We start from the raw sequence: 266,216 nt of genomic DNA, 5'->3' as shown, positions 1-266,216 counted from the left end.
AGCACATTGGTGAGGTTCTTTAAGTTCTTAAGCACAATGAAGTCTGTGTCCAGGTAGATGCCACCAAATTTCCACATGATGGCAATTCTGCAGGCGTCAGACAGGATGGGTAAGAAATAAGGCTCCCAGCGTTGCTGAGCCTGCAAATACCACCCTGCAAGGGGCGTCCCAGAGAAAAGCTCCTGCAAGTCCAGGGGCCGGATTTCCACATTGGGGAAGCAGCTCAGTAACGAGAAGCCCCAGTGGCTGGGTAGCGAGGTGTTTCTGTTTGCCAAGCCTTTCATGAGCACCACAACCCTCGTCCCAGGGTGTGTCCGAGCCGCCGATTCCACAGAGCACATGAACAGGTAATTTGGGTTGGTTCGCTCTGAGGTCTCCACAAAAAACACGTCCCCCGGGGGAGGAGGGGGCCCACCAGCAGCGGCACGGGGGGGAGACGGCACAGAGCGAGCACAGCGGATCTCAACAGGCAAGCTGTAGACCTGGCCCCTGACCTTTGGGTCCTCCGTGATTCTCCAGTACAACAGGATGGAGGCAAAGGACAAGAACTTAAAGACGATGATGAACAGGGCCCCGAGCCTGTGGTTCAGCATCACTCTGGTCAGTTTTAGCAGACAGCTGGGCATCCTGAGCATCCTCGCTCCCATCAGAGCCTGCTCTCCCAACACAAGCGTTGTGATCTGAAGGGGAGGAAAGAAGAAAAAGGCATTGACAGACAAGGCAACACACCACCAGCCACAGTGCAGGACTACGGCAGAGCCACATGCTGCACTCTCTTCACTTCCCCTCATCCCAGCATGCTTCGATCATCCCCTTTGGTCATTTCTAAAGCAGTCTCCTGGCTTCTCCGTCTTGTCACAGGGCCTGCAGGCCCTCATCAGAAACCACAGCACATGTTCGGATTGCTCTCCTTCAAACACAAAACAAGGCCTAACCTCTCCTGTTTATCACAAACCAAGAGTGACCCTCAGTTCCCTGAATGAACGTACACTGTACTTGCCACTTGTAAGCAAATACTGCATTTGTTCCATTTTACCTTCATCAGGATATTATTTTTAAATCAGACATGTACAAGAATAATCCTGGAGACAATGATTTTGGATTCTTCTTTGTCCTCCAGTTTGCTGGCACACTATCAGTCTTAGATCTTTGGCACCTGACAATGCATGGAACACCTGCTTTTGAGATGTTTGTGTCCCCAACAGGAGAACCACCCATCCTTCCCCAGAACTGAATATTCAACTAAAACACCAATGCTGCCATCTCTTCCTGTCAAGAGGCCTTAGCTCCTAGAATCACAGAATGGTACTTCTTTCCCTTCCATTTATTCCTTGATAACTAATGTGCCCCATGTTTTGCTACAAAGCTCCACAACATGATAGTGTTTACTATGTTGCTTCACATTGCACCTTGCTTCTTGCCAGTGCTCTTAATTTTATATTTAGACCTCTATGCTTAAAATACTTAACACTTTCCTTCACTGAGAAAGGCTATCTTTCCTTCTTTCACCATTTAAAACCACACTTTGTGAAAGAGAATCAAGCATTATGATTGTTAATCCTTCAGTACAGCAGTGCTTTGGTCTTTAAGAGACACATTCTCCCACTTGCCCACCCGTTCCACCCACAGAGCCAGCCTTCTCCAGCAGTGTGCTCAAGCGTAGGGGGATGCCTGTATACCCTCCTGTCAGGCAGTCAAGCTGGGATTCACAGTGCTATTTCTGCTTTTACAAGCCTAGTTAGAATGTTCTGGCCAGCCACCAAGTTTAGTTCCCTGAAGTCCGAAGTGTAGATTTACCATAAAGAGATATGTTACAGCAGATGGAAGAGCAGAGCTGAATTTAGCTCCCAGAAAGTCCAACTGCTCTGTAACAGCCTGAAATAAGGTGCGTCAGGCTCCTGCAATGCACAGTCTAATTGAAGGGAGCTGTGATTGATGCACCAACACCTTCCTCAGAGCCTGGATAGTCTAAATGGTGCTAGGCTTTTAATAATGAAAAACAGTAAAGTTTCGCAAAAAATATACTCTCTAAAGAAAAAAGAATTGATATGAAATTGTCTGAGAGATGTAAAACATTTTAATATCTTCCTTGCCTTAACCCCTATTTCCCTTGTGGTAAAATTTTGCAGAATTTAAAAGAAATAAAATCAATATAATCCAACAGTAAAATTAGAAGAGTTTTATGAGACAAACTAAAAATGTACAGAATGTAATAGAGAGCTACATTATGCCTGCTACAGAGAGCTACAGGTCAGCTTAATAACAGAACAGAATTTTCCATTTTAGATTAATTATATTTCAGTGGAAAAAAAAACTCTTTTGAGGTTCATCTCTCAGTTCTTCCTCCATTTCAACAAAAGCCTGTAATCCTGTGACCTTTCAACACATCTTCTGAACTCTACTTATAGGAAATGACACGCCATCCACCTGGTAGCACCAAGTACTGGAGTGCTTGAGACCAGTCACATCGCAGTGAGCTCCCCGTCTGCTCTGTACCTTTTCCTTTCCTTGAGACTGTCAAAGGATAACACATTTCCTTTCCACATTGTTGAAAGAAATGGCAAGACCCTGCCATCTCCTCTCCTGTTCTCTCTCTTTTCTGTGATTCTACTTATGCTTGTAAGGAAGAGGAGCAAGTGAGAGAGGGAGGGAGATTTTTCACCACATTACACCTGGAGCATTTGGGATAGTTATAGTTTGCACCAGCAAAGAGCTTGGGCCTGGGGGAAGAGGCGGCTACACAGCTCCATCCTGCAGAAACAGCACTTCACTAGCAATAGTTAACTTCAGTCCTGTCCCACAAGGAAATGTTTACAGCCTGAATACGAGGGTCTGCAAATAAGACTGCGTCTATACTACAGCTTTTGCCCACACAACCTTGTTGTTCAAAGATCACAGCTCGTCATACCTGCAACTGGCCGGTCCTGGCCCTTCTCCAGAAAGTTGTACTTTGTAAAATGCCACCGTGCAGGCACAGCGATACAGGGGTAAGCCAGTTACTGCCCTCACGTATGGAGAAGGGAAACTCTACCCAGAAGATTATATCCACATGGGGTTTGTACTGTTTGGCCACGTCCTGGCTAAAACCAAATTTATATCAGAGCATAATGAGTGTACTGTAAAGGGCAGAACAGTCTCGACTTGGGGAATTCCACCTATTTTATTGCCAGTTACCATTAACTTTTAATTACTGATTTAGGTACTGAGGAAAAAAAAAAAAGACAAACAATTAAACAAACTCTTAGGAAAACACCCGTCCTCCCCCTTCCCCAGGCTTAACTTCAGTCCAACACCTCTCATACCCCTTCCTAGTCTCAGCTACCCTTGTGTTTGTCAAGTGTTACACACAGTCCCTCCCATTTCCTTCGGTGAGGTGACAGGTGGCACAGGAGGTCGAGGTCAGTAAGCCGCCACTTGCTTCTTGCTCTTTTCTTCCACTGCTCCTTGCTTCTTACTGCTCCTTTGCTCCAGCACTGGCTCCTCCACAGGCTGCAGGTTCTTCAGGGCTGTACCTGCTCCAGCGTGGGGTCTCCACAGGCTGCAATCCCCCACGTGTGTCCCTGCTCCAGCATGGGTCACCCACAGCTCACAGCCCCTCAGGGGTATCCCTGCTCCGGCATGGGTCATAGTCCTTCGGGGATGTGCCCACCCTGGCGTGAGTGACCCACGGCCACAGTCCCTCAGAGGCATACCTTCTGGCTCTGAGCACCTCCTGCCAAGAGCATGTCTCCAGCTGTGTCCCCAACAATGTCCCTTCTACGTGCCTCCTCCAGTTCCTCCCTTTTCTCCAAATGTGTCTCTTCATGTGTCTCCTCACATGTCTACTTTCGTGTGTCCTTGCATATCTCCTCACATCCTTTTGTGTCTCCTGCCTCATGTCACCTTTTTGTGTCTCCTTTTTTTATGTCTTCACGTGCATCCTCCCATGTAGCCTCATTTGTGTCCTTTTGTGTCTCCTCTCATATGTCTCCCTTTTGTGTCTCCTCTCTCCCTAGTGGCTACCACTCTTTCTTAAATATGTTTGAGCAGAGGCACCATATGCTCCTCTGACTGGTGGAGATATTGGCAGGCAATGGGTTGCTTTCATCCGTTTCAGAGCTGGCTGGAACTGGCATTTCATGGCCTCATCCTACACAGGGCTCCTCTGCAGCACCCTGCTACTGGAACTCTACCATTTATGCCCAGTACAGCATACCTTGCAATGTTCAAATACAGACAAGTCCCTAGCTTTATTATTTTTCTTTCCACACAGGAGAAATATGCTAATAAGGCATTTTAGATTATCAGCTGTTGAACAGTCCTTCACTACCTAGTGCAAACAAAAACAGTCATATTTTAAAACAAGTTAGGTGGTCAAGTTTACTGACCCCCCGAGGCTCTTTACCCATGTATTTGTTTCTCGTTGTGGTAACATCTGCTTCCAGATGCTCCCTGTACAATGGATATTCTTTAAACAAATAGAGAAAATGAGAGACCATAAGTGACACATTGTCATTTACATACTTGCAATGCAAAGGACTTTCTGTCAGTTTATTGATGGTGTCATTTTACAGAGAACTCATTTAATAATTTGCTCCAGCCTGTCATCAGAATACTCTAAATATATCCTTAGCACATGCCAGATCAATATCTGACCCTCTAGCAGGCAAGCGGGAGAGTAAGGACACCTTCCAGCACTACCATCCCATTTGTATACCCTTCGCTCAAGAGCAAGGTTTTGTGTTGCAGCTAAACCAAACTAAGGAGAAATTTCCACCAAAATAGGAATTAATTCAGGAACCTAAGGTAGAAAATTCACCCTATGAAGTAAAAACAATTTTTTTGTGCTAGTTGAGCCTCCAGAGAACAGCTCAACTGTAACATAAATCTTTGGAACAACTGAAGGATTTAGGTATTTAGGAAAGAACACTATTGCTCCCCAAATACCTCTCCCTTATGAGCAGTGGGGAAATATCCATGTCTCATTTTGTCTTCCATTCAAGATACTCAGCAGCAGAACAGAAGAGAAGTATCCCAGGCAGTAAATAGATGCAGCAGCTTACAACAGCTGTTCCAGCAACAACAGTGAAGCACCAGGGAAATCAGGCTCCTCCCAGAGCACTGCAAGCACCTTTAGCACTAAAGTAAAAGCTCGTTTTCTTCCTATCATGTCTGCTGGTGTCTGGCATGTCTGCAGCTACAGGATGCCTGATGGTGATGTCCCGCCTCGTAATTCCCAGGGATAAAACAAAGCAAGAGGAAATTACCATAAGCACAGACATGATTGCCATACCAATGGAAATATGCATGTGCATTTTCTTAAAATTCACTTATGCTTTGAGTTCAGAGGTGTTTTGTGACTAAAGAGCAAAGACAATTTTAATAAGTTCTGAGCAAGGGAGTTTCCTGACCTGGTCAGAAAGAGGTGCTTTAAGTCTTTACTGGGGCAATGCAAAATGACTTAGCAGCTAGCAGTTTCCACAGCAGCTAGAGTCAAGAGCCAGGTCCTCCTTCACAGAAACCAGACTGCACTTACCCATAGGGCTGGGGACAGATCTGCTGAGTTTGTTTACTGTGTCTGGGACTTAAAAGTTGAGACTGTGCATTTTCGCCTGAAATCAACTCATTTCTTCCTGGTATTATTATGAAAGTGTGCAGGCACCAGGGAATCAGCTTGTCTGTTTTTTTAAAAATACCTTTAGTACAGTACTTTCTCTCCAGGATGGTGTGCTCAGCATCAGTCACAACATCCACTCTACAGAGCATACTTCACATGCTGCTGGGTACCTCCTCCTTTTTCAGCCACAAGGCTTAGTTAAGGATGTCTGAAGCAATATGCTGCTTGCTGAGCAAGGCACGGAGAATGCCAGGAAAGTGTTTCCAAAAAGCTAACAGGGCTGTAATTCACTGAAGGTGGTATAACAGAAGCCTAACGCATTTCTAGACAGGTCAGGTGAAGTGTTGGGCTTAAATGCTTTGTTAAATATGTTCCCTAATGTTAAGCCCAAAATGTTTTCCCAGATAAACATTACAAAAGATTCAGAGACTTCCCAGCCTGGTGTTTTGCTGCTGCTTAATGGAGGAGGCCAAATCCATAAATCCATTTCTCTCCACTTATAGGTTTTAGCTGCTGCTTTGCTTTTCCTTGGAAAGCCCTGACAAGTTTTCAGGAGACGCATCTCTATCTTTACCTCCAAAAGCAGCTGGAAACAGAAGTCACAAGAATAATGCCTTAAAACCTCAAACTAGTATCAAAGGAGAATTGTCAAGGCAGGCCTTTAATATTTGGTGCCCCTAAATATATCAAGCTTGAATCTGGAGTTAAGGGAATTTAGAATAACCATCAGGTTTGATTCACTGCACTTTGTGTTAAGGCACCCTTAAGTATAAGGAAAAGGAGCTGCTGAATGTTTATGTAAATCAGGTCCCAGGCACCATGCTTCAGAGCAGTGACAGAAATACATTTCCTTCCTTTCATACACAAAGGAAAATTAAGGCTCACAAAGCTTTCATCAAAAACAAAGTAAGAAAAAACAAAACAAACATACAGTCTGCATGCCGTGTCAAAGCAATGCCATTCAGTCCAAGGACCGTAACACTGCTCTGCACTGTTCTTCCAGCTTTTATTCCTTTGCTGTTTAAGATTTAGCACATTTGCCAAGAACAGATAACTTTGTGAACTTTATGCCGCAGAGAGTTATATTCAAGACTGGCCCCTAGAAATCCATTGGGATAAGGCAGCCTACAGTGCAAAGTGGGCCTAAGGCCTCATGTTTGCAGCTGTGTTTGTTAGTTCCTGCCACCATGCTTCACACTCTGTGAAAGCAAACACATATGAAGTCACTCACATGATCACGGCCTAACAGGAAAACATGCTGGCCTTTCAAAAGCAGACATCAGGTACTGTAGTTAACATATTTAAAAAGCCCTTACTTTTAAAACCAATTAAATATAAGTTAAAATTTCTCAGCGATTAAGGCTTCCCTAACTACTAGTACTGCACATACAAAACAGCACGAGATAACCAATGCATTTGATTCTGTTTACTTTTGCATACTTCAAGAGAATGTGCTATTTGCACTTAGCTCACATCCACCCAACCAGGGCATACCAGTGCATACCTGGATCATGCTAAACCTCCTTGAATATATTGCTTTCAAATTACAATTGCAATTTTGCCTAGAAAATGGGAATGCGTTACAGAAGAGATCTTCCCATACCCTACCTTTTAATCCACTTCTTCAAGAAATTTAGTTTAATGCTAGTCACTCTGTGCACAGCATTCACATAGAGAATTTAGTTACTAGATGAAGAGCAGGGATTCCTAATATTGAAATCGTGACTGGCCTGACTGCCCGGTCAGATGAATACAGTGTTGAAGTGGAATCAGTCATTGCCGACCTGTGGTTTCCCTAAAGCCCTTCAGGGATCTTCCTCTCTCCCAGTGCAAGCAGCACCTCTGCAGTGCAGCCGCCAAGGTGTGGGAGATGGGATGTGGGACACGTGCTGCGGGGAGGAAGGTTCCTCTGGTGGACACGTTCTCCTTCATTGCTCTGGGAGACCTGAGGCCCGGGTTACCCAAAAGGCCCTAGGGAGATTAATTTTTTTCTTACCTTTATGAAAAGTTGTCATTTGTCTTTAGGCTGCTTACTGAACTGTTAGAGCCTGTGTGTCCTTGCAGGGATCTCAAGTGATCTTGAGTATGTCTTAGGGAAGCTTCATAAATATGAGTAAAGCACTAAAGCCTGGTATCTTTCTGAGATTCTTGTCCCTATTTTATGAACAGGTAAATCAAGTGTTTAGATTTACTAGCATGTGATAGGTGCAACAACAGAACTTACCAAAAAGTCCCCAGTTCTAAGTATTGCAAAACTGGCCAGCACTTTGAGCTGCAAAGTATAACAGATCAAACACCAAAAAGGTATAACCTGTCTTCAGATTCAAAAAGGCCTGTGGTAATTTGAAGCACACCCCTCACTTTCAAACCTCCATTCTTCCTACCGTCAGTGGCCTTATCCCCTTCACTTCTTTAACCCAGTGCATCCTTCTCCGCGTTGCTTTGCTCCACACTTTCCCCACCTGCCCCATCGAGCCCAGCCATGGCGATTGCTTCGGGAACCGAGATGGGCAGAGCAAGGATGGCTGGCCTGGGCCCCTGCCTGGCCCTGGGCACTGCAGGCCTCTGCGGCTCCCTGACCCGCTGTTTGGGGCTAACTCCACATGACATCAGGTGCTGGGCTTCACTGTGCTGAATAAAGGTCCCTGGGGGATGGCATGGTGAAAAATTTCATAGTGGTGGGAGCACTGAGCAACGCAGCGTGACATAGTGAGGAAGGATGTAGCGTCACTGCGTGACACAAAGGGTAGTAAGAGGAATTACAGAGACATCTGGATAGAGAGGGACTTTCACAATGAACCCAGTGACAATGTGTAATCAGAATTGTATCTCTCCTTCCCCCAAAATAGTATCTGAGTGTCTTATTCAGCCCTTTGTCAGGAAAAGTTTCCTAACGCTTTTTGTAGAGCTTAGCATTTGCGTCATCTTTAACTGAGAGGAGTCATTTTTATACCAGGTAGCTTTCGGCTTTCAGGAAACAGACCACACAAACCCTTGTCAATAGTTTGAATAAAAGGCGATATAGAATTTGGCTGGGGAAAGCTGCTGGAAAATGCAAATAGACAAAAGGGACAGATGCTAGCAGTAGACCTGCTAGCAAACTGATACACCTCTTTTTGCCACCAACAGCTTTCAGTTCAGTTTCGTATTACTGCATGTTTGTACAAAGCCATGCACACTCATTGTATAAGTAATAGGGCTGGAAACAGTGTATAAAACTTAAGTCTAAACAGTATTTTAACCCTCACAGCTCATGAAAATACTGGAATGTGGCTGGCGAAGCAGCAGCTTTTTGGAAGGACATGCACATATTAGCAGACTGAGATAGTTGTAAGTCAGAACAAAGTCTGGTCAGAAAGAAAGTGGGCAAACCCTGTTAAATCATCAATGTCACTGCTACCTAAGATCTCATGCAAGGGTTGCAGAGTAGATCTTGCATCACAGAAAGAAGCCACTTAAAATGCTGTCCCCTTGTGCAGTGAGGTCTGTCTCATGAAAGTGGGCATCCAAGCAGCATTAATGCATGAGGAGATACAGTGCACTTCAAAGTATGTTAATGATTAAACACTTCAAGTCTGTTAGATATAGTGGTTTTTCCTTCCATCAGTTTGGATGATGGTGTCTTTCTTTCTGTTTGTAAAAATCCAAAGATATGCTGGAGAGAAAAGATCAACCAATAGCAAATCACTACACATAGATTCAGGGGATTTCTATTTATTTTGCTGCTCTGTAAGAGGATTTTTATGGGACAAGGAATAGGTCACTGAAGTATAAAAGCTCACCTCCAATTTGAAATCATTGTAAAGTCTAAATTTCTTCAAGGCTTTGGGTGTTTGCTCCTCTGTCTCTAACACACCTTTCTCCTGTGAATATGGAAGAAGCACTTTCCTATCTGACAGAGGCACTGCAAGAATGAATATATTCAAGATTGGGAGGTATTCCCATCTGTGTAAGACACAGGTATAAGGTTTTGTGCAACTATATTGGAAAGAGTTGGGGGGAAAAAAACATACAGTGTGTGCATTTTCTGTTTTATCAAAAAAAAAAAAAAAAAAAGGAATAGTGACATTATTGTACTTAACCCCTTGCTCCCAGAAGAGCAATTCTTAATGCTATAATCAGAAGTTCCACCAGACCTCCCTTAAGATGCTGGGCAGAGTTACCAGCCCTGGCTTAAGATAATTGTAAAAGCCAGTAGAGACATGAGAAGAAGTCAGTTGCTAACATAACACTTGTTTCCAAGTGAAAGCACCATCCAAAATAAGATTTGTGAATCTGTTGTGGAATTTGAATGACCCAACAAAATAGTTTTTTTTTTTAAGTCTTTGCACGGGAGTGTCTTTAAAAAAATGCAGCCCCAGAGGAGAGCACAGAAAGAGATCTCAACGCCAGAAGATGCACTACAAAGTTTTAACAAACATGGAAAGGGCAGCCCTGAGGGAGCTAAAAGATACTACAGCTAGGCTCATCTAATGGGGAGCTGCCAGAAAAGGAAACAGGAGTGTTCCCAATCTCTCCTACCATCATGTACTGGAACTTCATCCAAACCATAACAATGCTGATGGCAAGACTTATTTAACGCTATACACTATTAATCTGGTCTCACCTCTATATATGGAATATTCACATCTGTGCGGTTTTATATGGCAACTGTGACATGCAGATAGTGATTTGTCTCTATACTAAATGCAACAAAAATAAGATGGAAATAGAATTACTCATAAGTACTTCTTGCCAGATTGAAGTATGATTTGATGACACATCAAAACTGAACCAATGGCTGGGTGTTGCTAAAGTATGCAGCTCCACTCTGTTCCTTCTCAGGCTGGGCCTTGACACTCCTCTGACCTTGCACTGAACAATCCAGAGGGCTAAACCTCCAAAAAGCTCATGCTGTTGAAGGATTTGATTTTCTTACTGATTTAGCTCCCAGAACTTGTTTTGCTCTACTGCAGAGTGAGACAAGCACAAGTGTTGGCACAAAGAGAGCTGCAAGAACATGCAGCCAGGAGACTGCACCTTTTTAGTGGCACCTAACTTAATTCAATGGTAGCACCAAATTGCACACCAAGGCTTTCACAGTCCATGACGACTGGACTTGGCCCGATGACATCCCTAAGGGTGAAAAAATTCATTAGAGCCACTGTCTAATGGACGCAGGCAATGCCTTGAGAGCCAGTGGAAATCCTGGGAGGAGGAAAACATGGGTCACAGCCACCAGCAGCTACCTGAACCACATATCTAAAACTGGCTCGTGACAGGCAGATTGTTATTAGCCCACATCAGACTGTCAGGCCTTCAAGGATGACTGCAATTTCTGTGTTGTCAGATGAGGGGCGTGAGAACAAGAAAAGGGCCTTCACATATGGCTTTCCAGACACTGCCTCCTCCTATGGAGTTTGAGCCTTGAGACTCTGCTTACAGTTTTGTCTTGCAGCTCACGTCACCATTTGAAGAGAGGGTTTCTTTCCCCATCAGTTCTTAGGCTCACAACTCTTAGCAAGTTCAACCAAAAGGCTGAAATATCAACCAGACTGGGTATCTCATGATAGCAGACATCCTCCCAAGCCTTTTATTTCAAAGCTGCACCTTTTCTTCACTGGTACTAACCAAGAAATAGAGGGCAAAACCAGGACTCTCCATTCAATTTTGACAACTGACTTGAGATAGTGTTAAACCCTAACTAATGTACCAGGCCTTCTGCTTGTGAAGAGCAGGGCTATCTCCAAATGCAAGTGAACTCCCCACAGCATCCGTTACAACACCCAACCCAGAACACACCTTTTTTGTCTGTCGAGGGATCTTAACCAAGCATCTCACTGGCCTTGTGAAAACCTGTGTCAGGCTCCACCCATCCACACCAAAGTCTTCTGGAAACCATTAAAGTATTAAGTAATCACATCCCTTAACTTGGAGGAGGTTAAAAAAGTCATCTGATAATTGTTTTTCATTTGTAGATACTGAATATTCCCCTCGAGTCCTTTCATTTGCAAACAGGCTCTGTTCAAGATGTACAGCTTTCAGGCTTGCTCTCATTAGATTACTACCCACCTCTCTAGTCTTTCAATTCCCAGGTAGAAGTCTAATTTTAGTTTTCCTATTATTTTAACATTATCCTTAACAATCCACAGGACAATGGCATTGTAGCCAACATCAATAAAACCACAATGATGCATTTCAAAAACAAATGACTCACAGCCACTTTCAGTGCATATTTCTTCCTATATCACAGACAAAGTATTTTCTATAAAGCATCTTCAATCCAAACACAGGCACCCTGCTCCCATCACTCTCCCATTACAATTTATTCTTGCTTTCTCATTGATAAGCTAGCAACAGATCACAAACCAGCTTCACTCATAAATACACTACAGAAGACTATCATTTTGTCTGCTTCACTTCCTAGTCATGCTGCTTCTACTTCATGTAGAGGTTTCACAGGAAACCTCTGTCCTTAGCACTGTCTTGCACCCATGCAAATGCAAAATGTCTCCTAGAGAAGAGAGAAGCATCACAAATATATTTCCTGGTATTTACTGAGAACAACCAACCATATGCACATTACAAAATCATCAGAGCTCTAGCTGAAGCTCGAGTGGGATGCAGTCAGGATTGGGAAACATCTAGACTACTTTGAGCAATCCCTCGTACTGGGGAACAACATGGTGATTTAATTGGGATAGTTCATTCCTAGCCAGGGCTTCTAAATTCATCTTCTCTCACCAATGTTACTGATTCTAGATTACTACAGTTACAATGTATTAAAACATTACAAAATGTTTCCTTATACTTCTTCTGCTGGAGCATTCCCCCTCCTGCCACACCAAGCAATGCTGCTAGTCTATTGTGAGTCTCCATCCTTCTTCCTCAGACTTTGAACCTTATCCCTGCTCAAACTCTTACGTTTTTTCAAGGCACGTCTGCCTGGGAACATGACTGCTGATTGCACTCTCTACTGTCACCAATTCTGCTGTGTTTCCACTCTCTCAGCCAAGCCAGTCCCCTGTGGCCCCAAGAGCAGCAAGCAGAGAGAAGTTCCACATTTCTCCATCCCATCCAACCCTTTTCCCTTCTTCCTCCCACTACGCTGCTGCCATTCACCTGGACTTACAGTTTCAGTGTTTGGCTCGTCCTTCTCAAGTTGCATTCAGCCCTTTGCCGTTCTGCAGAGCACGCAGGCACTGAATGTGCAAGCTCCCTTTGCACGTACACAGCTGCTGTGTTCCTCTGCACCTTTGTTATCTCCCTTCTGAAACTGCTATCTACACTGTGTAAGAAAAAAGCTGAGAAGGCCTTCAAGAGAAACTTCGCCCACAGAAACCTCGGCCAAACGGTTCGTCACCGCTGCAAGGGAGACCTCCTTGTCTGTGTGGACTGGTAGGACCAATCACCTCCAGATCTATAATAACTCATGGCAAGTACATTAAGCCAGCTCAGCGCCAGCCCAGGGTCCCTCCCGGCTCCAGCCTTGCTAGCTGTCAAGGGCCACCTAGCCCAGACCTGGCAGCCCTCCCCACTGCTGAGACCGACGGGGCAAGAGGAGCCGTTTCTCTGAAGGCTGGCCAGCTCTAACACGCACCCCAGAGCTGCCTGCGAAACAGCTGGTGCCTGACACCGTGATGGATAGGAACGCATTGTGCTAATGGAAAAGTTTGCCGTGGAAAAATAAACATTTTCCCGGGTCGCCGGCCCGGCGACAAGAGGAGGCGAAGGCGCCCCGAGCGCAGGCTAGCGGGCAAAGCCGAGCCCCGCGCGGCGCCCGCGGCACGGCGTGGAGGCCACCCCGCGGGGCTGCCCCGGCCCCCCTCAGCCCCCCCGGGGCCCGGCTCACCTCGGCGGGCGGCGGCCGCCGCTCCGCTCCGCGCCCGCCCGCGGAGCAGCCAGGCGGCGGCGGCGGCGGCGGCGGCGGCGCTCCCTGCCCTCCGCTCGGGCATCACCGGCGGCCCCTCCCCGGTGGGAAGCCGCCCCCGGGCGGGCCCCGGCCGGCCCCTCCCTGCACCGGCACCGGCACGGGCACCGCCGCCCCTCTGCTTCGTACAGAGCATTTTGAATTGCGGCGAGGATCTTTTTATTTTATTTTATTTTTTTCTTTTCTCCCCCTTCTCCCCCACGCTCTGGGAATTCCGCTCTTACTCACCCCCGCGGCAAGTTTAGGCTTTGAGATCTGATACACGCTTTGCGCCCTAGCCGCGGCCAAGCGCTGCCATCCCTCAAGCACCGGGCGAGCGGCGGCCGCGCAGCGCGTAGCGCGCAGCGCTCCGCGGCCGGGTCGGCGGGGTGACAGCGGCAGGGCGCCGTGGGCGGCTGGGCTGCGCGGAGCAGGCTAAAGACCCCACACCGAAAGGGGTGACAAGCCACGGAGAGAATGAGGAGCCAGGGAGACTGGGAGCTTGTGAAATTGAATTTTATTTTATTGTATTTTTTAAAAGCCTACCGCTGAGCTGCTCACCCGGTGAGAGGCAATGAAGTTTCAGAATCACCCTAAGGCCAGAGGAAGTTTTACCTAAATTACTTCTGGCAAATGATTATCTAACCAGTCCTAATGAGCTTCAGTGAGGTTAGACAACAATTAGGAACAGATTAGGTAGAGGTAATCCTGCCTGGAGCAGGGGTTGGATGGGAGCTCTCCAGAGATGTCTCCCTGCCCTGGGTTTTATGACTGTGTGATACAGCACATCACTTACATGTTACAAAACAATGTACCCATGAAAAACATTAGCACAAAAGAAAAGGGAATTTTGACATGGTTTTTAAATAAATACATGTTTTCCCCATAGTGAAGTAATCTGAAACTGCCTTTTTTTTTCAGAAATAATGTTAATTTGTTTTTTTATAAGAACAGGCCTTGATCTAATTTGAAGTTAAAATGGATTTCAAGGCACTTAAATGTCCTACTGAGCAGAAATTAGATGACCAAGAGAGAGTAGCCTCTGAAGGAGTCGATGCTCACCCTCCTTTGAGCAAGGGGTCGGACCAGCTAACCTTCTGAGGCCCCCTGCCACCTCAGCTTTTCAGTACTTCTTGGACCGAGCTTCATGGGGCAGAAGCAGCCCCTGGTGCTGAGCCCAAGGACTCAGTCCTGAACGTAGTCACTGGGTAAAAGCACACATTGGGCTGGTGTTCCCCTGGATTCAGCATACTGGAGGGCAAAATGGGACTTGTGAGGCTGGGCCTCTAGTACTCAGGGGTGAAACAGCCACATTAGTGAAAGCTGGCAGAATGAGTGTGGTATCTGCAGTGCTGCTATACACAGATGCCGTGTGGGGACAGCAGCTAGCAAAGAGGACCTAGAAGCCCTGAGGTCTCTCCAGAAGAGAGACTGGCACCAGGGTTTAGCTGCCTTGGGGCTACTGGAGCAGGAATAGTAAAGTCTGAGTCTGGACACTGAATTAGGATCTCAGACATGGAGATGTATTACCTGAAAAGATGAATTAGGATCACTGCATGCCCATCTGAGCCATTTTGCAATTCATTCCTGAATTGTCAGTTTACAGCTCTGCGTGCACCAGCACTAGCTTTGATTTGCCTTCAAGTGCTGATTTGCAAGTGCCACAGCTGCCTGCGTGCTCAAAGGGGAGCAATGACCTGGCAAAAATCCAAATGATGCTCTCACTGCTCACAAATCAGAGCCTGGATATGCCAGGTCTGTGAGAGCCCATTGAGGCTGCTGGAGATGCATTAACTACCCACAGCCACCAAACAGACCGAGCGCAGCCCTGTGCAAATAACCCTCCCAAGCACATCCCAGAACAAGGGTGGAATCACTGGTATGGGAAAAATTACCACAGCTGCAAATCACCTGAGTAAACAAAACCCTTTTTAAGAGCTTTCAGCCTGGGTTTGATTTTACAGCTAGTTTCCTATCTCATCTTGTCAGCCCGTTAGGTGGCTTTGGTTTAAACTGGGAGGTGAAAGCCACCGGGGAGAGTTGCTGTGAAACTGCAGTCGGCTTCATCCTCGTGCCTGTTTTGAAACAAGTGTGCTGGCTGTGGGCCTCAAGCTCAGGTCTCATGGTGAAAAGGTACATGTGTTAGCCACTGAAACACTGATGCTGGAAAGAGCTCACAGAAGAATTACTGCTGCAAAACGGGTCCTATCGCTGCCTTGGCCTGTTGGCGTGTGAAAGAAGCAGTGGTTTACCAAAGGCAGGGAGGGAGAAGGGTGCGGTGCTGCTGGCGTTTGGTGATTAGCTTGTGACACCCAGTGTCGGCACCGAGGTGGCAGGAGGAGGTGGGAGGAAGGAAGGTCATGTCCGGTTACGGGGACAGAGAAAGTGCAAGCCAAAGGCTTTGGGCCGCCTGGACCTCAGCAAGGGAAGGGAAGCCCACCTTCCCCAAAGACCTGAGAGCAAGAGGGAACTGTGGAGCAATGGGATCATTAAGTAGTTGCAGTGTCAGTCTCAGATATTATACATAACTTGCAGTTACCATACATACCTTTATCTTGACAGACAGACTGTAGCCTAAATGTTCTTGGAGCTGAGAGGGCCAAGCTGGGAATGGTAATCAGGAGTAAACAAGCACACAGTTTTGGCCTCATTATAACAGTTTTTATTCCCTGAGGATTTCCTCCTGTACATGCTGGGGGGCGTTTGGTGTGATGTCTGCCCCAACTTTCCGTCCAGCAGCCCCTCGCTGGGGCTACAGCCATGGGCAGCTCACCCGGGGGGGCTGCAAATGGCAACTTGGCCCCAGGGCTGAAAAATGCTGGCATCTGCTCTCCATCTTCCTGCTTTTCAACTTCTGCCCTTGGCTTCCTTCCCAGTGTCTCTTTGGGCTTTGTTTTTAAGCAAACCAGGAGAATTCCCCTTTCTTCAGAAAATCAAAACAAACCTCTTTCATCATCTGGCCACCAATGCTTGTCCAGTCTTCTCCTAATAGGAGCTAGCTTGCAAGATGAAGACCCTTAAAGTATCAGCCTTTTTTTGTGCTATAGCATCAACAGGATTGTATTCCTGATCAGCCACAATGCGACAGAAACCGGAGCACATTCCCCCTGCCAGATTTTCTTGATCAAGTTTCTCTGAGAGGAAAGGAGAAAAAAAGTGAATGGTTTTGCTAGCCGACACTTGCCCCTTGAAATGAAGTCACTGAACCCTTTTTGAAATTAAGTTGGCAGACACAGATAAATCCTTTTAGCAGCATTAGCTCAGTGTTGTTAGGACAATATCATATTTATTGCTTAGTGTTCACCAAAGAGGGATACACTCTGATAAATTTTGCCGATTGAGACAGCCATGACTACAAGAAACGTGTTCAGCAAGCAGATTAAAAATGAAAATGTGGTAAGAGGGAAGCTGGAACAGCATGTTACCTTCAAAAAGAAAGTAGGAGGTCTGCTAGCACGATTTAAAATCAAAGGGAGGTGTGCTACTGCAGGCAAAAATTGTCTTCAGCTGACCTAAAGGCCAGAACTATTCTGGTTTGCACAAAAATGGGGCAAATGTGTCTTTGCTTCAGCTTTCTACCTGGTGAAGCTCACTGAGGACAAGAATAAATAAGAGCCACCTCAATGTGTTTATAACTTGCTGCAGGGGAGCTGCAGTTATTTGGGTACTTGGAAATCATGGACATTTTCCCTCTCTGTGGGAGTCTGAGATTACAAAAGGTTTCCCTGCCCCAAGAACAATGGAAAAAAGTCTTGAGTTAATAGTCCCTCCAAACTGGATTGAACCATATAAAAAAGTTTCATTCTGATTATGTCAAATAATTTTAATTTATACTATATATTTAAATAATTCAAAAATAAAATAATATTTAAAAAGTAATAGTTGTTTTTAGCTGGAGGGGAAAGTTTTGGTTAGAAAGCATCAAATTTGGACTTTTTTTACCAAAGTTTATTTCCCTCCATCACCTTTTTTTGAACTTTGATAATCATTAAAAATAACTCCATCCTGTCATCAGTCCAGTTGGAAAGAAATGCCATACAAAACAAAATCATCAGAAATTCCCAAGCTGACTCTGACTCTGACCATAGCAATGATTTTCTAGGACAAATTTTGTGGCAAATAACAAGGATCCAAACCTGTAAAGCTCCATAATGCCTGCAGCGGCACCAGAGCCAGTAAGAGTTGCCAGTTCCTGTAAAGCAGGTCGTTCTGATTTAGGCACCTAGGCAAAGTTACAAGCACCTAGCTTTGGCTCTTCCCTATCCCTACATCTCCCTGTGTTTGTTAGCGTTTATCACTCACCCAACATTACCATCCAGAGGCATAATGCAGAGTTTTCCTAATTTAAAGAAAACAGTTGCAGCATTGCCTACCTCCAGTGCAGCATGCAATAAACACTCTGTTTTTCACTGTTTAAACTGCTGTGGGACGTACATATATTTAACACGGCGAGGACAGTCCTAAAAACAACTGACAGTTGCGTTCCTAGGCTCACCATAAATGAAGGGACATTGCAATAAAGTCCTTTGTTGCTCCTTCATTAAATGTGGTCTTCAAGGATGTTTTTTGAGTTAAATATTATGCTTAAAATGTGAATTACTCTTTATCCTGAGGCTATTTGGAAGGAAAATGCATTTAGAACTATATATATAGGCAGCGACTATTAACTGGAAGCAGAAGGTCCATTTTCAAAAAACTGGCTGATTCTTAATTGATCTGCTGCTGCTCTTTTAAGGTCCTAATGCACCTTCCAGAAAGAAGATGGTCTAGTATGCGTGCTAGGGCTTTAGGGAGTTGGACATTTTCATTAAAAAGTTTCTTGTTGAGTTAGAGTAGACGCACTTTCAAAAGGAAAGAACTTTTGCCATTTTGAAAGCAGGATATGACTATCTGGGAAAGCACCAGCATTGTACAGATTTTTTGATCTATTCAAGCAAACTTGTGAAATAGGAAAAACAACAACAACAACAAAAAGTAGGGAAATAGAGGCAGGTCTATTAATTCCTGTCAGCTAGCTCACAGCAATACTACTCATATAAAGTTCTTCCACTTTGTGTGTTGCAAAGGGTTTGAGGTCTGTCTGGGCTAGTTCCAAGAGAGCTTTCTGACTTGCTTGTTTCCCGTAAGAACTCACTCCCTGGTGATCCCTTGGGCAGAGCTCCAGCCGTCCCCGTCACAGGGCCGCAGCCTCACTTTGAGAGCTTAGCATGTACTCAAATGCTCTTCTAGCTATACGCTCGAACCGCTGCAAAGGCCCCCTCCCCAGAAGGGAGCCTAAACAAACCAGAAGTTGCTACACTTCGTCTGAAATATATCCAACGTGGCAGTGGAGCACGACAGCATGGCTAAACCAACCACTAAAACATCGGGGAAAACATGACTGCGGTAGGCTTTTACTCCCCCTGAGACAACCAATGCCAACACGGAGCCCTTATCAAGGTTAAGGGAAGTATTTAGCTAGTGAAATGGAGTCCTTTTACGCATATGCAGAAGAGTGCACATTTATTGAGTTTTCCTAGTCTCCAGCACGCTACGGAGAGCTGATTTTTTAGATACGTTTTCTGCAACTAGCGCTCTCCTATGGTCTTTCAATAACCCCTCAGTCTTTCCTGCGCACCCCATTGGGTTTATCTGCGTTTGTTTTAAATTTGAAAAAGAGGCTTGATAGCATGTGCGTAATATTTGCCTTTTCCTCTAATCATGTGTTTCAGCCATTTCTGGACTTATAAGGAAGGAGGCGCCGGTGTGAAAACCGGAGCGAGCACTTTCCTACAGACGTCAGTAAACAGCGTCGGCCTACCCCGCTCCTACCCCTGCGGCGTGGGTGGCCGCAGCATAGCTTGCATATTCACCGGCAGCAGAAGGCAGGTCTCGCTTAAGCCCTTGGTACAACAACAGAGAGAGGAGGAAAAACAGCCCAGCGCAGAGGAGTTAGATATTAACTACTGGGCTAGGCGTGACTGTAGGGCTGCTAGCACTGCAGGGGCACAAAGCTGTGAAGACAGGCAGCTCCTGCCTTGGCAAAATGGGTTCCCCAGGTGAAGAGCCCAGAGAAAGCACAGTCTTGGGGCCAGCTGCGGAGAAGTACCCCCACCCTGAACCTGTAGCACCTGGTGAACCAGCTGGGCTTCCCCTCTCCTTACTGAAACGCTGCTGCCACTCCGTGCTCATGCACCACATCCCGTTCACTTCAATAGAGGCAGCAATTAGGAGAGCCTCAATAATCCTTGCAAATTCCTGCTTTCCCTGGCCTCAGAGCTAAAATAACAGCCAATCTGCAGCCAGCTAACTAAAATAAAATGATATGAAAATAAAATGAAGCTAAAAACAGCAGAGCTATGCACAGTAGTATTAGCTGTTTGGGAGCAGCCGGCTGGAGAGGATGTGCTCATATGCGTCATTAGCAGGTAAAGTTTAAGGGGGCTTTTCCAAGCTGCGATTTTCATTTCCAATGGGAGTAGCAGCTCGGGCCCTCCCCACATTTTCTGCAAGAGTCTAAGGTAGCGAATGCCTAGGTCACCAGGAGCCACAACTCTAATTTCAGCTCCGATATAACATCTACCTTTGGGAACAAAAGTCAGAGCAGTGTGACACAGTCACCTGCAATACGTCGGCACTGACATATCCCCGCAGCTGAGGCCTGCCGCCGAGAGTCATCGCTCACCAAGCAAACTGTCCCTGCGCTTCCTTGCTTCTCCCTGGCCCTTTTCCTCAGCAAGTAAATGCAGAGGTCCTAAAAAAATTAACTTAGACTCTTTTTAAAGCAGACAAGTTGTCACTGTAATTGCACTGCTACAGGGCAGCTGCAGCCCTGCCCGCGTCCATCTCTCCCAGCGCATCCTCTCTGGACTCACACCAAACCATACAGGCTTTCTGGGCTCCTTTTATCAAACCCTAAATGCCCCAGGCACAAGGCAGAATGTATCCTGTGTTTTAAACTCATTCTGCTGCATTCGGATCCATGGGTCAAGGCTGTGGCCACTACTGCCCTGCTCCTGGCGCCCCTGCTCGGCGGTGGGAGCCCTGCAGTCCCCCTGCTCCCGCAGCCGGCCCCGGGCACCTGCGCTGGGCACCTCTGGGGTGTCTCCTCAGGCCTCCCCATGACCTGCCAGGATCGGCATCCTGGACAGCTTCAGAAAAGCCGGGCACAGCTTCAGCGGCAGAAACGGGAGTGCTGGGTTAAGTAACGGCACAGAGATCTGCAGGGATATGAGGGTTTGCAGACAGCCTGCGCGCAGGGTCCTGGCGGCTGCCTCCAAGCAGCGCCTGCCCCCAGGTTTGCCATGCAGGGAGGAGCAAACCCCGCAGGAAGCAGCTCCCGAAATAGCCGCTTTTGGCTCGGTGCATGAAGGCAAATAGGAGCTGACTTGGGGCCCTCTTAACATGCCAGGCTGCAAACGGTGGCAGCTAAAAGAGGCTTCATGATGTGCCTGGCAGCTGTCCCTTTGGGAGGGCTGGTGGCCCCCACGCAGGCGCAGGGTGCTCAGCGAGCACGTGGCAGTAACCACTGCAGCCACGTGTCATGCACCTGAGTCAGTGCCATCAGCCTTCACTGCCTGCAGGGCCAGGGCTGCCTTTTCGTACCCCAGGAATACATAAAAATAATCATAGAGACCCCTCATGCCCTTCTGGAGGCTTAAGGATACCTAAATCATTCCAGGTACACCAACCTTTTTGGTTCCCAGTTAATAGCTTCCTAATTTTGGACGCTGAGGAGTTCTTTTAGATGCTGATAGCTCTGTTTGCAGGCTGTTGGAATAAGGTTTGTAGCCTGACTGGAGGCACAGATATGGCATCTTAGTTGCCCGGCAGGAATTACCTAGAAGATGCTTATTTTGAGCTGCTGTCTCACTTCCTGGCTGTTTTTCTAGCAGTTGGCTATTCAACTCAGCCAATCAATAAATTGTTACAGTGAAAATACATGTTCAGATTTGCACAAAATATTCTGGTAGCCTGCCAGTACAGGGATTAGCTTTTGTGCCGTATTTAGTCTCCTGACTTCCCGCAGCGAGCAAAAAGCCCGCGTAGCTCTGTATACCAGGCCCGGCTCCTTCGGTGAAAGCGCCAGGGCCTGGGCGCAGCACTGTGGGAGCAATGCCACCTCCCCACGCAGCCCACGCTGTCAGCTTCCCCACCGATTCCAACCACCGCCAGGCCAACGTCACCTGGCACATGGCTCCCTTCACCCGCCTACGCGGTACGGCCGGACCATCTACGAGGCGCACGGCTTCGGGCACGGGCAGGATGCCACGTGTGCCAAACTGCACTGGGTTTTGCAATACCTGCCATGGCAATGCTGCGTGTTTACTTGCAGCCAGGTAGCTCGCTTTTAGCTTAAGGCACTAATGGTAGCTCGCTGCAGCATGGTCTGCTGGTGCTGGGCCGGTCAGGAGGTGCTTTTCAAAGGCTTTGAAAAACTGCACAGTGTTTTGAACTGTGACATTAATTTTTAAACGCCTTCCTCAAATTGTTCTTAATCTTTCATTGGGTTTAAAAAGAAAAAAAACACATTCAAGAACAGCAACAACCATTTTGGTTTCCCCTTAAAAAAATTTCCCCCAGATCTTTCAGAAAAAGCAGTTATCTGATCAAAAATGAAGAAAGGGGTGGGAGGAAAAAGGAAGGCGAAGGGCCAAGAATATTTTCCTACTGACTTCAGCTTCTCTAAAGAAATTCTGCTGCTCCCTCGGCGGAGGGGTTACAGCCTTCACAGAGAGCCCTGACAAACAGCGGACCCCAAAAGGGAGGAAGCATTGTGCCAGCAGCGTGCAGGCTGAAGGTAACGGGATGGCCAAGTGTAAAAGGTCTTCAGAAAACCCTTCTCAAAGCCCTCAGCTGCGCGAACTGGGCTGGAAGGGGGCAGGCACACCAGAGGCACCCACCGGCCTCAGTGGCCTGGGCCGGCACCGGCACCAGCCCTGGCACAGCAGGGCACCATTGGCTCACTGGGCTGAGTAACCGGCCGGGCACTTTCTTAATGCCTCTGATGACTTTTTTTTATTTCTCTGTTTCTGTAGCGTGGCAGCTGTTTCGCAATATGTACGTTTCAAGGAGTGCTTGGTTTAGACTGGGGGACTGGGGCATTTGTAGAAAGGGGACCAAAACCCTCTTGCTGTTTTGTTGCAAGAACAGAGACCAACACAAAGTGATCTTAAAGTCGCTTGCAATATGATGTGTGGGTTTACAGATTGCATTTTCCTTCCTTTTCTAATAATGCTAGGGGATCATCTTGCCAATGAACATGAGACCATCTGGAAAATGTCATCCAACGCATTATTTCCTGTGCCAGAGGGATATTTATAGATAAAATAAATCATGTTGTCATGATTGAAACGAATAAGGAAAGGTCCCATGGGAACAGAGTGCCTTTCACCCCCCGCTTTTCTGCGTACGTCTCAAGCATTCGGCTCCCTGTCTTGGGACAGGAGGGTGCCCAGCACAGCGGTGCAAGGCGGCTGCCTCTCCGGGGAGAGGGCCAGGTCACGGCTTGCCGTAACTTCACCTGCGAATCTGGAATTGGCTGTCGGTGGTGTTTACGTCTCTCACAACTCCCATCCAGGTCGGGGCCAAACCCATCACTGATGCTGCGTGACTCCAGTGTGCCCAGTACCTGACTGGGGCACAGCCAGTTCCCACTGGGCAACCAGGTGTGCAGCTGGTTCCTCAAAATGGAGGCCCCCCGTGGAAATAAGATGTGTCACCAACCCAGAAGCTGGGTGTCCTTGCTCCAATGCATTCCTGGTCAACAGCAAGCAGACACAAGGTGCAGCCATCTGGAGCAGCCACCAGGACCTGGCAGGACCACCCTGGTGAGTGCTACCGAAGCACCACCTGCCAGGCCGATGCTGAGTGTAAGCACAGCACACCAACAAGATGCATGGACGGATCTGAAACTTAGTGGGAAGCAGCTGGACAGATGTTTACAAGGAGCTGCTGCCTTGCAGAAGGAGCAATGCAAAGAAATGGTATCATTAGACAACCCAGCTAGGTACCAAAGCATTTTGCACATGGGAATAACAAGCAAAGTGATTATAATGCTTTGAACATTGTGTCTTCCAGCTAGTAGCCAAATGACAGAAGGCACTAAACTAGCAAGCCAAGTACGCCCATCTCTGAGACTCACCACAGCTCCAGGGCTATGTCCTGGGAGGGCATGCAAGTCACTGCATGCTAAGGCAGCCCTGTTTTATGAACAAACCACCATTAAATCTTCAAACCAGACCGATCGCTGGGGTTGCACAAGCAGATTTGAAAGCAGCAGCAGCCTGGTCCAAAAGGCAAATGGGCTGTCCCCTCCCCAGCCGGGAACACCACACATGTCGCAGTTGGTGGTGGTTGTACTTCTACTCCGAGCCTAGTGCCGGCATCCTTTTTTGGCTGAAATCAATCCAGCAGCTTTGGTGGTAACCCCATAGAAATATGTTATTAGCATAGTGTCACCCTAAAATATGATCATTAATAGGGGCTCCTACACACAGCTGTGATTGTATTTCAGCTGATTCTGAAATGGGTTTGTGTATAACAGGAACCCAGAGGTTTGGCTTGCTATTTACCGTTCTTCCAAAAATCCACTTTGATACAACAAACCGAAGAATTTCAGTTCAAAATTCAGTTGGTTTTGAACAACAGACAGAACCGCTCAAAATTTTGCCTCCAGCAAACACACATTGCCAGAACTGGGACTTTGTTATGAACTCAGTGCTCACCCCCAGTTCGTTAGCCAAGTCTGCTGCATTTCAAACAGTTTTGCCTCAGCTGGGGCAGCTAACTGTGTAACCACAAAACCACGCACAGCTCAGGAGTCTGTGTATTTCAGACACAAAATAAGTTGATTTCAAAGGAATTTCTCACAAAAAGTTAAAACCTTCCCCTCAGCTGAGCATTTCAAAGTATTGAACATTTAAACATAACAGACTCAACAAAACACAGCCTTCGTCTCCTGGAAAGCACAGTCCTCGGAGTTCTCGCCAGCAGTCATTACAGCCTTCCTAAATTTGTTCATGGAAAAATAAATATTCACTTTAGACATGCAAACATTTGGACATCCAGATTCCCCCAAACTGTATCAAGCCCTCGATTTTTAAAGCCCATCAATAATATTGTTCACTTTGCGTTACTAACTCATGTGGCTCCAAGATGCGATGGCCATGGAAATAAAATCAAAAGCATTTGGCTCTCTGCAGACAGCTAAGTTCTGTCTCTCAAAATGATTCTAGCCATCAGCAGCCTTTGTCACGTGGGGATTACCAAATATCTGGTTTACCCTATACTTTCTTTCTGTTAAAGGTTGATCTCGTCACTTCCTTAAGTGCAGGAAAGCATGTTACAACATAGTCACGATGCTGCAAACCTTGGCGCGAAGCCTCATGGCGATCCTCTTCTCCAGGCCTCCTTCCTCGACATGCGTGAAGCTGCTGCTTTCTCCTAGCCTTTGCCTGTCCGGCTCTTGGGGTGAAGGCTACACACAGGTGCAGCCGGGGCATCCCGGGAAAGGCCTTGCTCCCGTGGTGCCGTTCCCCGCAGGCTAGGGGTCCGTCGTGCCGAGATGGCGCTGAAGGCCAAAGTCAGAAACGCCCAAAGGTGCAGAAGTCGGGGCAAAAGCTGGAAAGCCTTGGTGTGAACCAGTGCGATTCCTCTCTCCGGAAAGCACCTGGAAAGCGTGCGCAAAGCTTGCCATTACCAAGCAGTCCTTAACAGGCCAAACTCTGCCTGTTTTAACCTCCTGACCCTGTGTTTAAGGGAAAGCAGCATTGGGTTTTCACGTGGGTTTCTCAAGGCGGCTCTGCCCTGGAGGCAAAACCAAGCATGCGCTTGCAAGCCTGCGTCACCCGGGTCCCGCTGCAGCGGGCTTTCTGCACTAGGTTATCAGCTCCCAGATCTCCTCGTAGCTGGCGTTTTAGCTAGATACCCACCATGACAAACTAACAAAACCAAAATCTCTTTAAAACAGTGACTTGGACCTCATTCCTGTAGACAGTGCGTCTGCACTCCCCCAGATCAACTCTTTAAAACGACAAGACCCAGATGCTTTACCGGAGCACGGCTTGTGCCCGGCCAAGGCGATTTCCTTGGCCTTCCCAGACAAGCGCTGCCTGCCGCCAGGGAGCTGTACCAGCACGCAGCACCTCTGCACTGCTCCCGCGTCACCTGGTGGCAAGCCCGTCTTTCCCTGAACGGAGGCGCTTTCACCTGAGGAGGCTACAATAAGCCAGAGGCGCCGGTAACGCTGATTCCTGCAACGAGGCAAAACAAATCCCTCCGCTGTCACTATGATCAGGGCTGGGAAAACTGGCCGCGGTCCGGCTTTCCGCTCTCACTGGCGTGGGTAAGGCAGGTGCCGGCCCCCCTCCTGCGGCTCATCCCACCGCTGCCACCGGCTCCCACCCGAATGAGGAGCTACCGCAGATCATGGGGACAAGCAGAGGAAAGGTTGCGTTTTGGGGCCAGTTTCAGCTGCCCTGCACTCGAGACCAGGATGAAAAAAAAAAAACAAAAAAACAAGTGGGAAAGAGGAGCCGGGGTTCATCAGGAAGCGATGGAGCGAACCCTGGGAGCAGCCGGCACTTGCAGGTGAAGCCAAGCGGCCGCCTGCTCCAGGCCTGCCAGGTCTCGCGGGAGATTTTAGCTCAAGGACCAAGGGGAAGCAGTAGGAGCAGAGGAAAAGTAGTTCGGGCTGGCAGCCTCCAGGGAGGGAAAAAACCCTCCAAATCCTGGGGAAAACGAAGGCAGGAGAGAAATCAGAGCAATTTCACTAAGGAATGGCAAAGAACAAAAAAGGGATATTCCAGTTAAATAGGGCTCACATTATATGGATAACTGGATCGAGATGAAACGCATACACTTTTCCACAAAAATGAGGAAGCCTTAGAAATAAGACATGCAGATGAGGAATTTATCTGATTTTAAATTAAATTGTTGACATAGTAACACTTGCGGTGTTTTAGGAAGAAAAGACAGTCATTGGGGCACAATGCTTTGCAGATTGCACAGAAACGGGGATGAGCACAGTGCTCTGTAAAGGCCATACTACAGATTAAGAAAAGTTTTGTCAGTCAACACTGGCTAAAGCAGGTTGCCAGTGGCTTTCATTTTAAGAAAATACAAATGAAGTTGTTTGCCTAGGCAGTGGGCAACACTATTTATTACCAGGTGTCGACTGTATCCTCCCAAGTTTCCTTCCACAGATGCCAACCTCTGTGGGAAGTTGCCCTCTCTATAAAATAAATCCTCGGTGGCAGTGTATCACAAGCCTTTTCAGTGCAAAGTCACAGCAGTTTTGGCTATCAATAGAAGGAAGCAGGAAGCTGCAGCTACAACAAAAGGCTTTGTTGAAGTATTTTAAAACATCAAAAAAAACAAAATAAAGCAGCAAGCCGTTTAAGGAAGCCATGATAACATGGTTGCGCTCGGCCCCTCGCACCAGCCGTCCCCCGCAGCCGTGAGCTGGGGAGCGCCGGCACCGTCTCCCACCTGCCCCTCTCCCCACTTGGGCTGTCCCCCCACTCCCGACAAATCCCTCCAGGAACAGCCGGAAGAAAAAGGAAAAAAAAACGAGCAAAAAAACAATGGGGCGCTGACTGCGGCACCATCCGGTCACCCCTTCTGCCCCCGTTCCCGTGTGTGGCCCCTCACGGTGCTGGCACTTGCAGCTCTTCTGCACGGCAACCACGACAAAAAGGGATGGGTGGAAACATACCCATCTTCTGCCCCTTCCCACGCAGGTTCAAGGACCAGCGAGATCCATGGGGACGAGGCATCAGCATCCCTGTTTCAGGCTCTCTGCAGGCTCAGGCAGAACTGACTCTGAGTTATGCTCGTTTTATTTCTCAACCATTAGTGTGGTTTTTTTTATTATTACTACTATTTTTTTAGTGAAAGGTTGTATTTTGGATAATGCAAATATCCTCATGCAAACTGGAATCTTCCTAAAGATCCTGCACCGGGCATTTTTGTTTTGCAGCTTCGTTACTGTCCTCAACTCTGCGAGTTGCTTCAGCACCAGTTCTGTGGTCAGAAACGGTCCCCCGCAGAAAGGTTTTGCAAGCGATGTTATCTTTCTTCTCAGCTAACGTACTTACAGGCCAGCTTTTTGTTACTCGCCGCTCTCCAAACAAACTGCCCAATTTTCTGGCAATTAAAATGCAATATAGACAAAAAGACTTATGGATTCGCTGGCCACGGGGGTTGTCGCATTTCCACTGGGAGACGCTCGGCTCTTTGCGGGAGCCACGATGCCCTTCGGTGGCACCCGTGCTCAGGCTGCCCTCGCCACCAGCCGGAAGCGCCTGTGGAGCCCCGGACTGGCTCTGCCGAGGAGTTTCGGGCTCTTTGCTTGGCTGCTGGCACCTTTCTGCCAGCCCCGGTCCAGTCCTGGGAACTGAGCCACAAGCGGCACCTTTCACGGAGCAGGGATTAAATCCTGACCCCCTCATCTCCAGCACGGGGTAACAGCCCTATGCCAGCACCGGCAGAACAGGAAGGCTGAGTAACGTGGGAAATAGGCAGCACCTACCATGTGCACATAGCAAGGGATAGGAAAAGGGGGGAAAAAAAGAAAGAAAGAAAAGAAAAGCTGGAAGAAACTTTTGCCAACGCAGAATATAGATTTGACGACAGTAAAACATCCTGTGGATTTCGGAGTGTTTATGCCAAAAAACTAAATGGAGAAATTAAAGGAAAGAATTAGAAAACCCTAGATTTCTTCCGGGCATTTTTAATCAGTCATTTTGTTTTTCAGTTAAGGGCACTTAGGATGTCCTTCAACCAAAAAGCCTCAGATTGAAAGAAAACACTGCTGTTCAGGCTGAATGAAGTATTTAGTTTGACCCAAATAATTTTTCTTACTTTATGTTTTTCCTCCGCTATTTTTTAGTTGCTTTTTTTCCCCTGATATTTTTTAATTGCTTTGAGTCAGGAAAAAACTTTTCTCCTCTAGTTTTTCAAGGTTAATTAAAAAGGAAATTATCCACATGGCTCCACATATACTGCCCAGCACACTGCAAAATGGACCCGCCAGTCTCCACAAGAGCCTGTATTCACTAATATTTATTAGTTTTTCCACCACAGTTTTGATGCTGCCCCAAAATTATGCACACCAGGACTCTGTTTGCTAGATATACTATAAGGTCTCAGAGAAATACTCTCCCCTGCCCCCAGTATTTCTGATATTAAATCTGCCAAAGGAAAGGCTGTAACTGAGTTAAAGCACCAGTACATATCCTCTCACAGGAAACAGGTTGCGTCTAGACCTCAACCCAACTCCGCGCGTCCCACCTGCCCACTGCTGAGGACGACAGGAGTTGCTTGGCCCTTTCTCACGCACGCAGGATGCCGAATTGAGCCCCTGTAATTAGCAAGGGAGCACCTCTCTCGCTGGCCGATAAAAGCCAGCGTGTCCAGAGGATGAGCCAATGTGGGCGCAGTTTTTTGATATTATGCAATGTCGGAGACCCAGACGGCGACCCCAGCTAGCACCTCGCTCTGGAGCGGCACCGTCCATGCCCAGCATTGCCATTGCACCTTCAGGAAGGCACTGAAAGACGGGGAAGGTCATGCAGCCCAGCTGCAGCCACTGCCTAGTTATGTGCCGCCAGTATCTACTTATTGCAGGGTGCCTCCTCAATTAATACTAGAAGTAGGCACGCAGATTCACATGAGGATCTTGTAAAATGAGGTCTGGCATCTGCAATTGGATGCATTAGGCCCCTTTTCAAGGCGTCTGGACCTCAGACCAACTTCTTTCTTCAGGGGGAACAAAAAGAGGTATCAACCAAGGGTGGTGCAGGAAGCCAAAACTGGAAAAGAATGGGCTGCAAACCAGGACTGCCAGCTCTGTCCGGCAAAGATGAGCAGCTTGGTGTTGTCACACGCCTGCTGTCCTCACTGCTGCTTGAATCCATCCCAGAGGCTGCGGAAACCCTTTGCGACCGAAGAAAGTGCACGCAGGTCTATCTCACTGTGGGATCCTGGTAAGCGTTGAGCGCTAGAGCTTTCACTGAAGGGAAGTGGAGATAAACGTATTACACTGTATTTCCACATGGGCCATGGACGCTTAGAAAACGTCAAGAAAAAAGCCAGAGTGGAGAGGGTAATGGCTGAGATGAAACAAAAAGTTACTCTAAAAAAGTCACTATTGATTTGCTGCATCAGCTCTCCTCTAGTAATCACATTTCATCAGGACACGAATTACGTAGTGCTTATACATACACAGCTAGCACAGGCGCCAGCCAGCATTTCTGCCCACGCACCTTGTCCTCAAGCCGCTTCCCCAGGTCTGGGTGCACTCTCCGGTTTCCCTGGGCCATCACATTGTTCTGGCAGCATTTCAAATGAACACGTCTCATTTGCGTTTGAGCTTTGCAGACTTGGTTTGTAACAGCTTCCAGAAACCACTATGGTTTTCCATCAAACTGAGGGAAAAGGATGCTTAGGCCCAGCAGCTTCTTGCCCGCTCTGCTCAGCCAAGAAAGCTTTCATGCTTAGTGCCGTGGCTCCAGTCCTGCATATTCAGCAGCAATAAAACACAGCTCAAAAGACCTCAGACAGATGCAAGCTTCTGTGAACACTGTAAAATGACTATTAGTGGGGTAGGAGAAACATGGGCAAGGGGAAGCCCGGAGCAGTGGGAAGAGGCTGATTTCTGAGAAACTGGGTGCAGTGCAGGGAGGAAAAGCTTGGGAAGCTGTGGGATGCTTTTGCTGCTCGCAGAGCTGCGCTCAGTCCCACGATGGCCAACGACAGGTTAGTGCCAGGCGCCCAAGGAGATTATATTATTACTTCCCGGAACTTCCGGAAACATTTATTGTTCAAAGTGCAGGGTAATGCTTGTGCTGGAAGTGCTGGAAGAATAAAGTATCAGAGGAACTAAGGATTTCTGGGACCATGTGTCGGAGGAGAAATTCCCCACTGGGAGAATTTCCAGAGGTTTTGTGGTGAGGCCTCTCTGAAAACGCAGCTAATTGAACGCAATGAAGAGCAGCACTGGCACCCCTGTGGGTAACCGTTCAGCTCAGCCAGGAAAAGCACTTAGAAAATCCAGGTCTTCCCAGAAAACTTCTCTCCCCATGTGAGGAGGCCGAGCAGTCCTCAGCAGAGACGCCGCGCTGCGCAGAGCCGCCTGCCAGGGACAGGCTGACAGCAGGGTGGCAGGAGGCCACCCGGGCACCAAACGCAAAATACGGTGATAGCTAGAGAGGCTCCTGGCACCCAGGCACAGCAGGTGGGCTTCACTTTGAGCTAAACACGTCCACGTTTGCACGTCAGCATGGCAGCAGTGTCCCAGCTCCCTTTGCACTGGGGGAGACCGGGCCAACATGGACAGCCCAACCCAAGCGCCCCATGGCTTGCCACCCCGTGCTCTCTAGGGCCCAGGAGGGTCTCTGTCAGTTATAAAGGGAGCTTAGACACCAATCTTAGGTGTCCATCTCAAACCAAATCCCACCCAGGGATCCCCTGCTCACGGTGCACATGAGCTTGAGCGATGCTGAGAGCCAAGGCATTTAACGGGTTATAGAGGCCTCGGGGCAACCTGTCTACATGCAATGAGCAGAGGAACCGGGATGGTTCAGCTGGGAGCATAAATCTGAACGAGTTGGTGTGTGTGGTCTGCATGGCCGGCTGGTATGGTCTGCAACTGCAACATCAAAACAGAGCCGAGGGCATAGGTGAGGGGGGGCTGGTGTTGTGCGCCAGGTCTCACTGGTGTCCACGTCGCGAGACGAGGCACCAGCCGCAGCCTGGTTGCCCCATCGCACCACAGACATGGAGGACAGGAGCACATCTCCGCACCTTTGGGAATGGTGAGTTATTAATGACTAATACGGGCTGGAGGTCTCATACTGCCACCATGGATACAGCCTTGGTATCTCTGAAAACTTACAGATGACAATTTTCAAGGAGAAGCTTTGCACTCAGCTACTCGGTCATAGAAAACTAAGAGAAAGTGATCACTGGAATCGGCGTTATTTCCTCACTGTAATTAAGCAATAGGAGAAACCAAACCACTCTAAATACACATGGTACCTTAAAAGGGCTAGTTTAATAACGTTGAAAATAATTGCAAGGCAAATCACTTGATGGTAAAGGAACAAACCAGCAAAGTATTTAGAAGCACTAAGACCATGTGGTTAGATGTCAAAAAAGCTGATATCTCATAACTGGAAAAATGCTTGGAGATCAATGCAAATAGCTTTCAAGGAAAAAAAAAGGGAAGCACGTGGGGAGAGAATAGGATGTGAACAAGTGTGAAAGAGAAAGTAGAAATCAGAAAAGCAGCACGAGAAGCCAGGGAGACAGGGCACAGTTAATATTCGCCTGTTAACGAGAATAAAGAGCTTTTAAAGTGAACAGAAAGAGCAGAGCAGTTTCAAAAGCCTGTTGTTGCGCACAGTTGTGCAAAACTGGATCTTCCGCTTCCAGAGATAAAATGGGCTCAGTCTCAGAGACCATTCAGCTGGGCAGACTTGTCCCTGCCTGTTTCTTCTACTGGTCTTCTCTGCCCGGCCTCTCACGCTGTGGATTTCTGCTGATTCACTCTCCATCAGCTTCTGGCAAAAACCAGTTCAAATTCAAAGGTTATCCAGTCAGTATTTCCCATGTTTCCTAGGGCAGGACCTGCGGGTCTTTCCTGAGCTGCAGGGAGGTTGCCAGAAAGGTCGCAAATGACTGTCAGAGCATGAAGTCTTATTCGTCACCATTAAGAAATCCTCCCATAGCCTGGGATCAAGCCAACAGCTCTCCCTGGGAGTCTCTGTGATAAAGACAGCCTGTCTTTCGGCATGGTGCAGATACCTGCGGGAAGGGCCAGGGGCTTTTCTCGCCTACGGGCCTGACAGCGCAGAACGACGACCTGAGGAAATCGCGGCTGCACATCCCTGCCCCATGCCCAAAGGCACCACTTCCACGCGCACGCGTTCAGAAAACAACAAGCCGACACAAACCCAGCCAAAACGAGAGACTTCACAAAACTCGTTTCCCTCCCGGGTGACAAACGCGAGATGGGTCCTGGCAACGTTGCTCAGTGCACTGCAAAGGGCCCTTGGGCAGGAAAAACATCATGTGAGAGAATGAGAGACATTCACAAAATCAAAAATGGGCTTCTATAGGCAAAGCAAACTATCGCACCTTTCAATCAAATATTTCCTGTGCCCCATCCCGGCCACCTGAACTGCTTGGCATTTATTTGATAGACATGCGAATAGTTTAAAAGACACAGATAAAGTGCACCTCATGGGGAAAATGCATATGCTTTGACATATTTTAAATCAATTTCCCCAGTTGCATTGATATATAGCCTCACAAACCATGACACAAAAGAAATATCCTAGTTATTTACATGCTTTTGACATATTTTCCTCTTTTGTAGGTGGTGTGTTCATCAGAGCAGACGGGGTTCATGCTGTGATTTTCATGAACTAATATCGCTAATATTTTTAACACATTCTTAACACCAAATCCTACATCAGTAAAGTGAGACGAGTCGCAGCCCATTCCGCAGGCTCAATGTAAACAGATTTGTAAGGCTTTAACATCTTTATGCCACAGAGAATTTTGGAAAAAAAAAAAAACAACACCACTGCAGCTCTTCCTGACAGAAAATTTACATTTCAGTTTCCTTGTTCAGCAGAGCCTGTTTAAACAGCTCCCCCTCAGTTCACTACCTTCCCTGCTGGTTATACAGCTCTTTCATAGGTCTGGAAAACCAATTCACCTAAACAATGCTCAAAACACCCAAACCAAACCCATCCCCACAACTGTGTTGCCTCTGGATTTGTTTTTTCTTACCCAGCTTGTCCTACCCTTATGGCACAGAGGGCAAGGAAAGAGAGTGACGAAGCGCAGCTCAGGAGCAGGAGAGGAGCACGTACCCGGGTTTGAAGCCAACAAAAACACTTCCAACTCCATTGCTAGATTACCAGGGTGCCAGCAGCAGCATCTGCTGTATCTTAAATAGCACCTTCAGTCCCAGGTCAATTGTTCCCTGTTGCAATCAGGTGTTAAAAATGAACTTTTCCTCTACGGATGTTTGCTGTGAAACACCGTTTCTCTGGCTAGAAATGTTACTTATAGTTTTGCATTTCCCTTATTTTCTGATATTCTCATGCATCAGAGCCAGAAAAGGGTGGTAACTTTCAGTATTAAATAATTTAATAGTCATTTTCAGTTATTGAAAACAAGTAGCAGCAAATGTGGATGGGAAAATCTCTCCAGTCCAGCCAGTTACAAACAAAATACAGCCAATCTCTTCCACTTGGCCAAACTTCTGAACTGTGCATCTCAAAAACACCCTAGCAGTGCTGCTTGATCTCCCAGCATTGCTCGCATTTGTAATTGCATTAATCATGAATTATTACAGCACCAAGTAATTTTGATATAAACAGGAAAGAACTGTCAGACAAACAGGAAACATTATGAGCACATTATGTATTACGAGAAAGCAACGCTGAAATTGGTAACAATCTGTGTAATGAGAAAAGAGAAAAACGGGTGCCTTTTCAATGGCCAGCTACCATACATAGCCAATCCAGCTCCAGTTCAGCTTTTTAAGTGATTATTATGCAGAGTTAAAAGAGTTTATCTCATGCTCACACACTGTGAGGTTCGCAGCTGCCTGTCAACGGAGCCACTGCTCAGACAGCCAGGGACTGCCCAGAGTTTGGGGGATGAGTATCGTTTGGTAACAAAAGTGCAGTCTTTCTCTGAGGAAACCCGGGCCACTTCTGTTTCTCTCACCCTTCTTCATTTCCAGTAACAGGCCCCAGCTCTTGCCCTGCTCTGGGCAGGTGTTTTATCAAGTAGCTGGGCTTTACAGACCATGGAGAAAAAAAAAAACTTCTAGCGGCACCACTGAGACAACACTGTCCCTTCTCCACATGCCAAACCTTTGAAGCACTGAGTGGAGGTAAATGCTGGAAAGGCAACACATTTATCGTTATAATTTCATTCTGGTTTCTATATTGTTTCTGAGCAAGCTGTTTGGCTAGCAATCCTTGGATCCACAAAGGACTGCACCATCTTCCTCACTGTATGGATTTTGTCCCCATAATCAGGAACCGCCATCAACATTATAAATATGGATATAAACCCTGTTTTATATCAGCCTGTAAGTTGATGGGCCAATAAAGACTTAGTTTAACAAACATCGGACTGCAGCATCCTCTTTTCTCATGCTGTACACACATCTCACAGTAGGATCTCCACAACCCCTTCACCAAACTTGCCTACTTATCCCTATTGTCTGCACCTTGTCTCCTTGACACTCCTGCCGTATGTTTTCTCAAACCAGCCTGCCAACAACGTACTTACTTTTGCCACCTTTCACCAAGCAGAAGCACAGCTCTTCCACACCAATCTCCCACTTAAAATATAGGAGTCCTTGCTCTAAGTATATAGACTATCAGTACAAACAGTGAAGAAATATCTATATTGCTTAACAGAAAGTAGCTACATAGGGCCCTATCCATGCGCCCATTTGTAGACAGTTCGGATGCCCTTGTGTACATGACTGATGGCGCAGCACTAGAGGAGACCCGCATCTTTTGGTGTGGCAGCCAGAAACCAGGCAGGATACCCCAGGACTTCTCACATGGCAACAGATGCCCGTAAGCAGGCAACTGATTTGAACTCTAATTAGCTAAGATGCAGAAATAGGTATCTTTAAAATCAAGAACCTACTCCAAAGAGACAACCAAAGGGAACAGAAAGGTCAGAATAACCACAAAAAATCTGAAGCTACAAATGAAGAAATTAAATGTTGCAGAGCTTCAGTACAGAGCTGTGAGCCACACTGAAGGTGGGGAGAAGTTCCAAGTGCTTTATTGTTTCTTTTCCTCCTTTCTCTCCAAAAACAGGCAGGTTGTTGAGGAAGGTGTACCCTCAGAGGCTTGCAGGCTGGAGGCAGAACTGTTCTTGCGTAACCTGCAAATGGGATGTAGAGAGCCCTCTACCTCCCCACAGCGCACCACAGGCTGTCTGGACACCTTCATCAGGGCTGCACTTCTCTATTTTCACATGTTCTTGGGAAGAAAGCAACATTGCTTACCACGTATAGGGAAGCAAAAGTCTCACAAAAATTACAGCCTAAAAAGTACCATGAGATCATAATGCTTTGTCTAAGAGACCATGGTGCTAGATTGCCTTTCAAGGCTTTAAAAAAACAAAAATTAACAGTAAATTTAAATTGAGAGCCTCTAAACTGGAAGTGATGTTCTCTGACAGCTGCAGCTGATCCTGCAAAAAGACAGAGGCAGTGCTACTACTTCTCTTTGAAGCTGTGAGTACCAGGAAAGAGGATGGCTGAAATTCTTCTGCTTTGCACTGCCCCAGCCACCTCCAGGTCTGAGGGACACAAGTCCGGCCATTACTGATCAAAAAGAATCCAGTCTGGTGTGCCTGAGTTACATATGCAAAGAAAGCCAATTTGTGTGGAAGCACGCAAAACTCCAATCAAGCACACACCATCTTGCATCATGTCCAGCTTCACCCCTTGACTCTTAATGGAAGCAGAAACCTAGACAAAGGTTGGATAAAAAATTAAGCAGAAGCATCAAACTGTCTACAGTTAAGAGCAAGACAAGAGCCAGGTTAGACTATCTGCAGCTAAAGCAATGTTTACAGACTCCTGTGCTATGGAGTTGCTTAGTCCCCTCTTGCAATCTAAAATCCTTCTAAACCAAAAGTCTTCATCAGCATCAAAAAGGCTCTGGTATTGCAACTGCCACCAGTGGAATCGACTGATGTTTCAGTCCAGGCAGAGCAGAATGACAGTATCAAGCATCTCCCCTTTTGTAAAGAGAAGCAAGAAAAAACACGTGGTAATGATAATCCTCCTTCCTTCACCACTTCCTCAGACAAGAACGGTCCAGGTCTATCAAATTAATGGTGGGTCTGGTGTTGTAACAACTCCCTTTAAACATTTTTCTAAACCTGTCAGTTTAAGCTACAAAAATAGAGTATTTGAAAAGTAAAGTAATAACCCCCCCCCCTTCCCCACCCATTAAGTGTAATGTCTTTACTGGACAACATCATCTTTGAGGAAAAGAGGAAAGCTTAACTTAAATGGTTCGCAGTTGCTGCTGCCGCCACTCAGTTTCAGCTTTGAAAAAGCAAGATTTATAGAGGTAGTAAGAGGGGATTAAGAGAGGAAGAACTGAAACAAAATGCAGCTGGTGACTAATACCAACTTTCACTTGCAAACTTTTTGGAAAAATGGACACAATACATGGTTTTATCACCTACTCTAAGCCTTTCAAACTTGTAGCAGCATCAGAGTTGCCTGCCCCTCTGATCAGAGGCTGACAAATGTGTTTGAAAGATAGTTATAAGGTGGCAAAAGAGGAGAGAAAGGAAGGGGATCCACAAGAAAGCAAGAGTGCAAACCTAATTTTAGGTAAAGGTCATGTTTTTTCTCCTTTTGATCCTGTCCAATTAAATCCTGTAGGGTCAGGACGACAAAGGCCCAGTGGTGCCACCTGAAATCCCAGGCACCCATAAATCCCAGGAGACTACAGGAGCTAAAGCTGGCTCTTTCCCATGTACATGGCAATCCCTTCCCACATCTATTTGATGAAGCCCAGGGACACAAGTTCTTACTGTGTTTATTAAAGACACAAATAGGTGTATCAGAGCTCAAGAGCTATTTGCCCAGCCATTACATCAAGACAAGGTATCAGTGGTGCACAGGTTGCCATACGGAATCTGCAGCAACAAATGAAGGCACAAAACCATTTTGTTTTTTTTTTTTTTTTATGGTGAACAGGATAATGTTTTTATAAATATTGAATTGCTGTTCACCCTTAAGAGAACCTTTTGGGATAATACCCAGATTGCAGCAAAGGGGAAAAAGTTTATACATCTATTAGAGAATTGCACATGTTTTATGGCACTTAAAATAACTCTATAATGTTGTACGGAAAACACCCATTTTTCACACTTTTCCATCTGTGAGTGGTTCACTATTACAATGTTGCAGAAAAAATATTATTTCTATGTAGGTGACCTCACTGTTATATATGAGAAACCACTTAGCCCTAACTTTTCCTTTCAAGGAATAAGAACAGAGCATTAGTTTATTTTCTCTACAGAGAGATATCAGAACTATATTTTATTATACTTTACTGCCTTAAATTAAGCAACTGCATCCATATTCAAGTGTCTATATATGCAGGCAGGTTATCAGAGGAGCAGCCCTTCTGCAAGTCACTGGATATTGTCAGTACATAGCAACTCTGAAAATCAGATTGTTTATTAGACGTAATGTATTTATTATTGAGTGCAGACTTAACAGAAAGAGTAGTCTAAAAATTGAGAATCTCTAACTGTAATTAGAGAAAACCAAAGTTAGCCCTGACTAGTGATATTTTCTTGTTTAGCTATATTAGGATATCTTCTCTATAGCGTAGGAAGGGAGAAAACAACGCAAGTCTTTTATAGTAAAGCTCTACAAATAAGCAGGACAAATGCTTATATTGCACTACTCTCAAAAAAGGAACATCATTTTTGGATTAATAAATCTAAACACAACAGCCAGAGCAGAAAGTTACAAGAAGTGAGAAAAAACAAACACAGCTACGCTAAATTAACTGTGTTTCAAACACAGTATTTCAAAATGGTAGCTTATTTTCCTGCCCACCATGTTTTGCTTTTTTTAAACCACTATAGCAACTTAATAAGAAAGCTAGCTTCACTAATTGATATTAAAGGCTAATTACAAGATCATTGTATAGACAGAATACAAATGGCTGTATTTAGAAAGCTAGAGACTGGCATTCTGCACATATAAATTTAATTAAAAAATCAGTTTATATCAATTGTTTTTATTAGATATCAGCAGTTTACAAATCTGAATTAAGAAATAAAGTTACAGAACAGAATTAGCTGAAGTTCATTTTTGCTTGTGGGTTTTTAGGGTCACAATTATTTTTTATACAAGATGTCATCAACAATAAATTCCAGACTGTCTAAAACACAGTCCCACTATATTTCCTCATTCAATATTTCATAATTCATCAAAAAACTAAGATTGTTCTAAAAATTCTTAACAAATAATTAACTACTCTGTTAGACCCTTTATATATTTTTTTCATTTTGTACACAATACAGATCATTTAAATGCACTTAAGGATTCTATATTGCAATTTTTAATAATGTTCAAAATTAGGAATAAATAGATTGCTCCCATGATAAAATTAAATCCATTATTTAATATATCAGGTGTCTTATCTCCTCTGTACTTCACATCTAAGCATAACATTTTGTACCAGGAATATTGTTTTAAAGCAGTATTTCTCCATCATTTTAATGCACATCAATTTATGAACCACAAGAGCTTCTACTTCCTGATAAGCACAGGTTTAAGTCAATTCTATATTTTGCTACAGTCCACTAAATACCATCTCAGCATATGCTTAATTTAAATTTTATTCTCCACAGCTCATAAGACAATCAGAAGCCAAGTTATGTCTGGCTTCTGTCAGAAAGTCTCATTTCAGTGTACATGCCCATCTTTCTCTCTCCCTGTCTCACAGCCAACAACAATAATAAAATAAGACTTCCAACATATAACATTAAGGTCACTAACAGAAATACAACACTGTAAAGGAAAAGAAAATGCATATATGATGTAACAAGTTACTACAAGATTTCTGCTCTGTAAAGATGAAACAGCAGTAAGAAGAGGCTGAGCCAGAAAGCTGCACGAAAAAAAAAAAATTCTGGAACAATTAAAAGCATCTACAGTCTTAAGGCAACCTTCATTTGAATCAGCAGTGTGATTACTGGTATATTCGAAGAGAAATTCTTCTTTAGTGTACTTAGGTTGATACGCAAGAGGTTATGAACCATATCGATCCTAGAGAAACAAAAAAAAGACAGTTATGGCTATGTTTACCATTGAAAGCAATTAGCTTTACCTACTTTTCTAAAAGAAATAGTAGTTTAATTCCTAAAGCCTCTTAGAAAATTGACCATGGTTTCTAAGAACCGGAGTTTACAGTTAAACTCCAAGATAATTAGCCCTGTTTTCAAAAAGCATCCAACAGCTCCCACTGAACTAGCACAGGAAACACAAACTAACTGGAGAGCGTAGTGTGCCTTACACTATTGAGAACAGAATGCCTTACTTTTGTGCATAAAAAACAGATTTAGGGGGTTACTGTTAATTCAATTCAATAGACAATACAAGAGTTCAATTATTACTACTTTAATAATAAGGTAACAGCAAATAACTTCCAAGATGGAATCTGTGTTCCTATTTTAAGAAAAGGAATAAACTGTGTAAGGGAGAAGATAAAAAAGTTGAGGAAGGTGAGCCATCAACTAGAAAATTATTTTTAAAAGTAAGATAGAGATCTATTGTCTATCATGAGAAGCTTACAAAGCTCACAAACAAATTCCTCCTTTTTTCCCTAGATATGATCCAACAGCAGGAGTGAGATACTAAAACCCTACAAGAAGATTTTAACTGATGTTTATTATATCATAATATTTTCACTAACCTGTATAGATGTCATGACCCCATTAGCAAGTACAGAAAGTTTTCCAGCCACTGATTTCACTCCTTGTTTAAACTGAGCCATATCAGGAGCTGAAGGCAAGACATTTGTAATATTGTAGCTTCCTAACACAAACACACACAGGAAGAAAACAGAATTTTTTTTTATTAAAAGCAGCCTTTTTTCCCCCTAAAGTATTACATATTACGAGGAACACTAAAGTACATCAGTACAAAACCCACCAGGCATAAAACTTTAAATTTCTTAAATGCACCTTGCTTTTAAATTTTTCATTTGTTCATATTTGCACCCAGCCTATCATCTTCTACGCTGTGAATTCCCAGCTGAGCAATTAGTGTTTGGATAATACACAATTTATTCTGCAATTTTGACCAGCTGCCATGTTATTTGTCTTGTACTCTGAACAGTTGTATAGCCATTATAATTGTTATTGAAGAATTATCATATTTCATTTTAAAGATGAATGCCTTTCAGTGGTAGTTAAAGTGAATCCTCTTCATGCACATGCATAGGTATACTTGCTGTATATACACACATATCTTGCATTACTATACCTGAGATTTGGAAAATTCTATGGGAATTATAGTTAAGGTCATTTACATAGTAAGTTTTAAAATTCCAGAACAAAGCTGGCATTCCACCCTTCCTCAAAGCCTACATAAAGAAGTTTTATCAGTAATTGTTAGCTCATTATGAGAAGTACAGACGTACAGATAAGAAAAACCAAAGATGTTTCAAAATTAACTGTATGATAAATGTTAACATGTCAACACAACAAGATTACAATCACCCACTCATTAGCAAGAAAGAATTCTTGGCATACCTTAATACTGCAAAGTATTTGCAAATATTCTAAGCAAGTACCCGATACTGTAAACACAGCCAAAGACAAATGGCAGGAAAATAGCATTACAGAACTATGATCTCGGGTATAAATGGGGTTCCTGTGAGGCAGCATGCCAAGAACAGACTAAGAGCTAGCCGTTCCTATACATTACTTTTTTTTGCAAAATGGAGATTGCAAACTGTAGCCCTAGGTCAGTCACGTACCCAACTGATGGTCATGACCAGTCATGTACGCAGCTGAGAACTGTGTGCACTTGCCAAACTGCCCTCAAGCCCACCCCAGGGCAGACACCACAGTCTTCAGAACGGTAAACTGCCCCCTGCAAACGTTTCTGTACATTGTATAGCCCAGCACAACCCTCCAAACGTACAGCTGACTTCTGCCCCCTCCTTTTTATTTTGTTCTCCTTCCCTCCCCCCGCATGGGATATGTAACCTGCGGCTCCTCTTTTTATGGAAAATTAAAGGTGACTTTGTTAACAGGCTGAGACAGACATCGCTGTGCCTGAGCTGATTTATTTAAGCCAAATATCTGGTTCACAGGGAAAGATGCATGGTCATATTTGGTAAGCTTGCAACTCTGTTCTTTAAAGCTTGCTAGTAGCTGTTCCTGTAATGCGTGCGCATGCTTGTCTACACATTATTTAGCAAAATGAGCATTACTGTATCAATTCAAAAATTCACCGTCACTGAGAGACATCCCTATTTCTGAATCGTAATTTTGACTTTCTTAGCATTTGTTCCATTTAACAAGTTCTTTCACATTTTTTTATTAAAGCCAGAATAACAGAAATAAAAATCCTAGCTATAAATAATCTGAGCAAAGCTCTAATTGGTTCTCAACCAAATTACTCTCCTCATGTTTTTCTAGTTACATATGCTTGTCTGGAAAAAATGCAGTAAATGAGATGGCAAAACAATTCTTTCCTTTGTAATTTCCTTCAAATTTAGCATCTATGAGTTAGCCATCTGACATCCCCCTCTTTTCATAAGCAACAGGTCTGAAATCATGCCAAGTAAAAGGTTTTCCTTGTAGCCCCCCATGGTTCCTCTTTTTCGCAAAACGATCCTACAGCATTCTGTATAAAGGCAAGTATCCTGAAAGTGTTTTACCCTGAAATCTCAACAGCACTAAATGAAAACAACTTGAGTTTCAAAGGACATTTTATTCTGGCAAGGACCCCATAATTACAGAAGTATTTTTGTTGCCACCCTCCAGTCTCCTGATTTTTTTTTTTTAATTCTTATTTTATGGAATTGATGGTGGCCTTGGCATTAATTTTACATGACAAGCTATCAAGTGCAAGAAAATTTCTCAAAGCAGGGTCATTGTCAAAAAATAGACTTCGGGGGGGGGAGGGCAGGGAGCAGGAAAGGAATATTCTATCGATTGAATACAGTGTGAATTTAAAAGAAACTAATTCCCAATGTATTTTTCCTCACTACTATTTTAGTGCAATACAACCCAGAAAATTAAGTATAATCAGTTTAGTCTTTGTAATACAACTTTAAATTGACTGTGGAATCACATAACAGGATTGCCAGCCACAGTAACTAACTAACATAGAAATTTAGGAAGACTTTTTCATTCCATTATTAGGAATTTTTGTATTCCACATGCCTAAGAACTTTTCCAAGTGGTCAATAATGAATGACTGCATGCACAAAATTCACATACACATATGTAAAAACTACATAATTACCTGCAACTACCCTTATTCAGGATATGGTGAGAATTCCAACACATACATGTATACGTGCATGCATACATAAAAAAGCACTTTTTATATATATATATATATATTTATACACACACACACACACACACACTATAGAATCCTCAAATATCATATTCTGGGTTAGGATACTCACAGCCTAGTTTGAAATGACACCACATAGTTGAAGTTCTAGCTGAGTTTTAATCAGTTGAACAAAGTCTAAAACTCTTTCAGAGAATACGATTTGCCCAAATTTGAATTTATATTTACCTGTTCCTAATTCATTCTCTTACTTATTGTGTAAAAAACCCACACATTACACAAATTGAAGGAAAAGTATAGCTAATTCTGTATAAAATCATTTATATGCAAAAAAAAAAAGAAAAAGGAAAAAAATTACACACTTGAGTATTTGTTATCATAATCCCATAGATTACTGAAAACCTTAGAGGTTACAAAGAAACACCATTAATTTGCTTATGCCTCCCCATACCTTTTTAAGTATGACATCATGTTGCAAATATTCTTTCAACTGGCTAAAGTCAGTTACAGAAATTCATTTTTTACACCTCATCCCCTCCTTTCCCTTCTTCAATTTATTTTGCATTTTGATTGACTAAGAAAACAATTTAGGTAACTGTTAACAAAAGTTATTTTTCTACTAGCCAGTATACTTGCATCAAAATTTGCATTCAGGGATAGAAACTCAACAATTGTATGGTTTTTTTTCCTCCAACTTTTCCAAAGTAAAATCATATGCTGATACTGTTTGCTTTTCCAGCCTATTTATATAATTACTCACAGATTTTGAGTTCTTCAAGAAGTTTTAAATTTTTTTTCCATTTCTTCACCAGTTACAGAATGGAACCCAATAAAATGTTTCAGTATTTCTTTCTTTTTCACATTATTGTACTACCCAAAATGGTTGTTAGACAGACAACAGATGCGGTTTTCAACAGCCTAAGGGGCTGTTTCAGCAAATCTAATCTTCTCTTTTAAGAATTCTTTTTCCATTCTATTTTGATAAGTATAGCCACCAACGTAGGGTGTTCCAACAGATCTTTTAAACAGACTGACCAATTACACAATTTTCTTAACAGTTTGGCAAGACCAGTAATAGAAGCAGATATCCTGATGAAAGGACACAACATGCAATAGATTACATAAGAATTTCAAGCCTGCTAACATTTTATTAATGATTCCTTTTTGCTTTAATATCATTATTACAGCTATTTTTACATACACAAAATCTAAAAACTTATAGTAACTTATAAAAAAACCCAACTAAATGATAGACTGACCATTTTTTATCAAAAAAATAGTATTTTGTTATAAAAACACATGAGAAGATCTAACAGGTAGATCTGCAATCTTACAGGCAGTCTATCATATGCAGCAAATATACCACATAAAAATCAGTTCAAAATATTATGCTACTTAACTTGAACTTTAAAAAAAATTAGCTTTTTAAAAAATAATAATTACACCTGTCATGCTTGTTTGAACTATTAACAATATTAACGCTTTGCGCACTTTGCATGCTTCTTGCAAAACAGGGTGACAGCTAGCTTACTGGCAATGGCTCTAGAAGCAGAGACTCTTAGTAACACAGTACATGCTGCAGCATGCTACAGTTTCCCTCTCTGTGCAATACCTGCTGGCTGTTTTTTCTGATCTTCAAACAAGTCAGCTGAACTTATAGAGGAGCTTCCAGAAAGTCTCTCTAGTCGAGCCCTAGCTTCATACTAGGAAAGAATTGAGAAGAAAAATTATCTTAATAGTATACTCCCATCTTTTGAGTTTATGTCAGATAATTCAATAATGAGGTTATAGATTCAGTTTTAGAACATACAAATCCAGCTGAAGGTGACAATTCCAAAAGCTGTTACCATCTAATAGTTTTCACAAGGCTTACACAGTGCAAGTGTGTCATCTCAACTCATTTCCAAGTTGTTCAAAGAGTGACATTTACCATTACAACACTCAAGCAGTGGCCTATTTACTGTTATCTCCCCTAAAAAAATGGAAATTATTGAATAGGCAGAGGAGAATGAACTATGCAACCATTAAAAAAAAAAAACTGAAATGTTAGCATCATATTAACCTTTCTGATCTCATAATGCTTTTAATAAAACTTCTTGAGAGTTCCTTGGGAACGGTAACACATTGCTCATATTCTTTACATTACTGTTTAGATTATTAAAAATTATTCCTCACCTCAAAAATTCACCACAATATTAATCTGGTTTTGATTCTTAGGCTGGTCCCATTACATGCGATTTGCTGAACAATTTATGTGCTTAGTTAGCATTATGATAAACAGAGAAGACAGCTGCTTGCTTAATAGCTTATTAGCATCCGTTTAGATATTTATTAGACACTATTTTAAAACAACATAGGTAAGCATTCATCCAATCTCAGGCTGATTCTTTCATAAATAATCATTTCTGAATCAGTCTACCACCTCTATCAGAGAACAATTAAGATGGAGTTAAGCTCCTAAGGAGCTGCAACTCCTTAAAAGGAAATAATAAACTGTCAGAGTTACCAGAGATTTCTAAACTTCTGTCAAACAAATATTTAAATGGTTTTAATTCTGCAAATCTATCCTTACCAAACTTACCCTAGTTCTATCTATTTTAATTACTCATTGCCTACTCTTTATATCTGAAATGCCATGTTCTATAGCCAAAGAATATTTGAGCACTTAAAAATATCTACCACTGTCTTCTACTTACATCAGCATGATCTTGCCTTCCAAAATACATGTCTGATGAAATTGCTTTTACATTGCCAAATTTTTTTTGTGCCTCATCTGTGCTTAAAGATGGCTCATATTCAGGCTTACGACGAGATGTAGGCCTGAAATTAAAATAAACCACATTAGCAAGCGTAACTTATTTATGTCACAGCATATACAATAAATCAAACAAGAAGCATTATCATCTTTGCTTTGTGAACTGTAATTTTAAAAATTAAAAAAAATTGTAAAAATTAAATTAGTGTGAACCCAGGACAAAGAAATTCAGGTAACTTTCTGTAAGTTGATACAGCAGCAAATAAAACGTCAGTGGAAGTTTTGTAGAATGTAAGACCAAATTATGTCAACAAGGACAGATTACTTCTACACAGGAAAAAAAAAAAAGGGCAAAAAAAGAACCCCATCGTCAGTGAAATTCATGTTTAACCCTAACAGTTCAAAGAGGTTTACCATCCTTTGAATTGTCACTACCTTCCATTTCAGCAAGCATACACATCAAACTCTTTTTTTTAAATAAACAAGCTCAAATAAGGGATTAACAGACATTAAATTATGGACATTAATGCATATTTTATGGATATGCATCATTGGTCCAGTCTTCAGGAAACAGCAGAATATGTTTGTGTAAATAATAATAATAATTATTATTATTATTATTAACTTTAGTGCACCACACTCCATGGTGCAGGGAAACGAACAATAAAGTTTTGTCTTTAGAAGCAGGAAACACCAGCCAAACAAACAAAAATCCACATGCTTAAATCGTCCCCTTGATTACAAAGATAAAAACAAAGTTGTCAGAGAAGAAACACCAATCTTTTATCATGAAAAAAAAAACCTAGACTTGTTGCTCAGAAGTATCCTCTATATCTTAATCCTGAGAGCTGAGTACCCTGCAATTGAATTCATTTGGTGACTTGGATCTGCTTGGTTCATTAGGCAATATACAGAGCAAGTAAAGCAGGTATCTGCTCAGAACATTCAAATAATCGAGGTTCTCTCCATGTCTTGTTTTGCCTACCTGTTTTTTTGATGACACACTTTAGAAATTACCTCCAGTGCATATACTGTAGAGCACTGAGCAAAAATACAGTGCTCAAAATGTAAATAACTAAACAGAAGAAATTGAGCCTTTAAGTCCATTGACTGCTTATTAGAGTCATGGCCAAATTCTTCTCCTCTTATACCCAAAAAATCCCACTACTATGACCAGGGACACAAATCACATTAACAAGCTTGAGCTCTCTGTATAAAAGTTAATTAGGTTTTCTTCGTATACCTGTCTGAATATCCTGAACTTTTTGAAGTTAACATTACATCAATATCTCTGTTATTACTTTCTTTCTTCCAAAAAGAATCTGAATTGTCATCCCATTTAGAGAAACTGCTGCTCCTCAAATCTGAAGAATCATAGTACCTAAAATAAAAGAAGAAAAGTATTGAAGAAGCAGTAATACTTCATATTGTTAAACAAACTTTGCTTTAATAAGTGTTCATTTGCAAGTAAGTTTTCAGTTGATTAAATAAGTATGCAAAAAAAAAAAAGAATCCATCCAATTCAACTGTGCAAAATTTCTAACCAATATTATGAAATCTGAATTATTCATTCACAACTATCACTGTGCTGAAAAGTTTGGCCTTTCTTTAGGCTGGATATGGTCATGAATACACAGTGGACTGCCTGAAAGGTCTGGTTCCATTGAAAATAACAGAGCAAAGTTCTCATTACTTCGAAGCATACATTTTCTTTAGTGTGAAGTAAGGCACTGGGAAGATGACGGTCAAAACACCTGGCTAGTACTCTGAGAACACTTCAGGATGGACCCTGTGAGCAAAGATTTGGCATCATTAGGACCTTACAAATGTTATATAAGGCAGTCTGCTTGTAAGGCTTGGTGCTGTTGACCCTCCATTCAAAGATACTAGCTATGAATAAAGCCACACCTTGAATACTCCAGAAATCCAAGAGCACACCTAACCCTTAGCCTCTGATGGTACTTGCGTTCCACATGGGGCCTAGGTTTCTAGCTAAGCAACTACTGTCACGATTCCATAGAAGTCAATATATGCAAGTTATGCAAGCAAAGAATCTGCTCCCATTTTCCACAGCATAAACAAACACAGTTCAGAACTGTAAGGAAAGCCTTTGCCTCTGGTTCTGCTTATTATGTCTCTGTACTGTAAATACTAGTATTAAATACCTCTGGGCTTTGTAACCTGTTTTATTAAAACAATGATAAAGACCACATTTCTTAAAAATTAACTTATATTTTAATAGCTAAGACAATTGCTTCTCCTGCATATCAAAACTGCAAGGAACACATGGCTACTTATAAGGAAAAAAATGAAGCATGTTTGTCAGTTCTAGTAGTACCTTATCTTGACCATTTCCCCTTTGATTATCTAAATATACATGGACAACACTACAGAAAATGCAATATTTTGATTAAAAAAAAAAAGCCAAAGATGAAGAATTTCCATTAGTGATTAAATAAACTGTCCTAACGATTTGATATGATTAGAATAGCCAGTACAATGATCAAAACAACAGGAGGCCAGCAGAATGTGATCATTCAATAGAAACAAGCACAGGATATTAAAGTCAGCATCTGTGTTCTGTGAAAAGCACCTTTTAAAAAACATTCTCTGTGTTTGTGCTACAAATAGCCAGGACTGTTTTTGTAGTTTATGGGAGATATGACATCTTCAGCAGCAAGGTCTCCCACAACCGCACGTATAAAGCAACAAGGACAAATTTGGGACGAACTTCTACAACGATTCTCTCCTTTTCTCCCCTGAAGGGCAAAGGAAAGGGTATTTAGCGCTCTGAGCGAGGGAGACTCACTGCAATGGAATCTTTGTCTTCACAATCTCACCCCACAGAAAGGCTGAAAAAGGCTTTTTAGTCCCTCCCTCTTCTGGATACAGGTGGATAATCCAAAGGAAAAGTCACAAGTATAAGCTGAAAAGAAAGGGAAAGCCACTATTTGGGGCACATTACTATACTGATTCAATCTTTTACTGTTCCTGTGCGTTTAGGCTGTTTTCAGTGCAATACCACATGCAAAATAAATAAAAGGCAGGCAGAAACACCCAGGAAACAGCAGTACAGCACAAGGTAATAGCTGGTCTTCCAGATTTCCTTATTCAGCTGTCTCCCTCCCTTACATCAGCTCGGAAACGTGGCAAAGTTCTATATGCTTTCCTACCACCAGGATACTTTTTCTTCAGCCTGACTTCTCAGTTTCTAAGTCCTATGTTCCTATGGTGCCAGAGAGAAGAACAGTACACAGCCTGCAAAGAAACTATGATGTAGCGACATTGTTATTCTTGCCCACCTAATGAAGCAACAGCAGTCTTTAAAAATTCCATACGGGTGTGTAATAATAAACACGGTACACATGAAACAACCCGATCTCACAACGGCCATCTAAACCATAGGGGAGAGGGGGAGGCCACAAGAGCTGATTTGAATAAGATGTCCTATTTCCTGGATATCCTCATACTTCCTCAGTATTCAGAAAAAAAAGTCATTTAATAAAAATCTAATGTTATATTATTACATCAAAAAAATTTATCAAATATAACAAAAAGACAAACAAAAATCTCAGGATTTTTAGAAGCTTTAATCACATATCTAAACCTTGAGACATTTAGCTTTCTTGATGTGGGATGGGCTTCTGTTTTTTTTTTCCTTCACATATTTTACTCTTTACAGATACATATCATCGCTATAACATCCAGCACAATTATTTTGCCTTTGGCTATATATTAAGATGATACTAAAATTACTTTGCCTCTATTTCAAAGCCATAGCTTGGAATAAAAAAATCATTATTGCCTTATAAACTTTACCAAGACCAACAATCTGACATTACGCTTTCTTTAAAGAGGATGAATTTGTATACCAAATCCAATTAGGTTCTACTGTTGCTACAGTAGAAGAACAAGAGACAGAAACAGCTAGGTCATGATTTATCTTCTAATTATTGAACTAAAACACATTAAAAAAGCCTCTTCCATAATTCATAATTTGTATGCTACTGGACTTATGAATAATTTGGGAGCAATAAGAGTTCTTTTCAAGGAACAAACAGAGAAGCACTGAAATTATACATATTTTATTTTACAAGAGTGCTGCCGGTTTACTTGGTACCACGTTTGCATTTCTGTCATTACCGATTACGTTACAAAGCAATGATACTGATACCTTTGTGTTTTTATTTGCCTATCTACAGGTAACTAGGTACAATTTTTCATGCTTTTTGGCAGCAATCCAATAAAAGTAGTTAATAAAAGCACCACCTGTTTCTACCCATCAATTCTGAAACAGCTGTTTCATCATGATTAGCGCCTGTAGGACTAATCCTTTTTTGCTTCCCTTCCAACACCAGTATTTAATATGTATTGTATTTGTGCTCTGACAAAAAATGCTTCAATTATTTTAAAGCTAATTATTTAAATTTTATGTTCAAATAATTAAAGTCTGTAAAGTGAAAATATTGGAGGCATGTAATACAATACATCTGACACACAATATATCAGAAAAATACAAATTTTTGTATTTGACATGTGTCTAGTTGAAAGACTGATGCACACTGCATTAAACGTAGTAGAAGATGGTACCACAAGAAACAAAAAGAAAAACAAGTCATTCTGATGAAAAATTCACTGGATTCAGGATACAGTAAATTAAAGTTTAATGTCAACTGCCTTTGCAAATAACCAGAGACTAGATGCGTATCAGACAGGAACAAGACAAAACCCATAAACAACACATAATGCAGACCACTTTCCCCTCAGAAGAAGATATATCGTCTTCCTTCTAAATGCATTTACCACTGATATACAGTCAACTATTTTACAACTTTTCTGATTTAGATAATGTCCCCTGAAAACAATAGGTACATAGACCTGTGTAACTGTCCTTTTTGATCTTATGTTTTGTATTGTGTATATCTGAGGACATACCTTGCGTATACCTCCACCCCGATTCAAATAAAAAGTTGATACATTACCTTGAACTAGAAGAAAAATATGAGTCTTCTACATCATCAGAGTACTTTTTTTTCAGTTTTGCAATTGTAGGTGTTTCTTGTTCTATTGTTTGCATATCTGAGACGACTGAATGGGAAATGCCGCTGGGGAAAGAAAGAAAATAATTATGTAAAGAGATGACAAAACTCATACTCTAAAAAAATGAACCCCCAAATCTAGTTTCTGAGCTTGCTGATAATGCCCAAGCTATACAAACATTAAGAAAGAGAGCGAGCGAGAAAGAGAGAAAAAACAAACTCCTGGAAAAATCAGCCGCTGTTCTCTGAAGTAATGACAAGACTTTTGAACAGACTTCTGAGACCATTTCAGCAGTTGTAAAACATGGTAAAGTGTTTTTTCAAAGTCTTGGCTTGTAATAGATATGCTATGCTTTGGTTTGTAGTATTCACTGAAAACATCCCTGCCATCCTCCTCATCATCAGCTAACTGGGGCAGAAACCCAAAAGACACCCTACAATTTAAATTACTGCCTGTCTGGCAGGGTAAAACTTAAATCCATCAGAAGCAATCCTGCTCCTTCCCTCTGACAAATACTAGATGTTTTGATGATATAGCTTAAGTTTCCATAACATACTTCAGTACATTTTTTCATTTCCTAAGTAAAATCAAGAGTAACTGTACTAAAACTACATAGAGTATATTTAAGACAGTACTTCACATACCTTCTGTTGCTGCCAAATCCAATGCCAAGTCTCTCTAATTCACTTTTCTTCTTATCAGATAGATTTAACTTTTCTTCTTTTGTTTTAATATCAAGATCTCTGTAGGCCAATCGTAAAGATGATACACTAAAACAAAACATACAGCTAATGTATAATAACTGTAAAATGCTAAATGTAATGCCCAACCCAATAACATTGGTAGAAAATTAGCAATATATATTGTAACCCTGAATTTTGTATTTTCTGTGTTTACTGAAAATACTCATTATTAACGGGATTGAATTCCAACTATAATGATGGGAGAAAGCCAAGAGAGAAGACAGTCTAAAGAGTACCTGAGTCTGCATAGGCACAGATAGTCTTTTTCAAAATGAATGTGAAATACTGTACTGCTAGAATTCACGATAGTTTTGCATCATCATTAAGTCAACCTGAAGGAGTTTCGTCTTTGCAATCTTAAGTGCATGTGGTACCAAAAAATTATCAAAATTATCTGACCCTGATATACTACAGTACTGTAGCATTCAGAATACAGGTAATGCGTTCCCCTAATGTGTAGCTTAGCCCCTGCTATGCCTGTCTCTACCTTTTGCTGTCTCCCTCCCTCCTTTCATGCTTCTAGGAGCTGGTTTCATATACTTTATATACTTCCTGTATATGCCTGAGAGGCAAGTGCTAAAGATAGGCTGTACCTCCTCCTCATTGATGGTACTGCCCCCTGTCCCCAACAAAGGGTCTGAAAAGGGGGAGAAGGGAACCTTTGTATCCCCAAAATGGAATATATTCTGGGTAAAGGAACCTACAAAGCATCCGCAATTAGGGCTTTCTGCACAGCTGGCAACACATTTTGCCATCTGAAACAGCCCCATAATTCAGATAATATAGTTTCTTGTCTTTCTGAGATGCTGTGGACTTTCCTAAACCTCAAAACAATCTTACCAATACTTATTTTTCAGCAGTACCAATGTGGTTTTTAATATTGGTTATAGAATTACAAAAACACTGCTTAATTTTATCTGTTAGGTTAAAAGGGATATGAATAGTCATTGCAATGTGGAATGAAGCAATGTTTAATTTGTAAGTTGTGACTGGCATAAAATACAAACAAACACTACCAGAAAAAAGGTAAATGAGATTTAGGATGCTGCCGGTAGACTTCCTGCCTTAAGTAGATGAGTACTGTTGTCTTTGTAAACACACATTTCCATTGTAACTTTCCACCCATTTCATGCACAAGTGGAGATGAAAAGAAAACAGGTTTTTGATCAAGGCATATCCTCTTCCAATGTGTGTCCTACCCACTCCATTACTGAAACAGGCTCTTCCTGGCTTGCTTGTCCCATGCACGCATATGTAATTTTAAACATGAGGACAAGACGCCCTTACCACAAGGACAAGATGTTCCCACCTTGCTGGTTAGTGCATTCTGTTGGGAGACAAGAGTTGTGTGGCTGAACCCCTCAGAATGAAAAGGGCACAGAATTCAGTCTTCTTACTTCCCAAGCAACGGGTGTAGGCACTAGCCTACTATATAGAGTGTCACATCTCACCTCCAACTGCATTTCAAAAAGAAGGGGAGTGATCTTAAACACATGATGTTTAGGTATCCTTTGACTGGGGCCTTCAGACTTGGATCCTTGAATCCGCCAAGTCTTATGTTCAGATTCTTACAACAATAGAAGTCAAACACAAAATAGGATCTACCTGTTAAATCATTTTTGAAAACAATAAAAATCAGAAAAGCTTATCTTCAAAGCATGGAACACCTTCAAGGAAGTTCTTCATCAATTTTTACTGTTTAGAATTGATGTTACATGGAAAATTGAAAATGGTGACTGAAGAGTCAACTTGAAACTGCTACTGAAAAAAAAATCTACCCAGGACTTTAAGGAGAAAGATTACGAGCTTACTTTATGAAAGCTATTTTATCAACATCAAAATATTCTTATTTGCTGCCAATTAAAATAAATAGGGATACTGATCAATTTTTTTAAGTAGCTCTAGCGGTCTGTTTTCTTGTCAGTGCACAGCAGAAAATGAAGAAACTGTGCACCATTTGAAAATTACATTTTAAATTTAAGTCTCAGCATTGTTTTTCCTTCTAAGTACTATACTACAAAAGCATTGTTTCAATTCCAGCCATATTACAAAGTCACACCGAATTAATTCATTAAAACTTATTACTTCAGCTTTTTATATTAAAACACAGAAATTACTTGGAGGCTAATGCAATTTTAAAAGTATTGCTCTTCTAATTTTGGTATATACTGCCATCTACAGGTAAAAATCCAGTATCTTTAGGACAATGCATTTATCTTGCCTCTAATGGGATCAGACCCGTAACCTGAAGTGTATGTGCATCCCTCACATTCGCAGACATTTTTGGAGGGTTCTGGCCACTGCAGCCACCCATGTTACACACCGTTTGAAAGCACAGTACAATCGTCCAAGACCACATTGCCAAGATATCAGGTCCCATTTCTACTAAAGGTTGCCTTGGACCTATAAATTGTGTACTGACACAAAGGTTTCTGACCCAAAAGCAGAATCACTTTTTGGGACTTTATTCTTTAATAATACTATTCATTTTGGAAGAATGGCAATTAATAATGAGCAATCATTATTCTTTTTATTTCATACTATGTTCCTCCAATTCAGTACACTGGTACTTTTTCAGCAATCACTAAGAAGCATGACTTTGTGGTAAAAATACGTGAGGAAAATGAACGATTCCCCTGTGATTAATATTTTTGAGGCATACAAAACATCTATGTCTGCAAAGGTAACAGGTGAGCAAAAGGAATAGGAAAGAGACTATAGGCCAAAGACCTTGGTACCACAAACCCCAAGTGATCCTGTAATTACACAATAATTCAGAAAATTTCTCAATAGGTTATAAAGATGATGCATCTTAGCACTTAAAAGAGAGGACTTTAACTTTACAACAGTAAAAGTTTACGCTAGCCAGTTCTTTACTAGACTAATTTTGATGACAACTACTAGAACGCTGGAAACCGAAAACACGTATTGGAAGAAAGTAATGGAAATAATTACAGAACAGCGCCCCATGAGCTTTAGGACTGAGCTAATGGAGATGGACTAACAGATTCAAGGCCTTAGACAAAAAATATTCAAAGGCTTTTGGTGAAAATGAAGACATTTCCAGTATAAACCATCCAAAACTTATGGAGGCAATATCCAGCAATACTTAAAACTACTCCCTGCCTTCAGCAGAGAAGCTCTTCCAAATATTCAATTTTGTCTGTACATATTGGATATGGTCCCCATGCTCTTAAGAAGACTGTTTAAATAGTATTCAGTTCACTACATTACCCAATGCTAGTTACCTTTTTTTTAAAAAAAAAGAAAATTTAAGAGGCAAAATCTCTGTGGTAATACTTAAACTTAACATTTACTTACATTTTATTTCACATTTATATTTATCAGTAGAACACCTCCTTATTTTCTTATTTAAACAAAAATAACATTAATAGCACTAAGGGTTTTTTTGTTTGGTTGTATTTTTGTTTGTTTTTTAAGACTGCACTGGGCTACTTCTACAGAAAGTCTTCAACTGTAGAAACATATACTAAGGGGGAAGGGGGGAGGGGAAAGGGGGGAGGGGAGAGGGGGGAGGGGAGAGGGGGGAGGGGAGAGGGGGGAGGGGAGAGGGGGGAGGGGAGAGGGGGGAGGGGAAAGGGGGGAGGGGAAAGGGGGGAGGGGAAAGGGGGGAGGGGAAAGGGGGGAGGGGAAAGGGGGGAGGGGAAAGGGGGGAGGGGAAAGGGGGGAGGGGAAAGGGGGGAGGGGAAAGGGGGGAGGGGAAAGGGGGGAGGGGAAAGGGGGGAGGGGAAAGGGGAAAGGGGAAAGGGGAAAGGGGAAAGGGGAAAGGGGAAAGGGGAAAGGGGAAAGGGGAAAGGGGAAAGGGGAAAGGGGAAAGGGGAAAGGGGAAAGGGGAAAGGGGAAAGGGGAAAGGGGAAAGGGGAAAGGGGAAAGGGGAAAGGGGAAAGGGGAAAGGGGAAAGGGGAAAGGGGAAAGGGGAAAGGGGAAAGGGGAAAGGGGAAAGGGGAAAGGGGAAAGGGGAAAGGGAAAAGGGGAAAGGGGAAAGGGGAAAGGGGAAAGGGGAAAGGGGAAAGGGGAAAGGGGAAAGGGAAAAGGGAAAAGGGAAAAGGGAAAAGGGAAAAGGGAAAAGGGAAAAGGGAAAAGGGAAAAGGGAAAAGGGAAAAGGGAAAAGGGAAAAGGGAAAAGGGAAAAGGGAAAAGGGAAAAGGGAAAGGGAAGGCCAATGGAACAATTACTTTTTGGCTCACCTAGGCCATATTTCAGGAGTTTTATTTAAGCAGTAACTGAACTTTTATTTGCATGAACTAGTCTTTTTCAGTATTTAAAATGCTGACAATTACTTCATTAACTTGAAATCAAGTATCATGTTTTATCATTATATAGACAATTCATACTTACAATGGCTCTTCCTTCTCAGTTCTCTTACTGATGTGAAGATCTTCATGCTCCTTCATTTTATCTACAGCTTGCGCTTGTTTTTCAATCTCATTAAAGCTTTGGCTGCTCACTTTTTGTGCCCCCAAACCACCTTTTTTGGCACCAAGCTTGATTTATTAAAAACAAAAAACAAAAACAAAACCCCAACATTATAACCGAGACAATCACCTCAGCTGGCTTAATGGTCAACTTTGAAAACAACTGCAAATACTGCACTATGTTCTGGAGGATAGACAAACAGCAATGAAGATTTGGAGCAGAGAAAATAATAGGATTTTTTTATGTTTTGACCCTCTACATGCTTTTTGGAGGGGCTACTAATTCTTAGAAATGTAGTTAGCTCTGCAGCCAACTACTACAGCCTAAAAATTGTAATGCTAGAAAGTGTTATAATTACAATTGATCAGAACTTGTCTTGTTCAAATAAAGGTTATATCATATGGCACAACTTTAGTTTCATAATAGTAATTTTGTTGCACAGGAATAGCAGAATAAAGTTTGTTGCAATGGAACCATTTGGTGCTGGTTCACTTAATTTGCAATTTAAATACAGAAGTGGTAAAGATTCTAGAACTAGTTCTCATTGGCCAGTGTTATTGTTTCTAATCTTAGGATTAAGGATAGCTGCATTCATATTTTTAATAAATGTGTACATAGTTATTTAATAATTTATGGTCAGAGAGCAATATCCAAGTTTTGTACATATGTAAGTATGCAAAATTTGTAAACATGCAATGATTAGTCTTTGCATGTGATGAAGCGTAGTAAACTTTTTTTAGATAAACACACCAGCTGACAGGTTACAGTTTTGCACTGATTCTTTTAAAATAATTCTATTTCTAGTTCCTATTATTTCAATAGAAGAATACATATTCTCTCACTCTGATTATCACTGATTAAAAAAACCCCACAGATTATTATAAATATGAAGAGATACAATGAAGTTGACCAGAAGCGGCACAGCACTCAGTTTCCCATATGTTTATTCCTCACCTGCAACACTGCAGCAATATTTATTTTCACATTACATTCATCTTAACCCACTTTAAAGTCTTCATGTAAGAGCTCTGGCCTGTGTACGCAGAGAATAGTACAGTCAGGCTTGATACTATAGTTCAAACTGTACATGCACCTCTGAATGCACTTCAGTACTTCTCACTGTAAGGGAACACACCTGCACAAGCCATTTAGAATAGATCAGAAATTCTTTTTGCATATTAGGGCCCTCTACTGAGACCAAGGATTAATGGGCTTCAATCTAAATTAATCTTCTGCTCCAATAAAACTTGAAAATCTTTGCCATATGATGGCCGAGACTTACAAGAAATGAATAATATATTGTCAGCCTAATAGCCTAATATTAGGAATATTTTCTTGGGACTCAGGAACCTTATATTCAAAATTAGATCAAAGAATGCACTGAACCTCCCATATTCTATGTAAGTACTGTAACCATGTCACTGGATGTCATCCTGTAGCAGACAGGCTATTAATGCATCCATGGAATATTCTGGGGGGTACAGAAGAAGAAAGAGAAGCAAGCTCACCATCAGATGCAATTACCCATACAGAGGTCTGAACCTCCAATTAGTTGTTATATTTGCAGATCCTAAAAAATGTTGAAAATTACTGCACTGAACTGTTTTAAAAAGTAGGTGCACCTATCTTTCCTTCAATCTTGCTTTGAGTATTCCTTCAAAGACTGGATGGAAATGCCTTTTCTCAGAGAAGGGTACACGATAGGGAATTAAATAATGCAAAAGTGTACCTCTGCAACACTAAGTACTAGAGGGAAACAGTGTTTCAAACACATCATTGTCAGCTTTTCCTAGCTAGCTTGAATAGACATCTTACTCAGTTTTCAGGTTCCCTGAACACCGTTCTGAGAAATGCAACTCTCCTCATGCCTTCTATAACAGAGACTAGATGCCCAAGAAAGGGTTAAGATCCCATCCTGAGACAAGCCTCTAAATTTGCATGCTGGAACACTTAAATCTGATATTGAATGTTCAAGCAATTTATGAATTCAACCAAATACCATACTGTTGTTCTGTGTGTGAGATGAGATTTGCTTCAGAAATTAGGATATGAAAGTTTCAAACCCACCTTACACTGACAGGTTATGCCACATATGCATATTTACCCAATTAAAAGAGCTATTGGAACTCCCTCTGTTTTCACGACTTGCTACAGAAATATCTCAATGCGAACTACCTTAGGCTAGCATGAAAGACTGAAGAAGCCCTACTATCTAATGGTAGCCCATGCCTGTTAAGCAAGGAGAAGAAAAGTTACAGAGCATCAGGTTGAACTGCAGGGACACTGGCTGTGAACAGAACTGTACAAAAGTGCGATACAGACCTTGACTTCAACACACATTTTGACATTTTTATTTTCCTCATTTTTGAAATATATCGCCTGCTGTTCAGGCCCAGACAGCCCATAAATAAAATGATGCTCAGAAATACATGTGAAAGTCAAGACAGTTCAGTGACCTGCATACATATATACAGATTTATAATTTAACTGAGGTCAGAAAACAGTCCACAGATCTTAAGTACTCTACTACATAATAACAATAAACTGTTAGACTAATTCATCCTAGCAACAAGCCATTTTGTAACAGATCTATTCCATTTTAGTGTCCATACACTGTTACTGATACAAGTGTTGTTTATTTTTTTTTAATTTACATGCTATATTTCCACACTGCAACCTACATATTTTCAGAGATCAACAATACAGATAAAAATATGCATTAATTATATAAACTTACCCCCTTTTTAACTTGATTTGGTTTCTTTTTTATGAAGGAGATGTTCTCTGCAAGGATTAAACGTACATTACTTGACATACAATTTTATTAATATCAGAACTGCTGAAGCTAATTTCCACAATTTCAGCCTCAAAACAGTTTTTGGAATTTCTTTTAATGCCTTAAAATATCACAGTTTCTACATGAAGAGATTTAAAACTAAACAGTTTCAGGGAAGAGGGCTGTGAACAGTACCAAGCAAAGGTGGGAAAGAGTCCCTGATGTAGGCATCTCTTGCAAATACTCAGTAAGAAATCAATCAGGGTTCAATTTTCAGTTCTGGATACCTACTAGTAAACAGAACAGGAATGTGGGATTTGCCAGTATAAATCAGATCAGAGGTCTGTTGAATCTAGAACCTTTTTCAAGATAAATTGTATCCTGGATAGAAAGGTACTGGCTATGCATAAAAACTGATGATACAGGTAAAAGTATCTGCACCAGCAAAATCATGACAATTATCAGAGGTGATAACGTTCTGTATCTCTGAATAATCAGCCAGTTTTGTTCAATTGCCTAAATATAGTATTAGGAGTCTAACTTAACACAAACTTTAATGCTTTGTATTAAATCTTCTAACATGAAAAAGGAATGAATGTGCATTCTACTGTTCATAAAATCTCATACAACTCCTGATCTTTATGTTTTTAGTAAGACCCCAATAGGACTCACTACAGGAAAACCGTGGTGTGCCTTATTGACAGCTACATTGAGCCAGCCTGTAAATCTCCCACAATCAAATTTTCAGTCAACAACTATCGAATGCTTGTACATACAAGAAAACTAGTTTAAGATGAAATTTAGCTGGAAACAGAGGAAACAGGCAAACAGAATAGAGATTCTTGGCATAAAATAGAAGCTTGTAATGTCAACAACAAATAAAGCACTTGTTTTATGGGTATGTGTGTTACAGATATAAATGAGCATGTTACAGATATAAATGAGCAAACCAAGAAGTGTATGTGGATAATGATGTTCTTCCTATACCCTAGTGTCTATCTCATAAAAACAGTGACTACAAAAACAGTGATGGCCAGGCCTTCTTGAAATATTGGGGGTAGACCCAGTGACCACTTTTTTACTAACACTAGGATGATTCATAAAAAGATGAATCATCTATGTCTTTTATTCTATTCTATTTTATTTTCCTTAACTGTTTTATTTACATATAGTATGATGCATTCTTCAGTGTTACTTAAATTAAGATTCTAGACACTGAAGATTTTGTATTATAAATATTGTTTTTTTCCAGTTGAAATTATACGTTTAATTTTCTAAAAGGGAAGCAAAAGCTATGTCTAGATAGAAAAACAGATCTATTAGCACAAGATGTGTTTGCTTAAAGTACAAAGCAGGCTGTTAATCACAGCACAATGCTCTATTCCGCCTGTGCTTTAAATGTAGAATCTGAAGCAGGCTAACAGGAGGTGTAAAATATTAATGGTCACCTTTATTAGGTGTGATGACTGCAGCATTTACAATGAGTCAGCTACAGTAAGAGAGAGAAAAACAGAACACAACCAAGTAAAACTAATTTCTAAGATGGAAGACATTGTTTAACAGAAGAAATTATAATACAAATTGGACTGTTTCATGCACATCAGTATTAAATTAAGAATCCCACAACTCGTCCCAGTCGAACATTCTCTGTAACAATGAATACTTAAGTATGCTGTACTGGCTGCTATCTTCTTATGCTTACACTCATTACCTAATGCAGCTTTTGGTGATGCACTAAGGCAATCGACACTTGGTCCATGCTCTGGTCCACCTAAAAACATAATAAATAACAAGGGTGAGAGTAACAGAAGGCTCATTAGAATACTTAAAATATCAAAACACAATTCTTTACCCCCAAAGTCTTTTTTGATATAGACATCACAATATGTTACTTCTGTCATAACTTTACTAGTTACTAACAAAGCAGCAGACACCCAAAGATTGACTTGAAATCTTCTGAATCAGATTTTAATTTGGATTTCTTATTAAACACTGTTTATAGAACATTCAGTCCCCCACATTTTAGCATAATCCTTCTAGGAACTGCTTCCTCCCCACAATTCTTAAATTATTAGTATGGTTACATTCTTTAACTACTGAAGTAGTGTAAATGTAAACAGACTATCAGAAAACGGAGCTTACTGTTAAAGAATCAATCATACCTTCATAGCATTCTGGAATATTTTCTGAAGTTTTCTGCTTCAGAGAAATTGGCTCCGATGATCCCCATTCTGTGTTCTTTGCCTTGAAAAAAATTACGAAATCAAGGTGCACACAAAATATAAATATGAATAGTGTTCTCATGGACTGCTTGACCACGACTGATTAGTTAACATTATATTCTTATGACCACAGCTTCTAGGTTTAAAAGAGGTTCTCAGAAGGGGCAGTCATTAATAGTTACAAAAATGTCTGCCTTTATTAAGGGCTGCCATTTTGAAAAATACTGCTGAGCATCTGTATTTCTCTCTGAGGAATTTCAGTATGTTTACCACCCCAAAAATACATATATTCATTTTAATAATGTTTTAGATTTATTTATTGCACGTTGCTTATTAGTTTCTTATCTATAACAATAATACTGTATAGAAGATCTGGATTATTTATTTACATATAATACCAATGCTTTTCCCCACACTAGCCCCTATTTTCTACCTTTTTAATTTTTGATGCTGTGCTGTCTTCCTGAAGAGTCCTCCCACCTCCCTCAGACACATCCTACTCAGCAGGCAGGCTTGCAACCTGGTCTCAAAAGCACCTGGCTGGTATCATCTTTCCCACCAGCATTGTGCCACTGCCAGTTCATGCTTGTTCTTCCTTAGAACCTCTGTCTCAAAACACCATTCACATCCAGACAATCTCTTGCTCTGAGGTATGCAGACCACTTTGTCTTTAACCCCCTTCCTTCAAGGCTAGCCAAAAAGTTTGCTGTGGAAATTTATTTACTTTTGCCCATAAATTATCTTATTTCATTTTTAAAATTCTTTTATGGGTTTTGTATCAAGTTCCTACTTCTCGTCCAGGCCACAAAAACATTTACAACATTTCTCTACTTAAACTACTTTCTCTCTAGCTTGCCTCAGTTTTCTTTCATGCTTCTCCCTCATTCACTTTCAAGCATTCTTACATGTTGCCTTTTGCAAATAGAAATACTCCGTTTATTTTTCTACTATCAGGGTAGATGGTCTCCTGATGAAGAGGCAGCACTTGAATTCACAATAATTGTGTTACTTTTGTCTTTGCAAAAGCATTTCTGTGTAGTAGGGTGACCTTTCCAATCTGTAAAATGGAAATACTCTTTCCCTGTTTCAAAGATGGTGAAAGGTATTTTTATAAGTCAAATATTGGCTGTAAAAGAAGTTCCTAAAATAAAAAATAGCAAAAAAGCTGAATTTCCCTTTAAAGATTTTCCACTTTCTGAAACCTTACAAATATAACAAAAAGGTTACATTTTTAAATGCCACAATTGAAAAAACAAAAGAAAAAAAAACACTTAATTTTTCACTTAAATTACAGTTGATATTTCCCTCCTTAAACTTCCCAACTACGTTTGGTCACTAAAAAGTCATGTCATTTTTCCTGTGTTCTTCACACAGTTTAAGATACAAACAGTTTAAGATACAAGCAACTTGCATAGGCTTTTATTATTTGCTGCTGATGTACATGAACAATGACACTGTTATGACAGGGAAATGGATACAAATATAAACTGGTGAAGAGGTCTCACAATAAAAACTAATCTGATATACCTGAGCTCTGAATTCTTCTCTATCCCAAAATATGCCTCATGATGACACTTGCATTTAGATGTCCACAGACTGCAACTATACTAGAAAGCAATTATACTAGACCACTTAGTATTGTTGCAACTTTTTAGGAATACTAGGTGTAGTAAAAACTTAATTGCTCTAAGTTTAAGATCACAGTTGCTAAAGTTGTTTTCACTACAGACATCTGCGTTTTTCAAATACCAGACTCTCCTGAGTCTCTAGAGATCGAATTTCTGCAGTAAACACAGCATCTATCACTACAAGGCACCAGGGCAGAAGTGGGATCAAATAAATCAGAACCAAGAGTAGCAACGGCCCTCAGAATGTTACTTCAACTTTTAAAAGATGATGCAAGTATTTTGGAGGAAGAAAAAGCTTTTGCTTAGCAAATGTTTTACAAACTACTAAACTTTATAGATTAAAAACCAAACTTATCTTACAGTACATTTAAATCAGGGCACCCCCAAGTCAGCAAACATAAGTCTAAGTGGGATTTTAAGCCTAAGAAAAAATGTAGTTTCATTAGGCATTTAGCTACTATTTGGGTCATTCTAAATTATCATCTTAAAGCGGTTCACATCCAGGAAGAATTTTGAGACACACAGAAGGAAAAGAAGATAAATGTTAATTCACCAACCTATACTTTCTCTTTAAGGTTTTCTTTCGGGGTTTAATCTCCATCATAGAGCACACGGTTAACATAAGTGTTCTAGAAAACTAACAAGAATTAAATATAGGTAATCTGTACCTTGGGAGAAACATGGGATGCAAAAAAGTCTTCCTCTTTTTGTTGAGGTGACACAGGTGGCATTCCACATCCATCTGTCCACAGCTAGAAATAAAAAAGAAAAAAACTGATTTCCCTTTTTTAATTTTACAAGACAATTGTATCATTTAAAATGTATTAATCTTAAAATTTCATTTTTTCACATTAAACATTCAGTGATTTTTGCTGGTAAGTACTTTTCCCCTACAAATATATTTGAGCTTCAATAACTGACATTCTGTTTTTGGATTGGGCACATCTGTGAAGTCTTCCTTTACATTACCCATTTCCTTCCCAGTAAAATGCCCAGTGGGATCTCTGCTGCAGAAATACAGCCACCACTAGAGCTTTAATAATAGGCAAGTTTTTCATATTCACGTGTAAGGTTTTTTTCTCCGATATTCTTATTTTGCACAAAACAAAAAAACTATGAACACAATACTAGCAGTTTTTGGAAACAGTTTTCTGAATTGTCTCACTGTGGTTTGATATTCTGATTAATCTTCCCACCTAGTCTCCGAGTCCCAAAACCTCCACCCCGGTTAAAGCACAGTTTTGTAAGATGCTACCAATTTTGAGCTATGCATGATTTCAAGGAAGGCTAAAACTCACAATGCTGCATGCTGTTAGAATCTTGCAGGCCAGGACTTCATCTGTGATCTGCAGTCCAAGATTGCTCATAGGCAAATCATTTCTAATGGTTATTTGTACTATGTGCAAAAGATGCACAACCAAAAATAGTAACCTCTTTCAAAAAAGTTACTGAACATGTAACAAGCTTACTTCATCATTAAGCAACCAACTGAATTAGTAATTTAGAGAAGTTTTGGGTTTTTTTTTAACATGACTGTTGGGGGGGGGGAGATTGGTACTAGAATTAATGCTTTAAAATAACATATCTGAATAATTTACTACAGCAATTTAGATAGCACATAATCACTTAAGGTTGTAGTATACAACTTTAAAACATGTATGTCTTATTTTAAAATAATTTTTAGTGAATATGATTAATATCAAGCTATATTTGGATGGAATCTGTAGTTGAATTAAAACAACCATGGTTCTTCAAAATATTTTTCGGGGCACTTACAGCCAATTTAAATACACATGGTATACTAAAAGTTTACAAATATGTTTTACATCAAAGGTTGTTAAATTAGTCACAAGAAACATTCTCGGAAGTTAGCAATGTGAGCCATATTATCTATAACACTTATAATATTGTAATCTATTAAATTTCATACCACTATTTGACACATAGATTAGAAAAAAGAAAAGCAAAAAAAGCTTGTTTTTTAAATTCCCACTCAGCTTATCAACTTGAAATGAATTAGTCATGGACTTGAACAAGTTGAATTAACCAACCAGAACATTCTTTCTCCCTACACAGAACAGTTGTCCAACTCTTATTTAACACCTCAGCAAACTCTAATTCCACATACTTTGCTAATAACTTCCTACTGTCTGTGACCTAACTTTCTTTAAGGTTTTGACAACATGCATGAACTGCTTCAACATTTTTAATGAAAAACAACAAGTTCAGGGCATAATAGAACTTGCTAATTTTTCAAATATATTTTTTGCAAAAATGATTAAAAAATGCTCAGATCAAATCCCATTCAAATCAGGTATATTTTGTAATTAATTCTATTAGCATTTTTACTTTTTTACATGCTATAATTCTCAAATAATAATTCATTTCCAAAAAGGCCAAAATAAAAAACACTATATAGTTCACAGAGAAGTACTAGCATTTTTGCTATGCAGATACCGCTAATACAATTTTGGAGCGCACTTGTGAAACAAAATAGTTCACATTTTAAAGAAGATCTGAAGTTTCCGCCTAAAACTCGTAACAGTTACTACAAGTGTTATAATCACTGTTTGAGTAACCCAGAAGTGAACCTGAAATATCATGTTGCACTTTAATGTCACTATTCTTCCAAACAAAAAATATAAGCTGCAAACAGTTTACGTCCCAGGTTCACCTATTCATTGCAATGTGTACCCGTAACTCCAAAAGACAGACAATCTTTTGCATTACTGATTAGAAACTTAAAATGACTCTGGGGGGAAGAGGGGAAAGCTGTTCAGAAATCAAAATGACCTAGGACCCACATTACTCACATCAGTACCATGCTTTCTTGTTGCTTGTGTTGCAAGAGATTTAATCTTTTCCTTGTAAAGCTGAGCACCACGACTGTTATACTTTGCATTGGTGTCATTTGTTGTGCATCCATGTTGATGGAAAAAAGACGACTATGAAGCAGAACACAGAAAATGCTATAAGAAACAGGTTTTAAAACTAATACATTTAACATGAAAGAATTACTGCAATGCAGCAAAATACTCTGCTCCCCTGTCTAAATAAAACAAGAGAAAACCCAAACACATTAGCGAGTTTTTTAAAAACATACACAAGCTTCTAATCACATACAGAGAATCCAAGTTCTAAAACTAGTTGTAGAAAGGAAGAGGTAATTGATTCCCAATACTTGTGCTACAAAGGACATTCCTGATACTCTAAAAGTCATTGCCTCACTTCATCTCTGGCACGTTATTGAACATACAGTGTTCTCTTTAGCATCTGAATAACTGCACACAGGTCTTCCTTCAAGTGGATATACACACACACCCACGCATACAAAAGAAATGCATTTTATTCAGATTTGAGGTCTTAAAGCAAAAGCAAATCAATATGCTTAAAACAGAGTTCCACAATGCAGAAAAAAAAAGTTGTCTGAAAGATTAAAACATGGAAAAGCTGGGCGTTTTTTCAGTACCTAGAACTGACTAGCAAGTCATGGCATACATTCTTGCACAGAAATACTTGTCAAACTATTACAGCAAAACATAATAAAATATTTTCTACCAGGGTCAATATATCAAGATAACCTAACATTATGACCTCTTTTGCTGCAATTACAAAGTGCATATCTAGTATACAAGTACCAGATTTTGTAAACAGTTTAAGCAAACAGTTTAAGCAGTTTAACAATCATGCAGAAGGGATGTAATGCCAGCCAACTAACTTCCATGACTAATGCAGTCTAAAATGTCACGGATGTCAAAAAACTGTGTATTTTTTCATTTGAATGTATACTTAACATTCAGAGCTCAGTTTTGTATATCCCAATCATAATCACAGTGGAGATTTATTCTGAAAGCAAAAGGGTCTCTGAACACTTCAGATTTCTAGCACTCTGATACATAGCTAAGATGCTCACGAATCTTGTTTTCCAAGATTCAAGATCAACATACTAATACAGAATACAGATGTTTAATGTTAATCTGATAATATTTCTAAATAGTCATTAGTAAAAATAGAATGTGGCACTTATTAAAAAGTAAAATTAACATCTTTCCTCTAATTGTGTTAAACAGCAATTACTTTTTTTGTTTAGCTAGTTTATTAAATTGGTCTTTAAAGTTTCAGACATTAATCTTGCTAGGTAATCCAAAATAGGCATTATGAATTTGAGATATACATATTAACTATTAGACCTCTTGGGACAATGTATGATAGGAAAGAGCAACGACCAAGCAGAAAGACAAAAAAAGCAAAAAATTAAATAATTCAGATTTGTTGTTGATCTTCCAGGAATATACTTCCTGAAATTAACTAAAGTACTTTTCAAACTTTGTCATCTGTTCCTTCTGACTGCCTTAAATCCTTTCGCTAGAAAAGAAAATATTTTTCATGTAAAATATCTCTCTGCTGATTAGTACATAAAAATCACAGTTTTGACTAAGTGACATAACAGAAACTCAGTGAGGTAAGTCATATAAGAGCAGTATTGAAACGGAAAGTATAACTTAAAACAGATAACAGGAAAGAAATAGAGAGAAGACATTACTTTATTTCTCAAGAAGGTATGCAACTGCTCAGATCTTTAAATCAGGGAGACTGATCTGCTGAATGCCTAATTAAAAGAAAAAGGGTTGACTGAAAAATGCAGAAGTAGAAGATAATTCGTATAATAATAATCCTGAATTAACAATTCTTTGTATGGAAGGAGACAAAAAAAAACAAAACAAAAAAAGCCCCACAGCACAATATGAAAGCAATGGGCTCAAGGACAGCAGATAAGGCAAGCTCAAAATCATTAAGTAAAAACCTAGGAGGAGTCAGTTTGGGTGGGGGGAGGACACAAAAAAGCTCAGGCAAGCTTGAAGTTTCTCAAAGAAATAACATTAAGGACAAAGCATAATTTAAGAAAGATATGGGTTAAGCATTTAGGGGATAATCAGAAAAGTAAAAATTGCTTATGGAAGTTGCATGTTTCCAAATTAGGGGGGTCTACTTAAGGAAGCAATCTGTTATCAGCGCTTATCTTAAAAAAAAAAAAAAAAAAAAAAAAAAAGTGGGAAAACAGGCAAGATTCCAGAAAAGCTGACAAAGGAAAACATTCTCTTTTCAAAAAGAGGCTGAGAACAATACAGCAGTCAACATAACTTCAAATTACAAAAAAAATCATGGAACAATTTCTTAGTACCTAGAAAACTAAGTAGTAAGTAACAGCCAACATACACTTGCCAAAAGCAAAACACTGCTATTTTCTGTCTCTGACAGGGCAACATGTCCTATGTTGACTTCAATTATAGCAGCAGGTATCGGTCGTATCTTGACTTCAGTGAGACTTTTGACAGTGACATGATTTTTGGCATGACATTTTCATATGGTAGGTAAGGAAATATGATCATGAGAAAAGCTTGGGAGCTAGGTTTGAAAAAGCTAGAAAAACAGCCTTCAGTAGTTAACAGTGTTTCACTGTTAAACCAGATGTGTTGAGCAGGGACCCGGTCTTCTCTTTTCAGCGATTTTATTAATGACTTGTATGAAAAAAGAAAACATCTGCAGATTATACCAACATGGAAAAGCTGCAAGAAGCTTGGAGAAAAAGAGGGGGTACGGGTGAGGAGGGGGCATGGGGGACGAAAGAGAGAGCAAGAAATGGTCTGGAAAAATAAAAATATCCCAAGATGTGAGTCCATAAGAACAAACAACAGCTTCTAAGCCTAACAAGCTTCAATGTGCAAAGCAAATCCTTTGGAGCAGAATATAATTCCTAGGATGTACTTACAGCATTTGCATTTCCTCCAACTTGCATGCATCTCAGTTGAAACCAAGACCAATTGGAATCCAGCTCTGTAGATCTAAGCAGAGGGAAATAATTTTAATGTTATCTTGAAAGCCATTTGAAATTTCTCTCCCTTTTTTTTTTGTAAAGTGAAAAATATATATGACTGTAAAAGAAAACCTGCGACAGTACACAATATGTACACAAATTAATAAAGTCATGCACATACAAAAGTTTGAGAAAATTCACCCTTTGACGGATAGGTTTTCCCCCTTAAAAGCACCATTAAGATATATATTTTCAGGAACCATATCTGAACTCTTTGTAAACAGCCAATCACACCTAAGGACCAAAGTGATGATTCATACACCACATCACACCAAAAATTTGAGACCCAGTGAACATCAGGATGATTAACACTGTGATCATCAGGGATGGATTCTTAAAAGTCCTCTTGTAACCCTCCTGCATGCAGTGAAAAGGCAGCAAAGGAAGAATATTGATTTAGTTGATGAGCGATGGCTGCTCTTATTTGCAAGTCATTCTTAGATGCATTGCTCTCGCTTAAACAACCTTCCATTTCGAATATGTAAGTATTTATTAGGCCAAAAAGAGACATACTCTGCAGACCATGCGTTAGGACACTCACCTGAAATGCGAGAAGCTCAGGCTGCAGTTTTACAGTATGACTGAGACAACCTAACAGTTGTCATCAAAGGGGGTAGCCCTTCACACACAAACCCTCTCTCCCTAGCCCAATACTAGCACTCTGGTGACACCACAGTGAGCTACTTCAGGGAGCAAAACTGGCAAATGGCTATTTAGCTGTCTAAACTGGCTTGCTGTGGGGTTAGATGACCATTAAGACCAACATACTGTAACAGTGCAGAAGACTGTAAACAAACATTTACTGCAGATTTGATTAGGAAAAATTATAAAAGACTTCAACATCACACTTACTCAGTTCTTCATTTTCATCATCTTCAGTGCAGAAACAAATATGCCAACAAGTGTGCACTACTAACACAACAAGCAGGCAATGTGAATGGGTGCATGGTACAAATTCTACTGAACCCTACCTAATTCCCAAGTAGCTATCAAATAAATCATAGCCAATGCAAACTTTAAAAAGTCTGAACCAGTAGTTAATAGAAGAATGTATTTTCACCTCTAAACAGTCATCAGAACAACAAAAAAAACACTGTTAAAGGTTGCAATAAAAATCTTACCATTTTTACTATAAAAGTATAGAAACTACTTACCGAATGAAACTCAAATGAACACCAAGTGATCGATGGGTCCCTGAACAATCAATACAGAGAAAAACTCCATATGTTATGCTTGCCCAGCTAGGGTTTTTTGCTCCACAGTCAAAACATACCTTAAAGAAAGTAAAGATAAGTAACTGGATTTAAACATAACCACTTGTAATTGTACGAGGCTACCCTTACAGTGATCGGAAATTAACTCACTCATCCTTACAGTATGAGTTGACATGACACCTTCATATTATTCAAATTTCATAGGCAAGAAAGGAGAAGTCACACAATTTGCCCAAGCTTGTATGTCTGCGGTAATGGACTAGGCTTCCTGCATTTCTGGTTTTTGTCCATGATCACAGCACACATGGACCACGGGCTGAGAAACAGTGGATTGAAGAACCCATATCAATCTAGTTCAAGCATACAATTAACACAATACTTCCTATACCACTGAAATACAAAGCTTTTAAGAAATATTTTCACAAGGGCAGGCTCTCTTCATGATAATACCACTGAATCTACTCTTTTTGCAGTATGTACATGTAACTTCAGTATCAGCAGTACTAATGACATTATATATTATCCTTACTACACAGTCCTTGATCCTTACAGCAAGCCAATGAAAATCCTCTGTGTGAAGAAAGTGTTCACTCCGAGTACTGTGCAGCCTAGCTCTCAATGGTTCCATGCATGACTATTTGTACGATATACCACCATATATTGATATACCAACCTTTTGACTGTCCATAACACAGGTTGGTTAAAAAGCACAGGTGCCCATATTCACTGCACAGGCAAAAAGCAAAATTTCTTCCCCCCTGCCACCACATTAAATTCCTAACATTTAGCTAAAAATACAAAAGATGTTTGTAAGTCTACATCTACTATTCTTTGCAGGTCTATAGACTGCAGCTTTCAGGTCCCGTTTCTGTAATTCTGAATTGTGTTCTTCTTTGGCCAAGAAAAGTAAGAACAAAAAAATTATCTGATACAAATCAATTTTCAAATGCAAGGAAGAACATGAATTTGAACAGAAACAGCTATTCCTAGCTATTCCATGTGAATACATCTATTCCTATATTAAAGCATTTCATTATTTGGTTAATGCTCTTTCAGTAGGATAAAAAAAGATTGCAAAGAAGTACTTTAATTTCACAGTGAAAGCATCCACCTATAGACATACTCAGAGATATGTATTAAGAAACATCTCCACAGACAGACAAGCTTCTTCACTCAAATCAATGGAGTTTCAATCTGCAACCTTATCTTCTAACATCCTATAAATCTAATACATTCTTGGATATCAAGGAAAGTTCTAGCTGCATCTAGAAAGAAAAAAAAAAATTTGGTTCCTCCTGGTGTGGGGAGGTATGGAATGCCCTACAAGCAGGCCACAATGCCAGAACTTCCTTGTTAGGCAGGGAAAAAAAAGAAAAAAAGGAGTTAAGAACTCTCCTTGCTAGAGACTCCATTCATACAACCAAACAGAGATTTTTGTCTACATGCCCACTCAAACAAGACCAGAGTTTATCCTCAGCTCAGCTTACCTATCACCCATCCAAATTAATTTCAAGTTCATGCCCAGGAGCAGTCTGAGGCTAAGCTCTTCATTTTAGTGTGCATCTGTTTAGCTTATACAGTTCAAATTTATCAGGCACAAGCAAAGTTCACCAGCAGACCCAACATCAGCTCTTCCTAAACATGAACACTTTAAGTCTGAGCTTCAGTCAGGCTAATAATCTGTAACACAAACAGAAAGCATGGAGATCACAGACTCTGTGCTAAGTCTATTCTTTCTCTTTGATTTAGCCTTAAACAGAAGGAAGGAGAATGAAGAATATTTATGTATCCCACAAGGGTATATAGGAATGAAGACATTCATTGACATACGAAAGAAAAGAGAAGAAACAAGAGAAAAGCTACACAGAATGAGTAAGAAAAGGAAGGGTTAGAGGGTCTCCCTGAAATAAGCATAGATGGCAGAATGACATGCAGAGTGTTTGTCAGCGAAAAAGAAAAAAGAGCAACTCCTCACCTATAGCATATTGTAAAAACATTCAGGTAGCCTTGGTAGTCAGACTCATTCTCTTTTCCTCTCAATAAGACCATTCTCTCCATTATTTGAAATAGTTCCTTAAATAATCACTATATATATTAGCTTAATCTTTATTTTAAATTGGTTATTTTCAGGGTTTTTCTTATAAGGCCAAAAGGAGGACGGGGACAGCAAAATAGGAGAAGATACTGTTTTAGAACAATTGTAATAAGATAGCCCTGGTCTTGTTTCTAATACAAGAGAGCATAACAGACTTACAACACTATTCTGAGTAACAGAATTTCCCTAGAGCTCAAATGGGAAAAAAAGAATCTTGAGTATCAGCATGCATTTGAAAATTAAAAAAAAGCTTAAGAAGTTTAAAAATAAACATCCCTAAAATTCTTTTTCCCTCCCTGTACAATTATAAATACCACTTAATTTCATCAGCTTAAAAGTTAATTGCATCACCTTGAAAACTAACTGCCACAAAGCAGTATATAGCTCAGTGTCTCCACTCACATAGAATTAACTCTGTATAAACTGTTTAACCAGGTACCTGGGAAAGTTATTCATATACATAAAAATTTAGCTTTTAAAATTGTGATATAAGTAGACAAATGCCTTATTCTTTTGTGAAAATAATTTAAGAACTGCCATTTCCATCATGTTATGCAACAGAAATAGAAACATGTTTCATTAACTTAATACTTGCACTCATTTTGCTTCTCCTTCCTTATGAATTTTTAAAGTGCTTTGTATCACACAAATTGTAACAGGAATTGAAACTAAAATTAAATCAGGTTTCAGAGCCACCTTGTGAAATCGTTTCCATTTTAAAAACAGAGAAAGTGTATTTTCTGTAGTGATTTAGATAAAACAGAAGTCATCAAACTAATTATAGAAATCAACTTGAAAGATAAATAATGGATTGTTTATTTTGTGTTAAGTCACTTCAGGACAGCCTGGCTTCAGCAACAGTCACTTTGAAAAAAAGAGTAAAAGGCATAATCAATGTGTTTGTACCAGAGCAAACACAAAGACCTGGATATAATCTGCAGCAAGCAGTCATTAAATCAGCAACATCCACCTTGTACAAGATACCTACGTTAACAAATAAATACATAATATCTATTGCTGTTAGATATGGAAATGTACTAGTACACAACATACAGAAATGTTGGTTCTGGCACTTCAGAAGAGGTGAGCAGGTTCAGCATGTTCACTGAATGCAAAACTTACCCTTCAGGTCATGGTTACATAGACACTTTTAACCTGGCATAAACTGGGGCTGTTGCCAAAAGGACATCTGCTTGAGCTTGCCATTCCCACTGTATGGGACCACCAGAATGCTGTGTGATACTAAACTAGTCAACATGTAGTAAGTTTCATGACTGGTCAAAGGTGATCTAAACCCAAGCAGCCACTGCCTTAGTTACCAACCCCTGTATCCAGATACGCCTCCCTGCCCCTTTTCTTGCATCAGCAGTAATAATCACACTTGTTGATCCTACTGGAAACTAGTACTGCAAAACTGCTTTGAATCAGAGCAAAGGTAGGTCCAACTCACTACCCAGCCACATGATCAGTAATGCCAATATAAGGGCGGGAACAGGAACGTTTACCAGAGGAAGAAGGCTGGACCGCTCATTTTGGAAGTGTCGTAGTCTTAAATTGACCTAAGTCAGTCAGGGTATACTATATTCTACACTGGCCAAAACAAAACAAAATAAACTGCAATAAAGCATCACCACAACACACACACACAGTTAGGTTTCAGCCAGTTCAGATCCTTTATCTGGCTCCCCAACCAGGCACACCACTACTATCACCAACATGAGAAAAGTAAAAGAACTAGAGAGAAAGGAATCAAAACCTATTTCTTTTTCAGAGTTATTGATTCATGCTAGATTAAAAGAGACTGTATAGCCACAGTACCAGGGTGCAAGTCTTCAAAACAGGTAAGCTTTACAAACATTTCAATTAACAATACTGGGTAGCTTGATGTCTATGAACATTTTTTAGATGTACAAAATTCATCCCATTTAACAATTATAACATTTTTGTTAAATATTGTCAGGCAGCTCTATACTACACAATACACAAAGAAAAAACAAAAACTCCAAAAAGCTATTTCTTGTGCTATAAAAAATAAAGCAAACTAAAGCCACGTTATACATGTGTTAATCTCAAGACAATCATTCACATAGCAATTGAACACACTATAATCCACAAATTAAACTGCACATTTATTTAAATCAGAATTTTTCCTAAGCACATTTGTACTAAGAATTACTGCAGAGCACCTAGCACAGTGTAAATATATATGTCTGCTTAGTAGGTAAATAGTAAGCCCAGCTGCTGCACTGAAGAGAGTCTAGTTCTTCCCAAACTGTATAAATAAACAACACAACACAATTAAAGAATTTAATAAGCCTTTAACAGAGAACCTTTCCAGTATTTGCATTTCTTTCCCATGTCAGCAGAAAAGCCCTACAAGTAAAGAATGCAAGCAGAATCAGAAGAATACACCAAGAGAAAGAGAACAAAATAAGCCAGACCCAAACATGAGAAGATAAAATGACGGCTGCAACAACTTGTAATTAAGAAGGTTGTTTGGATAAGTGAACACAGGAAATTTGTGGGACATAAGCTGTTGATCTTACTCTCCCTCTTTCCTTCCTGTCTTCAGAGATCAACAAGATAGGACTTCACTGCAGAGTTAATATGAGTTATCTGCATCTGAGCTATTTCTTTCAAACTGACCTAACCTGAATGGGAGAAAACTCTGTGCCAATATTGTCAACACTGGCACTAAGAAATACAGTGCTTGACATGACTGCAAGGTCAGACAGGTACACCTGAGCAACCACAGGTCAAGTCCAGCATGGTAACAATGAGTTCAGTACAGGAGAACTATCCAAGCAACATGATTGCCAGATTTTCCATCCTTGCTAGCAATACCTTCTGATTCTCTCATGATACCAATGGCAAAAAAGCATCACAATAGCGTTACAATACTATTCAATCTCTTAGACAAAGTGCCAGTGAATTTCAGGAGCTTGTAGAAGATTGTCTTTCTGACTTTCCTTGTTGGGTCTACATTTCCTTGATGGACCTCTCACCCCACTGTGAAGGCAAGCTGTAAGAATGCTTGTATTAGAAACTGACTGATGAGTTTTCATCTCTGATCTCCACTTCCTGAGAAGACAGATACACGTACATAGCCAGTATATTAAGGATTTGTGTTCAAAGTGTAGCAGTCAATTTTGCACCAAAGACCTCCAGATTTGTATTTCCAGCAAATAAAAATAAGGTGTTTCTTCATAACGTCAGACCAAAGTTTAACAGTTTAAGTTGGATCAATTTCTCAGTATGTTCACAGCACATGACAATGCCAGCACAACCAAGGAACTAGCATTAAAAAGCACAGAACTGCTGAAGGTAGCTCTGCTTCCCAACAGTTTGTCATGTCACTTCACAGTCTGAAGCGCTTTCCAGTTCATAACTAGCCACTGAATACCTCAATAAATAATAAAAAACAATAAAAATAATAAAAAACAACAAGGCTTTATAACACTGAAAAGTTAAAAGCCTAACTAGATGAGTACAGTGCAATAAGAAAACATCAAACTTTATTGCCACAGAAAGTGACTGTGCTATGACTAACCTATTTGATGAAAAAAATACATTCAGCACTCTACTGCCTCACCACTTTAGAACTTGCTTTTTTTTTTTTTTTTAAATCTGATTTAGTCCTTTTTCTAGCAATTCCTAGACCTCAGGTACCTGAAAGGAGCTCACTCCCCTAGTTAAAAGCTTAACCCTAAACGAACAGCGCAACATGTCACTCAAGTCTGCAGCGCCAGCAACGCATTACACCGTCCAGAGGAATGGAAGAAAAGCGAAAAGGGCTTTCCTCCGTTTCCGGGACAGCCACGCCGGGTGCCGCTGGCGGAGGGAGGCGAGCAGAGCCCCGGGGCCAGACAGCGGCACTCACGGAGGCGCTTTCAAAACGACACCCTCCGCTGGGGCTCTCCTTCCTCTCACTGGGACACGGGGCGCCCCGGCGCCGCAGGCCGCGGCGGCGCCTCACGGCGGGCGGCTCCGGAGCAGCCGCCGCCGCCGCTGGCCGGGCGGCCCCGGGCAGCCGCTGGGCCCGGCGAGGGTGCGGGGCGGCCCCCGCGGAGGGGCTGCGGGAGGGGGGCGCCGCCGCCGCCGCGCCGGGGTGGGGCGGGGCGAGCCGGGCGGGCCGTCCCTATCCCGCCCCTCGGGCAGTGCGACGTGTCACAACGGCGAAGTTCGGCCGTTGCCTCCCCTCCTCCCCCCCGTCCCGTCCCGACCAACAACGCCCCGTCCCGGCGCCGTTACCTTGTTGGTGGGAACGGAGCGGAGTCGCTTGAAGATGGCGGCGATGTCCTGCTTGCTGGGCTCGCACATCGCGCCGCAGGGCAGGTGCGGGGGAGGCTGGGAAGTGGAGCCCGCCGCTCGCCTCGCGCTGCGCCGCTGCGCCCCGCCCGCCGGCCACGCAGCGCGCGCGCGCGCACGGCGCTGCACGCGGTGCGCGAGGGGGGGGCGGAGCCACGCGCGCCCTCACCGCGGGGGGCGGGGCGGGGGCGCGGCCTGCGGCAGCCACAGGGCAAAGCGGCGGCGCGGCGCGAGGCGGGGGGTTCCCCCCCCCGGGTTGCCCTGGAGACGCGCAGCGCTGCTGCGTCAGCGCCTTCCGTTGGGGACCCGAACCGTCACGGAGCGGGGGAACAGGGGTGAGGAGGGGGCGGCGGCGCCGTGTCAGGGGGCCCTCGGGCTACCTCGGGGCGGGTCTGTGCCCCATCCGAGCCCTTTCATGGGGGAACAACCGTCGGCGGCGGGGTCCACGGGGCGATCGCCGCAAGGCTCTAATGGCGCATGTGGGGCGGGGCAGGGCAGGGCAGGGCAGGGCAGGTCTGTTACATCCGTGGCTTTAAAACGCCGTGAAGAAACAACACAGGCTCCTTTCGCTTGTTTTGGGAACAGGTGATAATGTACACTGTTACCCCTGTGCCTACACTTTCTTTGCTCTAAGGCTCGACAAATAGGTTTCAAGCACTCTACAAATTTTAGTAAAAATATTGTTCTCTCTCTTCATCCGCGTTAAAGTCCAGAACGGGGGACAAATGAGTCAGTGCAAAAAATGAATAAAAAATTTAATTGCAGATTTTAATTGCTGCTTTCAAAAGCAGCATATTCAGATCATAAATGTGAAAAACTCTCAAAAGAGGAAACAGAATAATAGAAATATGTCAAGAACTTTGTAATGTATTGGTATCCCTACTTCTGGGTACCTTGAACAGCTTGTACAGGAGTGAATTAGTTTGCATACAGAGACCATATGTCAGAGTTGTCTCCCTAGCACTCCACTTTAGGGGAGGATTATTACATGGGGCATGTTGCTTGGCCATTTTTCTGGAATATTGGCCTGTATGCTGCCCAGGCCCCATAGGGGCCAGTCAGGGTCTGCTGTGGCCAGCAATGAACGCAGTATGTGCTTAAGAGTGGCCCTCGCAGAGCAATGCAAAGACAACTTTGTGTCTCTACAGAGCTCAGCTCAGTTGCATACTGTGGTAAGATGATCTGTGGTAGAATCTTCGGAGTCTGGCATCTTGGCACTCTTCTTCATCTGAGACCATGAAGGCTGTATCACTTTCTCCCCTTATTCTTATGATATATGTGAGCTGGGTCCAGTCCAAACCATTTCCCTGTCATCTCCTGGTAAGACTACATAGTTTTGCATATCTGGAACAACCAGAGTAAGACACAATTTCTGCAGGAAAGTCATGGAATTATAGAAAAGTCTAGGTTGGAAGGGGCCTCTGGAGGGGGCCTCATCTGCTCTAAACTTCTCTTGAAAGCAGGGCCTTAGATTAAGTTATCCAAGACTCAAATAGTCATGTTCAAGGCTTGGCATAAGAATCTAGCTCCAACCCCTCCTCCTCAAAACTACATCAGCCTCAATGCCCAAGAACAAGAGGTTCACTATTTCCCTATAGAACCTAACAGCCCCCAGTTCTTACTGGTTGGCCAGGTACTAATTCAGGTTGCTCAAATCCATTATCATCTTGGTTCTGGCCATGGTGCACGCTGCTGGCCCTGCAATGCCGTCTTCGGTTGAGCATGAGTTGAGGGTGTATAGTTGGAACACGTGCTGCAGGCTGTTCCTCTGCACTGGGCCTTTAGCTCTGCGAATCAGAGAAGCACACCCTGAGCCTCTAGGGCCTTGCTAGGAGTCACTCACGAACTGATCACAGCTACACCAACTCAATACATGGGCATTTCACTCTTACTTTCAGAATATGGACACCTGTTGCTGGCAGCAGGACAGCAACCTCTTTACTCCAGATCAACTTTGTTCTGTCTGGCTCTATCACAAGGAATGGGCCTGACCTCAGGATAGAATAGTAATCCAAGAAGCCATCTGTATGCGTATAGCCAAATACCATTAGGACTAGAATTAAAACATCTTAGCCTGCAGAGGCATGAAGTTGTTGGCTATTCCATACCAAGAAATATAATCACCCCCCCCACACCTGTCTGTAGCACCTGTAGCCTCAAGCCAGCAAGTACAATCACTTGGAGTCAGGAGTGCTTGACCAGAACTCTGCAAGTGAGGTTTCCATTTCAGGAAGACATTGCCTGTGTAGTGACAGGTGCTCCTTACAACACACTCCCCTCCAGAGATGCTTGCCAGATCCCATGTGATGGCAGGAGGATTACTATCTCAGCCTACAGCCGCTGGCCTCATGGGGAGTAAAAGCTGCCAAGATATTTCCTCAAAGGAAAATAGGGAGCTTTACTTCAGCTTTTTAAATACTATTTTTCTAACAAAGAAGCAGGAGAGGTACAATCTTGCCACCTAATTGGACCAATTAACAACAATAAAACAGGGTCATCCTGAAGACTGAGCTACCTGCCTGGCATGATCTTAGAAAAAAAGAGGACCTTATCTATTGCCCCATATCCTCCTTCCCTTGGTATGTGCTCATACTCCCCCCAGCCACATCACTGGCTCCCCAAGCAACAGCACACAAGGGCAGCTAGCTCCTGCCCAATTTCAAATAGGGGGCTGCCACTGCAGCAGACCCAGGGATCTGAGGTGCACCTTGGGGAGCACAGGCAAATAACTCTGTAAGTCTGCTGGTTCTTCTGTCTTTTGCTGGCCTCCAATTCCAGGAAGTGCCCCTGAGTCAGGATGTCAAAAGCTGCTAGTTGTTCATAGCCACTTCAGACACAGAACTCACAAGTCTCCATCCAGGAAAACACAGGAAACATGTCAGTCCTTGACAGTGTTCAGAAACATACATTATATTGTTCCTACTCAGTCTCACAGCAGCTCTATCCCAAGGCCATACTTTGCAATTTAACTATGTGAATATGCAGGTTAGATTCTTTTCACGGACTACAAGCTGAGCTGATCGCTAGTTGAGTTCTGACAAGATGGAAGAAAAGCATTTAGCACATGCTAATGAATCTGAGAGAGAGAAGAGGGTCCTGGAGGCAATCTTAGAGCAGCCTCTAGACTGTAGAAGAAAAGTGATATAGCAAATGCAAGTAACAGTAGAAAGACAGGAAAGAGCTAGTCCATCTCTGCTAGTGAAAAGGCAGTGTTCGTAACTCACCTGCTGCTCTGCATGTTGAGTAGATAAAAAACCTTGTAGCTTTCAAGGGTAGCTGCAGAAGAGATTGGGCGCTGGGGTACCCTCTATTTTACTGTGCAGCTGTTACATGCAGTGCAAGTCCTTACTCAGTAGTAGACCAGCACTGTGAGCAAGAATGACTCCCCTGGTCTGATGCTGCCAATGTCCTCAATCCCTAGCAGATTTTCATCTTGGCAAGCAGTTAGAAAAACTGTCTAAGGCCTTCAGTCTGAAATTACAGGTTCTTTCTCTGCCCCCATCATCCAGAACATATTGTGCAGCCATTTTCTTTGTCTGTGAAAAAGAAGGCAGATTTGTTCAAAATATTTTGGAAATATCCTCCATATCCTACTCTCCCCTAACAGTGACCTTGCCCATCCCCAGGGCAGAACCAAACTAGAGCCTAAATAAGGGAAACCATCAGTCCAGAGAGGTGGTGAGTGTCTGAGTGTTTCCAGGGGACAGGTGAGACTCTTGTATTTGAGCAAGTTTGTGGCTTAAGTGGGTTGCAGGAAGGATGAATGCACAGAGAGAGAGAGAGAATGGCAGCAGTGGTGGGAAAGGGGACCACAACTGCTGCTTTGTCAGTTATGCCTCAGCATAACAATGCCAATCTTGCCAAAGATTTCCAATAATGCCCAAAATACAGGTATTTGTATTCCCAGTGCACACAGAACAATTTAAAAATTGCTTTCATGCCAGCTAGTCTAACAAAGATACATATGGAGAAAGGCTGCTCTAAGTGTATCCTCAAAACCAAATGCCTGGCAAGTACAGCATTCCCTAGGAGGACTGTGCGCATTATGCACCCTCTAATCAGGTGCAAATGCAGTGCACAGTTGGCTGTCATTGCACCAGAATGTGACACTGGTTATTGCTATTTTGCATATGAAAAAACAAGGACTCTTATTCTTGCTAATGACCCATAAAAGTTCCACAACTTGACATACAGAAAAAAAAAAAACAAAAACACCGCAACGAGACTCAAACTTTGAATCAGATTGCCCAGAGAAACTGTGGAATCTCTGTCCTTGGAGGTTTTCAAGACCCAGTGGGACAAAGCCCTGAGCAACCTGGTCCTAGTTCAGTGTTGACTCAGCTCTGAGCAGGAGGCTGGACTAGAGACATCCCAAAGCCCCCTCCTCTCTGTGCTAGTACCCCCTCCATATACCCAGGGAATGGATGGGTATTATGTTCTGTTGATACCAAATCTTTGGTTGCCAGAGCTGCTCTGTGAGCTAGTTGATGTTGCACAGGAAATGCCTTTATGCTTTTTCCTTCTCCCACCTACACAAATACTGCAGCAAGAGTTTTGGGCTCCTGGACCATGCCAGACAATTTCTGTAGGACTTGTTAAGACAGAGAAGGAAGAATAACCTTTCAGGATAATCTCCCAGGAACTGCCTCTTCTCTGGCTCTTTGACTGGCTTGATGTCCAAGGATAGGCACTAGCATCCATGCTGCATCCAGCTGTGACTGCATAGGGTTGTCTCTATCTCATCTCTAGAAGAGAATGAGAAAGATCAAGCATCTGGATGACTACTCCCACAATATGGAAATGAAATTTAATAATGTTGAACTAGATTAAAAACTGATTAAAACCAGTTCAACACATCAATAATATACTTCTATTTAGTGCTAACACATTGTTTGTACTGATAACATCAAGAAGCATCACCACTTCACAGAGGTGAGGTTTCTTGGAGCTTTCCATTCTTGAAAGTAATCTGTATTTTAACTCAGGACAAAGCCAAGAAGTTGCGATATTGGTACTTACAAATAACCCTTCCACAAACTCTCCTCTTAGTTGTACAGGCATACCTCGGAGATATTGCAGGTTTGGTTCCAGACCACCACAATAAAGTGAACATCGCAATAAAGCGAGTCACATGAATTTTTTGGTTTCCCAGTGCATATAAAAGTTATACACCATACTGTAGTCCATTAAGTGTGCAATAGCATTATGTCTAAAAAAACAATGTACATACCTTAATTAAAAAATACTTTATTGCTAAAAAATGCTAACCATCATCTGAGCCTTCAGTGAGTCGTAATCTTTTTGCTGATGGAGGGTCTTGCCTCGATGTTGATGGCTGCTGACTGATCAGGGTGGTGGTTGCTGAAGGCTGGGGTGGCTGTAGCAATTTCTTAAAATAAGACAGCAGTGAAGTTTGCCACATCGATTAACTCTTCCTTTCACGAAGGATTTCTCTGTAGCCTGCGATGCTGTTTGATAGCATTTTACCCACAATAGAACTTCCTTCAAAATTGGAGTCAATCCTCTCAAACCCTGCCACTGCTTTATCGACTCAGTTTATGTCATATTCTAAATCCTTTGTTGTCATTTCAACAATGTTCACAGCATCTTCACCAGGAGTAGATGCCATCTCAAGAAACCACTTTCTTTGCGCATCCATAAGAAGCAACTTCTCATCCGTTAAAGTTTTATCATGAGCTTGCAGCAATTCAGTCACATCCTCAGGTTCCACTGCTAATTCTAGTTCTCTCACTATTTCCACCACATCTGCAGTTACTTCCTCCACTGAAGTCTTGAACCCCTCAAAGACATCCATGAGGGCTGGAATCAGCTTATTCCAAACTCCTGTTAATGTTGACATTTTGACCTCCTCCCATGAATCACTATGTTTTTAATGGCACCTAGAATGGTGAATCCTTTCCAGAAGGTTTTCAATTTACTTTGCCCAGATCCATCAGAGGAATCACTATCTATGGCAGCTATAGTGTTACAAAATGCATTTCTTAAATGATAAGGCTTGGAAGTTGAAATGACTCCTTAATCCATGGGCTGCAGAATGGATGTTGGGTTAGCAGGCATGAAAACGACATTAATCTCATTGTACATCTCCATCAGAGCTCTTGGGTGACCAGGTGCATTGTCAATGAGCAGTAATATTTTGAAAGGCATCTTTTTTTCTGAGCACTAGGTCTCAACAGTGGGCTTAAAATATTCAGTAAACCATGTTGTAAACAGATGTGCTGTCATCCAGGCTTTGTTGTTCCATTTATAGAGCGCAGGCAGAGTAGATTTAGCCTAATTCTTAAGGGCCCTAGGATTTTCAGAATGGTAAATGAGCATTGGCTTCAGCTTCAAGTCACCGGCTGCATTAGCCCCTAACAGAAGAGTCAGCCTGTCCTTTGAAGCTTTGAAGACAGGCATTGACTTCTGCTCTCTAACTATGAAAGTCCAAGATGGCATCTCCTTCCAGTATAAGGCTGTTTCATCTACATTGAAAATCTGTTGTTTAGTGTAGCCACCTTCATCGATTCTCTTAGCTAGATCTTCTGGATAACTTGCTGCAGCTTCTACATCAGCACTTGCTGCTTCACCTTGCACTTTGATGTTATGGAGATGGCTTCTTTCCAGAAACCTCATGAACCCACCTCTGCTAGCTTCAAACTTTTCTTCTGCAGCTTCCTCACCTCTCTCAGCCTTCACAGAATTGAAGAGAGTGAGGGCCTTGCTCTGGATGAGGCTTTGGCTTAAGGGAATGTTGTGGCTGGTTTGATCTTCTATCCAGACCGCTAAAACTTTCTCCCTATCAGCAATAAGGCTGTTTTGCTTTCTAATCATTCGTGTGTTCACTGGAGTAGCACTCTGAATTTCCTTTGAGGACTTTTCGTTTGCATTCACAACTTAGCTAACTGTTTGGCACAAGAGGCCCAGCTTTTGGCCTGTCTCGGCTTTCGACATGCCTTTCTCACTAAGCTTCATCATTTCTAGCTTCTGATTTCAAGTGAGAGATGTGCAACTCTTCCTTTCACTTGAACACTTAGAGACCATTGTAGGGTTATTAATTGGCCTAATTTCACTATTGTTGTGTCTCAGGGAACAGGGAGACCTGAGGTGAGGGAGAGAGACGAGGAAACGGGCGGTCGGTGGAGCAGTCAGAACACACACAACATTTATCGATTAAGTTTGCCGTCTTATATGGGCGCAGTTTGTGGCGCCCCAAAACAATTACAATAGTAACATCCAAGATCACTGATCACAGATCACCATAACAGACATAATAATAATGAAAAAGTTTGAAATATTGTGAGAATTACCAAAGTGTGATAGAGACACGAAGTGAGCACATGCTGTTGGAAAAATGGCGCCGATAGACTTGTTCGACACAGCATTGCCACAAACCTTCAATTTGTAAAAAATGCAGTATCTGCAAAGCGCAATAAAGCGAAGTGCAATAAAGCGAGGTATGCCTGTACTTAGGTAAAGCCCTTTGTATTAGCAATGCAAGGAACTCACAAAGTTATGGCTAGAAGTATCACCCCATTGCAAAACCTACCTACGTTTGCCATGTGATGCAGTTTCATCTATGCCAGGGCAATCAGATTCCATTTGAGTGTTTCCTGCTTAGAGGTTCTAGAAGTCTCTCTCACCATAATATGTAGATACTTCACAATTAATGTAATTGTTTACCTCATGGAGCTGCAGATGTCATTGGGCATGCTGAAAGTTGTTGAGTTGAAGTAACTGATGACTTGGATTTTCAAGGAGTTCTTGTTAATGTCCTTCATAGAAGCCTAACTAAACTACCCTGAAACTAAAGGGGATCATTTAATAAATTAATTACTGACTACAGGAATAAACATTTGGAGGTTACCAGGGAGTCCCCCAGAGGGATTCATGCTCAAACTTGCAGTGTTTGATATTTAGCTGCAAAAAGGGTGAACAGAAAGGTGGCAGCTCATTGACAAACTATGATAATAGAAGTGAAAATGCACTCTATAAGATCCTTTTGCAGCTCTTTACAGTACGGATTGACTAGATAGAACAGCAAGTGAATTTCAGGGTCAAATGCAAAATAACAAAAATTAGAGCCTGAACTACACTAATGGGGTCAGAACTAGTGATTACTAGAAAGAGCATTACTAGTTCTCTTTCTGGAACTAATTCCAGGATCTCTTTTCTGAGCTGCTTCATTTAGATCTGTACGAACAATAGCTTGGTGTGCAATTGTTGCCAAAGCAGTGAACTGAAAGTTCAAAATTATGAGGACAGAGTTAAGTTTCTCTTATTGCATAGGACCCAAGAAGCAAATCATGGAAGGCTGAAAATATTGTGACTGAAGTACCCGCTATATGTTGTCCTGTTCCTATACTCTTCCCAAGGCATCCACTACACTGCTGGCACAGACCTCATCTGATCTAATACAACCAGTCTTAGAGATGAGGTTACACCTTTTGAAATGTGGACAGGTGCTCAGTAAAATTTTCACATTATGTAGGTACTTTTACCTGAACAGAAGTTTCAGGAAGCATCTATAGAGTTTAAAATTTTGCACTAAATGATTAATGTAGTATCACACAGGAATCTGAACTTCTAACACAAGGAAGATAAGTAATAGCAGGCTGAAAGTGATGCAGACTGAGCATTAGCAGGTAAACTGCTAGATGTCAAACACACTGAAGGTATTGTTTACTGCAGTAACTACCACACCACCTTTCTTAGGTTCTGAAGTTGCAGTTTATATTTTAGTTCAAGCAGAATGAGAAAGTAGAAATATACCAGTATATCTAGGATATCTTGTATTTTCTCATTTCAGGGTCAGAATCTGCAACTCTCTCCAAATTGACCACTAGGTATACTTTCAGCCATGATTAGCAAGCTCCTTGATGTTTTGAGGTGAATAAACATCTTTCTGCCAAACCAGAAAGGTTGGTGAAAGATTAAAAAAATGATTGTGTAACCTAATAATGTTCATTTTCAAAACCAGATGCAACTCAAGAAGAACAGGAGGTATTGCCGCCAGACATCCAGCCTTCAGTATACCATTCTCCTTTCTCTCCCTTGTCTTCTTTTACAGTAATATAAAATTATAAAATACACAGATATTTTTAAAAAACACTGAAATTCATACCAGATTCATAAAAAAAAAAAATCTAATTTGTCTACAGTGATTTCTCATTAGAAGACTTAGTATTTCTATTTATCTCCAAATGTAACCTGCTTTGGCTTTTGCTTTGCAAGTGCTATGAATAAAAACTTGATCAGAAGAAAAAAGATATTAGAACAAAGTAGTAATCAGTCACGGCAAAAGCAGTTTTAATACATCAGACCAACTTCACAAACATTTCAGCAACAGATAATAGCAATAGAAGATCTGTAGAAATAAAGCAGATAATACAGTTGCACCTAGGGTATAGCTTTGCTTTTAGAATCTTATGCGTATAGCAAATTTTTATCTTATACAGATATTCATATTGTAGCCTACCAGTAAATTAAAAGGCAGTTTGGGGAAAAAAGGTTCAAAATATTGTTGTCAAGCTCTCAGAACCTCAGAAGCAGAAAGTTAAAGAGAAATCTTATATTAATGTGGACTGTGTATCAGGAGCTGCTTACTTCAGCACCTTTTCTACAAAACTAGTTTATAATTTTTCTGAAAAGACTCTTACTACCCTGTCTTAACTAGACAAATTCATCAATGTATCAGTGACTAGAAATAAACACTGATATTAGACTAAAAAAATTTACAAAAGCACCTAATTTGTCACGTGATCACTGCAAATATCCAGATGAAAAAAAAGCCAACTATTCTCATACAATGTACTGCATATTTTGAGAGCATTCAAGGAATGCTATGCCAAAGGCAAGTAATTGCATGCTATAAGGTTGAAACGTGTTTAAGGTTACAGCAACATTCAGGTAGCTCAAACAGTACAAGCAAAAATACACTAGAAAGTCTTAAGACATGCTCTTTCCCCACCCTGTTCAGAATTTGTAAGGAAAAAGAGAGGAAGGGATAGGAAGAAATGACATCCCAGACTTCATATTCTCTGTTTATACCTTGCAAATTTAATCCTCTGAAAGTAAACTATAGCTGCTTAAGCCCAGGATGAACTTATAAAGGAAAATTCTCTACTGTTGCTCAATAGGCTTCATTACTTACTGACCCTAAACTGTAGTAAGGCTTTTGACACAGTCTCCCATAGCATCCTTATAGCCAAATTCATGAGATGTGGATTGAATAAATGGACTAGATGGATAGAGAATTGGCTTAATTGGTGGGCTCAAAGGGTTGTGACTGGGCATACAAAGTACTACTGAAATCACTTAGGGGTGGGCACTAGGGATGACAGTGCTTAGCATCTTTATAACAACTTGAATGATGGGACAGAGCACATTCTCAGCAAGTCTGCAGATGATATACCAACTTGGGAGGAGCAGGACTGCTATTCAGAGGGACCTCAACTGGCTGGAGAAATAGGCTGATAGGAACCTCATGAACAAAGGCAAATACAGCATCCTGCATGGAGTTATTCCATCCCAACAGGACAGGCTGGGTCCTGACAGCATGAAAAGCAGCTTTGCAGAAAAGGACCTGAGGCTCCCAGTGAACATGGGTCAGCAGTGCATCCTTGCAGGAAAAAAGGCCAACCGCATAGCGGGCTGTATTACCAGCAGTGTAGTCAGTACGCCAAGGGAAGTGGTTCTTCCTCTTTATTCAGCACTTGTGTGACAGCACCTGGAGTACTGTGCCCATTCCCATCCCCCCACCCCAGTATAAGACAGACATCAACATACTGGAGCAAAATCCAGCAGAGGATCACCAAGATGATGTTAGAGGGCTGGAATACATGAGATGTGAGGAGAGGATGAGATAACTGGGTTTGCTCAGCCTGGAGAAGAGAAGGTTCAGGGGAGACCTTATTGAGGTTTACAGCTACCTGAGGGGAAAGTGCAGAGAAGACAGAGCCATGCTCCTCTTACAGGTGCACAAAGGAAGGACAAGAGGCAACATCAGGAACTTTTGATTACACATAAATACACAAAAAAAGTTCCTCATTACAAAAGCGAGGAACTACTAGAACAGAATGGGAGAGGCTGTGGCCTCTCTGGGCATCCTTGGAGATGTTCACAACCCAGCTAGACAAGCCCTGAGCAACCTGCTCTAATTGGACCTGCTTGGAGCAAGGGTTGGCTGACTGGCTCCAGAGGTCCCTTCTAATCTAAATTCTTCTAAGAAGTATCTGTTTAAACTCTATAAATGCCTTTCTGTGCTCCTAGAGCAAAAAGCTCAAAACTGAGTCGGCCTGTGTAAATGGGTGTCTATTCAAGATGAGGATGAAATTAGTCATTTCCACTTGACTTAACCCATCTCTATTTCTTGAATTTCTCATTAAAGTGGATGGAGCATGATAAGAGTTCCAAGCACTTAGAATGGCCTATTGGTTACATTTGTTAATAGACAAATAACTTCTTAAAATACTTTATTAATTTTAAAATGTTTGATAAATATGAAGTTTGCCTTTACCTTCTGCCATTCTGTATTCTGGAACACCATGTCCAGTTTTGGACACCACCCTCCCAATACCAGATGGCTTCTGGGGGCCTAATAGCAGCCTCCCAGTACCTACAAGGAGGTTACCAAGACAACAGTCAGGCTCCATCCAAGTACAGCAGGAGAACAAGAGACAGTGGTCACATATCCAGTTAGAACCTGCCCTATTTCAATCTAAAGGGGAGAAAAATTTTTTTAAGGATAATTAAGCTTTAGAATGGGTTGCACAGAGAGGTTATGAAATCTGTCTTTGAAAGTTTTCCAGACCAGACCAAAGCCCTGAGCAACCTGGTCTGAATGCAGTTGACTATGCTTTAAAACAGAAACTTGGACCACAAACCTCCTGCACTCTGAAGGGTTCTGTGGTCCTTTCACTAAATCAGCCAACCACCATAGCAAATTAATCCTTTATTTGGATTAAAAGATAATCTGTTGATGTGGGAAACAAGTTCAAGCTTTCAGCTACTCAAAGTACTACATTAATCACTATCAGTGAACCCATGAGTGCTGAGGGAGCTGGCGGATGTTATTGCTAGGCCACTCTCCATCATCTTTAAAAGGTCATGGAGAACAGGAGAGGTGCCCGAAGACTGGAAAAAAGCCAATGTCACTCCAATCTTCAAAAAGGCAAAGAAGGAGGACCCAGGGAACTACAGGCCAGTCAGCCTCACCTCCATCCCTGGAAAGGTGATGGAGCAGCTCATCTTGGAGGCCATCTCCAAGCACGTGGAGGAAAAGAAGGTGATCGGGAGTAGTCAGCATGGATTCACAAAGGGGAAATCACGCTTAACCAATCTAATAGCCTTCTGTGATGGAATGACTGCCCAGGTAGATGAGGGGAGAGCAGTGGATGTTGTCTACCTTGACTTCAGCAAGGCTTTTGACACTGTCTCCCATAGCATCCTCATAGACAAGCTCAGGAAGTGTGGGTTAGATGAGTGGACAGTGAAGCGGACTGAGAACTGGCTGAATGGCAGAGCTCACAGAGTTGTGATCAGTGGCACAGAGTCTAGTTGGAGGCCTGTAGCTAGCGGTGTCCCCGAGGGGTCAGTACTGGGTCCAGTCTTGTTCAGCTTCTTCATCAATGACCTGGATGAAGGGACAGAGTGCACCCTCAGCAAATTTGCTGATGATACAAAACTGGGAGGAGTGGCAGATACCCCAGAGGGCTGTGCTGCCATTCAGAGAGACCTGGACAGGCTGGAGAGGTGGGCGGAGAGGAACCTCCTGAAGTTCAACAAAGGCAATTGCAGGGTCCTGCACCGAGGGAGGAACAACCCCATGCACCAGTACAGGTTGGGAGTCAACCTGCTGGAAAGCAGCTCTGCGGAGAAGGAGCTGGGAGTGCGGGGGGACACCAAGTTAAGCATGAGGCAGCAATGTGCCCTTGTGGCCAAGAAGGCCAATGGTCTCCTGGGGTGCATCAGGAAGAGTGTTGCCAGCAGGTGGAGGGAGGTGATTCTCCCCCTCTACTCAGCCCTGGTGAGGCCACATCTGGAGTCCTGTGTCCAGTTCTGGGCTCCCCAGTACAAGACGGATGTGGCACTACTGGAGCAAGTCCAGCAAAGAGCTACAGAGATGATTAGGGGACTGGAGCATCTCTCTTATGAAGAAAGACTGAGAGAGCTGGGCCTGTTTAGCCTAGAGAAGAGAAGGCTGAGGGGGGATCTTATTAACATGTACAAATATCTGAAGGGAGGGTGTCAAGAGGATGGAGCCAGACTCTTTTCAGTGGTGCCCAGAGACAGGACGCGAGGCAACAGGCACAAACTGAAACACAGACAGTTCCATCTGAACATGAGGAAAAACTTCTTCACTGTGAGGGTGACAGAGTGCTGGAACAGGTTGCCCAGAGAGGTTGTGGAGTCTCCTTCTCTGGAGATTTTCAAAACCCGCCTGGACGTGATCCTGTGCAACAAGCTCTAGGTGACCCTGCTTAAGTAGGGGGGTTGGACTAGATGATCTCCAGAGATCCCTTCCAATCTCAACCATTCTGTGATTCTGTGAAGAAAACCTTTTCCTCACAAGGTAGACAAGATTCAGATATTACATTTAAACACAAGAAACATCTTTGCTCACCCAAGCTGTATTGGACTTGACTATACCATAGAAAGCAGCATCACAGATTTCACATACCCCACAGAAGACAACATGGAAGTCTCCCCTTCTTCCACAAATATTTTCTTGAAATGTCTTGCCAAGAGCCCCAGTGAACTGCACCTTCCCTCTCACTAACAGCACAATGCTATTATGACATGTTCTCCTTTATGGTTCTTTTAGACAATGCAGATTGTCACCTTGCAATGAAATGCATAGATTATTTGCTTCAGAAGAATGTTTTCAAACACATTGAATTAGTAAGAGGTACATTCTGGGTACTTAAGAGATTAACAGATTTTATTGTTTTCTAAAATATTTTACAATACAGAGACCCCAACCAGTAATTCCTGACAATTTTAGTAACCATTTTGTGGATGAACAATTATGCTGGTAAGTTTTCCTTAACAGACACATACATACATCCACTTTCTAAGCTGGCACATTTTGAATCATTGAAAATGATGACTAAATATTCTATAACCGCAAAAAGCAAACAACTCTGAGACTATCAACAGTGTTTGTTATCTCAAAATAGATTTGACTTCATTACAGTGTAGCTTCCTAAAGTAGCACATCTACTCACCTGGTACTTAATTTTTTTTTTTAAAGACAAATCTGCTGTAATTTACAGCCCAGTTTTATATTCACAAATGCATACTATTTGACACTATTACATATGACTGACTTGTAATTGCAAACAAATGTAGTTTTTACAGTGTTCTGCTACAATAATCCATGTAAGGACTAATGCTAGTTTAGATTTTGACCCACAAATTTATTCACAAATACAGATTTTGAGTATATTAGTCTATTTACTGTATTTCTGAAAAACTAATCACAGAATACCTGGTCTATGGTACAGTAACAAATATGATATGAAAGCAGATTTAAATATACCTATAATTTAAACTCTTAAACAGTCTAAATCTAATCCACATCAAAAGGCTTGATAACTAGTAGCCATGCTCCTTATATTTTGGAATATCAAATTATATGTACATATACACAGCATAGAGAGCCTCTTCATAAAAAGCATTTTAGTCTATTTTACAATCTTAGGTTTGAAAAAAATTAGTCTTCACACATTTAACATTTCAAATCACCAAAAATCATTTAAAGGAGAGAACTTTTTTCCTGCAAAAGTGAAGTAACTACTATTCTGGGGCTTATGTATGATTTATCTTTTTATTTTTAGAATACTATTTAAAATCTAGCTGGAAAACTCATTGAAGTGTCAAAATGCATAAACAGCATTCACAATAGGATCCCAACCCATGACACCTGCAGATCTCTGTTACAGTCTTCTGTAACAAATATTTATTAAATATAGTATTTGTTTTACAACTTCAAGCCATGCTGACAACATAGATTATTACAACACGGAAAGAGTTTTCATTCAGTCAACTGCTGACTAAATCTATATCATAATTTAAGTATTAATTGATAAATCTGAGCATACAAAAAGGTGCTTAACTACATAGCATTTAAATAAAAAAATACTGCATCTTTCAGACATTGCTAAGAACAAATAGAAAATCAACTGTAATAATCTTAAAAATTCAAGTTGCAAGTTACTGAAGGTCACTTAAAATAACTGATTAAACAAAAGTGAGCATAAGCCACATACCCAGGGTAGGTTGAGGCACAAGCATAGAAAATGCAATGTTCAGAAGTCACAATAACAGAACATGTGGTAAGAGAAAGCTTAGAAAGTATTTCCCCTATCATACTATTTTTTTCAGCCTAACCCCTTTCTTTTGCATTGTGCAGAAGTTGTGAAAACAAAGTCAAATTCTTAGTTCTAACTTGTGTCCTTAAATCACCATGATTTCAGTATCAAGCTGTCTCTTCATTAAAATATATACACTCTATACATCACTCAGTTTCCCCTCACTGTAAATATATACTGTACAGGCCTACAGAGCTTTTGTAGCGCTTCTGTATTAACTTTCTCCTTTGTCACTGGATTGGTTCTACATAGTTTGCTGGGTATAAACCAATTTGTCCATTGTCCAGACGTCCTTTGCACCAACCCTGCTCGTCTTCATTCTCCATTTTAGTTAACTCGTCCCCTGAAAAATAAGTGATATTTAACAAAAGCTGTAGCCTTTTAGTGACAACAGGAAAGTAACACAGCATCAGTTATCTACATGTTCACCTTTCTTCTCTGCCTACCCCAAGCCTCAGTAGAGAGCTTCCCTTTCTAGTCTTCATGCTTTTGATACGAAGAATGCCACTTACAGATTTATCTATGGGATGAAAGGCTCCCAACAGGCATTAAGATAACAGGAAGAAAGAAGCTACTTTGAAACTAAAACATTACATTGATGGCATTTCAAAAAGGCAATAGCAGCATTTGTCTTTTATCACAATGAAAGATACAAACAAAGTTACATGTGATGTCATTTCACTAGAAGATCAAAGACTCTCTTATATCTAAAGAGTGTGAACAGTAAAAGGTAGTATAAGTACTGCTAAACAAACAGAACAATCTTAGATTTATGGCCTTCACCACACTGTCAATGCAAGTGAAATGTTTTGTTAGGCTTACTGTCAATACACACTCAAGAATTCCTGGGACTTAAGGGGGAAAATACCACACAGTTAAAACACAGCAATGAAATCCTTTTGAATTATAGTTGCAGTTTTTTCATACATTACTACTAGGTTGTGATACAGAAAGATTAAAAAGAATCTTGTACCTTACACTTTGTCATCTCTCTCCTTTCCTCATCTTTTTTAAAATGGATAAGGATTAGGATTAAACTTCCCCTTTTTTTGTTCCACCTTTATATTGCTGATTGCTTATATAAGATGATGTACAGATGTAGCTCCGAAGTTTGGAAGCTCAGAGTTTGTTTCCTAACTTACACAGCAGAAGTTGGCACTGATTGCCAGAGATGGCTTTTTTTTTCCCCAAACCAGAACTAAAATATTTCTTGAACCCATCAGACATTTATAAACTGTAATATGACCTTTTTGACTATCCTGTGCATATGATCTTCTACATCCTCAGGAAATATTATGGCATTAGAAAGCCTGCAGGCTCCAAGATGCTATACATGAACAAACAAATGACCATCTCAAACAGGCAAAAACAGCCACCCCAAGTAAGGATTATGTCCCCACATACAACTTGTGTTTGATCTTAATTAGCAATGGGAAATAACACTGATGATATTAACTACTTGATATTAACTACTTAATACAGTCTTCTGAACAGCTGTAAATCTATAAAGTATTGCAGAAGTCTTGGTGGAATTTAGAAGAACAAGAGCTAGCTTAGCAACTATATATTCTTGGTAGAAATGGACAAGCTTCATATTAAATCTTCTCAGATTTGTATCTTCAGCAGTTACTCTTATCTAAAAAAGGTTAAAGTCTCATCTCCTCCAGTTTACAAGTTTACCAGATAACTAATAAAGGAGCATAACAAACAAGTGACATTGTGGATTGACTATGCTTATGGATACTTTTTGCAGAACTTCCCACCATTGCTAGCCCTGTAGCATGGGCAAGTGTACAACTCCAAGCTACCTTGCTATTTCTGTGAAGAGTGTTTTAATAAAGAGCGAACAATGACTATCAAAGCCACAATGCTTCAACAATAAATACCAATGCAACTACACTTGTGTTAACAGCTGGGACTTGGAAGGTCTATGAAAATATTACGTGAGTGTCATCTGCACAATAGAAGTTACAACAAAACCCACTGACTTTTACAACTGTGATAAAGATAGCATATACAATAACGAGTTTTGTCCAACATCACATGGTCTGTATTTACTAAAGCTACTTATTCTCAAACATGGCATTAGGGTGAGCTAGACATATGGGACATGGTTATGTCCCATCCAGCTACACAAACATAAAACCTTCTATAAAAATATAGATGAACAGAGTTATTCTTCCTCTCTGGAAGCTTACATTACTTGTTTCCCAGGGGAAAAACAAAACAAAACACGCAGTTACATAAAGTATTACACTAATAAAGGAGGAGAGAATTTCACCTAACAAAGTACATTTGATGGACACTAGACAGAACATGTCATATGCTATGCCATGGGCCTAGCAATGATCACAAGAGCTTTATAAGCAAATACTTTGAATACCCAAGGAAATCCTGTCTGAGAATATCCATATACATTTATTTAAACAGATCTCCAAAATACATTAATCCTCTGCTGACAGCTGCTTAGGAGTCTAGGCATAATCAACATAAGAGTGAGCACATTTTCAATTGGCTCCTGCATGATTCAGTGTTTTTTTTTCCCCCCTTAGTCTTTTTTATGTTTGGTGTAAGCCCAGTCACACTAATACTTTTGCATAAAAACTAAAGTTTCTCACTGCAGCCATTTTATCATTCAGGTTCTGTTAGGGTATTCGCAGCCTAGCATATGATCCCCTTCCCCCATATAAGTTGATGCAATCATATAATTTAGTCTTATAATGCACTTCAATGCTCCTCCTTTAAGAATATTAAGCTGTTAAGTTAAGCCAACACACCTCTTGAAGTTCATACTTGCTGTACTTTATTTCAAAGACCTCATATTGAGAACCACATGGTTCAAATAGTTTAATGCAAGTCATGCGACCAGTAATAAAGTACAGAATGCCTAACTTTGAATTTAACCATTACATCTCAGTATACAAACATAGCATAGTTTTGTCACAGCCTCCATTACCGTAAACCCTTGGAATGTCACACCTGTAACCTGACAGGCACAAAGCATATATTTCAAGAGGATTATTTTATTGCTGTCCCCTGCTAAAAAAAAAAAAAGGAGCAACTACCAAAGTCTACTGAATGAAGGATAAATTTTAGCTCGTGTGCATTCCAGTGAAAACTTCAGATATTTTGTAATTACTGTCCTACTATCAGCGTACAATTTAACAAAGTTAATGAATGAACCAACTCATTCTTCTCCTCCTCTGGAAGCCTACAATACTTGTCTGCCAAGAGGGGAGGTGGGGGTGGGAGGGGAAAGACAGCTGTATAAAGAATTTCACTAATACAAAGCAGGGAAGTAATTAAAAGAGGGGGAAGCACCACCACTGACTGGAGTTTCAGTTATTGCTTAAAAGCTTAAGACCAGACTCCTTCTACAGATGGCATTTAGAATATCACCTGGAAATAAGTATCACTGACAGCCACCTTCCACCATAAGCACTATGGAATGCTTACAGTCACTCCTTAGCTATCATCATTAACTTGTTTACAATCCTAACTTTTAGCCATAACATCCGTCTAACACTCACTGTAGATGGTGTGATGAAGCAGCATACTACTTATGAGCCTCAGTTGAAGGGAGAGTGGAACTACAATTATCTCAAGCTTCCTCTCAACACTTGATTTGTGTTTGTTCCCTGACTTGGAGCAAGTGAGTATGGGAGAAGGGAATGAACCACAAGCAAAGGGGAGAAGAGACAATATGGATAAGATTGCCAGTCTCGTTCCCACAAACTGTTCTGCTTGGGCTTTTTTAAATTACTTATACAATCTTGCAAGTGACAGATGTTACTTCGGGAATTCCTGTTGAGTCAACTGTGAATGCACAGCTCTGGGCAAGACAGTATTCACAGTTGCCTGGAATTAGAGCCGGAAAGGCACGGACAGGGTGCAGCTTTCATCTTCTGTCACTAGAGGGGGCGGTCTGCGGGCTGCCCAGACGAGAGAACTTGAAGTCTCCTGCTCCGGGGCTGAGCGAGATGCCCAGGCGCTTGCTCAGCCACGACAGCTGGTAGAGCCAACCCAGACAAACTGGAGACAGCAGCAGCTCATCAGCATGTAGCCATCATACCGTTGTACCAAGCCTGTCTGGATGGAAATGTGCTACAGCAAGTGCTTCTCCTGTCAGCTGGCTCTATTCTCCCCTCTCAGCTCCTACAGCAATGAGGTAAAGTGCAAAGGAGCAGGTTTAAAGGCTCAAAGTAAAAAAATGCCTCAAAAAAGGAGATGTCTAGTCAGTGTACCCCAAATATAGCATAAGAAAAGAGAACCAGGTAAAGACAGAAGAGTTATTATGCTTAGATAAGGAAGGGACAGGGAGTAGGGAGCACATGGGAAGAGAGATAAAGAATTCTGTGTTGGTCCATGACTAAGTTTTCAATCTAAAAAGTTAACACTGCAGGGAATCGGAGGCCAAAAAAGAGATACTTCCAGTTTAGACAGAAAAAATTATCAATTGATTGGAAATTGTAAGATTAGTCAGCCTTTTACTTATTTTTACACTTTGTAGGACTGGTATTTCTAGACAGCTAAAAGCAGCAGCTGTTACTGTCACCAACTGAGAAAAGAAGGAAAGGAGACAGGATTATCAATTCTGCAGCTCCTCATTTTGCTTAATACAAGATGGTAAGAAAGGAAAAATACATCCCAGACAGATTAGCCATCAGCACTTCCAACCAGCAGATACCAAGAAGCACTACCATAAGGGGTGGGGGACAAGCCAAGATGGATCATGGGTTAGGTAGGCTCCTGTAAGTGGTGTTGCACATTCAGAGAGACAGTGACTTAAGAAAATAAAATGAATGCTGAAGAGAAAAAAAACTCCTTCACTTATCAAAAGTAAAAATGAAAGGAAATAAGTATTTTAAGTGAATGTTGTAAACTTACCAGCTTTAAAGCTGAGTTCATCTTGCTCTTGGCCCTCATAGTCATAGAGGGCACGTACTCTCACCTCCATTGCAGGAGATGTATCTTCATCAAATGGATTGGTATCTCCATTTGCATCAGTGGAAGAAAAGGGATTGTTGGACTCTTCATCAGACCAATCTGTAGGATAGCTTTGGTTTTTTTCATAGCTGCTAACACTAAAAACAAATTTAAAGTTATTCTTGTGTGCTCTTAAACTAGGAGACTATAAATACCACTAAGATATCAGTTCCCTTAGTTAAGCTTAAGCTCATCTGTTAGGCACAGTTTTGAAATTTTATTTCTGATGCTGGCCATATCTTATTCAAAATAAATCAGTCTTGCAATACAAAGTTAAAGAAAGAAGAAAAAAAAGCAAAAGAGCAAGGACAACTTCCCCACAAACTCCAAAACTTCTCTAACAAGAAACCTGTATAATCCATGAGTGAGCTCTCAGAATTTGACAGATTATTTACTCTAGAAAGGTAAAAGGACAGAGGTAGTAGATGAGAAGAATTATCTGTTTTAAGATGAGACATTTAAATTGCTGGGCAGAGCTTCCCTCCCACCTCTCTATGCACCTATATAATAGCTTTTTACTCCTTTTGTACATTATGATCCCCCAGTAAAGAAACCTCGTTCTAGAGCAACAACTGGTTCCTTTACAGAAGAAGTTCCCTGTCGAGCATGTGCATGCCATTCAAGACAACAGTATGACATCCCTAAGTGGGTATACTAAAGTAACAGGCAGCTGTGTGAGAAGGTCCTAAATCAAAAGGAAGCAATAATAAAAGCAGACTTATTCAGGGAGAACACAGAGCAGCAAAGCTCCAGCAGCTTTGCTCTAGAAAAAAATAGTCAGTTTTTACTTTTGATATAACTGGTAAAGGAAGGGGGGGGGGGAGAAAAGCAACAGCAATTCTGTTAGCAACTGCCAACAACCCCGGTAGTTTCAAACCAAAGAAGATAAGGCAACAGATATGGCATCTGTTAGAAAAGACAAGTTTGGTTACAGAGTTGCTTACATAACCTCTCAAAAGGACTTCATGCATTGACCAGCATAGTGTTACAGAAACCCAAAATTGAAAACCCTGGATAGAAAAAGCGCAAGTGTGAAAACAATTAAAAAACAACATTTCACCAACTTTTTGATTTTATTGTCCTCCTTTTCACTGACAGTACTCCCAGTATCTTCTTCATCTTCAAAGGGATTGTAACTTGATTGTACTGACTGCACTGTGTTACTCGGGACACTAAGACTGCTAATTTGGAAAAGAAAGAGCATTATGGTGACCCTATCTGTTTAGAGTCAAAACACTGTCATTAGTGTCCCACTAAGCAAGTTTCTTAGCAGACCCCTTTTCCAGCCAAAAAAATCCATTAAGTGTAGCATAAGATCCAAAAAAGTTCTGTAAATCTCACATGAGTATGATACCTTCCTCTAAAATTAAAATCTCCTAATGTTTTGTGGATCTTAATTTTCCCTACTGCCTGCAATAAAAGGTGGTGCTATTTTTTCCACACAATTTTATTTCTTTCTAAAGAAGCTGATGTTAATGATCTTGCATTAATGACATCCAGAATTCTCAAGTGACCAAACATTTTGAAAACTGAAATTTCAACATATAAGTGTCATTTCTAGATATGGGAAGATAGCAACAGATTAACTAACAGATTAACTAATCAACTTCTTATAAAATTTGGCTTCTTGTAATTCCCAGATGAAAGGAAAATGTAAAAATGGAGAATAATTCCCAAAATATTTTGTGAGCTGCAGAAACAAATCATTTCCAAAATGCTCAGATAAGCAAAATGTAGCTGGACAGTGACTTTTTGATCCCATATAGCTTAGTGCACTTGAAGATAAAAATCCTATCCTTTCAGTCTTTTCAGACATGAAAAAATACCTGCTATGTTTGTTAGGCTGTGAAACTTGATCTCCTGTCTGATTAATACCAGTCAGAGTCACTCCGTCAGAAGCCTTCTTCTTTTCTCTTCTACTGAGAGTACGATTCAGATCTGCAGACCACTCCTATAAATGAATGCAAAAGTGAATGAGAAGTTTAATTAAACAAGTGATCTTCATATTTTGTTTTCAGCTTGAGTTATGGAACATACATTTAAACATACAGCTATATAAATCATTATTAGAAAAATAAGTTATCCTAAACATTTCCCTTACAGTTATCATCTATTTCCTACTCTAGCAATACAAAGGAATACCTGTGCTATTGATGTAATCTGAAGGGTGCCTGTACTTCCCTGCTTAGTATTCCAAACACCTGGAAAAGACTTAATACCAGACATCTGGTAGACAACTGGAGAAATCAAAGGAATCGGCCAGTGCAGCTCTGCAATGAAAAGGCTTACTGTTTCAAATAATGCAAAACCAGCACATTTGGCTTTAAAAAGTAAACTTAGCATTTAGTTTAAAAAGGTATGGCAATCTACTTACTCCTCAGAAAGTGCTCCAAGAATGACCTATGAAGGTGCTCATTTGTTAAAGTCATTGCACATTACTTTTCCTGTCCCTGAAATTTGAGCCCCTAAGGTACTGCACTCTAGATTGAATAGACTGTTGTCCCTAAAAGCCATCCAGAAGAGATAAGGCATAAGTCAACACAACTGACAGGACTTCTGATGTCATTTGTGAAGTATCCATTCCCTGATGCTCTGAATTAGTCAGAAGTTGCAGCAGGCAGATGGACTGGCATGCTAATGAGAGCTAAACACAATTGATAGAGTCAAACTAAACTTCATATTGATAAAAAGCAGGAACCAACAGAGGACAAATTGGATGCAATCAAATATCCCAAGTCAAGATATATTTAATCTCAAAAGCTTTAATAGGGGGGAAGGGGGAAGGGGGAAGGGGGAAGGGGGAAGGGGGAAGGGGGAAGGGGGAAGGGGGAAGGGGGAAGGGGGAAGGGGGAAGGGGGAAGGGGGAAGGGGGAAGGGGGAAGGGGGAAGGGGGAAGGGGGAAGGGGGAAGGGGGAAGGGGGAAGGGGGAAGGGGGAAGGGGGAAGGGGGAAGGGGGAAGGGGGAAGGGGGAAGGGGGAAGGGGGAAGGGGGAAGGGGGAAGGGGGAAGGGGGAAGGGGGAAGGGGGAAGGGGGAAGGGGGAAGGGGGAAGGGGGAAGGGGGAAGGGGGAAGGGGGAAGGGGGAAGGGGGAAGGGGGAAGGGGGAAGGGGGAAGGGGGAAGGGGGAAGGGGGAAGGGGGAAGGGGGAAGGATACCACACACCAAGAGATGCTTTGCTATACAAAAACAAAAGGAAATATTTGAGACAGAGATTTTGCAAGCTGGTATTACAACTGTTTTATACATGTAGCATGGTCAGTCTTAAGTGATTTCTGCTCAACTTTCAGAGCTACCCCATTATTTTAACTTTGTACAAATACATATTGGATTTCTGAGTTACCATAATTTAAAGACCACTGACCTAAGCATATTTGCAGTTTATAATGCAATTTCACATTCATTTGATCATGACATTTTTACTTACGTCAACCTTGTAGCATGTAAAGGAAAGAGATACTTGATTAGAAAAATAGTAATGACAAAACTTCATTTGTATTCTAATGCTTATGGAAAAGGACGACATTTCCCACACAGAAGTAACTGTGGTTCAGTACGTCAGGCAGCACTATTTTTATCCTATGATTTTATTTTATCTTTTCCAATTCTTCAAATCTAACTACTTAGGTCAAAATACAAGTTCCTCACCCTTAAGAAGGTGATATTTTCCATTATGTTAATAAGGGAGTACTGAAGACTCCATAAATGATGTTTTTATTCCATTAATTTAATGCCCAGAACTTATTTCAACTAAACCCATTATTCTGGTGAGACAAACTCATCCCAATTCCAGCCATGCAATATTCTACTAGTATTAGCAGCACTGATACACTGCGGTACTTGTTTTCTGCAGGCTACTGCAGTTAAAAACACCACTCCTCAAACAAACAAACAAAAAAAACCACAGCACACAACCTGCTCTTTGTTTTGAATACAGAAAATAGTCTTCAGAAACAAAATTACCCACTGGTTAAAGGTAGAACTTGCAACTTCCTTATATAGTCATACTGAAAAAAAAAATAGTTGGGACTTTTAAATATCAATTTTTTAGGACTGAAGTATTCAGTTAAACCTTTTCAGTCTTTTCTATACTAGAATTTGAATCTCCTTGCTGACACCAGGTATTTAAAGTCTGACATCAAAGGACAGAAGAAAAATATGCAGGGTATCATATATAGGGGTCAGAAGTGTATCAACTAAAGCATGTCTTACTAATGACTTCAGCAATGACTTTAATATTCACTAGAAAGCATTTTGTTTTAATAGGCGCTTTATACCATCTCCTCCAAAAACCTGGGGGGGGGGGGGGGGAGCCTAATAGAAATCAACAGAAGATAACTATTATGGCTTGTAAAAACAAACAAAAAATACACTGCTAAAAAAGTTTGAATCTGAGAGTTACACCAGGAAGGAATATGACAAAAAGCAGAGAGGAAGCAAACAAGGAAAACAGGCCCGGGATTTATGTACTACATCCTCACCTCAAACTGAGGCCAATTCATTGACATCCCGGGACCTTGATTAGCTCTAAACCACCGCAAATCTTCAACAGCGTCTGCTGTTTTGATGTTCTGTTCCAGTTCACGGTAGATATTTTTGTAACTACAAAGAAAATTTGTCTTCCAATTTAGTATACCAATAAGAAACATGGTAAATCCACTAGTGAGATTAAAATACTGAATATTTACAACACTGAAAATTTACAACAGCATTGAAAAAAACAACTTGCAGCAACACAGACCTTATAAATTTCTGTACAAGAGACCTGTTAACTCCCTGTAGAAAAGGGAGAGTAGACCAACAATTCTTTTAAATTCTAGAAACTTCAAGACTGGCATTCAGAAATTTAAATTCAGTCATATGTAAATCCTACATATAATGACAGCTTATTAAGTTACTTTACATAAGAATCAGAATTCTAAAAGCTCCTATATTTCAGCTTTAACAACTTCCAGCAAGCTTGTCTATGTGACAGTAGGGGCTGTTTTCATTAAAAATTTACAGAATTCTGTAAAAACTCATGTCTTAACCTAATGAATACTATATGATGAATTATAAGTATTCATTCATGAAAATATACAACTCAAATCTGAAGTACAGTTAAATAGGTTAAGAATTTCCTTCTTCAACAGATATAATACCTGCTAACTGCTTTTACTGTTTTAGGTATTCTATAATGTTACTGACTATACTACTTGTAGAAAATATCAAATAATATTAAAAAAAATCTTACTGCTTTTAATTATCTTTTAGCCTAATTGTTGTTCTTTGAAGTTGAATTCTGTCAAATATGGATAAAGCATTTTATGGAATAGAAGCCATGCTGCAGATATCACTTTGATCTCCTCATCCTAGACCATGCACATGATATTTTCCCCTCTACAGACTGTGACTACAAACACAACTGTTCGATACCAAAAGGACCAGTACAGTAACTGGGAACCCAGAGTTCCCAGAGGTCTTAACACAACAGCCATTAGGCCTGAAAACACAGAACTGCTACTCTACCTTCTACCTAGGGAAGGCTGCAAAATCCTTCTAGAAAAAATTATACAAAATTTGGAATCAGAACTCACTAGTGCTACACCGTGAAGAAGTCGCACTGTTTCTCAAAATATACCTTCAAATTTATCAGTTTTTATATATTATTCAACCGTTTTCACATACACACAGTTTTGTTTTTTTCCACACTGGTGAACATATTTAAGCAACAGAAGGGCACACACTTTGAAAAAAGGAATAAATTGATTTAAACAACTCACTAGCTATCGGTTAACTCAAATCAACAATGAACTGGAGGAGCTCTACATCCCCAGAAAATAGGGATGGGCTATTATTTGGACTATCCTCTTCAACATTATTAGTCTCATTTAAGCAAGCTTAAAAAAAAAATCAGATTCTCTTTTGAGAAATTGTTCTACACTTTTTACCTCTATATATTTAAAAAAAGGAAGAAAACAGATCAACAGTTACAGTCATTTTATCCCTAATTTTACCCTAATAGTTCTTTTTCTTGTTTGCATTTTATTAGTATACCATAAAACCATTCCTAAACCATCTAAGTATCTTAAAAGAAAATCACTATGTCTCCACTCAGTCATATTTTATAGCTTTTCCCCACCCTGCCTTTTGAAATTAACTATTTCTCATTTATTTCTGTTCTGTAGCTTCTTTCAGGCTGATTGAAATGAATTCATACGGGCAGCGATGCTAACCATCTATCTACTCAGAGAGGAAAAAGGACCTGTTTTCTATGGTAGTTCCATGAGAACTTTGAAGCAACGTAAAACAATAATGCTGCTAAAACAAGTGGTCTTGCCAACACCTATTGCCTGCTACATATTTGTTCTTGCCCCTAAGCCACCCCCTTTGCTTGTGCCAGCACTAGTTTTTATGTGATTGCATAGCAAGTCAACCCGGGAAACTGATCTGGGTTAAAAACAAACTAGATTTTCCTGCCCTTGGTTACCTTGATCAGCTCCTTTATTTCTGCTGGATGGGCTACCATAAAAATACTGTCACCAGCACAAGAGGGAGCAGAAGTGAGCAGCCAGGAGCACACTTTTTTTTTTTTTCCCTCCTTTCAATTGCTGTGCTGGCTAAAGTGCACATGAAATCCTGCTGTTAGAAGCAAGATGTAAAATCACAGAGAGCTTCACAGCATTTGCTGCAAGCGTTACAGTGTCTTACTTCAAATATAAAAGTAAACAAAATCATTACAACCACTGACTTGTTGACATACAGAAGTAGCTTATTGTCAAAAGGCTTGTAGTAGATGATGTGCTACACACGGTATGACAAAGTGATAAGCTTAATGAGCTCTGGTCTGAGTTCCTTAGCAAAGGGAGAAGTTTTGATCTCTTGGAATGCGGCGTGGAGAGTCCAAGCAGAAAGACCAAAGTACAAGATACGCTTTATACATATTATGGCATAAAAAACAGACTTTAGAATTAAGAGGAACAAGAGTCCCTCTTAAGAGTCATTGATGGTAGACCAATGGATCTTTAACAGTTACTCCCACTAAAATAATTCCTGTACTACTTTAGACTCAGCTCTAAGACTCAGCTCTAACATTTTATCACAGATGTGTTTAAGCTACAAAGTTCATGCTATCTTTCACTAATAAACTCTAGGGTGGTCTCTGATAAACATGCAATACAATCCACCAAAACCCCTTTCCCAACCTTTGGTACAGAATTTTCTTTCCGAACTCCGAGTCCTCTCTAATTTGCAAGCAGTTGATTATAAAAATATAGCAAGAATGAGGGTTTCTTAGTTCATTTAGCACTGAAATGTTACATAAAACTATTAGGTGTTAGGGATAGATGCTAATCTGATCCTAGAAAAAAGAAAAGGAATAAGCTTTTTCATTTAAGCTTTAAAGAAATTTAAGTAACACATTAGAAAAACAGACTAAACTGATCTACTTGCAGTATGGATTATTTTTGCTGAAAGTATTAAGCATTAATCTTGAAGTCTTACATAGCTTTACCTTGCAACATTAGACAAGTCAAGGTGTTTCTGAACTTCCAGTAATACTTCTCGAAAGAAACGTAAACGTTTTTCCTCAAACTGCTGACACTGTTCAAATACCTGTTCCATGTTTTCCATATATTGAGGAGTAGCACTATCTAATTCTTTCAGTGATTTTTCATATTTTTCTTTTGTCTGTGTGGAGGGGGAGAAAAAAAGTTAGTAATTTATCTTATTACTAGCCTACATAATGGATTGAACAATATAGTAAGGGTCAAGGCCCAGACCAGGAGCTCCCAAACTCTGTTCTCTTTGTATGATCACAGCACCCATGCTGGATCATGATGAGAGTTATCTAACAAAATAGCAGGAAAGTTACAGTAAAGTTCTAAGCCATTTCTCTGGCTTTTTAAAAGAAAGCATGACAAATGTTAATGTAATATTACAGATAAAAAAAACAACAAAGGAGCCACAGAATAAATCATAGCAGGCAGTCTTTCAAGTTACATGTCTCTGATTTAAAGTTCTCCAAACAATTTCAGAGTGCTGGCTTTTTCCCCTTCAGCAATTTACATAGTCCACTACGAGTTAAGAACAGGGGGAAAAAAGGCATATGTCCCTGCGAAAATAAATCACATGCCCTGTGAACTCAGTTAACACACAGAACCTGAGGTTCTAGATATTTACAGAAATAGTCCACAGACATGAATTGAAAGATCCCACTCAATGTAACATCAGCCTTCCAGATCTCACACACACAAAAAAAACCCAAAAAACAAAAACCAAAAAAACCCCCCACAACACTCAAAACCATAAAACACCCAAATACAGAACAGCATCTCAAAGGAAAGATTCCTTTGAAAAGGAATTTTTTTCCCCCACACAAGAAAGATCTCTTGGTAGCAGCTAGCTAAAGTAGTAAATCAAACTGGGCAATAGAATAGAATTTCCACAAATGCATTTACTTTTATTTAAATTGATTATATCAGCTTTCTTTCTTTAAAACAAAGAAACAAAAAACCCCCCACAAACCCCCATGCCACAACCACACATTCTGCAGGTCAAGAATGATTACAAGCTTAGATGTTGTCAGCAAGCTGACAATACAGCCTCTCAAACGAAATAACTCAAACTTCATTACCTTCAATGAGTAATGAACTCTGTCCTGGAAGCTACCTATCTTATTCTGCTTCCTTGCCTGCTGAAAGCACTTATGTGAAGTAGGGGTAATATATTATCTGTTCCTCACACAAGAACAACTTTGCAACAACGCATGCTTTGGAGAAAACTCTACATTCTGGCATAGGACCATAACCGAAAATGAACCGCACAGCAGCCCACCACACATTCCACAAAACAAAAAAAATCCCCCCCATCCCCTCCCCAAAAAACAAATAAACCAAGACACATCACAACACACAAAACTCCCTTAAAATATGCACAAGCTATATTTTAAAACAACCACACATGAACAGTATGTCAGCATGCCGTATACCTTTAGTACATCTTGTTTGCCTCTTTCCACTTTGTCTTGTAATTTCTTAAGTTGTTCAGGATTCAGTGCTGGATCTGCTTTGCTATTTGTTTCTCTGGATATAGCCAGTTTCTCCTCTTTGCAGGCTGCATGGTATGCTTTCTTTGCAGCTTCCACCTACAAAGAAAATTTGAATCTTTGCATCTGGTACAGTTTATAAAACAACCATCAACTGAATTTCTTAGCCTTATGACAACATTGCAGTGAAGGAAATGTCAGGTTTTGTTTCAGGATTTTTTTTTTCTTTTTTTGGAAAACATATAGTTAAGGCCAAGTAATGAACGATACACAAAGATCAATGTGAGGAAATTAATGAAGCACTTGTGAATCTCAACATTCTCTCACCATACAAGAAACTTGACTCACACAGTTTAGACAAATGTAAGAACAGACTCAAGGAAAGGTCTAGAGAAAGTCCCAAATAAAACATTTTGTCATGCCCATGTTTCCCTGCTCCCCTTCTTCTGCAAACCTGTTTTAAGAACAACACTACATGACAAAGGAGAAGAACCCACAGACACTTTTTCCCTGCTTATTTTTTAAACATAACTTTCCAATGCAGGAAATCAGATACTGTTAAAATGATAGAAGAGTAGCTTAAATGCCACTTTTTTCCCCAGATTTTCACTGAAGTCACCAAGATCAGAATAGACCAAGAGAAAGTATTTATTTTTAGAAGAGGACAGAAAGCAAGAGATCTTTTTGAGAAAGGAGGATCCAGCAGAGAGAATAGGGAGTTTACTCCCCTAAAGGAATTTGAGACATTAGTATATTGTAACACAGGATATCTAATACATAATCTACTGCTGTACCTCTTTCAGCTTTTTTGCCCAGGGTTTCTGAGCTTTCCTAAATCCATCTTCTGCTTCTTTGGTTTCCTTAAATCCTCCCATCATTTGCTTATGAAAGGCTTCCTTCTGCCAGTTCTTGATTTTTTCAAAGTCTTCATTCATCAGTGAACCTTTTACTTCTAGATGTAGTTCACTCACTTTTTCAGCTTCTGACATAAAAGCACACCAAGCCCTTTCTACTGTTCCATACTGTGGGCCTAAACACAACAGAAAGTGTCATTCTCAGTAACCATCACCCACATGGAACTTTTATTCCCAAGAAACTACCTGAAGCTATCGACTTGTATTTACTTTTAAACAGTAATTCTTAGATATTGATACAGATCTAGAACAGGAAACAGTTTCTTCTTACACAAATTTAGAGTTTCACAGATTTTTAGACCAGAAGAGGCAATATTCACTTAGTCTGGCCTCCTCCTTCCTGTACTATGATTCTTCCAGCTATACCCATAGCTCTTCTTTGAACTACCTTCAACCTCTCAACATCCTTTTTGAAGCATGGATAACAGGAAATGACAAACTATTACGGAATGTATTAAACTGGGATTAGATTAGCCTTCCATTAAAATGATACCTACTTGCTTTATTACTGGTCTTTCACCAGACACCGCTGACCACTATTATCCAGATGTATTTTTCAAACTGTGCACTCTATACCATTATTCACCTAGAAACAGCTAGTTCTCTAGAATTTAATCTTTCTGGCTACCTCAACACTGAAGGTAAGATACATCTATTTGGTAGCTTGCTTGTTTCTTACCGAAAGGAGCAGCCGCCTTTTATTTAAAAAAAAAATTATGAAAAACTCAATCTTGGAAACACTACTTTGTCACACTACTGAGCCTTTGTAAGAACTCCATTATAGGCTAAAAAGTACAGAATTTCTACTTTGCACTTATCAAAACAAAGATATTTAGAAAATATTTTTTCATTAAAAAAACTTTAAAAGTTAAAAATTAAAAGAATGTATTTACCTTTTTCCACAAGTTGTTTCCATCTTTTTGCCCATTCTGTAAGCTGCTGAGCATAGACCTTCTCTATTCGTGCCCGTTCATGAATACAGTTCATGAGATCACTGCAAAGTCTGTGACCATCATCAATTCGTTTTACTGTCCGCTTGTAATTTCCAACCTATGGAGGAGACACACTTAGCAATTCCTACTTGAACACTCTGAACTAAAAGCAAGATAAATCTCTAATTAACACAAGTATTGAGGAGCAAGATAACCACAACAGAAATTCATCAGTTGTAACATATAGTATTTTAAATCTCAAAATATGGCTGCTTTACCTAAGATACTGAGAGTAGGTTGAAACATGATCTGCATGGAAGATGTTGAAAGCCCCTTGCAACAAAGACCATAAGTTTTCCTGCAGAAAAAGCTACTTATTTTAAAAGCCAAAGCTAGCCAGAGGACAGAGAGTTTAGTCAGTAAAGCAGCAAAAACACTACAAAAGCTGTATTTTATTAGTCCTGCAATGCCATTACGAGTTCTGCACTATTATTGCTTGGCCATGTTTTAGATCATCCAAATCTGTAACACAAATGCAAATTCCTCTTCCATACTTATGGTAAAGTACCTAATACCTTAACTTTATGTTAAATATTTAATTACACTTTCTTCCAGGATTAAGAAAACTGCACAGACATACAAAGGAGTATTGTGAAATCTACCTCAAATCTAACAATAGAGTTTTTGTTTTTTAAGAATGCAGTATGGAAACACACAGCCACTGTACATAGAGCAAAGACTGGATGTGCCCTACCATTAAATCTATGCTTCATTGCTGACAAACTAGATAGCAACTCGTTCAAAAGTATAATGTGGAATTTAATGTGGAAAGATACTGACAGCAATAACAAGGAGGTCCCATACCTGCCATTAATATGCAAGTAAACTCTGTAGGGAAAAAACCTCCATAGGCATTAGATGTAGATGCTACAGAGGGATGAGGATACAGAGAAACATGCATGCTATGCAATGAACACCCATTCATTTTTTGTCTACAACAGTATGGAACCACTAATCTATGTGATGGAAAGTTAAAGTAAATAAATAAATAAATAAAAAGGTTGATTCTGCTCTCAGAGTAACATTTCCAGCCATTTCAAGGTCAGTCAGGCTGGCTTTTGTAAACATTAAACAAAGCATAAGACCTCAGTTAACAGAATTTGCACAGCCTATTAAATATCAAAGTCAATGTCTTATCTGCCCTAGCTACCTGACTGAAAAATAAAGATTAGCAGTAAGGGAGTATGCGAACCATTCAAATGCTTAAGGCCTGTTTCTCATTTTTACATTTGAATCAGATCCGATTCAGATCTGAAATACAGGAAACTATTCAACTTTTAGGGTCACGTTTATTCAGAATTTTGTCAGCAGGCTTACATACAAACCATCTGCTTCAGAATAGCTCCTCAAAGTACAAAGGGACACAGTCTTAAAAAGAAAAATAAATTAAAAGTGTGTTACATGGTAGAAAAATAAGTGGCACTTTTTATCATTGACTAGGCAGATAAATACAGGCATGATAAGCTGTAAAAATCCTTGTAAGACTCCTTGTCAAAGCTGCAAGAAATCAAAACCATCAGTGACAGGACAGTAACACCAGTTCTTTTAGACAATGTCCTCAAAACACTCATTTGGGTTAGTTTTTTATTTTAGGCTATATCGATTTCAATAAGTCAAAGAAAGTTTGGTAACCTCTAACACACACATGAGTTAGCAGCGATTTGTCTTCATCTTGACCAAAAAATTTTTTTAAACATTAAATCACAATATAATTGAAGATGACAAGCTACCAGCATCATAAAGCAGCTGGCACTATACAATCAATGTATCCATGCCAAAACACCTTTCACCTATTAACAAGGTGCACAAAAAATAGAACTCATTTTCAAGAGAAACAGAAAGAGAAGTAATTTCTAACAGCATACACTAACAACTATCCTATTCATATGTATTAAAAGCATTAGCAAAACTAAGCAGTTCAAAGAAAACTTCCTAAAGTATTTGTAATGGAAGGGCAAGTCATTTATTCGCTCAAAATTATTCCAGTTCTAGTTCCACAACCAAGTACACTGTTAAAACTGGTTATGCTAACTTTGTGCAACTACTGAAAGCTTTAGATTAGCATCCATTTGTGTCTCTAGTTAAAGGCCCAGGGATTTAGGTCCCTAGCAGGGGCATTTCCTTTCATAAATTTGCACTACTAAATTAGCATTTTAAATGCTAATCCTGAATAGGAGCTGGCTGCTTCATGGTATTTTTACTATTTTCATTTTGAGTTGTTTGAGCAAGTTCTCACCATGTGGTAATAGCCAACAGTTGCCAAGCCTCAGGCAGGTATTCAGAGAACAGAATTAAGCTGACTTAGTACGGTCCACTCAGCTCGCTATTTCATCAGCCTTCTGGGGCATAAGGCCACTTTTAAAGAACTGCATGTAAAGCAGAGATGATTCACCCACCTCATTCCAGACCATCTCCTGCTCCAGAGGAAACTAAAGGAACTAGCATCATAGTTGAGAACAAATATAAGGAAGAACCAGGCTAGAATACTAGAAAAATAACAACTTTCTTCCTTATATTTACTTTATTTGGAATACAATCAGGCTAAAACACTAGAAAATAACAACCTTATATTCCAAAGAAAGTCCTCTATACTAACAGTTTCAAACAAACAAACAAAAAAAACCCCTAACAAACAAACCAAACACCCACAACACACACATCCCCCCCAAAACCCTAGACTTGCTTTAAACTACTGCTTCATAAATCATGTTACATATCACATTACATATGACATTCAAATTTCATGCCCTATGATGACTGCTAGAATTTTGGAAATTCAGCATTTTTCTGTAATTGGCTTCATGACACACAGAACCTGAGTTATATACTTGGCATTTAACACATTTAAAAAGCATAATGGTTTATTAATTAATATCTAAAAAATATGAAGCAATCTCCCTAGTTTACTATCTTTTTTTGTGAAATGGTTGCTGTAATATATTTACAAAACTTGTTTCTCAGATGTGGCAGGTTTTTTATTCAGTAAATAAGTTTTCATCCTAAAGAAACCAAATTCCTCAAGCAGGCATTTATAAACAGTTATTTAGAATAGTTTCATACTAAAATTAAATGGTTCACATCAAGTTTAAGTAGTTGTTCAAGTCAAGTTTTTGGTGCCATAGATTACCAGTTCTCAGACTTTCCAGACCAAGGTGCCCATCTTTTCTAACAGCCTGAGCCTCCCAGAGTATATTATGCATAACAAAAAACAAAACAAATTGTCTGCTTTCTCCAGTGAGCCACTCACTCCAAGTACATAATACCGATATTTCATAAGCAGCTATTTTACATAGGTCTCTGCTCATTACACACACACACTCCTAGCCTTTGCTAGTTTTCCTCCTGTATTCATCCAGTCACCCTATTCAGGTGTATGTGCGCACCCCAACTTCTATTTCAAATACATGTTTTTTACTCCACTTATACATCCCTCCTCCTCCTGGTAGTCTGAGATATGAAGATAGGGAATATTGGTACCTGCATCTGAATCAGAAGAGCAGCAGCAAGGAAGAGGCATATGGGTGTCTAAGGAAGGAACAAGTGGAAGAAAGCCAATGTCACCCCAGTCTTCAAAAAGGGCAAGAAGGAGGACCCAGGGAACTACAGGCCAGTCAGCCTCACCTCCATCCCTCAAAAGGTGATGAAGCAGCTTATCCTGGAGGCCATCTCCAAGCATGTGGAGGAAAATAAAGTGATCAGGAGTAGTCAGCATGGCTTCACCAAGGGGAAATCATGCTGAACCAATCTGATAGCCTTCTATGATGGAATGACTGGCTGGGTGGATGAGGGGAGAGCAGTGGATGTTGTCTACCTTGACTTCAGCAAGGCTTTTGACAGTCTCCCATAACATCCTCATAGGCAGGCTGATGAAGTATGGGCTAGATGAGCAGACAGTGATGTGGACTGAGAACTGGCTGAATGGCAGAGCTCAGAGTGTTGCGATCTGTGGCACAAAGTCCAACTTGGAGGCCAGTCACCAGCAGTATACCCCAGGGTCGACTGGTGTTGAGTATACCCTGTTCGACTTAGTCATCAATGACCTGGGGAGAGCATACCATCAGCAAGTTCGCCGATGATATAGAACCGGGGGGAATGACTAATATACCAGAGGGTTGTGCTGCTGCTCAGCAGGACCTCAACAGGCTGCAGAAATGAACAGAGAGGAACCTCATGAAGTTCAACAAAGGCAAGTGCAGGGTCCTGCACCTAGGGAGGAACAACCCCATGCACCAGTACAGGCTGGGGGCCAACCTGCAGGAAAGCAGCTCTGCTGAGAATGACCTGGGGGTCCTGGTGGACAAGTTGGACATGGGCCAGCAATGAAACCTTGTGGCAAAGAAGGCCAATGGTATCCTGGGCTTCTCAGCAGATGAGAGCTCCAGGATACAACGCATCCAAATAGGACCTGTCAAAAGCAGAATCAGTCTTGGGAAGACAGAATTGGGTGAAGGGTGACAAGTGTTTCAAGCAAGATTGAGCAAGACATGTAAACCCTTTCTACACAGTGCTTCAGGCCGACTGCAAGTCAGTTTGGTGAAGGAGGCTGCACTGGACCTCCATCCTATTTGAGAAAAATTAAGGCATTAATGGTAATTGCACACAACTAGAAGAGGGACCAAGACGAAACCAAGCAGAAACATTTGCTTATGAACAACTAAATGTAACTAATTTTGAAGTGCCACAGTGCGTTAATACTACAGTTTAAAATAGATTTCTGTTTTCCCTTTGTGAATGTGTGCGCGTATTCTGAGTGCTGAACACTCCAATCAACAACAGCCCCAAAGGTATCTAGGTTTGAAATTTGGTATTATTTTTCTCTAACAATGCTTTTCAAATCAAAATATTTTATAGACTACTATAATGTTTAAATGCAACTGAAGTAATTTAAAATTGAATTCACAAACTTGTACACAAAGCACAAAGTCTAGTAAAATCATTTAAAAGACCTTCTACACCAGTAAATTAGTTTCTTTCCTACAGTGAAAACAATGGTTGAAAATGGCATTTAAAATTATGGACACTACAATATCAACATTTAAAAAAAAATGGAATGTACAGTCTGCCACCTTAGGTGGTGGCCGAGAATTCTTCTAGGTACAAGACAGTACCCTTGTACAGGGTATTTAAGCAATGCAGCCAAATATATAGAGAAGAATTCTAGTATTCTAGCTACTAGCTTTAGAAACTGTAGATAAGTTAAAACTTTAATTAAAAACCTATATGAAAAAACACTGTAAAGAGTCTGAATTCTGGGAAAAAAACCTAATATATTGTTTCATTTAAGATGTAAATTTCTTCATTTTCTGAGGTAAACCATGAATACTCTGCAATATTTCCCCTTCCCCCACCCTCAAGAAGTATTTGAGACAAAACCAAAAGTGACAAATTCTATTATTTGTAGGAACCGATCAGGAAAAAAACCAAACTACTTCTTCAGTCACAGCTACACTTACATATGGCCAAGACTTTACCCTGCAATTATCAGCTTTCTGGATTAACACTGTTTATTTGTACATGAACATATAATTTCAATAGTTTAAAAATAACTTTCTGATCATTCTGAGTCTATCAGGTTACTTCCTATCACACAGATGATGTACAAGACATACATTTCCTTGCCATGCAAATAAAATGTTTATTGGAAAGTAATGGTATAAGATTGTCAAGGTCCTCACAATTTCAAGAATAGCAAAATACATTTAATACATAAGATAGTTAAAACCATATCCTGCTTTCATCTGCATCAACATTTCACCAGTCCAAAAGAGACATTTTATTACATGAAACCAAATTAAGTTTCTGCTCACCCTTAGCTACCAGAAACACTTTGAAAGTAAATATCCCAAATGAGTTTAGTTTTTTTTTCTTCAAAATACTATTATAAAGGCCACTTTCTTGATTCATTGATGTTTTAACTGTATTGTTCCTCCCTGTTGTTTCATAAATTCAGTGACCAGTGGTTTCCCCTTTTCCACTGTAAATAATACTTTACTTTGCTACTAATAAACATCAATTGATCCCATTTTACCCCATTTATCTCTTACAGGCCCTGCAGATGCCTTCAGATCTCCATTCTGCTTTCCTGGTAAGTTAAAAATAAAAAAAAAGAATTCTTTCACATTTTGGTATTTCTTCACATGCATGAATATAGCACTCAAGCCATCTCAAACCTTTTCTTGAAGCTAAGATTTAAAGAATCTGTAATAACCACAGAAACACACACACAATGATTAGGCATTTAGTATTGTTTAGTTACCAGTCCAGTCATTCTTCCCTTGTGACCACCTGTGTACTAATGTAGCCAAGTCCTGTCACCAGGTGGAATATTTGATAGCTTACAACCTCCTTGTTTTAATTTTCACAGCACTTAAGGCCATGGGAGAGCCTTTAACCATCCATGCTCCTTTACCTCAACTAATAAAACAGTCTTTTTTTGTATATTTATATATCTGGATAAAAGTGTAAAAAGAGTTAAACAATTTTTTCTGGTACACTGATTGAAAATTAAGAGTGTTTTAATTCATTAGTGTCACAGAAGTAGCAAATGTTTAACTACCGCTAAACTCCAGTCAATTAATTCTGGTGGTATATCCTAGTATTTGTTATAACCACAAATATTATAGGAGTTGCAAATGCCTGGAGTAAGATTTGATGTTAATTCTTTTTCCATGCTTGCCTATCTTATTCATAACTATTCAGCCTTTATGCACTGGAATCATTTGAAAGAAAGTAGGTTTCCTTATCTCAGAAGTCACCATAACATCAACAGCTTTTACTGGCAAATACTCACAGCATGAAAAGCACAATAACAAGTTCTGAAGGCTCCTAGTGGAAGCAACACATACTGGTGACCAGCATGGGGAAGCTCTCACTCTGACCGCTGTTCCATCCAACCATGGATACAGTTTGCTTCTAGTTATGTCAAGCCAGAAGTTTCCAGACATTTCAAACTAGTTTTAACGTTTATAATACCAAAGGCTGCAATGTATAGTCTCCCTCAGAATAAACATGCAGAATGCATAGATTAAAGGCATATTTGAAACCCAATATAAAGCTTTCATATCTGCATTGAACTTCTGTGCAGATCCAAAGTGTTGTTTGCATATACAAAGAACGATATTGGTGTGCAACTAGTGCATGCACAGTCCAAAGAAGTACTTATGAGCACTAGCTCTGTGTATTTAACTTTCATAAATTTACCCATTCAAATCCATCACTGAATGAAAGAAAAATCCTAATAAAGCTCTTAAACCCACAAAATGTACAAGCATACCACTAAACAAATACCTGGCAAGATAAACAGAAAACACTATTTTGCTCAGTGCTAGAAGAAAAACTAGAAGGAAAAACAATACACAAATACATACAGGAGATAAGACAGGAATCTACTACCACAGAGTCCAAATATTAAAATGGAAAAGCAGATCCAGAACAAAGTCTGCTTCACCAGCAAAAAAAAAAGTATTTAGGAACACCTTTTCAACATTCAACAATCTGAAGAGAGAGTTCTGGGGGCTGCTTCCTCTTAAATCACCTGCATCCAAAACATACCCTCAAAAAATAACTTGTGTAGACATTGGCTGACAGTAGTAGGCATGAAGCACATGTCAGGAGTGCCAAATGGGCAAGACCATGACCATTAGGAGCTGACAGCTTATAATGCACGGTTTGTCAGAGGAATATCCCAGATCAGCTGCCTCTGCTACTTTCTGGAGTGCTTTGGTTTGGGGGATTGGTTCTTCTGGGGAGGATGCCAATGCCTATGATGGCCAAATTTGATCCACCTGTACTAGATAGGGGGCCAATCTCCCCTCCCAAATCAGTTGAAAGTCTTCTCTTGCCAGTGGGTGTCTCAAACACACACTTCAAAACACAGTGAACAGCAACACACTAAGCACCTCAAAATGCACACCAAGTTCTGTCATCCAAGGGAGTCAGACACATGGTTTCCTAAGAGTTTCTAGGGTCAATGTCAGTCACAAGTTTAGAAGCTGTCCAAAATGCCTGTCTTTGTCTGGATGAGGTAGGTGTTCTCACACTACATTTAAGCACCCCTACAATAAATGGAGAAGTCTCCACATTGTTCATACTAGCAAAAAATAAGGAAGAGTAAGGACTCTCATCTAGAATAAGCTGCACAGTCTGGGAGGGACCTCTGGCTCATTAAAAAGATGAAATATTTCCACAGGCAGGGTAGCCGTTCCTTTTGATGCCTTACCTTTGCAAGATATGCATACATTTCCATTTTAATCTCCAGGAAAGCTTACTCATCATCTTTCCTACCTTCACAGCTGACTCAGTGAACAGCAGCATTGGTCTCAGCTTGCTCAAGGCATTATTCTTTTAATATGGCCGTAACAGTGATTAGCAAGCATAAGATCGGGGCTTGATTAACAAAATTGGCTTTCCGCTTATTAGTATACCAAACTTTTTTCATGTGGATTCCAGTATTACCTTAGTAAAACAAGGTCAATAGAGCTGTCCGTTTCTTGTGTTTTAATAGAAAAATTTAGCACAAAGTTGGAACAAAACAGGTTTGCCACAGTCTATCTGGATGCAAGAAAGTGGCATGAATGATTATGGCAAACTTCAACTTATTTACAGCAGTCATGGAAGTACTCAGAGTCCCTAGGGGAAAAAAAAATCTGTAGAGTATCAAATTAAACATCAGGCCTCAACTTTTCCATTTTCTCTAGGAAAAGTCACTGCCACATTTCTAGTTCAACCAGCCAAAAGCTTAGGTTTTTGAATTCTTCCCCTCCTCCTCACCACTGGCATTCAGCAGGTCATCCTGCTCTGGGCCGTCAGCAACAATCTTTGATTATCCAAAGCATGCTGCCCTTGCCAGCTAGGTAAAGCAGATGAAGGAATTCCTTCTTGGAGCCTATCAACAAGGTTCCTCTGTGTTAAAAATTCTGCATCCAGAGAGAGTCATGAGCTTAGCTGGATACATCACAGTAGACTGAGGTTTGTTAGAAAGATGAAGAATGGAAGAGTAGGTTTCTGTTTCTTAGGTAAATCAGGGCACTATTACAACTGAAACTTTTATAGATTCTTCCATTACTGTTGCAATAATCTTTCACAATGTCTTCTTTTTTTTTTTTTTTTGGTAATCCCTGGCCCTCTAAGCTTTCATGAAGACACACAGGCAATTTTCTCAGCCTCCTAGAATACATTCTTTTGGCGAACACCAAGATAAATTAGAGGAAGAGAAAAACTCCTGTCCCCCTGAAAGGATTTCTTATCCTACTAGAAGACAGAAGTCTAAACTACAGCTAAAATTTTTTAACTAAACCATGAAAATTTGTTCTCAATTTATATAGCTGTGAAAACTGCTTCTGCTTCTATTTCAGGCTAAAAGAGGGTGTGTATTTCTGAAAGCCTATTTTTTCCAAATATATCAGCTGGTCTGATACAAGTTACTACCTATTTCTAAGCCTTGTCCTACCCATGTTCTTAAAACATCATGGTTACAGAAGGGCTACCCCCAAAAGGACAAATCAAAAGAGGAACTTCTCCAGTTCTGATTCAACAGGACAAGTACTCCCCAGCAACAACATGGTTGATGAATTTGATTACTTACTAATAGGTACTGTTATCAGAGATATTAGTCTTTAAAAGAAACTAACTACTGTTCATAATGGATTTCAAACATTGAGCTTGACACTCAATTTGCAATGGAAAATGCCAGAACTGGAAGTGTTTGTGTTGATAGTACTGATACTGTAATCTAAACAACAAAAAAAAAAATGTTTCATTGCTGAACTACCCTACACTGAACTCCTCCTCAGTCAGCGTATGCATACGTACACAGACAGCAAGTTTAGAGCAGGAAGTCCGCAGTACATGGTTGTAAAGTACTAGAGTCACACTCTTAATGGGATCAAACTGCCACTAATCATCTTTGTATTAAGGAACCCTAACAAAAGGCAGCGACAATTCAGAAGAAAGACAAACTCTTGAGCCAGAAGAGCAACGTGAACAAAAGAAAGTGTTCTAGTTCCCAAAGGCAACAATGTATGAAATTTGTTTCCTTCAAAGGCAATGGCAAAAGTTTTGAAGGTGGTTTATTAACATTTTAATAAGCACAGTTCTTACTATAAGCTCAACAGAAAGCATTCAAGAAATCAGCGTTACACTCCAAAAAATACACAGTGAGCTTAAATATGATTTTTCACAATAAATTCTTAAGATACATCCCACACTCAGCCACCTCACTCTTTCCCAAATGCTTCTGAAGATGTGCTTTGCAGCCAAAGGTAAATAAATTTGAGCTATTTTGGAGCATAAGGGAACAAACTCAAAAGCTAAGGCACTGTCAGACTGTCTCTTCTGTGCCAAGGCCAAGTTTGAATACATTCACTGCTTTCAGCTGTGGCAGTAACACACAGGAAGGCAGCTTTTAACAAACTGCAGGCTGAGTCTCTAAAAACAAACAAAACGCCCATCATGTCAAACATCTTTAAAACCTCTAACCAAATAGAAAGGGTGCAAGTGACAGATCTGCAGTAATGGTACAACTTTCAAATTGATTTAGAATTCTTTAATTCTTGTTATCCAAGGCTGAACGTGGCTTTCCAGAGACACTGCATCTTCTCTAAGTCAGATAAAAAAAAAAAAAGTTATTTAGTTGCTCAGTTTGAGAAAGATTAAAACCGGAATTCAAAGTGGCAGCCTTCAGAAATGAAACAATTGATTCAGACAATATTGAAAAGGGGCAAGTTTTAGTTTAAAATTCAAGTGAGTCTTTGTTTGGAAAAATGGATCCAAACCAGGAGAAATAATTAAATGAGTTTGGTATTAAGTTCTATATGCAGCAGCAAAACCTTCTCTCATTAGCTCCTGAGCTCAAGAATAACTTCTGTTTTATTATTTTGTCAAGCACCTCTGTAGAGCAGCGAGGTTTAAAGTCAAATGGCACTGTATGCCAAGATACTACTAGGCCTAGGCTAACCGCTGCATAGCTTAATCATTTACTTCAGGAGTTCTAAGACAACTAATCAGAAGTACTTATGAATCAAAACACATTCCAGTCTCGCATCAGGAATGCATGTCCAACTACAATCACCCTCACAGAAATGCACGGAAGTAGGGTGCACAGGTCATAAAAAACTATTTCTGGAAGAAAGCAAACACCCCAAAGTTTCTATATCAAAGCTACACTGCAACAGAGCGCTGCTTTAGGTGCTTTACCACTCTCCCTTATGTCCTGAGTTACTTCAAGCATTTTGTTCAGTATAAGAATAAAAAAAAGTTTCACTATAGCATGACACTGCGTACAACTATGTTTATGAACTACACATCAGTTCCATATTATGCATAATTGTCACTACAACAAGGCACTGGCAAGACTACCACTCTTAAATAATTTAACACTCAGTAACGAGAAGTTGTCCTATGATAAGTATCAGAGTAAAAACCCCACCCAGTTTGCTTAATGCATTGTCTCAGTTATTTCCACTGAGAGAAAAGTTTCACATAAATGTTTATCTTAGAGAAGTTTGCAAACTAGTTTATTCCCTGATCAAGTTATATGGGCTTCTGTTAATTTACCAAGTACAGCATATATGCTGTATGCTGAAGGTCAGCAAAGTTTGTTACTATATCAATCCTTCCTGTTAATAGTTTAGTATTACTGTAAAGCATCTATCATGTTATTTATACCACAGTATTCATTTGCATTATTTAGTTCAAAGTATTTTAGCGTATCCATAAAAGTTCCATCTCTGCAAAATGCCAGCAATGTCATATCACATATTTTCCAACTTCTCATGCAGTTACATGCAGATTTAGGCATACCTATTACAGTCTTACAGCTACCCATATAATACTTTCTAGCATAACCTGCTACACCTTTTGAGATCTCTAACTAAACCTATTCCTTACTGATTTTGCACACGAATGTGTCAGTAGTGATATTTTAAGTCCTGACCAACTGTAAAGCTTTTGTGGCCTTCTCCCTTTTTGTATCCAAAAATTTCCTCAAATACCATTTTCTTAGTTTCAATACATGTAAAGCCTTTAATTATTTTTGAAATAATGACAAAGCCTTTACATCCATAGTAAAAACTCAAGCATCTTTATTTTTTTAAAGAATCAGCATTTGTAGCCACAAAACCCCTAAACTGCCCCATTTTTTCTAAAAAGCCTCACAGTACAAAGCAGAGTAAGAGCAAACTAGTACTTTCCTGCATAATTCAGTACTCTAAACTCTGAAATTCAGTGAAATAATCCACAATTTTTTTGCTAAACTATCAAAATTTTAGCATGAGGAAGAAAATACAAGGGTTTTTTTGTTTTTTTTTTTTTAATATGGTGACCAATTGCATAGCAAGTCCAATTTTGTTCTTAGAGTCATTGCTTTGAACATCCCTAAAGTTGCTTCAATGATAAAACCACTAACTATTATGGTTGGGACTCCCTTTTTACTGCAGCCAAACCTTTGTCTTACTCACTAAATAGAGTGAAGATGGTCTCTTAAAACCTTTAGTAAATCAAAACCATTCCATGAGAATATAATCACATCTTCAATTATGGTGACTACTTCAACCAATTTTAGCAAATTATTAGCTAAGTATGAGGTAAACACTGATGCCAATTGTCCTCTTTGAGCAACTTGCCTAACTGTTCTACTCTGTTTGCCACCTCTCATACAGAACATATGTTTTCAACCCAAAAAGCTAAATTTTAAAAAAAGTGGCCTAATTATTCCATCTGAATTTTTTCCTCATGACCATTTTAGTGTAACATAACCTTTCTTTTATGTATATCTGCAAAGAGCAGTGAAAAGGATTAATCATACAAGGAAAGATTGTATGACAATTGTCATACGAAGTTCAACTTTCTTATCCAAGGATAAGTAAATACCAATATATTAGCCTACTGAAATTGCTTAAGCAACAAACTGCAATTGTGATCTTTTAGAGGGCATACATAGAAAAAGGCAAGGAAATGGAATTAAGATGCAGTGTTTGCAATATTATATACAAATATGTCACCAACAGCACAAACATGAAAAACACCTTTAACCCACCTATCATAAGCACCAAATACCTTTAAACTATGCTTTGTAAACGTCCTAGCTTAGGCTAATTGCTATTGTTAATCCTCTTTGATCCTTAATATTAAACACTTGAGTTCATATTTTTCCAAACATAGTGTTATTATTTTACAGAATTCCCATTCCAAAATTCATCTCATTTTTATGCTTCCAGACCTGGTTATCTGAAGGAAGATAACAGCTTGGTAGAAAATAGTCAGCCAGCACAGTCATGTTCTCCTGGCAAGTACAGCATGGCCAACACATAGCAAAAAAATTCCAATTAGTCCGGGATTTTTTTTCCTAACAGCCTCCTTATTTTTCTTTGCCACATTTCTACCAAGAAAGCCTGCTCAGAAAGCTGTCTCAGCATAAAATCACAAAACAATAGAACAATTTAGATTGGAGGTAACCTCTGGAGGCAACCTCTGGAGGCCATCTAGTCCAATCCCCTGCTCCGGGCAGGTCCAGTTAGATCAGGTTGCTCAGGGCCACGTGCAGTTGACTCTGACACCTCCCAAGACAGAGGTCCCACAACCTCTCTGCAGTCATACTTCAGAATCCCCCTGCAGCAAAAGCATTTAAGGCTTAGAATCCCATAAGCGTAACATCAAAACAACCCCTTTAATTTTAACCTCTTTAACTTTAATTAGAATAAGTAGCCATTTTAAAAATCATAATAAGTAAGTCTCCCAGTAAAATGGTAGCTTCTATTAAAAAAAGACCTAACCAATGCCAGTTAGTTCTTAGATATTGTATCAAAAATAATGGGATATCTGCACCAAAATCCTATACCTGCCCATGCAGGTTAGGGGAGGTCTGGAAAAGTTTTAATTTAAAAGGAAGCATGATAATGTTAGGTCATCAAAACCAAGTCACCTGACAACAACTACTCCAATAATGAACCATTCAAACGCTTTCCCCCTAACCATTTTCACATTTTCCTATAGTTCAAACTCAGAGTCCCCAACCACAAGGTAGGATTTGCCCCACTGAATATGGTGCATTCAGCACCACACTTCCTTACCTCCAATCATGTCAGATTGACACAAACATTTATTTCTTGCAATAAATTTTTCTCTGTAAAATGCCTTCTGCTTTACTAAGTTTGTCCTTTTAAAGACTTGGTCAAATTACTGCAAAATCTGAAAGCCATCTTCAGACATGGGCAGCCTAAGTACTGTGTGATCTTACAGTGTACTTTGTACTACCTTTCTGCATGTATGCTTTTACATCGAGACCAGCATAAAATAGCCTACCTCTCAAAAAAAGTATACTTAGATCTGGACACTTGAAAAACAGCAGACATGCAGTAAATTCATACACCTTACATTTGTAACTCAGGTACACTAATAGTAGCCTTTAACCAGTTTAAGATTCTTCATTCAATCCCACTGGTAATTTTAAAGGTCTCTCTCCCCTGGCCCCATCCACTCTCAGCAGTAAAAACTGACAAAGGTTCAATTCTGAATTGCATACCCTACCAAAATAGATGGTCCTTGAGCCGTGCCAGCTAAAAAACTTTGAAAGAACTGGGCCAAAGTCTAAAAGGTCATATCTACCCTGAAGGCTATTTCTGCAGATCAGAATAACCACATGCTTCTTATACTGCTGCTGTCTCCACAGCATACTGTGTACAAAAATCAGATTTTCTATAAAAAGAGTAAAATATAAAATCAAAATACTGTTTAGAAAAAAGAAAAACAAAAAGAACATTCATGTTACCTCCCAGAAGCTATCGCTAGAAACTTCTACTCCAACGGAATCATCATATGACCCAGACATTTCTATGTATGAAGAGCTTGTAAATATTCAGTGTTTAAACACTAGGTCTTCGGAATCTGTAAAAAGATACAAAAAATTATCTATGAGCATTATTAAATCAAACACAGTTATGAGAAGAGAAATGCAGTAAGATAACTTCCTTAAATTCTTGAATATCTAGGGATGCCAAATAAAAAACAGTAGTAACCACACTGGGCATTCAGTACGTGTTTTCAACAGAACTCTGTTCTCCAGCGCAAAGTTCTTGGCTCTTTCACAGCATTTATGTTGTCCAGAAATTGTTCAATACATTCACCTATATCAAATTTCACTGAACTCTTGAATTCATTTTACTGGAGAATTTTCTATTAGAACCAAAAGAAAGATTCAGCAACATGATTCTTAATTGCTAGCTGTAAGGCTCTTTCCCACTTCAAAGCATTCTATAAGAGACAATCAGCTGACAGATTGCTACTGATATAATAACCTCCACTGCTTGCAGTTTCTTTTTTGCTGGATATTACATATAAAGTGAAGTTACACGAGATCTATTGGAAATATTTAAGGCCAGGAACAGTTGCAGATTAAAAAAAACTCAGAGGAAAAAACAAAGTTAGACTTCTATCAGAATTTTAGATTCAAATCATCTAGCTGAAGGTTAAAAGCATGCAATATCCACAAAAGCAAATAACAGAGCTTCCTCTCTCAGCAACAATGTAAAGCTAAAGTTACATGAATAGAGTATTGGAGCTACAGAATTCAAAGTGACATGGGACACAAAAACAGCCTCTGTCCCAGAAGACTTAATATGTAGTAAGATATTCCAGCTCAGCACCAGTCACCTGCAACTAGATCTCTTACTGGGGTAAGTAACTGAAGTGCTTGTCTTTTCTTGTCTACTCACCTCTGTGGATTTTAGCAAAGCAGAGAATTAGACTCTAAATGATGGTATGAAGCATATACCTGCTATTCCAAATGTACTATGGAAAAAGTTATAGCTCCCATGACAGAAAGCTTCCTTTAAGGTGATAATTACTTTCCCTCTAATTTGAAACTCTCACACCTAGGTTAATTGCATTTGTGACATGCTTATCATGCCACTTTGCTGTTTTTCTTTTAACAATAACAAAAAAAGTTATCAACACTAATCTTTAATAAATATAATCCATTACTTTAAACTGATAGGGTATTCTCACTTACATAGACAAAGCTGCATAGAAGTATAAAGAAAAGCTATCCTCATGTAAAGGGATAGCTTTGTTAATAAAACACTAAAAACTTCAAGGCCGCTCTAAGCTAACATTTAGAGATAAGCATCAAAAACAGTACTGAGGCAAAATTCATGAAATCACAGAAGCCTCCCCCTCCCCCCAAGACACACATGCAAAATCCCTGCCTAATCTCTACAGGTATTTAATCAAATTGTCCTGTTTAGATTTCTCCTATCAGGTTTGCCAACAACTACTGCCAGGGCTACTTTTGCTAAACAGAATTTACAAACTAGGCATCCTTGAGCTTGAACTCCACGAGAGGCTTAACCTAGCAGTGTCACACCATGTTAACACAGGGACAGTGCTATCGTCAAAGAGCAACAGTCATTGCTGCCTAGACTCAAAATATTCAGAAAGGATGGATCTGCAGGTTCTGTATGAATCTGGATAAAAATGTAGGAGTTGGCAGTGCAGGAAACAGACTCAGACCTCCCCCCTTCTGGGGCATATACCGTAAACAGGAGACTAAAAGGTGAAGCTCCATCCCTCTTTCACCTTATGAATCTTGCTTCACTTAAGGCAGTAATGCCGCTTCAAAAGGAGTAGAGAATGCCTATGAACCTGGCCTTGCTTACAACCTAATGGTTATGACATGCTGCTGAGAGAAGCATAACTGAAAAACCTTGGCCAAGAAGGAAATTTAACACTAACCCTCTATTTCTTGGATTACCTGAAAATAACTGTGCCATGAGGGTACTTGTATACCACTCGTTTCTTACAAAAAACAGCTACTGGAAGAAACAATTGTTTTGATAGTTACAGCGCAAATATATCAGAGAACTGTTCCATCTGGAAAGACAAGCCATTTCTCCTAAATAATTTTTTATCCAATTCATTTTCATAACCCAATTCAGACAGCCCGATACTGAATACAAAACAGAAGACAATAGGGATATCAACTATTAGATTTTTATCTTGAAAAGATGGCCAAAAATATAGGAAGGGTTCTGCAACATGGCAACAGTTACAAGAGTCAGCACTTGAGCCAAGGCAATCTGCAAGTGACAGCAGCTACTGCATAAACGTATGTATGTAAAAAACACCTATTTTCTCCATAAATAGTCACTTGGTCACAAACTGAAAATGCTCATTTAAAATTCCTTATAATAAGCAGTCAATATAGCTAAAATATACAGCTATACAGGTCTCTACCTATGAAGGAAAGACAATATATTGAGACAACACACAGTAGTTAGATACATGAGTAAGAATCTTCAACTTGCTATGTTATCCTTGATTACTAAAAAAACAGGAAAAAGAACAGAAAGCTTTTCTTCCCTCTTGGTTCCATAAAAGCACAGACAAAGATACATTAGAACACAATTTCATTGTCAGTTTCTTAGCAGCCTTGACTTAACTGGAATGTACTCTTCCTAAATAAATTTTGGCCCTTGCAATTCTTAAAGAATATCAAGGAAAAACAAAGATCACATTTGTAAGTGCTGATAATGTTTTCTGATAGCCCTTCTTAGATAACTGTAAGCAGCACAAGAAGGAAATAAAAATTAAATACTTAGAACACAAACACAAAATAGTAATTTGACATTAAATAGCACTTTCTAAGAGTTTGTTTGCTTTAAAGTTTCCACAAAAATACGAGGCTATGCCTTCTTGTAGTTTTAACCATAATTCTCAGTATTATTTTATCTGATCAAAGGGGGACCCAGAGCTCAAAGACAAATTGTTAAATCTTGTTAAATAAACATTCCTAGCTAGATTCTGGAACTGTTTATTTGTGTCCTCTTGCCTTTTTGCCACTTAAGGCAATATTAGTGCTCACATTACTCTGAAACCAACTTAATAATTGAGGCAAATGTATGACGCAGGAATGCTATACAGAACAAATGAAGGAATAAGATTCCAAAGGCTTTCAGAAAGGGTTACAGCTGTTTTTCAACAGTAATTACAGCAAAGATCTTTAAACCAAAACATTTATTGCCATTTGCAATTGATTAGGTAGTTAACTTTAGAGAACAGTGCCCTGGGAAAGGAAACCCTTATGACAAAAGCATAAGCCTAAAGAAAAGTTCTGTTTAAACAAACCACTCCCCCCCCAAACAAGAACTACTTTTTAAAACAGTACAATGTCAGCTTACCTCTAATAAAATAGCTTAAACTATATTAACAATGAAAAGTTTAAGCTGATAAACTACACAGAAAAATGGGAGAAGCTGAATCCGTAGAGGAACGTTTTCTTAAATGAGGCAACATGCTGTGGGGTTTTGTTTGTTTTAAACTTTTATTCCTCCTAAACTAAAACTACTTCTAGTTTAAACTATTTCTCCTAAACTAAAACACACAGCTATCCTTTTTTCCATAAAAGCATAAAAATGATCAATACTCAGGAAATTCTGATGAATTTTTGAGGTTTTTACATGCCAAATACTGTGCTGTGAGAAAGTATGAACAAGCGTATTTAGGGAAATATTATGAAGTCATAGCAACAACTGGCACAGAAAAACATGAGTTGTACAACACCACTTAAAAATAAACTGAATACTGAAATACCAACATTAAGCTGTATGAGTCATACTACCCTCATGAAACAGAATTATTACAGCAGACAGTCCTTTAGCACATTTTTTATTAGGGTTTGGTTCTTCCATCAATCACACAATTTGCAAAGGCTCTGCAATGAAAGTTAGCTACATTTTGTTTTCCAGGGTATTCCATTTAACTAACATAATTAAACCTATATACAGCTAAGGCTGACAGTATGAAAACTAAGAAATTTAGAACAATAAGAGAGAAGAGGTGACTTCTGCCCAGCTTTTCTGTGGATGATGAACTGTATCTTACATAAAGTTGGGGGGGTTCTTTGGTCTGCTAGACTGTGAGCAGCCATAATAAACCCACAGGAAAGTGGGGTTCATATACCTGGTTCCTATATTCACACTACAGTTTGGCTTCATGCACTCTGACCTCTCTCTTCTCCCAGCAACACCCTAAACCATCTCCAGGAGTCCCCTACATTGCCCCTCTCATCCCATAACTACTTGCTGAGCAAGAGGTTGTACAGTGCTCTAGGTTTCCACCCACATTCACACTGACTGGCCAGGCAGCTCAAACAGGACAAATTATTACTGAGCTCACCCTAAGGTTTTCTCAAATAAGTGCATCAATTTAGGTCTCTTCCACAGAGCTGCCAATTTTCACAAAACTGGTAAGAAAAATTTTCACGAAACTGGTAAATGTGTATCTTGAGATCTCTGCTCTTCTAGAACTTTTGGCTGAAATTGGCCAAACAATCCAAAAATTACAGAGGCAGCATGAAGGCAGGCTGGCAGGAAGTTAGCAAAGGCAGAGGAATAAATCTCATTTTCCTCAGAAGGCAGATTAACATTCTTATCTTCACTGAACAGGAACACCTGCCAGATCATGCTCTGTGCCTTTTCTCCCACGTGCCTTTGGCCAACACTAATGAAATCTCATAACTTTCATGTTTCTCAGGCTATTTTCTTCCCCCACAATGAGGGAATTTCCATTAAAAAAAACAAAAAAACAAAATTCCAATGTTTTACTAATCATGAAGTCCAAAGACGTTATAACAAGATTTTAACGTGTGTAGCTACAGATAGACTAAATATGTAAGCCACCAAGTGTAAAGAAGGACAGAGAATAGCTTGCCAGTTTGGAGCACTTGTCTTTTGCAATAAAAATGCCCAGCCCACAGGGGCTATGAGAACTTACATGAGTTAAAAATAAATTACCAGTTCCAACTGAAAAGGATAACTATGCACTAATAGTACATACTCTAATAGCTACAGAAATGCTGCAAGCAACCAAAGCTCAAATTTCTTAACTTTGTGATTCTGAAGCAATTCTTGTAAATTAGGACACATTAATCTTTGACATAAGGGAACCGACTGATAAACGAGTTTTTTTTTTTTTTTTAAGCTGCTTCTTTAGGGATCATTCAAGTAACACCATATGCTAAAGACCTTTGCTTTCTTTACTGCTAATGCACTCCAATGTGACTTACTGTAAATACCTTGAAGGCTTAACACATGAGAACTTTAGAAAATATTAACTGATAATGAGCAAACAGACCTTAAAATACTGCACACAAACTTCTGAATAGAATATGCTGCCTCTGCTCTCAGGAAGTTGTTTTTGATGCCATTATCTTGAAAGCAATTTACAAAATTCAAAAATGCCTCATTTATGCTGAAAAAACATTTTTTTAACTCCCTTTTTCAAGTGTAAGGTGGTAGAGATTAGCACGCGACTTGCAAAAGTCTGTGCAATGAATGAAGACCTTTAAGATGTTAAGAACATCCAGTGTATTCCAAAACTTCACGTAACCTATTTTTAAATGGAAAAAGAGGAAGTAATGTATAAAAAAAATCCTTCATTTTATAACTCCCTCACAGTAAATGGCTGATTTTTTTTGAAGAACTCTTACTAGTAAGTATGCAGGGCTGTTTGTTAGAAGATAAGATTTTAATGTCTGAACCCCTCTGGGAGATGTCTATTTTCGTAAGACACCTTACCATAATTCAAAAGGCCAGCATTTAAAAAAAAACCAAACAACTAATTAAGGTCTCGATGCTGCTTACTGAATCTTACAAAGAATAGATTCTAGGAGTTTAATATTCCAACCTGAAAAATGCCTACAAAGTATCATATTTCAGATATTTAACATTCAAAGGTGATATCACAACCTTGTCCTGAGGACCTGATCTAAGTTTCCCCAAAACATATAATACAGATGACAAACAGAAGACATGACTTTTCTTGCCCTCTAGAATTTCTGACAGTTTCTAGAACAGGAAGAACTGACAGCAGCTTTTCTCAGTGCCAACACAATGCAGTACTTATCTCTTCTAACTATTCTCTTGTGTACAATAGGCTACATTAAACCAAGTCACTCTCTAGCACTGTGGCTTTAGGTGACAAACAGAGAGGCAGAGAAAACCTCAGAATGACAGAATTGTCCAAGCTGGAATCATTCTAGCTTTCAGGAGGTCTGGAGTCCAACCCCCTGGAGGTCAGCTACAAGGTCAGACCAGGTTGCTCAGGGCTTTTTCCACTCAGGTCTTGAAAACCTCCAAAGACGGAGACTGCACCACCTCTCTGGAAGCCTGTTCCAGTGTTTGACTGTCTTCATTAGTGAAAGAGAGAAGAAAAGAGAATCAACACATACTAAGTAAAAACAAATGGTCTTTCTGCCATTAGCATTATCCTTGCGTTTTCTTTAAGGACTTTGAAGAAGCACGCTCAAAGATGTTTAGGAGAGGAGGGCATCTGTTCACATTACTTTTTAAACTTCTTTCTGGAAGAACAGGACTTGTCACTGTGGATGAGACTCAACAGGATTCCAAGTTTCATGGCTTGAGAATCATATACGTTGAATAAGGATGCCACTCAACTTGGCATAGCTGTTCATAAACTTCAGCCTACAGTATTTTTCCTTATTGCTCACTGAAGACTGAAGTTTTGTTCCATACAGAATAGCAAGAAAATAGGACTTCATTCTACAGAAACAATCATGTCCCATGCTTTAAGTGCAAACCATTATGTAGCTACTATGAATATACTTTACAAATGATGTATCTCAAATCCCCCGGTTAAATAAAGCAATTGATCCATTGTTTCCTTTTCTATCCTATCCAAGTAACTTGCTCTAATAGAGCTCCCTAATCCTTTGGGGTGGAAATTTGTTATGATTTGCATGAAGGAAAAAAGTGTCAGAATTTCTGACCTCAATTTAGAAATATTGAGGAATTGTGTACCAACCTGTTACAATCACAGCTGTCCACATTGATAAATCCACAAATGAATGGGACAAGGAACTACAGGAATAAAAAGGTCTCTTTGGTTTACATATTCAAGCAACACCAAGGAATTCTAGCCCCTGGATGCAGGGAACAAATCCATCAAACCAAGATTTGTCACTACTATTCAGTGCTGCGAGCACTTCTAATTGCACTCAGTAGATTTGAATGCATGTTATTAACGGAAGTTAGGCCTTAGCCTTTTCAAACCAGAGCCTCAAAACAACAACACTGGCCTAAGTCTTATTCTGCAATTTATAAAATAGAATAGCATCCTCTTCACAGAGGTTTAAGATAAGAAAGTCCACTAGTCATCTTTAAGTGCACAGATATTACAGCAACAAATACCAAAGAAAAGTCTGAGGAAATTAAATCACTCTGCTTCCTATGGAAATTAGATCACATATTAAAGTTAGCAGAGTCACACTACAAATGACTTTTTGAAAGACATTGACAGCAATCTGTTTAGTGAACATGATATCCTGAGCACTGAAGGAAGGAATCTAAGAAATGCACACAATTACAAACTGCAAATGCGATCCCTATTAGGCATACTCCTCTGAGACTGTGAGCAATATCCATTCTTTTATTTTCTAGTTTGAATACCTGAATATTTTGCCACCTAGACATTCTCCAAGGTTCAAATAACAAAGTTATGTTAAATAATATAGAAGGTATTTGTTCATACTAGTCATTCATAAGTTTAAGCAAGAGCAACAAGAGATTTCTTTCACTTTTGTATTGGGCACAACTGGCAGGGCCTAGTCAGCTGGGGGGTGCAGGGGTGACCCACGTGGGAGGAGGCCATGAATGGCCCCAGGCTGGTTCCAGCCAGCTCCAACACTGGTGTCAGCACCCGCCAGCCCTCAGAGGAACCCCGGCTCCAGCAAGGCCACGGGGGGGGGGGGGGGGGGGGGGGGGGGGAATGAGAGGCAGGGCCAGGGGTGCATGTTGTCAGGGACATGGCAGGGGCTTGCCCTAAGCTGAACCTGGGAAGGGGTAGGAAAGACATTTGACTCTTTATGGGGAGTTTCTCCCACTACCAGGGCAGTGGTCAGAAGCTGGGGTTAACTACCAAATAAATTAAGCAAAAATTCCGAGTCGGGACTGTTTTGCTCAGAACAACTTCCTCACTACTGTGTTAAAATCACTTATAACCATACTTATTAAATGCAAAATGTATAACATACAATAGAAAAAAAGACAATAGCATTTGTTTTATTGCCTTAGCATGGGCAATGAACAGACATTTAAGCCATATATTCCTAGCACACATCAGAAGTTAAGATCATTAAAGCACGTAAGTTTTACTTGATATTTACCAAATCTAAAAAACCCTCCAACTATAATGAGAAGACAATACCTCAAACTAAACTCTCCAGGAACATCAACACTATGTGACTGAAATTTTACAACATATAAATTTCACAATGTATAATACAGTGAGGCATAAGAACAGCTATTTTAATAATTTCAATTTAAGCACTGTGTGAATGTTATTAAATAAACTAAAAATTATTGATTAAGCTTAAGCATTTGTTTTTGAATAACACACAGCACAGAAATGTATCTCAATGCTAGACATAATGATCCAAACATTGTTCAAACACTGATTCTTAGCCTCAGCATTAGATAAGTGTTTCACATGTATAGTATGTCTCATCTCACTCCAACACCCTGAAGATCAGATTGGCCCAAGTTACAAGCCCCTGTTTCCGCCTAGTTTCATGTTCCAAGGCGTATCACTGAACCCATGAAGCCTCTGAAGGAATTATCTTGCGTAATCAGTGCCTTCACTGCAGGTGTGAGCAACTGCAGAAGGGATGGAGCTGTCCAAGAACCAGCTCAACTTGCATCATTTCTTCCCTTAATTTGTGATCAGACATACTGGGGTGTTTTGCAGATTCAAGACTTATCTGTCCTTACAGGCTCCTAAATGCTTCCAGCATAACCTATATCTCAGTATTTTTCTACATACACAGAAGGCTTCTTTTAAATAGCAAAATGACTGACTTCTGGAACACCAGAATTTTTTTTTTCCTCCTCTGCTTGACAAGCTGCTCAGTGCAGGTGTATTTTTTTTAAATATATATATATATATTTTTTAATCTTTACTAGTAAAGTTATTAATCACCTTCAGAGGTTTTGCTTCTACTACAAAATGTCTGGGTAATTACAAAGTCCCTTATGGGGACAGACACACTTTGACCAGAGGTATAACCAGTGAACGCTTGAAGAGTCACTGCATTAAACACTGGAGTTCTCATTTTATTATCCAGCCTGCATTAGTGAACAAGATCTTTTTCTCCCTCTACTGAAATACAGTGACCTGATATTAAATGAATATTTTAAAAGAGCCTGAACTCCCAACTAATTTAGGTAACTTTTGAAAGCCCACTCTAAATATTTGCCCGGTATCAACAATCACAACAGCTGCTGGAAAGCTCTTAAAAATACATATTTCCTCTTGTTTCTGATTTTAAGTGAAACGGACACTGATCACAGGAAAATATTAACACTACAAAACTAGTCTTTAAATGACATAGCCATACTTGCTAACAACATAGGAAGTTGATGCACAGCAGTAGAAAGCCCTAAAAGATTCAGAAACTGACAAAACAAGATTTTTTTTTTTTGGCTTAGCTGTGGCTATGAGGGATGATGCAGTCACTAGAATAAAACGATACTGGGAAAAAAAGCCAGTTTTGCAGATACAAACTACATCTACATTTACAACACTACTCAAGGATGGATAGCGTTGTTCAAATGCTCCTACTATAGACTAATTTAACATATGAGCCTCTACATGCCAACATCAAAAGTTTTCTTTGACTTCCTAGTGTAAGTCCGTACAGGCATTACTAGTTTTTTTGTGTTAAACTATCCAAGGCTTAAGAGATTTAATTCTTGATCAAATACAACAGAAGCATGTTGAAAAGTGGTTTGGTTGTTTTTAAGTGACCACTACTACACAATGTTAAGTGCTTAAAATAGGAGTTGATTCCCAAGAAGGCGTTCTGATATCGATTTTTTCTTTCAATGCAAGTTGTATAGTCCCTTGAAAGTCAAAAAAAGGAAAAAAAATCAATTACAGTTTGAGTAATTATGATCAATTCTGAAAAAAGTGTAAATGGCTGTCTTCAACTTTATTCAGAAAAACTCTGCAGATTAAGTTCAAACCTCTTGAAATGATTATTTCAGTGACAAAAAATGGGTGCATTGTTTTGTTTTTCATTAAATCCCTGTAGCCTACTACTGAGCAAAGCCTCCAGCTTTGCAAATTAAGCTCAATAAGTGGTTAGGTATTGAAGTATAGGTTTCAAACCATACACTCAACAGTATGAACATTTAACCATAAAATAAAGACTTCTCAATTTCCATAAATCAAAGTTTTACCATGCCAGAGCTTTTGAAGTACGGTTTGGGGGTTTTTTGTGCTCCTCTTCCCTACAACAGCCAATGAACTTTAGATTGTAGAGTATTAAGCATCATACAAGTAATAAAGAATTGTCTGCAGAGATTATGCAAAGTGCTAAGTAAGGGCAAGGAGGCGTCTTCTGCCCTTCCAATCTAGCACCAAAGGCACACCTTTTGCCAAAGAGTATCTCCATGAATTTAAGTATCATTAATGGGAAAGTACATTACCATTCAGAGAGTTTCAATTAGAACAAAACTGTTAACACTTTCATATGTATTCTTAAGTAAAAATTGTGCATTTTCTTTTATTTTTGGGGAAAGAAAGCTCTTTATTTTGAATATGAGATGCTGCTCAGGAGGCAGAGTGATACTTACTGTGTAGTTATTTCTCACGTGGAGAAAACATCTGTTAATGACTTGGTACTCAGCAAGGTACTTCCTCCTATATCACTGTTAGGCCTATTAATCAAAATTGGGCCTTCAACACAGAGGAAGGCAGGAAAGAGGCTGATTAAGCAGTTGTGTAATACAGGAGTACTATTTAATTTAGTTACAAAATTTGAGTGATGGAAAGGTTAAACATGATTAGCTTTACCCATGCTATTTTATGCTCCTCAAAAACAGAGCCTGTAACATTTCTGAACATCGTCTTAATATTAAGAAGGGAAATGTAATCAAGTTCCTAATCCCTCCTGCTTCATGAAGAGAAAGGGCATGACAGCCTGAGAGTACGAGATTCTGATCAACTCAAATGTCCTTCAGAGATCTCTGGATCCAGGGCCGTTAAAGCAAGAAATGTAAGCAAGAAGTGAAGTAGACTACTTAAAGAAACTGGAAGTCTTTCCAAAATCACATTCTCAGACCATTTCCTGTCCTTCGGCATCTACTGTAAAATCTAATTCTCTCCTGTATTGTTAGAGTTCCTTTAAAACAAGATGTGTTGGAGATGGACTTAAAATCGCTGTGGGAACTGGAATGTGCATATAGTACTAGAAAAGCATGGCAAATAAGACAAAGTAATTATTACTGAATATGTGCATGCAATTGCCACAAATTCTGTCAAAAGTATGAGAGGAATATGTAATACAAAATTAAGGTTACATGAAACTTATATTCCAAATGCTTTCAAAAGCTTCAGATATTTAAGATAAACTTTGATGATCTTGCTTAGTATTTTAGTTTTGGAACTACAATGTTCAGGAATTTCTTCTCACAAAATACCTCCATTTTCAACAATATTTTAAAAACCCAAAACATTAATAGCTACATTCAGAAGAAACACCAAAAAGACCACTGAATTTAAAAAGTCATTGCTGACAAAAGCACATCTGCTAAAAAGCAGTTCAACATATACTTAAAACACAATAAAAAACCCACCACACACAAAGTTCTCAAAACATATAGAAGCTATAGAACAGATGAGCTTTAATATCATAAAAAGAACCAATGTAAAACTAAAACATGCATTTAGATTAAATCATAAGAGATTAGGGGTTCTGAGTAAATGTATCTAGAACACCAAGTAACAAAAGGAGCTTAATTTTCTTCTACAATTTCTCTGTAGTGCACATGATACATATGCTGTCTAAGAAAAGCTGAAGCCTGTAATTACTATACATTAGACAGACATTATAATTTGTTTGGTACAGGATATGATTCAACTCAAATATTTAGCATTTGTTTTTTAAGCCAAAGGAATTTTTGAAAAAAGTATTTAACATAGGCCAAGTTCTCTTATCACAATAAAAAAAAAGTCTTTAAGATTAGGAGAAATCTGAACTTCCTACAAGAATTAGCTGGAGTCAAAGGCTCAATCTTTTCATTTCATGCTCCTGGAGGATAAAAACACCTTATCCGCTTATAAACTAAATTGAAGAAACTAACTTTTAGAGCATAGAGTAGTTTTGCTATATTACATAGAGTTGCTCCTTGTTTCCTGAATCAAGGAAAATTCTTGGCAAATTAATACTCCCTACTAAAATTATTATTAGCAACATTTCCTTTAGCTTTCCTCTGGAGAACAACAAGGTAAAGATAGTAACACACATCTGGAGCTGAAAACAAGGTGACATTGCTACAAGAAAAAAATGTAGTTGCTGAATAGCATGAAAAACCCAAAACTAGCATTATGTTTTTACTTCTATAGGGTATAGACCATATATCTCATCACAAACTCACTGTATATTAATCAATAACCAGTAATTGTTGAAGGGAGACAATTGTTCTCCAAATTCTCCCTTCAAATTTTCAGACCAATTTCTACACTGACTGCTCCTAAATACATGAATTTAAAATTCCATTATTTTACAGTCTCCTTTTAAGTACTCTAATTAGGCTAAAAATCCAGTTTTAAAAAGTCTTTCAAGATTGTTTTATAATGAATAAGATGCAAGAGTCTATTACAATATTTTGCACATAGAATAACTGATCCTGGCCTTAACTAATACTTAATTTTGAAACCAAATTTGGAGGTGTGTTACTCTGAGTACCAGCTACTGCCTGCAGAGTCTTCATATGACGCACGTGAAAGTACAAAGTACAACTGAACAGCAACCTTCATTGACATTAGGTTTGTTTTCAAGATCCTACCATAACAAACTAAAGCAAACACAACATCTTCCCATTCATGTTGAGATGGGCAAAAGATAAGAGAACACAAGGGAGTCATCTAAAAGAAGTGTTTTGGTCACAGAACACTTGTATTCTAGATTTTAAACCCTTCAACACCGAATTTATCATACAAGAAATTTCACATTCTAAAAACATTCTTCCTGAATTTTAGACCCAGGAAAGGAGTGTAAAGTACTAAGACTATAATATCCAGGTATTATGCTATTTAGTATAATATTAAGTGGTAGTCCTTTTAAAAGAATAAGCTTTAAAAGATTCTTTGTTTAGAGTCTCAGGTCTTTCTGATCAAGAAAGATTCAGAAAGCAGACTGAGCAATTAAGCAGATTAAATACCACATTCATTACTGTAGAAGAAAAGGTGCATCAAAATTGCCCAGATAACCACTTGGAGAATCAGGACAGCTTTGAAATTTAAATAACTTAAAAGATTAAATACTAACTTTTTTTTCCCCCCGAAATTAAAAGCTTCCATTATTTAAACTTGAGCAATTAACACATTAAAGTGCAAGAGAAAAAAAAATTGAATTAGAAGTCTTCCCCCTTTTCCACTGTTTATTGTGGTTTCTGTGATATCACATACTAATTAACATGTCAAAATCTCCTAAAATGAGACCAGCCTTAGTATTTTAACATTTCTCCTCTCCCCCAAACAAATAGAACATAGATGACTATGCCTTGAGGTTTGTTTCAAAGAGGACACAAGATCATTTTGCTCCAATTTTCAGATTACCTTTAGCAAGCATTTCGTTAGCAGGAAATCTTTCAAGTGACCAGATACTACTAGAAAAAAGTGCCTTTAATGTTTACATATAAATATCTAAAACTCTTCTGTAATTCACCATGTATATGGCTATATTAAAAACTTAAATCAGTTTTAATACATCCATACTACTGCAACACAGAAGCTTGATGGTATAACAATGTGCAAATTTAACCCCAAAAGAACTATGTTAAAAGCAGCTTGCAACTGAAAAACAGATTGACAATTTTAGTTAATGGAACTAGATGGCAGGTTATATACAGCCATAATGAAAACTTATTGTAGGAAAGTCTCGGTTGAACTATTAAAACTGCATGCTTAGTATATTAGTTCATTCTGCCATGCAGGAAACTCATGTTTAAGTAGAATTTGACAGTCCAAAGCAGTGCAAAAAGAAAGATAGCACAGAGGAAATTAAAGAACAAGAGGATAGTAATGACACATTCCGCAGCAGAAAAACCATGAAACAGCATTTACAGCTGCACTGACAAAGTAGCTGCAGGGAAAAAGGACATCTACACAACTGTTCTAAAATGGGATATAATTAAGAAGCAAACCAGTATCAGAAGAATCACCTTAGACAAAGCTTTCTAAAGTTAAGAGGTATCAAAGTATTTGACTGTACAAGTACCACAAAATGTGAACATGTTTAGAAAACATGTACATAAATATATTAAAAATAATACAATAATCATTTCTAGAAAGAGATGTGTTTTAGAGAGCAGTCTATCTTTGGGCTGAGAACCATGTTTCAACCATGATCAAACAAAACCTTTCATGTTTGACAAGCATTACAAGCTTTACCAAATTATCACACTTATTTGGCCAAAAATACTTTCATATTAGCTGTTAAGCAGTATGGGTTTTTCTACCAGAAATTTGCTAAAGAACTATTAGAGCTGTTTGGCAATCATTCAATATACTGTTTGCAAAGTATTTACCTTAAGACACGTGCCTTAAATTTACTTGCGTTTTCTTCCAAATACAGAGTTCAGCAGCATGACTGCACAGCTAGCTGCAGCACCTGCACAGCTGTGTGTGACCTCCACTTCCCCAAGCGGAATTCTCTCAGAGCGTATTTCATCATTTCCTGTTGGCTCAAAACCTTGTAGCTCAAGCTAAGGTCATTTCGTCACACTGCAGCAATCAAAGGCCTCTGGGGGTTTTCCCCGCCTCACACACACACACGCTTCTGATGTTTATGTACTGCAATAAAGTTGAATATTCAGATTTATTATAATCTTTAGGAAAGACCATTGGTAACCCATATTAAAGGAAGGTATTTTTAATCACAGAGATAGCTTGGGTGTAGAACAGTCTTTTTAAATGCATTAGTGCACATTTTGCAGATGCATAGCTTGCTTAGGAAGCAGCTGTGTTGTTTCTGTGTTTCATATTCAAAAGCTGTATTATTCCATTTCAGGAAATATGGGGCTGTAATATTAATTAAATATGACATGCATGGAATGAAAAAGGTCTAAACCTTGAAAGTGAAACAAGCTAGTCTTCCTGAATCTGAATGTTACAAAGTATGGAGCTACTGCTCTTTACTTCAAGAGAACCAATCCAGAGCCCTCATTTGAGCCAAGCTTAGCCTCAAGACTCTCTCTAATAGATATTTGTTTCCAGAAGACTAAAGCAGTGTTAGGAACCATAAAAATGAGCAAAAAAATACGTGTGTTAACAATCTGACAGCATACTCTACCTTCTGTTGTTCTTAGAGAGCAGACACGCTCAGCAGAAAACCAATAGGACCGACTGGGGTAGGGGAAGCTAGTTACACCACTGGACATTGATGAACCTACACACTCTTCAAACATATTGTTAATCCCTGCCACATTTCTGTGATGCAAATAAACCAAGGAAACAGGCAGACAGCTGGAAAATTAGAAATTTGTTTTCCTGACCATGGAGCGAGTATGAGAAAGCACAAAAGTGGGCCTTTCTATGCTGTGTCTCAGAAGGACATTACTGATGATGCTAAAATGGGAGAAAGAGACAGACTACAAGGCTTAGTAAAATGACTCATTTACTCAGACCATGATGCATACACATTATACTTAACTTAAAACATTATAGAGGCATCATGTTTCCACACAGAATTCTTTGAGACCTAACAGATTATTCTCTGCTAGGGGAAAAAAAAGAAAGAAAAAGAAAAAAAAAAAAGCAGCTTGCTAGGATAGCTACTCAACAGAAAACATAAAAGAAATATCCTGTAACATCAGAAACATTTTGCTGGTATACTTTATGCTGGTTCCTTGAACAAAAAGGAAGTGCAAAACTGGACCCTTGCTAATGCAGAAATAACCATCCTATAACCATTTAGTGTTAGTTCAGAGCTGAAAAACAGCTCAAAAGAGTAGTTCCGGTTATTACCAATTGTTTCTGTAGCCATTATCCTCTCAGTCCTAACTTCGCTGACAAAAAGCGGGTCAAATCATCATGTGACATTCCTCAATTCTCAAAAGACATTCAGGTTAGTTTAGTATTTTCCCCCCATTTTATCAACATAAAAATTGCTAATGAAGAGGACCTTGCAGCTGACAAGCACACATTCTCAGCTGTGATCACTGTCAAATAAGCTTTATATAATAAATCTCTTCAGCAATGTCATATGATTTCTGGAATTGATACAGAATTTACAGACCTCTGTGGAACGTAGTTCATAAATGTAGAAGTAAAACAAAACAGGCACGCATAGCTTCTACTATCCCTTTTTCAGTAAAGGATTATTCTGTTTCAGAAACAACAGAAGATCTGTTTGTGCATTTTAAAATCAACAATAAACTGTAACAGTACAAACAAACATACAACAGGGTTTCATATTTCAGACTAAATAAGATTAATCAGATTTTAAAACAAACTAACCAGACGTCTGAAGAATCGTTAGGGACATTTACATTATTCATTTATTTGTGTTAGGATAGGGGAAGCAGGTTGCGTGTTACTTAGCCTTGTTAACATGACCTCTGGAAAGAGAAACTCTGAATTCTGCTTAAACAGATTTTCAGCTCAGCAAATCTGAGGTAACCTTCAGCCAGGTCTTCCATGCTTCCAGACAACCTCATCTTCTGGTCCTCAAATAGTAATTACTGCAGCAAGGACAAAAGAGGACTTTTTACTTTTCCTTAGCACTCCAAGTAACATATGCAACATGGGATTGTTGATTTTGTAGAACTAAACATCCCTTATAAAGCACTTATTTATGTAAATAAGTGTAACAGATAAACTGGGTCCTTCATGTAAGTAACAAAAAAGTGTTACCATGTACTAAACTCATTGGTCTAAGCTACCTGAAAGCATCACCCTTTTAAATACTAAAGTCACAGATCTCGTTTTATAATCTTACACAATCTGACAAGCTCAACTTTTTTTTTTTTTAATCACATATAGTACACCTAAACCTGTTTTAGCTTTAAGATGACTGAAAATCTAAACTTTTCAGTGTACAAAAAAGGTGCTGCTTTAAAACAGACAAGATCAAGGTTCGACAAACAAGAAGCTGGAAGTTTTCCTTTGGTTCTAAAGGTTTCACTAATTTTATTAAGGGTTTAAAAAACCCAAGTAGCCAGTCCTTCTTACAATTTTCAAAAATCTGTATACACATTATTTGTCCTTGTATAGCTCTAACACAAGAATCACTAAAATGCAGAATCCCCAAATGCAAGAATGTGAACAAATAAATGCTTAATTTTATCAACTAATCTCAGGAAGACTAACTAGTCTTTTCTATCCTTCCCCTCTTTTCCCAGAAAGTAAAGCTTTTTATGCTGTTTTCAAGTAATGGTTGACTGAAGTACAAGTAGGTCAGCCCTCCAGCATACAATCTAAATTGGACTGAGGTTCAAGGAAATTAGAACAAGAGGTCCCATTAGCTATGAGTTCCTGTATTTGCCATTACTATTGCGCTTTTTCATTTAATAAGACTATGCCATCACTGACTATGGAGCATTTAAACAGCGGCTTTTAACCAGTATCTTCCCAACAATTAGAAGACAAAGATGAGAGCTAAATAATATAAAATTCAATCAAGTGCTCTCTCAAGAAATTAGCTTAGAGTCTCAGAGAAACCTTAGTGAAGTAGCACTTATATTCAAAAATTCAAGTGTATAAGACTCCTTTTAAAACATATATGGTCCAGGTCCAAACTTCAAAGGTTTAGAGCACAGCACATAAAAGCAAAAGCATATAATATAGTTTCCTTTGTTCTTCATGTAGGAGACCTAACAACTTCAGCCTTTTCAATGGTTCCACAATCAGATCTTCAAAATTGAATCAAGTTGGTTCCTACCAAAAATAGGATATATACAACCCTTTTTGCTTTATGAATTAATTTGATCTAAATACATATCTCAGTAATCTCTGCACTCACAGACTGGTGGCAGTCTCATAAGAGCTGAGAAAAAAAGGAGGCAGAATTAGTAATCAAATTTCATATGCTATTTAGTTTACTGCAAATCATTCGACACATTGCAATCAAACTGAAAAAAAAAAAATAGCAATCAGGGTCCAGAAAGGTATGTTTATATTCAAATGCAACATCCCATTTTAAATTAAAATTAAATTGGCATATTTGTATGACACATGGTAAGATGAACTAATCAGAAAGGGGAAGGTTAGTATCACAGAATAGTTATTTTGAAATTAAAATGTCAAACTTGAACATGTTCAAAAGAAATGGTTTAAGCCAGCTTTCTAAAGTTTACTTAGTATATGCATACACAGGAATACAGGTTATATATAATAAATAAAACAGCTCAGAGTGGAAAATAATTCTCCTCAGTACTGCAGAGTTTTTGTGCCATTAGCCTAAAGCTGTGTTTAACACACTGGAAATTTTCAGCAACCTTATAAAAGGAGCTACTAGGCTCTGCCTTCAATTCAAGATTTTACTAACTTTCAGTTAGTGACGTTGTGTTTGTGACTTCAGCTTGAATATCTGCACAGATTACACACCGTTGTTTCTCTTGTGAGGTACTGAAATTTGTCTTCCAAAACTTGAATACACTGTATTTGGCCTGACAGCTAGGCCAGTGCATTTGGGGGTTAGGAAACTGTGACACAGGCAGAATCGCACCATGTGTCATTGACTTGTTCTGTATCATTGGGAGCATGAGTATCTCAGCCGCAGTGTTCTTGAATAGGTCATGGTTACAGAAATGAGTACCTGCCTAGATAAAATTACTGTTGGTAAGCCATATCTGCATATGGATAAGCAATTATGTGTTTGAGCATTACAGAAATCAAAAAGGAAAAAAAAGAATGTTCAATAACTGAAACGGCTGCAAGTTGAAGGCTTTATGCAGAAGTTTTTTTAGCTGTTATTGAAAATAAGATTTCTATTTGACCAAGTAATCAGCAAGGAGAAAAAACAAAACAAAAAAAGTGCTATCTTGGTCAATTAATATTTTACTTCACATTTAGCTACTGTTACCATATCATAGCAGGAAGAATAAGAGAGGTAGAAAAGACAGTTTAAAGTACTTCAAGAAAAAGCTTAAACAACTAAAGACAATGAAGAAAATATGATAAAAATTGATATTCAAAGATTAAGCTTATAGTATAAGCAATATATGATGATGATGATGATGATCACTTTTGTAATCAATGTCAAAGGTCAAGTCAAGAACATTTCAGTCAAGGACAACTGTGAAATTTAAATACTGCTGTTCTCCAACTCTAGTTCTTACAGCTTAAAAGGCTTAATGTAACATATGAGCAGCATTAGAAAAAGCAAGCATTAGAAAAAGTATCTAGAAACTCTCCCAAACGCTCTTTATCTCATGTTTCTACATACCATGTTTCAATTTTCATGACTTCAAAGGACAGTAGTATTACAGAAGGGGCAGGAATTCTTAGTACTTCACTTTGGTTCTTACAGTAAATGAGTGGCAAATTGTGCTCCGTCCAAATAGCAGAGCATACCAAATCCAGGAAGATTTAGAAACAAAAGCCCAATTTAGTGACAAAAGCCCAGTCTGACCCACAAAGCTCAACATCAACTCTGGAAATAAGGAGTACACACTATATTTCCTCAGTCATTCATTGTAAGTTTTCTTGAGAAGGTTAGAAGTTTCTTTAATTCACTAACAGAAATCTCTCCAGTAGCTACAGCTACGGTCTTGATAACATTTGCTCGTTTTTTTTCTAGAGATAGCTTAATAGCTGAAAAGTCCTCATCACAACCAACCTCCACACAATCAAGCTAGCTCCCAGACCACTATTTTTTCAAATAGGGATCAGCTGTCCTTACTCTTAAAGCTTAAGGGTACAAAGCCATCAAAAGAACACAGTAATTTAAAATATGTATTTGAAAAAACAATGCTTTGGGGGCTGCATAGTTCATATTGGGATGTACTAGATTTCTTTCAGAACATACAAAAAAGTGATTTTTTTAAGATGTATCATTCAAAGAAAAGAACACTAAAAACATAAAAAGATGGTAAGTCCAGCTGTTTTTTTTTCCTTGAGCTATTAACCTATGATACAATTATCTGAAAGATTCACACGCATACTGCTGTAGCAATGTTTCTATTGTAATGAAGAGGCAGTCCTAATAGCAGAAGCAAAACTAGTAATATTGCTGTTTAACTTGAAGTTCAGTTTATAGCAAAAGAACTTGTATTACTACCCATATCTGAAAGATAAAACTGCAGCTGTCGCACTGAGGCAAAATACCTGTGTATTGGATGCATCAGAGCCCCTGAAAAAAGTAAAATAGATACTACACTTAAAACAGAGCTATTATTTCTTTGCATCTAAAAATCAGTGTCATATACAGAATTAAAGAGCTTCATAAGTTTATACTGATACCTTTGCCAAAGGATTTCGCCTGTCCAGGAGGTCAAGGTCCATGACCTCGTAGTTTATGAAGATGAAATTACATCTAACACCTTCAAACAATTTTCCCTTGTAAAGGCTAGAAAGAACTGTAATATTCAATATGTTTTACAAGGAGAAACAGTTTTATATCTAGCTTAAATTGGCAACACTGTCTTAAAAAGCTTGCTGTATTCAATTCCAATTTGAAAGTGAAGAAAACTAGCCCATACTTCATCAGCTTGTCTATGACGATGATATGGGAGACAGTGTCAAAAGCCTTGCTGAAGTCAAGGTAGATGACATCCACTGCTCTCCCCTCATCTACCCAGCCAGTCATCCCATCATAGAAAGCTATCAGGTTGGCTAAGCATGATTTCCCCTTTGTGAATCCATGCTGGCTACTCCCCATCACCGCCTTGTTCTTCATGTGCCTGGAAACAGTGTCTGGGATGAGCTGCTCCATCACCTTCCCAGGGATGGAGGTGAGGCTGACTGGCCTGTAGTTCCCTGGGTCCTCCTCCTAGCCCTTTTGGAAGGCTGGAGTGACATTTGCTTTCCTACAGTCCTCGAGCACTTTCCCAATCATCATGACCCTTCAAAGATAATCGAGAGTGGCCTCGCAATGACAGTGGCCAGTTTCCTAAGACCTCATGCATACATTCCACCAGGGTCCAGATTTAAGCTATGCAGAAATCACATAATGATACAGGACTTCCATTATGATTAACAGCCTATTCTTCATAAAATAAACTGCAAATACACTAGTAATTAACAGTTAAAAACACGCTCATTTGGTACATATGTACACAACAAAAAAGTCTTTTGTCTTGGGCTTGTTACATCCTGGTATAACTATTTGCTTATTACATGAATAGTCTTTTTCTTGTATCATCCACTACTATTTTCTACCCTCTCCCCCTACTTCCATTATCATCTTATATTATCTGCACAAGATTATAAACATTGTCAGTTATCTGGTCTTATACTTGATGTTGCTCTGAAAACAGACAATCCTAAATTACGACTTGCAACGCAAAATTGCAATGAATGTGAAAAGGTCAGTAATGATCACTGCCCAACTACATTCTGGTAAGAGCCAGAGCTCTAAAAGCAAAATGTTTTAGCCCTGCATTTCTGTCACTGGCACCGAAAGCTTTCCAAAGGCGGGCAGCTATTCTTTCAGAAACGCTTATATGTTTATTCTTTTTACTTAAATTGAATCACATCAAACAGCAAACTAATGACATCAAACCAATCTAAATCTAGCCAACATTTGGTTAGAACAGGATATTGCCCTGTAGTTCAGCTTCTAGGAGAGTATTTTTTGTAAAAGAACCAGCTGCAATAGTTGGTACAAAAACATTCTTCTCTTGCAAAGGGCTTTAAGCTCCTAACTACATCACAGGCAGATTGAATTTTACTCTCTGATAGACAGGTATGTTACTGAAAAATAGCAACATTCAAGGACTAATTTAGGTAGAAATTCTGACAGTCCAGTCCAAAAGATTCAGGAAATACTGCAAAGTGTTTTTCCAAACGTTCCTTGAATTTCTGGAGCAAGTTCTTTGTTCTGAGGCTCTGAAGAACAACGCCTAGTATTGATTGGAGTGAATTAGAATTGCAACATCGGAGGTATTTTGTGGTAACAGAAGAGTCTCAATAGTTATTTCAAACTCTCCTTGATGACTGGTATGAGAATATATGAACTACTGCATTCATAAAAAAAGAAGTTTCTGAAAATAGCCTTTCCAAACTAAAATAGTGCAGGAGAGGAAGCCATTTTAACATGTTTATTGCTAACTCACAGCTTTGACTAAGTAGTAGCAGAATAAACCCCAAAATACTTAATTTCAATAACCACATGCTTCCAACTGACAGATATAAATCAAAACACATTACCACTGTCCACTTTCTAGTGTCTGGGAAAGGTAAAAGTCAATAGAAACTAGCACCAAGTACTAGCTAGCTAGCATGAAGTAGAAAGGAAGAGAAAGTCACAGAATCACAGAATCACAAAATCGCTGAGGTTGGAAGGGACCTCTGGAGATCATCTAGTCCAACCCCCCTGCTCAAGCAGGGTCACCTAGAGCATGTTGCACAGGATTGCATCCAGGCGGGTTTTGAAAATCTCCAGAGAAGGAGACTCCACAACCTCTCTGGGCAACCTGTTCCAGTGCTCTGTCACCCTCACAGTGAAAAAGTATTTCCTCATGTTCAGATGGAAGCGTCTGTGTTTCAGTTTGTGCCCGTTGCCTCGCGTCCTGTTTCTGGGCACCACTGAAAAGAGTCTGGCTCCATCCTCTTGACACCCTCCCTTCAGATATTTGTACACGTTAATAAGATCCCCCCTCAGCCTTCTCTTCTCTAGGCTAAAAAGGCCCAGCTCTCTCAGTCTTTCCTCATAAGAGAGATGCTCCAGTCCCCTAATCATCTCTGTAGCCCTTTGCTGGACTTGCTCCAGTAGTGCCACATCTGTCTTGTACTGGGGAGCCCAGAACTGGACACAGGACTCCAGATGTGGCCTCACCAGGGCTGAGTAGAGGGGGAGAATCACCTCCCACCACCTGCTGGCAACACTCTTCCTGATGCACCCCAGGAGACCATTGGCCTTCTTGGCCACAAGGGCACATTGCTGCCTCATGCTTAACTTGGTGTCCCCCCGCACTCCCAGCTCCTTCTCCGCAGAGCTGCTTTCCAGCAGGTTGACTCCCAACCTGTACTGGTGCATGGGGTTGTTCCTCCCTCGGTGCAGGACCCTGCAATTGCCTTTGTTGAACTTCAGGAGGTTCCTCTCTGCCCACCTCTCCAGCCTGTCCAGGTCTCTCTGAATGGCAGCACAGCCCTCTGGGGTATCTGCCACTCCTCCCAGTTTTGTATCGTCAGCAAATTTGCTGAGGGTGCACTCTGTCCCTTCATCCAGGTCATTGATGAAGAAGCTGAACAAGACTGGACCCAGTACTGACCCCTCGGGGACACCGCTAGCTGCAGGCCTCCAACTAGACTGTGCCACTGATCACAACTCTCTGAGCTCTGCCATTCAGCCAGTTCTCAATCCACCTCACAGTCCACTCATCTAGCCCACACTTCCTGAGCTTGCCTATGAGGATGTTATGGAAGACAGTGTCAAAAGCCTTGCTGAAGTCAAGGTAGACAACATCCACTGCTCTCCCCTCATCTACCTGGGCAGTCATGCCATCATAGAAGGCTATCAGATTGGTTAAGCGTGATTTCCCCTTGGTGAATCCATGCTGACTACTCCCGATCACCTTCTTTTCCTCCACGTGCTTGGAGATGGCCTCCAGGATGAGCTGCTTCATCACCTTTCCAGGGATGGAGGTGAGGCTGACTGGCCTGTAGTTCCCTGGGTCCTCCTTCTTGCCCTTTTTGAAGACTGGGGTGACATTGGCTTTCTTCCAGTCTTCAGGCACCTCTCCTGTTCTCCAGGACCTTTCAAAGATGATGGAGAGTGTCTTAGCAATGACATCCGCCAGCTCCCTCAGCACTCGTGGGTGCATCCCATCAGGGCCCATGGATTTGTGGGTGTCAAGTTTGCTTAAATGATCTCTAACCTGATCCTCCTCCACCAAGGGAAAGTCTTCCTTTCTCCAGACTTTCTCTCTTGCCTCCAGGGTCTGGGGTTCCTGAGGGCTGGCCTGAGCAGGAAAGACTGAAGCAAAGAAGGTATTCAGTAACTCTGCCTTCTCTGCGTCCTTCGTCACCGGGGCACTGACCCCGTTCAGCAAAGGGCCCACATTTTCCCTAGTCTTCCTCTTGCTACTGATGTATTTGAAGAAGCCCTTCTTGTTGTCCTTGACATCTCTTGCCAGATTTAATTCCAAACGGGCCTTAGCCTTCCTTGTCGCATCCCTGCATACTCTGACAACGTTCCTATATTCCTCCCAAGTGGCCTGTCCCCCTTTCCACTTTCTGTATACTTCCTTCTTCTGGTTGAGTTTTGCCAGGAGCTCCTTGCTCATCCATGCAGGTCTCCTACCTCCTTTGCTTGACTTCTTACTCATAGGGATGCACTGCTCTTGAGCCTGGAGGAGGTGATGTTTGACTATTAACCAGCTCTCTTGAACGCCCCTTCCTTCTAGGGCCCTCACCCATGGGATTCCTCCAAGGAGGTCCCTGAAGAGGCCAAAGTTTGCTCTCCTAAACTCCAGGGTTGCGATCCTACTTCTTGCCCTGCCTCCTCCTCGCAGGATCCTGAACTCCACCATCTCATAGTCACTGCAGCCAAGGCTGCCCCTGACCTTCACATCTTCCACCAGTCCTTCTTTGTTTGTTAGTACGAGGTCCAGCAGCACACCTCTCCTCCTTGGCTCCTCCACCACCTGTGTCAAGAAGTTGTCACCAATGCTCTGCAGGAACCTCCAGGACTGTTTGTGCCTAGCCGTGTTGTCTTTCCAGCAGATATCGGGGTGGTTGAAGTCCCCCATGAGAACCAGGGCCTGGGATCGTGAGGCTACTTCCAGCTGCCTGTAGAAGGCCTCTGCCACTTCCTCTTCCTGATCAGGTGGCCTGTAGTAAACACCCACAACAGTGTCCCCCATGCTAGCCTGCCCTTTAATCCTTCCCCATAAGCTCTCGACTCGCTCTTCAGCCACCCCTAGGCAGAGCTCGATACATTCCAGTTGCTCTCTCACCTAAAGAGCAACTCCTCCACCTTGCTTTCCTGGTCTGTCTTTCCTAAAAAGCACGTAGCCATCCATGACAGCACTCCAGTCATGCGAGCTATCCTACCATGTCTCTGTAATGGCAATGAGATCATGGCCTTGCGACCGCACACAGATCTCTAGTTCTTCCTGTTTGTTCCCCATGCTGCGTGCATTGGTGTACAGGCATTTCAGAGAGGTGATCGAGCATGCAGGTTTCCCGGGAGGGGTAAGAGTCGTATTAATACATCACTGACAAAATAATCAGAACACAATCCTATAAAAAGAGTTCTTTTAAGCCAAACAAAATACAAACTTCTGGCTCAAGGTCCAAGGTACTTAAGTAAGAACCCAGAACTTTTGTCTGTAAGACAGGGGCACTGAAAGTTTAGAGGTCTTCAGAATTTAGATAAACTCATCTTTTCTAATACTCTAGTTAGGGTGATACAATATCACATAGTATGCCAAGAATTTATTATTCAATTTCAGGATTTGGATGCAAGTTACTATCTGAGTTCATTCAGCTTAACACAGATAACCAGTAATTCTGTATCAAGTTTTAGATTCTAGAAAAAAATCAGATGAAATCCAAGAATTTTAAAATACATTTTAAAAATAGATAAATCACCACTTGCTTCAATATTTAATTTTTAGTAAGCTGGCTTTAGACAAAAAATTATGTTTTTCCTTTTTCATTTCATGTATTTGATATGCCTATGCCAACTCCCTTAAGAAATTTGTCTTAAAAAAGAAAAACACTCAAAAAGGAAGCCAGCCAACTGGGAAGTAAGATTTAAAAGTGTCTTTTTAAGCTGATATAGTTAATTTTCCAGCATTCTTTTTAATATATATAGCTACATAAAGCAGTTAAATTCTTGGAACTGAGTGATGGTGAAATATGCAAGAAACATGACTTGCATTCCTTTCTCCTCTAGGACAGATAACGTAGCCAGATTGAGATTTTTCACAGTACTCCCAATTTAAACATGTAAACTGACTCCGATGTAAATGCCTAGGTGCAATATGCCACTCTTTGCACATTCCAATAATTCTCATGAGTCAGCTCTACTTCCTAGCTACAAAAAACAGCTCAAATGCATTCTAGGAAACAGACCCATGCCTTGAAGACCATGGAAGAGATCCCTGGAGGACTGTAACTATTTTAAAAACAAATTCATATATATATACACTCTCATTTTCTATATGAAAGCACAGGATAGGCAGCAGCTAACCCTCAACAGAGATGAGAAACAAGCAGTGTTCCCTGTTCAGAACTTCCAGGCAATTGGCAAATAAGGGATACAGCATTAATAATACTGTATTTATATTTTGAGGGAGGAGCAGGGGGAAGTCAACCACAACCTCATTCACATTTCTTCAAAAAGACCATGAGAAGCCTCATTCCAGTTGTCTCACACCTGAACAACCACACACTTGGAAGAGCCATCACAACAATAACAAAGCAATCTAACAATAGCTGTGAATTTTAAATGGCTTATTTCTCCCCATTGACAGGACTAGATACTACCCAAGTCAATTGCTATTGCATTAAAAAGCGTTTCACAAAATTTTTGCCAAAGTAGGGTTGGGGGGGGGGGTGTTGAAAAAAAGATTACAAATTTGTCTCAAACTGTTCACTGAAACAAAATTCAAAGATTTGTGTGATTCATTTTTCCTTGATGAATTCAGAACACTTTTGGAGAAGCATGTTTGTAAGAACTTCAGTTCTTTAAAAAATTGATTTTAAGAACAGTTTTTCTTGGTATTTTTCCTACCTATTAAATTGCATTACAGGGAGTATTCTATCCAAATAAGATAGTTAACACAAACTTTTTAAACTTCGCAGATGAACTAATAACATCATTCACAATTCAGAAGTTCAAATAATGCTGTACCAGTATCATAGCCTTCAAGATTATTCAAAAGTAGTATTGTATCTACATATATGAAATCTGAAATGCTGCACATGCAAAAAAAAAAAAGTCACACACTATAAAAATGCCTTTATGTGTACTTAAAACATCGAAACATGTTTGACTGTTTCCATATTACCTTGCCATAGAGTAAAAGCTCTTGGAAATGGCAATAAAGCCTGGTAAAATTAATATTGCAAAGCTAGTAATTTTCTTCAACAATGAACTGGTAAACATTACACACTGAAGTCAACACAATTTGCCTTTGATTGCACAAAGGAAAGAGTGTTTCTACAACATCCAATAACACAGAGAAGCAAAGATGCTTCCTATCTAGCCTCTTTTGCAAGAAAGAGGACAAGGGCAAGAAAGGACAAAAATATTTAAGATTTCCAACTGCAGTTTTAGTACCACCTTTATTTTCTCTAGAGTAAGTTAAAAAACGAATTAAAAAACACACACACACAACCAGCTAACTGGTTCCTCAGAGAAAATGAGCCTACTTCATATTTTATTACATTGCTTGAATCTAGAGTGAAGAAGCTATAGCTTGTCTTACATAACTCTAAAATAAATCTAATATTAATGTATGATACTTGTTTTATCTATTCACACATACCAGTTTTTGAACTGCTACTGACTTGACAACAATGATTAAAAAAACACACCACAGATTTTACAACACTTAACTCACAGGACTTATACAGACTAGAAATCACATAATAGCCTGTGTTGTTCTCTGAGATGGGGATGCTACAAGCCAAAAGAGAAAAAAAAGCTGCTTGAACACTGATTTGTCTAGAAGATTTCTTAGCCAAATTCTAACCAATTAAGGTTCACTTACATATCCTTTAAAACTATATGGATTGCCCCTTGATCTTCTCAAATACCACGCATGTTCAGGAACATAAAGGATTTGGTCCTAACTTGTGAAGAGGCAAGACTTCCATGTTATTTACTAAATGGACTTTCACCTCTCCCAGTGTGAAGTCCAGTTAAATTAAGAAAAGTACAAGGGGTTCTGTGATACTGCCAAGCCTGCTTTCTTGCAAAGATGTACTCTGCTACCCAATCTGTGTACCTTCTGCAAAGATAAAAAAACTAGGTGAAACAACACTTCGCTGAGAAGAGCCAAGAAAACAGACTGGGCAATATCAGAAAACAAGAGTAACAGGAGGATCCCACTAACTCAATTCACTGATTTTTGTGGCAGAAAGAACAAATGTGCTAAAAGAACACAAGGAAGCAGTTTTTCCAGTTTAGAAAATAAGAATTCATAGAGAACTGGCATGGTTTTCATGTATATCTAGATTTTTCCTGCAAGGAAAAGACTGACATTTCTAAAAATCGCTTTAAGTGTTCTTTTCAGAAAAGTGACTGAATTTTGGAAATTAAATTTTGAGTTGGAATTTATAACTAGTTCTTCAAAAGCTGGTTTAACAATAAAATGTTAAAGATGAAATTTAATCTCCTGCTAGGAGATTCCAGAAGTTATTTAGCATTCACTTTTTCAACACAAAGCATTTAAGTTGCATAAATGTATAGTGCTGATAAATATTCTTAAGTTACTTGCAATTGAAATTTTAGAAGACAAAAGGTAAAGGCTTTTAGCTTCTTTATACTTAGAACTTACAAAAGTTGGAAAAGGATATCAATTCTATCTTCTGGTTTTCACACATTAAAACAGTTTAAACAAACATTCAAGAAAAAAAATCAGTACACAGACTTTCAAATTTGAGTTCCAGTTCATTTTAAATGTATTGCCTATTCAATCATGCATTTAAAATACGTATAAAAAAATCATAAGTCTAAGTGAATTTTCAATTCCTTTTACTATAAAAAGTTTAAGAGTACAGTCTCTAGATAATAGCATTCAATCTTACTCAGTTGTATTTCAGCAGCTCATGTAGCACAACTTCAGCTGTAATCATGAGCAACACTGTTGTATTTATACAGACTTCTCTTTTTCCACATTTTATTACAACCTGACTGGTCTTCAGCATACATGGGTTTATTAAAAAAAATAAAATCCCAACACACACACAAAACACACATACTTAAAGCTTCTTTACATCCAGCATTCAATTTAGAACTTAATTTTACAGAAATTATTCACGGCACCACTTATCTCAATCCTAGGCTGATCAATTTCATGGTCACTTTATGATGGTAAAAATTTGTGCTGCTGACAAAGAGATCTGTCCTTCTCCCACGTCCCCAGTCACTCATCCTCACCCACCAATTCTATTCATGAAACCAGGTTCTAAGCTTAAGCTTTATCCAGCTGCAAATTAACCCCCTCCCCCCCAAAAATATGTTTCTTGCTGGACCAGGGAACCATCTCAGGTCACAGCACTGTCTCATAAATCATGCCAACACAGAACAGGTAACTAGAAGAAACAGCTGAGGATCAGGGAAAGAACATGATTTCCCCTTATGGTAGCAGTACAGACTTGTGTTGGTTTTGAATTGCTTTATCACAGTGAGCAGAAGTGGCAACAAGTTTGAGCTAGTTAAACTAGTTACAGGATGTTATGTTAGCACAAGAGGAATAAGCAAGTACACATTTAACAAAAATCAAAATCTTGATAAAGTCCAAGACCCTGAAAGAGGTAAAACAAACTTTTCTTTGCTTATACATAAGCAGTAGGCACACAAGTAATCAAGAAAAATTAAATTTGTGCATTTGGGGACATAAATCAAGCCCAGTTAATATCACTGAAATCTGGTTGCGTGAGTCACATGACTGAAGAGTTAGTAAATGGTTATAACCTAGCTAGAGGATTAAGTGGTCAAGGAAGGAGTTGTAACGCTTCCGTAAAAATAGCCATTACTTGTTTGAATTAACAGCTTTAAAGTAAATGTTCTGTGAAATGTCAGTGTTCCAATAGCTCATGCACTGGATAGGTACTAACTGGCATCTACCGCAGACCACTAAAGCACACTAACGAACACAGAACAATCAGCTCCTTCAGCAGCAAGCTGTAATGCAGAGAATGCTGCATTATTGTGGGGCACTTTGGTCCCCATCACATACACCGAATGTTTCATTTTGTCAGTTCTGAAATTTGCATGGAATTTTTACAAACATTATAGATGACAATGTCCTAACTAAAAGGACACACTGCATCCAATACAAAGGAATTTCATGCCTACTCCATCTCAGAAAAGAATGGATAATAGAAGTAAAAGAGAGATTAGTGTACACAAGTCATGAGTTGACTCAGTGTGTCTCTAGCATCAACTGAAACAAATCGGCAATCTGAAAGTAATATTAACTTGAAATCATGCAAGACTTTAATAGCTGTCCCAAAACCACAATTAGAAAAAAAAACAGAGTAACTACAGATATAGTTATATGTGAACTGGAAAAGAGTGAAAGTTCATGATAATGAATGTAACAGAAGCTAGGAATGACAAACTGATGAAAGGAAGCAAGAAGTCCACAGAAGTTCTAGTGGTAGAGCTGAATATATTTAAAGCTCCTTTATTGTCCTTGTTATAACAACCTTAACAGCAATGCTATTATTATTGATACATCAACAATTTAACATAGCAACAGAAGATCCATGAGTGATGACATATTTAAGAGGCACAAGAATTTGGTCGTTTCACAGTGAAACATTTTTCCCCTCAAACCAGAAATCAAAAGGACTTAGGAGTCTGAACAATCACAGCATGATCAAACTATACTCTTGTTCAATAATTTTAAAATACCAATTGGGAGGCTCTGTATACCATCAACATTAACTTTTAGGAGTTCTGAACCTTCAGAACCTTTTTAAGGTTCTGAAATAATACAGAAGTTCCAGAAGACGAGAGAGGGGAAAAAAAAAGTCACATCAGTATTTTAAAAGGGACAGAATTACATCATTTACTAAAAATAAATCAACTAAAGTTTTCAACTAAGATGGCACAATATAAGCAATCACTTAACAAGGATAACAAGCTAATAATAACAAAAGTAGTTATATAATTAAAGAGAAAAATCAATACAAACAACTTCTTAATGGCATCCTGTTTTCATAAGGTCACCATTTTTAATGATAATGACAATGCTGATTAAATATGTTTCAGCACGGCATTCAACTTGCCATCACAAAATATTCAGATTAAAAGACAGAATGATACAAGTTCAGTCTGACATTACATTATTTTAAACTCTCAAAATACAGAATCAAGAAATATTATGAAGCAGATATGTATCTGGTGAGACGCTGCTGAGCTATTTAACATTATCATCAGTAACCTTGAAAAAGACCAAGATTCATGACTATCTGCTGCACAAGCAATTTAAGAAAAAGGCTGAGGAAGTAGTAAATAAAAGAGAATCATTGCAAATGCTATTTGAATTGCTTGCTGAAATGAGCACAAGCTAACAAAATTCATTTGTAATTCATACTGGGCTGTACCAAGACAAAGTTTAACTTTTCTGTTTCATAAAGATGACCCACTATTTTAAGCAGCAAGTTTGAAGAAGAATTCTTAAGTTGAGAGGAATACTCAGTTAAACATGCTCATGCAGTTCTAGGGTATATACAAGGTGCTATTGGGTAGGCAGCTAGAAGGATATATTATCTGTATTATACAATCAGAGAGGGTATCCTGTTTCAGACAGCAGGACTAGTCAGTCACTTGGACAATTAACAGGGTTGGGGTGGATTCTAAATTCTTTCTACTTCCTAAAAGGGGAGCTTGTTTTGTAGCTATTTCTCAAATTCTAGTAGGCATTAATTCACAGAAGTCCCGTGGCTTGTCTTTTTCAGCTCAGACCAGATGATTACAAATGGTTCCTTCCTGGATTAAAATCTATCAATAATTCTTTTGTATTTGTGTTGTGTACTATTACTAACTGAATGATGAAACTATTGCTTTAAAAATTTTAAGAGCAGTAACAGTTAAAAACTGTTTATGTGAAATTATCTCTTCATATTTCTACAGAATGTTAATGTGTGCTCCACAGATAAAAAGCGCCTAATAGTTTTAACTATCTCTGAGACATGCTCCTGAGGATATAAAATAAAATACAAGAGAAGATGACAAGGAGGAAACACAGCAAAATAGGGAATTCATTCCAAATTTGCAAACATGTTTACCTATCCTGCAGATCACATAAGAGCAGACCTTTCCTCACAGCACCTTAAAAAACAAACAAACAAACAAAAGAAATCCTTGTCATATCTTTAGCATCTATGACACCAAAAGGGGTAACTTCATTATAAGTGATATAGCCAGTTTAGCTAGTATCAGCTACAACTACCATAACTTAAAACCGGATTTAATTTTTATTGTTTCTGAGAGAATAACCTGCACTTTTTTTGGATGACTACCTTTGCAGTCTAACCTACAACGTAAGAGTCTCCTTTTATTGATATAGATGCCACCTTCCCATTGAGATGCACTCGAAAATAACTCTGTCCTTCAAGATTTAAGGTATTTTGCTCCCACATTCTGGAAATATCCTACTTCTGACTCCAGTTGCACACTTACTAGAAAGTAAATATTAGTAACAGACTACTGAAGCATATTTCTGCTCAGATGTAGTAGTATCTCTGAAGTGACTCAGAGACTATACCTGCAGAAGAGATACATATATTTTTTTCCTTTGAGCTTGAAATTAACACTGAAAACATTTTTTTATTGAAGATAGTAAGAACAGGCACAGTTTGAAGTAGAGAACATCAACTTTAACGGGAAAGCGCTACATTGGAAAGCTCTTAGAGCTATCAAATTCATTCTTAGGCCATCAGTGATCCAGTAACAGTACAGAACATGCTTGTCTGTCCATTTAGGACTCAGTTTGCTAGGACAGTATGACAGTTTCCTTTGGAAATTGGTACTTATGAATCAGAGGTTATTAGCTGATCACGGTTTATCCATATAGGTTGGTTGCTCCAATTAAATTAGCTTTTAAAAAGAAAAACTCAGCTCAAGGCAAGAATGGCCCTGAAAGTTCACTAGAGCAAAAGACCTGCTAGTGGAAAGCAGTCTGGGAAACTAGAAACAAACAAAACCCACCCAACTATACACACACACACAAAAATAAATTATACCATGGAAAAAGGAAGCAGGTTATACACACTTAAAATAACAGGATGGCAGTAAAATATACTCAATTTAGTGTAAACTAATGAAAACACCAGTGGCCTATCATAACAGTGGGCCAATACAGATACCAAAGATACAGTAATATTCCCACCTGCAGGCATAGGAGTTTCTATGAAATTTAAGTGCTCGAAAGAGAAACAGCTAACTGCTTGATTTCTTTATTTCTCACTGTATTTGCATCTGAATGACAGCAATCTTAATATGAATTTTATGAATCTCCTAATACACAAAGGTTAAAGAAAACTTATTTAAGGGAAATGGTAATCCAGTTTCAGTTCTCGCAGCTAAAACAGAGTGCTCATATTTTGAAATGGAACGGACAACTCAACACAGCAAGAACTTAGGAAGTCCATTCAATTATGTTCACCCTAAAGCTTATCCAAGCTGTTTGTGTTCAAGCAAAGTGTGACTGTACATTGACCAGTTTAGATTACTTCAGGTAAACAACTAAAAGTTTTGAAGCTTTTGTCTGTAACTCTTAAGGGGATGCAGAGAGAACCTTAAGACTTTGGAAAAAAATTGCTTTAAAAAAATTCAAGGACTGAGAAAACCAGCAAGACTAAGTTGATTTGATACTGTATAATCATGTGGTCCCATTAAAAATGAAGAGTTGCTTTAACATACCTGTACCTGTTTGTTGTAGATTTATCATTTCTCTTAACAGAAAAGAAGCGTTATTCCATTCAGCAGTGATTCAGATATTTGTCAATTTGCCAAGAAAACGTCTATTAAGGAAGAGGACCAGAGGCATAAGTCAAATCAAAAAGACGTCTGCTTGTCCTGTGACTCAGGCCAGATGATTTATTGAAATCTATACTTCACATTTCCCCCTTTAAAATTAACACATCAAGGATATCTGCTCCCCCCTTTATTTTATTTATAAACTCAGAAGAAGAGAGCACTAGCTTAAAAGAGTAATAAACTATGGCTAGGCATTTGCTATTGAGAACAAATAAAATTCTTACTTCAATATTCACCTACCATTTCTATGCTAATTAAGGTCTGTGCAAACTGACAGTTGTTTTTGGAAGACAGAAGCTCTGGCTACGTTCAGAAAGCAGAGGATGAGATGCTAGTTATCAAAGAACCCTGTTAGACCTTTTAAGAGCCCAGTCAATACATATCTTTTGTTGTTACAATCATCAAATGGCAATGCATCAGTCTGATATGTGGGAAAGACACATTTACCATCATACCAAAAAAACCCCCCCACAGATTTATGAGTACTACTTGTACTACTCATGTACAAAGACATAATAATGAGATACAAAGAATATTACTCTTCTGCAAAAAGACACTTCACAGCGAAGGTTACAGGACCATCGCATTCATCTGGTTTTAGTATTAGTAAACAACCCACTACTTTATAATCAAAAGCCAGGAGTTTGCAAGTACATAAATCACAATGGCTGTGAGAAGAAAGATATTTAAGACACAAATGTGAACTCCTTTGAGTTCACCGCATCACTTAAAAACTGGAAACGTGGCACCCCATTCTCAGGGTATCTATTTTTATTCTGCATTACTAAGTTTGTGTCAAAAGACCACATAAAAGAAAAGAGCTTTTTTAGTTTCAGGAAACCTTTGTCAAAACAAATGTTTAATAATGATCTGATACACTGCTCTCATCCTCTCCATTTTTGAAATTATATTGTAATGCAGCTTATTATTCAGTGGTCCAGAGTATATGATGAAAGACAAAGAATCTCATTTAAGGTTTTTGGGCTGTAGATGCTTTGGAATTCTTAGTTTAGAACAGAGTCCTACATAAGCAAGAGGGGGTTAATAACAGACATTGGCCCCAAAACCACCACTGCAAGATACAGGTTACCAATACTGTCAAAATATTTACAACATGTTGTGTAAGCCAAGACAGTTTTTAAATATTTGCATATTATAAAAAGCTGAACCAAATCACACCACTCAAAGTCTCAGAGGCATTTTCTTTTAGCTTCAGAGCTCATTACTGTGCAGTGTTACTCACAATATCCGTGCTAACTCTATCCCCATTTACTAATTAGGGCTGGGTACCTTCTCAAATATTGACACATCCTGTCCACTAAGACTCACAGGATTTGGCCACTGCATGCCAGCACACAGTGGCTCAAGCAGAATCACTCGCACTCCAAAGACTGTGCATCAAGGCAGATTATACATCAGCACCAGAGAAGTGTTGACTGTTCTCTTGCCCCAAGCAAGCAAGGTTCCTTGAACAATAGCAGATGAAGGAATGACTTTCAAGTCTTGAGACAAATTTGATTATGACTATAGACTGGGTGCTAACCTTTTCCCCTCTCAGGGGCACAACAGCTTTTTTACCATCAACTTCAGATTGTTCTTCTCACACTCAGTGAGCCAACTAGCCAGGCAGCATTCATATTAAATACACCATTCCACCTAACCACAGACTCAGAATATTTAGCTCTGTTTACCTCAGTACAGTTACATCACTGTTATTTCCTGCTTTCTTCCTTCTCATGTTCCAAGAACAATTCATCATTACCTTAAGTCAAGTCAAAAATCAGTAACTCAGTTTTGTTGAAAGAAACAACCTCACTTTGTGAAGTTTATTAGATTAAGACAGAATTCAAATTAACCTCTATGCCACAAAAAAAAAAAAAATTGTTCATCTCAGAGACTAGTCTTCAATTCAAGTATTAAATATAGGCATCATTCAAAGTTTCAAGCAATCGATAATTAACTAATCTTAGAATTTCTAAGAAAAAGCAGAGATCCCAAGAACCAACAATGCATCTAAAATGGTACTGACAATATATTAGTTTATAGGTGTGTTTGAACACATCCATGGAAAAAAAAAAAAAGGAAATTCAAATCTTCACCTTCCATTCTTCTGGCTCACCGTAGGAGAATAAAATGCAACTTTTTAAGGACTTTTAGAAAGTCCTTACATTTAAGTAATTAAGTCTACATTTAGAAAAGTGCATACCATCTCAGGAGCAGAAAGCTACCTTTTTAGCCAATTTATATTACTCCTATGGACTCATACAAGCACACTTACTTCTTGAGTAGCAGTGCCTGTAAGCACTTTTAACCTTTGGCACTGCTATAAGAGACAGAATGCGAGACTTCTGGGTTTACAGACTACCATTTTAAGTCACACTGACATTTAGGCTTATGTTAACCACAACTGAGGAAGCACAGAATTGCCATAAGGACATCTTCGGGTTAGAGATCATTTAGGCAAACTTGACACCCACAAATCCATGGGCCCTGATGGGATGCACCCACGAGTGCTGAGGGAGCTGGCGGATGCTATTGCTAGGACACTCTCCATCATCTTTGAAAGGTCCTGGAGAACAGGAGAGGTGCCTGAAGACTGGAAGAAAGCCAATGTCACCCCAGTCTTCAAAAAGGGCAAGAAGGAGGACCCAGGGAACTACAGGCCAGTCAGCCTCACCTCCATCCCTGGAAAGGTGATGAAGCAGCTCATCCTGGAGGCCATCTCCAAGCACGTGGAGGAAAAGAAGGTGATCGGGAGTAGTCAGCATGGATTCACCAAGGGGAAATCACGCTTAACCAATCTGATAGCCTTCTATGATGGCATGACTGCCCGGGTAGATGAGGGGAGAGCAGTGGATGTTGTCTACCTTGACTTCAGCAAGGCTTTTGACACTGTCTTCCATAACATCCTCATAGGCAAGCTCAGGAAGTGTGAGCTAGATGAGTGGACTGTGAGGTGGATTGAGAACTGGCTGAATGGCAGAGCTCAGAGAGTTGTGATCAGTGGCACAGAGTCTAGTTGGAGGCCTGCAGCTAGCGGTGTCCCCGAGGGGTCAGTACTGGGTCCAGTCTTGTTCAGCTTCTTCATCAATGACCTGGATGAAGGGACAGAGTGCACCCTCAGCAAGTTTGCTGACGATACAAAACTGGGAGGAGTGGCTGATACGCCAGAGGGCTGGGCTGCCATTCAGAGAGACCTGGACAGGCTGGAGAGGTGGGCAGTGAGGAACCTCCTGAAGTTCAACAAAGGCAAGTGCAGAGTCCTGCACCGAGGGAGGCACAACCCCAGGCACCAGTACAGGTTGGGGGTCGACCTGCTGGAAAGCAGCTCTGCGGAGAAGGAGCTGGGAGTGCGGGGGGACACCAAGTTAAGCATGAGGCAGCAATGTGCCCTTGTGGCCAAGAAGGCCAATGGTCTCCTGGGGTGCATCAGGAAGAGTGTTGCCAGCAGGTGGTGGGAGGTGATTCTCCCCCTCTACTCAGCCCTGGTGAGGCCACATCTGGAGTCCTGTGTCCAGTTCTGGGCTCCCCAGTACAAGACAGATGTGGCACTACTGGAGCAAGTCCAGCAAAGGGCTACAGAGATGATTAGGGGACTGGAGCATCTCTCTTATGAGGAAAGACTGAGAGAGCTGGGCCTTTTTAGCCTAGAGAAGAGAAGGCTGAGGGGGGATCTTATTAACGTGTACAAATATCTGAAGGGAGGGTGTCAAGAGGATGGAGCCAGACTCTTTTCAGTGGTGCCCAGAAACAGGACGCGAGGCAACGGGCACAAACTGAAACACAGACGCTTCCATCTGAACATGAGGAAATACTTTTTCACTGTGAGGGTGACAGAGCACTGGAACAGGTTGCCCAGAGAGGTTGTGGAGTCTCCTTCTCTGGAGATTTTCAAAACCCGCCTGGATGCGATCCTGTGCAACATGCTCTAGGTGACCCTGCTTGAGCAGGGGGGTTGGACTAGATGATCTCCAGAGGTCCCTTCCAACCTCAACCATTCTGTGATTCTGTGATCTTTAAGACAGTAGCTCACTCAGTTCTAGAGAAAGAAAGGCTACAAATCACGAATGCCATCTCATTTGTCAGCTCAATATTAACTACTGCTATACACCCTCTTCAAAACAAAAGAAAAAATTTAGCAAAAAAGTCACTACAAAACAGTTTTATCTATCTACACATTAATAAGCTATTTCATTACTAACTATATTTATGCTATACATCTTTCTTTAAACTATGTAACTACACAAGCTTGGAAGCACTGGTACACTGAATAGCCATGCTAGTGTTAATAATACAGAGGACAAGGTAACACTTGCACACCTCTCTTGCTTTCCATTCCTTAGCTGTGGTGTTGAATGATCAGAGATCACTAAAATGATGCTGCATTGTGCTAATTAGACATGCCCTGTGTGCTAATACACGTTACCATTTAAGCTGATTCAGTCATAATTGGTAGAACATAACACTATTATCTTTGAAGGCAAATTGCAAGTTTGACAATAAATAATTTCAGACACATACAGGTATGAAACAACAAGCACATTATCCCTCAGTGTGAGTGACCTTCCTATTCATAAAAATAATTAAGAAGTTTTGTCTAAAACACAGTCAAACTGCCTTAATTTTACCTCTCATCTTTAAGCAGAAATACAAGACCTTCTCCTCCCGCCCCCAAGGGAATGAAGGGGTGTTTTTATACTGGTCTTACAACAGTCATAAGAGAATGACCTTCTTTTTGTTGCATTGAGCCAGAATCTTCACTATGTGTACTGTAATCATACACTGCCAATGCTTTCACCTTTTCAAAGTTGTGAGCTCAATAGCCCTATCTTCAAAAAGAGGCTGAACAAACTCTGAAATTAAATTCAAAGTAACAGAAGGGATAGGGTCCTCCCATAGCGAGAGAAAACTGTCACACTGGCAATCTTTCAAGTAGTCTGTTGTGAGGTCATGAGGCACAACAGAGGAAGATAGAAGTGTCTAACACATCCTGAGGTTCATTTTTCACCACAGTTTGGGTTGTGAACAGATGATAAAGCTTACTAAAATAATTACAGGGGATGCAAGCAAGCGTGTACTTGTTTCAAATTATCCTAGCTAATTCATAGTTTTAGTCAGAAAAATGGGCTACCAACTGAACATTTAAAACTGCAAGATCACACTTAGTTTTCAAACACACAGTTTAAAAAAGGACAGTGAAGGCCACTAGCAGCTTTCTGGTCTCCCTCATTGCTAAAGCAAATGGACAAAACCTCGAAAGACTGAGCCTATCAGCTCCTGAGTCATTTTAAGCAGAAAGAGCCAAGCAATGGGGAAAGATGGATACAGCAGGCCACACAGACACTGTAGATACCCAGTCTTTCTCTAACCAGGTAGCCTCAATCCACATAGAGTGACTTCTGTTTCCCACACAGATGTTTCACTTTGTGAGAAGGGGCGATTCTTTCCACCAGCCAAAAAAAAAAAAAGGGACATTCAAGAGAGAAGGAGATGGCAAGACCAAGCAGCCTGGCCTATCTGTGTCACTGCTAGTACTCAGGAGACAGCAAGCCGTTTAAAACCGCACTTTCCCTCGCAGAAAGGCCCCTCCCTCGAAGTCAGCATTCCTGCCATCATGTAGGCCCACGGGATTTGAAAGGCAGGAGGAAATCCCACTCACTCAATTTTAGGTCTCCCCCCCTCCCAAAAAAAGCAGTCGTCACCACCACCACCGAGTAGGTCACCAAACTTTCCCGAGCAGCGAGCTCTTCCCTCCTACAGAAACTGAGCCTCCCCAGCCGGTGTCGTCATCGCCCGCAAGCCCCAGCCCTGCCCTGCTCCGCCAGGCGCCGCGCAAGGAGAGCTTCACCTTCCCCGCCGCGAGGCGCGCGGGCGCGGGCCCGGCCCCCCCCGCAACCCCCCCACAAGCGCGTGAGGCCCCCTCGTGCGCCCCCCCCCCCGCGTCACCGCCGCGCGCCTCGGCACTGTCACTCGCGTCCCCTCCCTCCACCCCGCCCCGCGCCTCACCACAGGGGCAACGAGCCCCCCACGGCACCCGCCCCGCCCCGACCCCGCCGCGGGGCAGCGGCAGCGCCCGGCGCCGCCAGCCCGGGCGCGACGGCGGAACCAACCGCCTCCCCCCGCCCGCCACCCAACGCCCCTTTCCCCCTCCCTCACCCCGCCGACAGGGTCTGAACCCCCGCCTCTCCCTCGGGCTCGACCCGAAACGGCGCCGCCCTCACCTGAAGCGTCGGGAGCTTCCCGCCGGCGGCGGGTGAGGGAGGGAGGCGGCGCGGAGGGAAGCGGGAAAAGTCCCTGCGCTGCGCCGGGCTCCAACCGCTCCGACTGCCGCCCCCCGCTCCCGCCTGCGCCCGACTGCCGCCCCCGCCCCCGCTGATTGGCGGATGCCCAGCCGCCTCCGGATTGGGAGACGGCCACGCGCAGGTTCCCGCCCCGCCGCGGCCCATTGGCTCGCCGCGCCTGACAATTAACGTCGCTTCCTAGCTGATGGCTGGAAGGGGCGGTGGAGGCGAAGGTGGCTGGCGGGCGACGGGGGCTTGGGGAGCCGGCGACGCCCCGCGCCGGCGCGTGGGGCGCGCCCGCCAACGGTTCGCCGGCGGCCGTTAGCGCCGCGCGCCGCCTCCCCGTGCCGCCGCCGGTCACCAAACTCAGGCCCGCGCTCCCCACGCGCACGCGCGCCGTTCCTGTGAGCCAGTCCTGGGCTCGGGGGGCCGGTGCCAGAAGTCGGCACCGCTGCCCCCCTCAGCAGCCGGCCTTTGCTGCTTCTAAACCTGTATGTACATACATATATATATATATATATATTCGAAATCCGCTGGCAGAGCAACGCTGCAGAACATCTCAGGCCTCATAGTAAATAAAGACATCATATGTCCCACTTCGATTATCCACCGCAGGGGACCATAAATCAGCACAAAGATTAGTTTCCTGAGCTGGAATTGGACCAAGCTGATAGGAGCGGTGACAGGGAATTTTTAACGAGTGAAAGCGATGAAGACTTTAATTTCCCTTCTGATTTCCAGGCTGTCTGGCTGAGGAATGCAGTGCCCTCTAACACCACGATGCAGCAATGATAGCACTGCATTGATTACATATTTCCGGCCTGTCAGCGGGAGCCCAGGCTTCGCTTGGAGAAACAGCACGGGACTTATTAGTGCACTTGTCTGACGGCTGCGTTTGAGACTGAGGTTGTTCAAGGACAGAGCCACCTTTAAAATCACATTGCTGATTTGGTTAAACCTCTGTAAGCAGAGACACACAATACTTGAATGCTATCACAGGTAGAGCTATTATTCCAGCCCTCACCTATCTTTTAGACATATTTGTTTTAGACCGAGGAGCATTTCTTTCAAGTCAAGTCCCCAAAACAGCAGTCACGGTGCCCTTATTTTGGCCCTGCAGCCTATGCCTCCTCTTCTCCTCCATGAATTTCAAACCACCCTCGCCTCTGCCTTTCTCTTTGCCCACCTGCCTGCAGCCTGGTCTGAGGATCACCATGCAGGGCTGCAACACGGCCCTGGGCACTCTTTGCTCTTGGGCATGTTTCTTATGCAAGTCGGCGTATAATCAGCGTAGGCGCCAAGTCCTCCCGTACTCTTTCACTAAGCGTGTGACTCATTAACTTTAAGGAGTTTTAAGTTCACTGGGAGAGACATTTAGGTTAGCCCAGCAGGACTGTGAGACCATATCACTGGGGTGAATTTTACCTTCTGGTAAAATGTCCTTAACTTGATTTGAATCATTTCCAGTCAATGTTACCACAAAATCTGGTCAGGTCTGTAAGTTTTTAAAGCTTTAATGTGATTTTCCACTCTCTCCTTTTCTCCTTCTCTTAAAAATACTGTGTTGAAGGTTAAAATTTCATATTTAATAGGAGGAATCTTGACATTTCTTCTCTCATTTCTGATCACAAATGCATTTTATTTTTCTATGCAGTCTCTCTCATTAAATAGGAAAGCCAGGTCTGCAAAATCCAGCTCTCTTTACAGAAGATTACAAATGATATATATAATCAGAAATACAGTTCTTTCTGTATAGACATGAATTGAGCTTCTGTTTTGCCTAGAGCATTGTCAAAGCTAGAAATCCTCCCTGCCAAAACACTTAGACTGCCTTCAACCTCAACTTCAAAACACTCATTCATTTATATTGTATGGTCAAATAACGCTCAAACTTGCCCAAAGATTTAAGAAACAGCCCTGGAATTCAATGTAAATCATAGCTCTGAGTTCAGAGTGTGAGGAAAGAGACTCCCATGTTGCTAGAGGACAGAGGCTGAACCTGGCCCTGGTGGTGAACTGACCAAAAAAAACTTATTCTGCACAGAGTTGATCGAATACCGCCTTGTGCCCCAAAATCACTTTGCTGTTTACAGAACCAGTGCCAATCAGACATATATGCTATCACCTGTGAAAATCAGGGCTCACATTCTTATTTTACAGCAACATCAGATTGGGGCCAATGACTGTAAACAGGTGTACAAGAGAGGTATATTCAGGCCCCGAGTTTGCTTGCAAAAACTACCAGACTGTCTTTTAAAAGTGAGGAAAACAATTCTGTATTCTTCTTTCCAATCAACTATTCCCATGCATGGACTTTGCCAGGGCTCTGTACTACTTGCACCTTTTTTTTCTCCCCATATATCTAGGTGCAGTAAATTCAGCCCTGGTGTCCCAGTGCCAAAGCAATGAATGGTTGCAGTTTGGGGAGTGCTCTTCACCTGGGACTCGTGCTTGTTCTGTATTCCAAGGGAATGGAGGCTGAGCAGAAACCATCAACTTACCCAACAGTGTTGTACGAACAACTGGCTTGGATTTTAACACAACTGGGGAAATAACAACTGTGTTATCCAACCTTTCACTTAAACATCTTTATAAATTCTGTACAATTAAAACTGAAAATACAAAAAAGCGAAGGCAGGACTATTAATTGGAAAAAAAAGTCACCAAAAGACAATTTACATGAAGATTTTAATTTAATATTTGAAGGCTCCTTGAGGCACCACTTTAGTGAATACTATTTTTAAGCAGCTGAACATTCTCTTCTGGTTGCAAGATGTTTCCTATGTTTTTTACATTTAGAATGAAAAATGGCTTAGACATCTTTGGAGACAAAGGAGACAAAAACAACAATCAGAAGAAAAAATACAATTTTAATTGTAAAGTTTTCATCCCTTTTTCATGTGTATCATTTGAAACAATTAAGAAACGACATTATTAAAGTTGTCTACATTTTGGATCAATGCTATTGATCTTCCTGTGAGTTATCTCTATACCTGAAAGCAAAATTTGTCTGCACTGGGGTTGATGTACATACTGTTGCTTAATTTGACTTCATCAGAATTACTTACAGTAATAAAGTTAAATGCAAGTATAAATATATGAAGACTTGAGGCCACATGCACTATATACATACATATATACACTCAAAAAATTGCTTGCAGAAATATACCTCAGTGGTTAATAAAGTACTATTTTTTTCAATTTATAAAATGTAAATTCTCTTTATGCATATTCAAACACGAAGTTTAGATATAATTAGTGGTCTAATTATATCTACCACTAGTCATGCACCCTCCCAGCATGATGACACTATTACAATACCATGAATAATTTACACATGTAGTGAATCATACTTTAACATGGTATTAATCATCTCAAATTTAGCAATTTGAGATTCTTTTTCTAAATATTAAAATTCAGTTGTTCTCTGAACATTTTCAGTTATATTAAAAATGTGACATCCTAGGAAAGATTACTTCAACCTTTTTTCTTAGGAGAAAGGCTAACAGTCTATGCAGCCTGCCTGGTGGACATTTAAGTTAGACTGTTAGAGACAGGACAGGAAGTTTCTGAAAAAAACCTCTCTCATTTTAAATAAGTATCCCACGGTTATTTTTATTTTTAACACAATCTATTTTTAAATATGTTTCTTGTGTCTTCTGCTGTCCTCAGAAATTGCACGTGTCCTTTTAAGTACCAATATTTTCTCTGTAGAGAAATTCTGCCTCTTGGCTTCACTTATTGCAGGTTTCACTGGTATTTCTTGACTCTTGTTGCAATAACATTTTAGCCTTCTTTTCAGAATCTTTATATCTAGCTAAGAAAGCTTATATGATACATATTTTTTTACAGTTTTAAACCTAAATTGAAACCCTGATGGATTTTTTAATTGTGAATGTAATCCCTTTAGTGATTGCATAAGCCAACAACTAACATGAAATTTCAGGATAATAAATTTAACTCCACTTGAATCAATTAATTTTACCACTTAACTGGCCAACTTTCATTGGGAAAGAACTTTTCTTACGTAAGTCCTACATATTTGTCTGACAGTCTTTGTCATAGTGACATATTTGTCTGAAGTCATATATATTTGTATGAAATATTCTTTATCATCTCCTTTTCACATTTATGTTTTTAATTAGTGTTTCATACTGCCCTACTTCTTCTATTTTACAACATATCTCTATGATTATTTCAGATGTGAAAGATATGCTCTTAATAAGTACAAAATTTGTGAATAATTAAGGCATAGAAGACTTGCTGTTAACGGTAAAGATACACCTATGTCATCATACCATTGGAAAGGTCCTAGCTATGGATTGCTTCAAGTTGGAGAGTTTCTTTAAGCTTGCCTAAGCTTTGATGGCAATGTAAAAAAAAAAGAAAAGAAAGAAAAAAAAATCCTGTCTCGCACATAAACAACTTCCTCCTACTGAGTAGAAACGATCAATCTTTCCACTATATTCACCTATGTTCCTATTTCCTCTTAATAATCAAAGTTTTAACAAAATCACGGCTAAGGTCAGCTTTTCTCAACTATACACTTTTGTTTTCTGCAGAGAGTAGAAAGTTTGCAAAAAGTGCCTTTTTTTTTTTTTTTTTTTTTTAAAGAAAACCCTACAGGTTTGCAGCATAACTAGCTCTGGACACCAGTTTTATATTTTGAAACCTAGGCACCAGATGGCACCGAGTTCTTCCCACTGAACTGAAGGCTCGAGTGAGCTATTTTAATAAAGCAGGCCCAAAATGTGAGTTACATTCTGGTTATACTTCCACCTATGTAAATGCAACAGTAACTACTTCAGGAATAGAGCTAGTATACGGTGGCAGAGTAAAGCCCCTCCTCAACTACAGATAAAAGAGGCGTTGCCAGCGTGTTCTCCTGCTGAAGCGCAGTGCTGTACATCTTTGGTGAAATGCCTATTGTTTTGCTGAGTCTATAGCAGGAAGTGAATCAGGAGATGGGGGGACATTTTAGGCAGAAGTTCTATTGTAAAGCCAACAGCAACAAAGTAGCTTTAGGGATAATGCTGTTTCCTTTATTCTAATTGAGTTCCTACAGCCTTATAAAGAAGCTATTCTGTGGGAATCTTATTAATTCCATGTCAGAGAACTAACAGAGAGAAAGGTTAGTGCCCAGGAAGCAAGCCTGAGTATTCAGCTCTAGCAATAACCTGTTTCTGCATCAGTGTCATTATAACAATTACCGTGGCTTTTTAGTGCTTGTCTATTTAATTCTTTGTACAATGCTGACGTTACGCCAGTGATCACTTGAGCTTATGAAGAGCAGCATTTTAGGTCTGAAAAACATATTTATGTTAGATCTGTTTGGCAAGTTATTACACTAGCTGAAGCCAGAGCTTTTGAGGACTGTTATTTCTCATTTATTTTGCTCTGCCAAAACTCAAAACAGTTTCTTTACCCTACAGCCAGATACACTTGGAGCTTGACTGGCCTAGGTCCAAGGTTAGTTACTCAGAACTAAGAGCCTGTCTGTGTGGAGTCACTCAAATTTAAGCCCATTTAAGCCCTCTCAATCAGAGGTAAAACAGCCTTTAATCTTTTGGAGAATTAGGCTTCAGCAAAAAAAAGACCACCTAACCTTTGAATGAGAGGGTCCACATAAGGTGTAACACCTTTTATTATGCACATTAACATCACACCCTTCATTAATTCCCCTTAGCGCTTAGAGCAGACACATGCCCTCACTGGCTTACACAGCTCCCTAATCACCTTAGTTCCAACTGACAGCAGAGTAAGCCCAGGCTTTTATCAGTTTATAAAACCACTTCATAGCATTAGTTCTGTCTTACTACAGTAGCGGATTTAGTTAAGGAGCGCAAGAGTGAAAAGTTTGCAACATTATTCCTGAGCGTGCAATAAAGTTTTCCTTTCTAGTTCCTCCTCCTCCTCCTCACCAGCTCTTCAGCTTTACTTTTCATGACGTGTACAACCAGCCATACAACAGCGCAATATTCGCACATTGCCCTCCTCCCTCCCTCCCTCCTCCCCAGCCTCCCCCAGACCTGCTAGTTATGACTACTTTTGTTTCCTTCTTATCCCCCCGGTTCTGAGCTTTCAGACAAGCTGTTTCACGCACAGAACAGATTCATTTCAGTTACCACAGGCTGTGACCCTGTTCTTACTCAAATTCCTTCAAAGCAGCATTGTATTTTCAATAGGTCTTACATAGAAAAATAGACATTATGTAACAATGGAGGTTCCCAGGTTTGATTTTCTTAAGAAAATTTTACTTATCTACAGGAGACCTCATGCTCTCCACAGAAGAGAAAGGCATTCTGCTTGCTTTCAGTTTGCTTTTTGTTACCAATAATCAGAAAGGCAATCTTCATCATCTGCCATGTCACGCTCTTTCAGTTTTGTTCCATAAGGCCTCCGTTGCCTATCTTGTTTTTTCACATATTAGAAGTGAAAATACAGTTAGGTCTTCAAATTTCCACCTCTGCAAAAAGCCTGTTAGAAAAGGAAGCGAGGAGAAAGCAGTCGGATACATCCTATCACTAGCCCATTGTTTTCAAAAAGAAAGGGGAGTGAGAACAGGAAGAGACGGGGCACTGTATCTGCAGCCTATTCTGACTATTGCTTGCTCTTTAAAGAGCGTTGCATTATTGAATTCATGCTCAGGCCAGCAGGAGGAATTACTAATGATATGTTGGTTAGAGATATAACTGTAAAACGTTACATTAACATTTAAAATCTAAGTTCTACCTTTGAGATTAAGAGTACTTAGTCAAAATTTCCTATCAGAGTGTTTTTTTTTTCAGTTACTAATAACTCTATGTTTAGATATGAGGTAGTTACGGTAATCATGGTAGTTATGGTATGGTAGTTATGGTAAAAGATTTTTTTTTTTTTTACAAAGATTTTTTTTTTTTACAAAGATATCAAGTAAAATGTTTGAAATATGCTTTCCCAATACTACAGTGGTCAGAAAGAAAGATTTGTCTGTTCCAAACCAAGAGCCCTGCTGCAAAAATATCTTCCATATCAAATATTGCCCTGCAAATATTACATGTGAATGAAATATACCTGCTACATACTGGGAAAGAAATCCTTGTTTTTTGAAAGCAATAGTAAGACTTTCACTGACTTTAATACGATCACAGGTTTTCACAAGTCAGGACTGGAAGAGATGCATTACACTGCTTTATGAGAATACAAGCTCTGAGTTGACCCTTTCCAAACCATTAGAACCCCCCAAACAATTAAATAAGACTATTCAATATAAGTAATATTATAAGTAATACCATTCTTATACTGCATATCTTGTGAGGCTGTGTTCTGGGGGCCTTGATTCAACTCACTACCTATGTGCAAAGACACTATTGCCAACACAGAGAAATACCTACAAACAAGTGTTTGAAAGAACAGGACTATTTATTTTGACAGTACCATCAATTTTGGTTGATTGTGGAACTACAGCTAAAAAGTATCTGCTAGCGTTATTCTCTAAAGCCTTCTACAGTAATATATCCTAATAACCCAGGTGTGGTTTTGCTTTCACATTAAGCCTCCCCATCAGGCAGGATCAGTAAGGTCACTGCAGCTGCTTTAGCAATGTTACAACTTCTGTATACTCCAAAAGTTACAGTGCAAAGTTGACTTTGTAAACAGATTTTGCATTTCTCCATATATCTCTTCCTTAAAAAGGCCCATCACTGTAGGCTGCACAAAGAGAGAAAAAGAGAAAGGGAACGAGCGATCATTCTAGTGTAGCCATTGCAGTGCTGTTATGATATAACAAGACCTAAATACCTTTTGTCCAAACTACTAGAGAAATGAATTACAAGCAGTGTAAATGAAGCAAAGTGAGAGAAAGCTCCATTTTCCTTCTATCAGAACATCCTCATTGTGTTACCTATCTGTAGGAAATATAACCATACTACAAAACACTATTTATTACAGCCTAATATTTCCTAAGGCTATCATGTTGTTACATACTAGTAAGGGGCAGTCAGAGATAAAGCTGGAAACATCCGCCTGCTAAACATCACATCATTAACACAACATCTAATATTAGACAATACATCTACTTAATACCGGTTTATCTGCCATGGTTCAAAATACAAGCAAGGCTCGTGGTAAGGAATTAAAAAAAGAAGAACAAAAAACCCAAACCCAATAGCTATGAGACCTAGAATTTAGATGAGCTTTACATGGTAAAATGAGCTTTGTGGTAAATTTTCTTTTCTTAACCGTACTTCAAGAGCCAACTTGATCATGCCATCACAGAGGCCAGTGAGAAGACCAGAGAATCAGTTGGATTTTGGTCTTTATTTAAACAGAATATACAAGATAAAAAGAGAATTGCACTTGGAGGGACTCATTCATTCTAGGTATTTCATTATTTATTGCAAGGATGAATCCCAGGTCATGTCTGAGGATCCTGGGCAGCTCCAGACCATATGTGGACCCCCCTCCCCTGCCCAATCTGCTCTCAGCAGATTGGGTCCACAGTGAGTGTCATAAGCACTGCCCCCATGAAAGCAGTTTGCAAGAAGCTGCCTGCCTTTCTCAGAGGGCCTTCAAAAGCGAGAAAGGGACTGGAGTTTTCTGTCGTGCAGGTGGTCTGCTCTACACACTTCAATTCAAAGCTTTTGGAAGAAGTTATGTTTACTTTGCATGTGCTTAAATGGCCTGCCACAGAGGAAGGCAAAGTACTCTGCCCGCTATGGCAGGCAGAGATTGAGTACCACTGCATCAGTGGCATCCAAATTAGAGTTTATTACGGTTACATGGATATTTATGTGTTTTTAAACCTCCCTCATCTTTCTCTCAATAACTCTCCCCCACCCAAAAAAAAAGGGGGGAGTGGGGAGGAAGGTATGAGCTGCACATTACGGCATTTATAAATAACTGCCTAACAACTGGTGGATCTGCAAGTGAAAGCAACAGCCAATCACAGACCCAACGAGTTTATTTATACACTACGCTGTTAGGTTAGAAGACCAAAATACCTATTTTTAATTTTTGCTCTATACATTTTGTAGATAAACATCACAACCTTTGACATCAGAGCTACCAGAGGTAGCTTACTGGATGCAACAATATTTTTGTTATAGTACATACAAAATTTACAAAAATATACAGACATATTGTACTTACTTATATACATGCATAAATACATGAAGAGATTGTGGTGCAAGTAAGGATTTATAATCAGCTACAAGCAAGGAGATGTATTACAGTATGTAGTTGTTTTGTCTGGTTTTCTGTGAAGATGCATATTATCTCAGAATAAAAATGAATAGCTAGTAAAATAATGCATCAATATAGCATGTGAAAACGTTCCCTCAAGTCATGAAACTCTCTGCCTCTAAAAATTTAGCAGCTCAAAACATTTAAAGGAAAAAAAGACCCTCAGCATATAAAGATTTGCTTTCGAGGATCTTAATACTGGTTATAAATCATTAGCTGCATTAACTGACCATAGCCTCAACTCCATGTACTGCTATTTTTGTTAGTTACTCATTTCTTACCAGCAAGAAACTGAAATCATTGTGACAATATACTATTATAATGCTCATCACTGCCACCCTTTTACAGAATCCACCTTTATTAAAAGGCTTAGAGATAGGCTCTCCAAGAAAATAAATTATATCCAGAACAGCCAGAGGTTTCTTTTAGAATGTATATTTTGAATTGTCAACTTTAAGGAAAGCTCTTAATTATTACTGAGGGAAGTTAGTTTCTCCAGAGTGTGAACAGTTATGCTTCTAAAAGTTTAATAAAATTCATTGCTTTCAGAGAACTAATATAACCACATGCAGCATGAAATTAGTTATATATTATATATAGTAATATATACACATGTATGTCATTAACTAGCAATTCAGTGCATCTCCAGTACAATCCCTGGTTTTAGAGGCTTTGTTTCATGTCTTTTCAAAGGCTGTATTGTCCCCTTTTAATAATTCTCACATGTACCATAGCAAAATAAAGCAGTCTGTTCAAGAATTACATTTTGGTTCATTGTGTCTTCCTACCAACAGTGCAGCTCTGAATCAACTCTTTCAACAAGAGTTATTCTTTTACACTGATTTTATTTTGTTATCACTTCCAGGTGGTCAGCACAGGCTTTCCTGAATCTCTTGCACGATTTCCTTTTATTCCAGTGGATTGCCCAGAACGACTTCGCATGTCACGATCAGGCCCATCACTTTGTGCCATCTCTTCATCATATCTAAAATAAGATAGTTTGTTCAGTGCCTTATCCTGCTATTCACTACACAGAAAAGAGTGGGTCTTCCATATTAGTATCTATCACTGAAATTTAATACAAGCTGTTCTACTCATAGGTTTACATATGGATAGTTTGAGATACAACTATTATTCCAAGAAATATACTACCCTGTGACCTAACAATAAAGAACAGCAAAAATACCTTCAGTAACCTTTTATTAAAACAAAACAAACAAAAAAACCCCAAAAGCATCTGGTAGCTTTGATTAAACTCCTGAGTTGTGAAACTAAGCTTGTGAAATTTCACACGTACTTCTGTAATTCTCCTCACTACTGCTCTTCAAAGACCTGTGGTTAAGCAGGAACATCAGACTGAAGCAACAGCTCCAGACTTTACTAAACTGTCAGCAAACAGCGATTGCTAGCTGCAGCGTTAAAAAACTCCACTATTGCATCACTGAGCGAGCAGGGAAAGAATGGGCTGAATAAACAATAGCATGTTTAAGTTGAACGTACTTGATAACGTGTATTTTGTAACACAACCACAGTGACAAGTAGTTCTTCAAATATATAAGCCCATTTTGGCCGAAGACAACCTTAACATATACTCCCCTCAGCTGCTATTTAAATCCCAAGCAGAAACTGACTCTAGATGCATTAGTGTAATTGTCGAAAGATAATTCTACAATACTTTGTAGACCAGTCATAATATATACCTCATTACACTATTGTATAGGTATTCACAGCTACCATGTACGTAACACTCATTAAAATTTAAATCATAATTCTGCCAACACTTATATTAGTAAAGACAGTTAAACACGTATGTAAAAAGTATTAAGATTGATATGAATTAGAGGATCAGCTAGGTACACCACTGCATTTCCAGTGTACTGAACAATTGTGTCACTAGCGCTTGAGAACCTGTCTGAGTATTTTTTCAGGAAATATTAGAAACTGTGTAATCAACATGGTATTTAAAAAACAGTATTCCTCTGCATAAGACCAATTCTAGATAAAGCTTTCAGGCACTATATTAAAAAGATCTATCTTCTTGATTTCTTCCTTTGTAAAACATATTAGGATAGTTTAAAAGTATCTGACATCTCTTTATCACATCCTTGAATTACAAGAGTCAAGTGGCATCATTTCTACGAATTGAGAAATTATAGCTATTTGATACAAATGTTTATCTATTTAACTACCATCTACATATTACACTCCATCTAATGCAAGTCCTACACACGTAAAAGACAAACACTCTCCTCACTTTTGTACCTCAAGTCTAGCTGCAAGAAGCTCAGTAAGAGCAAGCGTTTATCAGATAAGCAACATTCCCCCGGGAGTGAGGCGAGGCAGTCCTGCTCTGATGCAAACTGATACCTCCAAAGTTGCTATTGCAGCCCCCTGAAAAAATGAAGAAGACTGATAAAACTTACAAGACTTCATAATTGCCGAGAACCTCTTTTGGTGGAGATTTATTCCATTTACAGTCTGGAATTTCCCCGTTAGGCACAGCAATGTTAAGCGTGTCATTAATAAGATTGTACTTCAGGATGCGATCATTAGCAGTACTGGAAGTAAGAGAAGGGGAAGCATTGACCTGTAAAAGAAAAAAACATCAGCATCAATTTTTTGAGTGGTATATAGTTCTCCAGACAGCACGTGTAATAACAATATCTACTACTTGGGAAATTAAGAATCAGCATCTCAAAGCACATCTTTCACTGCCACAGACATTGGAAGGAATCCCCCATTGGGCATTTTTCTTTTTACTTCAAAACAAAACAACACACTGCTACGTAACTGCAGCGTCAGCCTGGATTTCTGTTGAGATGAGATTCAACAGGGCTAATCTGACAAAACAAGGATTTTTGTTTTATTTTCTAAACTTACATGGGTACTAAAATCATAAATTTAAGTGCTTACATTTTGCCTGGGTGGCTCCCACAATTGTTACAAACAAAAATCTGCAGGAGGTAAACAGCTTTTATGTCCTTAATCTGAATTCTCTACTATTAAATTGTGAGCCAGAGAAAAACACGCACTCTCTCTCTCTTCAAAGTGCTTAAATTGTATCTTGTTGTAATTAAGCCTCAAACCGGTGTTCATTCAACATACCCCTTGTGTTCCATATTTATTACTAAGAAGTCGTATTAGAAAAATTTGGTTTTTTTAAGTCCGTTTACCTTTGATCTTTGGGAATAAGACAGAGGAAGAAGAGGGCTGGATAAAAATTATGTTGAACATACAAATCCAAAATGAATACACTAAGAAATTTATGTGGACACGAAGCCTTCCAAAACTCACCATTGTCCTGCGTGTCTCTTCTCTCCTTCCTCTCAACCAGCAACACTAAGGCCGTGACAGCCCCTAAGTTTTACCAAGTTTGACGTTATGCTCCATTGGGCCAACGCCAGTTTTCCAGCTGCTGAGACAGTATCTAATCAGGCTGCTAACATTCAGGCAGCCTCTGAAGCCCAATTATATGGACACACTAGATTTAAGAGACAAAACAAAAACCCACAAAACACCAAAGAAATAGAAAACAAAAGCACGTGCTCACTTGGTCATTACATGGCCTATTTTACTTTTTAACATCTTTCTTAATCCATTTACCTGAGCAATAAAAGACATTGTTTCAAAGGAGAAAGGACTGCACTGAAACCTACTTAACTTTATTCTATGAAAGAAGATGAGGAGGAAGTTATTTCTGTATTTTCTGCAACTTTACCTCAATTAGCCATGGTTTAAGCTTGTCATCAATGATAATGTCGTATCCATAACACTCAAAGCAGTGTTTATCATTATTCATTACAGGCTAAAACAAGACAACAAATATTAAAATCAGCAATTCTGTAAGTAATCTGATTACGCACTTATTTTTGCTAGAAATCACATGTGATTAGATTATGAATCTTCTACAACAGTTGTCAGTGTTATAACTCTAGCATAAGTTTACTAGCATGTTCAGGATTGTCCTTTTGTTGTTGTTGTTGTTTTTCAAGCTATGAGTGAATATTATAATATTAATGATTGCATTAATGCCAAGCACTAACTTACATTAATTTTCCATCATATTTCCAGCTTTAAAGTAAGTGTTTTTATATTTTGCAGAAGTAATAAAAATATTTAAAGCCTTCATGTAATAAGATAAAATCAGGAAGTTTTGAAGTTTACAAAACACAGCTTCACGTAAATCATGAGTTCTTTAAACTTCAGAATAAAGGAGACTTATTCAAAGACATTTCTTTTATTATAATGCTGTAACTATGCAGAAGTTTGAGGTCAAACAATCACCAGATACACTTTTAAATTCTAATCAGCTCAAGTCAACTATGATCCTGAAAGCCAAAACAGACCAAGGACCAAGTTATGCTTAGATGCTCATTCTCTAGAGAATCAGTGGTTTTCCAGCAGCATCTGTTAAGGATTGAAAGTTTGCACACCAAGACTTTTCTTCTATGCACATCTCATCAAATCTTTTAAACAAACTTTTGTAACAGGTTAGTGAGATGGCTTCCCCTAGACTAACAATAAAAGCTTTTCACTTCTTCAGGGAGTGCAGGAGGGAAACAAAAATGAGGATCTCTCATTACATTTGCCATTCTCAGGAAGACAGAGAAGTACTGAAGCTGATCAAAACATTTCCTCCTCTATATTCTCAACACTTTTTCTCTTCTCTTTTCGGGTTCTGCTAACATTTGGATTAACTCCCTTTTCCTCTCACATCTGGTTTCAGTTCAATTGCACAGCAGAGGCTGAGCTGAGCCATGCTCCCCCACCTCCCACAGATCCTAGCTTCATGACCCATCCTCTCTCTTGGTCCTCCTGAACCTTCAGTGAGGTAATTCAACTCATTAAACTGGCAAAAAACTAAACCAGCAGAAAAAATAAGATAGTAGTTTTCAGTTGGATGAGTGAGCTGACTCAACTCATGATGGTGCCAGGAGATGACAGGCCCATGTACTTGGGAACAGGATAACCCCTTTTGGAGGCAGAGAGCTCTTTGCTTACCCCAGCTAATCCATGGAGTGGTACCTGCTCTCTAATGGAAGCATGCGATATTACCCAAACACTGGAAAGTTACTCAAGCAGAGAAGATTGATTGCTACTTTTTTGTTTGTTTCTTTCTTTAAAGTAAAAGTTTCTGATAGCTAAATAAGTTGCATATAAAAGAGCTGAAAGTAGAGTTATGTAATTCTGTTGAACTAATGCCCTTACATTTTGTTTGATAAATTGCCCTCCAGAGCTATTTTTTTCTTTGACACATTTGTTATTGCTGAAATGACATCATGAGCCTTGGCAGAACTTAACACTATTCACAAAGGCAGTATCAAGTCATATTAAATAGTTCACAAAGCCCTCGAGATTTATTCACTTCTTTAATATGTTCAGATAGCTTGCTCACCCACTCAAGATTCAAGTTCACCTAGCTCAGGGAGATCAAGAGACCACAGAACTGCAGAAACCATCAACACCAGCACTCAAACAGCAGGAAATAGACTTTATTTTGGGGGGGTTATTTTAAATAAAGGCAAGCTCACTCTCACGGTTATGAAAAGTCTGCAGCCATAATGCTACCACTGGCAGCATTCCAGAAACAGTACTCACTGCAACAGCCTTCAGTGACTGCACAATTATCCAGTGAATTTCATCAAATAATTTGTTTGTGACTTCCTTTCCACGGGTGCTTTCCAGATACAGACGCAAGTTACTCACTGTCCACTTGCCTCCATGGATATGATTGTAATCATCCTGAAGAGTTAAGGAATTAATTCAGTCTTTCAGATTTCGAATTTGCTCAGCAGTTTTGCCTTCATTCATATAAGCAGGCCACTTAAACTTTCATACAAGTATTGCTTTAAAAACAAACTAAGCAAACTGTTTTTACTCTATTTTACAACTTCACAAAGGCTTCAGCTTTACTTTGAACTGCCCTCTATAAACAACCATTTTTATTACAGCTATATATGTTTATAGTGCTTATCACAAATCAAGTAATAAATCTTGCCTTAAAAAAAAAATTGTACTCTGACAACTTCATAGTAAAATATGATTGGGAAATCTAAATTTGAAAATGTAAAAGGAAAGAATTTGGCTTTTTTGTCCACTGGGGATGAGGAAAAAGTAGTTAATTTAACAATAGCTGAGTTTCACTGAAGTTAACCTTTTAAAAATGCAGCATTATTTGAAAAGTGCTTGTCTGTGTTTATTCATTTAAAATGCAACTTGTTTGTTTCTCAAAAGTAAAAGACAAACACGGCATCTTCTTAAGAGCACTACTGACAACAGTCACATTCATGAGAACAGTAAGGTGACACCTGAATTATTTTTGAAGGTTATTTTTTCATGTAATACAGTATTTTAATCTAGAAAAATCATTAAGTTCTACTGAAATAGAATGGGAGAAAAAAGGAGGTTACCTTATATTTTGCTTTTCAGAGGCTGTCAAGGCCCTGCAATATATTGTCTTCAAATGGAAAGACAAAAATCAGAGAGTAGTCTTACCGATGATAAGACATCCCCATTCAGCCCCTAGATAGCTCTTGGGACATATGCTTTGTCCCTGCATAAAAATGCTCCTGGGAACATTTCTAAGAATTACCAACTATATGCCTGCTAAATTATAAAAAGCAGAATGCCTAAAGTAGAAAAAAGTTCTCTGAGGAATGAAATCTTTCCTCCTCTAAAATAAGTTCAGAGAAGTCTCTGTCTATTTATAGGCCTTTTCTACAGTTTCCCCCTTAGTAAATTTGAAAGACTGGACAAATCTGAGACATGGTTCTCAGGACTTACTCCATGGAAAAAAATGTCTTAAGACCACAGATTCCAGCCAGGGGACAGAGATCAAAGTTTCAACCGTCTTTGCCTTTGAAAACAACTATTCAAACCAAAATAGATTGCAACTGGATAGAGCTTTGCATAATAACAGCTATTTAATGAAAAATATCAAAACAAAGTGAAATGTCTCCATGGAAGATCACTAACTGAAGATGATTAAATAGAAGAATTATCATAATTTTATTTGTATTATAGACACACATACAGAAGATGATAATTCAAAACCAAATTTTGCAGCACAAATATTACCATGGGTACATACATTTTTCCAAATACTTCAGTAATGACCCCACATTTTAAATGTACTTCTTTTACATCCACTTCTGTAGTCCTTCCTTCTTTCCAGGTGACCTTACTACTGCATTAATTTCTTTCATCTCTACTTTTATTTGGGAGAAATCTTGAAGGCCATTCTTTAGATCATGAAGAATGGGTGCACGATAACAGGATATGCAGCACATTACATGCCTAGCCTGTTCCTGCTACTGTCAAAGACACCATTATTTATGCTCTAAGTAGCATGGGACCTGCTTTCTCCACAACTAATTCCCAGTGTGTCCTGTGAAATCATAATGTGCCTGAAACACTTCACAAATTGGTGCCTAGCTAAGATGACATTTGCAGTACTGAAAAATGTCATATTTTGACATTTATTCTGGTTTATAATTACCATAGTGACATTTAAGATTTGCACTGTTGTTACAGGAATGCCCAGGTAAAAGCAGTTCTGCTACGCTGCACATCTTAGAATAAAAACAGACAAGGCACATTTAACAAGCTTGCAATTTCATATATATATATATATATATATATATATTTCTTTCCCTTTAAGAGCACCAAGTATAAAAAATACACAATTAGATAGTGCAACTTAATAGAGTATTAATTACTGTAACTGAGGCATTGTTTATAAGTAATGGGCATCTGTTAATGATAATGTATTTTTAAGTGGATTCCCTGAAGAAACAAGGTTTGGGCAATGGTACTGTACGCCCATGTTGGTTCATGGCACCCCTAACCCATCAGCCTTTCTTCTTACTGGTGAATGTCAGCCTATTTAGACATGAGCTGTCAAAGCTATTAAGTTTCTACATGATTTAGGAACATCACTGGCCAATTACAGGAAGCAAAAATAAAACCTCTAAGAGAAAGGCAGGCAGAACACTGTCTTTGCCCATGCAGGGGGAAGCCACCAGCTGGCCAGTCAGCAACCATTTACCTCCACACTCACAACAGCACATTGCCTCTCTTACGCAGAGAAAGAAGGGGGGGGGGGGGACACAGGAAGGAGCTGAAAGGCACTGTGATGCCTAAGTGCTGGAAATAGGAAATTTGAATTAGCTACTTGGGAGAGAGAGAGGGAAGGGGAGATCAGGCAGGAGATATTTCAGCACCATTATAAAATACAAAACCACAGGAACCAGCCTTCATTAATTCCACTGCTCACAGAACCAATTGCTAAGTGTCATATTAGCATTTTAATGATAGCAGACTTGGAAAAAAATACTGCTTTCAATTACTGCAAGCTGATACTGAAGAAACTACATTCTATCGTAGTGCTGAATCTCATTTATTATCTTGCATACTTGTGATTTGCAATCTTATGATTTTTTTTAAATTTATTTGCAAAGCCAAGTTGAAGTATTTTGTTTGCAGGACAATAAAAAGTATAACAAGTAAGTCTTTTTATTCCCAAAGTTTTGGACAATTAAAAAAAAGTCAGTCTTGCAATAAAAGAGACACTAAGAACTCAGTACACTTACCCCATGTTTCTGAATGGCAACATTTGTAAGATGAACAAACATGTTATCCAGTTCACTAGTACTTGGTGTATATTTTACTGTGCAAAACCGGCAAAATCCAAGTTTATACCTTAAATGCAAAAAGTAATTAAAATGTTAAATGCCAACAAGATATAAGGAAAAGAGCATGTTAGGATACCAAGTGCATGTTAAACTTCTTTGTGCAACACAGGCAAAATTATTTTGACTATGTTAAACATCCTTTCATAACAAAATACAAATACAAATACGCAGTCTTACATATAACATCTCAGTGGACGATACGTAGATACTAAAACGTATAGACGAAGGTCAAATTTCTTTCCACCAATCAATAATGGATTGTTGATATAGAGAGAAATCACATAGGCTTCTTTGGAAGACTGAGATACAAATCTGAAAAACATACATTATGTTTCAGGATGTGACAATTAATGTTCTGCTAGCTTTTTCTTCTGTAGAAGCGGTCTAAGTTTTGGATTGACAGAAATATTAAATCATATTGCCAATACAATGTATAAAGTTATACTGGTTAATAATACGCACTTGGCATCAGGCTTATGTAGCAAAAAAAGCTAAAAAGATAAAACAAATGACCAAGATTAATTGCCCATTGAAATGCAGTTTTGAAGTTAAAGCAGTAGCTAACAGAGCCATTCAGAATGCAGTTCTACAAGCTAGTCTTTGCCTCTGAGAGTACTTAGGGCATTTGGTGGTTCAGATGAGCACAAAGTACATATACTATTATCCTACCTTTTTAGTCAAGATCTTATATTCCTAGAATATTTGTATTTATGCTTGGTGTGCAATTGTAAACCACTGAAAAGCTAAAATAACTTTCAGATTGTGACAATCTTCAGATTCCAAGGTAAATAGAACAAAATGACTCAACTGAAATTCAGCCAGCCACTTCATGACAGAAAAGAATTAGTATCAGTTGTGTGAGCAAAACTTTTATTAGTAAGAGAAAACATAAATAGCTAGCCTGTTTCACCCACTTGGAAGCAGATCATCAACATGAGGGTATATTACTTTCTGCTCCAAACTGACAACATATTTTCTTCGTATAAGTGCATCCTTTCATTATACTAATTTAAAGAGTGAATTAATGCATATTAAATAAAATCATGATTCAAATTGCCCAGGGGAAGATTCTTCTCTTACTTCCTGTTATTTAATACCATGAAGCAGAACAATTTGCTTTTGTACATTTTTTTCCCCACAACATTAAAAGCATTTTTACAGAGCATAGTTAATTGAACAGCTGTTTGTACCTCCTCCACCAGAGTTGCATTAAGACATATTTGAAGGAGAAAGTCCAATATCAGAGATTAAATGTAAAACTAACTACTAATGACATAGTGATAAATGGAATACTTCTCCCATGCATCAAACAATCAGCATGTTGATATACTGAATCTGATTACAGGAAGTACAATATGGGGTTTGTTTTTTCTGCAGCACTTACGAAGATGTTTTGCTGTCTCGAGACCACTTTTTAATTTGAGAGAGTTTATTGATGAGAAATATTCCTTTTCCTTGAGCTTTCCCACAAGGTTTCATAATCCAAGTGCTGGAGGGATTTTTTCTGAATTCTTCAACAAAGAGATTGTAATCAGCAGGAAGCATAAAAGTAACAGGCACAAAATCTAAGTTAAAGAAAAAAAAAAGGTGCAAGATTAAGGACACTATATCTGAAAAGGATATTCAAACATATAGACCAAAAAAATTTTGCCAGCTTTCCACTTTTCTAGTCTGGCATGATCTAACTTCAGTAAAACTCATATTGCCTTTTATGTTATTTAACTTCAAGTTTGTAATTTTTACTTAAACAAATAATTGGCAATTATTGCATGCCACATGATTAACAGACCGTAATGCACCTGAATCTTTTTTTTTTTTCCCTGTTTAAATGCTGTGCAATTAGAGAGTATCTTACCATTGCAACTTGATTTTCATAATCAAACTTTCTCAATTTTGTGTATCAGCTTTCAGGATTCTTCAAAGCATCTCATCACTTGTGCACACAAAAATCTGAACGTTGATGTTGCTTCCCCTTTGGATGTGGTAATTTTTAATTCCATGTTTACCTCCCATTAGTCATTCTTCCTTTCCTGCTATACTCAGTATTACTGTAATTACTGAAATTGAGGAAAAAATATTCCTCGCTTTTTGTGGTCAGATTATTCTCAGTCCCATCCTTACAGCACTGCTTCATTTTCACATGGCTAAACAACCTTTTAATTTTGCTTTCCCAAGATGTAAGTCAGTTTAGCATGTTCCCATTTTTATTTAATTCCAGCACTTTCAGACCTCCAAGACAACTTTCTCCCCCCCACCTATGATTTTTTTTTTTTTTATTTTCTAGCAGTCATCACTTGTTCCCCAACTTTCCCTAAATTACTCTTCTGAAGAGTTTGCTCATTCAGTTCTGTCCATACCCTTTCTGCAAAACTTTTATTTTAGTTTTTGCTCCAGTATAAAATTTCCAGGTGCACGTTTTTTCACCTTTGAATTAAAGAAACTCCAACCCTTCTGTTCTGGATCTTTGTTCCAGAGCCTTTCAGTTCCATCACTGATCTTTCTGCTAAGTACCTTAATTCCACGATTTTCCCCCTTTAAAATAAAATTTAAAAAAAGCCTAGTTACAAACCTATTTTGGTATATCCTTCCATTTAAAATAATCATTTCATGATCACTGCAGTTAATGTTGCATTGGTAAGTGTAGTTTGCTTTAAGGACTTTACTACTTACAAAACCAAGTCTAAACAGAACTTCCATACCTATAAACTGGATTTGTGCTCCTCCGTGAATACTACTGACTACTACTAATCACATAGTAGAGGAAGCAGGCTGCACTGCTGTGGTGGTATGACAGGGAAACAGAGCGTTCAATCTTTTTTGCTGCTTTGTGTCTAATTTCAAAAAAGGTCTTAAGCAAGTTCCACCCCCTCCAGTTCTCTCAATTTGTAAAATATTAGCCATTATCTCCTAAAGCAAGGTTTGTGAAGAGGTTTGAAAATGTAACATTCCATATGAAATATTCACTATTACTATTTGTATCATTTTCCCTTTCCTTGTGTTTCTTTTTTTCTCCAGTGGCAAATTTGAGAGGAAGAAAGAGGAGGAAAAGGGGGGAAAGAAGGTTCTTATATTTGCAGAATGAAGCAAACAATTTTAGTATTGAGTACACTTTATTCTATTTAATTGACAGTTAGTGCCAGAGCATTTGAAGACTGTGGAGGAATGGTTAAGCGAGAGAGGGCATGATCTGATTGGGATGAGCAATCCTATTCTCAGGGTAAGGGAAGGAATGTAGGCCAAGGCGAGCGAGCCTTGCAGCGGCCGAGCAAGCCTTGCAGCGGCCTTGAGCACTACAAAAGAAGGTATTCACAAAACTGGTAAACAAGTCTGGACGGAACTAGGTTCCATAAAGGTCGATGGAGCGCGGACAGCAACCTTGCACCAATCATGTATCCGCTTTATACGTACGGACAGAAACTGTAACCAATCATGTAACTATTGCTAGCGCATGCGTATTGCTTGTCGATATATACACTTTGTGTAAGCTCTAATAAAGGGAGAACGACCATACTCATATTGAGACTCATCGTTACTCCGGGCCCGTTCCCCCCACTCCGACAGAAGACGGTCACTTAAGTGTTCTAACACATTAAAGGTTCAGAGCTTTATGCACAGAAGAGCTAATTCAATTCCATTTCCACTGAAAAAAGAGCTGGGCTCCGACTAAATTACCTCCCTGTGATGAATCAGACACACATCGGTTTTAGATAGGTCTCCAAAAGCAACCCAATAAAAACAGACAACTTCCATTGCCCACACTTTTGCGAGCAGTAGTTTTTCTACTGACTGCATTGCACTGAAGCAGCAACATGTAAATTAGAATAATTTGTACATTAATGTGCTGTTCTAGTACTGTCTGAAGTTACAAGGCCAACAGGTTATTGACCACACAGGAAACACAATTAATGCTGATAATGAGAACTACATACCCAAATAAATGTATTTCCCATTTTCATCCTTTTCTGCAAGAGGACTCCCTTCTTTCTCAAGTTCCTTTCTGTATCGCTTGATATTCTTTACCATCAAATCCTTCCTGGTCAGTTCATAGTGGTTTGGGAAATGATTGACAATTTGGTCATCAGAAAGGCGGTAACCGGTTTCCACACTGAAAACATTTCTGATGGTTTGTACACTCATCCTGAAAGAAATGACAGATGTCAAACAAGTTGTCCCAAGAAACACAACTCAGGAGGACAAGGTTGAAATTTCTATTATTTGTAATTTACACTTCAATTTTTTCCTCTCTGTTTATGATTTCTCTGTATGGTATAATACTTTGCTGCAGTGACTATCCAGCATACCCCGAACCTCTATTACCAAAACCAAATCAAATCATACCACAGGTTTTACTAATCCCTCTGCTACTACTGAAATTGGGGCAGATGGTGAGAAAAGGCAGCTGACACCTTGGCTTTTACTAGATGCTGGCTTGTTGATACTTAGGTCAACCCCCAGCAGGGCCTAAAAAGGACTAATATGCACCCAAACACTACAGCAGCATCTTTCTACATCTATTACTTCACTCCCTGGAAATTCAGCTTTTATTAAAAAAAAAAAAAAAAGCATAAAAAAAACCTCCTACTCACTATCTGCTATTTGGATTCTAAAAGACATCAAGCATACGCATTGAGTATTGTGATTCAGAGTTCTTACTAAGAACAGCAGTAAATGCCAGATCAGAGCACTACAGTGAGAAGTCATCAAATCAGTTCTCTCTTGTATAAGAGCAGAGCCATAGATACGTAGAATTTTCTGTATTAGAGCTTTTACATTGATGACATCCAGGAAATATTCTTACATTTCCAATCTGCTACATTATCATTTTAGGAAAAAAAATAACGAAATAACAGTCACACAAGAGTTTCCATGAGTGACCTGTTCCCCCACACCTGCCCCCAACCACATTGCAAAAGCATGAGCAGATTACTAGATTCCTACCAATTTAAATCAGTTGTTAACAAAGAATAGCAGTTTATACTGCAAAATTTATATTCTCTTGTATTTGGAAAGGACAATAAAAATTGCTTGATTTACTTAAATAAATATTGGTTTGCCTTATTTTTAATAGATTACTGCATTTTAGGACAACATTTAACCAAATAAAAAGGCAGGTTATTTCTTTTCCTATATTTACCATTAGCTTGATTAAATTCCATCATTCACTCTCAGTACTGAAATGCTGAATAATTAGTCTCCATATAACCCTTTATCATGAAGGAGGAGAAAAGTACAATTCTTGAGGTCTTTGTTACAAGAGACTGCACTCTGGTAACAGGGCAAGTCTGTGTCAGTTTGATAAAAGAATATTGTATATAGCAACCTTGTGTTCTTGGATCCTTTTGCTTATGTTATATTGTTGGAAAGCTTTGGAAAGATACATGCAAAGTTTCCTCAGGCCATAAACCCCCTCCAATAGTAGCAGAAGAACTCTATTTACTATGTACAATAAGTTCGACTGAAATCAGGTATCACATTAAAAAAACCCAACCAAACGAACAAACCAAACCCACAGAGAATACAGCCTTTCCCCTGGGGTTTTTACAATTCCTACTCCCAGAAGTGATTGGTATTTTGATAGGGTAGTGATTTCCCGCTCTCTGACAAAACCCTTTGGCAAACTGCAAAGATATCTGAGGTTAACAGCATGGGAATTGATCCATGCAGATAGGACCTTGTACCCTGAGGAATCCTAATGACTTCAGCAGGCCTGAACAGATACAGGAATCTACCCATACAAATCTGAACTGAGGACCACGAATGCTATAAGAAATTACAGAAGCAATGAAACAGTGTTACACTCTTAGGAGCACTGCACTAAATTAATGCTAATTTGTGTATCTTTTATTTTTAAATATGCATTTTGTTATATTACTAATGGTAATAGCATAGGATATCAAAATACTTCACAAATTAGTGTACTTACCAATAAAAATTCCAGTCTTCATTTTCTGCCACCTGAATCCAGCCTCTTTTTTCAAAGTTGTTTATCAAAACAGATTTTTCTATGTCAGTTACCCACTTCACTTTTCCTGCCATTTTCCTAAAACAGAATCAACTTGTTAGTAAAGAAAGTTTTAAGATGTGAAGTAGAAAACAAAAGGGGAGAACACAAACCAGGAAAATTGCAGGGGAAGAAAAGAGGCATCTAGAGAGTGTTTTAGTTTAAGCAAGATGGAAGAAATAAATCAATTTAAAATTGAGGAAAACAATGTCTTAGTTTCAGACTGAAACCTATGTTTATCAGCTGGACAACTACAAACAGAAGCAACACTAGTTACAAGGATCTTTCACACTTCAACTTTCACAGTTAAAAGGATCTTTCCAGCTAATCCACCTTCTGTGAGGGGGCACACAGCTCAAGCCTCTCCTTAATGCACACCAATGACAGAAATCAGTATCATACACTTACTGGGTGGTAATGTTTCCAGAACAAAGTGTAGAGCACAGACATTTTATTGCTTCAAACCAAGACTTATATGTATACATGGTTTTGGGGTCTGTTTTGAAGTTGGAGAGTTCTTACAGATAACTCCACTCAGTGACTGTAGACACAAAAAGTACATTTCCAAAAGAAATCTTTTACACATCCTATCAAAAATCACAATTTGCTAAATTACACAGAAAAGAATCAAAACAATGTTGCCATCTTTTTGTTGTCTTTTCTGTATTTCATGTGATCATGATTTTGCTGCTTGCTCTAGCTGCAGGGAGGATACACTTATGTTATTAAACCCTCAATAGCAGGATTTCCCAAACCTAAGGTTGTTAAAACAGTCCTTACAAACTGCATTTCAATTCTTGACTCCTGGATGTCACTTTCTACATTAGATCTCTTGCTTGTCAGCCTTTTACTTCTGTTGGGATCATAGGCTCACTTGAGTTGGAAGGGGCCTCAGGAGGACTCTAGTGCAGCCTTCTGCCCAAAGCAGGGTTACCCGTGAGGTCAGACCTGGCTGCTCAGGGCTTTATCCAGCTGCACTTTGAAAACCTCCAAGGATGGAGATAGCACAGCTTTTCTGGGCATGCTGCCTCACTGATTGCCTGTCCTCATGGGGAAAAGGTTCTTCCTTATATCCAGCCTGAAACTCTCTCTGTTCAGCTTATGCTAACAGGGTGGAAATGGACAACAAATGCACTGATGATGGCGTGAGGACAAGCCAAGCCAGGGAGAGGCACCCACAGTTGCCACCTCTCTAAAGGGCAGGTTGAAGTGTCTCTGACAGCAGCAGGCACTCACTCAGCACTTACCCACTTGCGTTCTCCTTCACCAGGGCAGCTCGGTGGGATCCCCTTCACGCTGTGTCTCCTCATCCAACTACATTCTGCACATCCAGCGTTGAAAACCACTGCCCTGTATCACAGATTAACGTAATTCCAGTGAAGGTGGGGGCACTGAAATAAGTTCAAACACGCTGCCATTCCAGCATAGGCAGCCTAGAGCTGGAAACCTGCAACCCAGCGGATGTGGACAGAGCACTGTACCACATACAATTTTTAGCACGTTTACCCAGCCTCTAAACAGGCGCTAGAGCCCGACCTCCTAGGATCTAGGTCTGATGACTTTACTACACAACTATTAAGCAAGCTAACAATCATGCATTAATGAGCAAATGATATGACGGATAAAGTCAAGGGCAGACAGCTATGGTAAGCAGTTTCAATATTGCTGTTTAGTCTTTCAGCAGTACACTCCATAAATTAGTTTTAAACTTGCTGCCCAGCAAGTTTTCACTACAGAAAAGTGCTGATTCAGGAGAGAGTCTATGAGTTAGTTTAAAAGCTACTCAGATCAATTCCTGCTCTTCTCTTTGAGCCAAAAGCACATTCTTTGGCATATGCTTCTCTCAAGAACAAAAACCCTGTCATGCAAGGAAGTGGGAGAGACTGGAGTTACACATGCGTATAACACCATCTACTGCTCCCTCTACATAAAATTTTTAATCGAAAAGCCAGGTAAAACTTCAAATTATCTTTACTAATGTGGTAATGTAATTAATACAAGTAAGTAATTAATGTAATTAATATAATTTCTGCAACTAAGATATTGGACTGGAATTCAAGAGGTCTTCAGTTTCCGGACTAGATATAGAGACATACATCTATTAGCAAGCCAACACCCCTATGGATCCTCTCTTTCTGAGAGGCACAGTCCATTATATAGTGCTCACACTTTTTCCTGCCTAGTCAATTTAAACTGCAAAACTCCACAAGGCACAGATTTTTTTCTAGTAGACTTTGATCTTGAAGAGTTTTAGGCACACTTATTTTTATTCACATTGGCAGGTCAAATGGAAATCAACCTTTAATAGACAGGGAAGAGCATATGTGGGCTCAGGGTCTTTTTTCTGTATTTAAACAACACTTAGTTCTGCAAGGTCATGATCTTTCGCTAGGCCTTTTAGATGCTACCAAATCAAAAACAGATTAGTCCCTTTATTTAATTTATTTATATCGAAATATCTATGATACATAATAAGGGACTCACTAGTACCATACACAATCTTGTTGTGGTTTTAAAAGTTCAGGGATAAGTCAGCCTGGAATAGAATTGTCCCTTCAAAAAAACCCACATTAAGCACTACATTAACATTAACTAAACTACTACAAAAATGTTAAAAGACCTTAAAAAACTACACTCCACACCTCCAAGTTCCCTGTTAGATTTACTAACACCTAACCCCAACTTTATACCTGCCTCTCTGTCACCTGCCTCTCTAATCTTGCTCCCTACTTCTCCAGCTTGTCTCATCCCAGCACCCTCAGTACGCAAGCTATACCCTCCTCAGGGCTCGTACTTCCAGAAACGCTGCATTGGACATATGTAGCTGTACACATCTCTGTCTTTAGCTTGTAGCATGTAGCTGCAGCTTGGCAAAAACTAAGAGATTGGATACGTTGCCACAAGCAGGGCTACTTTGCCAAAACTCCTAATGCTGGAAACTCATTTATACTCTGGGATGCAACAGTTAATGCCATCTCTGCTTTTTTGTCCAGTTGTGCCAACAAAACGACTCCTAGTGCCCAGAAGAGGTACTGGTGCTATATTGCAACGAGAAAGGAAAGGGTGGATATAGATCAAAGGTGGCAGTGATGACCCTGGTGCTCAAAGGACACCTGCTAGAAGGAGCATCCTAAACCTGTGTGCATCCCTCACATGACCCAGGCACCTTTGCCTCATACCATTCCTCCCCATCTACCAGGTCAGATAAGAGAGGTCACAAAATTGCAGTAGGCATTAGAAGTGCAGGTTGTCAGCCACAAACTGCACTTTAGGTACTTCACACCATTGCTGTAATAAAATAACTTCTGAAAACAAAGTTAGAAGGAAACTGTTATAGTATCCTTTCTATAGAGTCTTTTACTTCAATACATGATTATTTCAATATATCCTATGACAAGGAATCCTGAAAGACTGCGTGCACCGATCAGCAAAACGGGTCTGTGGTAGCAGGTGGGACTGCTCCATAACTAACTGTGCTACCTTCCTCCCAGAGACTGCATGGTTTGATTTCAGAAGTCAGAGACAATCCCAACAGAACAATTCCATTACACTCACTCACAGGAAGGTCACACTAAATTTAAGCTAAGTCAAAGCTAAAAACTGAATTGAACTTCCATCACAAATGAAAAGAAAAATTACAAGAGCATCATTCTTCTCCTGTTTTGGGAGCTTCAGGCCTTATAGATCCCTGCTGCTACAAGAGGACTAGCAATACAACAGAGGATTGAATATTAGTCCTTGGTTTATGTGGGTAGTTTAGTTATCTAACTAATAGTTAGTTATTTAACTGGTCTGTAAATAAAATCTTGTGCTCATACCTGCAGACAAGAAGTCATAGGAAAATAACACATTAAGTTGAACAGAAAATTTAATTATTTTCAGTAATATAATTTAGTCCAATTTAATTTTCTACGGGAATCCTCTAATGTGCAAGTAGGTATTCTGAGATGATCTGATGAGATAACCCCAGCATTCAAAATTTTGATCAGCTGAGAACCTTAGCTTTTGTAAAAGTCAAGGAAAAGCCATATAACACAGCCTTGACTTTGCATATGGTAGGGTAAGTCAAATCCTTCTCAGGGCACTAGACTTGCTACCCAGGAAACAACAGATTTGTACTACAGGCACAGTAGACCTGACACTTCTCTGAAATACTGTGTTTACTGCACACTGGTCCCAGCAACAGCAAACAATCTTAAAGACACTTGGCAGCAGCCTAACCATAGGTGACGGCCTCACGAACTCACAAGGCGGTGGTGAGACCCCAAAGCACCCCAATGGCATTTTTCTTAGGAGTTACTGCCACTACTAAAACTACTTGTGCAGATCACATATCATCTATTAACACTCCAAAATAAGTGCAACTAAGCAGTGCTGGTGTCTGTGTGTGAATGGGGTTTCCTGGTCTTGCAAGTTCTTCTTGCCTCTAACCGTTGAAAACATCGCTGCAGTTCATTATTAAGTTTGCTACCAGAAAATCCAGTTCAACTGATGCAAGCCGCGCCATTAGAGAAGAGCAGGAGGATCTGACAACATGATTCCCAAAACAGGAGAACTGGAGATATCAGATAACAAGGGGCCGAAAAGCGAACGAGCTGTAACTAACAGCGACAGAAATGATGAGTCAAGTGGAAGCAGGAGCTCGTTAGAGACCTGCTAGAAACCTGAGGGAGAAAGGCACGCACACAGGAGAGGCGGGGAGCAGCAGAGACGCAGGAAAACGCAGCGCCATGTCGCGACAGCCGCAGGAAGGGACAGGGCCTCGCCTCCTCCCCCCCGGGCCCGCCCGACAGGGAAGGACCCCGCCGTCGTGTCGCGATAGCGCGGGGGAGGGAGGGAGGGGGGGGGGTGGGTGGGGGGCGGGCCGGGCCGGGCCGAGCCGCTCTCACCTGCCGGCGGCGAGGGGCCGCCCCTCACGCTCCGCGGGCGCCGTGGGCTGCCCCCTGCCCCATGGCCGCCGCCACTGCCGCCCCGCCACTTCCGGCGCCGCTCCCTAGCAACCGCGACGCGGCTGAGGGGCGGGACTTCCGGAGGAGGGTGGGGCCTCGGTTGCTAGAGAGACGCGCTGCGGCCCCGCCCCCTGGCGCCCGGACCGGGCCGCGGTCGCCGTGATATGGCGGCGGCGGGGAGCGGGCGTCCCGCAGCGGCTGAGCTCGGCGCCCTTCGCGGCGTGACTGCGGCTGCAGCCGCGTAACCCCGCGCCCCCGGCAGCCGCGCCGCTAGGGCGGCACGCACGCACGCACGCACGGACCCTTCCTGGAAGAGCCTGTTTCCCCCAAGAGCTTCAGCCAGCGTGAACCCTGGTTGCCAAAAGTCCCAGGTGCTCCCCAGCCATCACCTGCTCCCTTCTCTCCCCCCTCTGCCCCAGCTTAGCATAACCGCTGTCTGGTCTCTGAGAGACCTGGACGGGGGGACTGCAATAAAACTAATCATACTTCATGGGTTAGCTGCCACCGGGACGTGTTTCCCAATTTGCTGATGATGGGCTGCACCAGGCCCAGGCCCAAGTGGTCCCTCCACATGTGGGGAGGGCCCTGGCCGCCATGCACGTGGCCTTCCCGCTCCCGGTCTCTGAGCCTCTGGCTGGCTCTGCCAAACCTCTTATGAGAAGTAACCTGAGATTTGCAGAGGGCTCAGGGCGTGACAAAACACCCATGCTCTTCTCCAGAGTACGTGAGGAGCCAGGGTTATTCCAGCACCAAAACGCCAGTCTCCGTTCCAATGCATAAGGTGTTAGAGGCCCTTCAGAAAACACGTACAGGAATGCCTTTTTCCTAACTATGTTGCTCTGAAGAAGTGTGTGAATATTTTCCTGAAATGATAACAACTATAATTTTCAGTGAAAATTGGGAGAGAAAATGTAGTACCTAAAAAATTACAACATTAGTACCCGCGTAGAGAAGCCTGGTTTATGCATACTGAAGTTGTCCCAAGATAAGTGATTATATTAAGACATCAGACATTCTGAGGACTGCTGAGATACTGCGATATGGTCGATACAAAACATTAAGATATTTCATAAAGGACTGTAAAGATTTGAAGACTACCAGAGGGGAAAATATAGGTAAAATGAATTATTAATTCCGTAAGACAAATAAATTTATAAAAAAGTAGAGCCATCAGACAGTAGCTGAAATAAGGTAACTGTTTGCAGTGTGGTGGCATACAACATATAACTCTATTACCAATTTATATTGCCTAAAATCCCTAATTCCCCAAATAATCTGAATATAATAAATACATTTTATGAAATACCCTGTGATCCTATGGTAATAGGCTCACATTCAAGGATGCAACTACAAAGAAACAGTTAAATTTAATAATTCATATAACTGGAACAAACTATTAAATATTTCCTAGTTTAACTACAAAAGCAGCTACAAAACACAGTATATCTTCTTTGGGTCACGTGCAGTGGAAATTTCCTGACACCACAATATCTCTGGCAACAGAACAGAAGCGTGGAGCAGCCTTCACAGCCCTCTTTAAAACAAGAAAATGTATCTACTGTGAGAGCTGACAGTCAGAAAAGTGAACCTGAGTGCTGCATCAGTAGCAATCCTTTTTGTCCTGGCATCTGTCATGCTTCAGGGGAAAGTTAAAATATCACCTTTTTAAAATTTATTAAACAATTTGTTAGGGACACAAAAAGGTATTTTCATGTGACAGTCTTGAAGTTTAATTCAGCAGTCCTTAATCAAAGTTACAGTTGCATGGTAAAAAAATCAGATGTTTTGCAATCTCTGAAAATTACACTGGCAGTATCACGTCACAGCTAAGAGTTAATAAGAGATGCTCTTGTTTTTAATATTATATGTACTTCCATTTTGTAACATTCTAGTTCCAACAAGGGCCTGTTTTGTTTTGTCAAAACTCTTAGAGAAGTCACAGAGAATCTGAGAGCAGCTCAATAATACTTACTATTATTGTATCAGGAAGTGCTGTAACAGCATTGGCGTGCTATCTTTGTGGCAGAGATCAATCCTACAATCACATTTGCATGTTATATTTTAAGCATGAGTCAACTCACTAACATAAGCAGGACTACCTATATGTTTAAAATGAAGCACAGTTTCAGGCAGGAGACTGAGTGATTTGAAAGGAAAGATACACAAAAATTAAAATATCAGAAATGGTAAAGAGGACAAAATCTTGGTGTTGTTAACAAGAAGAGATACTACTGAGGTTAATTTCCCTGTTATTAGATGGTACTTTCAAGGCAATTTTCATCTAGCATATTGCATGTATAAACACATACACAATCTTCACAACACAGTCCTCAGAATCAGTTTGAAGATAAGTATTATTATGTTCACTTTACGGAAGAGTAAATCTGACTTACAGAGCTTGGAAGATGATGGAAAAACATCTGTTTTACAAAGAGGATTATTATGCATAGGGCAAGAAGAAGTGATTTGCATAGTATATATCCGAGCGCTTTTTACATTAAAAAACGTAGGCATGTATGTCTATGAACATCCAGGCTTCAGGCAGAATCTCTTTTCTATGCCGCTGTTGAGCCTCTTGTGCTGTTTACCTTCACTAACACAGATGATATCATATTATATATAGAGGGCAAAGTCCGCTCCCAAGCATTACCCGATAAAGTCCCCTGTTTGACAGGACAATAAAGTGTGGAGCAACAGTCCTGTTTGGGTCTTTACAGCCCTTCTGAAGTAAACTCTGCTCTCTAGTGATCGGCGAGACCGACTGAATCATTCACCGTACTGCTACCAACACACACGAAAGAAAAATACCGTAAGTGCAATGACCTTACTGCACCTTTCGGGCACGAGGTCAGCGGGGTCCCGGGAGCTGCCTCCCCGCAGCCCCTCGCCGAGAGGGTGGCTGGCGGCCAGGGCTTCTGCCGCTCTCTGCCGGCGCCTCCTCCGCGGGTCGCCGCCGCGCCTGGGGCCGTGCGGGCACCTCACGCCTTTCTGCTGAGCGAAAGGGCCGCCCAAGAGGCCTGAGCAAAGCCCACCGCCTCCCTTTGCGCAAGGGGGCAACGCCGTGACACTCGGGAGTCACTTTTTAAAGGCGGCTTTTAAATTCAGAGCGGCACGAGGGGGGGGCAGCCCTAGGCGCTCCGGAGCAGCGGGGGTCACCACGGAAAGCGAAGCCGCACCGTGGCGGCACCCCCGCCATCAGCCCCACACGGTGGCCGTCGTCCCGCCGCGCCCCGCGGCCACCCGGCCCCGCCGCGCCCCTCCTTGGCCGCCGGCAGCTCCCCCGGTTCCCGATACGGCCACCCCGGCGATCGCCGCAACGGTCACCGCGCGCCCCCGCCGCAACGGTCCCAACGGCCACCGCGCTTCCCCCCTTCCTCATGGCGGCCGGCGGAGCGCGCGGCGGGGGCGGGGCGGGGGCGGGGCGGGGGCTGCCCTAACGGCTCCCACCGCCCCCGAGCCGGCGGCGGTGGGGGAGGCTCGAGCGCGGCGGGGTGCGGGGCGGGCACCAGGGGCAGTCGGCGAGTGACGCTGCGGTGAGTGGCCGGCGCGGCGCGGGGCAGCTGTCGCTTCCAGCGCGGGCGCCGAGCGGAGCGGAAGGGAGCCGAGGTGAGCGCCGGTGCGGGGCGGACCCCAGCCCCGGGTAGGGCCCCAGCCCCGCGTGGGGGGGGACCCGGCCCCCCGCGGGGTTTGGCGGCGGCGGCGGCGGCGGCGGCGGCAGGGCGCGGGGCGGCAGGCGCTGAGGCCGGTTATGGGGCTGCGCGGCCCCGGGGCAAGGCGGGGACGCGGGTGCCGCGGGGACCGGCGCGGTTTGCGCCCAGCTGGGATGCTCTACGCAAATGAGGAGCTGGGTACGTGTACTTTCACTCTTAGCAAAGCAGGAAACGAGCCCTCAAAATAAGCCTAAAACGTACAGCTTGAGGTGCCGCCGCCTGACGTCCAAAAATATTCCTGAAAAACTCCTTTTTCCGTAGATACGTGTTTGTAGCGATGCTACTCGGTGACAGGAATGATGTACAACAGCAGGGATACATAAAAAACCAGCCCATACAGTTGTATAACTATAGCTGTATAACTATATGCGTCCTTATAGCTCTAATTCAGTCCCTATTACTCAATTAACTACTTGTGCAGTTAAGTCAAGCAGTGTTCTGACTAGAGAGAGCCCAAAGAGGAGACTTGCTGTAAGGTTGTATCGCTTCACGCGGAGGGTTACGCTAGTGTGGTGGGGCTGACAGCAGTTCGGCGACTGAGCAGGTTTACAGGTGTTTAACTTGCAAAGTGAATATTAGTCTAAGATGAGCCTGCCGCTTTGCGCCTTATCAGAAACACTCTTACTTATAAAAACAAGGCAGAACGGCCTCCACTGTCATTTTCTCTCACAGAGACGTATACAGTGGGTTTTTTTTTTTTTGCATTATGTTTTTTTTTCCCACCATTTAATGCATGTGGGTTGGATGGGAGCTAAGACTGAATGTGACAAAGAAGAAAATCAGAGAATGTTTGTTCAAGGTCTTTGATCTCTTCTGATGTCAAAATGCTACTGCTGCAGAGACCCTTTCTCTCTTTAAAGGGAAAAACTTAAGAAAATTGCCTCCTTCATTTTTTCAGTAGGTGTCTGCAGCAGCTATCATAACAGATTTTTGTATCAACAGGTCATTGACCATAAAACCCTTCAAAGAGGACTAAGAAAAGACTAACTGTACTCAGCTCATGCGGGTTAACAGTCTGCTAGCCAAATTGTAAGCTTGATCCCGCTGTTACCCAAGTGAGCAGTAAAACCACTTCTCATGCAGGAGCAGAGCCAAAACTAGTATGGATCTGAAATCAAACTGTGGAGCCAGACACTGAAATCAAAATGTATATGATAAGGGCTGGAAATCTACAAAAAGAAAATGAGTTAAGAACACACTGCTTTTGAAGAAACACAGAGCTGTAGTCAATGGGGCAAGATGCCAGCTGTGTGGAATATCTTCTTCATTTGCTCTTCGCATTCCATTTTTGACACGTTTATCTATTTAATGAAACACAATTTTTACTGTGTTGGTTACACTGTTTGCAAGATGTGTTGCCACTGGTAACTCAGTAACTGTGATACGTGAAAATACCACTAAAATTTGGTACATGAACTAGTATTTTAAAGTAATTTTATTGCAGTGTTTGTGACACTATTATCATCAGCATTTTACTAATCCAGGAAGCCTAAGTAATACTGGGAACAGTGTGGCATTTTAATTCTTTAAACTGATGTGCAGAATAAAAAAGACAACACAAACAGTGAGATAACTTTAAATCTAAAAATTCAAATTTATGTTGTACCTGCATATCAACAGTTTCTCTCATCTTCCCAGTCTGACAGCAGTAAGGGAATCTCAGAAGAGCTTACAGGTGAAGACTACCAAAGGTCACAGAAGATGCTGCTCTGACCACAGTCCAATAAAGTATCCCCGTCAAATGGGACAGGATGCAGGTGTGCGACAGCAACACATGACACTACGTGCATGCCACGCTGTGCAGTGAGACCAGGGACCAAGTGAGGGAAAAAGGCAGCCCATAACAATCCCAAATGCACTTTTTTTTTTTAAGAACATGAATAATCATGTTTAAATTAACTATATTATTCAGTCATTTGAAGCTAAGCATCTGCCTAAGTATTCTGACAGATTTTGACCTGTGTGATCACCATCCTGTGATATTGAATTTAATATCAAGGCATGAATTCAGTAATCTGCTTGGTAAGGATGCCAGCAGGCTCACTGCAGGTACTTCACCCTTCAAGTGCATGGCAGAACAAGGTCTCTTAAGCACACGAGGGATTTTTTTCAATTTGATTGAAAATGTTAATACTAGATTGACGTATTCCAATTGTATTGTGTAATTGTATTAATAAGTATAAGCAACGTATGAACTTCCCTGACTACCAGCAGCAATTTTTCTGTTCTGCATCACTTATTTTAGTAGCTTTCAAAAATACAAAACTAACCTACACCATTTTAGAATAAATGTGACACAAAGAAAGATTTTCCATAGCTTTATGGTTCATTTATGTTTTATAGAACTACATACATTTTCCTACTTACCTTCCACAATTTGATCATGCAATTTAAGCAACAATTTTAAATAAAATCTTATTTATTATAAAAGAATCCTGACCTTTTGGTGAGACTGAGAAGTGCAAAGGGCAGAAGATGTTTTGAAAAGGAAATGTAAATGTTAGAGCAGAAGCTTTCTGACTTAATCTAAAACTTAACTCTTTGTGAACAAGTAGAACAAAGAAGACATTTGTGAGATATGTGGCGCTGTCACAAAACAAATACCTGAGCCTGGTGGAAAAAAGGATTATTTTTTTAAAGAAACTGTTGATTTCAGTTTGGTTTTTGTTTATATTTCTTTTCAATATTCTTAGTTCTTCCCATAAAACTTGTTGAGAATTTAATATTTTGTTTTTAATAAAAGCAGAACACCCTCTTTTTTATGAGCTTTTAGCAGCCATTGGAATACACTTGTTAGCACTGAAGGAATTGGTAAACATTTCAAGGAAAATGATATTTTGCAAGATTTTTATCAAAACATGTATTTTTAACACGGACATAACTATTATGTCATTTTTAAGGCAGAAACCTTTTTTGTGTTTTCTGTAGTTGTGCAATAAATGTCAGAATCAGGATGGGAGCTCTCTGAGTGCTCTAATAGGCAACATGCAAACCCTGATAATGCATAAAACTCTGCCCTAACTGAAGACAGTGGAAGACTTGAGGCATCTATGCCTGAAGTCCTGACTCAGGATTTCAATTGTGGGCCCCTTAAATATTTTCAGTGGAGACTGACATAAAAAATACCTGTGCAAGCTCTGTATTTCAAAAGGTTTCCTCCACTTAGTCTGCTGTATGCACTTCTTTCACTACAGTGGTTACATGCCTTGCCTAAGGAATATATTTTTTATTTTTGAATATAGTCAAATATTTCATTCTTACCCACTTTTGGGGTAGAAGACCTTGTGTTAAACTTCCAATGAAGAAATGTGCCAATACTGACTTACTGAATATAAAAATGTGAATGAAATCACATGTGAAAAATACATGGCATATTTTTTAGATTTACAGAAGTACGCCTTTAACGGCTGTTTGAAGCAATATTAAGAGGTGTTTATGTGTAAACAGTATCCAAGGTCATTGAAGTTAAGCTAATTGAGAACACAGTATGAGACAAAGAATGAATTTATCTTTGCTCCTTGACCTGATAGTGACTTAAGAGTTAATCTAGAAACCTAATCCAGAAGAATGAATAATGATTGCTTAACCTCTCATCTTTTTAGGAGAAATTGAGGTTGTTGATGACTACCTCAGCTTGTTTTGCCAGAAACTGTCCCGGTTCAGGAGGAAAGCCCTGGGAAGCTCGGGTGTCTCTACGGAGGCCGGGGGAGACAGCCAGCAGAGATAAATGTGTTACCTGCCACGTCCCTGCTGCCCTGCTCAGGACTTCTGCCTGGGAAGGCAGCGCCCGCCGGAGCTGGGCTCGGGGCCACGGCACAGGACACGGTGGCTTGGGACTCACCGCTGTGCTTGGCCTGCCCGCACTGCTCCTCAGCAGTTACACTGGCAAAGAGGAGAGCCAACAGCTGAGGGCAATAACTTCTTCAGCCGCTGCTGGTAATTCTGACAGGGGTCATAGAAAAGCCAAAAAAAAAAAAAAAAAGAAAGGGGGGGGTGTTAAAGACTCTACTCCTCCTTGCCATTTCACCCTGAGTGTCCAATGTACCAGTTTTTCTGTAATGCTAACTAGGTCTTAATCTCCTGTCATCTTATCAAAGACCTTGTCCTTGTAAAATGGAATAGAGATTTATATTTGCAACAGGGAGGATGATGTCATGTTTTGGAAGAGCTGGCTATGGATTGAAGGCATATATGCAAACAACCAAGCCTCTATTTGTTTTTCATTTAAATTTTAGTTTGCATAGGCCGCTGGTAGAATCTGAAACAGTTTGAGATATGCTTTGATACCTCAGGGATAAAGGGCAAGAATCCTATCTGGCAATCTTTATGTAGGTAGCTCCTGGGAATTTTGAGTCCTAATATTGGAATTAGAGTATCAGTAGTAGTTTAGTACTTTCATAACCATCTTTAAAACATACTAAGTCACATATTGTAATTCTGAATAGTTTATCCATGTGATAGCTGCATAAAATACATAAAGTTGTATGCATAAGATATAAATTACACATAATATAAATTATAAACATATGTGTAATAAAATATATAAACATAATACATAAGCTACAGTTACTGCATGCAGTGCCTTATACTGAAAGATCATTGTGAGTGCCTTCTTAAAAAACAGTACCACAGCAAATCTAATCAAACTGAATACAAGAAAATTGCAGGACCTATATTTTCTTCAACTCACCTGCCAGTATATTTGGTTTAGTAACATTTTTCTTTTTCAAGAAAAAGATTTTCTGTTCCCTTTTGCTAGGTGAAAAAAAACACAAATAGAAAAAACTGACTATGTGAAGTAAAGAGGCAAAGTATTCTTCCTACCAAAGATGCTTCATTATTCAATCACAATTATATTGATAAAGAGCCATAATTTCCATATCATCAGACATTTAGAGGGCTGGATTTCTTAATTTGGAGTTAGGCCCTTATTCAGCAAAACATTAAGTATGTGTTTAACTTGAAATACATTATTCATTCTGCTGAAGGCATTTCATCATTAAAATTAAGCTTTAAGTTTGCCTAGTCAAAGACTTAAAAAAAAAGAACAAGCTTTTTGATCTGTATGCTAGTTTGGAAATGTTCTCTGTTTGTTATATTAGGATCCCGCTTTTCTCTTTCTTGGATGTGCTGGGAGGATTAGATTTATGTTCCCTTGATAGCTACATGACAAGCTATTGCTCATGCACACTTACAACCTACTGGTTTCTATCAACCAAATTCAGTTTGGCCTTTCTTTGTGTATAAATGAGAGAAAAAAGGAAAGCGTGAAACAGATGATGAGAAGATCATACATCCTGCTCTGGGGAATCGGAAGAGTCTATGGAGTGTGCAGCTCCTCTTGCCCAACTCTGTATGGATCCAAACTTGAGAAACAAAACAGGCCAGTATTAGTGCAGCTTTCACATATACGTCTATATACACCTATGCCTATTTTCACTCATTAAAGAAAATAATGAAAAAGCAGTAAAGGTCCTCAACTTGGTCCTTAGTTGCCAAGGAGGAAACTATTAAGCTTTGCTTTGAAACTAAATTAGACGCATCTCATATATCTTCAACACAGCAGCCCTGTCAGACTGCCTTTGCCTCGACACTGTCAATTATATAAAATACCGTTATAAATCCCCTTTGTCAGATCTTCCTTACTCTAGCGTTGAGACAAATAAGTTGGCAAAAACAGCGTAGCAGGCTGTGGCTGAATTTGAAGGGCATGAGCTAATAGCCATGACAGTTTCTTTTTTAGCCTGTGGGAGGAAGGTATTATCATAACAGGTGTGAAGTAGCATATGTTGCAGTTTGGGCTTTTGTCGTGGGATTGTATGGTTTGTTTACATGTCTGCTTTCTGTAGTGCATTGACTTATTATAGGTCTTTTTCAGAACTCAGTTTTCATCTCATACAGATATAGACGTTTCCATTGTGTGGCTCTATGAATCTGAAACTAGCATCTATTCTAGAAATGAAGGGGGAAAAAAGAAAGAAGAAAATACCTTTTTTAGAGAAATTTTCACAATGTAAAGTCTAAGAATACTTAGTATAAACTTGCAATAGACGGTTGACTTCTTATGCCAATTTTTGATACATTTTATCTACTGTATTATTCGTATTCTTCCTAAAGACCTTTAATAACTTTGTAAACCCTGAAGAAACATGATCAACAGGTTCTGTTTGTTCGACTCTCTCTGTGATACCCACACCATATAGGAAGAAAAACACTACACTTTTAGATGTTTACTTTGTACGTTTGAGAGTACAGTTGGGTTAATTTCTAAAAGTCCAAAACTGCATACTTTGACTGTTTCTCTATGCAGTCCATTGGGGTGAACTACATACAGAGAACTGACTCTTTGGATGTCCAAATGCAGTACTTCGGCATGCCTCGGATCCTCCAAACCTCGCTCAGCTATTCCTAATTTATCATTCGTGGACATTCAGGACCCCCTGAAGCTCAGGCCTGAGCTCTGGTGGAGTTCTCAGATCAGGAGCTGTCCTGCTTAATCCAGTTCATACTGCAATAGCGTATGTGTTGTGTCAGACTTTGCACAAAAAATAGACAGGGATGCACCTGGGTGAATCTGATCAGCTGCTCATCATCACTACACCCAAGAACCTGCTGGTTTAGATGTTCACCCAGCAAATGGAAGAGTCAGTTCAAGTACCTGCTCCAGTGAATATGGGTTTATTTAAAGTGGAACAGCTTCACTGCGTGGTATGTACGGAGCCTTGCCCCAGTTAAGAGCTATGAAGTCTCTGGGTGACAGGGTATCTGGAAATCGGATATGGTATTGGAGCGCTGTAAGTCCCTGTATGGACATAACCCTTTTCTTCTGATTTTTGCTTGGACTGGGGAGAAGGACATACAGTAACAGAGAAAAGAAGCATTTAAAACCAGATAAAGCATGTCTTGAAACAAATATAGCACCTGAAACTTTTTTTTTTTTTTTTTAAGATTACCTTATTTAATTAAGCCTTTTAACTATCTTGTAGAATATGGCTAGATTCTGCCACTCTTGCGGAAATCCACAGGTGTCTCCTTGGGAGAAAGGAGTGTGGTATTTCTTTCAGGAACAGAGTTAGGTCATACAACTCATTAATAGCATTTGGAATAAAATTCAGAATGCCTGATCCCAATTCCTGTCTGTAACTGCCAAACTATACAGCTCTTCAGAAATTGGATATATTTAAAATAGTAGATTTTCAGCATCTATACAGGTAGAGCAGAAACCATACAAAGGAAAAAATATAATAGTTAACTTTAATCTACATGACATATGCTGATATCAGCTGAGCATAAACTAATTTTTATAATTCTTTTCCAAAACTACAATCACATTAAATGGCAGTGAGAGGAGTCTTCACTTTTGTAGAACCAAGAATATTTTCAGTTATATAGTATCAAGTTTCTGGCAGTTTATGGAAGTGTGTTTACTTATGTAATTATGTACACAAGGTAATTATTAACAATTTTGCTTTGTGGAAAATGTAGATTTCTTCTAAATATTGAAAGAAGATCAAGGTGCCCTCAGTGCACAAAAGCCCCAATCTTCTCCCAAGTGTAAAACTAGAAGAAATAGAGTTTAGGTGTTGCATAAACACATCAGAAAAAATGCACTGCAAGCAGCAGTATGACAGATAGATACCTTTTGCTTTGTTTAGCTCCATCTCTGAAAATATTTTATGCAAGTTCTATTTATTTGGCCCATTGAGAGTGTGCTTAAAAGGACAAAGGAATCCAGCCCGGGGGAAAGTCCAGCCTTTGTTTTCCAAGATCATTCCATCAACAGAAGGAATTACTTCTCTAATGATGTAGCTGGGAACTGAAGGCACCATAAAAGAGCAGGCCAAAAATATGCCAGGCAGAAATTAAGCATATCCAGAAGCCTGTCATTACGTTCAATGCTCAGGCACCCCAAAGACAGCGAGCAGAGCCTCCCTGGGGCAATTGTGCAGGAGTAAATATCCAAGGGGCAGGAGGAGTGCTAACTGTTCAAGGGCGTGTGTGTAGTCTTAAATAATCCTGTTGCACAGCTCTGATGTCATTTTGCTGGTAAGTCAAATAAAAACATTTTCAAAAACTACAAAAACATTAGCTCTACTCTGAGCTCTGCTGTTGGTGAACTGAACCTCTTTAGTGCTTCCAGGAAAGTGTATCAACCCACTAGAAGTATTAAGAGATGCACCATTTATGCTGAAACCCATTAAATTTTGCCGTTTATTTCACAAGAGAACAGGACGATGGCCTATGATAAGCTTACATGCTAGGACATGGCTACTGGTTGTGAATAACTTTCCAACTATATGAGCAGGCAGCTCCATTGATTTCACTGGTTCTCACTGTCCACTTATAGGTTTGGAAAATTACTAATACATTTAAACCTTTGCATGATTGACGTCTAAAGTCTAATTTTGTGGTCAGTTTCTTGTAACCTCCAGGGTGACAGACTCCAACCGAAGAAGGCATATAACTTGGAACTAAATTAAGGACCTATGAAATCCTATTCGAGTTGTATGTTTTACATACAACTCGAATTGGTTGGAGTGATTTGATGCTAGGCAAGTCATTGCAAACATTGTAGGAAAGCATCAGGTACCAAGTGAAACTACTGAGAAACTATACTTATCTACATAAGCTATATTTATCTAGATTTTCCAATTTCTAGGCTGTTTCGACCCAATATAAAGAAGTAGCAATCTAAATACTGCATGTTTGAATTGCTGTACATCTGCTGGTTCACTGAAACTTTCCTTTGACTACTCTCAAAATAGTTGTCATCTTAGCAATGCTTGCATTCTGGCTGGAAAATTAAAAAGGGCAACTCAATATTTTAAACAATTTCTATCTAAAATGAAAACAGTTCATACTACAAGAAATCATGGGATTGTCTTTGATATCTTTTTTCAGAATAAGATGTCTCAAACAAGGAGAATTCCCAGGCACTTTGTTCTCTCCAGCTACTCAAGCGGAGCACCAGGAGAGGAAAGTTACAGGAGCCTCCTAACAATTCCAGACACCACACAGCAAATGGAGTTTAATATCAGGTATCATGCTGCATTAATGCTCCTTCTGTCTTTCCCTCTCACACCCAAGTACAAAACTCCAGACTTTCAAGAAGACTCTTTGCTAAGCCAAATAATCGGTGGATAGCATTGAAAATAGAATAGATACAACTGTAGATAACCTGTAGTGCTTAATGCTGATCACATAACATTATTCTGCATTAAATGTCAATGCACAAGCACGCAGATGTGATTCTTCATTAGAAACCCAGCTGTTATAACAAGCAGCTGAGGAAGCCATTTTTACATAATTCTCTAGGCGCCTCTCATAACAAACTGATAGAGCTGCTTTTTTTTCCTGTGTAATCCTGTACATACATTTTTTTCCAGTTCAAGAGTCCAGAGGCTATCTTTCTCCATGTCTGTGAAAATTATTTTCTATGTGTTTTTTGTTTGACTGACCAAATAAATCCCAAGTTTTTTTAAACAGATCTCTAGAATTAGGCTCTTAAACCTACTGTTCAGCAAATTGCATAGAGATCTCAACAGAAGTACAACAGATTAAAAATATACAATCTGATACTGTTTTTCCACCAAAAAATGGAAGCATGCCTAAGAGAAGCCAAATTTCATTAGAAAGTTTCATTAAGGAAGTCTAAACAGTGTTTGGAATCAGCGCAATTTCCTTAGCTGCTGTGCTTCACAGAAGTTGTAGTCCAAGGACCTGTATGCCCCAGTACTGCCCTAAGAAACTTTGTGTTTTGTTCAGATAGTACTCTAGCATCACCCAGTAGCTGGAGAAATGTACTTCACCATGGAAATCATTGGAGTAAATCAGTTAGACAACAAAGCAAGCAGTTATTTAATATGAAATATTTTGAGACATCCAAACTGAAGGATGTTTCAATATTTTGACTTTGGAAAAAAAAATAACCCAGAATTCCATTGCCCAATATAAAGGAAATAGATACCTAAAAAAGCAACACGATTCTTCAAAAGTGCAACATGTGCAGCTCTTTATGAAAAAATCAGAGCACTTTTGCATATGTGTAAATATGAACCTAAGATGTCTAATCAATAAAACTATTAACAAAAAAACCCCAAACCCTGAACATTCAGTTTTTACATGCCCAGCTTGGTCAAACTCTTAGTGGAATAACTGTGCTTAACCTCTGCAGAGAGCTTTATAAAGAATCAGTGTTACAATGTTTTCCTCTAACACACACATCCTGAATGCCTTACAGCTCTGCTATCCAGGTTGGCCATCAGCTGGCAGTAATTGGGGATGAATTTAACAGAACATACAACAGGAAGTTTGAAGATACACTGCTTCACCTGGCACGTGGGTAAGTTATGTTATTGGATATTGTCAGTCTTTGCGTACTTTTAGTATTCACCATAGGTAGACAAATAATAATGTTTCTGCGCCAACAGTGAAAATTTTGTATTGCACCTACTACTACTGCTTCATATGGAACCTAAGAAAACAGATACTTCAGCTTGTGTTGCAAGGAGGAACAATGTAAATTGTTTCCATAGACTCAAGCCACTTACAGTTGAGAGATCTAAAAAAAGGTTTCTCAGTATTTAAGGTTTCACAGTAGTTTCTCTAGGTTAAATTGTGCCTTTAAGCACAACTGAATGATGAGAGGCCTGCAACCTAGTAAGTGTGGTGCTTCAGGAATTAACAGGTTAGTGCATGTTAAATAATCTAGCAGTGCACATAAATCAAAGGTGGCCAAAATAGTTTGAATTGCTTTTTATTTGCTGTGAGCTGGCAGGATTCTCCTGTGTGGTTATTAGCTGCAGATTAACTGACATGCAGTAACATCCTAATGTGATACACATAATTATTGTCTGCACCCTAAATATACTCAAGTGCAATTCCATCTCTTTTCTCTCCTTGATTTGGGGAGAGGAAAGTCAATTATTGCAGACCTCAAAAGAAGGTGATTCAGTTACATCTATGTTCCTGAACATAGCATATAGACATACAACTTGGATCTCAGTAAACCTGGATATAAGCTGCAGAGAGACTCTGCTGGGTGGTCACGTTAGTTTTATATTACTACACTGGACTCTGATTCATTAAAGATCAACAGCACTTGCTGGGTTGCACTATTCTTAGTTTGAAACAGGAGCAAAGGCGCAAGATTGCAGTTCAGGAGATCTGCTGCACATTTTCCTATGTGATGTTGGTGATCAATTAATTCTAAAAACGAGTTATTAAATTTCATACAAAGGCAGGTGTAACAGATGTTGAGGAGATGCTGAAACTAAGTAGACTAAAATATAATATGCGTTTTATCACTTTTCTATTATTACATATATTTCTTGACTTCCAATTATCTAACCAGTGGACAGAAGAAACTGCAAAATTTCCAGTCTTTTTTCCAGCTAAGTTACTAGGTCTTCTTCCTAAATATTTATAGAAATACACATGTATGTATACTCCATAGACTTACAAGAACGAACATATTGGAGCTTTGGGTTTCTCTTTATAATTTTCTAAACCTTGGTATTTTATTTTCAATCTTTAGAATAAATTTTTTACCCCCATGCTGTTTGTTTTTGTTTTTATTTTATTTTTTAATTAGGGTTACTATCAGTGTTTTCCAGACATGGAATATTATTAAAAGTGTTATAAGAAGCTTTGGGAATCTTTTGAACAATAACTGGACTAAGAGGATCATTGGTTATGGAAGCTGGGTATGTTCTCTCCCTTATCTCCCACTCCTTTTGTTGAGAAGTAGGCAATAGCAACACCTAGCTCCCATGTCAGCTTCAAGGAGTAAAGCACATAACGTGATTCTAGGTTTGGATTTACTCCTTAGTTTGTTGCCTCCCCCCCGCTTTTTTTTTTTTTTAAACACTGAAATTTCATGTTCACAGCGTATGCCAAAAGTCTGCAAACAGAATCGAACAAATGCCAAAGTTCCACTGAAATCACTGGGGCTCCCTGCAGACAGGAGTTTTTTCGCTATAAAAAGCTGTAGCAGTACATTCTAGATGGGATAAATGGGACTGTTAAAACTGGGGTTGCATCTTATATTCTGGAGAAGAGCTGAGGAGTCTTTAGCACTTCGATATGAATATGCCACTGCAACAGCCACCTAGTGACCAGCAAAACTAGAACCTGATATTTCCAGCCCTTGCTTCTGGAAAGGAACTTGACTATCTTCTCAGTTTAACACTAACTTTACACGCAGGCATTCTTGTTAGCTTTTCTGCGCCATCTTTTTGCTGCTTGTTATTTCTAATTACCTTCCCTTTTCTCCACAGATTTGTAGGCTTCCTTTCAGGTGTGTGTGTCAGAAGCTGGTGCCTGCAGCCTTGCTTGTTGTTGCGTTTTGGTGGACCATAAATTATGGACTGCAGAATTAATACAGAGAATTGCAATAGGAGGTCATTGCTGGTCTCTGACCAATATACTCAACACCCAGGTGGTGGCAGCTGGTTTGTTTTTAAAATTTTCATTGATAAAAATCTCTTTTATATTTAAAACCTAGGCTAGTGCTGGGTCACTGCTGTTTCATACCTTTTTTTAAAAGAAAAACATTTAAAATAATATGAGGTTGTTGCTGGATAACTGCCTGACTTGCTATTTTTGAAATGTGAGTCTGGGTGATTGGAAAGTTTGTTTCTGTCTTTTTTGTTGTTTTGTTTTAATGCAACATAGAGTGTCTACTTCATATAAACAACTTTATAAAAAAAGATTCTGGATTTGGGGAAGACTGAAGGAATGCTGGTCATCCTTTAAATTTTAACACTGTAAAAGCAATAGTAAAGATTAAAATCATAATACTTTTTATGAATTAAACTGTTGCTTCAACTATTTTCCAGTGTTATCTACTTAATTTTCCAAGATTGGGCCATTGCACATGCTAATTACAAGACAAGACACTCCATTCTCTTTGTTATCTAATACTACAGGGAAGGCCTTACTTGATTTTTGTGAAGTAAAATTAGCCTATAAAATTATAGTTTATTGGGGGGGGGGAGGAGGAAGAGTTGTTCAGATGAGCTAGCAATCAAGTTGGATGGACTGGTACTTGCTGTCCACTCAATTCAACCTTCCAATATTTCTCAAAAACTCACTAATAGATTTTATATTTCTGTGCCTCTTGATGAAGTAAAAATTTAAGTTGCCCAGAAAAATCAGAATTTGTTTGATTTTGGAAAGAGCTTTTTGACAACACCAATCTTTTTTGGAAGGCATGTGGTTGGGGGAAATAAATTCTGAAAGGAGACTTGGGTACAACTTACAAAATGAAGATGGTATAGGTGTCATCCCCTCTCATCCACAAAGCAGTAATTAGGACACAGTTGGGTTTCTTGTCTCTCAGAAACATGCCCTAACTGCACCAAATCATTCAGTACACTTGGGTGCCTCTTCCCTAGTCTTTGCTGTTGAAGTTGTTTTTTTCACTGTATACAGTTATAGCCTCTGGCTCAGTGAGAGAAAATGAAAGTACCTCGCTGTGGTTTGGGCATTCCCCTTAGAAGAGGGGATACCTGCTTCCTGTCTCGTCAAGTGACTACTATCATTAACATACTTTTGAAAGAGGAAAACACAGCAGTTAATGGCCTAGTGATTTAAGCACTCTTCTGAGAAGTGGGAGTTTCAAATTCAAGTTTCTCCTTTAAATCGGACAAGGAATCTGAACCACTCTTTTCTTCACTGTAGAGCATGGTCCAGTCCAGCAAAGTTTAAGAGGGCCGAGAACTGTATTTCCTCTCTTTTGTGAATGGCACTCAAATCCCATTACAATCCTAACCCTCTGTCGTCGTACCCACCCCCTCCCCCCAAAAAAACCCACCCAACCTTCTGGGTAAAGAAAAAGAAAAAGGCTAAACTGAAATAATTTGTTCAACCACTTTATGTTAAAAGATTTTGAAACAACTTACACTGACATGAAATGCGGAGCAAAAAGAAGGTGCTTAGAGGGCGATTGCTCCAGTACCCCTAACATTCAAGCACCAGCACATATTCTAGTCTCTCCAAAAATATGGCATCTTTCTTTCTAAATGCCCTAGATTTGATTTCCCATTCAGCAACAGGTATGCAAGTTACTTTCTTTGAAAAGCAGGCTTAGCATGCTTAGTGCCTTAGTTTTGCTAAGGCCAGAAGATGGCAAACTGAATTGCCCACATAACCAAAAAACAAAGACCAAATTTTCATCAGTGAATTGACTGCTCTGCTTAACTCCATACTATCACTATGATAGAAAATATTTTAAACTTATTACTTAGTGAAGGGTAGAAATTCCTATCAGGAGAATCTAATAAACAATCTACGCAAGTGTAATAAAAACCACCAACTGCCAACAGTATGATTCTTCCTGGCTGAATCACTCTAGCAACACAAAATAGTTTCATTTATTTCTAGATAAATAATCTTTATGCACAGGGAAGCAATTACAAATAGGAGACTGCTACACTACCTATTCTATCTGAAAGCTGTATGGGATGACTGTGCTTTTTCACCCTCTTGGATTGCAGTCAATAATGTAATATTTTCAATCTCAAAAGATGAGAAGTCTGGCATCTAGCGTGTAAGGTACAAAACACAGCATTGAGGAATATAAAACGCAATCATACCAACGGAACAGGTGAACCAATGCAAATGGGACCTGCAGCAAAAACGACTGCAGACTAGAGTACTGCAGTGAGCAGTAATGACCAGAGTCTTCTCTCACACGTGGAGCTGAGCAAAGAGTCTTTTAAGGTTCTGCGCCACGACTCAGGAGACCCAAATTCATTTCTTTTTACTGCACGCTTCCTCATGCGACAGAGTTTATGGCACCCGATTTTTTTCACATCCTGTTTCTGCTTGTTCCTAGGTGAGAGAACTGTACTGACTTTCACAACTCAAACCTTCGGTTTCCAGAAGCAGAAGGAGCAGATCAGTAAGCACATACAAGAAATTCAGATAGAATAATAAGGTCCAACATCCTTAATTACTCCACATGCTGTTCTCCACCTAGCCACAGGCAAGTTTTATAACACGAGACACCCTTTCTTTTATTTACAGCCATACACTAATGTGACACCGTACTACCAGACACTACATGAAAGAAAGCACTGAATACTGTTGCTATAGGAGAAGTATGAAGATGTCCCTTATACTTTTTAGTTTATATAAATTGTGACATCAGCATAAGAGTATGATACGACTTGGCTTCCGTTTTTGAACATACAGCGCTCAGAAAAGAGCTGCTGAGAAAACCTCAGCAGCAGCTTGCTCTTTAGGCTTAAATCAAACACTCCACAGAAGAGAAACAAAGAACAGTGCAGTGGCTACTGCTCTTTCTTCCCCCTAATTAAACAGGGCCTACGCAAGTATGACACTCTTGGGATACAAACACTACTTCAGTATTCTGCATTTGCTGACAGAAGTTTTTATCATGTTTCTCCCAAAGAGTTTTAGTCCAGGTAAAGTGTGCAGTAAAGTGAGATGAGTAAAAATACGTACATGGCAGAAAGAGTATAATAGAGTATAGCTCTTCAAAGTTCCTAGAAACTGTTAAATAGAAAAACAAGCAAACAAAAAAGATCAGAAACTATAAAATGCTATACTAAGAATTAGTGACAGCAGCTGTCAGACTCAGTTCCAACTATTATAAAAGATGGTTTTAAAGTCACTGATACTACATTTGGTCTTAAAAGATGTAGTCAGATGCTTATAGCACAGCATGTAATTCGGTGTTTAATAATACAAGGTGTGATTTAGTTGAGCTATTGTAACCATTTAGTGATAAATTTGGTATGCTTTACTGAATAATTACACATTATCTGTAACAAAACCTTCACTGAAATTATTTTCTAAACAGTAACCTCAACATTTAACTGGCAGCCTGTCCAATGATTAAGCTGGCAAATCTTTCTGTATTTTACCAATAGTTAATGTTTATACATGCCAAAAGTGGAATTTGTACTAAAAGGTAGGATCAGTGGCCAATTTCACAAAAGAACTGTTCAGTAATGCACTCCAATAATCAATCATAGCTCAGAGCAGTATTGTTTAATTCACTTTCCCTTTCAGAAAGGTGAAATTATTAGATGCTTAATACTGTAACTGGAGTTTAATCTGCATTTAATAATAAATTATTGAAGAGCTGTATGGATATTTAGTTTCTTTAAAGTAAGCTGTCCTGAACTTCTCATACACATTCAATTGGTTTATAACAAACTGTGGAAAATTAGTGTCCTGCTATTAAAAGGGTGTTAAATGTTACACCAGAAAAAAAAAAAAAAAAACCAACCCACAAAAGTAAGACAGAAAAGTAAGACAGAAAAGTTTAGGTTGAAGTTTCTGGTCACTCACATCTGCTTGTTTGTACATGATCCCCTAATAAATACTATTCGCTAAGTTTTTTCCTTACTTCACCGCCGTGAATACAGAGAACTGAAATACTAACATTCAAATTCTCCCTATCTGACACATCGTTACTACAGAGTTCACCCCCTACGAAGGCGCCCTGCTAAAGTCTTCAAGTTTCCAGGGCTGTCCTGCACCTTTTTAGAGGTGGAGAATTTTGGATAAGTTCATTCATTTAGTGAAACGCTTCTCACTTTGGTGACTTAGCACAACCAGTACGACACTAAACAATTGGAGGGAAAATCAATTCCTTCCATTTGTGGACTATATTCCAGTAATCATACACCTCACAGCATTAAAAATACCAAGAAAATCTTTATTTATAGTTTTACTTTAAGAGAACCATATTCCTAACATCATCTGCCTTACCCAACTGCTAACCAGCATTATAGGACAAAATAAAAGAATTTTACACACATGCTTGTCCCACCAGTCAATGAGCTTAGAGGTTAGAAACATAAGTGTACCGAAAGTCATAACAATCCCATGGCTTAACTAAATGAACCCTTCATCCTAGTGAAGGGCACTCCATAATCCGGAAATGCAATCCAACAATCCAATTCTACACCGATATCCATGCAGAAGACCCTTGCAACAGACAAAAAAGCCTACTGACTTCAATTTGAATACACACACACACACACACACAAGGAACTTGCTTGCAGGATTAAGGCCAAACAGAACGTTAACTGGCAGGTTTATTGGCATTTTGCAGTCATGACACAGAGGGAAAAGCCAAATTTTGCAAGTTGCTCTCCTATTCCACATCAGAGGCATGTGAGCAGTCACGTGGGGAAGGCAAATATGCACTGCAATTATGTACGTGGTGCTCTTTTCACCACGAGAAGCCACTAATATTTAAGACTTCCTGTTTCAGGAGCACTAAGTTATTTTTAAACTAAGCAAAAAAAACAAATCACATGGATTTTTCTCAAAAAGTTATTTAAGTCTCCACTTCTTCCTCATCTTCTGAAACGTCTACATGTTCATATTGCCTCCAGGCCTTTAAATTGCATTTTTTGAGAATTGCTCCTAGCTGTTTCCCAGGCCCCACTTCGTAAGTGTAAGGAAACTCCGTTCCTTGCTTCCTTTCATACACAGAATGCATGGTCTGTTCCCACATCACAGGGGAAACAACCTGCTTGACTAGTAATTTTTTAATATGATCTGAGTGCATGTACTTTTTGCTATCGACGTTAGAATAGACACAGATCAGCGGTTTCTGAATCTCAATGGATTTTAGGACTTCAGCCAGTGGCTCTACTGCTGGTTCCATAAGTCTTGTATGAAAAGCACCACTGACTGGAAGCATTTTTGTACGTGTAAAATAATATTTTCGGGCATTCTCCTGCAAATACTCCAACGCCTACAAGAGAGAGAGAAGAGCGACAGTCTTTCTTACATGACAAGAACAACCTCGCCGGTCTTACTGTGCTGAAAAAATCCTTTCCGCTACCCGACAACCTGGCACAGACTGAAAAACACCACAAATCAAGTACTTCTGTTTGGCCCAACTGAGACCACACAGGTTAACTGCTGCATAGTACGACAAAGCAGTGGTTTTAAAAAACGAAACGTTAAAAGCAATGAAATGGGCATTAATCCTGAAGTAATACCTGCAAGTGTCCTGCAATGACTCTGCTGTCTGGAAACAAGTAATTTGAAATTTCGCACACGGGGTTTTCGATGCCCAGCGACTCGCAGTGCTTACGGGCTTCCAAGCAGGCAAATTTGTAATTTGCCTCCGGGCGACCAATAACTGACAACATGCCACTGGGAACCGCTTCCGAGGCCTTTTGCATGGCTTCAGCGCGCACTTTCACTGCGTACAGTGCTAAAGAAGAAAGAAAGAAAGAAGGAGAAAACAAAAAAACCAGAGAGGCTAAGTGAGCATCAACCTCGGCAAACATGTTTTGACGCATTTCGCACCTGCACGCGAGAAACGGTAGGAGCTGCCTCTCGTTATGCACAATGCTTTTAATGCAAAGTACATATTGAATGGGACAGGGGAAGGGTAAAATAAAAATAGAAATAATAATATATATATGTATTTTTTTCCCCTCTAGCAAGAGGACAGGAGGGAAGGGGTGGCAGAGATATTGCGTTCCATCGCGTCGCGCCAGCGTCTCCCCAGCACCTTCGGTGAAGTCCAGGGCTCCGGCGAACACGAGCGCCGCGAACTCGCCCACGCTGAAGCCGGCGGCAGCCACGCAGCTCTCCAGCACCTGCACGGACACAAGCGGGCCGGGTGAGGCCCCGCCGAGGCCCGGCCCGGCCCCCCCGGCCCGGCCCGGCCCGGCCCCCAGCCCGCTCACGTTAGGCTGCCGGTGGCTGAGCCTCTCCACGGCGGCCAGGGAGGCGACGAAGACGGCGGGCTGGCAGTGGCGGGTGCGGTCCAGCTCGGCCCGCGGCCCCCGCAGGCAGAGCGAGAGCAGGTCGTAGCCCAGCACCGTCTCGGCCACGCGGAAGAGGCGGCGCGCGCGGGGGTAGCGCAGCAGCCCGCGGCCCATCCCCACGAACTGGCTGCCCTGCCCGGGGAACAGCAGCACCGTGCCCTGCCGCGGCGGCCGCCGCCGCCTCGCCGCCGCCTCGTCCCCCCCCGCCGCCGCCGCCTCCGCCTCCCGCTCCGCGGCCCCCGCCGAGTTCCGCAGCAGGTCGCTCAGGCTCTCCGCCCGGCCCCCCGCGCCGGGCCGGCAGCTGCCCCGCCGCCTGGGTGCGCCGCGGAGGCCGCCGCGCCCGCTGCAGCCACCAAGCCGCCATGGCGCCGCGGCCCAGCTGCCCATGGCCGCCGCCCGCCGCCGCCGCGCCCCGCGTTGCCAGGGAACCGCGCGGCCGCCCGCCGCTCTCCCCCCCCTCCGGCCGCCGCCGCACGTGGCGCCCCCCACCCCCCCGCGGCCCCGCCCCCGGGCGGCCCCGCCGCCCCTGGGTCCTGCCGCCGTCCTCCCCCCGCCCCGCCCCGCCCCGCCCCTGGCAGCGAGGCGCGACCGGCACCGCGGCGCGGGAGCGCAGGTAACGGCCGGGCGCGCGGCGGCCCCGGGGGGGGGCGGGGGGCAGCTCCGGCCCGACCCCGGCGCGACGGGCTCACGGGGAGCCGCGGAAGCCTTTCAGAGGGGACTTTCCGCTGGTTAACAGCGACACAACTAATAACGGTCTTATTTAGTCTCAACTTTCTTGTGTGTGTATATATATATATATATATATATATAAAATATATAAAATATATATTATATTATATATAATATATATGTTTATTATATCATATATTATAAATTATATTATAGATATAATATATACACACACATATATGAAGTTGAGTAAATATATTTGTATACATATAAAATATATAAAAATATATAGTTTATACATATATATATGCATAAAATATTTGTGATATACATATATATACTGTGAAATATATATACATCTCACAAGAAGGAGCTGGGATAGGCTGCAAGCGCTAGGCACTGGATAGTAAACACTGTTTAGGGGTACTCGGTTGTATTTATATAGAAATATATATAGTTGTAATGTATTTGCATGTATTTGTATTGATATGCATGGTTGTACTACATTTATAAAGGCTTGGTGCAGGGCCGAGCAGCAGGTCCCACTTCTTCCCGTTGCCCTGATCCCCTGCCTTCTGCCGCCTCGTATTGTGCACGGTGCTGTTGAGCGCAGATTATTTCGGAAAGGTATCTGACTGGAGGTTTTGTCCTTTGGTGGCATTGGAAGTTGCTCCTGTTCTTAGTCGGGCGTTTCTTTAAGGGTACAGGAAAGGGCTCGCCTTTCTGTATTTCCACGTAATGCTTAATAGACAAGTTAGAGCAAAACGTAGTGTACTGATCGCAGCGCCCAACGCCAGGATTATTGAGCAAAAAGTAGAAGCCGGCGTGCCAGAGCTGCCGTTGTGCAATGGTTTGCATCACTTAGGTTATAAAACAGCATCAAGCAGTGAGTCAGTCTTCACAGAGCAGTTAATGAAACAGTTAATGAAAGAAACTGTATTATTCCAACCCAGCAGAATAAAAATGGATCGGAGCAGCAAGAAACGCTGTTGGCTTTTCATTCAGGACAACTCAAAAGGAGAGTGAGTGAGAAACACTATCAAAGCAACCCTTGGATGTTGCTTTGTCCTGTGTCGGAAGCGGCAAGCTGAGAAGAGCCAGGCCTGGGCAGTGTGGGCGCTAGGGATGCCCAAGAGACACGAATGCTTTCAGAAGAGGCACTGATGGCACTTTCAAAGAGGGTGGGCTGACAAGAAGAAAAGTCCACGGCAGGGCGTGATGTAGCTCTTTTGAACAGAGGTGGGCAGAAGGATGTTTCGGCTTTAAGATATGCCACCCATGCAGGATTTTAGACAAACATACGTTAGAAGAGATCAAGCAGGAAACAAAGACAATTGTAACTTGGAAAGATTTTGTTTTACAGGACATTTCTGTTCCCCGTATGTGAATCTGGTCACTTCAATAAATCATAGGTTTAATTGCACAGGTTGTGCTCTGCTGTTTTAAAAAGAAGTGGGACCTGGGTAGTGTGATTTATGATGCCTCTAAACATGATGAATATGCTTATATAACGTTATATCCTTAAACAAATACCATCAGTTTTATTTTTATTTATAAATACATATCATAAATATACACACTTTTGTTACAGACATTTATATTGTATGCATATTATCTATGTAAATATATATTATTTATAAATTCTATTTATAAAAAGGATTATAAAACTCCCTTATTGCTGAAAGATATACCTAATAGCTATAGGTTTTCATCAGGATTAATATAACAAAGATAAGACTGCTTTTTTGAGGTAGCCGTATTCTGTGTTACAGCCTGTTTCATAACTTTGTGTTTAGTGTCGCAGTTTCCCATGAGTTATAGAGCCACAACAGACATGTAAATGGTTTGTCAGTACAAATTAAAAACACACCTTTTAATTCTTCTGACAGCTATCTATGAAGGAGCCTTTTCTTCCTGGAAAATTTGCATGGTGCACCTCATACCTGGGTAGAAATTTATCTGCTCTCAAAAAATATACGGTAGAGGATGAGAGGGGGAGAATATGTCGTGGGAAGCCCCTCGCTCTCCATTAGTACTTTCACAACTTTCTCTCTCTACCTCAAAATGGCTAGGACTAGCAATTCCCGAACTCCTTGGGTATTTCAGCCTTGCCAAGATGTTTTCCTCTGTGTTTTTAATGCGGTATCTACCATTTAAACCCCATGTGATGTGGTAGCCAGCACCGAGTTGCCCAAGGAGGAGATTAGTCGGAGGTTTATCCGAACAGGGATACAAAACCGATGCAATGAAAGTAGCTGTCCTTTTTCTGTCTCCTTCCAGCGGCCTGCACGCTTTCCAGGGACACGCAGGCTTGCGAGGGGGAAAGTCCCTGTCTTGCCTTCAGAGCCCGGCTCCCTAGCCCAGGAGGGCCTGGGGAAGCTAGGAGGTGTTTTAGTTCATTTCTCATCGGGCTGAAGCCAACCCCCTCCTCCTGTCATGCCATATCTAGTCTCCCCCTGCATCCTTTTTTTTGTGTGCCGTGAAGGGGGGGAAGAACAAGGAAAGCTTATGTTTGATTTTGTACACATTACTCTGCCACAGAGAAACAGCCTGCAAAAGGATAGAAGCCCATTAGGCAGCAGGTTGTGGTATGATGGTTTTGGGTTTTTTTCCTTATTTCTCCTGTTACCTTATGTAGCTGGAGCCATCCTTGTGGAATTTGGCTATTTCGAGTACCAGAGAAATTATTTTAACATGTTTGTAACGCAAACTGGCCTGCTGCAGCCCTCACACTGCACTGCTGAAATTGCCTGAGGTCAGACCAGGGCTAAGCAGATAGTGGGCAGCATGATGAAGGAAATGTTGCAGGGCAGAGATAAGGGGTAGAAACAGAAATGAGCAAGTTAAGTTGCGTGTGGGGAGAAAAGCTTTCCAACCATGGTGGCTTTTAGCGGCAGTGTTAAGATTGCCTGCTGGGCATGCTGCAGGTACTGTCCAGCACACGCACCCAGGTTTCTGTAGTGGGAAAACTGGGGTGCAAGAACATTATGCAACCGGATCTCGCCCTGAAACCGAGCTGGGACACGATTGGGAACATAGTAATTATCTGTAGCTTGAGTAATACAGATGCAGCCAGAGGCGCTGGTGCAAATACTGGAAATTATTTGGTGATAAGATGCGTGGCACTTGCTAAAAAGTCAGCATGTGCATCAAGCAAAACAAACTAGTAAAGGAAAACTGATTTATTTTAAAGTCTGACGTTTCCAAATGTAGTCCCTGCACATTTGTAAGCCTAGAAAGCAAGTGGCTGAAGGATGCAGTCAGTCCTTTCTGTTGTATCCTTTCATCCTTCCCCATCACCTCAGCTGACTTACAGTAGCTCTGAACCTTCCTTTGTCCCCAGATTTGCTTCTGCAACCATCAGGAAGTCAAAGTACTTAATTCCCTAGGCAGTTACAAACAATACCATAGTATTATTCACTGCAAAAAATAATCTTAGTTGTCACATCATAGTTAAACATACAAACTTACAAGGTTTACAGGCCTAAACCTATAAGCATTGCGTTTAATTAAAATTATACTGGATAAAATACTCCACTAAAAGAAAGTCAGGGCTGACAGTCTTTTATATATTCTGTGACTACATTGCTTTCAAAAAACATCTTGGGCCTTTAGTAAACAGCACTGAAGGAGCACTGAAGGCAAGGCTGGGTTGTGAGGCAGCATGTGATGGAAGGTCGTAGCAGAAATTTATCTGCACAAGCTTTTCTGAAATCCAGGGTGTATCATGCAGGCTCCTATTTTTCTCTTCTCGCTCTCTCACCCCCACCCTGGGATTTTATATACTGCTTCTTTTCATTCGAACATTTCTCACTGCTTTCGTTGCTGACTTGTCCTTTGCCATTTCACCCCGAGCTACTTTGTGTGTTTGCTAAGGGGAATGTCCAGTGCATCCCTGTCTCTTATTTATTCTCTCACGCAAGACCTGCACCAAGTAGCCGGAGAAAGATGGACACAGCTTCTTCCAAAATCAACTAGTGCTGCTCCCTGAGTTAGCTATTGCCTTTTTTTTTTAATAGCAAATTTATACTGGTATTTAATTTCTTGGGAATTAAATACAGGAATTCCCACTGCCAACAGCTGTGGTCTATTAGGCAGAGCCTGCCAGCACATTTTGATATTGCCGCATGCCTTTGTACATGTTGCTCTACCTCTTTCTCCTTGGTACTATGCAAGAGATAGGACTTGCCAAGCATTGTGAAATACTGAGTAATACTATTGGAAAACAGACTATATAACTAGTAGTAATAGTAGTCAAAAGAATGGGATGCCAACATTCAATTCAAGCCAGTACCAGTACCTTTTGCTTTTATTTGTTCCCCTTTCCTGTTCATGTGCAGCTTTACTTTCCCTGTTCCCCTGCTTTTTGCTTTCCCCATTTCTGTTTTCCTGCCCGATTTGCGTCCTCATGTGGCTTTCAGCGTTCCTCCCCCAACATGCAGAGGGACAGACTCACCACTATGTCATTTATGCGCTAACGACTGCAACAGAAGAGTATTTTTTCTATTTGATAGCATTTAGCACTTTCAGATAGCAAAACACTTTCAGGCTTTCTTTCCTGAGGAGAAGTTGGCAGAAGAAACGACACCTGACAAAGTCCAGTTGCTTAATACATACTAGAAACCACCCTGATACAGATACGTCCAAACAAAGCATAAAACACAATAACCCAATATAAAATAGAAGTCCTGCTGCCCCCCCCCCTTTTTTTTAAATTTATTAGCATTTGACAGCCGCAGTGGAGATGCACAAATGACCAGCACTTTACAGCATGTGTAAAAACAGAGCCTGGCGTTCTGTCAGCAGTGGCAGCAAAGGCAGCAGGGTAAAAAATGGTGAGGTCTTATTCGCTTTAAATTTCTAATTTAACCCCTTGGGAATTCCTGGCTGAAGGCAGCCAGAGAGGCTGCTGTGCCGGGAGCTCTTGTTCCCATTACACCTGGTGGCTCCTGCACACAGAAGTTCCCCCCATCCCAATAAAAGCAGAGCCTTTGATGCTGCCTGTGTTTGTGACAAGCAGTGGAGCCCGTCTGCTCCCTTGGGGAAATAATGCTACAAATCTAGGCAGAGAGAAACGCGTTCATGTCTCTGCACCCCGGCAAAATGGAGCGCAGGAGAGATGAGGCAGGACGCGTGGCAGCAATGACTGTAGCAACAAGCTCTGCAGCCTTTTGCCTCCCTTCCTTGCTGTCCACCCTCCACCCTGAGACCTAATTGATACTTTTCCAGGACACTAGCACTTTATTTTCCCTCTTCCTCCTCTCCCCAACCTTAGTTCCAGTTTTTTCCTGTGCTCAATTTGTTCCTTCGTTCTTGTTTTCCGTTTTTGACCGTCCCACCACTTTGTCTGCCGTCTTTTCTTGCGCGTTCCTGCTTGTTCCCCTGCCACGGCCCTCCCCAGGCATGCCTCCCGCCCAGCAGCCTGCTTGCCCCTTCTTGCTCACGCCTTGCAAACTTCCCAAGCTTGCATGCTTTTCCAGTCCCTCCAGACTCTGTTTTGCCTTCAAAATCTCGCCCTGCTTCTATCACCAGGATTTCCTCTTGATCCCATGCAATCTGGCTTGTGGTCCCAGCCACCAAAATCTCTTTTATTAAATCTGCGTGGCTGTATGGACAGACCCCTGAGTAAAGGGACAAAAATCTCAATGCAAGAGAGCCTTCTTGCTGGCTACCCTTATACCTGTTCTCCAAGCAAAATCCGTGGCACCAGCAGAACTGTGCCTGTATAACGTCATCTGTGCACCATTTCCTGCTGGTTTAAGTACAGCTGTTAAAAGTATGATTTCCTCTTCCTCACTTCCTGCCTCCTCATCCCAGCAGACATAACTATAGCAGCGAAAGCTTTTAAACATAGGGCAAGGCAATAGCCCCCGCACTCGGACGCTTTCCTTGGACCTGCCTCTGACATGCTGGTTGCTCCAAAACTTGGTGTTCGCTCCTGCTGCGGCTTTCACAGTTGCTTTTTCCCCTCTGCTTCATGGGGCTGTTGCAATATCTTTTATGATTCCTTCCTGCTGTCTCTCCCTGCTGCATAACAGATTAACAGGAATTGGGTGTATTTGGCTACTGTATATTTGAAAAATAATGTTTCGCTTCTGCCCTTTTCATCATCCCTCTAATCTGCTCACACTTCAGCAAGCGAAACATGGATCCTCTGTAGCCTTTGGATTCTGGCCAGAAAGCTTGTTCTGGAGATTTTTCCTGCTTTCTTGCTTACCCTTTTTACTGCAGCCTGTGCTCAAAGTAAAGCAGTTCAGCCTACCAGAACAAGGAATCTACTTCGTCTTGTTTCTGTAGGCAGATTTAACTGAGTACATGTCATGGGCTTGCCAGCTGAGATTGGGACAACTGACTGAATACCTTATGAAGAAGCCACTGGTGTACTCCCCATTTATCCATGGAGATCTCCTTCCTTGTTTGGCAAAACATCATTTAAGTGTCTCTCCTCTCTTTCTCCTCTCTACTATTTTCTGGGGCAGCTTCTCAAATGTTTGTAACTTATCACCTCAGTCTTACTAGCCACTGATCATCCTCTGCATCCTTTGAGGCTAAAAATGCATACACAGTCTATGTAAATTATTTTGCTTGCAGGTAGGTAAGCTGGCACACGCTCTTTCCTTGCCCTTGACTATATCGTTCCATTGAGACCATTCTATTTTGGTGAATACAGAAATACAAGTTTCTTAATGGATTTTTTTCTTCCAAGTGCAATTTATATAATATCAAACTGCATTGTTCCTCTGCCTACTTATTTATGGGGGGGAATATTTATGTAGGTAAAAATCACTAACCTTACTGCACAAGGCTTAGAGGGAACTGAAGGCCTCAAGGAAAACAGAATGTAAGTGATAGGTTCCTGTAGGGTGATAAATACTGTCCAGTGAACCTCATTCAAGATCCATTAATTTCAGCTGCAGTCTCTCTTAGTGACAAGACTAGGCTGTGGATCAGATCCTACATGCATGTATATTTTTAAAATCTGTTAAAAATGGAATGTTTTTCTAGCTTCATTTTAAAATCACTTTGCCAGTCAACACGTTTGTGCTTGTTTCAGATTCACCATCTCAATGGAGGTGGTACCAGGCTGGGTCCCAGCAGTGGGTTTCACACTCTTGCCCCATGCAGGAGGAGTTTTAGGAGGCACAATCACCAAAAGGGAGATCCCTGTGTGGTATGAATCTCTACAGAAGCCATCCTGGCATCCACCTAACTGGGTGCTTGCTCCTGTTTGGGGAACTCTCTATACATCTATGGGGTATGTTTTTCACATTGTATTAAGGCACGTATCTGATCTCATAGTTGCTTATTGTACTGTGCTGGCTCAGAAAACTGTATTATTGTATTCCCGTGGCTCTATATTTGTAAGAAACTGTGTCAAGCTACCCGTTCAGCAGGTAGAAATATGTTTTGGGAGTTGTGCGTGGGTTTGATAGGACACTGCTTTGCATGCACATCAAAAGCAGGCATTTGAAAAGCTGCCATTAATTAGCTTTCCTCATTCACTCTGAGGGGAAGACCTGCCAAGTTGTGCAGTGATGGAGCTAGGCAGCCCCGGGATTTCCTCTACATATGTCCTTCAGTAGTTTTAAAATTAAAAAAAAAGGGATTGGGATGGAACTGTTCTAACAGCTCAATTAAAAGAAGCCAAAATCAAAACGAATGTACTTGTCTTTTCAAATAAAAGTGCCAGGCTCTAAAACTCTAAATGTGTGAAACCAGCGCCTGCCTTCTTATTTAGCTAGTTTAAAATACCTGACAATACAGCAATTACTGTCAAATGAACAGGATATCATGAGGCCAAATACCATTCCCACAGGTAGCTTAAACATTTAATATTACTATATTCTGGCACCTGTTACTTTTAATAAGATGTAGCAAAAACATTTATGGAGGTAGGTTGTCCCTGGAGATTGTCGTTGCATCTGTTCGGGCAGTTCCTCATGGGCTGCTCCAGAAGTAGCTCCCCCCCCCCCCCCCCCAACATAGTGTGCTTTTATATTAACTCTCGTGAGCAGTGCCACGGAGAGGAGAGGTAGCCCGCTGCTACTGGAGCCTGAACAGAGGCTGGCGCAGCCGCCAAGCATGCAGTGATGCTTTGTTTCCCTCCCACACTTCTTCATTAAGAACTAGCTATATGCCAAGATTCAACATGCTTTTTCCTAGCTATAAAACATGCATTGCTGCTAACCCAATAGTAATAATTTAGGGGCCACAATATGCATTTTACATCCTACCCTTGCCATCTCTTCCATTATGCCACTGCATTTTAAGTGATTCCTACCTCGTGTATAGCACTGGCTTAACCATAGAAAGTTTCAGAGAGATCAACTCTTTTCCAAGCTGAGATTACATTGTCACCCCGCTGGTTATCTTTAATACCGCGGTCTGATGTAAAATACAGCAGTGATGTGGTATGTCTGAAAATGTATCTGAATGCAAAATTTTCTCTCTCTCACACTTTCTCTCTTCTTGGTTTCCTTTTCTTTCAAGAAAAGCTTTGTAATTTCTGCAGCCTCATGTGCTGTGCCCCCTTTTCTGTCTGTATTCTTTCTCCTCTTCTACAGAGTATTTTTTTAAATTATTCTTCCCTCTTGTATATTTGGGGAGTTAATACTGGAATCAGGACATTGTTGCCCTATGATTCGATAAAAGATGCCTTTTATCAAAGAGACAAGAGCTCCTTGCCTTTCCTTGAAGGGTTTCCTTCATGTTGACTGCACAAATTATAATCCCCCGTGGCTGAGGATTCCTCATCATAAACCTGGATATCAAGCTAAACATTTTAAAAATCCAAACTGTGACAGCTGGTCATTTACTTTGACAATATCAGAATACCAGTATATTCGGAGGTGGGTGCTCTAGGTTATGTACCAAATGTCTAGCACCTGAGTCTTTTTCCTCAGTGCTTATAACCAGTCCTTTCCTGCTGTAACCCATCACGCACCCACATTCCTTGGAATGATCAAGACATCTCATTCCTTTCGAATCTCTTGAATACATTAAAAGCAAGAAATAACTGAAAGCAAGAAATAATAAGCTTACATGATGGTCTCTGACATTTAGTTCTCTAGCAGACTTGTACACAATGATCTTGCTCTGAAATGAAAGTTAGATCTGTGAACAACTGTAAGCACGTACTGGAGCTCTTTAAGTCACTTAGGAGCAGATTTGAGTTCTGATGCCTTTTAGGAAGAGAAAATGTGAAGTTTCTCATCCTTCCCCTCCCATACAAAGCACCCCCTTCCCCCCCCCCCCCCAAACCATCTACTTTGTGCAATCAAACTGCCAAGCTATCAAAGCTGCGTGGTTTAGTCCTTATGAAAGAAATGGCCAGGAAGCAATATTGGGTTATTAACTGGGCCAAACAGGAAAAAAACATCCTGTTTATATGACACACGAGTGAAGACAAACTCCTGCAATATGCATACAGATGTTTGCTACTAAAACAAATAATGCTTAAAAATTGGCCTCCATCTTTGCTCCAGTGCTGACATCCGTCTGAGCCCCCTGCTGTCCGGCACAGCGCACAGTTCAGTTCACATTGCTACCAAGATGGAGTCTGTATTCTGTGCACGAATACTGAAATGGGGATATAATTCGGGATGGCGGCATTTTATCCAGGGCAGTGCACTGTCTCTTGGAATGGCTGTGCAGTCATCCGGATTGAAATGTAGCTAATGCCTAAAGGGAAAGTCAAACAAGAGCAAAATAGATAGTCTTGTGCAGCGACTGCTCCCTGCTCTGTTCAGGCTTCTTCAGTGCAAAAAATAAACCTCGCATTAGGAAACGTCCCAAGTCCAAAGGATTCTTGTCTTTGGCAGCTTTCATTCTGGGACCCCTCCGGTGAACTGTTTGGTGGCATGAAGAAGATCTGTTCAAAATCTTCCAACCCGGCTGGAAGATCCTTCAGTAGCCAGGATCCCATGACCAGGAAGAGCGCTCCTTGCTGTTAATTCTTTCCTTGGAAATCCTGAAATCTTTGTTCCCCTCATCTTTGTCTCCTCCCTTCCGAAATGTGATTATGGGATGCCTTCTGCTCTAACACCATCCACACCATACTCGCCTGTCTTAGGGCTGCAACTCATTTTGTCCATTCCCACTTCAATTCCTGCTTCTCCCGTATCTTCATTTCTTCATTTCATTTCATTCCCATATCTTCTCCCGTATCTCCATTTGAAAATACATTTCTTTCTATTTTAAGCATCATCTCCCATTACTGAAATAAGTTTCTTCACTATTTAGAGATACCTTTTCTACTCAAGCCCTAGACTTGCTTCCATTTCAATATGCTATTCTCTTTAAAGACTGAAATGCAGTAGGTCATCTGCTCCTCTGCACCTAGAAACGAGAGTTCTGGCAGCACGGGGAATTTTTCTCTCCATACTGCTGTCTGCAGCATATGATCAACCCTTTGCAGCTGGTTATTCTGCCAGGCAGTGTCTGGATATCTTCCTTTCCAAATGAATTTAGACTCCTTACACTGAAGTCATTTCGTTTGACCAAGACTGCAGTTGCCTTCTAGCCAGTGTACAGAATTACACCTTACGTTTGCTTTCTTCAGATATGGCTCCTACCTGGCGTGGAAGGAACTGGGGGGCTTCAATGAAAAGTCTGTGGTTCCACTGGGTCTGTATGCAGGGCAGCTGGCATTAAACTGGGCATGGACTCCCATATTTTTTGGAGCTCACAAAATGGGATGGGTAAGTGGAAAAACAAGTTTCTTAAGCACAGACTTCTGCTATCGTTTACAAGATACTAAGGGTAAGTTTGGGGTTGTATTTTTTTTTTTTCTTCTTGAAAATGAACCAGATTCATATAATTGGTATAGCATGTGCCTTGGGCAATAGTTATCTAAAATTCTCTTCAATGCATGCCTGCAACCACCTGAGAGAATTTACCTATCTACAGCATCATTAAATGTTTAGATATCAAGTAGCTCTTTCTGTCACCTTTTGATAAGAGCTTTGCGTGACTAAAAAAGTAAACACTTATGCCTTAGCAAAGTCCCTAGGTACCTCTTTGGCAAACAGCAGCGATAAGAGTGTTACATAACATTACTCAGCTAATCGGTATCCATATTAGACAAGACTAATTTTCTGTAGTCTGAAGAGAAACAAGATAGCCTCCAAAATTAAACAGTAATAAAAATAAAAATGATTTGCCTGGTTCACCAAATATACAAGTAACACTGTAATAGTGGAACATTTTGCAATCTGTCATTGATTCATCTATGCCACATCTCTTCAGGCAGCATCAGACAGAGAAAGACTGGGGAAGTTTACCTAGCAAAGTGACTTGCTCGAAGTCACACAGGGGTTATAGCCAATACGACCTGCTGCCAGAAAAATGGGGGCAGGAGGGATCTTATTCTCCCTCCCCTGCTCCCAGATGCAGTTTTTGTGCCTGTTTGTGTCTGTTGGATCTTTCTGTGAGTCAATTCAACTCGCTAAGTCAGCAGAAAACCCTCTTTTTTGCAGGGCTAGTTTTCTGAGAAGGAATCAGCTCACAGAGGGATCCAACAAGTGCCAGAGCCAATGCAAACTACTTGGAAAGAGCCATACAAATACTGTCCAGTCAAGAAAATGCATCAAATAACACTAAGTACCTTTCTGTGTTTCAGGGGTTGGTGACTCTCCTACTCACCACTGGTACAGCAACAGCTACAACTGCTTCCTGGTATAACATCAACAGAACAGCAGCGTATTTGATGGTTCCTTATTTAGCTTGGTTAACCATGGCTTCTGCGCTCAATTACCGTATCTGGAAGGACAATCGCAACAAGAAACAACCTGAATAAAGAATTTTCTTAGGAGAGAGACATCAGCCAAAAGATCTTTTTTAACGCGTTTTCTAAATGGCCTTCCTGTATTTTTAGCTGAACTACTTAATGCCATTAGACAAAGTGACTGCTACTTACTATTTGACAGAGCAGTACTTGTTCAGAACAAATGTGTCTTTACTAGACAAGCCACAAAGGGGTGCATGCCTTGGTGAGTTTTATAGCACAATAAAAAGGTAGTGATTAAAAAATACTAGTTTTCTATATTATAGTATTACAGTTTATATGACAACAGTGTTTTAAGTAAAAATGAGCACAAATTACAGCTTCACTATGTTCAGAGGTAGAAATCAAGCCATATGTTAATACAGCTTCCAGAAAGCTGCTCCGAACAATCACAAGCATGACTATGGCCTGAATCTTTCCTATGTTTTCCATGAGACAGTGCTTTAGTGCTGTGAAGCACCCATCTCGCTAGAGCGGCCAGGTATTTGTCCTCTAGTCATTGTACTCTGGAAACGTTTAAGATGGGATCCTTTTCACAATTTGTGCCTTCCTACTTTAAAGCATAGTATAATCTAAATGTCAGCTAAATGTATTAAACTGCATGTAACTTACTATATTTGCTTCTCTGTTTTTATTGTTTTTAAATAGTTTTGAACAGAAAGATGCTAAAGGCAGCGGGATGCTGTAGCCTCAAAGATAGCCCCTTCATCTCCTCTCACCATTGCAGTAGGCAAGACAAAATCAGCAAAGTCAGCACACACAGCCAGAAACTGAGAGCACCCAAATACTCAGCACCCCTCAGCACACACCTCTGAGTCATCACCAGCAGCACTAGCCCAGCAGTGAGATGGAAGTGCCTGCCCTGACCCTCAGCGCAGCACCACGTCATCACTAGACCTCCAGCGCGGAGCCAGCTGCCAGGCCACGAATGGGTCTGCTGCCCATTTGCAACTACAGCAGTACTTGCATGGGCCCTGTAGCTGCGATGGATCTCCCACCTGTGCCTTCTCACTTCAGCTGTTTAAAAACAGAAACACGGGTTTCTTCTCTTCAGGGTTATAATAGCGAATGTTATGACATAGGTTGAACCAAGTGTCCCGGATCTTGCTGTTGCTGTCCTATTAGATAAGAAGATCTTTTGTCTAAGGGTGTAAGAAAACAGGGACTATTTTTGCCCACAGCTTGTGGTCCCACTGCAGATATGCTACTTTAAGTCATTCTTCTGGTTTGTTACAGCTGACATCAATGTTCCCTTTGTGATAGGGAAAGCTTCCCCTTTACTCTAGGCCCACAGTCACTTTGTTACTTGCTTTCGGTTACTTTGCAGGCAGGCTACCTGAAGTGCCTTTTACTCTCCTAGAAGCCAGAAATGTATCTGCTGAGTACCACCATGTGTCCCCTTATGTCCAGTCTCAAGCACTTATTACTATATTCTACATCACAGTTGAACCTTTCTCTGTAGAAAGGTGGAATAGTCACACTATCTACAGCAAGTGCTTAACCTGTGTTTCTTTAATTGCATTTAAATTAGGAGTCTAAAAGTTCTGACTCATGAACAGGAGACTTCGATATGGCTGTCAGTGCTGCTTCTGGCTGTCTGGGCCAGCTCTCTTCTGCCCCACCTACACAGTGACTGAATCTTCATAAGACAGATTTCCCCCCCCCCCTTCCAGTCCATTTCAGTAAGTGGAAAGAAGTAGGTGCCTGCAGAAGACAATTTTAAAGTACTCATATTAAGTGCCTGAAATAGCCTAAAATATCCCTCTCCCCTCCTGAGCACATGAAGGATAACTTAGTGCATACTAGAAGCAAGGTTTAGAGCATTTATAGTTTTATATTTGCATCTTGCTCTAGAGCAGACTGATTGCTGCAGCTATCTAGAAAAAAAATACTGCCTACTTAATACACTTCATGGTGGATGGCAGAACTTTTGCAACTTCTGCATACATAACAGTCTTCAGCTGTATTTATGTCACTAAGTTTCACCCAGTTACCCTCATTTGAGGAGGCAGGGGAGATTAGGGATGATTAATTTGAAATTGCCCCCCTCCCCCAATCCATTTGTCCTGGGCTCTCAACTTTTAAGTCCAAAGATTGCTTTGGAGTTTAGCAGTTTCCCAGATCCCTTTCATTTCTCCAGGCTTCTTCTGCCTTCCCTTGCTGTTCTAGACATTGTGTCCCTCCCACTTCTTACATGATCTTTTCTCAAAAATCTAGTTTCTTTAAGGGGCAGGCTGAGGATGACAGCCAGCAGTACACAGTTCCTAATTTTTTTTCTTTTTATTGAAAAATGAAAAGAGCCATCAAATCTTCCATCTCATTAGCCTAGTGGTTCACTGCACTGAAATACTGTATTATTCTCTTAGCAAAAGCAGTTATCTTTCTGTCCTTAGTCAGCAAAGTATTTTATTTAAGGAAGTTAGTCTGCCTTCCTCCTTAAAGAGGAGGACTTTCACTTCATCTTTGTGTAGGGAGAAGGGAATGAAATGCCTGACAGTTAACAGGAGATCTGTCTTTCCCACCTTGTTTTAGCATTTGCTAAATCAGAGAACTCAGAACTATCACACTACAACAGAATGACGACTTCAGTCACCAAATGACTTTACACACAGATTTCAGCAACTGCTGAGTAGATTTTGGAAGAATACTAGGACCTTTAACTAAATACTTTTTCTGTAATCAAGCTTCATATATGTGATTCATGCTGAACTTAACACATGCAACCTTAAAATACCTTGGTTCACCTCAACCTGTGCACTGAAACATTTTAGATCTTTGTGTAACAGAGGAGGGAAGGGGGAAAGCAGCAGACTAACTCCAAAATGATTCAGTAAATTATAATTTTAATGTCGACAGAGAGAAGCTGTACAGTGTTTCCCAGCAAGCGTGAGTTGGGCTACCTGAGAAACAAGTCAATTGTTCCAGTTACCATTCTATTTTGTGGTCTCCCATATTCAATAAAACAAGACATTTGGTCAACACAAATTGATAATATAAAACTAAGCAAGACAAGGAAAATACAAAGTGATTATCAATACAGTATATGGTATATGCATATTCTTCTGATATGACATTTTTTTTCCCTGGGTTACCAGTATAGGAAGATATTTGCATAAGCAGCTCATAGAACTGACAAAAATATTGCTGTTAAGCATATTTTGTAAATGGAGTCAAGCCTCCTGTGCCTAGACAATACATGTCACACGGCAGTTGTCTAGTTCATCCAGAAATAGGGTGCTGAAGACATCATTAAAAAAGGTAGGGTGGTACTTGCAGGCTCTATCACAGTCAGGATTAAAGTTCACCTCCAGGATCTGAGGCTGCATAATTCTTTTTCCTGGAAGGCAGAACACAAACATTGCCTTTTAATACAAGCTATATTTAGATCCTGAATCATTACCTGTCTTTAAGTTAGAGAGCAGGGAAAATGGCTGAAAGCAGCCATCTTCTATGACCCAAGCAAGTGGGTTTTTTTGTTTTTTTTTTTAATCTGTTTTAGTGTGTTTGCTTTTGGGGTGAGGGAGGTCTCATCTACCACTGTTATCCAGAGAATATATCCAACAGATTCTGCAATCACTACACTAATTCAAGGCCTCATTCAGAATGAGAATTTGCAGCAATGTAATATCCATACAACTGTCTTGCCTGATGTAGTCTGAAACATCTTCCAGAAAGGTTTGCTCTTCCTTTCATGTTTGGGTACCAAGCTTCCTTTCTTAAAACTGTTATATATCTACCTCTCTAGTTCTAGCAGTCCTGGTTCCTTTAAACTCCAGCAAACATCTCACACCTGCCACTTCATCTTACTCCTAGAAGGAAGTCAGAAAGTTTAACTTTCTCATAAAACTTGATCAGTGCAATTCAGAGAGTGAGGAATCAAATGCATTCTGTGCAAAGAGAAACAAGGAATTTTATTTATTGCCTGGTGTTGAGACCACTGAGCTGAGGGTACTAACTTCTGATGTGCAGGTAAGCCATGCTCTGTTCTGCAGAGCAGCAGCTAACCCATTTGTCCACAGACTGACTACAGGATCACAGCCATGACAGTGGCACCCATGCCCCCTGCGGCTTCAGGGAAAAAAAGATAGATGCCCTGAAGATCTTGAAAAGGCTGGTGACCTACGCAGCTCCTGTTCAGCCAGGGCTGCAAGGTGAGCTCACTCCTTTTACTACAACCCTTCTCTTGGAATTGATAATATCGGTGACTTGCTTTGATCTGCTTCTCCCATTCAAGACAACCACAGGAGAGGTAACCATGTAGCTCACAGAGCATCCAATGTCGATGTAGCAGACATATTCAAACCTTTGCTCCACCTGATCTGAACAGGAGACTCAATTCTGTACCTCCCATTTCTCAGGGGAGGATGCCAGCCACTACACTACTACCCACTCTGAGATGAGAAACTTGCAATCTCCTGCTGCAGTCACCTCACTCCACGCAAGTGATTCAGTAGTTACAGAATCAGCCACAGGCAGCACCCAACCAACATACAGCACCTAGTCACTCCCTCAAGCAATCATGGGTGCAAGGAACAAACTTCTGTCATGTCCTGCACACCACAGGAAAAGAGTACACTTGGTTCTGTCGAAGACTGCCCCCGGCAGTCCTTTTTGTGTTGGAGCCTCTGCTGCTTTTCTACCAACAAGAGGTAGATGTCTGGCCCGGGCCATGCTTAGACCACATTTTTGAGCCTCCTGGTAAGGTAAGAAAAAATTCACCCCATCTGGCAAATTTTGCTACCAGTCCTCCAAGACTTTGGTTGGAAGAAAGACTCTAGGTTAGCCACGCTGTGGCACTAGCCTGAAAGCAGCTTCACATGCACCTTCTTGCAGAGACTTAGGCACATGTAAACTTGGCCACAACTGAGTGACAGTCCTCAGGACATCAACAGCACTGAAATGGTGAACCCGGTCCGTTGTCTGCTTTAATAAGCAGCTGCGCCTTCTGAAGGCACTGGGCCAAGCCAGAGTTCGGTAAGACAGTAAGATGTCTCTGAAGTTTTTGTAAAGAGACAGACATTTCAAACCTTCTCCCACCACAAATGGAAAAGGAAACTTGCTGTTTTTGGAGTGACTAGACTGTTGTACCACTGCCCTGACTGTTTGCCAAGAATGGCAATAGCAGAGGCACAAGGGAGGCAAGGACATGGCTGAGCGCAGTTAGCTGCTCCCCCCACGTTGTTGTTATTAAGCTGTGCAGCGGATTCTAACCCCACAGCTCCGCAACTCCAGATATGCTTTGATGTCAGGGAGAGGCACCGATATCACACAGCTCACTCTGCTTGAAAAACAGCAAGAGTTCAGACAAGAAATAAGTTTCCAGAAAAAGGTATGGAAATAAAATGAATTCAACATTCAAGGAAAGGAGCTTCTCACCATCTCTGCTGGCGTCCCATTTAAGCATCAAGTCAATGGCATATATTGCTCTTGAGGATGGATAATCACAGATTCCAAGAGGTGCAGGTTTAGCTGAAGCAACTTGGAACAATTCAGCAAAAGCCTTAAAAATATCTGCCTAAAGACAGGAAAAGGTCTCTGAATGAGATACAGAAGTTCTATAAAAGCAACAAACATTCATCATTTCGTTCATGAAGCTTTTTAAAGTGCTTGCATAAATTACACTAGCCAACAGATGAAAATCCACCCAGCATCAGCCCAAAGTGTGCATTCAGACAAATACCAACACTGTGGAAGTGCTTAGCACCCGGCAACATCCATGAACTTTTTTTTTTTTTTTTAAGAACACAAATACTATGGAAATCCTGAAAATAGGGCATTTAATGTTAGAATTAAATCCCTTCTCAGGCATTATGTACAGTATTACACTTATGCGTAGAGGAAAGGAGAGGGAAAATCCAGAAAAATTCTGTGAATACCAGGAGCATGGCTCCAAAGTTTTGACTTGTTCTTGCCTCTTCATTACATTGCTTTTGAGCTTTGTTTTGTATTGTAAAGAAAAATCTTCTACCCAGTTAGCCCCTTCTAAAAAGGGTGGTGATGGTGGTGGGGACATGGAGAGTTTAAGCAGACATTACACTGATATTTCCGGAAACAATCAGATATCCAATGTGAAAGTGAAATAAGACAGAAAGAATGTACGGGGCAATTTTTAGCATGAAGTCTATGCTGAAGTGAACCATTCTCTCTGCAAATGGAAAAGTGGTGTAATTCTTAGTATTCTGTACACAGCATGACTTTGGGTAGACTGCAGTCTGGCTTTTGTACTTTGTACCCATCTCTCCCCTTTCACTGCTTGTAAAAGAACTTAAATCTAATGCTGCAAAACCTGTTGTGCTCTGGGTATCTTTACCAGGATATAGCTAAAACTGATACAAATTAATTTATGGAAGTTAACCCACAGTTGGGTAATTTATTTACTTTTGAAAGCATATGCAGAAATAAGTGCTCTTTTACCACTCCTTCTGCATGTTCTGGCTCCTAATAAACAGGCAACATTGCAACAGTTTTGTGTGCATTTCTGAACCATTTCTTTGCATTCAGCTTTTTCTTTCAAGAATTATTGAAGAGCAAAGAGAGAGTCGTCATCTGCCTTCCAGGATACGTTACTGAACGGTAGAATTTGGAGCTTCCTCTTTGACATAAAACATGCCTTTGTATTAGGGAACCATCTGTTTTGATGTGAGAGTCATTAAGGCAGTGACAGGGCTCAGGTCAACTCTAACAGAAAGGTTGGGGCAGCAGCTGGAAATTCTGCACTGCAGTCTCAAAGTCAGGATTTAATTTAACAAATAGGGACCAGGTTCTGGACTTATTAGCTCAAAGATATTACACTGGTGGCGTATTAAAAACAAAAACAACTCCACCCGCCTCACGAAAGAGGGGACCAGCTGATCTTTTGTTTTCTTCTAAATATGCCATGGTGTATAAATGCAGCCTTTGCACTGTCTAATCTGCCAGTGTAACCCCTCAAGCACAGGAGCCCCTGCGAAGCAGGCCGGAGTGCTTATTACCATCAGCCACTTCAGCACAGTTAGGCACATCCTGAGAAATAAAGATTCATAGATGCTTTACATGAGAAAGATGAATTGCTGACTTACTTGTACTGTTGTCCATGGATATTCTGGATATTGTTTTTCAAACAGAGGAATAAATTCTTCACAATGTACCTAAAACAATTTAGCAACAAATGTTACTCAGTCATTCCCAACCAAAGCAAACAGATGACTTGAAAAATGGGACAGATTGCTTTTGCAGGTAGAGAACTAGAGAATTTGACAGTTCCAGAACCCCTTCCTTGTTCTAGTGTTTCTTATTATAAAAAATTACACTAAAGTCTTTGAAAATGATTAGCTGCCATTTTAATAATTCTTTTACTGATTTCTATCAACGTGGGTTATATTCAGGATGTAGATTTGTATCACAGGTGATTAGGGGTCCACAGGAGAAAGAGTCTAGGAAAATATTTGCTTAGGGTACTTTCAACACACTGAGTGCTTCTTTAAGTAAATGTGAATTAGGTTATTTGGCCACAACCACAGAGAAGGCAGTGGAAGATTATTTAACAATGGAAAGACAGGGAAATGTTTTGGATCATTTGCTTACCTGTTTTAATATTACACCAGGAGCATAGTTCATGACAGTGAAATGCTTCTCGTAGTCATGCAAATCATCAAGTGAAAATGCCCTAACCAATAAAAGAAAAAAACCTCCTTAATTACCACGGCATCGGATTTAATTCTGAGACCCTTCAGTCCAAGGAGGAGAAGAAAGTAATTACCGGTTTGAAAAGCGCAGCCAAAATACATCATAGACATACAGCTTGAGTGGTTTTATGGATCGCAACAATACAACATAACGGATGTCAAATTTAACCATTCCCACATCTTCTCGGTGAAACAAGACTGGATTTTCAATATATTTGCACACTACCTACAACAAAAAACCAAAAACCCCACAGTTAATATATATCAATCTAAATGAAAATAAAGTGTCAGTAGATCTTGATGATTTAAGGTATCTTTGTATGCATTTCAGTTTTGCTTTAGAAATATGTATGAATACATGACATTATGCAAAGAGGTAATCTTTTATCAAAGTCCTTTGGTGCTGAGGTGGGGGAGGATGAGAGGCCAGAACACACTCGTTCTTAAAAAAAACAACAATAAGGTCACAGAAATTATATACAAAATTAACTTTGTTTTGAACTAGAACTAAGATGCAATTCTTTGGGCATTTCCACATTCCAGAAAATACATGCAGTCCACATATCAGCAGAAATACAGCTCAGGTGACAGTCTGATATATGACTGCATATTGCAGACTCCCTAAAAAAAGACTCCATGATTCATCTATTGCTGGCAAAAGCAATGCTCTGTGCCACTGAGCAGAGCTGTGGATCAGTAATAACAATCGACTTGGGGACAGAAGCAATAATGTTCCGAAACTTATGACCAACAGTAACTACAGGATAATGTGAACTCATCTTCCATTGAGATTTCTGAAGGACTAGCATTAAAGCAGCAACACACTGGAGTATATTCTTTATTGCTGGGGCAAGTTTTATTTTTTTGAAATAAGAAAACACCAGGCCTTATGGTACGAACAGAAGTGTCTTCCGCACTGCCTCCACAGTGTTTCACCACTGAAGCAAATGGAGCTGACTGATTTAAATATAAATCAATTCTGAACTGATTGAAACAGTATGCTTATGGCCAGCATGTGTTTTGAAGAAAATTAATTTCCTTCCTCATATTTTTAGACCTCCTTCCATGAATACATTTTTTTCAGCTACCCCGTTTTAAATCACATTCAAAGGCATGCTCTCTAACCTTTGGGCTGCTTTCCCTGTGCCTGATGATATTGTTAAGGCTGTTGGTGATGTGGGTGTCCAGGCTTCTGGCCAAGTTCCACGGTTTACATATCCAGTGATTGTCTTCTCCTCTGAGAAAGAGAGAAAGAGAGCACCAAAGCCTGTAAGCATCCACCTCAATCATCTGTCTGAACACACACTTGAACTGATCTATGTACTTACTGCCTTGTCTGTCTACTTTGTAAAGCTGTGGGCTACAATGCAAGAACTAAAGATTTTTGATAGACAGCTGGGAGTGCTTGTTCTGGGTATGAGGGGGCAAAACCACAACAGTAGCTCTCACTGATCTTTCCAGTCAGGGCCTAACATGTTCTCACTGTTAATCTCCTTTTTCAACACTTGACTCCTTCAAAGACGACAAAGAACCAGACAGTATTACCATGAACGCATGTAGGTCACAGTGCAGACGTCATTCTGCCAGGTGTCCGAGAACATTCTGGCCGGTGGCTGTGCAAGTTTCTAAGTTGATTCCCTAATAACATCTCCGAAACATTCTCTTTAAATGGCACCATAACTCTCTTGGGGAAGGAGTCATTCAATATATCTCAACAGTTCATCTTGAAAGAAAAGGAGAGCACACCATCTTCTCACTTTCCAGTATCTAGTTATCTCAAGGGCACAATATTCCTTGAAGGATCCTCAAGAAAAACAGGTAATGTGCTGGTCTTTATTCCATGCATCTTTCTGAGTAAGGACATGGCGACACTTGATGGCCTCCTTTCCTCAATTAATTTATGAAAGCATCCCGAGAACCTTCTTGGGCTTCAGGATAAACGGCATAAGCTGAGCTGAAATTAGTGCAACTTTAATTACAGAATCACAGAATCACAGAATCGCTGAGGTTGGATCTCCTCTGGAGATCATCTAGTCCAACCCCCCTGCTCAAGCAGGGTCACCTAGAGCACATTGCACAGGATTGCATCCAGGCACGTTTTGAATATCTCCAGAGAAGGAGACTCCACCACCTCTCTGGGCAACCTGTTCCAGTGCTCTGTCACCCTCACAGTGAAAAAGTATTTCCTCATGTTCAGATGGAATTGTCTGTGTTTCAGTTTGTGCCCGTTGCCTCGCGTCCTGTCGCTCGGCACCACTGAAAAGAGTCTGGTCCCATCCTCTCGACACCCTCCCTTCAGATACTTGTACACATTGATAAGATCCCCCCTCAGCCTTCTCTTCTCTAGGCTAAACAGGCCCAGCTCTCTCAGCCTTTCCTCATAAGAGAGATGCTCCAGTCCCCTAATCATCTCTGTAGCCCTTTGCTGGACTTGCTCCAGTAGTGCCACATCTGTCTTGTACTGGGGAGCCCAGAACTGGACGCAGGACTCCAGATGTGGCCTCGCCAGGGCTGAGTAGAGGGGGAGGATCACCTCCCTCCACCTGCTGGCAACACTCTTCCTGATGCACCCCAGGAGACCATTGGCCTTCTTGGCCACAAGGGCACATTGCTGCCTCATGCTTAACTTGGTGTCCACCAGCACTCCCAGGTCCTTCTCCACAGAGCTGCTTTCCAGCAGGTCAACCCCCAACCTGTACTGGTGCATGGGGTTATTCTTCCCCAGGTGCAGGACCCTGCACTTGCCTTTGTAAAATTAATTAAAACAAAGCAGACCCTCTAAAGCTTCCTATCCCTTTCTCACTTTTCCCTACCTACACATTGGCATACATGATCAATTCTTGATACTAAACAGGAATTAAAACATCCCAGACTAAGGACACATGAGAAGGACCATGCTCTCCCAGTTATGCCAGGTGAAGAGAACAGAATCCTTAGAGCAGAGAACGGCCAAATGAAACTCCTGACAGACGGCAGCATAAGCAAGAGCAACCAAGGATGCAACCTTTCAGCCAGAACACTTCATGCCAGGTATAAGAGGTTATTTCACTAGCAGTACCTAATGCCTACCCTTACCAAAGAAAAATCTTACTTTCCATCAAGCCTCCACAGCAGCAGGAGGAGAAATGTGAATTTGAAACCCTAAAGCTCCACAACCGCTCTAGGCTTACCCTAAATTTCCTTTCTACTTTCACAGCCACACAGAACCCAAGTACTTTAACCCTAAACAATTTCCACTCTGGCTTAAAAACAAGAACATCTGTTACTGGTCCCCGGGGAGGGAAAACACGACCCAAACCAAAAAAACAACAAAATCACTCCCCACAAAACAAACAAGCAAGCAACCCCACCAACCATTTGTCACAAACACATTTTGACCCTTTGTATATCTGTTAAGTGCTACTGGTAAGATCTTGGTTAGACAGAAAGCAACAGGCAGAAGTTTGGATTAAAACCATGGCAAAGTTTGAAATACAAACTGCATTGCTTTACTACTCTCATTAAAGAAAATAACTAAAAAGACCTCACACTTTTCAGGCAAAATTCATGTGAACATAAACTAAAGGCAGCAAGCCCAAACTGTGGCAACAGGGTGTCAGAATAGTTGCCAATCCCAAAACAGAGGCCGCTGGTCTTTGAGGAAAGTAGGATCAAGAAAGCACAAAACGTAAGGGAACAGAAATATGAAACACCTTCTTTCACGTTGCTGAAAGTAGCTGATGAACTGGGGCAATTCTGTTTGGAGGTTAAAAGTACGAGGCAACCATCTTGGCCCGTCTGGTCCTCCAGCTCGTCTAGATACGGATGCCAGGCAATCTTTGACAGTCAGGAGGTTCTCACATGGGAACTGATTCAGCATCACCTGAGGCCTTTCCTCACTTAGCTTCCTACAAAACAGAGAAATTGTTGGTGGGGAGGGGGAAAAACAGGCCTTGCAGAACACAACTTTTACAGCAAAAAAATAATTTTCATCATCAGGGAAATAGTTGCAACCTATAGTCTTTGAAGTGTGAGAAGTTATAGAGGATGTCTGCTTCTCCCTCGTTGTCTGTGAACACAAAGCGGGGATGTGTCAGGTTGTTGAGGACCTGCTGAACGTCTGTGAAAACCCTAAAAGAAAAAGGCACATGAAGAAAATGGTCAGTTTGGTTCCTGAGCCTGGGCCTGACTGTAGCTGGAATAAAATGGTGCCCCCCCCCCTTTTTTTTTTTAAAGCTTGGCTTCCTAAAGGAATTATGCTTTACCCACACATACTATCTGTGGAAATCCCCTAACTTCTTAGCTCCCTATGAACATTTTAAATAGGAGGACAGTTAAAAAAAAATAATAAAAAAACATATTTTAAGATAGAAATCAAGGCTGGTTTAGTTCCTGCAACTGTCACAGAAACAGCAATTCAGAAGAGAGTGACTAAGCCTCTGCCAGAGAAGCACTAATTCCTTGAGATACCATGTAAATGTCTCCATTGCTGGAAAAGCCCTAAAAATCAACCCCTGCTGTCAGTCATGACAAACACACACATAGGAAGACTGGTCAATTTAACTCAGTAGCTTCAGAAGACTATTTTCATTTGTTCAGAGCTTCATACACACTCAAAAATATTCTAGACAATCAAACTATACAAAGTACATGCATGATGTATGAATAGAATTGTACACATAACTTCGGAGTTAATATTACATCCCCCTCCCCCTACAGAACCCAATCCAAACCTGAATATACATTACAGAACATAAGCAAGAAGTAGGTAAGATGTTAGGAAGTTCCCCTAAGTACGACCTAAAAAGAGCTTGTACCTCAGTGACTTAGCTATCTGGCATGCCAAAATAAGCAGACAGTAATACAGAGCATTTTGATGATTTTACAGCTTAAAGTGAGGTCACTTGGTTCAGAATTCAGAGCAAAGTCTCAGAAAATGACACTGACAGAGAAAAACAGTTCTCAGGGTAAGTGAACTTTTAAACAGACTAAACATCAGCTATTTTTTTTTCCCTTGAGGAACCACTACATTCTTTCTCCTCTCCAGTTCTATTCTTATCAGTTGCATGACTTTCCTTTCCTCCTCTGATACTAACCAACCAGAAGATATACTCCCCTGAGGGAGGCTTCTTTGAAATTAAGAATTGTAAAAATAGCACAGTCACAAGGCAAAATATATTCTTTAAAAAGAAAAGCATGCAAGATGTTTTGCATATTGCCACAAGTGTTTTGCATAGCTCCACATGTGACATATTGCATTGGTTATACTATTTACACTGGAGCCTAAGGCTAAGAGATGGAGCCACTGCAAATGAGGAGAGTCAGCCTGACGTCCCTGTTGAAAGAAATCACCAATCTTTCTGCACTGCTACAGCAGAGTGGGGTTAACATCTTTATACAGACCTATCAGCGTATCTTTTTGCCGTACATAGCTTCTCCTTCCAAGTCTGAACATTAGGGCAAAACACTATCAAATTGGATGCACGATCCAGTACAAGACCCACCAAACTCATCTCATAAAAGCTATCCAAACAGCCATGGGACTGGAGCAACTTTCAGTCCTCACTGAGGCAAACTGCATTCAAAGTGGTGACCTGAAGATGTACAATGTTGCAACAAAGTCTTGAAGCATCCAGCATTCCCACACATACGCAGCAACATACACAACACAAGAAATACTAGAATTTAGGTTGCTCATTCAGCCCCAGCTCATTTCCTTATCAGCACATCCTGCAATATAGGATCTCATCCCACACCAGCTGTGGCCCTTTGTAGCTGGATCCAAACCTAGCTGATAGCTCTTGGTAGCAGAGGATCATCAGTTCCACAGAACGGACCTATTTTACAAGTTGGAACCACCAAACAAATGGAAGCAGCATTAGTTTGTTTTCCTTCATGCAATTAAGCCCCTTGAGCAAGGCATGGAAAGATTTCATCAGCATACTGCACAGTTTTTGCAGTGCAGTGCTGGCATGCCGGCCTTCAGGATTCCCGGCTTCCACTCTAGGCTTCGTCAGCAGCGTCTGGTTTCCAACTCAGGAAAGAGGCTAAAAGTAACATAACCAAGTATAGAAGCTGGTACTCTCATTCTGAAAAGCAACGTGGCTGGGTAAGACGTGTATCGATGTTACAGATTTGGAGTACAGCCATCGTTAGGCTTGGGCTAAGGCTATACAACTCTTTGGTTAGTTATCTGTAAAAATAGTCCAGTTACAGTTGCTTTCCCCAGGAAGGAAGTGAAACCTTGGTTCACAATTAGCGTTATGCTGGAGGCTATGAACAGGCATGGGTAGGACTCCTTTGCATACGAACTGTCAGAGACCTTTAATGCACTTATAGGAAAAATTAAGGAAAAAAAAAGTTTTTACAGGAATTGGTGGAAGTAACTCACTAGGGGATCCCTAAGAGTTAAAAAAGTAGAGCTTCCTCTGCCTCCAGCTGCAGCTACAGTAAATACCTTTGAAAGCTCCATTTCATCAAATGATGGTTCTCACAACAATTCCTCCAACTATAGCAACAATGCGGCTGAACCATAACCTAAGGCGTCAAAACTGATTAACTGGTGTCTAAGGCCAAAAAATCATAACCCCCACAGCAAACCCCTTTCCTCCAGTCAGAAAAAGGTGATGATATGAAACATGCTGTAACAAAGGTCTGAGGCGGAGGCATTTGACCTTTAGTAGCATGGAAGGAAACTTGTGGAGAGCCAGGCAGCATCTGATAACTCCAGTAAATCTTTATTCCACATCACTCCCTAGACATCATTTAATCAAGGCAGGGTATTCTTTTTTCTTCCTCACTGCTTTTTACCACGTTTTCAAATACATCACTTGGAAACAGACTTCCACAGCTGGCTGGGCACCAAACAGCTACTTGTCTCAGCAGAAGAGCAGGATGTACTTTGTGCTAATTGGAGATTCAGCTGAGAGATGGGTCACCGCCTATTGCAGGTCCATAAATCAATTCCCCCCCCCAATGTTAATTCACTGAAAAGCTCTACACCATACAGAAGTGCGAGTATTGACTTGCATTTGGTTATTCTGAACAGCAGGCTTAAAGAAAGATCCCCATACTCTTCCCCCTCCCCCCCGCGAAGTATTAAAAATAAAGAAACTCCCCCCTAAAATATTAATACTTCTCTCAAAAATCTCCCACTACCAGAAGAGTTGATAACACTGGGCTGCCTTTATAGATGCACAGAATCGTCTTATCTTCTGTAAGATAGCTACCAAAGACTATTTGAAAGACATTCTTATTTTAGTAGCTTACAGCTGTACAGAAAATTGCAGAGAGGTGCTACTCACATTATCAATAAAAAGCTTGCTTTCTTAACCTCGGCAGCCTTGCTACGACATCTTGTTTAATTCATGTGCCAGAGCACTCTGGGTTATATGTCTTAAGACTAGTTTACAGAACATACAAAAACACAGCAAGAAAGCAAGTAACAAAAGGACTATAGGAGCTCGGTCTATCATTGCTGAGTGCAGGAAGCCCACTGAAATAAGGCACTCAAGGTGATATTACAGTTGCCTGGTACTGCTGAAAGTTAAGACTAGAAGGAAAATAAGGCCACTCCACTCATTCCAGTTCTTTCTATAGACAATCCTATTACCACAAAAGTCTTGTCACAAAGACTCTGGCAAGCAGAAGTTTTCATTTTAAGAATGAAGATTTTATAGAAACACTATATATAATTAACGTATCTCACTGCCAACAACTACCACCGAGTTTGACTGAATGACTGACATTGAATCTGACTCCTTTAGAGACATTAATATGTATGCATACACTTGGGAAAAAAAAGACCTCTACACTGAAGAGACTGTAAGGGAAGGCATCTGAAAACTAGCGGGCAATTCCTCAGTGGTTCCCTAAGGGGCATGTTGGCACTCCCACAAAAGATCCCAGACTTTAGACCTTTGTTAGTCCTTTGTTTTTAGTTGAATAAATTGCTGCACTTTCCATACATACCTAAAAATATAGACAGAAAGACAGATAAGAACATATACCAAACCCAGAGTGGGGCTTTGCGTATGACAGAACCTCTATGTGATAATACTACGGTATTAACTAACCTATTTTGGAACATTCATTTCAATAGCAATGATTCACTCTGAATTAATGAGGGCAGGTAACCACACTTCCTAAATGATCTTTTCCTCCCTCTCACACAGAAGCCCTAATAGGCATATTATAAAGTCAGGGATTAAAGAGGAAGATATTATTCAGTAGAGTTGTGCAAATAAGATAAAATACAGCATTAGATGTTACTTAATTTACTCAAAGCACGCAGTGCTAGGAAGCAGTTATGAGAATCAACTCCCGAAGCACAGAGCTGACAAGACTGATCAAAACAAAAGAGATGTCTTCTCATAACAGCTCTTTGGGCACCTTTAAAGATGACTGATACAGCTGAAGAGAAACATGAAAGACAAGATCAAGAGAAAAAGAGATAATCAAGCCTAATACAAAGTGGAAGGACTCTACATGTGAATTTTGTCTTTGAAATATTAGTTTTTTTAATCTACTCCCCACCACCACCCCCAAGACAACACTCAGCACAGCTGGATACCAGTGTCTCCCTTGGGCAGCAGTTACCATTAATGAAACAAGACCTATTTTAATCTATCATTTTGCTGTATTAAACTACAAGTACTTGCTCCCATATATTTTAGAATTTGGATTAAAAGTTTATTTCATCTTCCCATTTTCTGGCTTAGCTTGGAAACAAGATGACTGCATAAAAATTTGTCCCAGGCACAAGCTTCTAAACTTTGCAACCTCATGCTTTTCATCTTCTCTTCCGAACCCTCCAGAACAGTGGGAATACACAAGGCAGAGCACATACATTATGGGTTACACACATCTACCCAGCTTTACATACCCCCATCTGTCTATCCGTGGTGACAGCCTCAAAATCTTTAAAGCTTTGAAGGAGACCAAGAGCTCTCGAGCACTGCAGCTTCTGCTAGGCCACATGGGCGCTGAGATACTACCCCATTCCAGGAGGAAGCTCTAGCAGATGAAACGCAGAACACCAGGAGGACCTTCTGGCCTCCTGTGGACTGTTAAAAGCTGCTCTCCTTTCTCCTCCCCAGGCAGGAACTTCGGTAAAGAGGAGGAGAGGAAACCCCTTAGGAGTGTGTGGCCAGGGTGTTGACAACATTCCTCAGAAGCAGAGTAGGAAGACTCTGGCATGTGTTCCCCGCCTCTCCCAGTGTGAATGCTATTCACCCAAAATATGAAATGCAAAAGAAAGGGCACTGCAAGAATGGGGTAGCAGTGAAAGACAAGCTGGCATGTCCCCACATCCTCCCTGTTTCTCTCCATCTCTGTTAGACTGCATCTATTTGTCTCCCTCACCTGCTATAGAGGCAAGCACACTGGAGGAAAAAACAGCTTTTGTTTATCCTCACAAGTCTTGTAATCAGTTTTCAACTGCATAACGAAGTCTAGGCTATCACCGAGCAAGTCAACAAATGCCTCTAAACTGAAAGGGACCCTGGACTTTCAATAGTCCTTTTTTGCCCTCAAGAAAAGGTGATCTAGAGGGTAACAAATTCCAACACAAGCAGCTGGGGCATGAGTAAACCCAACAGATCTAACTTCTTTCGTTGTGCAAAATGCTGCATGCTAGGACTTGGATCCCAATGTCACACTACGAACACCATGGAGCAAGACTCACAGCACATGCAATGTAACTGCATGTTTTTCTAGAATAAAACTAGTAATAAGGCAGTCTAGCCATGCAGTGCCACTGTTTTTGCTCACAATCCCAAATCCTTTGCAATCCCTTATCTTTACAGTGTTCTTCTAGCTTTCTTCTGAAGTATTTTCACACCATCCGCTGCATTCTTGTAAAGTACACATCCAATTTAAAACAGGAAAAATAGGACAGAATTCCTTCTACATTCCAGGCTTTGACACAATTCTTGTTTGGCAATGTCATCCAAACAGGAACAGAAATGGTCTGCTATATTCACACAGCACAGAGTAGCACTTGTACCCTGTGGATGTACATGCTACACCGCAGAACTGAAGTCCTTGTTATATTCTTTAGTTACGCTCCCTAGCGAAAACAAACCAAACGCTGCAGCATTATGCAACTTTTCTTTCACCCAGAAGGTGGCACTTATTTACAAATCTAAACTCCTTGTAGAAATTCAGTAAGTGACAATCCATTTTCTAAGAAGAATCTAACCGGAAGAACTTGTAAGTCAGAATTTTAAGCAAGTGACTACATATAAATGCATTTTTTAAAGTTGCCTCTGTCATTCAAAGCTGGAAAAACACTGATCAGCACACTGCAACTACTATGCTTATCTTGGTTAAGAAAGCTTTTTGTTTGCAGATACATACTTGAAAACTTTGTCTTCAGCATAAACCGATGGCTTTATTGCTATAGGCAGTTTTTCCTTGTTTTCTGTTAAAATAGCCTGAAAAACGAAATCACAAAAAGTTAATACTAAGTAGAATAAATGGGCAACCTTGGGTCAAACTCCACAATATCCAGGGGACACAAACAGCAATTTACACCAAACTTGAATTTTAAATGGTGCATAATCAGGTCTGTGAGAGAAATGCTTGAGAAATAACTAACACAACTTTTAAAAAAAAGTTAGAGGTAAAATATTCAATATGACAAAGTGTTCATCTAAATGTTTTTATTAGTATTAGCCTATTAAAGTTGCCTCAAATTGCAAATCTTCCACAGTTCATTCTCTGCAATTCCCCATCTCTTTATATACATAAATATATGTGTACAGTTGCATTTGTAAACATGGTAAAAATGACAGTCCATCTGCACATCTGAGCAGTCCCTTGTCTTTGGCTCAAGTGAACTCCACCGGAGCCGTATTTTGAGAAGTGTATTATGTTGTGTAAAACACTGCTCAGAAAAGTCAAAATAAGAGTAAAGGCAGAAGGGAATGAGAGGTTAGAGGCCACCGGTGAAGAAGGAACAAGAAACATGGCTTAGATGCGAGGGCTTATCAACATGTTACAAGAACCCCAAGACAACTCTGGTTCTCCTAAGCTTTAAACAAAACAAAACACCAAGCCACAGATGATCGTGTACACTAAAAGAGACAAAGTTACTGTATTGCCAACAAAATGGAGGATTGACTCGTGTTCTATTACAGATACTGAAAACTGTACAGGAGGCTGGAGCCTAGCTCTGTTCCCGCAGAAATCAGCAGAAGGCTTTTTGCAGTCCTTAGTAGTAAGCATGCTTGAAAAAAAAACTCACTCCACCTTTTACAACACCTCTGACTGATAAAAGGAAAGACATCCCCTTTGGATCACTGGTGATACCCTGCCAAAGGAAACAGCTCCTTACAGGAAGTCTGGGATGGGAGAAGTGTCTCTGGAAACCATAGTAGCTGCAGTTCTGCAAAACAGCTCTCCAAGTTCTAGTTGCTGCAGGTCGTCCTCAGAAGTCGCAGTGGTGAAATGTTTGCCCAGCCAGACACATCCCCCTCTACCTTTAAGCCTGTTATAGGGAATGAAATCATAAATACTGGAAAACATAACCAAAACCCTAATCAAAGATCCTAGACATCACCTTCTAGTATAGGCTGGACAACGCAAATACAGAATAATTCCTGGAGTCACTGAAAAATAGGAAGGGAGCTTGTACTTTCAAGAGGATAAGACTACAGTTGTCAGAACACTACCAGAGGATTCATTACCGTTTTTCCTGTGACTCAAGCTCAGGCAGCTATTGCAGAACAGCAGCTACTCTAGTCCCCAAAGAGATACTTCATCCATCCCAGACATTTCATAAAGAATCACCTTCCCTGACACTGGTTTCTGCAATCACTACTTCAATCATTACCCATACTGTTGTTTAGTTATAACCTTTGTGGTCTGTGTTGGAGAACAGAAATAGGCAACAGAACAAAAAACAGGAAGAAGTTAAGCCATGACGTCACTTTAACAATTCTGTGATTCTTCTAAGCAGAACACAAGCGCCTTTCAGATTTATTTAAAGGAAAATTTTTGCCAAGTCTTTGCCAACAGGTTGGCCAACCTGGTAAGGAGGGCTTTAAACTAGGAAAGACAGGGGAAGGGGAGAGTTATCGTGCCAGGGTAGCTGGCAAAAGACAGCTCAAGTCGGGATGCCTCCAGCAGGTGAATGCAGCCAGGGAAGTGCGCATGGGATGTGGCTACGGAGGAGCCTCTTGCAGCCCTCCTGGGAAACCTGCATGCTCGATCACCTCTCTGAAATGCCTGTACACCAATGCACGCAGCATGGGGAACAAACAGGAAGAACTAGAGATCTGTGTGCGGTCGCAAGGCCATGATCTCATTGCCATTACAGAGACATGGTAGGATAGCTCGCATGACTGGAGTGCTGTCATGGATGGCTACGTGCTTTTTAGGAAAGACAGACCAGGAAAGCAAGGTGGAGGAGTTGCTCTTTAGGTGAGAGAGCAACTGGAATGTATCGAGCTCTGCCTAGGGGTGGCTGAAGAGCGAGTCGAGAGCTTATGGGGAAGGATTAAAGGGCAGGCTAGCATGGGGGACACTGTTGTGGGTGTTTACTACAGGCCACCTGATCAGGAAGAGGAAGTGGCAGAGGCCTTCTACAGGCAGCTGGAAGTAGCCTCACGATCCCAGGCCCTGGTTCTCATGGGGGACTTCAACCACCCCGATATCTGCTGGAAAGACAACACGGCTAGGCACAAACAGTCCTGGAGGTTCCTGCAGAGCATTGGTGACAACTTCTTGACACAGGTGGTGGAGGAGCCAAGGAGGAGAGGTGTGCTGCTGGACCTCGTACTAACAAACAAAGAAGGACTGGTGGAAGATGTGAAGGTCAGGGGCAGCCTTGGCTGCAGTGACTATGAGATGGTGGAGTTCAGGATCCTGCGAGGAGGAGGCAGGGCAAGAAGTAGGATCGCAACCCTGGAGTTTAGGAGAGCAAACTTTGGCCTCTTCAGGGACCTACTTGGAGGAATCCCATGGGTTAGGGCCCTAGAAGGAAGGGGCGTTCAAGAGAGCTGGTTAATATTCAAACATCACCTCCTCCAGGCTCAAGAGCAGTGCATCCCTATGAGTAAGAAGTCAAGCAAAGGAGGTAGGAGACCTGCATGGATGAGCAAGGAGCTCCTGGCAAAACTCAACCAGAAGAAGGAAGTATACAGAAAGTGGAAAGGGGGACAGGCCACTTGGGAGGAATATAGGAACGTTGTCAGAGTATGCAGGAATGTGACGAGAAAGGCTAAGGCCCGTTTGGAATTAAATCTGGCAAGAGATGTCAAGGACAACAAGAAGGGCTTCTTCAAATACATCAGTAGCAAGAGGAAGACTAGGGAAAATGTGGGCCCTTTGCTGAACGGGGTCAGTGCCCCGGTGACGAAGGACGCAGAGAAGGCAGAGTTACTGAATACCTTCTTTGCTTCAGTCTTTCCTGCTCAGGCCAGCCCTCAGGAACCCCAGACCCTGGAGGCAAGAGAGAAAGTCTGGAGAAAGGAAGACTTTCCCTTGGTCGAGGAGGATCAAGTTAGAGATCATTTAAGCAAACTTGACACCCACAAATCCATGGGCCCTGATGGGATGCACCCACGAGTGCTGAGGGAGCTGGCGGATGTCATTGCTAAGACACTCTCCATCATCTTTGAAAGGTCCTGGAGAACAGGAGAGGTGCCTGAAGACTGGAAGAAAGCCAATGTCACCCCAGTCTTCAAAAAGGGCAAGAAGGAGGACCCAGGGAACTACAGGCCAGTCAGCCTCACCTCCATCCCTCAAAAGGTGATGAAGCAGCTCATCCTGGAGGCCATCTCCAAGCATGTGGAGGACAAGAAAGTGATCAGGAGTAGTCAGCATGGCTTCACCAAGGGGAAATCACGCTGAACCAATCTGATAGCCTTCTATGATGGCATGACTGCCCAGGTAGATGAGGGGAGAGCAGTGGATGTTGTCTACCTTGACTTCAGCAAGGCTTTTGACACTGTCTCCCATAACATCCTCAGAGACAAGCTCAGGAAGTGTGGGCTAGATGAGTGGACAGTGGGGTGGATTGAGAACTGGTGAATGGCAGAGCTCAGAGAGTTGTGATCAGCAGTGCAGAGTCTAGTTGGAGGCCTGTAGCTAGCGGTGTCCCCGAGGGGTCAGTACTGGGTCCAGTCTTGTTCAACTTCTTCATCAATGACCTGGATGAAGGGACAGAGTGCACCCTCAGCAAGTTTGCTGACGATACAAAACTGGGAGGAGTGGCCGATACACCAGAGGGCTGTGCTGCCATTCAGAGAGACCTGGACAGGCTGGAGAGGTGGGCAGAGAGGAACCTCATGAAGTTCAACAAAGGCAAGTGCAGGGTCCTGCACCTGGGGAGGAACAACCCCAGGCACCAGTACAGGTTGGGGGTTGACCTGCTGGAAAGCAGCTCTGCGGAGAAGGACCTGGGAGTGCTGGTGGACACCAAGTTAACCATAAGGCAGCAATGTGCCCTTGTGGCCAAGAAGGTCAATGGTATCCTGGGGTGCATCAGGAAGAGTGTTGCCAGCAGGTGGAGGGAGGTGATCCTCCCCCTCTACTCAGCCCTGGCGAGGCCACATCTGGAGTCCTGTGTCCAGTTCTGGGCTCCCCAGTACAAGACGGATGTGGCACTACTGGAGCAAGTCCAGCAAAGGGCTACAGAGATGATTAGGGGACTGGAGCATCTCTCTTATGAGGAAAGGCTGAGAGAGCTGGGCCTGTTTAGCCTAGAGAAGAGAAGGCTGAGGGGGGATCTTATCAATGTGTACAAGTATCTGAAGGGAGGGTGTCGAGAGGATGGGACCAGACTCTTTTCAGTGGTGCCGAGCGACAGGACGCGAGGCAACGGGCACAAACTGAAACACAGACAATTCCATCTGAACATGAGGAAATACTTTTTCACTGTGAGGGTGACAGAGCACTGGAACAGGTTGCCCAGAGAGGTGGTGGAGTCTCCTTCTCTGGAGATATTCAAAACGCGCCTGGACGCAATCCTGTGCAATGTGCTCTAGGTGACCCTGCTTGAGCAGGGGGGTTGGACTAGATGATCTCCAGAGGTCCCTTCCAACCTCAACCATTCTGTGATCCTGTAAAATTAGCTAAGTCAGCTAGTTACATTTCTTATTCTAAGGAGAACGTAGAGGAAGCTACAGGAAAAACAACAACACAGCCAATTTAGCTACTAGTAGTTATTTGCACATAGTAGTAAAACATTCTGAGCTGCAGACATTGCAAAGAGATAGCAGCAAAGTTAATTTTGAAATAGTATGACTTGCATATGTTTAGTAACATTTTCACACAATTGCAATTCTCTGCAAAATTGCTGGCTTGCATGTTAAATGCTGCAAACAGATCCCTGAAGTTGTGTGTACGTTTCTGTGCATGCAGCTCTTGTGTGTACAAAAATATGGGCTGCAGAAATGTCAGCAACATGGTATCTCATTCCAGACTTCTCGTTTCAGTGTTTAAGGTTATGCTATGCACTAAGCTATTTTTCACTGGTCTGTCACCAGCCTATGACTTTAATCTACAGCTAAATATTCTTGAGTCAAAGAGAGCTCAGTTGGTTGGTACTTGCATCATGTTTTCACTGTCATCTCTTCTGGACAGCTGAGTGGAAGAGACAAGAAAGACAGACAATGCTTCGAGAAGATGCACATTTTTAAGGAGGGGAGGGAAAGGAGGATATTATTCACTTATTTGCCACACACAGTTCTTTAACCAAATCTGATCATCCCAAAACAGAATTAAAACCCCATGTAAAATATTGCCTTATCTAAGATCCAGACACTTTTGCCAAGAGAAGATCTGCAAGACCAGAACTGTGGGTGCATTATTGTTTCTCATCTGTAAACACAAAGTACATCTATCCCTCTTCCAAAAATGCAAAATCCCAGGAAAGCAATCTGACTTAAGTTACAAAACAGCCTAACAATTTTCCAGGCATATCTTTATCTGGCAGGAGCAGGTTAACTTCTTTTCTGACCAGATATTGTTAGTAACAAGCTGGATCCAGCAGTTTTTGCCCATCCTCCATCATAAGATTACTGGCGCTATAGACACATCTTTAAGAGCTGCACTTTGAAAGCTGTTAGCAGCCAGTACAGTGTCCTCTTATGCATCAAGAATCATGCTCCTTTATTTTTTCTAAAAAAAAAAAAAAAGAATCTAATACAGGTTTGTCTCACGAAAAGTAGAGATTTCAAACAGCATTAGTTTCAGCAATAAACAGAACAGACAAGGACTTCCTAACAGGGCCACCAAATTAAAGATGCTGTCTCTGCTCCAATGTTTAATGGTTCTAAATCACAACGTTAAATGCATAACCAGGCTGAAAAGTGTAAGTACTTGCAACAAAAAAAAGATAAAACACATAACAGAGATGGTTTGTGTTGCTTCAGTTTTGGAACAGTTATATATTATGCATAAGATATTTCTTGTTTCACCATGCTTTATTTGAAATGATTTAGCTTTTAGTTAACACTTAATACTCCTATCAATCTTTAAGCCAAAAAAAGAAGCAAAATCAGCGCATTTGCAATGTTCTCACATGCTGTCTCTTCTTAAGAGAGAAAATAAGAGACTTGTTAAAATTATACCTGGTAATGCTCATCTGATGGCTCTGGGGTAAAACAGTTTATGTCCAACACTTCAGTAGGCACCCATGGTAACAAGACACATTTCCTGATTAAACGATCGGTTTCCCCATGAGCATAGTCACGAGTCACTTCATCTGTGGCAAAATAAGAATCTGTTAGGAACTGCCTTTCATTTTCCACTGAAAGTCTTCCTTGTGCCACATCACACAAATGACAGCTTGACAGTGAATAATATCACAACTTTTGTGATTTAAATGCAAAATTAGACAGAATTAAAAAGGACTACATTAAAAAGGGGTATTATTTGGGTTGCAAAATTTAGTCTGAGGCCAGCCAGCTTATGACAGTTTAGTCACATAACTAGTATCCCTTCTACATGATGGGCACATAAGGGAGGCCCCAAACAAGGTTACAAGAACAAATGGTTAGTCTGGCATTGCCCAACTTTGAGCAAGTGGCTTTGTGACTTTGCGACTCCAAACTACAAACAGATGTTTTGAGGAAGTTAAAAAAAAAATAAATAAATAAATAAAAACACTCAGATGTCTGAATCAGTGGTTATATTAGAACAGTGATGCAAGACTCAAGTTCTCTGACAGTAAAATATTACTAACATTTTTGGACAGATAAAGGCCTCCATCTCACATAAGCTACGGTGCTAGAAACACAAGATAGAACTTTTTAATTCCATAGTATTACAAACATGCAGTCATTTTAGTCTTAAAACATTTGTTGCGCTGTGAGAACATATTTTAGAGCTCATGATTTATAAGAATATGACCTATTTTCTGTTGTGGGGATGAAAAGAAACATACATGACAGACATGCTTACCACCAGTTTCAAGGTCTCTCAAAGGCCAGAGAAGAGTGTAAGCAATTTGTTGAGGCATATAAAACAAAGGTGCTGTTGCAAAGCTAGGCTGATCTGAATGCTGAATACGTGATCCAAATTCATCCATAATGTACCAGACAGGAACCTTCTCCTCCGCAGTCTGTAAGAGGAGAAGCAAGACACCGCGCACATTATCAATTGCTGAAAGAGCACTGCAAGACAGAAGGCACTGGCAGTACACCCTGCAACTCTTCTCCGTTTCCCACTCCAGCCAAGACTGTGAGCAGGTGTTAAGTAGAAAATGACACTCCCATCTCGGCAAGTCTGAGGCTAAGCCAGCCTAGCCTCCAGCCACCGTGAAAGCAGACAAGCCTGTTCCCACCCCAGCTGCACATTCCCATTTTCTTTCTTCGGCTAGCGCTACTGCTTACCAGATCCACTTCCCCTGCACCAAACAAGCCAGTTCAGGGAGCTAAACCAGTGGAAGGCTGCTTGTTATTTTTTTTGTTTGTTTGTTTTTTGTTTCTTTTTTTGTAGGGTTAGTTTTCCTTCAGTTTCTATCAGTACCAGTTTGCAGTGAGGAGGAGTTTGAGGTATACAGCTGCAGGATGGGACAAGAACAGAACCTGTCCCTACAGCAACAGCTGGCCAAGAGACTGTTGGGGCTGCATCACCAAACCACACCTTCCTGCAACACTTCTCATGATAAAATCACGACTAAATGAATAAAGCTCAAGTTTCCTGGTAACACTACTGCCAGTCTTTTACAGATGCAGAAATGGAGGCACTGAGAGGAGGAAATGGAGGAGCTGCAACTGACTTAAGCTCTTCAAGCAGTCCAGTGCCAGAAGGGGGAACAGACGCCAGGTTCAGCTACAGGTTGAATGAATCATTTTCTAGGGAAGCACTTTTCAGCTGGTAGCCCAGGTAATCCCACATGATTCATGAGCTATTCATAACAACAAGATGGGAAACAAAGGCACAGGGCAGAAAGACTGAGAGGCACTGTTCAGATCTCCCTTTTACTTACAGAATAAACAAAGGAAGCAGCCACAATGAATCCCTTTCACAGGGATTTTTCAGGTCTGATACTACCCTGAAGTAAGCCGACACCTACACTGATAGAGGTGTGTGTTGCAATCTTGGGCTGCGGAGCTAAATGGAGCAGGTTGGTCATGCTCACACTGCTCAAGGTGAGCTTCTCGTAAAACAGCTGCTACAGGTAGCAGCTCCTGGGGTAAGCTATCCCCAGAAACACAGTCTCTGTTTTGAAGCTAGCTGTTTAACATCAGAAGAGCCTGAGGGTGAACTAACATTTACACGGTGTGCGCAATCAGCTGCTGCCAAATACAAACTAGGAAGCTAAGTTATTTGACAACAGAAATACACCCTTGGTATGTACAGCACTCCATACAGATGAGGAAGGCTGTGAGCATGGCTGCTGACAGACACACTTTTATGTGAGACCGTTGATTCAAGTGGGATTCTTTCCTCCATTATGAGAAAGTTTCAAGAGAAGGAAAAAAGCCCAAACCCACAACACACAAGCAGATCTTCCCTTTCTAGCCCTCTCCCTTTGCATCATGCTCTTCCCCTCTATCAAAAAACAAAACAAAAAAACCCTCAAAGCTAAGAGGAATACTTTTAAGTTCTTATTAGAAAGTTGGTAGCAAACCATTGCGCATTTTAGCTCTACAAGGCACTTGCTCTCCTTCCAAGTAGAAGTTTGTTCTGAAATGTCAGTAAAGGAACTTTTTTTACATTAAAGAGGCACTTTTTTGTTAATAGCCATGTATTGGAATGTCTTCACGCAGGATCACTTAGAACTGTTTAGCATCCTAGTAATTAAGCTTCAGAGACTTACCCCTTGAGAAAGCTGGTAGGTCTGATTGTATTTCCACATTTCCTGCAGCACTTGCTCAATACTGCCCTCATCTGGGATCTCTCCATGAAAGTCAATTCCCATGAGATTTGCCATTCTGTGAAGTAACCCGGGTACGTGAAGCAGCTGCTGATGGGCATGTTCAACACGGTACGTCCAGGCATGGTCGATCAGGAAAATGCTTAAAGAGATTTCAGTAGCATTACAACAATATATTTTTACATGTACACAGCCAACGGCTCCTGTGAATAAGGGCTACATTTCCTTGTACACAGCCTGACAACTATTTCTTTTCCTACTCCCAAACCAACTCCTAGAGTGTACACTGCGACACAAAAGGATGAGAACAACCTCCTAGCAATAACATTGTGACTTAATTTAGACTTTGTTTTTGTTCTAGAAAATGAATTGTACATTAGTTACTATTTCCATGAAGATGAGGTGCAAACACAGAGCAGAGCACTCAGTTTGTAACCCCAGTTTGCTTTAATATCCTGGGACACAAGAGTTTCTTCCCTTTGGTCATTATCACCTCCACTGCATCAACCTGAAACTCTTGCCTGAAGAAGAAAAACACTATATTATTCTGCAACAATATTCGCATATCTCATTAGTGACGAGTTCTGTGACATCTACAGTTATCTGTAAAACTAGGTGGAGAGGTCTGATCATCACAAGCCTATACTACTTGCCTATTAAAAAAAAAAAAAGGAAAAAAGAAAAAAAAGGTTTTTGTTTTTGTTTGGCTCTCAGGTCTTTTTAGAAAAAGATGTATTGTTTTAAAAGAATTGCCAAGCTAAAACTAAACAAAACCATACACAACTGGAAAGCCAACCCTCATTTAGGCTGCATGATGTTTACAGCAAAAGCACAGTTATTTAAACAGAAGAGTTCTCCACATTTTGGTTTTATCCTCTTACTGAACTAAATCGAAGAAAAAAATGAATTCTACATAAAGGGTGGGGAGAGGTGGAAACGACACAAAAAACACACTTTAGAAAGTTAAAAGCAAGTCCCCTCTCATGTACATTGAATATCCTTGACTAATTATCATATCTCAGATTCCGTATAAAGAAGAAATTTCATTTAATTTTGAAATTAAAGAGTCCAGAGAGTGCTAAGGGGAAGGTTTTCAGAAATCTGGTTCAGATTCCAGTTAGCAAACAGATGCGTTAATGTTCTGCTCCTACATTCATACACATCTGAATGCTGCAAGGATGCCCATGCTTACTGCAGGAGGTGTTTTGAAGTTCATAATTTAAGTTTGTTCTCAGATTTAGAAAGACAATGACTTAGGTTAAAGCTGGTATGTAAAGGTGGATATCTACGCTCTACATTGTTTTTACTCATCAAGGCTAACTTTAGCTAAACCCACAAAATCTAACAATCTAAAATCTAAAAAAAATGAAAGATCTGGCAAAAGAAATTTTATAGAACTGAGCAGAATTGTGTTTAGAGCTCCAGAAGAGTTTAAGCTTCATCTCACCATCAGAGATTTGTGGAGGACAATTCTTCTTCCCAAGGGCACACCAACTGACAGATACAAAGTTTTGATATTATTTCTGAGCAATTCATTTCAAGTTTGCCCTTTGCCCATTTTCTCCATCAGTTTATTAAAGCTGATTTCTAAGCATCCTCCTGCATGTTTTAAAAAGGAATAACATAAGATACTTGCACCACAAATACTCTTTGCAACATATGCCTCATAGCATGCAGATTATTTATGCTTATTGAAATAGGCAGCTATCTTTTATAGTAAGAAAAGAGACAAAGGGGATTTCTGAATGGGATCAAACAAGTTTTAAAACAAACTGTACATATGTGCCATCATTTTAGGGTTTGAGGCTACTCAAAGATTGAACAACAGTTCTGAAATTACTGCTCACCTATTTGGACTGGAGGCTTGAAGCCCATTCTCATTTGTTACAATAACTTTGAAACAAGGTTCATTTCCAGGATTTGGTTTCTTTTTCCATTGTTCTTCCATTTCTTCATCAGCTTCTTCCTCCTCCTCCTCCATCTCTTCTACTTGCATTATCCCAAAGTAGTCACCAGCATCAAATACCTGAGATGGAAGTTGCACAGAATTGCAAGCAGTTAGTTGAAGCACTATCCTGACATGCATAATTCAATACTGAAAGGCACTTGTAGATAATTTTGGCTTGCGATCTGATAACCATTTGGCACTTTGAACTTAACAGATAAATCAATTAAAGCATTAATTCTTCCATGTTTTAATAGAACTGTTTGCTTGGGAAATTTCTTTAGTTAATATTAGCAGGAAGATTTATTGGTTTCTTTGGTACCAATGGATCTATTGGTGATGGCCTACTAATCCCTCTTTCAGAAGCTGAAAAGAGAAGGTCTTTGCTCAACTTTACTAAAATCAACAACTTAAGTCTTGCAAATACATAGTCTCGTATTATGGCACGTAAAGCTCAACAAATCCAGCTGTTACCCAGGCTCCGCCCTATGCTGAAATGTATTAAGGCCCTTAGAGGAAAAAAGAAGAGCTTTTACCAACTGAGCTCTGAAGCAATTAAGAATTCCCAGTATGTTTTCCCCCCTTTTCTCTTTTTTCTTATTCAAGGTATGTTCACTTATCTCTAGATGAGTTGGGAGATTGCTTATACTGCTGCAAATTAAGATCTATGCACTTACCTCTATCAATATGCTGAAAGAGGTTTGTTCTCAATGTTTCCTACTCTAGATATAACATCCTGATTACAAATCAAGTAGGTCACTACACAAGTTTCTCTTCTGCCCAAAACCTTGCCAAATGGAGAGCTTGTAAATTCTCTGTAGAAGTAAGACCTTGCTGAAATGTATCAACTTTTGTGATTTCAAGGTTGAGGTGTGCTTTTAAGAAGAAAAAAAATGCATTCTGAAGTTTCAAAAGACTTAGAAAAATAACTCCCTATAAAAGGATTTGAAAAGTCACTCACACACTACGTAATGAGGCAGAAGCAGACAAATCAGTAGTCCTAGTTTGGTAGTTCTTAAAGAGGCATCACACTTCCCCAAAACACACGTCTCAATTTCACTAGAAAGTAGTAGGGAGGGGGAGAGAAACAGAAGTGTAACCTCAGGAGCAACTGGCTTACCATGTCAAGCCTGGGCGTACCTAACCTCTGACGCTACATTAGGGCAAGTCATTACTTCTAGACATTGACAACATAGTCGATGTAAAAGCACAGAGGTAGCAACAAGATTTTATTTGTTCCTTCCAAGAGAGCGCTGCTTCAGAATAGTTATTTCTGCTAAACTCCAGTAGGAGGGCAAGGAAATCGATTCACCATTTGTAAAGAAAGGCCAACCAGACAAAGCAGATAACTGCCGAAAGACAGGTCGCAAGGGGAAGGGAGGAACACCTGCTTCAGATTTTAAGCTACAGCACAGTATCACATTCCAAATCCAAAGGGAGAAGTACCTGAAATTCCCTTCTTAGGAACAGGGGATGGTATTTTCCTTTGGGCTGGGGGGGGGGGGGGGGGCAGGAAAAGGAAATGCCCACAATGTGTTGGCTAACTCCACATACGCACCTTTCATAGGGTAAAGAAAATTATTGTTTGCAAAGCTACCTCACGGGAGATTAAACATAAATTTATTTCTAGTTTTTAAAAATAAGTGTAACATCACCCACTTCAGCAGGCACCAAAACAGCTAGAAATTCTTATTTGCTCCTACTTTTTCAGTTTTGCTAGAAGAGCATACCATGGTTCAACAGTAAGCAATATTACAACCTCTTGCTGTTATAACAGGAGCCACGAACACTTCTGTAAATCTCTGCTCAGTTGCCTGCACAATTCACAGTCCTTCTAAGCTGATTTAACTGCAGGCAGGGCCCAGCAAAAGGAAGAGTCCCTCCTCGGGCAGCTGCCAGCGGCGCTCACAATTTATTTTCGTCAGGTTAGCTCTCTGCTGGACCTGCTCCCTGACATGGCTCACTGCACAGGTGCTAATCCTGGAAAACGGCAGGCAGCAAAAGAGTGCACCAGGGCACACATGTTCCACTCCACCCTCAAGCGATGCTTCACTGCTCCTGCTGCTAGATTAAGAGCTGCTTTCCCTATCAAGCTCAGTAGACAGCAGGACAAACAGCAGCTAAGTGACTGGCAATCATTAGAAATTTAAAACTGCAAGCGTGATTCATTGGAGCCCACTCGACATGTGCTAGTGAGGCACTTTGTGCGTTTCCTATACTTAAAGCAAAGTGTTAAGTAGTTGGATGGGCACAGGTATGAGATCAGCCAGCTGCTGACTCAGGGATTAGCCTTCACTTGCCACAGGCTCCACCCGTTTACCAAACAACCCCAATGAATGTTAGATCAAGTGCTTCTATGAATAAAGGAAGCTGTTGGTTTTATGTTTCATTACATATGAACACTTAAGCAAAACAGCCTCCAAATCCTCTAAGCCAATGTTGCAGTCTCTCCCTCCTACAGACACCAGTTGCATGAGACTGCAGCAGTTGCATTTAGCAGGTAATCTCTGCTTTTAATACTTTTTCCTGCAGAATTATGCTAAAAATATTTCCTCCCTAAAAAATGACAGCCTTGAAGTGAATTAAGTGTCAATAGGTTTCTTCATCTGAAGCAATTCACACTTCTCAGAGCAGCAGTCTGAGGCTGCCTTCAAAGTGACTTTTTTGATTTTTTTTTTTGTTTCCTAAATTGAAAATTGATAACAAATACTTGAGTAGTGAATGAACTGCTTGGGTAGAAGTGTCTGGCCAGCAGCAGCATCTGGATGGAGCAGAGTGGTGGAAGACACTGCTGCCCTCCTCTCCACCTCCCACCCTTTGAGAGAAGCAGTCACTCATGACCCTACTAAGTAAGCAGCTCCCTTAAAGGCATCATAAACTGCTTAACACAAAAATCAGCTGGATAAGATCAAACCACTAATTTAAAAGGTATAAACTTTTGCTTGAAGCAGAGCAGGGAGAGCTCACATGAACTACTCCCCCACAGTGTACTTCTGGAGATATGTAACAACCTCTGGAAGACAGAGAACCGGAAGCAACACATTTTGGTGGCACAAATATTGCAAGTAAAACATGGCTGGGCAAAATTACTGCCTTTGATTCTCTATCAGTCTCATAACAGAGGAGTATTAAACACCATGGCAGGCAAAAGTCACTCCATACTCAGGTGCAGTTCCTGTGTAACAGACCTACTGCATGAAGTGAATGCAATACACAGAGCAGGCCAATGTCATGATGACAATTACGCCATGTGCATGCATCCTCAGCAAATTCCTGCTAGGCACATTTCCAAATGCTTTGAAGGCCTGCGAACAACAGCCTGACCTCCTCTGACCTGGAAAAATACGGGTATTAGTATTGATCATGCCACACTCCTAAAAATTAACTAGGAGCCTCCATTTCTAACTGGAACAACACTGTAAGTAGTCATTTGTCAGCTCCGTCTCAGAGCCACAAAAACCTTTGCTGCAGGACACAGAAGCCTGGCTACATCATGTAACATGGCTGGAATAGAAAAATTATTATGGATAAAATTAGATGTAGGCACTGTATTTCCCAGGCTTATAAAGTCATACAAGTACAGGTTACTAACCAGACTATAGAAGCCTTCTGCAGACACCCCCCCCCCCACACACACACACTATACTGGAAATAGAATTTTAGGCTCTCTTAATAAATTATTACACTCGTATACATTTTGCCAGTTTTTGCCAGATACTCAGAAAGTTTTGCTCCCCAACAGAGAAACTGAATGCTAAATGCAAAAGGTTTTTTTTAAAGCATATTTCTTGATCTAGTGGATATGCCATGTTTTGAATTATCAATCCAATTTAATTCACAGCTTACATCATGCTCTTGAAAGGAAACCTGCTCCAGCAAATCTCGAGGTAAATGAAAACAAACCCCCCACTTTCCTTGCAGGCTTTAGCATACACATAAGAGGGAGGGTGCATTTACTATGAGCGCTGAAGAGTGTGTTGGAAAACAGCTGCTTGGGTTGGGTTGCAGAGGTACAATGTAAGAGAAAAGATTTTTATCTGTATGGTGGATGCAAGTTTTCCAAGTTCTACATGCTAGAAAATTTTGTCTTTGCTAACAGGTCAAGACAAATGAAGAATTCCTCACATGTGAGGCAAAGGAACTCATCCTATGCTGTTTCCCTGTTGTTTTTTTTTTTTTCCAAGTTATTCTTCTCCTAGACTGCCAAAACATTTTCATCTTTTCCCTACACCTCCTTCACTGTCTTTATTGCTGCTCCTCCAGCCTCTCCAAATAATACAGTTCTAAGCAAAGTATTGTAGCTCTGAATTTACCTCCCCAAGAGCTCATCCCAGTCCACCATGCTCCTCACTAATTTTCCCTGGACTTCCCAGTCTTCTCCATATCCTTTTGCTCTCCTCCTGGGCAAACACTAGAAGCTGCAACAGTAGAGACAAGCATCAGTAGCAGCCTAATTTATCTTCCTAAGCACATTAAAGTCATTACATCTCTCTCTGCATACACACTCGAGCAGTTAGCACAAGAGCAGGCTAAGCCTCCACTGCAAGGGAAAGGCGCATTCTGCCACCACGGGGCATGTACTCGCCTCACCCCGCACGTCTCCATCCTGGCCTCCCTGAAAGCATCATGGCTACGGGTTTCCTCACTCTGCTCTCTGCCCTTCTCTCCTCTCTTTCCCTCCCTGGCAAAGTTGGTACTGGGCAAGGATTTTGGCCACAGCGCACACATCCCAAGCCTGCTTTATGCCATAGAGTAGCTCCACGGTTTACCAGCTACCTTCAGCTTTCTAATATTGGTATGTGGCAATGCAACAGCTTGCAGCTTTGGGGTTGTTTTTGTTTACTAGATTTATATTGCCTCCTGTTTCATCCTGCTCCAATATATCCCTTCTCTTGCCTTCCTATTTAAGCAGGAAAATAGATATCCCGTGTTCCAAGTCATTTATACCAATTCTTGCTGAGGGAGATCTAGTATAACAAGAAGTTTGTGCCTGGGCAAATGCTTGAGTTGACATAGACATTTTTTCTGTAATGCTGATAACTGGAATACACACATATTAAGACTGCAGTGTCAGACACCCAACAGTTAGAAAGCACTGGAAATAAATTCAGACCTTCCTTGACTATATGTGCTATAAACAGCCAGATTATATCATGACTTGCTGTTCTCCCCTCCTGCCCCAGCACTACAGTGAGGAAGAGGGGAAAAAAAAGTGGTCAAATAATTAGAAATGCATCTTCTTTTTACTTCTACATGCATGTTATGCTACAGTCTCTTCTCCTTGTCCTATATTTCCTGCTCAAACTTCTCATCGTGTCTCATCTATTTCTCTCCTCGCTTCCCACAGGGCCTCCTCCACTCCCTTGCCAGTTCCCTTTTCTTCCCGTACCTTTCAGGTTCTCTCTCTTTCCCTCCTAAGTTCCTGGTCTCTTTACTCCAACAAATGCAAGACAGCTTTCTTTACCACTGAAGCTGGGTGCCTGCATGCAAAACCACAGCAAGTCCGAAACCCAGCTTATCCCTTTACAAGCCCTTTGTCCAAAAGGGCCCCTTTTCTCTTCTTAGTTACTGTCCCATTTCTCATCAAACAGCTCCAGGGAACAAGCAGGAGGTTGCTAAAAACATGGGGAAAAAGGGATTCTTCATCCCTTCATTTCTTTCAGAGCAGGTTGGGAGCCCTTCTAGTGTCAGCTTGAGGTGAAACCTACCCAGCCCTCGCACATGGATGGTTTGTGTGCAGCCTGGTCAGGACTACTGCAGAGGAACTCAACAATTTTCACAAAGGGCAATGCCTCCAAATTTAATTTGTTAAGTCTATGAGTTGTGGTTTTATAAAGACTTACAAGTTGCTCAGAATTTGGCCTGATAAAAACCTACAGAGCACAGACATGCTGAGATGCTCTACAAAGCAGAGCTTGTGTTATCACTGCTGTAACCATGGCCAGAACGCTCTTCCACCGCTGTTCCCACTCTCTGGGGGAGTTGAACAGCTTTTGCTCAGATTAGGAAGAACTGAGCTAACCAGCCAGCCAAAAGTACTCCCAGAAAACTGCCTGCTGCATACCTCAGTCTGAGGCAGATAGCTTTCGCATAGGCAAAACGAGTTGAATGAGTTTGTTCTGCACAGCTATAAGCAACTGAGAACAGGATAGACCAGTGCTGAATTGAAGAGAGCTGGGAAAAAGTGGATTAGATAAAAGCAACCTAAATCGTAATATGTTAACACCTGACAATATCTTGACTTTAGTACAATCGCTGCTGCTTTTCTTAATTTCTCTTTGGCAAAAAGGCTGAAGGTTTTACGACACATTCATTACCTCTGTCCAATAAATACATGATCTCCAGCTACTAGGACTTCCCAAACACTTTCAAGCTTTATGCTGGCCATAATAAATCACAAACACACACAGAGCATTACACGTAGTATCTTTATAGCCCCACACTGCAGCTTCAGTAACACAGCCAGCACAAAGTTTTTCCACGCTTTTATGCAGAGCAACCTTCTGCTTTTTTTTTGCCTTTTTTTGCCTCCCCCCCCCCCCCCCAGGATGGGAAGAGGCGCCTGCCCCACAGGGCACCTCGCAGGAAAAAACAGCTCGCCCGAAAAGGAGGCGCTGCCCCGCATGGCGGCTCGCAGGGGCAAAGGGGCTGCCCCCGTGGGCGCCCCACGCCGCCGCGCCCTCCCCTCGCAGACCCGCTGCCGACCCAGCGCGGGGGCAACAGCCGCTGAGGGAGCCCTGTGGCGGGAAACCCCCAACGGGCGCGGCGCGCGCCGGCCCCGCCCAACGGCCGAGGGCGCGCGCGGGACCACCCACCTCGCCGCGCAGCTTGCGGCACAGGCTCTCCCAGTAGCGCGCGGGGACGCGCGAGGCGCGGAGCGCGGCGCCATGCAGGGCCACAAAGGCCGGCAGCTCCTCTTCGCCATCCCCGGACATGGCGCGGCCTCACCTCCCGCTCCCGCTGTGGCCGCCGGGCCGGGCGCGGACCGGGGCATGCCGGGTGAGGGGCGGGCGCTGCGCGTGCGCGGGGCGGGGCCGCGGCGCGCGCGCGAGGGGGCCGTTGCGAGGCCGTTGGGCACTTTTACCCCAGTCACGGTGGCGTGACCCCCGTGGGGGAGGGCACACCTGTGGGCGCTCGCGGCCTGTACTCGGCTCTTCTACCTTTAATAAATTACTTATTTTTATAGCGTTCTTAGCGTGATGCCAGGTTTTCCAGTGTTTCACTATTACTGGGCTTTTCGGGAAGGGTGCAGCAATAGGGCCCTGAAATGGGTCCGGGTGGGGTGGGAGGCATGGCTGGGACCGACTGCTGGCCACGGCCACTGGGAACGGCCTCTCCAGTAACACGCTGTCTGCGTGCAGGGAAGATGGGTGGTGGCAAGTGCAGCAATTCTTGAATTAAAACGTTTTCTGTAAATGCGACAGGTGAATTTTGACATCTGAGTCTCTCTTCAATATTGCGACTATCTGTCAGCATAAAAGGCAGGTGTGGTTTTTTTTGTAAGCACCTGTAGCAGGGAGGCAGCTCCCCAGTATTTTTGTTGGTCATTTAGAAGAAATTTCTGACCAAATCCATTCCTGCTCAGATCTGATCAGGAGTAGCCTAGCCCAGATTAACCTGAGGCCCCCTAACCTTTGTGGGTAGCGCTGCTCTGAGCTCGGGTAGGCTTATAAGGCTGCAAGGGGGAGCCAGGAAGGAGCGTGCCCCTTTCGGCTGCCCCAAGCACAGAACAGCGTTGTTCAGCTTCGCTGTGCTGTCCCGGAGCTGCTGCTGCAAGGAACGCCCGCTGTGTTTTCCCACTCCCGATTGCCTGCTCCGGGGATTGCAGAAGTGGCTTTTCCTGCCAGCCCATCCTCAGGTCAAGCGAGGATCCGATTTCAGATCGGTTCCTTGGAGCAGCACGGCACAGCACAGCCCTGCGTTGGGAGAGAGTTTGCCTGGCAAGCAGGGCGTCCTACACTCCTGGGGTTAAACAGCAGCCGGTAAAGGTCCTGGACTGCACCTGTGGGAATGCGATTTGCACTAACTATTGATCACCCTGTTAGGGGCTAGAAATAGGAGTTTAGGCTCAGTAGCCAGTCAAGAAGCCTCCAGATTAATGGAGCTCAGTCCCTGGAGAACATACATGAATGCCCTTCTCAAGAAATACCTCTTTGCTTGCTGCCCTGTCTTGTGTTGCTGGACTGATGTCCCATACAGAGTAAGTACCTGGAGCAGCAATCCCTCCCTCCTCATAATCGCAGAGTTCTCAGAAGGAAGGTCTTATACCAAAGAGTCACTATAACTTGGCCAGACACAGAGAATAAAAATTATGCTTATGTGCTGCAACTAAAGATCACCATTCTGTAGTTGAGGATCTAGCGCAATCCTCAGATTGCATATCTGAATAGTAAATGGCAGGCAAATCTTCCTCTGCCTGAGACTATTTCTGCCTCACCATATGCTCTGGTTGTGTTCCCACACTTTACCAGCGTAAAGGCTTTACTAGGATGTTGCTAAGAAGATCTATCAGATTGAACAGCACAAGATAAAAAAATAGTTGCATTTCCAGTGTTCCTTAGTTTCTGCCATGCTACTCTGAGTTTATGGACATTTTTGCTAACAGTGTGGTTTGGAAAAAGAGGAGGGCTGTGGTAGTGCTTTTGCACTGGTATGGTGAAATGTGAAAGCTTGATCACGTACCAATCCTCAGAGGGATCTTGCCTACTGGGCAAAAAACCCCAAAACTTCCCAGTGCCACCTTTCTCTCGTCTCTGTCTTTGCTATAGACTCAATACATTGTGGCATATTTTGCATGCACACAACATGATATATTTCTACACAGCCCATATCACCTATATAAAGTTAAAAGGCTGTTGGCAATTTGACGGCTGCATAATTTTGTTCACTGAAACAAACGTCTCAAGTTTGGGACTGTTTACTAGTGCTAATTTGAACAGGTTACTTGTTTACTTCTTTTCTGCCAGGTGACTATAAAAATGAGAAAGTTCCCAGAAAATATATCATCATATTTTATAGTTAAGTTAAAAGGAGACTATAACCTAAAAAAAAAAAAAAGTTGTTTTTTTCCCCCCCAAATGGATCAAATAAGAAAAGTAGGATAGATGTCCATTTCTTTGCTCAGCAGAGCCACACTGAACATGCCCTGTCCAGAGTCAAAGGGAATGTGCTCTTGCTCCGACATGAGATTTACATAATCCTTGTTTTCACCAAGTGTGGGCAGGTGCTCTCTCACTGCTCAGTTGCACTTCCCCCTCACTTCTGGTAGGAGCTCTGGCTGCTGGCCAGCTGTCTGTGCTTCCAGGCTGTTTGGGTGAGTTGTTGCGTCTTTGCAAGTCTGGGGACAGGTCAACCTGTTGCTGATAAACTGAGTAATATGAAAGCACAGTCAGATTCACTGGCATGAAGAGTAGCTAAGGCTCCGAGATGCAGAAGCAGCTCTCAATAGGCTATTCCCTGACTTTGTCTTACCATTAGCTAATGCAGTCTAAAAGCATCCAGTGGTTTTAAGCCTCCAGCCTACCCCACTTTTCACTACTCTTGCATAATAGGAGTATTTCCTGGTGCAGGGATCAGTGTCCACCTCCCACCGCTCCTGCATTGCTGCCACAGTTGCCAGGTTGCAGAGTGAGGCTTTTGGGAGCAATTGTTCTTCCTCTGTGGCTTAGATCAACTGTGGTCGCAGGGCGGTAACCCAGGGGTACCACTGCGAACCCCTCATTACAAAAATAGGTATTAGTAGATAGTCTGTAAAGAGAAGATTATCACAGAATATCATCCTGATTGTTTTCTTAGGAACAATGACGAGTTTATGGTGCTTAAACCATGCAGTTCTTACTCAGGCAAAGTGCTTGTTAAGTTTCATTGGTGTGCTTTACATATGTATTTGCAAAGAAAGCAGATAATTTCAGCAAGGCTGAACTTACCAGTACTAGCCCCACTCTCACGTAGGAGGACTTAGCCTTCCAGCACTACCTGTGAGGCACCAACCCATGCAGTTGTTGTGCCTCTCTGTCACAGCAGTGCTGGCAGCTTACGTGGGTCACGTTACACTGCCTCATTCAGGGTCTTGTTCAGTGCTTGCCCTGTAGCAGCAAAAGAGGAATTTGTCATGAGCTGGCGTCTGTGAAGCAGCATTTGCCCTCAGCAAATACAACTGGAGCCTTACAAAGTTTCAGGAATCTGGCAGTTCCTGGCTTGATTCCAAACGGTTATGACTCTCTGATGCCACAGGGCTGGTATGCTTTCCCCACTTCATTTTGCTGTTTTTTCAGGTTAGAATCTCCCTCTTTGGCAGGATATCACAGAAACTGTTTCAAAAGAGAGGTAGGAATATAAGGTACAGAGGAGAGCCTCAAAATAATAATAAAAAAAAGAAATAAAAAGACACATTTCTGGGGGATTTTACAGTAAGTGCCTTATTGTGTCATCAAAGAAGCCCTTTACTTTCAGGCAAACAACTTCCTCAGCAGTAAAACTAGAACTTCTTTTATACATGGAAAGTTAAGACAGGGACCTAGATTACAGGATCATCATTTAATATAAATACTTGATCATAGCTGTACCTCTGAGTGCTGAAATGTAATAGGTGCTGTTATAATAATTTTATTCTTCAGCATCAAAACAGCAGTGATTGTTTATAGCTTTTGTGTACCTGCAAGGATCCCCTAAACAGGATGAACTGCATTTTGCACTCACCTGCAACCTGTGCAGAGGCAGAGATAGCAATCAGCTGTGAAGCTGGGAGCATGATTTTATAATGAGCAACACAAAGCTCAGACAACTGTGGGGCCATCAGCTCAGAGCTTCAAAGTATAGTGGTGTCCTGGTATGTCAGCAGCACTCAAATGCTGCATGTGCTACTGCAGAACAACCCACTGCATACACTATAACAAAAAGCTGAACCACAGAGAGGAGATGGAGGAGAGGAAAATAAAGCATCGGAATTTAGTTAAACTAGCAACACCTGTCTGTACCCAGCCAAAGCCTCAGCTTGCATTGGAGAAGGGGCTCACTGTCTAAGTGCAGGGCTGGCTCTGTAAGGGAGCACTGCTTCCATTCACTTTCAGGTGCGATCAGGAGTAATGCCACAGTAACTTTATGTGCTATAGGGTTCAAGCATGGTGATATAAAACAGGCGGAGAAGGAGAAGGCACTCTGCTAGGAGAATGTCTGCTAAAAACTCTCTAGGAATGAGTTCTGGTTTGCAACTTATATAAAGATTAGGAAACATTAAGAAGTCATGTATTATACAACATGTCAGTGATCCATGGCTTTGTCCATTTTAATATTATTTTTAAGAGGCAAAAATAGCCATTTATTATTATTGT

General features: G+C 40.7%; 7 protein-coding genes across 19 annotated transcripts in view; 1 reads left to right on the top strand and 6 right to left on the bottom strand.

Annotated features, from left to right (window-relative positions):
* Positions 1 to 13,477, bottom strand: part of A4GALT (alpha 1,4-galactosyltransferase (P1PK blood group)) — a 16,748-nt gene extending 3,271 nt beyond the window's left edge. The window contains exons 1-2 of one of the 2 annotated variants that reach the window (XM_067305676.1): positions 13,428 to 13,477; positions 1 to 680 (exon numbers count right to left, since the gene is read on the bottom strand). The exon at positions 1 to 680 is cut by the window's left edge and continues 3,271 nt beyond it. In XM_067305676.1, the coding sequence (XP_067161777.1) occupies positions 1 to 647 (647 nt within the window). In that variant the 5' untranslated portion in view covers positions 648 to 680; positions 13,428 to 13,477. Of the gene's footprint in view, positions 681 to 12,707; positions 12,719 to 13,427 lie in introns of those variants that run through there. The other variant, XM_067305681.1, reaches the window with a different exon arrangement.
* Positions 13,478 to 38,248: 24,771 nt separating this feature from the next.
* ARFGAP3 (ADP ribosylation factor GTPase activating protein 3) lies at positions 38,249 to 75,794 on the bottom strand. 2 transcript variants are annotated; one of them, XM_067305658.1, is made up of 16 exons: positions 75,636 to 75,794; positions 69,230 to 69,348; positions 67,971 to 68,043; positions 65,014 to 65,145; positions 62,869 to 62,952; positions 60,513 to 60,594; positions 60,062 to 60,121; positions 58,312 to 58,358; positions 55,497 to 55,642; positions 51,040 to 51,165; positions 50,338 to 50,460; positions 46,599 to 46,736; positions 45,297 to 45,420; positions 44,213 to 44,303; positions 39,977 to 40,098; positions 38,249 to 39,330 (listed from the first exon to the last, which is right to left on the bottom strand). In XM_067305658.1, exons 1-16 carry the CDS (start codon positions 75,702 to 75,704, stop codon positions 39,313 to 39,315), a joined length of 1,554 nt encoding a protein of 517 aa, XP_067161759.1. In that variant the 5' UTR covers positions 75,705 to 75,794; the 3' UTR covers positions 38,249 to 39,312. The 2 variants fall into 2 exon arrangements, with proteins under 2 accessions (XP_067161759.1, XP_067161766.1); XM_067305665.1 differs by having other exon boundaries at positions 69,230 to 69,269; positions 75,636 to 75,715.
* A 13,812-nt stretch (positions 75,795 to 89,606) lies between these two features.
* Positions 89,607 to 162,216, bottom strand: PACSIN2 (protein kinase C and casein kinase substrate in neurons 2). Of its 7 annotated transcripts, none has more exons than XM_067305618.1 (12): positions 162,104 to 162,216; positions 154,130 to 154,172; positions 121,743 to 121,858; positions 106,880 to 107,036; positions 105,867 to 106,102; positions 105,016 to 105,171; positions 103,540 to 103,715; positions 100,529 to 100,649; positions 97,879 to 98,003; positions 97,117 to 97,233; positions 95,954 to 96,150; positions 89,607 to 91,409 (listed from the first exon to the last, which is right to left on the bottom strand). In XM_067305618.1, the coding sequence occupies exons 3-12, from the start codon at positions 121,800 to 121,802 to the stop codon at positions 91,297 to 91,299; spliced, it is 1,458 nt and encodes a 485-aa protein (XP_067161719.1). In that variant the 5' UTR covers positions 121,803 to 121,858; positions 154,130 to 154,172; positions 162,104 to 162,216; the 3' UTR covers positions 89,607 to 91,296. The 7 variants fall into 7 exon arrangements, with proteins under 7 accessions (XP_067161719.1, XP_067161712.1, XP_067161725.1 ...); XM_067305611.1 differs by lacking the exon at positions 162,104 to 162,216 and adding an exon at positions 158,560 to 158,578; XM_067305624.1 differs by lacking the exon at positions 162,104 to 162,216 and adding an exon at positions 155,766 to 155,793.
* Positions 162,217 to 170,442: 8,226 nt separating this feature from the next.
* TTLL1 (TTL family tubulin polyglutamylase complex subunit L1) lies at positions 170,443 to 191,046 on the bottom strand. 5 transcript variants are annotated; one of them, XM_067305581.1, is made up of 12 exons: positions 190,969 to 191,046; positions 187,327 to 187,429; positions 186,488 to 186,620; positions 186,002 to 186,118; positions 184,008 to 184,216; positions 181,463 to 181,643; positions 180,256 to 180,390; positions 179,977 to 180,085; positions 176,984 to 177,127; positions 175,104 to 175,190; positions 173,809 to 173,972; positions 170,443 to 172,370 (listed from the first exon to the last, which is right to left on the bottom strand). In XM_067305581.1, exons 3-12 carry the CDS (start codon positions 186,562 to 186,564, stop codon positions 172,241 to 172,243), a joined length of 1,353 nt encoding a protein of 450 aa, XP_067161682.1. In that variant the 5' UTR covers positions 186,565 to 186,620; positions 187,327 to 187,429; positions 190,969 to 191,046; the 3' UTR covers positions 170,443 to 172,240. The 5 variants fall into 5 exon arrangements, 2 of the variants coding, with proteins under 2 accessions (XP_067161682.1, XP_067161687.1); XR_010885708.1 differs by lacking the exons at positions 170,443 to 172,370; positions 173,809 to 173,972 and adding exons at positions 173,757 to 173,776; positions 174,680 to 174,866; XR_010885706.1 differs by lacking the exon at positions 170,443 to 172,370 and adding an exon at positions 174,680 to 174,866 and having other exon boundaries at positions 173,898 to 173,972.
* A 20,377-nt stretch (positions 191,047 to 211,423) lies between these two features.
* On the bottom strand, positions 211,424 to 213,898 carry MCAT (malonyl-CoA-acyl carrier protein transacylase). Its single transcript, XM_067305532.1, has 4 exons — positions 213,431 to 213,898; positions 213,253 to 213,340; positions 212,732 to 212,949; positions 211,424 to 212,481 (listed from the first exon to the last, which is right to left on the bottom strand). The coding sequence occupies exons 1-4, from the start codon at positions 213,896 to 213,898 to the stop codon at positions 212,059 to 212,061; spliced, it is 1,197 nt and encodes a 398-aa protein (XP_067161633.1). The 3' UTR covers positions 211,424 to 212,058.
* Positions 213,899 to 214,072: 174 nt separating this feature from the next.
* On the top strand, positions 214,073 to 226,576 carry TSPO (translocator protein). The gene is made up of 4 exons (XM_067305539.1): positions 214,073 to 214,124; positions 221,235 to 221,435; positions 224,742 to 224,880; positions 225,801 to 226,576. Exons 2-4 carry the CDS (start codon positions 221,248 to 221,250, stop codon positions 225,975 to 225,977), a joined length of 504 nt encoding a protein of 167 aa, XP_067161640.1. The 5' UTR covers positions 214,073 to 214,124; positions 221,235 to 221,247; the 3' UTR covers positions 225,978 to 226,576.
* Positions 226,577 to 228,791: 2,215 nt separating this feature from the next.
* Positions 228,792 to 261,871, bottom strand: TTLL12 (tubulin tyrosine ligase like 12). Its single transcript, XM_067305520.1, has 14 exons — positions 261,702 to 261,871; positions 254,789 to 254,967; positions 252,885 to 253,083; positions 251,021 to 251,180; positions 250,189 to 250,322; positions 243,968 to 244,044; positions 237,623 to 237,739; positions 237,322 to 237,516; positions 234,755 to 234,866; positions 233,704 to 233,855; positions 233,529 to 233,610; positions 233,024 to 233,092; positions 231,342 to 231,480; positions 228,792 to 229,302 (listed from the first exon to the last, which is right to left on the bottom strand). The coding sequence occupies exons 1-14, from the start codon at positions 261,819 to 261,821 to the stop codon at positions 229,151 to 229,153; spliced, it is 1,887 nt and encodes a 628-aa protein (XP_067161621.1). The 5' UTR covers positions 261,822 to 261,871; the 3' UTR covers positions 228,792 to 229,150.
* Positions 261,872 to 266,216: the final 4,345 nt, after the last annotated feature.

The sequence above is a fragment of the Apteryx mantelli genome, chromosome 1 (genome assembly GCF_036417845.1).
Source record: "Apteryx mantelli isolate bAptMan1 chromosome 1, bAptMan1.hap1, whole genome shotgun sequence".
Taxonomy (NCBI): domain Eukaryota; kingdom Metazoa; phylum Chordata; class Aves; order Apterygiformes; family Apterygidae; genus Apteryx; species Apteryx mantelli.
The sequence above is the reverse complement of the archived record's forward strand: the minus strand, read 5'-3'. Positions and strand labels throughout refer to the sequence as shown.

Coding starts and splice junctions, on each gene's coding strand:
- ARFGAP3 (XM_067305658.1), bottom strand. CDS start 75,704: ATGTGCGAGCCCAGCAAGCAGGACATCGCCGCCATCTTCAAGCGACTC. Junction 55,643..58,311: donor CAAATCAAGTTAAAAAGGGG/GTAAGTTTATAT, acceptor TAATAAATCAAG/CTTGGTGCCAAAAAAGGTGG. Junction 46,737..50,337: donor TATTTTTCTTCTAGTTCAAG/GTAATGTATCAA, acceptor CTTTTATTTTAG/GTACTATGATTCTTCAGATT.
- PACSIN2 (XM_067305618.1), bottom strand. CDS start 121,802: ATGTCTGGGTCATATGATGATTCCGTTGGAGTAGAAGTTTCTAGCGAT. Junction 107,037..121,742: donor CTAGCGATAGCTTCTGGGAG/GTAACATGAATG, acceptor TCTCCTCCATAG/GTTGGAAATTACAAGCGGAC. Junction 97,234..97,878: donor CAGCCTAACAAACATAGCAG/GTATTTTTTCAT, acceptor TTTCCAAATTAG/CAGTCTTAGTGTCCCGAGTA.
- TTLL1 (XM_067305581.1), bottom strand. CDS start 186,564: ATGTATACATATAAGTCTTGGTTTGAAGCAATAAAATGTCTGTGCTCT. Junction 186,119..186,487: donor TCTGGAAACATTACCACCCA/GTAAGTGTATGA, acceptor ATTCTGTTTTAG/GAAAATGGCAGGAAAAGTGA. Junction 175,191..176,983: donor AGTCACTGAAGGCTGTTGCA/GTGAGTACTGTT, acceptor GTCTTGTTTTAG/CCTGTAATGAATAATGATAA.
- MCAT (XM_067305532.1), bottom strand. CDS start 213,898: ATGGGCAGCTGGGCCGCGGCGCCATGGCGGCTTGGTGGCTGCAGCGGG. Junction 213,341..213,430: donor TCAGCCACCGGCAGCCTAAC/GTGAGCGGGCTG, acceptor GTGTCCGTGCAG/GTGCTGGAGAGCTGCGTGGC. Junction 212,950..213,252: donor AGCCCTGGACTTCACCGAAG/GTGCTGGGGAGA, acceptor TTTCTTCTTTAG/CACTGTACGCAGTGAAAGTG.
- TSPO (XM_067305539.1), top strand. CDS start 221,248: ATGGAGGTGGTACCAGGCTGGGTCCCAGCAGTGGGTTTCACACTCTTG. Junction 221,436..224,741: donor ACTCTCTATACATCTATGGG/GTATGTTTTTCA, acceptor TGCTTTCTTCAG/ATATGGCTCCTACCTGGCGT. Junction 224,881..225,800: donor GAGCTCACAAAATGGGATGG/GTAAGTGGAAAA, acceptor TCTGTGTTTCAG/GGGTTGGTGACTCTCCTACT.
- TTLL12 (XM_067305520.1), bottom strand. CDS start 261,821: ATGTCCGGGGATGGCGAAGAGGAGCTGCCGGCCTTTGTGGCCCTGCAT. Junction 251,181..252,884: donor CCTACCAGCTTTCTCAAGGG/GTAAGTCTCTGA, acceptor CTCCTCTTACAG/ACTGCGGAGGAGAAGGTTCC. Junction 233,093..233,528: donor CTGGTGTAATATTAAAACAG/GTAAGCAAATGA, acceptor AAATTGTTTTAG/GTACATTGTGAAGAATTTAT.